Source organism: Enoplosus armatus, chromosome 13, assembly GCF_043641665.1.
Source record: "Enoplosus armatus isolate fEnoArm2 chromosome 13, fEnoArm2.hap1, whole genome shotgun sequence".
NCBI classification, from domain to species: Eukaryota; Metazoa; Chordata; class Actinopteri; order Centrarchiformes; family Enoplosidae; genus Enoplosus; species Enoplosus armatus.
In genome coordinates this window covers 3,242,658-3,502,657 of record NC_092192.1, presented here as the reverse complement: position 1 = coordinate 3,502,657, position 260,000 = coordinate 3,242,658, and the positions used below count along the sequence as shown (strand labels likewise).

The 260,000-nt window shown below is 42.0% G+C and overlaps 7 protein-coding genes across 9 annotated transcripts; 3 read left to right on the top strand and 4 right to left on the bottom strand.

The window, feature by feature from the left end:
- The first annotated feature begins 45,912 nt into the window (after positions 1-45,912).
- dtx2 (deltex 2, E3 ubiquitin ligase) lies at positions 45,913-60,013 on the top strand. Of its 2 annotated transcripts, XM_070917218.1 has the most exons (9): positions 45,913-46,450; positions 47,142-47,730; positions 49,568-49,626; positions 52,254-52,487; positions 53,978-54,045; positions 54,277-54,444; positions 55,592-55,753; positions 56,806-56,895; positions 58,481-60,013. In XM_070917218.1, exons 1-9 carry the CDS (start codon positions 46,141-46,143, stop codon positions 58,739-58,741), a joined length of 1,941 nt encoding a protein of 646 aa, XP_070773319.1. In that variant the 5' UTR covers positions 45,913-46,140; the 3' UTR covers positions 58,742-60,013. The 2 variants fall into 2 exon arrangements, with proteins under 2 accessions (XP_070773319.1, XP_070773320.1); XM_070917219.1 differs by lacking the exon at positions 52,254-52,487.
- A 2,120-nt stretch (positions 60,014-62,133) lies between these two features.
- Positions 62,134-91,685, bottom strand: gtf2ird1 (GTF2I repeat domain containing 1). The gene is made up of 27 exons (XM_070916949.1): positions 91,545-91,685; positions 86,003-86,132; positions 85,493-85,634; positions 84,107-84,283; positions 83,822-84,005; positions 81,038-81,357; positions 80,343-80,438; positions 79,064-79,147; positions 78,153-78,336; positions 76,444-76,469; positions 75,361-75,487; positions 74,789-74,832; positions 74,490-74,570; positions 73,388-73,522; positions 71,025-71,078; positions 70,280-70,360; positions 68,962-69,145; positions 68,731-68,792; positions 67,802-67,873; positions 67,386-67,653; positions 66,711-66,739; positions 66,571-66,618; positions 66,408-66,485; positions 64,577-64,769; positions 64,147-64,184; positions 63,951-64,060; positions 62,134-63,153 (listed from the first exon to the last, which is right to left on the bottom strand). The coding sequence occupies exons 2-27, from the start codon at positions 86,126-86,128 to the stop codon at positions 63,085-63,087; spliced, it is 3,012 nt and encodes a 1,003-aa protein (XP_070773050.1). The 5' UTR covers positions 86,129-86,132; positions 91,545-91,685; the 3' UTR covers positions 62,134-63,084.
- Positions 91,686-94,978: 3,293 nt separating this feature from the next.
- Positions 94,979-126,167, bottom strand: clip2 (CAP-GLY domain containing linker protein 2). Its single transcript, XM_070917609.1, has 17 exons — positions 126,053-126,167; positions 117,819-118,324; positions 113,753-113,877; positions 112,654-112,867; positions 110,052-110,249; positions 109,782-109,885; positions 109,011-109,071; positions 107,102-107,206; positions 103,122-103,505; positions 102,182-102,757; positions 102,017-102,074; positions 101,757-101,840; positions 99,931-100,087; positions 96,523-96,682; positions 95,667-95,855; positions 95,090-95,149; positions 94,979-94,990 (listed from the first exon to the last, which is right to left on the bottom strand). The coding sequence occupies exons 1-17, from the start codon at positions 126,165-126,167 to the stop codon at positions 94,979-94,981; spliced, it is 3,108 nt and encodes a 1,035-aa protein (XP_070773710.1).
- Positions 126,168-135,743: 9,576 nt separating this feature from the next.
- cldn2 (claudin 2) lies at positions 135,744-136,565 on the top strand. Its single transcript, XM_070917833.1, has one exon. The coding sequence runs from the start codon at positions 135,744-135,746 to the stop codon at positions 136,563-136,565; it is 822 nt and encodes a 273-aa protein (XP_070773934.1).
- A 3,447-nt stretch (positions 136,566-140,012) lies between these two features.
- On the bottom strand, positions 140,013-146,837 carry rbm41 (RNA binding motif protein 41). The gene is given in 11 exon segments (XM_070917317.1): positions 140,013-140,297; positions 140,493-140,640; positions 141,962-142,491; positions 142,943-143,147; positions 143,252-143,255; positions 143,257-143,487; positions 144,197-144,313; positions 145,374-145,401; position 145,889; positions 146,069-146,163; positions 146,717-146,837. Coding segments are annotated over 11 exon segments (1,614 nt in total). The 3' UTR covers positions 140,013-140,163.
- klf8 (Kruppel like factor 8) lies at positions 146,416-203,322 on the top strand. Its single transcript, XM_070917318.1, has 7 exons — positions 146,416-146,609; positions 177,561-177,914; positions 195,350-195,622; positions 195,721-195,955; positions 200,088-200,199; positions 202,238-202,377; positions 202,954-203,322. The coding sequence occupies exons 1-7, from the start codon at positions 146,583-146,585 to the stop codon at positions 203,133-203,135; spliced, it is 1,323 nt and encodes a 440-aa protein (XP_070773419.1). The 5' UTR covers positions 146,416-146,582; the 3' UTR covers positions 203,136-203,322.
- A 9,823-nt stretch (positions 203,323-213,145) lies between these two features.
- On the bottom strand, positions 213,146-240,513 carry klf5l (Kruppel like factor 5 like). 2 transcript variants are annotated; one of them, XM_070917590.1, is made up of 5 exons: positions 240,237-240,513; positions 227,600-228,246; positions 227,309-227,557; positions 225,752-225,811; positions 213,146-216,697 (listed from the first exon to the last, which is right to left on the bottom strand). In XM_070917590.1, the coding sequence occupies exons 1-5, from the start codon at positions 240,407-240,409 to the stop codon at positions 216,519-216,521; spliced, it is 1,308 nt and encodes a 435-aa protein (XP_070773691.1). In that variant the 5' UTR covers positions 240,410-240,513; the 3' UTR covers positions 213,146-216,518. The 2 variants fall into 2 exon arrangements, with proteins under 2 accessions (XP_070773691.1, XP_070773690.1); XM_070917589.1 differs by having other exon boundaries at positions 227,309-228,242; positions 240,269-240,513.
- Positions 240,514-260,000: the final 19,487 nt, after the last annotated feature.

Below are 260,000 nucleotides of genomic sequence, written 5' to 3'. Positions count from 1 at the left end.
GACATAGCTCTGGCAAATCATACGTGAAGTGGCGCAAGTGGGTGAATGACTGAGCGAGCAAGTGTGTGCATTCGAGAGAGAGAGAGTCAGAGATGGAGAGGGGGGGGCGGCAATAAATCTAGGACAGGCACTGACTGCAGGGTGAGGGGTGGGAGGGATAGTGAGGTAGAGAGGATTTCAGAGAGAGAAAGCAGAGCTGAAGAGGGAGGGAAGTAGAAGCAGTCGCAGAAAAAAAAAAAAGAGGAGAGCCGCAGATGCACGGTTCTTATTATGAGTGGGGGGTATTTGATTTATATTAAATCATGCAAAGGGGCAGGAGGAGCTCACTGACTTCTGACCACTGTTGTAGGATTACAAGATATATCAGTTTGCCTTGTATCCAAGAAAAATGTTGGCAGAGTCTTCCACCACTATCATGAAGGAGTGAATGTCTTTACTAGTATTATTTCTATTTTTATTTCAGCTGTCTGACCAGAGGAATCATTCCAGTGCTCCGAGGATTTTACTCCGTCTGTGAAAACCTGCCTCATCCAACTTTAAGAAGCCGCCCAACCCAACAAAACTACTTCATTACAATGAATAGAGAGTTGCAGTGTCCCAAGACAGTATAAAAGCTGTTTCTGAAGTTTTTCCACCCTCACAAAAATTCAAGCGTGAAGTACGAGGGTTGTTCAGAAGATTGTGCAGAATATGAAAAGACTGCTGTGGTCCACATCAGGAGTGGCTTCAACCATTCTGCAGTAGAGTGACAGCCTGCCTGTCTCTCAATAAAATGATCCCATTGAATCTACAGATATTCAGTAGAGCTGGATATCAAACCTTAAACGGTGAAATGTGTCTGATAGCATCTGATGATCGATAAGTTGGCATCAAATCTCAGATCCTTTATTCTTTACTCACATACTTCCCGACTGAAATCAAAATTCTGCCAATTAGCTTTTGTTTAAGTGGCTACATTAAGTATTTTTACGTCAACAATGGATCACATGGCTACTGGTACGTGAAAGGGTTCACTCGTAGTGACGAACCCACAGAGAATTATCATCAGACTGTGCAGTTCCTCTTAGCTTTTTTAGCTACTTTCAGCTCATTTTTTGTTTTTTACAGCACATGACTTGTGACTAGCTGGATCATAATGGAGCATTTAGCAAATAAAGATCCAAAAACAGGACATTGGACTTGGTGTGTGAGTAGTAAGGTATTGAAAATAGCTTAGTTTTGGTAGCCAAAACTCAGGAATTGTATTGGCACTAGTAGAAACATTTCAGAATTCAGCCCTAATTCTGTACGTTAGTGGATAATATAATATCACATCACATACATGGGGCAAAACTCCACCTAACTCATCCAAAACTGCCAGACTGGAAACTTTTCTCAATCTTAAACTGGACATATGGAGGAGCCAGTCCACATGTCTTCAGCAGTCCTTTATTTTCAGTGACTGATAAAGACCATCAGGTGAAGTTATATATTATTATTATCATTATTATTATTATTACGTACCACTCAACATGAACAGGCTCACTTAAACACAGGAGCAGCCAGTGTTTTAGATTAGACTCCATGGCGAGCAATTAAAAGAGGAACCAACAACTGACGGTTCTGTTGCTTTCCCACTTCCTGTGATGAATAACAGAAACCTTCCAAGGTGTCCGGTCCTCCGCAGTCCTGGCTTGAACACAGTTTATTTTCTTGTCTTAATGTCTGTCCAGTTCATTTAACTGTAGCAGCTGAGGCTGTGTGGAGAGGCTGCCTAATTAATGGACCAATTCTAGCTGGAGATACGGTGGGCTGTCAGCAGGGACAGCAGCCAAACGCTGGGCAGGAGAACCACTCCCCACAGCAGCTCCGGCGACTTGGCCCCTACTGACGGTATTTACTTCTCTGGCCAAAAGTGAGGCGCCGTTTTCTCTTCAATGTGCTTTTTAATTGCCCTAGGGTACGAACCTCTCTTTATTCTTCTGTTTTTAATTATATTTTAAACACTTTCTTTGAAACTGTCTCAGATAATGAAATGCGTTATATAACCCGCTTGTATATAAGTTTGTATATAATTTGTATCTACAGAGTGAAATAAGTGCGATATTTTTCTGGGGGTCAAAATAATTCATTTATCGTCCATTTTAATGCACAAGAAGAAGGTAAAATTGTTTAAATCAAGCTAAAGTTGGTTGCAGCAACAATTTTATAACCAGTTATTCTTTTCAGCCTCAGGCCCAACATTGTTTTTTTGTTCTACTTCCATGTATGTGCCTCTCTAACCCTCTCTTGTTGCCTTCAAATATGGATGTTTTGCACATTTTTAAGAATAACCAGAGCTGTTTGACAATAAAGAAATGTTTGATATGAACGGTGGAGCATTCAAGATTTATGTAGAAATTAAGTTGAGTTACAAAATTAATACAAATATAATATATATATATAATATGACAATCAGTGAGATCTGTGAGGTTTGTGGTGCGACTGGTCTTGTGTCATCATCATAACTAATTGATTACAGGGCAGCTGTATTGAAAAAATCATGTATCTCTGAGACGTCCTCCAAAAAACGCCCTCTGTTCAGCTTTGTGACGATGCATTTTTCAGCTGCTTCAATGGCTTACTTACTTTAAAAAGTAGGAGACTTTTCTCAACTAAAGAATCACTTCATCCTTCAGTTTATATGAACAATTCAAAGTGTCCAACTTTGGAAATACATGGTTTTCTTTGGATAGCGACGACTCCAGTCAAACCATGTGACTAACCTTTCTATTTCATAAGGGTCAAAGGTTAACGTGTAGAATAATAACATTACCAGCAGCAACAGTGAACTCTTTACAGCCCCACTTAGGAGGAATGGGATGCGACCAAATAAGGTGCACATATGTTGCCTGGATAACAAGATGGCCAGCTGGCTCATTTCTAATAATAGAAAAGAGACATATGATAAATATGTTGATTGACAGCGAGCCTCATTTAAACAGTGCACTGAACGCCGGGACTGAGAGGGTTAATCAATCCGTGGTTGCATGTGTTTCTTGTTATTTCTGTCCAACGCCACCAGCCATCTCGCCACTTTGCACAGTCAGTAACTGCTGATTGATTTGCTTGATTTTCAAATATGAACAGGCTATTTTAAAAAGGGCCATTGCAGAGTGTTCAATCTCCATCTTTTCAAAGCCCAATACGTTTTAATGAAGCAGCAAAATGCCAAGCCACAGCCAATCATTTATTCTAAGTGTTGCATGATAATGCATCATCAACAGTGAAGTTTGTGCCACTGGACAGGTACATCAGGGAACTCAGAGAATAATTTTCTAATTAAAGCACCTGATTGAATAGAGGCCGCCCAGGTGATTTTAATGTGATTTAAATTTTAATTGAAATGGTGTCTTGAGGCTTACTATAATTTAAATTACATGCTATTATTCATATTTTTATCGTAGGTCCCAATTATTGCAACTAATCAGTTTTAATTTTTTCTTGAAGCAATTCTAAAGACTGTATACCCATCGGCAACTAATGACCGGGCCTGCTGATTTCAGTGCTTCATTGTCTGACAAGAATGAAGCCTCAAAAGGTAAAATCTTTTAGTAGAAATGTTATATTTTCAGAAGAGAGCGACTTGATGCGTTCAAAGCGACCACATCAAAACACAACTACACATGTGAAAGACGGATTCAAGGATTTAATAATACTTCCCTTCTAATCGTTGCCAAATTTTAGGTCTTAAAGCACGACTTGATAACCAAACACAAAATATGACAGCAAACGCAGCGGTGTCAAATAATGATGTTATAAAAAGTATTACACTGAAGAGGCTACAGCAGGGCAACTGTTAAGGCACTTTGCTATTTGAACTGGAGCCATGTAGAGCGCAGATTATCCAACTGTTAACTCGCTGTTAATTACCAGATGCTCCGCTGGTTACATGACCGATACGTTTGCAAAACACATACACAGAAACAGTTTTTTGAGGTCGATTACGAGCCACTGATATAGGAGGATTGGGGGTTGGTATGATTGTGAAACTGAGCCAATTGTTCTTTCCAAATGGCCAGCTAACAGGATAAGCACTGAATTAACTGCAGGGGAAGAGTTTGATTACAAGCTCATTAAATGTAATTTCAGACAAGTATGTGTAATCATTGTTTGACGAAGACTTTCTCAATAAAAATTAGCAAAATCTCAAGGATCTACGGAGCTCACTGTGCAGTACAAAGGAAACCAGCGTGTAGTCTATTGTCATATATTCAGATCAGAAAATATACATAATTTGCATGAATGGATTACTGAATGGGCGTAGCAGGCAGAGGCCCGGGGGGGGGGGTCAGAGGGGTCAGGGAGCTTCACCTGCAAAATGACCACAAAGAAACGCAAAACGACCACAAAGAGACGCAAAAACGACCACAAAGAGGTGCAAATCTGCAAATCGTCCACAAAGGGATGTAAAGCGACTACAGAGGAGCAAAACGACAACAAAGAGACGCAAAATGGCGACAAAGAGATGCAAAACGGCTATAAAGAGAATCAAAAGGACCACAATGAGATGCAAAAATGGCCACAAGGTTTGTGGCTTTTACACGTCTGTGCCAACAAGGGTCCGTTATCTCATAATCCATCCACGATGACAAGATCTCCTCTTTTACGTCTGCATTCATTTACCAAAGTCTTTAGACCACACAGTCACTGAGCTCATAATAATGTTGAATTCAGTGACTTAACGATTAAAACTTTAGGTTTTTAAGTCTCATCTTGCAGTTGATCCATCGAGCTTCAGTTTAAGACCAAGCAAGATGTCTGAAACACTGATCAGACAACAGTGTGGGTGAAAATCCTGCAGAGTCTAATAACGCTTTAAGAGAAACACATCCTGTATTCTCCAATAGTCACATTAAGTGGCAGAGCAGCTCATTTTAAGCTGAAATATCCCTTTGTGGTTTTTAATATCTTAAGAAAGAGCGTGAGCGGATGATCTAAAACTTGCACTGCAACTCGCACAAACATCATAGTAAAAAATGAAGAAAGCAACATAAAGGACAGAGTGGCTTGTTGAAAACTGCATGCTCAGTAAAAACGCTGAGCAATCTCCCCTCAGAGAGCTGAGAGCGACTGTCACACCCTCTCAGGGGTCCTGCGGTGGCCACGCATGCTGAGCAGCAAAAGCCTTAAGAAAATATTTGGCTTCTCGAGGAATAAAATATTAATGATTACATAAACTTGTGGATTTTTGTTCAGTGTATTGACTCAACTACTTATAGGACAGCTGACACAAGCCTGAGCTTGAGTTACACATGAATCTTTACTCCTCAGAATGTTCTGTGTGCTTGTGTTGGTTGCAAACTGAAGTGCTGCATGATTAATTAGAAGAGTTCCCAAAAGTTTATTTTCCACCCACCGCTCCTCTGCAACAAGTCTACATGCTGCAAATGAAGGTAGTCATAAATTCCACTTTGCACTTCTGTTAATGTCAGGATCAATTACTTTGACTGACTGATTGACTGACTGCTTGACGGACTGCAGAGAGATTCATGTGGTCACACTTCAGCAGGCTTCTCGGCCAACACTCTTTCATTAGTTGATTTGAAAAAGAAAAGACTGTTCAGAGAGGAAGTGGAGCCAAACAGTCTGGTGAAAATGTTTACGTGCACCAAACACGCCAGTTCAACTTCAAAAGTGTTGCAGCCTCCATGAATCTAAAGACTAAAGACTTAATACTAGTCTGTAAAATCCAGATCTGGGCTGAAAGGCATCTCAAAACCAAAAATCTACAACTCGTAACAGTTGTATATAAACTGAGTACTCTAATACCTATTTATAATGGATTAACAACCAGATGGTGCAACAGTGGATCAGCAGTCAGACCGTCAGTATGTGGATCACATGTCATTGCTCCCCCTCCCAACAATCATGGGAGGAATTTGGTGCCGTCTTTTGGTCCGCACTGACACAGAAATGGGATCATGTGGGTGGTTTACTGATTAAATCAGGGCTGCACAGATACATTTAAAAACTGCTTGATATTAATGGGTTTCTGGAAGGTATCGTCACTGCTTCCTGAGAGGACCGAAATAGCAAATGAGAGACGAATTAACGAGGGCAAAGAAAATGATGGGGTTTGTGAAATGGTGACCGAGAAGCTGATGGACAGCTGAGACGGGTTAAAGGTTGGTGGAAATGCATCCAGAAGTACGGAGGCTAATTTGTCTTCCAAGACGAACCAAAACCATATGGACATGAAAGAGTGTGTGTGTGTGTGTGTTACTCATGTTGTGGGGACATAAATCTGTTTTCACAGTCATATTTTGGGGACAAAAAGTCTGCATAAGGTAAATCATGAAATTGTAGGGTAGACTTGGTTTAAGGTTGGGTTTAGGTTAAGGTTAAAGTAAGGTTAGGCAAGTACTGGTTATGGTTAGGGTAAGTCTCCAGGAAATCAATGTAGTGTCCTCTGAAGTGTGTGTGTGTGTGTGTGTGTGTGTGAATATTAGGAGTTTGAGTTTGGATCGTAACAAACAGTTGGTGGCGCTAACTCTCCAGTCGGTGGCCATTGAACCATCGCAGACGAGATGAAGCTCCAGTCAAACCTCAAAAGAAGGAAGATGTTCTCCATGAAAACATGGAGGAACATTACAGTCTCATCTCATCGATCCTCACTTCTCTGATGTTTTGTTATATTTCGTTTTTTATAGATATATTAACTTTTCCACCTCAGCCAAGTGTAAAAATGTTTTTTTGAAATGTAATAATAAGACGTCGCCTTGAACTCTGGGAAAGTGAGACGGACATTTTTTTAGGATTTAAAGACAATATTTCTTTCTTGGAATAGAACAGAAAAACAGTTGCATTGACTAAACTGCCAAACACTAATTTCTAAGAAGAGTTGTTCAAAACGCCTCAAACGCCACATGATCTGATGAGCCGGGAAAACAAGTCCTTTTTTTAAAATCAATGTGGTATACAAAATCACCAGGGACAAACAACCTCCTGCCTTTTACCCACCGTGTCTCTCACTGTGTTGATCTTATGACTCAGACTTACTACTAATTATCTTCTGTTGCATCTCTTTTACTCAACTTTTATTCAGCTTCTTTCACTCCTCGAAAAACACTTGACAGATACTTGTGAACAGAAGAAATTAACAATGCGTCAACAACTCAGAGTTTTAGAAAGCAAAATCATCAAAGTCTGAAGTTGCTCAAGGTCTGTTCTCTGTTCGGCATTCAACATACACGGCTCATAGTTCTATACGCTCACAATACTTCTAACAAACTTTTACAGATCGTGAACGTTAAAAATCTGTTTTCAGTTCCACCTTTCTTTGTTTCATTCCCACTTCATAGTTTTCCCCAACAGTTATCCTTCCAAAATGCGAAGCTAGACAAATAATCTTATTTTTGAAGCGGATCCTGATGCCCAGAAAACCAAACAGAAATTAAAGTATCTCAGTGAGATTTAATAACAAAAGGCCTTTGTGTTTTGGTGTTATTTCAACCAACTTTAGACGAAGATCCGTCACTCGTGTTGGAAATGTTTCAACTTATTGGTGGTTATTCCCAGTTACTTGACTCGATGAATGTACAGACGGCACCAGAAAGAAAACGGTCTGCAGGAAGATAAAACAAACTGGACTTTGGTTTGAAAATCAGTCTGAACACAGGAGCGCTGCTTTTTGTCACAGCTGTCCCTGTCCAGAAAGCTGAAAACCCACTTGAAACAAAAGTGAGTGTTAAGCTTAATCAATCCTGTAGTGGTGTTCCCAGAATATTACTTTAAATTCAACAAAGGTGAACCGTAGTTTGTTGTGGGAAATAAACTGTGATTTCTGTTGTTTAGTCTTGCATGTTTTTTGAATGCCTGGTGAAAAAATGTTAAAGAATAAATCTGGTTTATTGATGCATATTGACGCCCCCGCCCTCAATTTTCAGCGCCACAATACTATTTTCTTCTTCTTTTTTTTTCAGTGGAGAGTGTGCACCCATATTATCTTACAGCTAAATTAGTGTGATAACGGATAATGAAATGAATGCTTCGTGTTTGATCTGCCAACCACATCAGCAGACATTTCATACTTAAGACAGGAGTACCTTCTAAAGATCATGTTGATGGAAAAGCCTCAACCTCAATTTACTCCTTCGGTAGATCTGAATTTGATTATTATACCATCATGGAAAGTCCTTAAAGCTGGCATTTGATGAATCCCATCATGCATTTCACAGAGAATCATGAGACCTGTGGGAGCTAATTAAAGCTGGCAGCCACAAATCCAGGTGCACCAATTAGCAGCAAATAAACATGATAAGATCACTTATTTCCACATTTCCATGTTTTCTTTCTTTCCAGTTCAAGTTTAAATCAATAAACACCAATTTATTTCAAATTAGCGCTCTAAAGCTGCTTCAATAAATGGCTCAAATAAATACATGTAATTTAATAGAGCAGCTTATGTCATCGCAAGAAAGAGGAATTTCAATTAACATCTCATAAGCATTTGTGACAGTCGAAGATATAAACAATATTTCTCCTGAATGCTACAGCAACACACATTGATGATATATGACAACCTGCCATCACTCATCCTTCAGGAGCTGTGTGTGTCTGTGTTGGTGATGACACCCACAATCCAGCCCACAGGAAAAAGGTTCACAGCAAAGTCACGTCCCAACACTGTGCTCCTGGCACGAGGCCCCATCTGGAAACATCACCCCACGAGCGCAAACACTTGAGTACACAAACAGACTTTAGCAGAGACATTGCCAAACAGCAGTTGAAGCCGGTACACGGTCAGGAGACGGCTTTCGTTCCAAGCGTCATTATTCCTGCACTGGCCGAATGAGGCAGCAGATAAGAGGCCGACTGTGAAAATGGGATTTCCAGACCACATTGGTTGTTATCCTGACACGCCATCCAAATACACAGGGTTGTATTCGACCAGATTTAGGCCAAAAGGCAACTCAGGAGAAGTGCTGGTGATGAACAAGTTCATTCAAATAATCTGTATAGCTATGGAATGATGATGGTACGGCATCTGGGTAGTGGGGAGGTAAAACACAACCAGAGACCCGGGGCCAGTTCTCGGCAGGAGTGGTTCCAGCTTGGCAAGGCGTTTCGACCGACAGTGTTTGCGGGTGGAAAGCTAGTGAGGAAGCATTTCCCTCATCTGGGAGGAATAGCAGAAGAGGCTCGCGGTCGTGAACGCCATCCACTGGCCGACAAAAGGGCCAGCAACAAGAACAGCAGTACACGGTGACTATTCAGGGTTTACTCCAGGAAAACGGCAGACACGGTAAGCTCTGCCCTTTAAACTGTATAGGGAGGATTTCCTCACACATCCCCATCTGATTGATTCTACTTTTGTAACTTGTAAGACCTCGGAGGGCAAACATACAGTGTGATCAATCAATAGTTACTCTTGCTGAGCTCAGGCAGATCCTGACGCATCTCGTCTCATGGTCAGTTAAGCTACTACATGACGGCCTTAACTGCTCTGGTTAATGTTACGTTTCATGAATGCCTAATCATTTTCTCTGGCGTAAGTGCATTAGTAATGCAATAACAATGTTTGTAACTGGACAGAAAATGAGTAAAAATGCAAAAAATATATAAAGTCCCTTTCCCCAAAACTCCTACAGTGTCTAATGTGATAACATAATGCTTCAAATGGAGGGACATGAGACTGTACATGTTGAGCATGTTTCTGTCTGACAAGCTACTAAATCGGAATATCTGATAAGACCAAGACCTCAAATCTGCAGCTTCTCCACAGGGAATAAGTTGGGACAGATGGTTAACCTAACAGTGAGAACTCCCAAAGAGAATTCCTGGAGATTCATATACAATTTAAAATTACTTGGCTGATGGTATTAATCAAATAATTACACAAATTCACAACGCTCCAAACCGTTCGTTCTCGGTGTCTGTGGCTCACGCCAAGAACTAAATGTTGTGACATCAAACATGCGAGCGGCATTTGGGAATTCATAAATGGAGCAGCACTTCCCTTTAATCCTCATTAAAAGCGTGGCAGTCATGATGAGTTCACTTGGTCTTTTCACCCAGAACACACAATTTGTTTGGATAACAGGCTCACCTCTGGCATGTTAGAGCAAAGGGAGTTGAGTACCACCGTGAAAAATGACTTCTTCAACAGCGTAGAATGTCACACTGCGATCGTAAGGTGGATGAACCTTCCTCTCCCAGTTTGCTCCTCGTTTGATTTCCCAGGGGTTCGCAGTGCTTGTTGCAGGGAGATGGACCTCCCATCCTTCATTCAGGATCCCGCTCGTCTCCACTTGTAGCAGAGGGCAGTCAGATCCCTACACATCTTAACACAACAATAAGGAAGGCTCATAATGTCGCCTGTTCCTGCTCAGTTGGATTTTTAGAGAGAACATTTTCATTAACCATCTTCTCGCACACAGGTAAAGCCATGCTACGCTACAAGGCCTGCTTCACATGGAGGGTTGTATAAGCTCACCAATCTATTCTGTCAGAGAAGAGATTTATGTGTAATAAGTTGAAGTATAAAAATAACATTTTAATAAACTGGAGTTTGCTTAAATATTAAACTCCACAGCAAACATTTCCTCAACATGCGTTTCAAATGTCATGTTATATTAGTCTCCTGGTTCTGAACAATGCCTTGAAACTTTTGCCTTTCGGGTTTGAAAAGTAACATGAACTCATTCCTTTCAAAGAAGTGAAACTGAGCTGCAAATGAAATCTGCAGGGTTTTCTCCATTCGATTTAAATATGGAAGTAAATGAAATGAGAAATCCAACAGGAAGAACTGAAATCTGTTCCCCAAGGTTTGAAGGTGATGATTTGTAGTTGCTGTAATTGCTCGTGTTTATGTTGTTACTCTCTACTCATTTGCATTTGGATTTCTGAACGGTTTTAGTCTGAAAGAAAGGAAACCAAACGCAACGCTGACATCTGACAACCTCAGCGGGGAACAGACGGCTGACTCTGACACTTTGGCAGCAATTCATTATCAAGCCCAATGGGATATTAACCTTTTATACAGGACTCTGAGGGTGTGAATACAACATTATACCAATCAACATTATGCCAACAGTGGGTGTCATTCGTGATATTATACACCTCTTCCCTGCCAAGTCACAAAAGCTGAAATCCTTGTATCCACGTCAGCCATAGGCCCTTGTTGCAGGACCACGTGTGCCACACTGAAGCTACAGTAGCATCATGTGTTGACTAATGATTCAAAGCTCCACTCCAGATACAGCTGCTTGTGATGTCCACTGCTATGACTTGCCATCACATTTGCAGAAGGACAAAAGCTACTACTACACCACTATACTAAAATGGTCTCTTATAAATCAATACTTCCAGTACATGTGACCACATGAAAACACAGTTAGCAAGGCTTTATGAGACAAGAAAACACAAAAATGTCCAAAATAATCAATACGAGTAGAAATAGGGGAGAAATGGGAGAAAAGTTGTAGCCTTCGTTTTGCAAAGAGCAAGCAGCCATCAGACACGTCATTTTCTTGAACTGCAATCAGTGGAGTCAAAGATGCACGGCATACAAACATATGCTGTGGCACCCCCCTTAGGCCAATCAGCGCAATTTGGAAACGTAACTGCGTATAACAGACGGACAGCCAGATGAATGAATGGACAGACGACAGTAGGACAGATCGAGGTCAGTTCATACCCACCCCCCAGTTTCACTGTGGGAACAAAAGTACAACCATCAGTTTGAGTACAAGGAGTCCAATAAAGAGGAAATCAGTTTGTGGAACGTGGTACAACTTTGTATTTTGTGTGTTTTTGTGTGTGTGTACAAGACATTATTGTCAAACCACAAACCACTAAATAACAAAACCCTCTTTTTGACACAGCTTCAATCAATCAAAAGACACAAACATCCCCATTTCTGAGAAAATACCCTACGATCCCAAGTGGACTCTGAAGCCACAGCAGAGTCTCTGTAACTCTATAACCTCAACACAATCTTGACAACTAGAAATTGAGCTATTTAAAAACACGAGAAGAGAACAGCAAGTCGCTGTTCTCCACAACTTTGTTTATCACCCTATCAAGGATTTCCAAGGATTTCTGCACTGCCTGCTCTCATTTATTGGATACAATGTGATGGCTATAAAACACCAGCGATAAAATCAAAAATGGAGAGGGCATTCATTTGAAATGTGACACAAACAAGACAGTTAAGTTTGCATTCTGGTAAAAATGTCTTTTATACGGAATAGTTCTCTCTCACGCTGCATCCTGCTCCAGCATTGTCTTTCTCTTTTGAATGTTTCTTCTCTGCACTATTGTAGATGTAAAAAAATATTAACTCTGGTTCCAAATTGAAGAAAATAAATCTTTATTTAAGCTTCAGAAGAAAACAGATGGTCATGAGGAGCATTTCACTGCACAGCGGCGAGAGATGTCGCAGCAGTCATGACGTCTCTTCTGAAGACTGACAAGGTTTTACACCATCACAACTAAAACACCAGGTTGTGGGCTGGGCTAATCAAGAGGGACAACAAAAGGTGAATAGAGAGTAAATCCCAGACTATTTAACAATACAATCTGATTCAATCTGCCGGTGGACCATTTGACTAATCCCTTCAGCACCCATGACGATGTAATATCTCCGCCTGCGTTGGGGGAGGGTGTCTAGTACATTTAATTCACATGTAAGTTCAAGAAAGCTTCTCAAAGGCTATCTTCCTGGAGGAGCAGTTCAAGGAGTATCAGTCTCGAGACCCCAGTGATAAACAAGTGAATGAAAGGTCACTTCCACTACCTTTTATCCTGCATTTGCTTTTTTCTCCACCTTTATTAGTAAAACGTGGAGAGTACTGCTGCATTCGAAAAGGATACCCACTCTGAAGACTTCAGGTCAATGTAGCAAGGTAGCACTTTTTATCCAGTTTCCAAAGGTAGACTTGCTTGTGACTGCACAGCAGAGTAAAGTTAGTTTTCTTGCTTTAGTTGGTCGCCACCGTGGAAACACAGCTGCTGGTTATGGGAGAGCCAACGGGTGGGTGGATAACCTGGCATGAGTACTGTCTAACTTGCATTAGACTAATCTGAGAGCACAATCAAGACTGACCTGAAGTCACAAGACCAGTTTAAGACCTCTCAGAAGCAAATCACCGGCTTTAGCAGCACACCTGCTCCAATGTTCACTGAACAGCCTAACAGTTTCTTGTGTGCATCAGGCCAATTAATCAGAAGACGTTTGGTCTGGACATCTGGCATTAACGCCCAATTACGGGAATGATCCTCGGAATGATAAATCGGTCAGCAACTTGACTCCACAGTCGGCCAATCATCACACTAATGCTGGAGGTAGCTGGATTTGGCATCTGGAGGCAGCTGCATGAACAGATGATTGGGTTAATAAAGAGCAAGCTGATCAATGGAGTGGCTCCTGAATGGGTAAAGGAGGAGGAGTGGTCGCATTTGGCTTACGTGATTGGTTGGTGTGAACCTAGAGGGAGCTTTTAAACATGTTTTTCAAGTGATTAGGGGAGAAGTGGACAAATTAATCTTGGGAATGAAGAGGTTTTGATTTCATGGTGCTCAATTTTTAATTCATACACACACTGCATCAAGGATAAAAAATTTAAAGACATATATTACATTAAAAGAAAGGTTAGGGTTAGATTACATTTAAAATAATTGACTAAATTGTCATGTTAGCCACGTTTAGGCTAAATTATAAACCATGATTACAACTGAATGCATGAAGGCCGACTATAGGTCGTCCTCTAGACTAACTGACTTGTCAAATTACAAGCTGTTTTAAAACTTAAAATACTTCAAATATATAGTCTCTCTTGCAAATACGATAAAAACTTTAATCTCTAAATAATTGGAGGGAAGCCGAATTATGAAGGCAATACTTTGTGGTATGCCACAAAGTATTGCGAGAATGCCAGGATGTGGTTTGAATTAATGGAACCTCCAGTCAAAGAATGGTCAAAAATTAATTATACTTTGATAATGCAGAAAAAAGGTAAGATGTGTTGATTCAATGCCATAGTAATTTTAGGGCACCATGAGGCAATTTGTGAGTGCTGTTATGAATAATATTTTTTGAAAAAGCTTGCTGTAAAGACACAGGGACAGATACCAACGGGAAAACTACAAAAAAAATACATTTTCCATCTATTACACATTTTTTACAGCCCAAACAGGTCTTATACGCTTAACACAAACAGTATATTGCATATTTACTTATTGTACGATCCACAGAAAAGTGAATAGTGAGTGTGCGGGAGTATCTACTGTGAGCTTTTTTAGATTAATTCATTACTTCATAAGTAAACAGTAACTGAGGCAAACTTTTAATTAAAAAGACTTTACAGTTTTAGCCAACCATTTATATATTAAGCCAATATACTCGCGGCCATAGGCAGGAGGCCAGTGTTGGCCTAACATGATAATGGTTGGTCATAAGTAAAACAGCAAAGAAATCTCATCACGCCAACACGGCCCAAACTTTGGCTTTCTCTTCAGCTAATGTAGTCTGTCTTTGTACCACCTGCCCAGAGCCTGCAGATGAACTTTCTTACCAATTATGAGGCAGTTACTAATTTTCTGTTTTCCTTGTTAAATGAATAAATAACAATAGAGACAAACACACACACACACAAATAAATCAAATCCTTACAAAGCTGTAACCCAAGACATCAGATATTGCCCTAAATACGTATGAACAATATCTTTTTCTGTCTCTACTTTTAAATTCAGTCTGATTCAAAGCAAACGTCCAACATCCAGTCAAATGAATTTCAAGTATTTCAGAATTAGAGTAATGAAGTCTATGCAAAACTTTTAATTGTGTGAACCGCTATCTGCTACTGATAGACTTGTGCATTTAGGCCAAACTCTCCTCCCTCGTGTCCTCAGAGATCTCTATGACTAATTCATTATTCTAAGCCTCTTTAAGGTTGGCACTCAAAAGCTGTGTGATCACTGAGAGCAGATACAAAGAATGTGGAACTTTGTTATTCTTAGTCCAATTTACTCTGGATTTACCAATCTGTTTCCCCCCCTCCATTGTGTGAAAATGACATACGCCTCGCTCAGTAATATCATGTGGGAAAGCAAACGCTGGCACTGTTAAATATGAATGGTAAGGGCGGCATTAAACTGCATCCTGAGCCTTGTCAGCCCCCACCTTATCGTTACCCATTAACGGTAGCAGCCAAGACTCAAAGTCACCCCTCCTCATATCCAAGGCTGAAAATAGTCCTGAATAAAAGTGTGAATATTTCACTTCTGTAGTTCTTTGTGAAGAAGTTTACCTCGATTATATCAAAAGGTATGTGTGACACCTTTGTGTGTACAATTACACCAGTTTATTTTTACACTTGCCTTTCTCTAATTAATTACAAATCAAACAGAGTCCAGTGTTCTACTATTCAAAGGGGAAATCAGATTTGCCTGGCCCATGGCATACAACAACTATTAATCTATCTGTGGGGGGTTGATAGGGTTTTAATCAATACCAATGACCCAATGATTACTTTGCCAGCAGCTGAAACTTCTGGCTTCTAAAACAAATGTTCTCATCTGCACCCACAGCCTTTGAACAAACAATCCTTAACCACAAAGTTTCAAACCTCACCTGCTGGATTTTTAACCGATCGGTTAGACAAATACATCGGCTGCATAGGCTGAATTCAGGATTTCAGAAATACTCAGGAGTCCCCCAAATGCATCGCTCCCTCTAATAAACTCTGACCACATATAGATATATATAGAGAAAACAAAATCCGATTATTTCCAAGCATGAAGTTCTTAAGTTTTGGTTTAATCTAAAAATACTGGAACCAGCCTATAAAACACCCATCATGTGTAACTTAAAGAGGATTAAAAAGGACTAATATCATGCTTTCTTCTTCCTACCTGGCGCCTACATCACCCACAATGCAACTCCACCATCAACTGTTCAGTTGAAGATTTAGGTGTGTTATGCTAGTAGTGGCAAATGTAACCTGGACGTCTTTCTAACTCCACCCCCCCAGATTTTTAGTAGTCTTCAACTGACTTGAAGTAATTCATGAGATTTGACGCAGCTCCCTCTGGAGCCACAAAAGGCTTCATACAACTCGTTCACATATGCATTAATACTCCCAAGATCTTTTAACAGACTTTGATGTGCAAAAATGTGAGTTTCCCTTTGGATTGTAGAACATAAACTCCCCCCAGGTTGCTAAAACCCACAAATTCCCAGAGAAGATACAGGAGGACGTGATACTCGATGGCAGCTACAACACCGGCTCAATCTGAGGCTGATGGACATTTTTTGTGGCTGATTTAATTCACCAAATAAGTGCCTTCAGGGCTGCCTCATCAGCATTCAAGGTTCCAAACACGCTGCTAATTATCAACCTCTAAAAGTACAATTTGCATCAATGGGAGTTTTGATGGAACCAGTAATATGGGGTTTTATTCACAGCCTCAGCCTGCACGTCGTCCTCATACAATCTTGATACCTCTGCAGCCGATGAAGAAAATATACTTTTATATACTTTTGAAAATATTCTAGTGTTACATGTTTTGCACACTGATTACACAACATAATCACCAACACTGTTCTGTTGTAGATGCTGCATGTGGAGTTCACGTGGCCCCCGCCATTACGATACAGATTGGAACAATAGTTTTCATATTCAGTTTTCAATTGGTATCTTTTCTAGTAAATTAAATGACAGTGAAATGAATCAAGGTCCATCAGGGACTCACATGTGTTCTGTGTGGCCAGTGTCAACCCCTCTGATGTCAGGCTAAGAGCTGCGTGGACACATCAGATTTAAATTCAGCAGCGATTCCTCGAGCAGAACGTGTAAGCGTGCCAGATGTAAAAATTGAGAGCCAGGGGAAAAAAAGGGATATCACTAATTTAACATAACTGCTTCAGGACAGGTTTAAGTGCTACAAGTTATTTTTTTATTCATCAAAGACAGCGAGTGAGAAATGTTTACTGAAATGTTAGGCTAACATTTTAACATAGGCTAGAATTTTAATCAAACAGTAGCCCGGCCTAAAAGCAAAAACGTGGAGCAGCTCGCAGCTTTCTTCTGCTTTGTGTGGGTTAAATCCTGTTTCATAGGCTTATGGTAAAATGATTATAATGTCTTTTGGACCTAATATTGCATAGCAGAGACTATTATAACAGTCAAGGACTCCTTTTCTCTCAAAGCCGATGTAGCCTAATAAAAGAATTGATTACACTGGGCATTGCACAATCTGGCAGCATGCTTCAGGGTAGGAAAAAAGGGGGTTTTCATACACCAACGAGCACGCTGTAAAAAAAATATATAGACCTAAGTCAAGTCAGGGCAGAAGCTTCAGTTCTATGTGCACCTACAATATTGCAAACCTGCTCACAGGCAGCTTTCGATGCTTTATTCTGAGCTGGTTTAAACAGAGCAGATTTCAGATTGATCTGTACGAGCACAGATGAGTTTCAGTCTGCTTTCATGGAATAGGTTGTGATACTAACAGCGACACAGAGAAGTTTTCCTTCCCCGAGCAGGTAAAATCTGAAACGGACGACGCCGTCCGACTGACCGAGTGCTTCCTTCTCTACGTGTTCTGCCATATTTAGATGGAGCTGAGGGGGATTTTATGGGGTTAACAGCTGAAAATAGTGACTTAAAGTATACTGATGTCCATGAGGTAACGTTTTTAAAAAATGGGTTAGTGTTCCAGCATTCAATTGGAAGTTTAATTAGTAATGATTGGGTGAAAGATGAAGTTCCGTTTGACACAGTTTACATGATATCCTAAATCAATGGCTTGTTAGTGGGAGGTGGAAGTACAAAAACGAATATGAACACTAATATTTTCTATCAAATTTTTGTTCTCTCTGGATTTTAATGCTTAGTGAGTTCCCCCTTGTCAGCAACAATAAGTGTGTTTTGAATTAAACATGACAAAATAACAGAGGCCTGTTTTTGACTGGGATTTTGTACACAACGTGATCACTGAAGTCAGCCAAATCCAGTGCAGTCAATGTTATGGTGGCCTAATTTGTAAAGCATTTGTTTCCCTGTGTTAAAATCAATATGACTAAGATTCGAACTGTATGTTCAGCAGATATGCACGCTCTACTCTCAACAAGTCCTAGACAACATTATTGATTGATTTCAGGGTTATTTTGGAGACAAACTCAACACAATAAAGTGAGGTGTTCCCAGATCGGTTCATTTTCAGAGCTTTGCACACACACCAAAGGACACATAACTAACAATTCAACATATTTCTTTTAAATATTTTCATAGCTTGTGCAATTTCCATTTTTCTAAGAATGCCACAATCATCTGAGATCTGCTCTTAAATTGGACAAATTCCATAAGTCCATGAAAAAAGAAATGCTGAAATGCTGCAGTTCAAAAATAATTAAACTTTCTGAGCAATAATGAAGCAGGCTTTAGTCAAAAAGTGCACTAATTTAAACAGAAATAGTAGGAACAGTTCTGTGAAGTTTGTGAGTGAAGCGTGAAGCAGATGGTGTAACCCAAGGCTAAACACTGAAGCTGTGGGGAATGGCAGCGCTCCAGCAAAATCAGAAATCACAACCAGAAAACGCACCAAACTGCAACGTTTATTTACATCAACCTCAAAAGCCGCAGTGTTCTCTACACACGAACAAACTGTAGTGTACAAAGTGGAAAACCTGTCACTCAGACAGAGAAGACAGGAAACTGCCAGGAGACGTGTGAAATGTTCAGGAGATTAACAAAAGGAGCTGACAGCTACATGGAACATCTTCAGACAGGCCACAGGTAGAAACATTCATCATAAATCACAATAGAAACGCCACGCTCTTTGTTATTACTGCCAGTGTCCATACATCGTGTTTCCCCTAGGATGGAGCTGCGTGCACACAAAGCGTATGTAACGTTAATATCTCTGTGAGGGAATCTGTCAGGTGTCTTTTAGACAGCTTTCACGCGTCACGGTGGTCCTCGCACATAGTACAAGCATTACCTCCCGTCTTTGTGTCAAGATGGATCTTCCAAATGTTGTTCATTTCACAGATGTGTTTCCTTTCGTATTCCTATCAAATGATTGAGTTTGCTGTAACATCACATATGTGAAGCAGGAACTGGGAAATGTTTGGTGTTTTCTCTTGAAAAATTACAAACAATTAATTGATGATCAAAACTATTTCCCATTAATTTTCTGTCAAATTTCCACAAATCAACAAATAATTTCTGCTCTAACTGTACTCATCACTGAGGCTGCATTCATGTCATTTTGGCAGTGCAACACTATAACCATGACAAACTGATGATGATGGACAGTAAAAATATATATATATTGATGCAACAGAGTCAGAGATATCGTCTTTTTTTGTCCAAACCCGGAACCTACATTACCCACACTTCAACTCGGGCTACAGTGGTCTGGTTCTTTCTAACTCGTGGTCCAACTTGTGGTTTGTCGCCTGTAAACAGACTTTGATGTGTAAAAATCAAACTTATTCACAATTCAAACTTATTTTTAGCAAAGAACGTCATATAAATCTGCAACACAGAAAGTATTTACTTATTTAAATAGACTAGTGTTCTCTGAATATAAGTGACACAGTCAGTCTGCAAACAATGAATCCACTGTGTCGACACTTCTACAGCTTGTGATTCTAAAGTGGGAGATACTGGAGCCACATCTCCTGCTTGTAATTATGGACATAGAGACTAGAGGCCAGTCTGCAGCTTGTACTTACAGTAAATCTTACATGACAGTGGAGAATGTCGCCAACTACCTCCATAGGAATGATTGTCAAAGTCAAACACCAAGACTAATCTACAGGAACATGTCGCTTGTTCAAATAGACTTCCACTTCTGCCACGCTGACGATGAGAAGCAGTCTTGAACTTTGAGGACACCAGCCAGACTCCAGTGAACTGCAGCAGGAAAAGCAATCCCACAGCTGAAAACGATATTGTGCTGAGAAAGAATTAAGTGTTGGCCGATCGTAGACGAGGAGGCTGAGGGTGGTTGCCAGACTGGAGCATGCATGTCTGAGTCCTTTAGCAGATTTGTAGCACTGGGAAATCAGTGTGTGTGTGTGGTGGGGGAGAGATACTGCGAGATATGCTGAAAGCTAAAAATCTGGTCATATTTCTTCAGTTTCCACTGCGCTGATCGCAGACAAATCCTTCACAACGGTCCACTGGGAAAGGAGGGCGAACACCTTCGTACCACGTGCTTTATCTGTTTTGACTTGGCTGATCTCTCCAGCTTTTACAGTCTGACAAAGAACACATACTGTGTGGATAAGTAATCTTTAAAAACACCCACAGATTATTATCTCTCATGTCTAAAGCTATCAAAGAAGGCCTTATCACACTTCTGCATCGAGAAACCCAAGAGCCCTGTTTGTATTGCAACAACAAAATATTGAATCATGGCTTTATCATATATATAATCATGACATTAAGCGTCCCTCGCCTACTGTTTAGTACAACTTGGGTCTTATTTTCATAGTTTTGGCCATCACGTCTCTCAGTTGTACTCACTATTAATTGCTGAGGTCTGGGAACACGGTGACATTGCCACAACAAAGTCTGACAGGGTGAGACACATGAGCAGTCAGGCGATCTGACAGGTTGTACACAAGCACACGAGAGGCCGAGCTGCGTGCCTCCCTCCCTTTGGCTGTCGGTGCCTCATTCCAGATGTTGTGGGTCCAGATCTTCGTCCATTCAGCCTCTCCTCTCGTCTCTCTCTCTTTTGTGTGCATGTTTACCTTGTCTCGCTCTCCCTCTGTGTGTTTGTTTCCTCTCTCCTATCTGTGTGAATGGTAGTTCAGCTGTTTCCAGTTATTTGTGCTAAGCTAAGCTAAGCGGCTGTACCCTTATTTAGACAGATGTGTAAGCGTGTAGTATCAGTCTACTCATCTCATCTCACGTTGATTGTGAATGAACTGGGTTAAATTATCCATTCACATCGGTATCTGCAGTACAGTTGATCACATAAGACAACGGGTTTGAACACGGTAAGCGACAGTTTCCCAGCACAGCGAAGGTGACACAGCTTTACAAGCGCTGCTATCACTTCTTCAGACCTTCTGCGGGGTTATACAATCCTGGCCGCAAAGTCCCAAGCAACACAGGGGTCTTGCCCCCCTTGTCGACATGTGTCATCTGCCTTATGTGGCCCTAATGTCCCATAACACTTCCAATGTTCAAATTTGTATTCCATGTAGTCCTCTAAGAGGAATTAACGGGGCCACCTTCAGTGTAACCTTTTCTTCATTCGGAAATCTCATTCTCTTTCAGTGTGTCAGGGGAGACAACTTATTAAGAGAGAGATATATTGCCATTTCATGACAAGACCACCAGAAGTAGAGGAAAAGGATTATACCCTTGTATCACCGGAGAAAGAAAGGAGTGTGCCACAGTGGGTACCATCACATCTAGGTGATAAAACCTGATAAAGGTGTTAAGTAAAGCCCGACTGGTGACAGAGCTAACATCTTTCCCAGAAGGTGTCCAAAGAAGTGGCCATTCCTCTTGAGCAATGACGAAATACACTATTGTGCATCTCAAATCCATTTTACAGGTGTTTTTTCCTACAATGGAAAAGTGGAAACTTGCAGGTAGAAATGTTCCCAAGTCTGACTCACAATACCACTGGCAGCAGAGAAAGCTATTTCAAATCAAAAGGAAACAGTGGAATCTGTGTGCGCGAGGAGCGGCGCATAAGAACGGATTTCATACCAAACATGTGTGATCACCTAATGCTGAGGACAGATTGCTTCCCTGCTGAGCTTAGTTACAGAACTTTAAGACGTCCATGCAATCACCAAAAGTGCTTGTATCCCCTTCTCTCCTTCAGTGAACCAGGAAATCCTTTGCCGCTAAGAACGTATTCTGTGTAAATGTTACGGTTCATTTAGGGCCTGGTGGTATGGACAACAATTTACGGTGTAATTTGGCGATATATGTCACAGTATGTTCGTTTTTCTTAAAATTTCAATGGCAACTATTACTGCACTGTTAACTGTATAATTAGATATATTTCACAGAGTACAGAGGTATTTTAATAACATTTATCGTGCAAAACTGCAATAATAAATAACCTTTTCTTGTCTCTGAAAAACACTTCATGAAATACAATAAAAATCACGCAGTTTTAATATTAGGAGATAGAAAAGACTGCTTGTGTTACTACCTCCTGCAACTACTGTCATCCGACACAATTTGGCAGATTATCATTTTCTGCTCGTTTTAAACCTATAGGCAAAATTCATACCACAGTGCAAATTCATACCGGTGGACTTGTGTGGATTCAGAAACTGTTTAAATATAACCCATGCCTCCCAGAGTTGTCAGGCACATACACAGCTTAACTGTCGCAGATCGAGTGAATAAGTCAGGGGAGGTTTTGTCTCACAAGGTCTCTGAAATAAATGGCAAACGATCGTCTGCTGCTCAGGAAGAAATGGCTGTCTCAAGCCGATCCATGGACCCAAGAACCTATAATGCATGTTATATTTACTGTACTTAATATCTGCTCTATAGAAACAGGGCCTTTTAGTAGATTAAAAACCAAGTGGGGGTATATTCAACTTGGTGAATTGACTTCTATTCTTCTACATGCATGCGTTCATGATTCAAATATTTCAAGATTCTGACAAGAAGGTCTACGAAGAAAAGAGGCAATTCACGGTAAACAAATGGTGTACTCCTTCCAACAAGCCCTGAGGCCCTTGGTAGAGGTCTTGCACATCACGCTACATTTGAAGGATCCAGTGCTTCACAAAAGGTTCCTTTCACCACTGATGAAGGACAACATCCTTAGAATTCACTCCACAACAGCCAAGCAAGAGCTTGGAGCAAAAATACAGCTCCAAACATCGGAGGGAGTCGAGCATAGCTGGGCTTCAAAGACATTTCAGGAACCATTTTTACAATAAAATTTTTTTAAAAATCCAACAATTGTTCCAACAATTAGATACAGAAAATCAATTACAGCACATTGACCGGCACACCTGGACAATCTGTGACTGTAATTAGGCTGCAAGTCTTTCCAGTAACGGCTGCCCTGCTGTTCAGAGAGCACAGATTGGTTTTAGCCTTGAGCCCATCTGTCACTGAGAATTAAAAAAGTTAAACTTGCAAAAGGGTGCCACGTTCCAAACAGGTTTACCATTATCTGATGCCACAAAAAGCTCTTCCCCCTAAAGCGTCGACGGAGAGCTGCTAGCTGAATCTAAAAACCATATGCTTCATGGACGACCAACACAAGCGAAAGTGGCGGGTGCATCAACAACAAACCTTTTGACATCACCACAGTATGGAACAAAACCAGAATAACGAAATCATTCTCATTTGCAGTCGCACAGCGTTGATGCGTGTGGATAAGCAAGTGAGGCCTCTGCTGCGTACAGGGCAGCGCTTTCCATACAAAAAGGACGCAACACAGGAAACCTCTTCAAACACAGCAACAGAGCAAAGGCTCCGTTTCACCACATGTAAATCAATTAGGCCAGAACATGAGAGCTGGTGTGTCACACTGCTGCTTTGTCTGCTCTCTGGCCAGTGTCTACTCTCGGAGATAGGCTGCTGCTGGGAAGGCTGCCAACTACATACAAACCATGACTGGGCAAACGCCGCTCCCCAGCCCGTGCTATGCAGCTGACTGCAGACGCAGCTCTGAGCAATCAGTGGTACTTAATCACTGAATTCGCCGCACCTAGTTCCATGTAACACTGTTAGTCATAATCTATTCAATCCACTTATCCAAGTTAACCACAATTTATTCTTTCAACCTGTCAGTTCCAAGATTTCCCCCTGGAAATTATTCAGCCAAGGTGGTCGAGCACCCAGGTCTCCCGATCAATTCATTAAGTAGATAACTGCCTCAACACCTGTTAAATATGTGATGTTTGCTGTGTGAAATACTGCATCTGCTCTGTCTCCCTGACGGTTAATGATTTTAGAGTTATGATTGCCCAATTAATTGAATAGTCGATCGACAGAACATCAATCAGAAACCATTTCATAATCGATTAATCGTCGAAATCATTTTTCAAGCAGAAATGTCCAGCTTGGGTCCAGCTTCTCAAATGTGAGAAAATCCTGCTTTTTCCCGTCGGTTCGCGTTCAAGCAAATTGAATATATTTTGGGTTTTGGGCAAAACAAGACAAACGATGAAGCAAGAAAATAAAATCAGCAGATTAATCGATAATGAAATAGTAATAATGAATGGATGAATGACCGTTGGTTGCAACTGCTCTGTTTCCCTGAAGGTTAATGTTTTATTTCATCAGTGTATTCATTTTACAGCGGAGGTGTTCTTTGCTTCAGGCCAGGTGTCCCGCCTCCACCGTGAAACACTGCAGGAAACCCCAAGTTTCTCTCAAGCACGTGAGTGGAGATACAGTATTTTATACAGTAGAAACCAAAGTATAGAAAACAGTCAGGAAACAAAAGCTGGCATCAAATGTATAATCAGACTCTAAATTTTGTTAATGTATTTTTTAAATTCGATAGTTCCTGGTTTAACTAAGATGTTTTGACAGACGTACAGTTGCTTGTGTTTAGACACAAAGTTTGGCTTCTTTTGTTAAATGAAAACATCCAACTTTTGGTTAGACCTTAATTCTGATCTAACCTGGGAGGAAACATGGAGGTATCATAGCACAATGAGCAACCGGAAAACTCCTCATACGCTCTTATCTGCAAACATGCCTCGCTGAAGTGTCCTTGAGCGAAAAGCTTAATCCCTATCAGCCCCAGGAATGCTGCTCTGCACCTGACCTCTGACCTTCATGTGGAGGGGGAGAAAAAAAAAAAAAGGTGTACTTCCCCCTGGGCATCAATGAAGCATCACTAAACTGACGTAGTTGCTGCAGCCCTGCCTTAGCTTATATGCAGAGTGACCGATCACGGTGGCATCTTGATAACAAATCCCTGAGAGGCTTTTCATCGACTCTGCAGGAAAACTTGTTTACGACATTACGCGTGAGCCAATATATGTGAAAATATGAATTCGAGGCGAGAAGAATGAGGAATAATAGATTCATTACAGAACTGTATTTTCCCCAGAGCAGCCTTAAAGTGCATGATATTGCTGTTTCACACCTGGGGATTTGTCTTCTTAGCTGTTCATCCAGCAAGTCTACTGCATTTCTCTTGAGGTATTCTTACAAATTGTTTATTTAGCATATGAGTGTGACAAGGAGTGAGTGGTTTAAACTGCTAGGCTGAGTGCAGCGAGGCTTCTGCGTTTGACTATGTGTGTGTGTGGAACTTGAGGTCTCCGAGGCCAAGAGCCTCTGAAGCCATCCTCGGAGGCAGCCGGCCATGCGCCAAATCTGTTACTGCAATTACTTTTGACAGCAGCGCCTTCATTGTCCGGGAAGGTGGGTATCCCTGTGCTAAGCAACGCTGACCACAGGCGTTAGTGGGATTTGTGTAGGCAGAGTATTGCAGCACACTCGCTTCATAGCCTTGGTGAAGCCATCAAGGAGAGTATATTCTTTAGTGCACACGTAGGCGTTTCTTTTGTGTGGTAATGAAATTGAGGCAAGACTTAGTGAAAATGAGTAGGAGAGGGGGAGATATTGTGTGGAATGCCTGAAAGGATGCAAGGGATGGTTCTGCAGTAAATATTATTCTTTTAAAAAAAAAGAAAAAAAAAAGAAGAATTGCACTCTGCCACAGTGCAGCTTACTTCGGTGCTAGATTCAATCCTGCTAAAGTCTAAATTTGAGCGCCTATAAATGGGGCTCCAAATGAATAAACTGAGACTCAGTTTGCCTCTCAGCAGTGCACTTAATCCATGCATTGCAATGTCACACTCTGCTTACTGCTGGAAACAGTGCCGTGTCGCTGCTGCTGCTGCTGCTGCTGCTGCAGCATCAATAAAAAAGGAGTTTGATATTAACGGAGGATTAGCGTTTTGGAGTCCAACTAGTTCACTGGGACATGTCAGGAAATCATCTTGGGGATGTTTGATTTGGATTTCGTACACTTTGCTGTGCAGACGTCAGTCTATGTAGGACAAACTATAGGTTTATCTGTTGTGTAAGAGCCCCCCCACTATGAAAGAGACGCCACACACACAAAAAAAAGAAATCAGACAGTTAATGTTGTGGTTCTCATGTGAGTCTTTCCGCTCTTATTTTATCCCCCTGCAAAATTCTCACATTATTTATATTACTTCTCGTGTGCCTGTGCTGCTCGATGGTATGACTGTGATTATGGCCAACTGATGGTATTTATATCTGCTACTGTGAATATTTGAATTACATGTAGTGTAGATTCCTGTATCACTCCTGTAGTAACTTACAGTGTGCCTGCGATTCTCAGTGTTGAACTTACAGTAATCTTAACAGCAAAAACACACCAAAAGTACGATAACATCCCTGCAGGGGTTCGAGCCTTCGCTGAGACATTTGTAGAGGCTCTTCTAAAATGTGTAACAGGATTTGGTCTGGGTGTGTGTGTGTGTGTGTGTGTGTGTGTGTGTGTGTGTGTGTGTGTGTGTGTGTGTCCACCTTCCAAAACGACCAATCAGAACAGCAGCACCCTCTGCAATTGCATGTTGCAGAAATGTGGCACCATCACTTTTCTATGCAACACAATTATGATCCTGAAAGCCCTCTGAAGGGGGGGGGGGGGGGTGGAGGAGAGGAGAGGAGAAGAGGTGGGGGGGGGGGGGTTCACTCACCATATGAAAGCGCCGCCACACAGATGAGGAGAGTCCATCTGCAATCCCGTACACCTGACATGGTAGAAATCCCAGCAGGCGGATGTTAAATCCCAGTTGTTCCAGTGGCCGATGGTGGATAAATAAACCTCTCTGCAGGTGTTAGCCTCCACACGGTGCTGTTGCAGTTCTTCCGAGGGTCTTAAGTTGGATAATGCGCAATAGATAGCCCGTATATGTATCTGCGCGAGTATTTGAGCGTGTGTGTGTGTGAGAGAGAGACAGCGTGTGTGATGTCTTCAAAATGGAATTGTCCAGCTCCAGTCTTCAGTGTCTTTGCGAGCAGCAGACCTCAGGCCGGCCAGACCGCGTCTTCTCCGGGCAATCAGAGAGCGGTTTCTGCCCACATGGGAGAAGAAAGTTAAAAGTATCCAGCTCCGAATTGGACAACTGGGGAGGGAGAGAAACCCAGTGTTCCTGAAACGGACCAAAGTCCTTGCGCGAAACCCGATAAATGCCACCCCCCCTCAAAAAAAAAAAATTCATAAATCAATGGACATCAGTGGAGAGATGACGCGCGCGCCGGCTGAAAGCCCAGGAATCCTGCGTGTCTCCCCCAAAAGGAGACTAGTGGAACCAGCAAGCGGCAGAGAACGAGCTGCAGAACGTGACTGTGTGATTAGTCATTCTCCAATTAACCGTCCCAAAACCACACTCCTCGCGCACATCACGGAGAGAAGGGCGAGAAAAAAGAAAAGGCACCCGCCGGATCGGCCGCGCTCCGGTTCAGCTTCACTGACTTCTCGGGTTTCATTGAAAATCCGAGAGAAGAAGGTGGGAACACATTCTGAGCCGCAAACGGTGAAACTGCACCCTGAAAACACGCGCACACACACACACACACACACACACACACGCACAAACCCGCTTTTCCCTTCAGGTTTCCAGGAGTTCGCCTACCGCAGCGTGTCGCGACAGTCACTCAGCGGGGAACATGCGGGGAACATGCGGGGAACATGAGAGGAACCCAGACATCCGGAGAACTCCTGCTACTTTCTTATCCCCTTTTACTTTGAGAGCCGGAGCGGAGCATCGTCCGTGCTGCTTACCGGGAGTCTGAAACACAGCCAAGTCCGACGAACTCCCCGTTTTTGTGTTTTAATCCCGGTTTTTCTGCCTCAACCGCACCTGTCGGAGGTGTTTCCGCCGGGGACGGAGCTCACTGGGCCGCTGTCCTCACCGCAGCTGTCTCGGTCCGGTTTTTAACTCCGCTCCAAACTCAACGTGTTCACCTTAAAACGTCCAGAGCCGCAGCTCGCGCCCGTGAAGCCAGCTGCAAAGTAAAAAAAACATATCCGGTAGTAATTTTCAAAATAAAATAAGATAAATGTTAACTTTTGTAGTTTTTAAAATTTTATTTGGAGGAATTCAACGTGAAGTTAATATTATATTCAGCTACATGATTAGAAAATGACGTTGTATTGTCTATGCTACATAATATAGATAATTATAATGTAAATAGCAGAATTATCAGAAATTATATATTATTATGCTAATGTTGATAATTATTATCATCATTGTTATTATTATAAATTAATTTTACACACTACTCTCCGTAAATGCTGAACAAATAGCTTAATACACAGAGGATTACAAGCACAGATGATGCAGTGAAAATATTAAAACCAGACCAAAGCATGAGTTTGAGCAGAAATGGAAAAGATAATACTGATTGTAAATTCAAGATGGATCCCTAACAATCCCTAATTTATGGTAACTAATAGCATCCACGTCCACATCCACATCCACTCCTTAAACCTAATTCAAAATGTGCGTGTTCAAAATTTATACACGTTTATTTTAGGCCTCGGCTGAAGTTCCTCCAGACCTCTGGATTACTTTCAGTCTTAATATCAGACTATTACCCTTCTTGTAAATGATTAAGGTTGTATGCTTTTATTTCAAAGGCAAAAGGGCCAACGTCCGGTCTAGTCCATGTTAGGTCTGGTGAACTTGACGTAGCTCACGCAGGGCATCGCGGACAAAAATTAATCACGTGAGAGTGACTTACCCGCCTCCTCATCATCAGAGAGGAAAATGTCCTGCCGAGGAAAGCGTCTTCAGCCCTGCCTAGTCATGGCTTCACTTGGGTCCCGTCAGGCAGACCGGCTTTTATTTTGGTTTGGAGGCAACAAGAGTGAACACACACTCAGAATCTGTCTCTTAGTCACAGCATCAGGACATTAAGAGAGAGTTTTGCTTCAGAGCTTCCTCACAGCTAACAGGTGCAACTTGTGTGCCTGTCCCCTTGTACTGGACATGCTGGCTCACTGGTGCACCTGAATGGAACAGAGCCATCATGAATCTATATATTTTTTCATGGGATTTTGGATGATTGTAAGTAAAGTTAAAAGCAAATATTAGGCTATAAACAAACTACAGCACGGTCGCATTACTTGGACGTCACCACCTCTAAGCTTAACTTTGAAGAGAATATAGACAGATGTAGATATAGAGACAGATAGATATAGAGTATCAACACAACACACAACAATAAAAGCTCCAAAATTCACAAGTGAGCTGTTTACTGACATATTTTATGTTGCAGAACAAAATGTTAAAAGCTTGTGTGAAGCACAAACCTCATTTCAGGCATGTAACCAGAAACCCCATGACTTTGAGACATGTGAACCGGAAGTGCTAATGCTAAGTAATTTCTGGGGTTTGAACTCTTGCAGCACTCTTATTTGTTGCACCTACGCTGTCTCTATTATGCAAGGTCAAATGCCTGCCATTAGAAGGGTCTATTATGAGGTTAAATAAGCAGGCTAATAAGTTAATTATCTAACATAAAGCCCTTTTCACACATGGAATATATAATGTGGGATTACAAAAGTGTCCATGATGTAAATTTTTTCCTTAATGGCTTTATTCATTCATGACCGGACCATCATGTACGTGAGAGGGAGCGGAGACACTAATTGAAAACAGAAGAGAATGGAAAAATAATATTAAAATGTAGTTTTTGCCGATCATCATTTATCAGACAGTGAATTCTGCTTGTTTTGTAACGGACAGTGGTCAGTAGCACGCCAGCATTAGCCTACTCTCCTGTGACACTGTGGACACTGTGCAGCAGCTCAACAGTAGGCCGCTGTAGAAGAAGAAAACTGCAGGAAAAGCTTCACATCACGTTTCTTTGGTAAAACCTTTATAATGGTAAAAGAGCTCCAGTGGTTTAGGGATTAAGACACCAACCAGGTCCATCTAGGGACCTTTTTTGCGTCACTATCTCTTTCATTTCCTGCCATCTCTCCAGTGGAGCTATCTAATAATGGCATAAAATGCCCCAAAATGTGATTTAAAACAATCTTTGGTTGGCTGCATATCTCTATCTATAAATACGCTTGTTATCTGTGTTTTGGAAGAGGAAGTGACGCCACAGACCAATGAGCCAATCATCAACAAGGAGTAGACCTTTTCCACAGCAGACATTTTGACTCGTCATAGCAGGAGAAGCACAGGTACCAGGTACAAGCTCTGTACCAGTAAGCCATGACAGTGAGCCAGCATGCACATTGGCAGGGTCCTGAAACTAGTAAAGCTAAATTGATTGCAGCCCAATTGATATGATTAATCACACCTGTGGTTTTCCGCCATTAAAAAGGTTTGTTGAGCACAAAGAGTATCGTGAGTTTGCGTAACATCCACGCAGCAACTTAAATGTGACTTTGACACTTCCTCAGACCTGAGACCAACGTGTGAAACTGTGCAAACGCATTTAAGTAACAAGGTGCACGTCTGAAAGGGGCTTAGGTCTTTGTTTGTTTCAAAGTTTTACGTAAAAGTTAAAGCTTTAGGAGATGTTTGATGCTGGGCACAAAGAGCTAGTCATGATCATTCTTAACCTTCATTTGCTGCTTTATGTGGCAGGCTAGTTAACAATGCAGCAAAGCACAGAAAAAAGTGGACAACCCCATGCATGTCAAGTGGTTTTAAATATTCAATTCCTTCCTTGTTGCCTGTTTGTAATGCAGAAAGATGCAGAGCTCATTGTCTTTTTTTAAATAACCTCGTGCAGGAGGAGGCTAACTGGCACAGTAATTCCCACCATGCCCAAAAACTTAACAAGAGCAGCTTTCTACACTTTAGCAGCTAATTTATCAAGACCACTTATGCAAAACAAGTCACTTGCAATTTTCCAGTTAGAACACCTGAGCCGCAGCGCAGCAGCAGCAGGCTGTGGTTCCCCACTGCACCAGCCAGCGGCCGCGGGCTCCACTGTTGCGGGTATGACATGACTGTTAATGGTCCGTTAATGCATTTGACTTTGTAATCTATCTTTTTATCCTCTGACATTTAAAAAAAAAAAAAAGACTTGCTGTCAAAAGGAGAACTTATTTCTTCAAATATTGTGCCTTTTGAAGAAATAAGGGTCTCTCATGGCGATAAATTAGGATGTGTTTCCTCGTGGGAATTTAATGCCACCTGCAAATACACGTGAAAATTAAACAGTGAAGGCTTTTCGTTTAAATCAAATGTTCCCCTGTTGTTGCACCCGTCCATTGTCACATCTCTAATACATTCATTTGGTCAAATGTGCTAACAGATTCTCCTGCCAAGTGCGTGCCACATTTCCATGTGAGAAATGCTTTTGATCGCATCACATTTGTCCCTTTTGACGCAGCCTAATGGATTAACATCACAGCTTGTTGCACTGAACACTACGTGGTATTACTGGATGCTGTCGTTTGATGCTGACGCTCGTGTGTTAGCCATCGCGTTGTCACTTTGGCAATATTTTCTATGCTCATGCAGCTGTTTGACACATCTTTGTCTTTCTGTTGTCAACGACGTAACGCAGCTTCTGTTTGATGTTCTGGATCTTGAATAAAAACATTATTTTCCATCCTAAATACGTTTTTTTTTCCATTATGACGTTATGTCTCTTTTTCGTACCCTTATTGGTGGCAGTTTGAATTGTAATTTCACAGACAAATGATTTCTCTTCACACATGAATCTCTAACTTTCACTCTTCTGTGTTATCATGTTTGGTTCATGAGGTATGATACAAAACACATAATTCAGTAATGGTGGAAAATAAAATTGCCGCTTTTTCTGCCACCAGGCGTTTTTGCGATGGCTCCATTTCTGAAAATGTTCTGGGCCCCAAACTGTACAAGTGTGTAACGGCCGTGTGTGTGTTTCCATGGACTGTTTGTCCCGGTTTCTTGTTCTGCCCAGGTGTTGTACATTGTGATTACCCAATGAGGTGCACCCGGCCTGGACCTGGAAGGAGTACTTAACGATCCTAACCAGCCTCAGGAGGGAGAGGCTTCTGGCATGGGATTGTTGGGATTGTTGGGATTGCTGCCTCTCTCTGTGGCTTTTGTCTTGTAGGTTGTCTTTTATTTAGTGTCTTGCCTGTTTGTACATATTTATGTCATAAATCCCATGGCTTTGGTTGTTTTTAAAGGTGTCTCACTGTGGTAGATTGGGTCGGTGGTGGGGTGAACAAGGTGAACATATCACCTGGACTATTGTTTCCAAACTTAAACTTTGATTGTTGCTGGTTTAGTGATTTTAACATTTTGTTTTTGCAAACTCTAAGGACACGAAAGGGCATCGCACTGGTCATTTGAAACAGCTGTGTGCTGCAGTCACAGCAGCACGATGTTGAGGGGAAGTTTCTGTGTAAAACGCACTACTTAGTTTATGTGCAGTCGAGGCACATGGCTACATGCTTTAAGGCACATAAAAGTAGTGTTTAGTTTTAAATGCTGCAGATGCTCCAGCAACATAATTGCCTTCAACCATGCTTTCACTGTGTAATCAAAAACCTAATGATGTGAGAACTAAATACTTTTCTGAATTTATGACTTAGCTCTGCTTATATTCATCACATATATCATGCGATTGCTGTCTTTACCAGTATGCAAGTTATGGTGCATCTACCGTTTTAACTATCTTAGAGCTGATGGAGAATAAATTGGGTGTAGGTGAAAACAGCACCAGTTCCCCAACAGTGTGTGGCCAATGACCCAATGTCCACACTATGAGCAATTATCTAGTCAGGAAAGAGACGGTATTATTATTTCTTTGCTTTCCTTTCAATGTGTTTTAGTTTTGTCGATGCCTGCTTAGTGTGAAACGGATGAGAAATAGATGGCTGCCGTTCAAACCGTCCCTGGACTCTGTAACTTTGCTCTGGGAGAATATCCACGGAGCTGAGTTCACATGATGATTGTGAGCTTCAGTAAATCCGTAAATAGTCTGGATATATTTACTAGTGACATTTATAATCTGCTAAATGAATGCTTTCCAGTCAACATGACACAAAGTACCTCAAACACGTTGCTGTCTGAGCTTCATTTGAATCTGAATATGTTAATGAAACCCGTACACATTTTCTAATCTGGCATCCACATCCTCTCTGGTATTTTCTGCCATCTTGTGTCTTTTTTTGCCAATAAAGTAAATCAAGTAAGTATGATCATTCTGTAGAGTTATCTAGCTATCATCTCCATAAAAATGAACTATCCATCCTCTGCTGTCAAATGTGTTTATATACCAAAGTTGAAATTACTGTCACTTCGGGCACAAAACCTGGAAGAATATCGGTCTGCTTTTGCTTGCAGCATCTGAAAATAATGGCTCTGCTTTGCACAATGGTTGAAATAAAGTAAGTAATTAATGTTTTTTGCTATAATGGAACAATGTTTATCTTAAAGTTTAAATCAATATTTCTATATATCTGTTGCTCATAGTGACAAACTCACAGATAATTAGCACTTGATGCTCCCCTCAGCTGTGTGGAGCTTGTTAGCGTTTTTTAAAGTAGATGTTTTGATCTTACAGCACGCAGACCACTCTCACTCTCACCACTCTCAGAAAGCAGACAGACAGCGTTAGCATCTAGCTGGTGAACACAGTGGAGCATTTAGCAGCTAAAGAGCCAGAACTCCCTCAGGAGTTGGTGGAGAGCAAATAGAGCTAAAAGAAGGTTTAATATTGGACTTACATTAATCAGGTGGCACAATTAAATGTGCAACTCAACATCAGAGATAATATGTTGTGTTTACAACTTGTTGCACTGCCCCCAAGAAGCCAAAAATGTTCTCTTTTACTGGCACAGTGCAACATTTAATGTCACATTACCACCACAAACGTAATCAATAAACGTAATCTCACTCTGCTGTGAGCAGCATCGTGTATCGCCCCCTGTATCTGTGCCATGACTGTGTTTTTATGCTTGTGTATACAGACTAGATCAAGATGGCGCCGCAGATGGCTGCCTCGGTCTGTCGGAGCGCATTGTTTTGCCTTGTTTTGTTTGTAAACAGTGTTTTTTGTTTTGGTTCACGGAGCTCTTTCACCAGAGAAGAGCTCATGCTCACTGCACTGTTTGTTACTTATCTTATTTTTATTTTTATTCTTATTTCACCTTTTATATTCTACTTATTTGTTATCAAAACAATAGCACCTTCAGACCACAGCAAATTCCTTGTAATGTATGTTATTTGCCAATAAACAGTTTCTGATTCTGATTCTGATCAAAACGCTGCTTTACAGTGCCTCTGGTGGTCAAAAACTGCGGAGGATATCCTTAAAAATGAATTTAAGGGCACAAATATTTGAAGACGTGCACTGCTTCCGACGACTTGCCCCATATGTATGCAAGTTCCTCTTACATATCTCACAGACGTCTCTAACCTCTGGAGAGTTCTACTGGCGAAGAGGAACAAGTAGACATATGTAAGTGCACAGCAGGAATCTTTCCAGACAATTAAAGCAGAATGAAAGTCCCCAAGAGATCACTGTGGGCAAGAGCTAAAACTGAGGTTTCAGCAGATTTGTTCTCCTACAGGCATGGAGCCGTTCTTATCCAGCAACAGGAAGATATCCAACAGACACCAAGCTTGAGTTTGAGCTGAGAACAACAAAAAAGAAGAACAAAAATGTGCAGAGATGGAAAGACAGAGCCTTGCAGCCTCGTGCACCTGTGAGAGACAGCTCTTATCTGGTGGGTCTGCCATTCACACTGGAGACAGATCACAAACCACTGGTGGCTCTGCTCAAGTGAAAGGCGTTAGATATGTTTCCATCTCTGGCTCATCAAATTTCACTTTTAAGGTGGCACATAAAGTGCTGGTCACAGCTGATGTGCTCTCAAACTGCCCGACAAGGAGCAATACTTTGAGATGAAGATGCAGTTTTTTCCTGATTGCATTCTGGCACAGAGTTACCTGCTCCCCCACTAAAGCTGCACCAGATAAAGAAGAACCTGCATGAAAGGTGATATAATTGTGCAGAAACAAGAGGAGCTGCAGAATCGGTCGTTCTGTCATGACCTCCTTTGAAAGCAGAAAAGACAAACCAAAGGTAAACAGGATATATTTTCATAAATCATGAACATTAGGGAAATCCCTATCAGGACTAGTCAAATACAATGTTACTTTATTTAAATATTCTTCAGCACTTTCTCTTGTCATAACATCACTCCATGTTTTCCATGTCGCTTTTTGAAAAATACAAAGCTAAAAGGTAACGTAAATATACGTTTAAAGGCTGAATTGCAATCACATAAAAAAAAGAGCAACTGCAGTCACTTTGCAAGTCAGATGAAAGTGCGATCACATCAGTCCGGTCCATCATCACTGAGCCTCTTCTGCACTGCACAGCCTTTCAAAACAGGCTCGCAGGCTTGATGCTGCCACTCTCAGTCATGTTTAATGTTGGGCTTAGATCTGAGCTTTGTTTTTCAATGAGGCAACAGCAGAAAACCCCCCCTCACAGTGACAGGATGTGGCAAAGGGTCTTTGAATGGGTTATCCCTCTCTACAGCAAGCCAGATTACACTCAGCGTCTGAGATGTAAACCTCAGGCTCGGGGTGGAGTTAGAATGACGTCATCTCAACAAACGTCTCCGCCTCAGGTGAGCTGAAATCAGCAGGTGCGGCCTCACAACCAATCATAATGCTTTTTGAGAAGTAGTTTTGAAAATGCTGTCAGGGAAGAGGCATGTTCTTTAAGACACGGAGCCACAAATGCACTCAGATGATCAAAATAAACAACATTCTCGTGTTTGCTCTGCAGCTGCAGATTTTATTCTTCAGCTGTGTAAAAATGGTGCTGATATTCGTCGGTTTCATCAGAAAATGGACTATTTCCAAAATTGCTGCCAGTTTCATCCACATGAAACAACACAGCTAAGTCAACATCTCCCATTTTCACACAAAGTGCAGAGAACAGTCACAATTTCAGAGGTCCTGTTTTATGAAATTGCAACAGGTTTGAAATAAGATAAATAATCTACAGCCACGCCAGCAGCTCCACGAGTTTGTGCTTCAGCTTGAAAAGTGCTATAGAAATAAAATGATTATTATTAATACTTACAGGCGCAGCAGTGAGCTAAAAGCTAACATCAGCGTGCTAACATCCTCACAATGACCGTGCTTACATGCAAGTATTTGTTATTGTACTTGTTAACCACTATAACTCCTCCTGTGAGTCATCCACAAGTGGAGTTATTTGTAGTTTTTTTACATTTGATTCATTGAGAATCAAAGTGAGATTCCTGGTCCTGGTATTCTTTGACTTTTCTCTTCAAGTGCTTTTCCTTTTGATGTTTTTGGGTGGAGGGGTTCCCGTCCATCTTGTACTTCACAGGAAATCTTGCTGAGTCTTGGTCGCATCGTGTGAAAGCACAATTCATCCTACATGAAGCTGGTAAATTCAACATTAGTTCTGCTTCACATTATTTCCACTGGTCATGCACGCCCACACACTGGGGTCGTGGCACAGTTCGAGCACCACGGCCATACCTCGGTTCCTCTATAGGAGGCCTCGTGCACGGAAGGAGATTAGTGATTGCGGAGAGTTAAAAGGCAAAGCTGCGAGAGAAACAGGTGGTTTCACACCCGCAGCTGCTTGAGTCATTACAGCGACCAATGAGATCCTGACTGACATGTTCGTGTCATAAGTCGTATGTGGATTAATTTGCTCATTATTTTCAAAATAGGAGAAGCCTTCCACACATCTACAAAGCATCTTTTTGAAGGGCTGAAATCTACATTCGACACAGATAATGGCCTTCACTGTCATCTGTGACTTTCAGCATGTGATGAGCATCCCTGCTACCTTTTCATGCAATAAACTTCTTTGTCGCTAGTCATTTCGATTTTTAATTGACAATCTTTTACTATTTAACACATTTTTCTTGGCAGCGCTAGATGATATTACGCCTCTTTAATCGAGCTGAAAACATAATGTCACCAGCTGTCTGCGGTTCAATGAGCAGATTTGTGCTATTAAAGGAGATTGTGGTGAAGCACAACATAAGTGAAGGAGTCAGTAAACTTGTTTTTCATTTGTGCATGAAGGAATTACTGACAATTTAATGTTGCACTTCAGGCTGCTCTAGAAAATATGTTTGTAATCTTATTGCTGAGAGTAGCAATAACTGCAGAACTTTATTAAAGGCCACTTATCAAGTGGTGAATCCAATGTTTGGTCACTCTCAAGAACAAAATGAAAAGTTCTTGATTTTCTCCACAGAGACAAATGCTAAGATGTGGATGCACACATACTGCACATCCCAAACAGTAAGGGAAGGAGTTAACATGTGAGAAATTTCTCTGAATATCCCTTAAAACACATCTCATCTCTAAATACATCCCATTTTCTCTAATTCTGCAAACTGAAAGGCCTCTGTTTACCAAAAAACACTGGGACTGGGCTGGACGAGTCTTCTCTCTCAACAGGATCCGACATCCAGCTAATAAGGTAATAAAGGCTGTGAAGAGCACTTTGGGAGTTTAAGGGATGGGAGAGGAGGTCCGTTAGGAAGCCGAGTTCGCTAAAAGCCTTACTGAAGTCCACTTTGTGAAGTAAACACTTCTAATCTGGGTCAGACCATTTCTGGCACAAATGGATGAGTAATGTATCGTAAAGGCAGAATACTGTCCCCTATATTTGGCCTTTTCCAAGTCTCCCTTTATAGGTGTGTTATAGGGAAGGCCATTTGTGACCTCGGCACTCGGGCACATACGCAAACCTCAGGGACAAAGTCACAAGGTACCTTTTATGCTTTACCCAACAGCGACATGCATCAAAGGTATTTTCATGATCACTCAGATGTCTACCGTCTGCCTGGAACGATAAAATGCTTTTCTTCTTCACTGGCAGATATGCCGCAACCCAATCCAGAGTTAAGACTTTCATGAAAGACTTGTCTTTACCAGACATTGTACATTGTCTCACATTGGAGACTCTCTCCGTACTCCGTAGTTTACACATAAAACAAAGATTAGAGTTTAGGTAAAATATCCTTATCATGCTAATACTGAAAGTGCCCAGGATGCAGGGCTTTAGAGACACCCAACCATCCCGGACAAACTATCACACCACCATCTTTACACGACAGCACTGACATTATTACGTTTCATCAGACAGAAGAAACTCTACAACAAATAGCCCTCTCTGTCCTCGCCCCAAGAATTGTTTCAAATTGCTCAGTTTTCATGCCAGAAACAATGTGTTGTTACGGTCATAGCTTGTCCTTTGTCATTTTTGTCTTCATTTGTCATTTTGGATTGTTTGCCAAGCTTCAAGAAGGCGAGTGTTACCTAATATGAGCCTGTCAGAGGGCCGACGCCAGGGGAGTAGAGATATGCCGTGATGGACAATATAATAACCCTCATCTCTGAAGTATAATTTTACTAGTACTACCTGTGCCAAGACAGTATTACAATACAGAATGTAATCAATGTAATTTTCTTACACTGATCTCGAAATGCTTCTGGGACCTTCAGCTGTAGCATTAGCATCCTAGCGACCCACCATCCTCCTCAATCACAGCACCTGTTTCGCCGTCCCAGCGCGGTCGAGGTCATGCAGCTGTTTTTGTTTTCTGGATCCATCCACTATTAACGCTTTAAAGTTATTAGCAAAGGTTGCTACGAGCCAGAGCGATTCCCACCAGCTCTTATCCTCGCTGTCGTGGCAAACACACATTCAGTTTGGCAGTTTTACATTTTAAGCACCAGCTGGAAGGGCAAATTAAAAACATGCTGCTTATCTACACAAAGTTAGTAATATGATAGGCTAAAAATACTGTGACTGGTTTGTTGAAATGTTTCATCATGCTGAACTAACTCGCATATTCATGACCTTTCATTCACCGCATGGACTGTGCAAAACAACACTAATGTGCTCTGACTGTCTGATGCGTTGTACTGCAGGAAATTAATTCCCAAGAAAACAATATGTGAAAAATAACCTGCTTGGTCACATTAGCAGTTGTCTCAGTCTCATTTCACGTTGCCTGGACGCTGGAGAAAGGATCAGCGTCTCTGGCTCACTTTGTGTCCATTCCTTCCAGGCTTAACTTCTCAACTTTAGCAGCTGGTCTGGTCTTTGCTAGTGACTGTGATCTATGTAGAAGTCATTTCAGACACAAACACACTGTACTTTACTTTCCCTGTCAAGAATTTGTTATTTCCATGACCAGACCCAGTTTTAAAAATGGCTGGATTAGGGAGAATAAATGATCTGCCCATGATTGACATCAACCCCCACTGATACCCCTATCAATGGAGGTTGATGTCAATCACTGCCCCCCCCATCCCCTTTGAAACAGCACAAACAGTTATGTAACTGAGAGAAGACTCCAGACCAACGTCCTTTTAGAGGAAACTGATGTTCTTGTCTGGGAACTGCTTAGTCACAAGGCATGAATATACAGTGCTGAACGTGAGGTTTTTATTCATATTTTTGGTCCTGTATATTCATGCCTTTGGGTGTTGAATATATGAATCCTCTTTTAATTTGAATTTACATTTTTGGAGAGACTGAAATCCCTGTCCGATGTCTCCTGTGTGTAATGATTCGCACCAGGAGTTTCATTTTAGAATAACAACCTGTACTTACAGCTAACCTTGTTGTACAATAAAATGTGTTTATAAAAAAGGTGTCATTCAAGACTGCATTCAGTTTGCAAATTGCTGCATTTATGTTGTTTATGTCTACGCAATAATGTCACTATTGCTAAACCCTGCGAGACAGTCTGAAGCTGTTTAAGCTGCAAAAAATGACAAGTCCTCATAATAATCCTGTTTACAAGACTAGAGGAATTATTCTGACTGTCCAGAGGTAATTCAGGAAATGATGGAGTCCTTCAACGTGTAGAGTTTGAACTCTGAATTTCTGCCTGCAGCATACCCTTTGAGCCAGCTCCACCTGCCAATACTACATCTGATATGGCTTATGTAATTGTTGTAGTCACAGACAGCATGTTCTCATCGGCTAAATGGAACTTCTTCTGTTACATATTTTCTTTCATAGATCTCCTCAGATGTGTTTTCAATAGTTACAGGCAGGCTTGCTATTCTTCTCTTTAGGTGACATAGTTTGTTGGTCACGTTCACTGTTTTATGCATTTATTCATCAAACCAGGAGATTCTGTGTCCCCAGTAATCCCAAGAACTGACTTTCAGATCCATTTCAATGTTAAATATCTCCAAATCTTCTCCAGCTTAGCAGAAAGTCTGAGAATGCTCTTTTGGATCCCCAGCCTATCATAACGAAACACTGGAAATGTATTATAATATTTTACCTTCTATACCTCCATCGAATCAGTTAGAGTTTTGTATCATTAATGACTTAGATAAGACTTTATTATCATGTGTTTTTTTTATGTAAAATCTTAAACAGTAGAGGAGGAAGTATTCAGATCCTTTACTTAAGTACTAATACCACATTGTAAAAATACTCCGTTACAAGCATTAAAAGTATTATCAGGAAAATTCAGTGAGAAATGCCGTCATGTAAAAAGAAGTCAATAGTTTCGTCCTTAAATTGATTGATTGTTTGGTTTGTAAAAACAGTGAGAAATGCCGTCACGATTACCCAGAACCTAAAGCGACTCCTTCACAGTGCTTCTTTTGACCAACCAACAGTCTAAATTATTAAACATAAAATTACATAATTAAAAGGGAAAGCAACAAATAATCACATTTCAGACGTTGGACCCATGAAATTTTTTTGTAGGAAAAATTACTAAAACGATTATCAAAAAAATTGGTCGTCAAACTGAAGTCACTCAAGGTATTTAGGTATTTTGTAATGTGGGGGGGTTGCATGTGCAGCCCATGCAAACAAGTCATCTCTGGCACAATGTGACTTGTGAAACACGGTTGTTAGCCATGTTGTTGTGTCATATTGTTTGTTAGAAAAGCATCTCTTCCGTTGCTTTGCCAAAAATACACTCTGCATCTCGTAGTTAAACTCAACAATCCCATTAAGCTGTCAACCCGTCCGTGCCCAGGCCTGGTTGATGAGACTTTACATCTGAACGTTTCCTTCAGAGCTGACCGTTCCCTTTCAGGAATTTGTTTTGGTGTCTCACTAAAAGGTATGCTCTCTCAGGGTTATCCTCAGAAGCCTCTAATTCATTATGCCGGCGAGCGTTCGAGTTGCAACGATACTGCCTGGCACAGAGTACTGGCATGTCTGACTCGAGTGCGTATCTCCTGTTGAACGCACGTAAGCGGGAAGTGTCTGACTAAAAACTTAATCAAGCCACAACGTGAACAGCACACAACATGTCCTTCAGAAGGCCAAAGGACACTCAATAATATATGGTGTTTCAGTGGTGTTTTACACTGCAGCCTCCTGGACTGGTGACTGAGATTACTATTGTCAACTTAGCTGTAATATACAGTTGTTACCCCCCCCCCCCCCCCCCCCTTAATGTTCACACAGATTTAAGACATATCATTTGCCTTCACTGCTGGGCACGAGTAAATGACAGACCTTTTGTTGAAGCCTACATTACATATATATATATATAAATAAAATATATGTGTGCAATATATATTGTACAACTGTGAACATTGTTACATGGCCCTCATAATTACACGTGTGTTTTCATGGAGGAACAGCTTTCACGTGGTCTGCACAGTAATCATACCAGGATATGTTATTCAAGCCACGCAGCTGCAATGATGACGCTTATGTCGAGGGCCACTCGATATGTTATCTGGCGATACGAAACAGAACGAGTGTTAAGTTGTATTGTGCGAAAGCTGCAAACATTTCAGAGCCCCCTTTCTATGATGGTGATTCTCAAAAGACAGATTATTCCTTTAAGCAGCTTTCAATATATAGCAGACAGTAAACCCGCACCAAGATTCTGTCAGTCAGTGTGGTTGCAAAATTTGAGAGTCTCCGTCGCAGTGTAGCACCGCACAGGCTAGTCTGTCAAACAAGGATCCCGTGGAGTTGTCGGCCACATCCAGCACGAGCTGAGGAGACGGGATGGATTCAGTCTTTTCTTGACTGATGATGCTGACAACGGCTGTCGGCAAGCTGGCACGTCAGACGCAGGCGCTCCTGTGGTCGCCTTGTGTTGGATGAAGAAGACAAGGTCCACCTCGTGCACCCTGACAATTCGTCCACAATAGGCCCGAAGGACATATTTACACAAGAATTTAACCCCTTGTGGAAAATTCTGAGGTTTGCTTTTCATGGCAAAATGAACAAATACACAGCCGTGCCCTTTAGCCAGCTGGAGGTCAACCTGTTTGTTTTTTCCTGAGAGACCAGGATGTTCCACTGGGAATAGATGTGCCAGCACAGGTTCTGTTCTGAGCAGTTCTGACTCTTTCACACTAACAAGAGTGAGGGAGAGGACTTTTCATTGATACTGATAGCCCCAATGTGGGCAAAGAGCCATTTGTTAATGGAGATTGTTCTGCTCCTCTGGAGCCAGCTGTGGCCCTTTCTGCTGCAGCGGGACCTGGCTCCCTGAGAGGAGATATTTCATTATTTCATCCTCCACTGGAACGCCTCACCTTATAAACCTGGCCCATGATAGGTTTAATTTGAATGCAGTGGTGTCATTGACACTATTCAAAGTGCAGGGACCCTGACCACGAAGTCTCTATATATGCAGGTTTTTGAACTGTGGTGTGGAAAATTAATGAAATTATTTCAACGCTCTGTGACAGGAATTCTCATTTTCTTCAGGAAATGTTGGATAAGGACGAGTCTTTTTCCATCATTCAGACCCAGTCACACGGGTCAAACCCATCATGGTACTCTATATGAACGGATCAACATGACATCCAATCCTCTTTATATCCTCTAACTTTATCTGGTAATTGTGTAATGTTGTTCTGTGCAATTCTATTGTTTAGAAGTGTTTGGAGCTACATTGCAGACCGGAGTCTGAGCTAACGATGACGGCAAAGATCAACACGTGGCAACAGCTTTGTATGAAAAGCTTCATCGTGGATTGAACGTGCATCAATACGTGCCTCCTGTATGAAAAAGGTATCAGGCTGTCGTGTGGGTCAAATTTGTGCGGGGGGGGTGGTGAGCGGTTCTGCCCTGATGACTGATGACTGATGACATCATGGCTGGAGAAATGACACTGAGGCCTCCGAACATAACGCTGAGTGTTCCCCCTAATAACTATAAGTTAGCTCATATATGCTCACAGGGTATCAGGCAGCATGCCAGACATTCCTCTGCTCCCTCCACCCCCCACCCCCATCATAATACTGCTCCACACAAGACAGACAGACCTTTAGGCCGACACACACTGTTTGTACAGTCTGAGAGGCTCCTATCAGACAGAAGGGAGGTCTGTATCACCAAATACTTTGCGAACTTGACATTTCAACAGCTGCCAGGTGTGCACAGGTGTAAAAATGGGCAGAGTGGTCCTCAACTTCTTTTCTCCACATTCCTCACGTTCCTACTTCCATCACTGTGTTCACTGCTGAACCGCACTTAATCAGGCCGGTGTCGACAGCGATGGAGATGGCATACAAGAGAAGTGTGACTCAAACGAAGTTCTGAACAACGGCCATAGATTCACCTCCTTCCAGCATGTAACTCTCACGTTTGGTATTAAACACGCACCAGGAGATGTAAATAACTGTCCCTGTTTTAAATGCAGTGTTTATTCTCTGCTGCCCTTTTATTGATCGCTTTCACCGAGGACTAATGCTGCTTTATCATTCAAGGTAGCTACTCATGTACATACGAGTTGACTTTTCCGGTGCAGAGGACATCTGCATCATCTGACCTTCTTATAGATCAGATGACCGCATTAATCCAGTGTTTTTATGTGTTTCATCATTATCCAAATGTCCCACTGTGTGCAGTGTGTCACTGTGCCTTTAGGTGGAATATGTCCGTATGTTCGCAGTTTGTCAGCATGATTGAAATGTATCAATCAATGCTTCTTATTTGTTTATATTTTGTATGTGAGGGGAAGCATACTTGCTTATTCTGCCATATCTAACTTTTGCTAACTTTCAGTATCATAACCTTGTAGCGCATACAGTGCTCTATTTTACCGCTGTTTTGTCCTCATAGCACTCACTGCCTCGTAGTTTAAAAAGTGTTTAATTTTAAGGATTGTGTGACCTACAGCTACACTGCAGCACAGATTGTATGCGAGGAAACATCCTGATTTTTTTTTAGATGTAATTCCTCAAAGCTGTGAGCACCACAAACAAAAATCCATTCACCTTCATTGTACTGAGGTGAAGGCAGAAATCTCAGAGGCAGATATTTTGCAACCTGAACAAATAAAACCAAATCTAATTACAAGGCTAGATACAACACCACAAGAGGTAAGTGGAAAATATGCTTTTCTTTGTAATTTGGGTGAAATGGTCACACACAAAATGTTTGTCAGTGTTTGCCTGTGACACTAATACAAGAAAGGCATATCTGCAAGACGATTAATGCAACAACATACAGGGGTCAGTTTGTCAGACACGATTTTAACTGCAGGACTTTCAAATGTTCTACCTTGGAGATGAAGACCTTAAAAAACGATGAATCAAAGTCATTTTTCTCATTGTTGAATCATTTGACTCACAGGCTTGGAACCCATGTGGCTGTTTTATTGTGTCCTGGTTATACGGCAGAAAGCAGAACTGAACAATGTTTGTTTGATATTGCAACATCAGATCCAAGTTGTTGTTGTCTTTTGTCTTTTATTATAACATTTGTCATTTTGAGACAACTTGGCGTGGACTTGGCTATTGATTATGTGTCCGTTTATAGGTTAAATGGAATACACTCTAATCCCACGTGGGCTCTAATTTAAACAACTGGTGTCAGAGCTGTCAAGTTCTATCATCTTTTATGTGAACTTAATGAAGACCCAGCAGATAAACAGAATCCGGCTTTCTCCCAGACCATGGTATACAGAGCAGAAAGGAGTTTATTGTAATCTTTAGTATTTTATATAATCCATGTTGCATCAGTTGTGCTGGGTTTTGTGGACAGAATGTAATTTAGTTGAGCCTGCTTTATATATATTTAGGTCACTGACTTTGGCTTGGAGGGGTAAAAACTGATGACTGTAATAACTGTTTAAAAACATACTGTATCTAAACTCATCTTTGACAACGAACTATTTTTTGTTTGAACAGTTCAAGGTGGGTTTTAATCATAATTTAAGAAAACAGCCTGATATATTTAGATTTTTGATTAACTGTTATTTGTGTCATACCGACTCATCTCCAGTTGAGGGCAGCAACACTATTGGGAGGGATCTAATCGCCTTCAAATGAAGACGCAGAGAAAGAAGCGGAGGACGGACAATGAAGAAGTTTGTTGAAAAAGAAGAAGAATGCAACCTTCAGGTGCACCTTGTAAGCTGCTGATTTAGTGGGTGAGGAGGATTGTGTGCGCTCATAGCTTTTCCCTGCAAAAGTAACACAGCATCGTTTTCTTTTGTCTTTTGGTTCATTAAAGAAAAACTTTTTTGCTAAATGGAGGAAATAGGTGTGCAGATGTACAATTGGTCAGGACTATCACCTGGAATAATACTCACCCTTTTTAATGAAACAACGCCTTTCACTGCCACTGGTGAAACAACGTAGTGTCTCTCAAACTGAAGAATGCCTAAGTGTTATTGACAGAGATATAATATAATATTCCGAGACTCCCCCCCCCCCCCCCCCCCCAAAATACTCTAGTTTTACATTGTATTTGATGAGTCTTCACTCACTAACACCCACGTATCTGTCTAACGCCCCATAGGAGCGTCCTTTGTTTATCCAGTGCATCGTGGCATTTATACGTTTGACAGCCTTAAAAAGTTCCCATCTGTGGTCGGTTCCCCCAAACGTGCCTTGAATTGCGATATTCCCGGTGGTCCCTGAAGGCAGCCGCAGAGGAGGAGGAAGGAACCCTGGCAACGCTGTCACAAAGCTAACGTTATCCATGTACTGCTAAGCCCTCTGAATGCATCAGCTTTGTCAACATGCACTTCAGTGTTTATCTAGGCGGTCTACCATTTGATCTTTACTTCGTAGCTTCCTCAAAAGCGTGTTAACAAATTTAATATGGATTTTTTTAACGAGCCAAGCTAGCCTAGCTAGCAGACGTTTTCTTCGTCGTAGCCACAATCAGTTGACCAGCTAACCAGAACGAGTTGTTGTTAGCTTGAGCTGGCTTGGTGAATATGGCGATTGTGTCTGGTTCCTGTGCTAGGGTAAACGGGTCTAGGAATGGGCCGTCTGTGTCAGCTACACCTTCTGGATCCGTTGGACAATCTCAGCCCATGATAGCGGTATGGGAATGGCAGGATGACCTGGGGTATTGGCGGCCTTACAGCGGCCAAGTGAGCGCCTACATCGAGCGGTGTCTGGCACCGCGGGGCCAGAGAGGAGGAGGACCCGGCTCAACGAGCATCTGCCTCGGACAATCAGACCCCAGCCTGTCGCCTTATCTCATTGACATACCAAGCCTGAAACAGTTTCGGCAGGACACAGGTGAGCCAATGTCACACGTTTAATACCTCTACCTTAAAGTAGCGTTACATTCGTTATCATTTTTGTAATGTTGTGACTCGAAAGCTTACAGTTACAAGGCCAGGCTAACAAACAACGCTAGCTACTTAGCCTTAGCTTGCAGGGGCGCTGTTGTTTTGATGAGTGTTTACATATCTGCAAGCTGAGATTAGCCAAGTTCCCAGGATGAAGTTATGATATTTAGACGACTCTGTTAACTGCTTTATGTGTCATCTAACGTTAGCTAACATTTCCATATATCCTCTCTATGACACGTCATGTTGTTGACGCTTGTAACATTAACATGTTGTTTTGCTTCTTTGAGCTCAGCCGGTTCGTGATAACTAGTTTGATTTAAGGGCAACAGAGCTTGTAAGTGAACAATGGCGAACAGTTGTTAATAACAGACGTGTCGCAGTGCTATCAAACTATGAAGCAGCCGCATTAGTCAAAGAAGTTCACCCGCTGCCATGAGGGATTAAGCTTATGATTACTACAATACTGACGTCTGAAGTTCCACTTAAGGGTTCTTAACTGTGAGAACTGTACTTTTCTCTGTTATGGCCCCACTTAAGGATTCTGGCTGAAAGTGTGGATTTGTTTGACATATAAAGCTTGCATAGCGTAGCTTTAATTTAGTTTATTCATTGAAAATCATCATTTTTATTTTCAGGAAAGACACGGTCAGTACGGCGGTCCCTGTTTGCCCAGTCCTCAGGCCTCGGCAGTGGTGTTTACTGGGAATGGGCCAACGACGAAGGAGGATGGACTCCATATGAGACTCGCACCTCTATCCTTTTGGAGCACAGCTATCAGGCCCACCAAGGCACGGCAGACTTGGGCCCGCATGGATACAATTACATAGTGGATCTCACATCTCTGGCCCAAGTGAACAAATCCTCGGGCTTCAGACGGCAGGTCAGACGGCAGTGTAACCACCCCTACCCGTTGGCCTCCTCTGGTCCCCCAGCCATCCCCTCGGGCCCTGCCTGCTCCTGCCAGCAGTGTTTGAGCCACAGCAGCACAGGACCCATGCCCAGCCGTTCTCGACATTCCTTTTCATCAGGCAGTCTAAACCGACCCAGCCTCCAAGGGCCAGGAAGGGCTGTAGCAGCTCACCCCACTTCTGTGTACTCGCCGTACCCTAGGAGACCCCTCTCTGTGGGGGGAATGTCCTGGGGCAGCCCCTGGCCTCCACCGGCCTCTGGTAGTCAACTCTCTGCACCGCTTCTGACCAGCTCTACCAGTGCCAACGGGTTAAGGTTGGTATCCGATATGTGTGTTGGATTGTGATTCGGTTTGCCGTTTAATACAGACAGGTTAGAGGAAAACAACAGCAGTGAGGTGGTCCTCTGGCTCAGTTAGCCGTCCTGGGATGCATGTCTCCACCCTTTCCTCCCCCCTTCTCTATCTTTCCTGTCTGTCTCCACTTTGACCTATCCTGTAAAACAGGAATGACAAAAAAATGATCTGTAGCTCCAGCCCTGCAGCGGTATGTTTGTTTTGGCTCAGTTCCTGTGACTCTTGTCTGTGTCATCTCCTTCCTTCTTTTCGGTTCCTAACGGTATAGAAAACTGCTTTCGAAGAGGAATTGCTTACTGAAGTGGTATAATGAATATCCAGTTTCTCTGAGCTCTAATTTTCTTCCACATTAAGTTTCATTCAGTGTATTCCCAGCCACTGGAGAGTAATAATAGGACAGTAATGCTGGATGTTCTCCACCCAGCATACTCTGTGGTCTGTGTCATGAGCTCTTCCTTTTTGCAATGATTACTCTGGAAGGCGTATCTATTAAGAATGGAAAACCACATTTATTATGTTGTCTGATAGAGTTCGATTTGTATATTTAGATTTGCAGCATTTGTATATTTATTTGTTTTGACCCGGTGGCACATCAGTGTATTATATATTTCTGAAGTAATTTCACAGCATATGCAAAATGCTACTACATGCTAGTGCTAATAGACACTCGCAAAAATATACTTTTCGTTCCATACAGGGATTTTTAATTATGCTGCAGGTCATTAATGTGGTTAGTGTTGAAGCCCTTTTATAATATAGTTCATTATAAAATACCAGGCATGCACCTCACAGCTTCCTTTTGACCGTAGGTTAGCTGATGTCAAAAGGGCTTCATAATATCAGTGACACATTTCCTCCTATTGTGTCACCATGTTCTTTTATTTGGCTAAAAACACCCACACGGTGATTTTTTTTATGTTATTTGAATGTTGTTTCACATGTCTGCATTTGTTACTTTGATTACTTTTTGGGATTTGTTGTGCTCTTGTGTTGGTGGTTAAAACATAGGATTCCCTGATGACAAAAGTGAAGATAAACAGGATTAGTGCTGAAAAACTTGGTGGATGAGTTGATTAGCTGATTGACAAAAAAAATCTAAACAATTATTTTGATAATTGACTGAACATTTAGGTAATTTATTAAGAAAAATGCCAAACATTTGCTGGCTATTGGCATCTTCAAAATTGTAAGGATTTGCTTTTACATTATTGTACATTTGATATTCTTCTGTTTTGGACTCTTTGTCAAATGAGACAAGCAATTTGAAGATGTCACGTTGAGCTTTGGGAAATTCCGATGCCCATTTTCACAATTCTTTTTTTGCCGTTTTGTAGATGAACTGTCGATCAAAAAAGAAATGAACATTGTAACAGGTAAAAGAAATAATCGTTAGTTGCAGCCCTAAACTGGATTTGGTTTAGAGCTCCATCATAGTTAAGTACTGACATTTTCTTTGCCTTGAAGGCTGTTTGGCGCTGTAAACAGATTTGTTGTACATGTTCATCAATATATTGGGTGTTGAGTCACGCTCCCTAGTTGCACTATGAACAGTCAATGTTAAGTTGTTGTTAATCAATCTCAGAACCTGCCAGTCATGTATTGGCCACACTGAGACGGTTGTTTTTTTTATTCTCTTTTCTTGATCTGGTGCCGAAGCTATTCCTAATGTCACCATACTTACATGTTCTAATTCTGTAAAGCTGAAATGTTTTAAAGTCTTTGTTTGTGCTGCCTGCTTGGTTCACTGTTGCTGTTTTTACTGACTGAATGTCACTGTCCTTGTTTCATGCCCCGCAGTGTTCCTTCCATCTCTGTGCCGCTGAATGGATCCACCAGTGTGAGCTCTGCCCTGGCAGGTAAACGGGTCACTGACCATCCATCCTGACTGTTACCTCTGTTCAGTCTATTCTGCACCACACGTTGGAGTTGGTTGCAGGTTTCATTCAGTATGATGTTTGTAGCTGATGTGCCTTTTCCTCTGCATTTGTCTTGTGAGTGTCAGTCTGTTTAGGAACAGCATGCCACAAAAAGCTATAAGAAGGGGCTTAAAAATAAAAAAATAAGTTGAGAGGAGTGGGGAAGTGATGTCCCTTTCATTGTTTAAACCGTTAGAGAGAGGCTTCCATTCAACGAGAAACAAAAGTGATATTATCCTGTTTGTTATAACAGAATACATGAAACAGCCTCCGCACAGGCTTGTTTTTAGTGAGAGCCTACACAGGTTTCCTCACGCTGCACAAAACATTCAGTCCTGGGTGCAAAAGCATAATTAAATTCAGCTTTCAGTCTTGGTCCTGTATGCCAGCCATTGTCCCACAGCTCCATATATTTGTATGAAGTAAAGAGATCTCAGTGATGTTACTAAATGTCATATAATGGCATAAATGAGCAGCAGGTTCTTGACACCAACAGCTGCACTCGTCATCATGTCTTATGGAAACTTGAATGTGAGTTTATTGTGTGATAAATGTTTCACAAACATTTCAGGAATACAGAGAGGCTTACCCTTCACACGCCTTGAACTTACTGTTTGACTGAACTCTTACAGAAAATGAGGATGCATCCATAATTGCTGTTGAATGTTAGAAAAATCTAAATTTCTATCCTAAGATACCTGACAAATGCATTAATATGTGTATTTTGCCATTTTTCTCTCATCACATTTTTTTTTGCATGCTTCCTGTGCCTTCATAGATTCAGTCTGTGTTGCCTTTATAAGGCCCTCTTCTAGACTCATGGAGATTCCTGCTCTCCCAGCTCCTCCTCAAAGACATTTAAATTCTTCTCAGTAAGAGCACAAAAAAATCTGCACTCAGTGTCCATAGAAGCTATTTATAATGCATGTCCCGTTCATTGCGCACAGCTCAGTAGTGTCAACATAATGCAAAATCATTTTTGTCATTTCATCATGTTTAAATATCACTCAGGTCTGACAAAAAAAACCCTCCAGTAAGGTAGAGCTATTTGAAGAGCCAACACAGTAATTCCAAGTCTGCATATTTATCAGGTACATCTACATTCCTTTTTGTGAAGCTGAGATCTATGTATCTATATAAATATATATATATGTAATTTAATTTTCACCTTTTACTGACACATGGTCACATATTTGACAGAGTGTAGTGTAATGTTGTTCGTCATATAGCGTGCAGGCAAGTTGTTATTGTCATGAAAAGGCTAAATTGACATGCACAGTGAGCGCTCACTCTGTTTGTTATTTCTTCTGCACACGCCTCAAATTATAACTGAGTTTCTGTGATAAGCTGACTGAATCAATACAATCAGCATGGAAGAAGCTAGAGGAGCAGAACCTCATTAGTTAAAAGCAGCGTACCATGACTTCACTGAATCATGCGGTGTCTTCTCCAAATGTACAGTTTTAATGATCATTAGTCTGTAATGAACGTTTGTGGTAATCAGTGCTATATCTTATATATTCAGTATTAAATGCATACATTAAATGCTGCTGCCTCCATTACTGTTGGAGGTAGAATTTACTAGTGCTCAATATGTATTTGTCATAAACAGGTGTAGACCAATATTATATGTTATAGGCGACTGGATCAGCCTTTTACAGAAAAGTGTGTCTTGCTAGTTTTGCTTCCCATTTTCAAACCGGAAAATATGACAGCTATTCTGGGAACAGTGTCCACTAAAGTCAGCTACTTTAATTCTCACCTTCTCACCAATTTGAGGAGAGAAGGTGAACAGCATCCCCTGGAACGAAGGTGAATGCTGAAACCTGGGGTGGCACAAGTAGAGCAGAGTCATAAAGTCAGCAAACCAGGTCATGAATGTCAGTTAACTTTTGTTTGTTATTTGTGTGTTGTTGGCTAACATTAGCCACCATAAGCTACCAGACAAAGTACGGCTATACAGCAAAACCGCTATGTTAAATTTGTACAACAATGAATGTTCCATTTCTTTGTTTTAGAAGGTGCATCGTGTTACTTTAGATGACCTGGCTAACTCTTAGATCTGCGTCATGTAAACCACTCCTCACAGTTTGCTGATCGATTGGTCTGACTTCCAGCTCCTGGGCACCATCAACTCTCTGTGGATCTTTTCCAGATTCCCAAGATAACTTTTCACTTAGCTAGCTCATGAGATTAATGTTCACTTTACAACAGAAGTCCTGTTTGCGAAAAACAGCTTTACTCATGATCAAAAAGAAGGGACAATGAATGAACGGAGGTCGCATGTTAAACATGATCAGTTTGTTTTTGATGCTGTGTGTGTGTGTGTGTGTGTGTGTGTGTGTGTGTGTGTGTGTGTGTGTGTGTGTGTGTGTGTGTGTGTGTGTGTGTGTGTGTGTGTGTGTGTGTGTGTGTGTGGAAACATCAGTTGCTGCTACATTTGTCATACCTTTGATTTGTTCCTTTTTACTCCTGCATATCTCCACTTGCTCTCAACCCTCACCTGACCCACTCTGCCCCGCCCTGTCCCACTCAACCCCACCCCACCCCACCCTACCCCGCTCCAGGCATGGCCTCCATTTTGATGTCAGCAGTGGGACTCGGCGTGCACTTCACCACTGCCCCCCTCCCTCAGCAGCAACCACAGCAGATACAGCAGCAGCAGCAGCAGCAGCAGCAACCTGCTCCTTTCTCTCTTCCTCCTCCTCTCCTCCCCCCAGCCAGCAGGCCCAGCAAGCCCCACAGCAGCAGCAGCAGCAGCAGCAGTTCAGTTAGGAGAGCAAAGAGGCAGCACAGGAGAGGTAGCTACCACGCCACCGGCCCTTCCTCCACCTCTTTTTCTCCATCGTTCTCTTTTGGTCCAGTTATCATCACCACAGGCTTGAGAAACATTTCATCCTGCATCAGCTCACTTTCATTTGTCTTCATGTCTTCACGCTACTAAAAAAAGGCTGCTGCAACTGCTTTTTGTGCAACTGTCAAATGAGGAGACAAGTCTGGCCAATGTGCTCTAAAATCAGACCACCGCTGATACCTCGCCAGCGTCATTCCAGTTGTTGTCGTCAGTATCGGCTGCTTACCCTCCATGAAGTCCTGCATGTGCTTTGTTATTTTTCAGTTTTTCAAAGATGTAACGTGCAGCACTTTCTAGCTTCTCCCCGACCATCTTAACGGGCAAAGATTCTGGGAGTCTGAAGAATGTCACGCGTCCCAGGAACCACTGCTGCAGGATAGAGCTGCAACAATTAGTCGCTTAATCGATTAGTCGCTTAGTCAAATTGATTGGCAGCTATTTTAATTATCCATTAGTCGTTTAAGTCATTTTTCAAGCAAAGATGCCCAAACGTTGATGGTTCCAACTCTTCAAATGGGAGAATAATGAAAATAATTGTTAGTTGCAGCACTGCTGCAGTATCTCACTGAGCATCCAGCCAGTTTACATCAGCCTTTGGACATATTGTACATCAAATTCATGTCGTATACTAAAGGGGGGGTTTGCTCGTAGAGAAGTTAATACTGTTGGCCAAAGAACACAGTATGTGTTGTTGTACATCTCGGCTGATTTGAATTGTCCTCCATGCTTTTCAAGCTTCATTTTATTTCTGCCTGATTCCTTTTTCTCCCTATCTGCATTTTCATGACCATAAATTACTCTTCCTCCACTCTCTGCCACTGTTAACTTGAATGCACTTGAAATCAACAGGGGACCCGTCAGACATAAAAAGTGTTAATGTCTGGAAATGTTTTCTCATTTCTCAGCTGGGAGAAAATAGCCAACCTCCTAACCTTTCAGAATCTATAATTCAATGGAGCCGTCTTGTGCAATAAACTCGGAGAAAAAAATAAAATTTAGCTTTCAGAATTCTGCTTCCTAAACAGACCTGACGCTCACATGGGTGTGTATGTGAGAGAATATGGCAGTGATATGCAGTAAGTGTCTGTATCCATCTCATGGCTCATTCTGTCATCATGCATTCAGTGTGTCTCTGCGGCTTAATGTGTTTGCATGCTCTGCTGCATCTTCTGCATTTCAGCTTGTTTGATTAGCAGCACTCTTTAATTTGTATGTAGCAAAGGCAGAAAGAGTAGAAATCCATAGCTTATGTGGCTAATGTTTGACTGAAACTCTAAAAATGAGATTGTGAAGGAAATAATTTCACCCCCCCCTCCCCACACACACACACCAGAGTCTCATCTTTTTCTATGGCAGTTTGTTGGACTTGCCGTTTTAGTGTCTGACCTGTTCCTGCTCATTTATCACTTTGTGTTTTCTCTGTTATCCCTCTTTTAGCCTCAGCTCAGAGACCTGAGGAGGTGATTCAGCGCTACATGGAGGTGGTGGCCGGAGTACCGGACGAGGTAAATGTTTCATGGTCAAGGTGTTTTTCCCTGTCAGACGTCACAGACGTGAAATGTTTATTTCTGGTCTTTTGTAGACGCAAATTAGGTTTTCAGGGTCAATCGTGAACTGACAGTGATGCATGTCATGTAAGATACATGGAGAAATTTCATCTCTGCATATAGAATAGATTGTTCATATGGCTGTATGCTGTTGCTGGCCTTTAACTGGGTCCCCTGGGTCCCCCTCAGGACTGCATAATCTGCATGGATCAACTGTCCAATCCATCCGGCTACGAGACATCATCCACAGAGGAGGGAGGCCAGAGCGTCCTGCCAGACACTGTGGGGAAATTCATCAAATGTGGACACACCCTGCACATGCTCTGCATGCTGGCCATGTACAACAACGGAACAAAGGTACACTACTGCTGCAGGCTGCATGCCAACGATTTTGTGTGTTTTATGCTTACAAATGGTTGGCTAAGTTACATTGTGATGTAATGCTGTTTATATGTAGAGATTGATCTGAAAAGTATCACGTAACCATAACATTAGTTCGACAAAAATGAAAAGAAGTTAAAGACGTATTTCCAGTCTGTAACTCCCTGTACAACCACAAGTTGTCCTTTGTACATTTCTGTTTTTATGGATTAAACAATGAGATACATGTTAATTAGTGAACTTTAAAATTGCTGGTAGGCATTTTGATAAAGCCAGGCCTGCCGTTTCCCCTATTTCCAGTCTTTATGCTAAGCTAATCACCTCCTGGCTAAATAATCATCTCAGATATTCATCTATAAAGCTTTCAAACTACCTCACATCTTCTGTCTCATTTAAATCTTGTAACTTGACTACTTAACCTTACATATTCCATGTGTATGCACTAATCTTGGTACAATGCACCTTTTAAATTGAACAAACTGCAGGCTGCCCTCGCTAGATCCCTGGATTTGTTTGTTCCCCTTGACGATTTTAAATCTTTATTATCTGATGATTTTACCAGTTCTTTGTCGACTTACTCGTGTTGTCTTTGTATGCTGGTTGTGTGATTAATGTTTCTTGTTCTCGGCCTCTCTTGAAAAAGAGATCTCAATCTCAACGACACTACCTGATTGAATAAAGTTTAATGTTGAATCTAAACTCTTGGCAAGAAAGCGAATAAACATACTTCCTGAAACGTTGGAATATTCCTTTAAAGAAGTGTTAAAATCACAGTCAGATATCTACAATACCATAGTGTGCTTCTATTTGAAGTGTATGTGATTTGCAGTAATGAGCTAAATGAGCTAAAACCTGTAAAAATCAGTGGCATGGTACTTTTTAAGGCAATATTCTGCCCAGAATATGTATGTTTCTTGCTTTTTGTAGTGTAGGAGTTTATTTAAGTAACATCCCACTGAATACCAATACAAGCATCAATGCAGCACTGGTTGATGAGACCAAAAGATATAGTGACACAAAACCAAAGTCTCATCAGCGGATCGATGAATATTTGATCCGCACTTACTTGGTTTGTATTGATCGCTCCCGTTTAAAAGGCTCTCTGGCTGTGTTTTCTCCTCAGGACGGCAGCCTGCAGTGCCCCTCGTGTAAGACAATCTACGGAGAGAAGACCGGCACGCAGCCCAAAGGCAAGATGGAAATTTACAGCATCGCCCAGTCGCTGCCAGGCCACCCGGACTGTGGCACCATTCAGATCATCTACAGCATACCACCTGGCATACAGGTACGACTGCGCTCTGAGCCACCACTCTGGCAAGTATGTACAGTATGAAACTGAAAATAGATGCGGAGGCAGGGGTCTCCAATACTGGACCAGTTTGTTTTCTACCAGGGCTGCAAAACCAGAGATGAAACTTTTCTTTTGAAAAAGTGGGGGAAATGTTATATTCAAGGACGTGACATTTCCATATTGACATGATCAGATATTCTTTTTGAAAGGAGAGAGCACTGCCTCCTACAGAGTGTTGCATTATGGGTTGTTTGTAGCCTCAATGTTCAGTTCAATCCAGGAAATTCGGCTTGCAGGAATAGCAAAAATAGACACCAAAGCAGACTCACCCGTCGGTAAAACCTCTTAAAAGACAAAATATCAGTCATTAAAAGGACGAGCAAGTTTCTTCAAGTCAGTTTGTCTTTTAGCAGTTTTAGTTAGTCAGCCCTAAAAGTGTTTAGTTAGCCCAGTTTAACAGCCAGTTTGACAGTTGCCAAGAATTACCAGAGTTACTGAGTGTCATGATGAGGAACTCAAAACACAAAAGAGGCTGAAAATCAGCCAAAGGAATCATTCAGACCGGTTCGATGGCAGAAGAGTGTGTGAGCTTGTGAATTTAGTATTTCATGTTTCATTTTTATGAGGACGAGGACTCTCTTCTCCTTGGACTGATAGTATCTCAGGGAAGTTTTCCCAGCAGGACTGGTCTGAAAGTTTAATATCTTCAAAAAGACTTTTTCCCCAAAATAGGTTTTGTAAAAGATAACATTGATGTTCAGGCTCGGCTGTGGAAGAGCATTCTCCTCCGTCCCTTTGTGCGTGCTTCACAGTGACACCCTCCTTTGTTACGGTCTTTTGGGAAAACCCTAATTTCTTTCTGTGTCCTGCTGTAGGCATGAGTGCAGATGAATTACAGCAAAGAGCCGCATGCATCTAAAGTTACAAGAACTTTAATCCGATTTGTATTGAGCCGCTCGTCCACTGTTAATCTCCACAACACAGTTATTTTTTTGTGTGTTCTAACTGATCTTTGGTATTAAACTTTATATGTTTCCATTCATCAGGGCCCGGAGCATCCCAACCCGGGACAGCCGTACAGCTGTAGAGGCTTCCCCCGCTTCTGTTTTCTACCAGACAGCGACAAGGGCAGGAAGGTAAAGAGCCACACATTCCCCACTCAGCATATGTAATTCTGCCTTTTATGAGCAGCAGGCACACACACACACACACACACACACACACACGACATTCAGATCTCACTGCTTCATCAGTGTATGGCACAGCACTGAGAGGTTATCAGCGTCTATACCACAGGTACAAACAATCAGTAGGCTCAGTCACATCATTACCAGAGAGCCAGAGAGGAGCTGTAGAGGCCAACCTGGCACGTCAGGTTCATACGGCTCAATACCATTAACACAAGACTCTGCATAATGCTCCCATCAGGATCGTAGTGTTTGGCTGTGATTAAATTAAGAACATTTTGTGCTCATTATAAAGTTGTGTTGTTTCCATGGTGAATTAGTAGCTCATTTCCTGCTTGCTGGCAACTGCAGCTGCACACTTTAGCTTCTATAAATAATCTCTGATGTAATTCACTAATGGAAAATTGGATTAAATTATTCCAGTTGTAGTTTGTGTCTGCGCTGTGCCTCAGACTCTCTTCCATCGTCCCTGGTGTGATGTTCCCCGCAGAATATGGGAACATTGAGATAATGAAAACATCCCACATCGGACACACAGCCTGTCCCACAGTGCAGTAAACAGCAGGAGCCGCTCACCAGTTAAAATCGCAGCAGTGTTTAGGAAACACCGTTCCCATCAGCGAGGCAGCCTACCTGTCGTGATTAACTCAAGTTACATAATGCCGTTTTAGCTAAATGCTTTGTTTGCGGACTGAGTTAGATCTGTGCCCGTCTCCAGTGGCTCTGAGTGTCAGTGTACCTGCTTCACACTAGTTGAACCCACGTTTCACCAGTAAAGCTGGTTTCATCGGTGCACACAAAGCTTGGAAAGGCTGTTTTCAATCAACTCTTTATCCATTCGGCCGAGTGAACCACCTCATGTTTATTGTAAAATGTATTTAGCTGATGTGAACATGAACACAAGGGCTGCATCTGATGATACTTTCATTATTATTAATGGGAAGATTATTGTCTTGTTTTGACCAACAGTCACAGTCCAAAAATACCCAAAGATATTCAGTTCACAGCAACAAATCCTCACATGTAAGAACCCGGAACCAGGGTTTGTTTAGCATTTTTCCTTGATGAAGATTTGTATTGTGATTTGCGAAAGTTCAGTCTGTATTCTCGGTATATTCAAGTACAGTCATGTACATCTGAGTATATTTGCGGACATGGGTAGTTTCATCCAGTTGAAGCTCTGTGGACGTAAACAAGTTTCAACAACTTGATGTTAAATTGCACATATAGTATATTAGCACTACAGCTAATGCCTATTTTCTTGATAAGTTTAATCACTTTATCAGCAAAATGATATGAAAATGCTCGTCGCTAACACTCTAAGACCCAAATATATTCAGTTTACCGTCACATAAGCCAAAGAAAAGCTGTCAACAAAAAAAAAAAGCTGGAACCAGAGAATGTTTTTTTTTTTCTTGGAAAAAAGGACTTAAATGATAAATCAATTATCAAAATAGTTGCTGGTTATTTTCGGATTCATTGTTTCAGCTCTAAAGTATAAACGCTTTGTGCTCCTCGTCTCTCTGTTGAAAAGGTGCTGGAGCTGCTGAAGGTGGCGTGGATGCGACGCCTCATCTTCACCGTGGGAACGTCCAGCACCACCGGAGAGCCCGACACGGTGGTGTGGAACGGCATCCACCACAAAACGGAGATGATGTCCAACTTGTCGGGCCACGGCTACCCCGACCCCAACTATTTGGACAATGTTCTGTCTGAGCTGGCCTCTCAGGGCGTGACAGAGGACTGCCTCAAACCTCCAGGCGGCGGCGGCGGCGGCAGCAGCAGCAGCAGCTAGGTCACAGCTCCGAGCTTCACGCACCACCTCTCACTGCTGACCACTGAGTTAACCCTTCAAAATCCACCTCTGTGGCCTGGTGGACCTCCTGCAACCTCTGTGTGTTATTAAGTTAATGTCAGCATCTACCCAAACCTCATTGAGTGAGCAGAGGGGGGAGAAGTGAGCTGATAACGGTCCTGAAGCATCTCTGGAAGAATGCAAAGTGGAGTGCTTGCTGAGAGTGGCTCATGCTCCAATACATTCCAGCTCATCACATATTCCAGGAGGCAGAACTCGGAGAAAAATGGGGCTCCTCTTACTCTGAGCCTCCTTTATCTAACCTCCTCAGACTGGAGGTAGTGCTTCTGTTTTGTTTTGTTTTCAAAGAGCCTCATCTGTATCCCCTTGTCCAGTTACCATGAGAATGGCAGCTTACATCCGGGATAGAAATCTCATAAAGCACTTTAGTTCTGGCAGTGCATTTAGCTGACAAGGTGTGTGATTTCCTGGTGAAGGGCAGATAACTTGTTTTCAAATTGGGAAGTTATGCAATCAAAGTGTTTCTGCTGAAAACCTTTGTGTTTAGCACAAAGACACTGAAACTTCTAGTAGCAAAGTGATTATATATTAGCCTATTTGATGAGAAGAGGCAATACTTAACTGATGTAAATAAAAAAACAAACAAACATGAATGAAACAAAAAATATTGTTAAAAAAAAAGAAAAAAAAAAAAGAGGAAGAAACCGGCTGAAATGACAGACGAGAATAGAATTTTATTATTTTTTAACTTTTAACACTACTTCTAATTTGATCATCTGTTATACTTTATTCCCTAACCTAATTTGACAAGCAGATGTCTAATGCACTCACAGTTTGATTTTTCATGTTTTGAACTCTACTTTTTTGTAACGTAATATTTACAGTTTGTGTTGCCATGTATGTGAGAAGGGACAAGGTTACATCGCGCACAGTTTGACGACCTCAATCCTTTTGTCCGGACAGATGGGAAGGACCGCTGAAGATAAAATAAAAAAAAAAAAAAAAAAAAGCTCTGGATAAGAACATTTTACAGTGTGACAATCAAGGTCATCGAACTCGTCTTGATTAAACAAGACACGGGAAGCCGCGGCGAGCATGTTAATGTTCCCGCCGGCTGCAAACCCACCTCCTATATCCACATGCATCATTCTGCGCACTACAGTCGCTGAACTGAGTCTTGACATGTATACAAGCAAAACTTTAAAAAAAAAAAAAAAAACAGTCTGCAATAAAGAAATAAGGCAAAATGAATCCTGACTCGATCTGTGACCTTTTCTTTTTTATTAGCCTTTAATTTACAATGTTTAGAGTTTTCTTTAAGACTCAAAAGGCCTTTCAGTTGATGAAGCTGCTGAATTCATTCCTCATGTGGGGCTTATGATCCTTGAATATTGTAGTATTTAAACCTCAGGGTGCTCCTGGTCCCCCTTAAATGGCCTCTTATTACTTGGCTGGTGTATGACCATTCAGAGTGATCATCAGAGCTAATGGCTCGCAGTTGATGGCTGCCTGTAGCGTTATAGATTAACCATCATCTTGTTGAGAGGGATCTAATCGTGTCCTGACCTCCAGAGAATCTGCAATAACACAGTAGATAAAACAAAAGGAAATGTTTGAGGACGGAAATCTGAGTGTGCTTGCTGAAGCTGAAAGCTGGTCTGTGCTCGTCTGAAGCCTCGATCGTGTTTGTAGCCTAGAGACATACACTGAGCCCCAAACTGATGACAGGTCTAATATCTCAGAAATATAAAAGTAAACTAGAATGGTAGAGCATGGTGTTAAAACTGAGTATACGTATGAGGTATTTGTCATTTGCAAACTGGTCCTGTACCCAGTAAGCGTACAGAATGTACTGTATGATCTATTTGTATACATATCTCAAGTAAACACAACACAATTACAATATATGTACATTATAAGTATATAAATTGTATTTATTGCCCGCTCATATCTTAAATATCTCTCTAGAACATAAATATTGATGACTAAATAAGCAACAATACAAGCACCAACCTGCATTCCTTCTAATGACCAGCAGGGGGTTGCAAAAAGTAGTCCCATTGTGTAGAAGTCTATGAGAAAATTATTTATTACCTCAGTAAACATTTTCCTAACGAGTTTATGGTCTCAGTCGCTCGTTTCAAGTCTTCTTCAACACAGCATGATGTTCATTTAGTAAATTATGGTCCCATTTAGAGTGAAATAGACGATAAAGCTAAACACTCCTAAAACATTTTGATTCAGATCCTGCTCAATCCTGATTGGTTCACAAACATATGTGACATCAACTTTTCCCAACGAAGCACCGCCCACTTCAAACCACTGAAAAATTCAAATACATGAACCTCTTATGTGAAATGACCAAAACTCTTCTAACTTTGGCAGAAAGCTGCACGGTCATGTACGACCCCATCGCTTTTAGTGAGAAGCTGATTGAGAAAACGTGTTTTTTCCTTTAAGGTGTAATGGGTGAACACTATTTTAGTGACCTCTCAGCAGTTCAGCAGTCTGCAGGCTGCGGGGCTTTAACCCTTGAGCTCTGTCTGCTGAGTAAGAAATGTTTCTTTAACCACTCAAACATTTATTTGTAGTAGAAATGTTAAGAGAAGAACATGACCACTTGGCAGGGACTTCCACTTCGTCTCTGTAGTAATGGACTCTTAAGTGCACAGCAGTGCTTTGGGTTCAAGGTACCTGAGCAGGAAGTAAGAGTTCGGGATGACGAGGGTGAAACACAGGATGAAGGCTGAACACCAGACATGAATGTCTGAGAATCAAACGTCTCGGACTTCAGTGAGGTTGATTTGGTCCAGCTGAATGTGGCCAGGTGCACCCCTCCTCTCTGAAACATTAACCCTTCATGAAGGTGGGGGGTATTGCAGGTCTGTATTAAACTACAATAGTTTTAAGGCGTACCTAATAAATTAGAAACTGAGTGTATTTTCAATAATACTTTCCAATAATAAACAAATAATGAATGTTTGCTTGAATTTGGGGAAGTTTACAGTCCACCTCACTACTGAAAATAAGGAAATCCATAAGTCAAGCAGCTGGGTTCACATGGAGCTAACATTAGCTCAATTAGCTAGCTAGCTACAGCTTATAAAGAGAAGAGAATAGAAATATTAGCATTTATTTTCACTGAAGAAATGTGACAAACATCTTTAAAAGTGAAGAACAGTGATTCCCCTAGCAGTGATATATATTTTTTCTGTTCTTTGAGTGTAATTAGCAATCAATTATTAGACGGCGATCTTAAGTTTCTCTTTGTTACAGAGCTTCTTCACATTTGTCCAAAAGACGCAAACTTTGGTCTTTATATCAGACATCGCACAGAACTGCACGTCAAAAAATAAACCAACCCAACAAAATGAAAGTGCAAGGCAACACATTTTATTTTAAAGGCCTAATTGGCGTTAAGGTACAGCATATTAAATATCGTTAGTCCAGAGACAGTCATCGCAGAATAACATACCATTCTTTCCTTTACATGATACATTCAGGCTGACTTTAAATGAGATATTTTACATATTGTTAATATGGTGCTAACATAAAGAGGCTGTTTACTGAAGGTCTTGTGTTTACTGCAGGTACTTCCTGCCGCTGTGTGAGCGGAGGTTCAACCTGTCGGGCAAACTTCGAGTCCATTTGGTCTCCTTTAATTTCTCATGGCTTGCGGTCGCCACAACACCCAATAAAGACACTTCACTGCTGCAGTTTAATTTGATTTCAGCGGTTACCTGGAGTTACTGAGTGACTAGTAGCATCTGTGTTAGTGTTGTGATAGTTCCTCAAGGAGCTGTAGAACAGAATAATGTATTTTACATCCCTGCACATAATGTTATATTTCAATAAATATAATAAATAAAAAGTACAAATATCTGAATATTATGGAACCAGATCGTTATCAAAGACATTATTTTTTGTCAGTAATACATTGCAACCAAATGCTGGATCCGACAACATGACTCAGTGGATGGACACTTCGTAAATGCAAGGGCAAATAACATGACGTCAGTAAAAAACAATATTACTGTCATGATCTGCTTCAGAAGGAAAAGAAGAACTGATAGCTGTCCTGCTGGCACTGTGGGGAGGCAGGAGACAGAAAACAAGCCCTGCAACATTTTGATCCACATACATTCTGTTGTTCCTCAACACAGGACGTCATTCACAGAGTCAAACCTTCAGCTCTCTATATTCAGTCTGGAGAGATTGTTTAGTCTTAGCGCTCTGACAAAGTGTTAGTGTCGCACGAGTCGTGAATATCTCTTTGACAAACTCCTCCTTTTTATCCCTTTGCTGCAGTCCAGGTTTGTCCTTCAGTAATTGACTTTCCCGGGAACCTGCACATTCACTCCGCTGTAGTCCACCATGTACATGGGCCACTGCTGCAGGCGCGCACACACACACACACACACACACACACACACACACACACACACACACAGAAAAGACAATGATAGAGGAAAGTCAGTCATAATGGTGGAGAAAATGCTTTCATTAGTACAAAGAGGTTGTTGACCTTGCCTCAAAACACACTTTTAATATTAGGTTTCTGTAGTAACTAAGACATGAAATGAGATGACAGTCTTAAGTAAGATTATACTCCTGCTTTTATTCTGATCACAGATGTGACATTTCAACTGTTCCACATTTTGACAGAAGCATCCATGTACCGTGAAAGGACGAGTCTGGAGTTACTCTGTAGTTTCCTTTTTATCATCATCACCGCCAACGGGAACGCCGGGGTGACGTAAGATGGCCGGTGGTTGGTATGGCAACGTCACACACAGAATTTTTATGTTTCGCTTTGACGAGTCAAAACCGCGTCGTGTTTCCCTCATCGCACATACGCTCAGTACACTGGACTTCACAACGGTCTTCATTGTTTTTATTTATTACATTTTGGTTTTTCTTACTTGTGTCTCTGCTATTGCACGATCCTGTATGCTGCTGTATTACCGATTATTTTATCTTATCTTAGGATGAACTCATTGTTAGCTTTGGCCTTTTTTTGTTGAGAATAATAATAATATAGAATTTCATTTCAGGACTTATTAATATTATATTATTAAACAGACAAGACCATGTCAGGATACCTGCAGAATGATTAACAGTGTAAAACACCTGTCAGGCATCATATTACATCAACACCCTCTTAAGCCCTCCTGGCTTTCAAACTTACCATCACTGGAATCTGATTGGTTGATATCCCCAGGTCAGAGGAGGCAGGTACTCGGTTGCTCTCCTGGACTCTCTTGCGCTTTCGTCGATTGGTGGAGGCGTTTGTTCCTACTGGAGACACGAGGTAGATGTTTTGGTTTTTTGGCTTCACAACACACAGCTCTACTTGGACTAACACGAGGAGCTTCAACACCTACCTGTGTTACAAGCTTGGCTACAGATTTCTGCAAAAGGTCTGTGAGAGAGACGAGAAGACGAGCAATTTCAGACGACAGAGCAGCAATCAAAATATACCATTTTCTTGTAATAAAAAAAATATTGGGTAATTTGCACTAAAAAGAAAAAAAAAGCAGCATTTTGCATGATATAAGTCTTCGCCTCCATTCTTTCATCATGGCTTAACTGCTTCAGCGTCAAAATATTGTTCACTATTTCACATTATTTAGCATTTATTTGCTGCTGAGGAAGATTTATTCTTTGACATCTCAGAGGCCGGATTTAAATCCACAGCATAAATAAACCGTAATGAGCTTAACTACCAAGAAGCAAAACCCTAAATTCCCACTGAAATACACGGCGTGGTGACAGCTAACAGGCTGCTGAATATTCAGGTGTCTCAGCACTCACTGTAGCTGGCTCTTGATGTTGAATGTTATTTCATCTGCGGCTTGAAGGATTTTCTCCAGGCACACAATGTCGTAGGTGTTGGGGTTTCGGAAGGGGATATCGTCTGGAAGGCCACTAACTTCTACAGACTCTGGACTGCCACGGATTAGCTTGTACGGGACCACGACGGAGCGGTCTAAGCCCAGAGCCTCACCTGAACACACAGCACGACAATGTGATCAAAAAACACACAGCAAGACAGAAATTAAGCTTTTTCATCACCTGCAAGGAGCCGCTAACAGGAGGACAGACGCTGGTTGTTTTTCTGTCAGCTCCACTAAATAAAATGTACTAAATACATGCAAATGTTCATATAAATAAAGTGTGAAGTCATGACTGACTGGTTTGAAATGTGTGCAGCTTTCCTTTTAGCTTCTACTTCTTACTGTAGGAAAGAGCAAGTCGATCTGCCTGAGGATGAATGTATGAAAGTAATTATTCTAATGACAATGTGTGCGGCAAAACTCGGTGTGCAAGGCACTTTTTCCTTTTTTATAGTGTGATACTTCTCTCACATCCAGCCTGGAGTACACTGATGTTCATTTCAGTAATTCAGGGAAGCAAACAGTAAGAAACATGTAAATGACAGCATGAAGGAGGACAAAGGTCCTACCGTTTAGTGCAAAACAAACAGTGACATTCAATCCTGATGTTGAATTACATCTGAAACACATCGGGCCTCATGCAAGGACATTTTCATACTCTTATCCTAAATCTCTCTTGCTTTTTTCTGTGATTCTTAAATGCACAAATTACCAATAAATTGCTTGTCTCCACCTGATGAAGGCCACCGGAGCGCGTTGGTGAAATTTGATCATCAGCGTAATCGACAGACAAGATTCACTGATGAAAAGAGTAACAACCTGCACACGGACTCCAGATCACAACCCATTTATCTAAATGGACAATCTTTGATCCCTGTTGGATCTGCGGGGTGCGATGCTGATTTCCAACAGCCCTGTATGTGCGTGTACAACTACACTCCTTCTAATGAGCAAGATTCATTCACAAAAATGAACACCTTAAGAGTAAAAAGATGGATTTCACACGTTGATCTTCAGGTCCTGCTGTTGGAAATCAGCACACAAAACTATAACAAATGTAGTTATGTCAGTGTGTGTGTGTGTGTGTGTGTGTGTGTGTGTGTGTGTGTGTGTGTGGGGGGGGTGTATTACTACAGCTGTCAACACTGAGATGTACCACGGCAAAAATAAAGAAGGAATGGTTTGGAAGGATGCTACATGCCAGAAAAAGTCCTAAAGAAAAGCAGTCCATGAGTGAAATGTCGACTTGACAGTCACAGAGATGGACGAGAGATCACTCTCCAATTGGACAGAAACCTTCATGAAGACCCCGAGGCGACTGGTGGCGTGTGAGAATTTTCCTACCAACTACTGAAATGTTTAAGCTGTCAAGCCGAGAAAATCTAAAAGAAGATGTTCCTCTCTGTAAGATGTCAATCCATGAAGCACATCACACTGATGTTTTCTTTCTTTTAACTGATCTTGGTGACATATTTAACTTCAGATGAAGGCATTATGACGCTTAAGTCAAACAAATGTTTTCTCTCGGTGGAGAAAGGCAGACCATCTGTCCACGACTCGTTGGACAGGTCTGCACCGCCTGTGAGTTTAGTTTGTACTTTGACAGAGTATTCTACATATGAGAATATTGTCTCACAACTTGTCTTAAGTCACTCCTACGTGTTCTTGCCTGCGGCCCATTGTCCCTCGTCTATAAAAACTCAATGGAAGCTGTTCAAACAAACGCTGAAGTTGAGAATCCAATGTACCGTATTTCTTGTTAAACAGTTCCTTGACTTGCTCTCGAAGGACTACTTTCTCTCCCATGCGGTTAATATCATCATCATCTGTCAGGAGAGGAGACTCAGTTAATGACAACTTTTAAAATAAAGTTTCTGATGAAGCAACAACAGGAACGTGTCTGCTACTCACCACTTATCGACGCGTAGGCCTTCTTTAGTAAAGTGACGCGTCGAGGTGCTGAGAAAAATGATGAATTATATATTACTACTAATATTACATTGCAGTGATATTAGTTGACTTTATGATGAAAAAACAAATTCTGGTCTCACCTGGTTTTGGAATGAGTCCTTGAAAAGGTCTGCGAAGAACAAAGTGATATGATCATGTTAAAGGTTTATTAGAGCTGTCCTTGAGCAGTAATGTGTTCTTTAATGACGTGTTACCCAAGCAATGATATTATCATTAGTTACGGCTTTTATAAAATAGTAGCTGAATATCTAAAGAGACACATTCAGTAATTATCTTTAATCATTTGAAATAGGCCCCCCTGGCTGCTTTCTAACGTCCATCAGCCAGTGTGGCGTTTGGTGCAAAGTTAGAAGATGCGATATGTTTCTGTATATTTAATGCTGATCCAGCTCTAAAATACTACTGCTAAAACATTCAACTGACAGAAAATGTATCAACACCAATTTTAATAATCAAGTCATTTATAAAGTAAAAATACCAGCTTCTCAAAAATGAGTGCTGCTTTTCTCTGTAAATTGATATGGAATACCTTGAGTTTTGTATGAACAATGAATCAAATAATGATTGACAGATTAATGGATGATGAAAGGAATAATTAGCTACAGCCTCCAACTTCCTAAACATGTCTCGTTAAAAGCAGCACACTTCGTGCTCTCGTGTTCACTTGTTGTTGATTGTTGCTGGTCCAGGTGCATCACAGAGTGCATCACATGAGTAACTGGTGTTGAAGCGATCGTGTGACCGAGGATTCCCACCTGGTGATGGTGAAACTGATTTTGTCGGCGACTGCCAGGATCCTCTCCAGGTTCTGGGAGCCGAAGGTGCAGGGCTTCCGGAAGGGGATGCCGGGAGGAAGGCCCTCGATGATGACCGAGTCGGGGTTGTTCTTGATCCTCTTGTAAGGCACTTGGACGGGGTACTTGATGCCCAATGCCTCCCCATACTTCCTGTTGAACAGATCCTGGACCTGCTCTCGAAGCGTGTTGGCCAGGTCGATCCTGGACAGTTTGGACTCCAAGCACTCTGGAGACAGGAGACAGAAGACACTTTGAAATCTAAATGTCCATTCCAACAAGCCTTTTTCACTGTCGATTGATGTTTAAACAACATACAGCATCAAATCTAAGCTTCAAAGTGGTGACTGAAGGTGAAACGTGGAACCTGAACACACCTGAGAATCCAGGTCTCTTGGATATAGCTGCAGTGTCCTCTGTTACTGGTGCTGCGTCCTTGGTGTCCAGCTCTTTGGAAAAACATTTAAAAGGTTAAACTTTTGTTTTTGTTGTTTCTTGAGATTTACTGAACACAGCAAACTTGTTCCAGCAGCTGAGCTTTGTCACAAGTAAACGGTAGCTGCAGGAAATCCCTGCAAAGACTTTCTTTTTTCCTTCAGAAGAGCTATTTTAAAAACAGCACATGAACTGGATGTGACCTCATAATTTCATTCATGCAGAGGACAGTGCAAATAACATCTTAAACCTGCATTATCAGCTCCCAGATGGAAGAATCTTCTGCATGCAGCCTTCCTACTTTCTGCTAAGATACTACTTTATATTCAGAGCTTTAAATGTTACAATATGTGGAAGGGCTGCAGGTTTACATCCTGCCTGTACAGTAGAATGAAGAATGACTTTGCTTGCGTGCAGACAGTTAATCAGTTAATGACCGAGGAGACATAGGGTCTGCGAAGGCAATCAATTCACAGTTTCTTGACTTCTCAGAAGAGTTTTCTTTCTGATTCACAAAAAATATTGGTGCAAACAAACCCTCAAAGAGAGCGAGCAACTGCAAGCAAGCGACCCGCTGAGAGTCACACCCTGAAAGCCCAAAGCATCATGGTAAACTGTGTAATCTCGTATGCAGAAGAGCAACAATTTGCATGATCAAAATGACTAATGTAGGCAAAATAAGGGGACTAGAAACAAAGTGGCCTTATTTCTTTACATCTTTTCGGTAAACATCTCATTTCAGTGCACAGGGTTAGTGAAGAACGTGGCTTCCTGACTTTGTTTGTTTTGGTGCATCTTGCTGAAAAGGGTAAAGGACAATCTGATGTTATTTTTCTGTTATTTACATTTTAAGAATACGAGACGGACGCACCTGGATCACAGACGGGGATCGAAGGCATCTCTTGTTTTACTTGCTCAGTTAGCAGCTCGGGCCTGGAGACAAACACAAAGGGTATTACAATATTTACAAAGCAGTGAATTAATACATTCAAATGTCTAAAGACAGCCTTGTTTAACAGTTTAACATGAAAGTAATGAATGGTAGTGTTGTATCTGAAATGATAGTACACACCACTTCGCATTACTGTGCATGCGCTCTCACCTTTTGATGACAAACTGGATCTGACTGCTAGCAGCAAGGATCTTGCGCAGTTTGGCCGCTCCGAAACAGTTGGGCCTTCGGAGGGAAATCCCCTCTGGCAGCCCGGTGACGTACAGGTCCTCCTGGTACATCTGGAACTTGGAGTAGGGCACCTTGGCTGGTTCAGGAAGGCCCAGAGCTTCAGCTGAGGAAGAGGAGATGGTAGAGCAAAAGAAGTGAGGAACTTTCTTCCCTGAATTTGTGTCCAAATATGATCTATGTCATTTAATAGGCATTAAAAGGATCCTGGTCGATTGCAATTTGGACCTTATTTCAACAGGTCCAGCCATCAATCCTGTCTGTAATAATAACATCGTCTTCATTTAAGTTAATTACTGAGGTCTGAGAATGTGGCAACACCTCTAAAAAGAAAAAAACACGAGCAGTCGGAGGATCAGATGATGACCTGCAGGATGGTCAAAAGACGAAGGGAAAAAGTACAATTATCACAAAACCGTCCATCGTACACGTCCAACACAGTTTACAGACTGACTTCCTGGTTCTATTTGATGTAGTTTCTGCACTTGTGCACATACAGTTTTCCTGCACAATGAGGGATTATTATTAATGAAACCAAATAAAGGTTTAGATAATATGGCGTGTTATCGTCGAACTCCTTGTGTTTCTTTCCCCCGTTGGACTTCTTTATAGCAATGTTGCCGCATTCCCAGATCTTTACTTACTTCAGTGAGTGCAATGTTATCATAACCAACAGAAATGATGGACAAAACTATGAAAATGTGCTGATGATAAACTTGATTTTGTTTATGTAGCTTTGCCCAGTGTTTCTCACAGGTTGATAGTTTGCTAACATAAGTAATGTCTTAACAAACACATTACTTTAAAAAAAAAACACTATTCAGCTGTCACGTCATTTTATCACCAACAGGCTCCACTGCTCACTGTTACAGTGGTCTGATCAGCTGCTTCCTCCACACAGCAACTCGAAACACTTCAGACTGCTCCCATAATCCGAATCTTTGGCACCTCTTTCTTAAACTCCTCTGACATGAAATTGAGATCCATCTTTTTCATCCCCTCCAATTTGCCCACACTGAGCAGCTTAATACTGATGTGTTAAATTATTAAAAGACATTTTAAAGTTACAGTATTAATACTGGAATATACTATAAAAGCTTTACTCTTTACTTGCTGTACATTGGTAAAGGGTGTGTACATGTGGAGGAGATTAAAGTCTTACTGTAAAATGGACGGGCCTGACATAACTTCCTGCCCGCGTATGAATGAGGGTTAAGCTCCGCCTCCACAGGTAGCTTACCATACTTAATGCTGAAGAGGTTCTCCGCTTGTCTCCGAAGCTGAAGAATCATTTCACCAATGTCCTCCACCAAACTCCCAGCTGAAGGAGTCAAACATCAACACGTCAAAAGAGAATTATTACGTGAGGGCATCTCGGTCAGTGGGGGGGTCATCCCACCTTTGAACTTTACTACTTCGCCCCTCAACAAGTTTATTTTGATAAATTCCACCTTCTCCACACCAACCTGTTAACGACAAACTGGCTGTGTGCCGCATTAAGCACTGCAGACCATAACAAATGGACGTAGGAGAGAAGAATGGTTAATAAATGGGCTAATAAAACAAAGTAGAACATATTTCTTGAGGTAGATGTGACTAAAAGCTACAAATTAACTGTGATGCACCTGAAGTTAATGCAAACAAAATAACTACAAGCTGATCTCACAGTGAAGATTTTATAAAATCCAAATGATTTTTTTTGTTTCTAAATTTGGGAGCTTAGAGATAAAAGAAACCCCATTTTAACGTACAATACATCACTACATACGCAGGTGGCAAAATGTCCTTTTAAAGATATGAAAACAGCCTTCATGTCAAACATTTAGAGGGTCAGGCAGCAGGTGGAGCATCTGTAGGTGTGTTGTGTAGTTGCCTGTCTGGGTCAAACGTTCGGAGCCGTTTTGTTTTATTCCCATCTGCCTCTCCAACAAGATATTATTTTGCACACAGTGACAGAAAAGGCAGCATGAGTCAGTCCAGCCTACCTTCAGAGGACCTTCTGATGCTCTGCGAGGCCGCACTGGGTGACAGAGCTTCAGCTGCGAGATGAAAGAAAAACATGAGAGGGGCAAACACACTTTCAAACATTTACAGGACAAAGAATTCAAATATGTGAACCATTATTCAGGTAAATGTAAATGTCTTGATGGTTTGCTGTTAACTGAGTTCACCAGCAACACTTTCAGAGTTAACAGTGAGGCACGTGATGTTTGGTCATACTCTGTCGAAAACATTCCCGACTGTAATCATTACATTTGTGAAACGTCAACTGTTTATTTGAAGGCGTATGTCTACTACTCAGGAGCAAGTTACAACATACTGCTGCAATAATTCAGTATCATCCGCCACTGTCTTCCAGTATAACGCGATCACAACACGATGTTGTTTTAATTAATAATTCCAAGCAAACTGTACTTAAAAACTCACAAAATAAACTGTTAAAGTTTTACAATTGTGAAGTTTCCTCTGAAGTACTGAACATTAGAAAGTTGACAAAGGTAGTATAGACTACATGGTGCCCTCTTTGGACTGCATTAAAATACAAAACCTTCCCTCTACTTCGTACATGTTCGGACACATTTACACACACTTTATTATTTGAAAGGTGCATGTACACCTGGACAGAATCACCACAGGGCCTGACGACAACTGATGAGGTTTGACTCTTTTGTTGTGTCCAACAACATAAACATCCCACAGCCATCAGTCTGCCCTGTTTAGTTCATATAACATGTAAACACGAACTGTCATAGCAACAGGCTAGGAGATGAATATTGTGTGAATGTTTGATTGCTGATGTGTCCCCAATATCATTTTATTTCACTGTAGTGCTGCTTGTTATAATGTAAACATTGATCAAGTACTTTGTCCTCCATGTAGAGCTACTGAGCTTTGTTTAACTGAGACGGTTGGACAGTCCACAGTGTCCGACACTGAGGAAGAGTCAACCCCCCACACATCTATTTGACTTTACAATATCAAATGCAAGCTAGCAACAAATGAATACTTAAATAAATAAAGAGCATCTAACAGCAAATAATACTAAATGTGACATTTGCTGCACTTACCTTCATTTTCTTTCCTTTAGTGGTCATTTGTGAAAGAAAAGAAAACTTAAACAAAGCACAATCAAATCAACAAAATAAAACGCCTCCTGAAAGCACTGTATGCTAAGCCCAAGATCACACTGAGTAGACTCTTCATTCTCTGGTGTTAAAGCACCACATTCAAATGGAAAATCGCCTCATTTATATGTCAATTTAATTCATTAAAAAGTTACTTCTGAACATTTTCATTGATAGTGCAGGATTTTTAGGATCTGTGTCCAAAGTGAACGCTAAGCTTTCAGTTTTTAGAGTGCTGTACTCATTTGTTAATTAGTTAATTAGCATTATTTAATGCCTCTTTGTGCAGGACAGCTTAAAGGGTCAGTTCACCAAAATCAGAGCAAAGCTTTCTGCTGAATGGAAAGGTGAATACAGGTGTTTACAGCATAGACAGAAATCTCAGTGACAGATGCTCCATCAACACAAATAAAAGAAAACTATCTGCTTGGTCGGATAACATGTTTGTAATTTGGATGAACCAACCCTTTAAGGTGAAAAACTAATAAATAAATCACTGCAAACCAAGTTTATTAACTTGATAAATAAGGCCGGTGCAGTTTAGAAAGAGAGTGTAGTCTACTCAAATGTCTTGGTGACCTTCCTCTAGTCACCTATGTTTTAAAGGTGAGAGCTGTTTCAGGTCCGTGTTAGATGGAGGAGGATTTGGGAGTATTGAAAGGATCTTTGAGGAGCAGGTCGGTCTCTCTAATAACTAACTCTAATCATTCTGGGCAGCAGACTACATGACAACGTCACTCAACATCTGGAAATGCGCACAATGCATCAGTCTTAATGACTTAAATGGCAAAACTGAAAGGTAAAAGTTTCGGTTTACAAACTGACACAATGACAGTCAGTCAAATAGCTGCAGCTGATACATGGTGCCTTTCACAGATGAGAGCTGGTATTTGTAAGACGAGGGGAAGAGAGGAGCTACAGTAGGCCAGAGTCGGGGAGCGGGGATTCTTAAGGTGGGGTTGTAGCTACTGGTGGCTGGGGAGGTTTGGTCGTGGGGAAGTGGGAGAGTGGAAGAAAAAGTATTTGAGAAAAGTGTTTTCATACGTGTGGCAGCTTATTTAGCTCCCTAAAATACAGCCAGAGTGAGGGGTGGCAGTGGCGGGCGCTGAGCGGCACCCGGGGGTGGCTGTAAGGCTGTGGGGTGCAGCGGGCATTCATTCCAGGAGCTGCGGTGAGGAGGAGGTAGATGAAATGGAGGTGGGTGCTGACGGGGCTGACGTTACCTGCGTGGTTTTCCATTGGGTGATGGGGAGCAGAGGGAGCAGAGGGAGCAGAGGGCGAGGCTGTGGCTGGACACGCTGCAGCTGCGACCGGCTCGGCCACAGACTCGCTGGGCTCCTCCCCGCCTGCACCAGCATCTGGAGAAACAGTTTGTTTTTCATGAGTTTTTTTAAGTTTGGCTGTAGCGCAAAAAACACACACACAACACAAGAGAGCAACAGGAAGTATCAGTGCTGATATTTCCTGTGACATTTTGATATTTCCTGTATTAGTGGTTTTAGCTAGCAAAAGCTCTGTCGGTGGGACTTACATGACGTACATTTCCCAAACCAATCAGTTAGTTCTCATCCTTGAAGTCTTTAATCTTGTAAAAGTGAAACATAAGCATAAATCTCACCTGGCACAGAGCCCCAACACCACAGGAAGTGAAGGGCCGTAACCTGAACTTGTAAGAACCAGTACGGCTTTTGGTTCTGGGTTCTGCTTGTGTTTCTACTATGTTTGAGGAACATGTCTTTTTTATACGCTGGTAGACGAGTCCAGTTGTGGGACAGACAACAACAGAAGACGTGGTGCTAATCCTGACTTTGATTTTCTGTCACATTCATCATGAGAGGAGTGTCCCTCCTCACTAATTGCAACTCGTTTCACACTTTCAGTGTTTGTATTCATCCAAGTAAAACGTGGACGTCAGGTACATCCACTGAGCGCTCACCTACAGCAGGTGACAACATTTAGCAATCTGTCTTCTTCACAGCAACGAGCAGTTAGTCAATTCAGAGAAAGGAACTCGCTCTCTCATGGTGGGTAAACATGAGCATTCATTGTGCAGCTTACTGATATTAATGTACATTGTTTTGGTTACTGAAGTCTGCAAAATTCAAATTATGCAAAGTTGTATAGTGTGGCTTAAAGAGGCAACGCATGAAGACAATCTAGAAGTGTAAAATAAAATACACCATACTGAAGTCTTGCTGAGGACACTGTATCACACACCTGTGACATGTCAGTGATAATCCATGAGAACTACATCTCTGGATACTGTGTTTATAAAAGGAAGAAGTGAAAGATTTTCAGAGCTAATATCCAAGCGTGGGCACTTACCTGGCACTGTAACTTGAATGATTTCCCCATCTGGAGGCTCCGTTTTAATCCTTTTCAAAGGAATGCAATCTCCTGAAGGACCTGCGGGGATTGAACAGTTCATTCTGCCTGAGTTCCCATCGGTGTGTGGCACTGTGTCTCATGGCAGTGTTAAACAGACTTAAGTAGGAGTTAGAATGTGTTTGAAGTGACCGGACTGCAAAACGGACTTCTAATACTTGGGGCTTTTGTTACTTCAGACAGCAAAGTATCAGAACAAAACGTTTTAATAATGCAGAAATGCTTTTAATTGCACATACCTGCTTCACAGTCAGCCAAGGGACTCACGCATGCACTTGTTGATCTGTGATATTAAATAAAACACACTCAGGTGACTACCAAAGTACAAAACTGATTCATTAAAAAGATTACACGAGCCACTGTGGGACTCAAAAGACAATTAAGGTGAATGTGATTTCTCAAGTCGTGCAGGTTTGTCTTAAATTTTGCTCTAAGATTTGAGGAAACCTGCATATTATTTTCTAAAAAAGCATCCTTATGAGCCGATTTATTTCATAGACATCAGACTGTTTCATTTACCAGCCTACACAAACTATAGGTCTATTACAAGGCAAATCAAAGGAAATAAAAAAACCCATCCAAAATGAGGCCAGTATGAATTCAGGGCTGTCACTAAAATGAAGCTTGTCACAGCTCGTGTCACGGTAGCAATGTAAATGAAACAGTATATCTGAACTGTTTAATTCAGTCCACATTATGAGTAATGACGGTTACAAATGCAATTCAATTTGGCTTCATGCCACCATCTCATATTTCCCCATTATAAACAAAGTGGAATAATGCTAAATGTGTGCGTGGGCCGGGCTCTGACCTGCTGCTGTGAGGATTGCTGACCAGCTCGGCTGCGGTGGGCAGGATGCTCAGATTATCAGGGAAGCTGTCTTCAGGCGTGGAGCCCAGGTCATGCTTGCCCTCCTCCCTTGCAATCTTGCCAGCAGCTTCAACAAACAAGAGACAGAAGATAAACAAACCCTGCATCCCATTAGCGAAGAACATCTGTGGGGTGTAAATATATAAATTAAGACTTGACAGAGCAGGTTTCCGTTAGCTGGTTACTGTAATTAATTGTAAGGATTCTGACAAATATTTTACGGCTAAATGCCTGACTCAAGTTCCACACAAAGCACAAATAATTACCTTTTACCCAAAGTTCCCTTTCAAAAGATGTAGATAATTTTAATTTTAATGAAAATGCAGGCTCCACTTGGGCAATGAGCCAAATTAGCTCTGATTTGATCTCATTTTGACTCAGTACTGGAAAGTCAAGGTTTGTGCACACCAATCAGGTGAACAAACAACAATTATTATCTCATACAGTCAGATGCCCGTTTATTGGGCCCAGCTACCTAAAATAATAATAAATCCTTGTTATACTGAGAGGAGGTTATTATGTTCTGTCCACTTCATTCATCGATGAGGGCAGGCTAAACACTGCAAACGTCTCTCTGGAAGAGTTTCAACAAAAAAAGAACATTTAAACCTTCATGAAGGCAGGATTTGTTGCTGGTGTATTAGACTGCATTAGTTTCAGCTAGGTGTACCTAATAAACTGGCAACGGAGGGATATTGCCTGCGCTATAGACATATGTCAGTGATGTAGACAAGCTAGAAAAGGCATTTTTTAGCTTTACTGATACTGAATCGAACTCAGCCTGTGAAGATACAAAGGCCTAACTTTCAGTCTAGAAAAGGAAAACTATGCTGATAAATTTAATTCTCTCCTCCCAGTTTACTGCCGCCAGAAAGCTTCTAGAAACACTGGCACATTTTCAAGTATAATTAGAGACATTGGCGTGAGAAGTCACAAAGAGGCAGATCAGCAGTGTTTCATTAATGAGCTCATACGCATGTGAAAATGGTATTAAAATAAAAACAAAATTAATCACACTCTTACCAGTGAAAATCCTTTCATCAAACATTCTGGAATATAAAAAAGGAAAACAGGCCATTAGTCACCGAGTTCAAAGAGCGTTTCAGCTCTCAGGGCAAAAATCATGATGCAAACAACTGTACATGTTAAAAAACACAGCATTAACAGCTCTTTAAGCACATTAACTGCTCTTTACACAATCAGTCTCAGTCAAACAATCAATCACGTAATTGAGTCACTCGTTTGTTATCATTGAATCCCTCCGACTAAAGATAAGTGTGTGGATGTGAACTGTACTCCTGGACCGCTTCCCCTCCTTCTGGCACATGCTACTGCTCCGTCTGCCACCGAGACATTCCTCTCCTGCTGCGATCATAATTAATCTTTAGACACAACTCCTGTTTATTTACATCTCTTTGTTAAACGTTTGGAGATTAAGACTGAAACTTGCAGCTGGTGAAGAAGGGCTCTGTTTAGGGGCACTTTCATCTAGAATGAATTCACTACCTGACTTATCAAAACCAGATGACCTACTTTTATAATGGGGTCATTGCGGAACAAGACTGATAGTCACTACGCAATGCTCAAAACACTTCAAAACAACAAACTGAGAAACAGTTTATCAGTTGTTTACCACTAGTGGGGTAAAACATTTAAGGTTTGGTCAGAGGGTGGCAAAAAGGTTTATGCTCTGTACGGTGGCCATGTTAGGACACGTCACTGTATATATATAGATAACTAATCATGAGGTCACCCTAGTGACTATGATTATCTGTGCCAAATTGAATCCATCCATTTGCAACCATCCATGCATTTACAAGCTGACTCGCCTTCCCTCGAGCCACACCGCTAGTATGGTTTTAAAAAACACTCAGTGAGGTTTTCATTATTAGCAAAAGCCAGGAGGCGTTGGTCTATTTGCCTGTAAGTTTGAAACTGAACTGCTACATGTAAATAAAATGAGGTTGTTATTGATATCATCTGGGCATAATTAATAGCAAGCCTTAAATGAGAAGAAAATTCTGGTTTCAGTTAAAGCAGCCAACCATTAGAATTAACAGCGTTAGTTTAAAAATGAACATAGTCTGTCAACAAAGTACATGCCAAAAAAGAACATCAGGGTCTGCATCTGGAACATCTCTCAATGACAATGGGAATGTGATGTAATTCCGAATTAATCACATTTTCAATCTTTCCTAATTGTATTAACACTAATGAGCTGCCTGCAGGATTCGTTAGAAGATGTGTTATCTCAAACAAGGCATGGTGGCTCATTTAAATTAGCTTAAACAAATGGATGGAGGAGCAGCCGCAATATGCTGGCTAGGGAAAGTCATTTGGGACATGAATGGAAATGGTTTACCAGTCAGCGGGACATAGTGTGCTGAAGGAAACAGACGTTTAACCGACAGATGGTATAGGCTGGCTCGATTGGTGGCTGCTTATTAAAAATCTGTTCTAATAAAAGTTTCAGAGGCAAAGCCATACTGTAGTTTGTTGGAGTGGATCTGGACGATAATGAAGTAGGAAGTGGAGAAGGTATGATCTGCACTCAGTGACTAAATTAGACTTAATTAGACGTGGAAGCATGCATTGATCTCTAGTAATCTAGTCTGTGAATTACATCAGCATAATACTATGAATTTATCCCACACATGTATGTAGGCTTAAAAAGGTACTTCATGCTAACAGCATGCTAAAAATAGGACTTCTAATCTTAAAGCATTGGTTACCGTTTGACGATGAAGCGGATGCCATGGCGCTCATCCAGGATGCGTTTGAGCTTGGGGACTCCATAGGTGCAGGGTCTCTTGAAGGGGATCTGGTCTGGGATGCCGATGATCTCCACGGCCCCTGGGTCACAGGCGATTTTGCGGTAGGGGACAGGCACCATGTGATCTAGACCCAGGGCCTCAGCTAGAGAAAACAGTCAGCAACCAGGCTTTTCAGAAAAACAACATGATGCTACTGAAGGAATATCACTTAAATATTCACTTTAACTCTAAATAATAGTGGTTTATTCAACTTAATGCATTTGTTACTCTACAAACATGAAGTAACATAAGAAAAAGCAGCCCCCAGTGGGATGCACGCCACATGTAAAGGTTTACAGAAGTGAAGATAATTCCAGCTAAATGGGATATTAAACTTTAAGGGAATGATAATTGCTGCTGTGGGCTTGGATAAAAAAATCTGGAAACAGATCCCATGAGCCAGAATGTGGAAATGATTTTTCCCTTCATTTGTACAAACTGCTCATAGGCACACAGTATCCACTCACTGAGTACACCGCAGTCGCACTGCCTGCAAGCATCTTCTGAATACTTTCAAGTGGCAAAACAATGTAAATGTATCAGGAGGCGAACTTGTAATCAGCTGTTTTCTTGTGGTTGTGCTGGTTGATCTTCTGGTTGAGCTCTTCTTAAGACATGTTTTGTAGGAATTAACAGTATACTGTGGTTACAGATGTCTTGTGTCTCACTGAGGAAAAGATGATCAAACCAAAGCACTGACCCCAATACATCAACATCCAAAAATACGCACAGAATCATCACTGTGCTTAAACAATTGCATGAGGAGGCTGCCTGTATGTGACACTGAGGCGCAAACAAAATCCAAATGCAAAGCGAGAAGCTTTCCTTACCGTATCTGCTGTTGAACAAGATCTGAACACATTCTCTCAGTGTGTTGATGTCTTCAGTTTCCCGAATGAAAGAATCCCATTTTTCTGCAAGAAACAACTCCTGTCAATGCTTCAATGAAACATAGGTCTGCTTCTTTCGTTTACTGCAGCTTTAACATTCAAATGAGCTTTATTTCACTTAAGCGCCAAACATCTGAAATTAATCTTCTCCATCTACTCAATATCAACTTGGGAAATGAGTGCAATCTTCTTACAGGATTACTCTTGACATCTTAGTAGCTTAGCCCTTAATGGTTAAGGGTTAGTATAGTTTAGTCTTTGTTCAGTAAACAATACTTGGCTACTGTATGAGCCTGCAAATCCAGGCAGGACACAGGGAAACACAGGAAAATAAAATGCACAAAATCCTCCTCTGGGACAGCAGGTTTTAACTTCTATCATTAGTTTTGAATATTCATTTCTGACAACATTTCATAGCCCAACTGATATTGAATTTTTGAGGCTGATTTAATTGTCTAATTGATATTTAAGGATAAGGAGAACTGTGGTTATCATGCATTGTGATGACTTTGCCAAATGTGTTGAGCTGAGCTTGACTCTCCGGTATTACAAACTACCTCAAACATATCTTTCTGTACAGCAGTTTCTTCTTACTTAACAGCTGACATAATGGCTGATACCAATAAATCTGTGATAAGCTGATATCGGATAATATAACGCTCTGCTGTCTGGATTTTGCCTGCACCTTACATCTCAGCACACTTTTGAAAAGGAAAAGTTCCACATTTTGACTCACCCACAGAACTTTATTACTAATTGCAGCACAAGTTCCAAAGATAACAACTACCTGCATGTCATGTCAATTACAAGAAAACATTAATGATGTGCAATATATCTGATATTATACTGCAGCCATAAAAAAGCGGTGCCTTGAAGCTTGAACTTTACTCAGTGTACGAGACATACCCTTCATCGAACTTTGAAGCTGCTACAAATATTGGGAACATCAGGGTTTATGCAGTTAAAATCTTTGACATCTTTAAATATGCTTGAGATGTTCAAAGCAGTACAAAAGTCAATATATCTGACTCACAAGTTAGTGTTAATTGCTCAGTTCTACATCCAAATATACAATTGTTGGCTGGGATAAAAGATGTGAGAGATTTTACTTGCTCAGTCCTTCTAACTTGTCTCCAGTGACCAATACAGATACACCAGTGTTAAGCATTTAAAATGAGGTCAAATGCCTGTATGTTCATGGTCATATGTTTAAATTTACCTGATTTTTCATGCACTATGGAGAAGAGCAGCCTCTTGGAGATGTGGATGCCAGGAGGGCTCTGACCCTGCTCACCAGGTAGTCTTGTTGTCTCATCTGAAAATGCGAGACAAATTAAATATATTCAGTTCAATTAACTTTCATTTCAGTTAGAGATGTTCACTTTGCATCCAGATATTCAATTAGTTTCCCCAGCAGTCGTTAATACATTACTACAGTTTGTAACTACCTGCAAAGTACCAGGATAAAGCATGAAAACATTCTGTGCCCTCTAGGATTTCAACTATAGGTAAGCAACTCCACCTGACACCTTTAGAGATATGAGTATAATAAAGACATGCAAAAGGAAAAGTAAAGTGCTGCTTCGAATGAAATAATGAGCGGTATAATAATCTGACTTCAAAGCACACTGCAAATTCACCACTTTTCTGGGCACACTGGAGGCGCAGGAAGAGGCACTTTATCTTTTTCATAAAGATTTTACTTTTCATTATTATTATGATCATTGTTGTGAATGTTATGTCAATCTTGAATTTTACCTCTATTCACAAAAGCAAAGAGCCAATGTTTTGCTTGCAGTCAAGCTCTGGCTGTTTTATTCACTGTTGATGCTGTGATTGTGTAACACCCACCCAACTGGTCCAGAAGTCATATTCCAATGTTGAAACCCACCCTCCAAACCACACACGTCTTACCGCTGTTAGCACAGTCCTTGACCGAAGTGCTCATTTTGTCCGTCCCCGCTGTCCAGTTGGCCGCTCTGTCCTTGCCCAGGTTGAGGAGGGACATGGGTTTGAAATCCAGCTTGCCATCTGGATGAGGTTTGGAGGACATGGGCATGCCGTACAGGAAGCTCGACAGAACAGAGTTGCTGGAAGTGGCGGGACTTGATGACGTGACTGCCTGGGCGGTAGTCTTCCCCGGGCCGTGGCTGCTCGGCGTCATGGCGGCGGTAGAAGAGTTGTGATTGACATCAGTGCTGGACTTGGCTTCTCGAGACAGATCTTCCGCTGGCCTGTACAGACACAAAATCAAGAAGAAAGTCATTTGGAAGGTTACAAACGTCACAGCTTGACATCAAGCTTTTTGTTTGCAAACTGCATCACTTGCCAAGTGTCTCTCGGATTACATCAACACGTGCTGTGCTCTTTTTGAGTAGGACCAATTTATCTGTTCCATTATTTTGGATTATCATCCCCTTGATAACTTTTAGAAGAAGTCATTTGAATGATAAATGAAATGAGATCCGTGTTTCCGTTAAATACATTTTTAAAATTATTGCCGCCGCTGCTGCTTCAGAATTTTATGAAATGTCATGAAGCCGCAATTAACGACTCTGCGGAGTTGTCCGCTCCACTGAACTCAAACCAACGGTCGTCCACTCTCTCTCCGCTTTGAGGATGAGCAACTGGAACAGTGACAGGACGTCAATCACTCAGAAAGTCATGACAACCAAATAAACAACAGTGCAAGAACAGCATTTTCTCCTCAGGCAGAGTGACTAACAGGGCAGAGCAGAGTCGGACAGGCCTGGTAGGCCGGTCGCTCTGTGGGCCGTTTGAGCAGCTCATTGTACAAAAACAATAGCGAGAGAGACGCGATCCTCCTGAAGACTGAATAAGATAAGCAGGGTTTGGATTTGGCTAGCTGGCTATATCGACTGACTTGTTTTCATACAGTCGATGCGCTCATCAATGTCACTCTTTGTGAACCAACCAATCACGGCCTGGATGGGGCGGGACATTAAAAAAAAGGTTGACACACCACAGCAAACTTTCAAAATGTTGAACTCATTGTTATGCAAGAATTAACTAATTAAAGACTAACCGCCCAACTACAACAAAACCCAGCTGCTGACAAAAGTCAGAGGGGAAACACTGGACATGATACGTTTCTCTGCTATTTTAACTATTTCCCCTTGTCTTCTCTCTACTTCTAGTCCTGCTTTGCCATGAAAAAGTGACAAACAGACCAAACACATATTTGAGTTTCTTTCTTAACAACAGTTACATTGTGTTGCGTGTATTTTAAGACTGTTCATATTCCCTTTTATTAAACTTCAGTTGTAGAGCCAGGAAACCCCCAATGTGCTGTGGGTAAAGGCATGTGACAGTTGTTATCAACAGAGTGATGAGAGTCTTTAAACAACTGTTATGCTCCATGCAGATGCAGAATGTTTGGTGTTTTTCTAGGAAGCCAACAGGGGATCAAATTAGGCTTTAATGAGCTGTGGTACAGTCCGCTGACCTTGACAAGTCAGACTTAAATATATATTTCTATCATTCCAACAGTCTCCCCACAAACTACACACAATCAGAGCATTCCAGCTCTCAACAGGCTCAAAGTCCACACTGGACTGTCCCTGCATGACATGGCAATTCCAACTCCTGTCCTTGCTGTCATCTGTTTATTTAGTTGACCTCCCAAATAAATGTTGACTTAACCTGAAGTCCTATAACAAGTATCACTAGCCAGGCTTGGGCTTTCCTCAGAAAGACAGCAGCATTTTTTCACTTGAAAGTTCAGCTCAATTTTTTTTGACTGGACCCCACGACAACAAAAAAGTTTCACTTGACTCAACTTTTGTTGCAATGCAATGCAATTGACAGAATTTGACAGTCGAGCGGTGACAGGAAGAAGCCATCAAGACACTCGTAGATAACTTTCCACCATCGTGATGGAAGATCAAATTATTGTCACCATGACAAAAATCCTGTCTCATAGTCTTATAAACCACCATGCAGGGTTTTGAGATCTATTACTCAAACAGGACTTCCTGGATCATATTTTATTGTCTCAGCAGTGCCTGAAACAACACGCCCCCAACAACACAGGCCCTATTATAGAGTTTTATAGAGTAAACGTGAAGACACAGGGACTGACAGGTATCAGGCCGGGACAGGACAGTACCGATGACCTGGCTCCACAGGAATGCTTACAAACACACTAACAGGGGAGGGGCACATGGCACATGTTTTTATTCCACATAAATTTGTTAATATATGTTAGCGATCGTGTTCAACTTCCACCAAGAGGAGCTTTGGATTCTGGAGTTACCCAGCCTCAAAGACGCTGGCCAGACTTGACCAGTATTTTCCCTTAATACATATTATTAACAGGCTTCTGCTGTTAAATCTGACCACTTTTTGTTATGAGGCAAACATGTTCTGTAACCTGAGAGTGTTTTTCCACAGCTGAATTAAAACCCTGTCTATCCCTCACTAACACACTACAGCCTGTCTGCTACCAATAACTAGCTACAAAGATAGCTATGTGCTTCCAGCCATACACACATATGTATCTCTGCAAAGCATTAGAGGCTAAGATGAAATGCCAAACTTCCTTTTTCCTCCCATTTTGGAGTGAACAGATGTAAAACAGCTGGTTTCATAATCTGATACAAGCGTTCAAACAGTCTGTCATCCCAAACAGCAGCGTGTTCAAGAATAACAGACAACAGACTTTCACTCTGCAGTCACCTTTTTACTGTGAACTGGATGCGGTGGCTCTGCTCCAGGATCTTCATCAGTGTCTTGGTGTCATACTCAGAAGGCTTCTTCAGGGTGACTCCCTCAGGCAAGCCGTGGGCCACCACACAGCTGGGGTCCTTCTGGATCCACTCATAAGGCACAGGGACCAGGCTGCTCTTTCCCACAGCCTCACCTGCACATTGCACGAGGCGGTGTGAGTACTTTGCAATATATCTTGTACAAAACTTAGGAATTAAAGTAAGAGTTTTATGGTTTCATTTGGTGACTCCTTACTGTAAAGTACAGTGAAGACCTCCTCCACCATCTTCCTCAGAACAAAGATGTTGGACTGAGCATCTGATGGAGCTCTCGGTTTCCCATGCTCACCATCCTTACTCAGTTTGCTGATATCGCCTTCCTGGTCTTTGGTATGGGCATTTGCTGTGGTCAAATTCTGCAGACATGGCACCCCTTTAAAGCCAAACGACAAAAGTCACATCTTGCAAATTAAAAATAAAAAAAGCACAAGAACATTTCAGATGCTTATAGGTCCAAATGATCTGCAATATGAGTTTTTTTCACTAACTGAGTCAGTGCCTTGACTTTAAGGGTTCCAGAGAAACAAAAAACAAGAAGATGGAGAATCTGGTTCCCAAAAAGTAATGAATACGTCACTACTCAACCACCTGAAACCTTAACTAACTGTTCAGTAAAGACATAAAATAGAAATAAACCGAGCAAACTGGAGCGACGGCTCCCCCACTTCACCTTGTATACACAGCCTGATACAATTAAACTGCGTAATGGGAGGTCACGGCCTCTCAAATTGGTGTTATTAGTAGGGAAACATTGTGGAGTCTGAGAACATTGTTTGCTGTTTTACCTATTAGCACTCAATGTCAACAGGTGGAGCAAAATGTCCCAATGCTGATTTCTGAAATATGACTTAGTAGTTACTAGTTTATAGGAAATGAAGGCTGAATGACAGGGCTTACAATCTTCTTAAGACTTAAGCTTAAAGGCAGAATGAGTGAGATTTCTCAATCAGTCGGGGAGGAGAGTTCAACTTTGTGTTTACAAACCGCAAACAAACAAATCCTACTCATTCTGCCTTAAAAATAGTTAAAACTTGCTGTAGAAATGCTGCAGATCATCATGATATTCTGATTTGTTATGAAAATGTTGCTAGACCCCTTCAGGGATCATTACGTCCTCTACGACCTTGATTTTAACCTCTATCAGTGACAAGCAGCAGTTGCCACATTAACTAAAACCTTTCTCCTCCTAAACGAGTCTCTGACAAACTTACTGCTCAAAATATTCCAAGACTTGTGAGCAGTGATGTGTGTTATTTAGCAAACGGTTTGGCCAAATGAGATGTGACAAGACAGTTTGTTGATATACAGTTTTATCTGATAAATGGAAAAATGTGTGAAACTGCAACTACTTTGTTGAATCTGATATTGAGCAAAACTGCAAGCTGCAGCACTTATTGAAGCTTTTGGCTGAATGTGCATTTGTGCGATCACAAAACTGTAAAATCCTACCGAGACAAGCGTGACGCAAGTGCATTTTATGTAACTGCCTCACAGCTGTAGCTATGATGAGAGTGATCAATGCTCTATCATGAACGAATAATGGGAAACAACATTCACAATGACACAGGAGAGCAAGACTTACGGCAAAACTTGTAGAAGTCTGTTTGGATTTCCCTCCTGGAGTTGAGGAACACTCTGCCCTTCTCTGTGCCGACCGCAATCACGCTGTCCTCGTGGATGGTGACGCACGCCACCTCAGCATTGAGCTTAGACATCGCCATGCACTGCAAAGCATACAGGCATCATTTACTCATAAGTCATTACCAGAAACGCTGAGGAAGACATGTGCAACTCAGGAGTTCATTAAGAAAACAGAGGTACTAGAAGCACTGCATTCTGACTCTCTTGAGATGGAAAGAGATACTCAGTTCCACCCCCACACTTTCATTTCCTGATGTTCGGTGCATTTTCACAGAGACAAGAAATATTCACCATGAAACAAGTTCAGAGATGCAAAGCAGCTGTTTAATAACATGTTTTAAGGTGGATTTTCATGAATCAGTAAGAGAACTGCTCTTAGTAATCATCTTGAGACCACAGAATAAGATCTCCAAAATGAGATGACGTGCAACATGCATGACCGAGGACATACCACTGAGTCGAGGGCAGACACCAGGCTGGTGAGGATCTCCTGTCTGGCTGACACCAGCGGGACTTGTGGTTCGCCCCGGGAGTTCGTCCTGATGCCATCACATGCCAGCTTCCTCATCTGAGCCATGCCTCTGCGGGGACCAGATGAACACAGTTTAGGCAGGCGGCCACAGCGCGTCCTGGACAAAACCTGCATGTGAGCATGCATACATGCAGCAGTGACCTGCATTCAAAGCAGTTTCTGTTGACATCATTTGGTTTGACTTTAAGCAAATATAAGCTTGTATTCAGGGCATCCATCCGATACTTAGAAACCGATTCTACAGCCACGCTAATGGCTCTGTGAAGGTGATGTTCACCATCCTAGTTTAGCACTTTAGCATGCTAATATTTGCTAATTAGTACTAAACCGTTTTGCAGGTATTTGTAATAAACCAAAGTATTGAACAAATAAAACAGACATTAGAAGGGAAAAGAATGGATCACCAAAGGTTTAACAATTTATCCTGAGGGGGACACGAATGACTGAACCAAATTTCATGGCAACCCATTCTGTAGTTGTCGTGACATTTCACTCAAAAACACAAATACCAACCTCAGCCTCCTGCCCTAGAGGAAAAGTCAGGGACCCCAAAAGTCACTAGGATATACTGTCTGTGAACAATGGATGTCATTTTGTGCCAATAAATCCAGTAGATGTGGAGATATTTCAAGTGAAAACTTTGACCTCTGGGCACCATGGTTATCTGTGCCAAATTTCAAGCCAATCCGTTCAACAATTGTTGAAATATTCAAGTGGTGGACCGACCAACGCTGCCATCCCTGGTGCCACACTGAAAGCATGAGTAGAAGCCATATCCATCTGAAATTAGCAACTTGTGGTTTGTCTTTGTCAATCGGGGCTAGTTGCACTCAGATGATGTCACGTGAGCCCCTTTATACTTTATTTTCTCTCCTTGACAGACAGCGCAGGAAAAAGAGAATCTGACTTAAGATGACCAGGATGAGTCCTTAAGTTTCCACAGCCATTGCAGGTAGAGTACCATGGTATAACAGCATTAAATACATTTTACATAAACCTCATACCAAACACAAAATCATCTCAACCCCAAATAATAACATGGCCAATGTAAATAAAAGTAAAGTGGCAAACAGACAGGAACCGTTAAAGAAAAACAGCTCGGCTAAAGCCAGGCACTATGTTCTCATGGCAACTGAAACCCGTCTCCTTGGAAACTAATCTCGGGGCATTTGAACAATGCAGCTCTGGCCTTTAATCTCTCCAGACACTGGGAACCATTATACTAGCCTCTGGCAAGCCCAAACCACTGACTCAATAGAGAGAGGACAGAGAGGTAGAGAGAGACAGACAGAGGCAGGGAGAGAAAGAGGACGGTGGGTGTGGTGGGGTTCAGCTGCACCAGTCTGAACGTGCCAAGTCTATTGGCCATCTAAATCTGCCTCCCCTGAGGCCACAGCAAACATTAGCCCCCTCCTAAATTATTGCGGTCTCGAAATAGATGGCCTCTTTCCCTCACATATTTAAAAGGCAAAGGAAGTAGCGAGGAGGAGAAAGGTGGGGATAAGCACAGGCTCAGGATAATGCCATGTCAATTGCATTGCAAGAGGAGGCTCAAGCGTAATGTCACGGTCCTGTTGTGGTTCTCAGTGAATATTGAACAGTTCAGTGTGGAACGACATTAATAAGTAAAGCAGCTCGCTTTAACTATGAGTCTGTGATGAACCAAAAAAAAAAAAGGAAAGATTCTTAGATGTAAATCCTGCAGTTGCTCTGTTGATAGTGAATGACGCAAACTTTGTGGAACTGCCAACACTATTCACTATGATTTCATCCAGTCACTTTGACAAAAGCTCACTTATTCTCTGAGCCCACAAAAATCAATCCTTGGTTTTGTAACTTGTTTAACATCATGCCCTTTGGATGTTTTGAGAACTGTTTGCTAAAAAGAGGATTAGTAGGAACCAACCAACTAGAAACAGCTTGCACCTCTTTACGTTTCTATTGGTGTCTTATTATGATGCATGCATTTTGCAAGGTTGTTCCTGCGTCTTAAAATCCTGGGCAAACTGCCTGAGTGTCGTTTGGAGCCTCTGAGTGCATTTAAATTTGCTCAGAAAAACTGCATGAAACCTCTTTAAGGGGACCCAAAGAGGTCTGTAATGTGATGAAGCCGTTTACTGGCAGAGGTGTACTTTGGCCACAAATCCAAAAAATGTCAATATCTACACGAGTCAGTGGAGGTGAACAATGAAGTTTTTATGACCACAAAAAATAGAAAACAGAGGCAGCTATCACAGCTCTGTGTCTGGTTTGTATAAAACAACAAAAGCAGTTAGGGACGGGGACTTTGGAGCTCTGAAAAGGGGAAAAACATGACCACATGGAGTCAAACAGGGTATGTTTTTTAAAGCATTACCAAACCATGCTACCATGATCCTGCTCACCAGCAGGGCTGCAATCCCCCATCAACAGAGCTTTGTCAACGAACTGGCTCAAGCGCTGTATCACTGGATAGGCTCAGAGATGGGCATTTAAAGAGTCACAACATCAGCCTCAGTAGTTCTGTTTTTGGCTTTGTTCATTGTTCGGAGGCTTTAAAAAAGAACACGGTCCAGCAACGAGGTGCAGGCAAGCACCAAGAGCTCCATGCTGAACGCTGCTGTTTGCAACAGCGCTGCGGAGACATACGTCAGCAGCTAGAAACACAAAACAAAAGTGATCAAGATGAGCAAGGTAGGCGACACCGTTTACCACACCACCACAGCTTAATGGAAAAAACGTCTGAATTGTGCCAGCGCGACTCGCCTTCTCACAACTACTCCCCCATAATGGAAAAACCTTATTAATGTTAACACAGTATTGGTTGAATCAAGCTCGGCTCACACAAAATAACCACCTATATGTTAACTCCTATTAAATTTGAATAATTGTACATGTGACTTTCAACATCCTGCACACCTACACACGTGTTTTCACTTAATACTTGGCTAATTCAACCTCTGCTGCTCGGGTTGAAGTTGGGCTGGGCAAAGCTACAATCAGGTGAGGTCACAAACTTCCTGAAACAAAACAATGTTTTTATAAGTGGATCCTCACTTTGTTTGTATTTTGAGCATGTGATGTAGCACATGCATGTGACCTATACACATTCCTGTCAATGATCCACTATTACACCTATCTACAGGTGGCAGAGAGATGCCAACAAACTGAGAAGGAGTGGAAACCACGCCCAACTGGCCTCCGTAGCACACTAAATGATAAAAGTGTAACTCCTCTTGCCCTAACAGGTGCAAGAAAACGAACCAGAGGGTCAGAGAGATGTCAATCAAGTGTAGCCTGTACTGTAATTAGGCTTGATAAGGGAAAACACAACAGTGTGGGAGATCCACAGGTATACAGGGCACTCAAAAACCTTGGCTGCTCACCTTTTAGAGGTCTGTGGCCTGTTCAGTAGTTAGATGGCTAAAATAAGTGTATAGCTGAATTACTGTTGAACTTCTTCCTTCTAGAAGAATCATAATGTGCATCAGTCTTCACTATTCATCTGGCATTTTACTAATTGAATAAGAGACAACAGTTAATGTCTTGAAGGCAGAAAAAAAAAGAACGACTGCAATTTTGACAAACAACTTACCAAGTACAGGGTGTGGTTTGACAGCTACTATCTAACTTATCATTATAGCAAACAACAATATAATCCCTTTATTTACACCCTATGCCTGAGGCTGTGGCCTTTTGGGAATGTCATCACTCGCGTTATGATTTTTAACTGTTTCAATGCCAGGCAGGATTCAGTGGCAAACAAAGGACCAGAGAGACCAGCTTAACATATTAGGGATAAAATGTTCAATCCTCCAACACAGGCTTAGATTTGACAAAATGAAAGTAACATACTGGTTGGCAATATTGTATAAAACATTTCCAGTTAATAGGATAAATCATGCAAAACCATGTTATCCTTTAGGCCCAAAATAAGCTACTTGGTTATTATTATGCAATTGAAAATAGCCATACCGTAACAAATAGTCAAATATATAAAGGACCACTTTTACACATTTTTTTCTCCTGACAATACTTGAAAATATACTGTGTTTATAATAATATATCATACAATTCAGTGGGTTTATCACAGGTCAATATCATATTATGTCAGTGAATTAATACAGAGCAGTTAAGATGTGTTAATGAACAGGAAATAAAGTTGATTTATTAGTTGGATATCTGTAATATTATGTCATTGGACATTATGACAAAAGGACAGCTAATACTTAATTGGTCAAAGGACTTTTTGTACCTGTTGTGTATCTTTACCAGCTACAAACAAGGAAACTTTACGCTGCCATGTTTTGAATTGAGATGGCTTGATACTGTATGAATGAAAGATGTTGTATGGCACATACAGAGCCAGGAGTTGTAGTGAGAGCTTCTTGGGATGGCAGGAGGACAACTATTAAGTTCACATCACATGAGAGTGGAGGGGAATTACTTTGAAAAGCTGGACACAGGAGAAAAAAAAAAAGACTTGCAACCACAGGATATGAGACATGGGTGCAATAAATAAAGTCGAGGTCTGTTCTTCCAAAGGAAATGAGCGAGTGTCCGTGTGCACAGATCTGCCTGGTTTCTTTCTTGTCTTGTGAATTCAGTCCGCCAGACACTTACAGCTGACAAAGTTTTATTCCAGTCAGTTTTGTTTTAAACTTTGACGCTTCTTGTACCAACTACAACCAGACAGCTGAGAGCTAAATGGGAAGACAACAGCACTCTAGCTTCACCAAACACGCTGAGTTTGCTCTATCTAAATTCGTGTTTGTTTGTTTTTTCGATTATCTGGCTGGTGTTTCTCAGTGTGACACACTCCTCTAACTGTCTGACTTTAAGTACAAGGTGGTAATGAACGACAGCAGTCAATTAGTGATTTACTGTTTAAGTTCACTGCACCTTCATACAGAGCAACAAGGTTGGAATTGACTCAGCAAGGCTGTTAGTTGAAGCTGTCTACATTCAAATTGTTTTGCTGAAGTTCAAATGTGTTTCCTTTCTCGTTTACACTCGCTACTTTAGCTAGCTGGCTTTGTTGTACAGGCTCGGTAACCTTATCAGTGATAGCAATATATGGAGGGATAATTTAGCAAGCAGAAAGACGCTGTATCCCAATCACAAATACAGGCTAGCAGTCCACTCGCAAGGTTACGGGGAGGCGTCCCTCCAGGCGGATTAAACTGCTAACAATAACCTTTCTACGCTACTTACCGTATGTCTACCTAATCAACGCTGGCTAATTAGCTAACGGTATCATAATAACGTTGAGCTAGCTAACTAGCTAGCTTTAACTCGTTAGCGCTACTGCGTTAGCCCTCTTGCTAGCTAGCGCTAGCGCTTTCCTTTCATCTCCTCCCCCAGTCCAGAAATTAGGTTATAATCTGTAATTTCTAAATGTACAGTCACAAAGAACAACACGCTCCGTGAAAACACACCATATAACTGCTCATGAATATAATAGGAGACAGCGAAATCTCACCTTAATTAGCGATTAAATAGCCTTGTTGCTGCTGTCAATCCCGGAATAGGTTTATTCCCCCGTTTTAATCCATCAGAAACGCTCACAATTCCCATCCACAATGTAGCTGCACCGTCTGCTAAAACATCGTAATCCGGAACATCACAATGTTGACTTCGACCGCACGTTTTATAGTCTATTATTTGTGTATTTATTCTAAGTTTATTTCTCTTTTCCCTTAACAGAGCAGGGTGTCCCTTTCCCCTTTCTTTGTTCTGTAATCCAGTAAAATTGAAACTCATTCGCCTCCTGCTAATCCCAGCCCAACTCAACAACAGCATCTATTGGCTGTAATTTACATACAGGATTAGCGGAGGAACCTCTGGAAAAACCCTCAGGGAGCAAAATGTACATGGAAAGGAAAATATTCCTCTGCGATTTCTTATTTTATTAGACTGTTGAAATCACTGTCTGCCACTTGGCTGCCACTTGACACTGTCAATTCTGTTTTAAGAAATCCCTCATAGACTGCATGAAGGTGGTTTCATGTGAAAGTTGTCCAGTCTCCCAATTATTTTTAGGATTTGTCCAAAGTGGATATAAAGCAGCTACATGTATCTTAGATCTTGTGATTGCCTTAAATAGCTCTTCATATAGGGTAAAGTTCATATCCTGGGGGGGAAAGACACAAAGTTATATAGTTATGCCTAATCATAAATCATGTTTATACTCCACTACAGCAGTAGTTTGAAAGATTTCATGTGTTCCTGCGCTTCACATATGCTGTACTTTTTGCTTACTTCTGCAAATAAGTAGGCTAATCACTTTATTTATTCAAATGTCACCAGCATAACCAATCTGCTCTCTAGAAAGAAACTGGGACGTGTGGATAAGACCTGACATTTGCTGAGGTCGACAAGTAAAAGTGATAAATGTGGAGGTTAAAAAATCCAAAGATTGTAAATAAACATGCAATGTCTGGGTGTTTCATCTTCGCCACGAAGGAGCTCTTTGCACATTAAGGAATGATTGCCTCCTCTTCTGGTTGACATCTACCAAATATTTGCCTGAGATCAGTATATGATTTACAACAGGGTTTATGTTATTCTGTGTGTGTGTGTGTGTGTGTGTGTGGCTGAGGAATGGAGAAATGGTTATGGTCACTGGCAGAATTTCACAAACCACCGACCTCTTTGTGGCATGAAATCTGAAACCACTTTGAATCAACTCTGTAGAAACATATCTTCTGTGCTTTGCCCTCAAAAACAAACATACCGAAGTGACATAAGCATCAAAGAGTGTGAAATAAAACACCACCAGCCCTTGCCCACATTGTTAATATTTAATGACTCAATCTCCGAAAACCATTGCAGCAATAATCCAAAGGGTATGAACCCTCCAGCTGAAAAGGCCATGTACAATATCCAATGGAAAGTTTAGGCTTTATCTTAGCTGACCAGCGCCTGTCCTGCATGTTTTGCTCAGGAGACAACAAGCTTTCCACAACACTCACCTCTGTGTAATGTCTCCGGCGAAGCGATGACAACCTATGACCGACTACAAACAGGATCTCCTGGTTTAATTGACAAATGGATAAAAACAATATTTGGAAGACTTACAGTATAAATTCTATTCGTGTTGATAACATTTCTGCAAATGAAGGATGAGAGTAACAGCTTACATCCATAGTTTGGGTTTTAGCTCCTGTGACAGCCCTTCAGTAGCCCTACGTAACAAAAGGTCAGTGAAGTAATCCAGGGGCGTTTCGATACAGCATCAAAATGGGCATCAAATAGGGCTGCTGTCATGTACTGTATACTGTATAATTAATTAATACTAGTGTATGGATGGAGTCTGTACTGATACATAGTCCACAGTAAATAAAATAGCTGATCATTACCGATAGAGAGAGAGGTGTACTGGTACAGGGTCGGACAGAGTTTAAGAGAACGCAAAAGTCTGGAATGATTCACTATATTCATTCTATAAACATACAGGAACATAACTCAGAGCTGAATTCAGCAGGTTCTCCCAGCTTCACTCATTCATAAAGCCAGGGAGTCCACTGATGTGCAATGGCTAACAAAAAAAAAAAAAGACTACTTTTTAGGAGACTGGCCAAACACCTTATTCAATACCTGAAGAGAGGATTGGTGGTTGAAATCATCACCTAGTGGAGGATTTAAAATACATCCTGGTAAGCAGCCGGTAGTGATCCACTAGTGAACCTGTGGTCGATTCATGTTTGGCACAGAAATAATTGTTTATGTGATTTAGTCAACCACTGTCCTACATTGGTTCTCATGATAGTTTAGCCTATATTAGACTGCAAGTAACCATGGAAACAGCACTGATGCTTTGGAGCATGTTAATAGTTACGTTCACTAAGGGATAAACCAAATATACTGCATGTGCGTTAGATAAAAAGAAACAAAACTGTTAGATTTTTCCTGTAATGTTTTCTTTGATAAGTGGCCGTTATATAAGTGTGATAATGCACTCAAAGTGTGTTGTGCCTCCACCTTCTCCATCTCCAAACACCTTGTTGTGCTTGATTGCTTATTTAAAGACCCACATTTAAACCTGAAATGGGCTTCAGAGAGTAAACAACATTCATTCAGGATATTTCAAGAGTACTGTCACTTGCTCTTGATGTCAGCCAGACAGCGAAGGCTTTTACACCTTGTGTAACGGACTTAAATTTAGTTTAAAGTCAAAAAACACACAAAAAAACCCAAATCTGGACTGCTGCAGATATGTCTTTTTCAGTATCAAAAGGGTTGTATGAGAGGATTGAGACAGAAACAGTATTTTGCTTTATCTTGGTTAAAAAAATAGATAGAGCTAACTGTAATGACTTTGCTACCAATTCTCTCATCAGGTACTAAGTATGGTGACAAATGAGCCAATCTCCCTAAAGAATTGTCTGTTTCATCCTTGAAGAGTCGCTCTGAGTATCACTGGCCATGACAGCTCACCCATAGAGGATTATTACAAAGCTGAGGAGCAAAGTAAAAGTAATAAATAAAACAAACAAAGCGACTGAGACCCAGCTCTCCAGTTCTTCACATCGTTGTCCATCAGCCATTTTGCCTCCCGGATCCAAATTCAGAATTGTCACAGAGTTCCCGGCAACTTGTAGATTCAAACTTTCTAGCTACTGTAAAGCATCAAAAGTTGCCATACTGTATGTTCTCAGGAGTTGTACCGATAATATCTCTTCATGTCCATGTCCCGTTTCCTGGTATATTTTATAGTACTTTAAGCGGTCTTCATGATTGGCTAATAGGTGCTTTTTGCAACAACACATAAATTCACTCGAGATAGAGATTCACTGTTTTGGTATTAACTGTAAACTGAAATGTTCTTCAGACGTCCGTCGCAGGATCAGGAGAAACGTCGGACGAGCTTCTCTTTAAGATGTACATAGTTCAGTCTTATCTCTTCTGCTCATATCAGTGTTGTTCCTGAAAAGCCAGAAATAAGATGTCTTAGCACTGAAAGGCATTAATGAGATCACCACATCCACAATGGTTTGAAATACAACAGAATAAAAGAATACAAACGTCTTGAGGACTGTCCGACTCCTGATGATGAATTCCATTGGCTGAATTTGCACCATGCACCTGAAAAACACAGTCAGCAACTGTCAATGTAGGCCCGTTCTGGACATGATTCAGCTGTACTGAAAGTGAAAATAAAGGATTAGTTAGAGGAGAAGACTGATACTACTCTCATGTCTGTGCAGGGAAACAGCTTGAGCTTTAGAGGTGCTGGTAGGTGGATATTGTCACCTTTAGCTATGTTAGCCGTTTCCCCCTGTTTCCAGTGCTGAGCCTAGCTAACTGGTGGTAGCTTCACATTCACCGTACAAACATGAGAGTGGTATACATTTATATTAATTTGATATACAGTACACATTCAAATCCAGTTTCTCCGAACACAAACACACATTATCTCTTTTTTAATGTTTTAATCCTTAAGAGCTGACATTAAAACCCATCATCTGAGTTTTTAAATATCGACAAGCATCCTGTCATCCCTTCTGATATGGGTGCTACTTCTCAAACTGCCTGACACCAGAATCATTGTCATGCTTTTCCGGGTTCAATCTGTCAAATTAATGTTTCTTCGCAGTTTTACCGGGCTTTTATCTGGATGCCTGCGCATGGCCTCAACCAACTGGTCCACTTGCTGGTTGTGTTCCAAGGCGTTCCTCAGGGCGTCCTCAGTGCTGAGCAGCCGCTGGCGGAGGCGGCTCACCTCGGAGTCCACGGCCGAGGGGTCCAGCATGGAGTACCGCCGGTGGTCAGGTGAAGACCGTTCCCGACCCTAAAACGCACACAAGGCAGGAAGATAATGGCCAACCCCTCCTGTTAAATTATTCATATCATGCTACAGTATATGTGATTAAAAATGTTATTATATACATTTTCATATCCCTCTCAGCTGCCTTTACAGCAGTCTGTATATATACACTCACTAGCACCTGAATATTATTACTAGTCATGTGTACACTTGTAACACTTCATGGTGGTAAATCCTCTTCCCAGAGAAGGTTACAGGAATAGTTTGACATTTTGGGAAATTCACATATTTGCTCTCGTGCAGAGAGTTAGATGAGGACGTCGATATCACTTTTTGTCTGTTCAATATGAAGCTGGAGCCGGGAGGCAATTAGCTTAGCTTAGCAAAAGCATATTTGCCAAAATGTCAAACTACGCCTTTAACCATGTATTCACAGAGTCGCTGGAGAGAGTCCAACAGCGTGTCAGCAGAGAAATGATGCCACAGCTGAATGTCCAGTCAGACTTGCTTCTCAACTGATACATGATATCTTGACTAAAATCTCCCCTTGGTAAGCCTTAAACCTTCCGTGCATGTTACGTCATACTTGCTGGGAAATAAACGACAAGCGACATTTCTAGAATGAGGAAAGAACAAGAGTACATGTCTGTAATTATTATAAGCTTATCATCACAAACTCCTTCCTTCTCACCAGTAGAAGCAGTTTTTCGCGCAGGGTCTTGATGTCATCCTGAAGCTTCTGCTCCTTGACCTTCCACTCGGCCTTGTGCACTTCCCGGTTCAGGTCTTTCTCCATGTCCCGTGAATGGCGATGTGATCCCAGGAGTAACACCCTCAGTTCATTCAGACTCCTGAAATAAGGAAGACAAAATATGGGAATAACAAACAAGGAAACCAAGTGTTTTTCTGGCCTGCAGTTCTGTCTTCACTTGCTATAAACTTTACTGCTCTGAAGTGCAGCAATCATAGAGAAGCAGTGCAATATTGCTGTCAAGGATTATGTGAGGCGTACATCTGCTTAGACCTTGCACAAAGGTCATTATCATTTAAAAGCCCAGCAGCCCATTATGTGAATAATATGTTAGCCAGTCTGGCCAGTGGGGATTGTGGAGGCGGCCTCATCTCCGGCTGGTGGATGGATTCTCCATTCCCAGTCAAACTGTGCATCTTGGCATGAACTAGTATCTGTTTGCCCGCATATTAACATCAGTGAACCACATATACAGTGGGCAGCAGTTTCCATTGACCAGAACACCACGTTACCCAAAGCGGCCATCTACTTTAACATCTGCCCTTAAGTGCTGCATATTCATTTGTGCACCTCAAACACGAGAGCATTGTTTTCTTTTTTATAAGAACCCCTTCTGGAGAGATTTCTCTCCTTGTGCTGAAATTATTAGAGCGTCTTTTCAAGCTGCTCTAATCAATATTTATATCAACACGCCACGTCAACTTGTTTCTGCTGCCCCCAAGTGGACGAAAACATCAGTCAATGCAGGTTTGTATGATTTTTCACTGTTGAAACAACGTCCTCCACCTTCTTGATAATGCATACTTCCTCCTCCTTCGTTGTTTCCTACAGAGCCTCAGGTAAGCTGCCCTCCTGGCCATGAAATGACCAAACTTAGTCACAATGAAATATACCTGTGTGCTCATGTCACAGGTATATTTCATGGTATATACTTTTATTGCATGCAACGTAATTGCTGTCGAGATGATGCACAGAGAAATGTTCTGCTCTCGCCTTGTAGCCGTTACTAACACCCTAACCATCAATCATGTACGATAGCATAATGTAAGATAGCCAACAATGTAATACAATCAGACCAATGACATGACATGAGCAGTGATCACTGACTGTCTGTCCTTTTTTTGTGTGTTTTTGAGTGACATGCATAGTTATTGGACTGCATTATTATTTGCTTCTAAAAAAACATGATTTCTTCTATCATCCACGTGACTTGCTAGTAATTGGCTTTCTTGAATTATCTTGTGAACTTCTAAAGATAAAAATGTGTAACAATGTTCACTGTTGACTTTCTAGAGGCATTGTATTAGTTTGTTTTCCTGAGCAGAATGTCACAACTAGCAGCAGGAACATTAAGGAAGCTAATGATACCACCATCCAATAACACTGACTCAAGGGGACACCCACTGATTTTTTCAGCGGATGGTATATACTTTTATTGCACGCAAAATAATTGCTGCCGAGATGCACAGAAAAATATTCTGCTCTCGCCAGAGGCACTTATTTTTAGTGCCTTGTAGCAGTTACCAACATCATAACAATCAATAATGTAAGAACTGCATAATGTAAGATAGCCAATAATGTAATACAATCAGACCAATCTGTAGAGTTCCAGCACTACAGAAAAACACAGTGTCTGAATGTGAGTGGACTTAAAACAGGGCAAAACCCTGTTTAATAAAGCTTTGCACGTCTGCAACGATATTGTGACAACTTTCTCTCTACACTTGGGTGGTTAAATAATGGCCTCAATTATCACAGTTTTACTGAATGTAGCCAGACTTGGCAGCTTGAGCTTCAGCAACAAAAATGGACGTGGGAGGTTGGTGAAAAGTGTGCCAGAAACAACTAAATGCAATCTGAGATAAGGACATCTGGCAGGTCTTTGCTGCTTTCCTCGGCTGGCTGCTCCCTTAAATCCAGAGGAAAAGACCAGGAGATCTGGGCCTCTAGTTTCACGTCAGTGAGGAACAGCAAAGACCAGAGGCAGTATGCGCAAAGCTAGTAGTCTGAAAAGGAGGCGCTAACTGAATATAATGAACCTCTTCAAAGTTTAACAACTTCATCGGTAAAATTCTAGACTAAAGAGAAATGACCTGCAGCTGCTGACAGAAATCTGAGGAGAACTAATATTTTTATATTAACAATGGATCAAATGAGCATGTGTAATGTGAAAGGGGTCACTTGTAGTAACAAACCGTCCAGATGATAATCATCCAGCTCTGTAGTTCTATTCAGCGTCTTTCAGCTCAAGAGACAAAAAAATAAATACAAAAATGAATACTGCTTAAAAATATGATGAAATGTTGCCTCTGTACTGTAACTCTTAGTGCATCATTTCAAGCAAGTAAACAAGCAATTTACTTCTCCTTCACACACACACACACACGCACACACACACACACACACAATGGCAGCGAGCTACCATGCCAGGTGCATGACCATCGGGAGCAGGTTGGGGTCCAGTGTTGCCCACGAACACTGTGACATGTGGACAAGAGGATCAACAAGCACTGAAACATAAATGATTCTATTTCCATTATTTATGATATTTGTGTAATATCACTGGGCTGTTGAGGTCCACAGTCGGCACCTCCATCGCTAAACCAAGGGGGGGCGCCCCTGCAGGTGTTATTAATCACACACGAACAGTATAAGTGGAATATTCATAACGTGGTTCTGGCTGTTTTACTGCTGTGAAACTAGACGCCTAAAGCTGCCCCACTGCAGCTGCTGAGTTCATCTTATCTCGCTGAATATGTTTATAAAGTTAAATGTTTTGTATTACTCTTTTACAATAAGTTTCATTATGTGCTTTTACTGCAAAGCCTGTATATGTACAGAACATATTTCCCTTGAGGAATAACAAAGTTTGAAATTAAAGTGAAGTGGGTCGGCACTCGATACTCCCTGCGTCCTCATAACCACCTGTGCTGGACAGCGAAATTGTATTTAAACTTGCTCACAAGTTTAAATGCAACAAATGCAGGAACTTATACAATCAAAAGAACAACTCTCAAAGAGCAGCACAACAAAAAGTGTCCCGATGGCACCACAGAGTGTTGTTGTTTAGTGCACCACCGGCAGCAGTGGAAAACCTCTTGTTGTAGATGCTGTTGATAGTAATGAGACTCCTGGTGTTGCTAATAACCAATATAGGTTTTATCCAGATGAAACATTACAGAATTAAATAGCATGACTCAAATGATACTGTACAAGCTGTACGTGCCTGTGGGTTCCAAGTGTCTGGCCTTTATCTAATTGATAATATGATGTATGATATATTTTCACTCCAGTTTCCCAGTAAGTGCTGAGGCAGAGTGTAAAATCAGTGCAGCCTCGTCTCCGTACCTCTCTTTCTTCAGCAGCTCCTGGCTGATGTGGACCAGCTGCCCAGAGGCATCGTGGGACTTCTTGGTCATGGACTCCAGCTCCGCCTCCACACACATCTTCTCCTTGGCCAGGGCTTCGGCTTTCTTTTCCCCTGAGCGAACTTTGCCCTCCAGTGCTGGTGTGAGAGAAAGAGGAAGTCTCTGCTGTGAATTTGATTTGAATTGTCCGTAACACTTTATTTTAACCCCAAAACCATGTTTAGCTTTTATCATATTATGTAGATGAACACCTGATAAACTGTTGATAACACACTATGATGCAGTTTATGTCTCTGTCAACAAATATAAGTCTGTATAACTATGAAACAACAGCTGATGAATCACATAACAGCTGTAATCATGTACAAATATTAAGTATTTATTCAACATGTTTTGAACAGATTTTAACCCACCTGTGAATGATCTGTACACGTGAATAAACAGTTAATACATGTTTTATAACACTCTGTAAGGACACGTGTGCAATCATATATCATTAAACATGATTACAGCGATGTTATACTGTGTTATCAATCATTCTGTTTCTAAAGCAGCTGAAGTCTCCACCTAATGATGGAGAATGATGAACGTGCAGAGTTTCTCTGTGCTCACCTTAAACCTGAGTTTAAGCTGTGTTTCTACGAGCAGGATTTTGTGACATCACAACTAGTTTGGAAGCCAATCGTGGTTGAATATGTAACTTACAGTGAGATACGGAAAGTTGAAGCCTTCAGTGCACACACACACACACACACACACACACACACACACAGAATGGACTTTACTTTAAAGGATAGCTTTAAGTATGTCTTAAAACAATATTCGGGTGTCCATATGAGCACTGAAATAGGTTTTGCTGCCTGTAATCATTCCTCCTGTTCATACTGGCCATTAAGAGATACGTCCCTAACGCTTCTCCAATGTAAGTGACGAGGGACAAAATCACAGTCAAGTTCATCTGAAGCTAATATGAGGCTTCAGCAGGGAACTAACGACTAACTAAGGAAAATGTCCGCTTGATTTGTCTCATACAGAGTGCTGAAGCCTCACAGTGTCCCCCAACTTGAACCATGCAGATGAATCCTACAGCCTGTAAAAATCAATTATCACAACATTCAAATTTTATTTTATTAAAAAAATAGGCACATAGTAGAATAGAGTAATGAAACTATTCTTTGCCTTTTGTCTCTTTTCTCTGTTTGAATTATTTACAATCTATTCTTCAAAGTGTGTCAATTTGATTATGTGAAGTACATGAAGTGTGTTCTGGGTCCTTTTGATGTGATGAAACTTTAAGTTTTCAAAAGACAACCGGTCGACAGATTTCTCAGCGATGATCAAAGAATGTAACGGTGAACATGAACACAATCGACCGCACAGTGAACTCAGCACGACTGGTGGAAAATGAAATGAAGCCTGCAGTCACGACACATGCAGGGGACGGCACCGACGTACAGAGAGAGTGACGCTAATGAAGGTCATTATCTAAATATGACACAGTTAACGAGTGTATAGATTGAGAAATGTGTCATTTTTCTTCCAAAGTAAAACCCTAATTGGCTGATGGGTGGGACATGCTTTAGCCAATAGCAAACTTAGCATTGTCTTAGCTTTGTGAGGACAGACTGACCTGCTAAAACAACACAATTCCCCTACAGGCAACACAAAAGTACTTGTTTGTTATTGCCGCTGTTATTGCGTGTGAGATTCAAACATACGGAGATGAAAGACCTTTGAGAAAAAGACACGAGAGCTTGGGAAATGTCGCTGACTGCTCTTGGACTCGCTCGGGAAAATGACATTTACCTCCGATCTGAGATTTGAGGGCTTCAACCTGGGAGGTGAGAGTCGACACCTCTTTTTCCCTTTTCAGCAACTTCTCCATTGTTTCTGAAGAAAAACAAAACAACAGTAAGCGTCTTGCTTGGAGAATGTAATGTTCAAGAAACCACAATAACTGCACTGATGCTGTTGGTTTAAAGTTAGATATTATCTCCTTGTGTAGTAGATAAATGGTTTGTTTTGATTAAATTGTCGTCAGTATTCAAATAAATGGATGTTGATACCTTCGATATTCTGTTTTAGCTTCATCTTCTCATCTGAAATTTCATTATCTTCTATCACCTGAAAAAGGATAAAGTGTTAAGAGAGTTGAACTTAAATCAATGAAAGCATCAATAACCGGTGCAGCGTGAAAGTTAGGTTCTTATCACTTCTGCTCAGAGACTCACATTTGCGTCGTGGGATGTGTAGCGGTCTGCCTGGATGGCCTGCAGCTGGTTCGCCGTCACCCTCAGCTTCTCCTCCAGTTTCTGGATCTCCTCTTGGCTCTCTGCCTGGGCCTTCTGCAGAGCCTGGTAGTCCGTCATCTTCTTCTCCGACAGCTCCAGTCTCTCTCGCAGCTCCCCTGTGCTTTTGTCCTGCTCCATCTGAAGCTTCTCCATCTCCGCCAGCCTCTGCTCCGCCTTCTGTAGCTTATCTGTGGCCTCCTCCAGCGCCTGCTTGCTGCTTTTGGCTTCTACCTCGGTCCTCCACGTCTGGTTGCCCTCAGCCAGCTGATCTTTGGCCTCCTGAAGACGAGTGCAGAGGTCTTCTCGTTCCTTGGTCAGAATGGCGGCTTCAATCTTGTGTTTGGCCTTGAGATTCTCCACCTCCAGCTGGTGCTCCATCTTCAGGCCCTCCAGAGTGGCTCTCAGCTCCTGGGCGTCCTGCTCTTGGCCTTCTGGGGTAGCATGATCACTACTCAACGTGGCCTTCAGTTCCTCTAAGGAACACTGGTGGTTGCTCACTAATGTGTCAAATTTAGCCTGCAGGGGGGGGTGAGAAGGATTATTAGATTACACCATTCACCATTCATTCAAACTGACAGAAATGTGAAATTTTGATTAAATTCAACATTCTTATTCTTGTTATTCTTGCTTTGTTTTGATCAAAATCCAGGTTTTCTATACTTTTGCTTTTCCACTCTGCAGTGAGCAGAAATCCCATAATACTTCAAGCTGGAAACTGACAAATTTGAACAGATTAATGCAAACGTATTGCTCTCTGCCTTTAAAACCTCTTGCCAGTTCAGCATACATACTTCCACGACTTACAGGAGTGATTCACCTACTGCTCTTGCTAAAGTTTTTTGAACGTTTGTATTGGGTTAAAAAGAACATAGCAGAATACCTTCCAGGTGTCCATCATTTCCATGTTTTCCTTGGTGGCCTGTTGGACCTTCTGCTTCATCTCACTGATGTCCTGGTTCTTATTCTCCACCACCGCCTTCAGCGAGTCAATCTCCTTCTGGCTCGCTTCTAATGCCGCCTCGTACTTCTCTTTAAGCTCGCTGCTCTCCTTGTAGTGCTCGCGGCCCGCCGACACCAGCCGCTCGCGCAGGAGCTGGGTCTCCGGCTGGGTGTCGGACCCTGGGGCAGCCTCACCGTTGTTGGCCTGCTGCGAGCTCGTGTCAGATCCTCCGAGTTGAGCCTGGAGGTTCTCGATCTCGGCCCTCCTGAGGCTGAGCTCCCCCTCCAGCTGCACGATACGACTCTGCTCCTCAACTGTGGTTTGCTGATGAAAAGAAGCAACATCCGTCACTGCTACTGAAAGCTTCTCTGATGACAGCAGAAAGATGTCAGCCTTTCAAAAGAATGACCTGATTACCGTAACAGGCGGGAGACCCTGCAACACAATGATGTCATTCCAAAGAAAAGGTGACACTGACTTTAAGAGCAGAAAACAGGCCTCAGGGAAAAGGAAATCAGAGGGAGACCCCTGAAGATCGGAGACGGTGCATTCCAGTGAATAAACAGTACAAACATATTTCCATTACGTATGTGGACAGTGACAGAACGTTTGGCTCCCTGCTGTACTCCTTAGATACACGATGATACAAAGACCGATATTTCTTTCCTAGCACCCACATTTTAGAGCACACATCAGTATCCATGCAGATCTTAGATGTGTTTTAAATGTTGATGGGAAATTCTTACGTTCGAAACACTTAACTCCCCCTAAAACCACAACCTGCCAATCTTTACTGCTCTCTTTTTGTACGTATTAAATGGACAAGATCAAAGGTGTTCAATGGTGGCCATCACAGGTGGTGTTAGGCAGCATGAATGTAACTGAGGCTACACCCGCAGGAACTCAAGATTATCTATGCACAGTTCATTCACCATGTTCCAGTAAGATGTGGTAAATGGGAAAGATCTAAAATCCTTATTAGAAATCAAAGCAAGAACCATGTGGAAATAAAATGTTAAGCTCTCAAAATAAGTTTGGCCACTCACATCCTCATAAAGTTATCATGGCTAATGTGTAAACAGCAAACAGTTGATTACATCCAACAGACGCGCAACATCATTAGCATTCATTTGGAGTCGTGTTTCTAGACCTGCTGAATGTCCAATATTCATCATCTTTTCGGTGCTGTTTTTGGTCCCCACCTACTCCTGAAGGAAATATCTGTCTCTTTAGCTGCTAAATGCTCCACATAATTCATCAGCTAGTTGCTAACTTCGTCTGTCTGCTGTTTGTATCTTTGAAAACAGCTGCCTGCTTCTGCTGGAAACGACATAATTAGAGTTTGCTGGCTGGAAAACCACAATTACCTGAAAGTTGCTCAAAGCCTTAGTTGAGCTACAGAGTCAAGTGATAATTCTCTGTGGGTTTGACACTACGAACGACAGTCATTAATCTATTGTTAACAGAAAAGTATTGATTAGTGCAGCTTTAAGTCTTCTGATTTTCAAATCTTGCTGTTGCATCCAGCATCATCTCTCTAGTTGCTTATTATTTTTGAGGTTTGCATTTCGCAGAACATCGAAAAGTCCAAACAACCCATTACACTCATTTTACGATACAGCTATCATCCTATTCAAGTTGGCAGTTAAATGTTAAAGTCATTGTATCATTTCCATCCAAAGAAATAAAACGGAGGAGCCAAAGGATCAATGTGTCACTGTCCAAATATATGTGCAGCTCACTGTATGTGCAAAGAAGTGGAAGATGAGAAGAGAGCACAGCCATTCTCTGATCATCTAGAAGCAGCCAAGCAAATATAATAAAGCCAACAGCAAACCTCCACACAGTGACACTGCACACACACACACACACACACACACACACACACACACAACTGCAAACATCCTCCACACACTTGTACCCAATTAAAACAAAAAGGAGATTAAGAAAGAGGACCTGCTGCATAGTGCACAGATGTTAATTTCAACCATCTGGGAAAACAATCTACCAGACGTCAGAGTTGCTAGTTGATTCATATCAAAGATGTTGCCTGAATAACATTCGGATTACAGCACAACACACAGGAGTAAAAGAGTAAAAAGAGTCTATGAAGGTTAATGTCCTTGACAGCATCTGAAGTCAATTTGAAGTGAAGAATTGAGATAGCTCAGCGGCGGATCAAAGCCAAAAACAAGATCAAATCTTTTTTTTTCACCTTGGTTCTCTTACCCAACCTCAAGGATACTGCATCCTGAGTGCATCTTCCCTGTTGGCAGAAGCAGACCTTACTGCATATAGGAATCCAGTGTTTCAAAGTGTTTTGTTATCTTTTGATGCCTGAAAATTGAAAGCACAAGCCTGCACGGTTTGATTTGTTGCACTATGGTCTACCACTGAAGAGGCTGCAGCACTGCATGTCAAAGCGGCGTAAAGGACGTCCTTTGCTACACTCAACTACTGATGGTAAATGGGCATCACCACATTGTCTCCAACCATTAATCTAAGAATCAGTGATGAATCCCATTAACGATCTAGCGATTTCTCATGTGGTACTAATCACATTACTGCTCAAAAAAGTGTGTATGACGCATGGAGAGATACATCCACTATGTATCTCCAGAGCTGAAAGAATGGAAAGGTGTCATTTCAAGTGGAACGTCCTGGCATCTCAAAGTGCAGCCAAACCTTTAAATAAAAAGATAAATCACAAATTTAACAGAAAACGAACACCAGCTACTGCAACAGAAGACAAGTGTGAAAAGCTGAAGCAGCTGACGTTTCTCAGTGATATGATGGGAAAGGAATGAAGGAGAGGTCAGTCTGCATATATGTGAGTTTGCATGATTTCATTATTTTCTACTTTTACAAGGTTAAATAAATAATCATCCATCAATGGCTTGTTGGATACGGGGGCCTTTAATGGTACACCCAAATATTTCACACACCAACATATTTTAAAATATAAGGATGACAATATTTCTATTTTTTCTTCAACAGATCACATGAAAAGACCAAAACCAAAAATGAATTGATCCTACTAACAAGTATCATCTGCGTATCCAAAGCCTGATTTATCTTCTTCCTCTGCGCCATAGAGCTCCATTATTCCCCCAAAGACTGTTAAAAACACATTAGTGAGCCACACTGTTGCTCCGACTGACATGTTCTTTCATTTCCATGAACACACACTGTAATGTATTTTGACACAATCCCACATATTCACTAGCACATTAAATGTGTATTAATCCGCCACTGAAAATAGTCCCCAACAAATGCACTATTATTCCTGTTTGTGTGACATTTGCTGAATACTACAGTGGCCAGCTGCGTCCAGAAAAGACTCTTTTAAATATAAAAGTACATAATTGTGACCTGTTTTAACAAATCTTTGTCTACACTAAGAACCAATGGGCTTGCGGCTGAGAGCCACAGGCAGGGTAGGGAAGTTGTAAACTTTTGCAAGATGAACACACTGATGGTTTTGGGTCTTTTCATGGGATTTGAGTGAATAAGAAAACTACTGTACTTACTTACATAACTTACTGTATTATGTAATTTCAAGCAGGCTAAATGGCATCTGTATGCTCGTAACTGTTCCTCTGCATGTTTTGTACATCAGTGTAGTTGGAGGTTGTTTGTGTTGTCTACATGTACTGAAGGCCTTTTCCTCCTCTGTTAGTTCAGTAAATGAGGCCCAGATTAAAAACAACTTTTTGGAGATTTCTTTTAAAATTGCAGATCTCAGATTAACCGATATACTTCATGTGTATTAAATCATATCATATCTGGGTTTGATTTGATGGAGACAGGTGGAGTATGACTTCAACCTGTGCAGCTTGTGAGTTATGTTACTGTCAACAAAGAAGCAAACAGAACCATACGGGACAGCGGCTACAGGCAGAGGCTCTCGTGCTTTTTACCCTCCTCTTCTCTAATTCTCTCTGAAGCGTCTCTGCTCTCGACTTTTCGAGGAGCAGGCTCTGCTCAAGCTGACGAATATGGGCATGTTCCAATTTCGTCTGAGTCTACAGAAAGAGACAAAGAGAAAGACAGAGAGGAACACAAGAGTGATAGAAGAAAGAAGAAAAAAACTCAAAGGGGAAAGAGACCCATGAAGATCCAAGGGGAATGATAAAGATCAGCACAACAGTCAACATATGATGCAAGGGCAGAGCACGGAAACAGCGTAGACTGAAATGAGTTGATCATGTGGAGATTTAGGGCGGTGCAGTTTCAGGCTCTGAGGTGAAGTTCATCTGTAACACATCTGTCATGTGTGACATTTCACTGCATGAATGAAACACAGCGTGCACTAATATACAAAGTATTAACATCAAATGAACCTACTGGTTCAATGATGTGCTGAACATTCACCTACTTCACATATCATCCAGCTGTAACATTTATTCTCATTAAAAACAAAAGTTGATGTGTTTTCTCAGTTCTGTGATTGTTGTTGTGACATCATCGCTCTGCACATCCAGGAAGGGTTATTATTAGTATAACCAATAGAGATTAGAGAGTATTTTTTGCTATTTGTCAACAAATGAAAAGACCAAACCCAGTGATGAACTGATCCTACTGATACGTATCTCCTGGTTACCCAAAGCCTGATGTAGCTTAGACCTCTGGTGCTATTATAGCATTGATGTCCAAAAAGTATTAAAAACACATCAATGAGTTGCACTGGGTGCCATGTTCCTTCGTTACCATGGGCACTGTAGTTATATTTTACCATCCCACTGCTGTAAATACTCACAACAGCACCAAATGTGTATAATTCCCTCGCTGAAAATAGTCCCCAACAGATGCACTACTTACTCCTGTTTGAGTAACGTTTACTGAAAAACTACAGTGTAGAGGAGTTTTAGAATATTATTTAGCCATTTTTTAAAAATTCAAAGTATATATTTGTGACCGATTTTTAAAGATTTTAGTCGTCTGTAGGAACCAATGAGCTTGAGGAAAGGTGGGCAGGTCAGAAAGCATTGATAGAGAGACTAACACACTAATGGTTTTGGTCTTCTCATGTCATTTGTTTACAAAGAGGACATTTAAAATGATCACCAGCCTTGTTGGTTAACAGTCCAGCCTGCTGTGTTTTATCCACTTTCTTGTGTGAATACGGCTTCCATGCCGTGTTGGAATATCATACTACAGACTCTGCAATCACAAATGTGTTTCTTGGTGTCTCCATTTGGAGGCTAAACGCAGGAACAGCCTAGAGCGTATTCAAAAGTGAACGAATTACATTTACTTTCCATTCAGGTTCTTTCTTAAGAGACGTACAGGAGAGGGCAGATAGTGTACCGCATCGAATGGATTTCAGACTTTTCTGCATAGCTTCAAAATTAGGTCCAAGTCACACCTTCATTGAAGTAAACCGTTTATTCACGGTTTTTAAACCCTCGCATTTTGTTTGACTTTTGCCACAAAATACGCTGCAACTGAAAACTCTCTTTTCATGAAACATCCGTATTGCTGAGGTAAGCAGGCGGCGCAGCGACTCTGGAAGCTGTCAATCAACTGTTGAGAAGGGTTCAAGTCCCGATCATCCTCCCTGCTGAAGCATCGCTGAGCTCCTCATCTGAACTCCTCTCATTAAACCTATTTAAGATGTTTGTATGTGGTCGACAGAAACTGTTGACGTGCACGCATTCTCACATCAAAACCAAGCCATCTTCCCCGAGACGTTATCATCTGTATAAATCCTCCTTCTACCTTCTCAGGGTCCATGATATCAAAGGATACACTGGACATTATGAGTATGAGGAAGCACATAAAAGACAATTATTGAAACAGTTTATAGGTTTTAATGCTGATAAATACCTCCAGGTCTCCTTTGGTGATGCATTCCTCCTCTACTCTGAACTGGAGGTCCTCCACTTTCCTGTAAACAAGATGTGTGAGATGTGACACGGAGGATAGAAACATCAAAGGATCACCAGCAGCACACGACTATCATGCCTTTATATTAAGTATAAAATACTCTGCGAGAAACGTGGTCACATACATTTACGTATTTCTCTCAACTGTCTTGTCTGTTTTTGTAGAAATCACATTTTGTATATTTCTTTGCCGGCATTATCTTACAGGAAAAGTTCAACATTTTGGGAAACAGGCTTATTTGCCCTCTTAACCAGAGTGAGACGAGAAGATCAATATCAATTGCATGTCTTTGCGTTAAGTATGGATCTGGGTTTAGCACAGGTTGCCAAATTTGGTCAGTGAGCACAGGTTATGGTCTCAGTACTGGCACAGTGGTACCAAAACTGGCAACCTCACTGTGACGATAAGACTCAAAGTTGTTGACAAGAAATACCTACAGCGCGAAACTCTGCTTAAAACCACAACCAAGATACAAGCAAGCAAGATGTGTGTTCAATGCTACGCTTTTTTCCTCACTTTGGACAGAGCCAGGCTAGCTGAGTTCCCCAGCTGCTTCCAGTCTTTATGCTAAGCTAGGCTAACCATGTCCTCTGTACTTAACGCACAGACATGAGATTCATACCGATCTCCTAATCTCACTCTCAGAAAGACAGCAAATAAGTTTATTTTCCAAAATGCTGAACTTTTACTTTAGTCTAGAACATATTTTACCTTTTCTCTTCTTCAAGCTGATTGGTCAGTTCCAGTTTATCTTTCTGAGTGCTGGCCAGCATGGCTTTGACCTGCTGGAGGGCGCTCTCATTCTCCGTTACATACTGTGGATTGTAGGAAGAAAGAGATGTTTACGAGACAAACTGTATTAGTAACAACAGGTCTGCTGTTGCAGAAGTCACTGAGTTTATGATGTTTGACGGTGGCTCTTTTCATGGCTTCTATTCAGCCGCTCTTCCCTGACAGATCATCACCTCGGCTGTTTCCTACCTGCACGTGCTGCGCCTTGAAGACGCTCAGATCCTTCTCCACCTCACAGATGTGGCTGGTGGCCTTGGCCATCTCGGCCCGCTCCAGGTCCCTCTCAACCAGCAGCTGCTCGATGTGCTGCTGCTTCTCCTTCAGGGCTTCCTGGAGCGCGGTGGTGCCCGAGATCTTACGGGCGTAGCGCGACGAAGTCTCCGTCAGCTGAGAAGGCGAAGGACATAAAACATTAGGAAAAAGTTGAGCAGAGGAAAGGATGAACATGTGAAGGGCGTGACGGGAAGGAAAGAATGCGAGGGAACAAAGAGGAAGTGGGTCGAGAGGTTGGAAAAAAGGTTAAAAAAGGTGGGAAAATGTGGAGAAACAGATGATGGTGAGGAAGGAATGAGGACGGATCAGACAGAGTTCATAAAGACTTCACACGTTCTCCTCAGATCAAAATATCTATTCCTCTGACACCAAACTTTATTTTCTCTGAGACTGTTTTATAAAGATCATAATATAATTATTTAATGATGGGAAAGCAGCTCCTCTGTGATCTCGACACAACAGGCTTCTTGTGATCTCTCAGTAACATTTCACGATTATGAGAAAACAAAACCAGTTTCAGGATCAAAAACAGGATCACTGAATAACATGACGTACCGATTGCTTTCATGTAATCACAGTTTAATTATTTAAGGACCATGAAAAGGCACAACTTGTTAATCCCTAAGAAAACAAGGCTTAAACAGTTATTTCACTATCATGAGATACAAAAAACACCCAACCGTCTGTATAAGTAGCTTTCGCATTCTGACAAGAGTAAGATATTGACTTAACACTGAAGCAAACCCTGTTCCTTTTAAGATTACTTTGACTTTGAGGCTTCATACGATAAATATTTATCAGCCTTTACAAACCACTTGGTCTAAAACTTAATTAATTCCTGAAAGATGCAACATTATTTTTGACCACTAGAGGGTGCTCTCTGAGAGGATTCCTGTCTGTCCTATAAGATCGGTTCAATTCAGTAAACTTTATTTTATAACAGAATATATCTGTATTATTCTGTGGGGTTTTCTTGCTGATTGGAAGTAGTTCTTAGTGATAATATACTAATTACATAAAGAATCATTAACAATTCACAAATAATCCTGATTTGGCTTTTTTTTCGTCTGCAGCATTTCTGGTACAGAAACAGCTGAAATCAGCTTCAGCATCATATTAAATACATTATAATACAAGTCATTTATACTTTGATGGATGTTATCAATATTTCACTGCCTTTATTTTCACAACCGTAACTGCAGTAGCTGAATTTGACATTGTGTTAAATGTGTTGTATACAAGTCTTACCTACAACATGAGCTGTGGCACACAGGTCACAGATCTCTCTTACTGACAGTGAGCCTGAATATTTTCTGCAGCGTGATCAGCTTGATAATTCAGAATGGCTTTCAGTGCTGTCTGACACTGCTGCCAACAATTAAGGAAAGTAAAGGGGAGTGTTCTCCGTCCACGATCTGGCTTGCAACCAGAAGCTAAAATCAATGTGAGCTACCCTGATGTCCCATTCGTTTTAGTTTGCTGCCAACCATTTCACGAGGATATTACTCTTAAAGACGCAGCGTGTTGGAGCGAGCTACTTGAGCTCTCTTTCAGCTGCAGGTCTGCAGATTCGTCACAGAGCGACAAAATGCAAAGTCAGTGAATCAGAGCTTCACAGTGCACAGCAACAAAATGCAAATCATTAACTGCTCAGCAGATAAGGGAGTGTTTCAATACAATGAACCCATTCATCATCCCGCTGTTTGAACGTGTAAACATTTAACTGTAATCAGATACCGTAATAGATATTTCACAAATTACAAGATACACATTTAATAAGTAATAATACTTATAAAAAGAGATTAATAAGTATCCTGGGTATCAAAGGAGTGGAAATTGAAATGGTTCTACTTTTTAACTTTTTAAAAAAAGTAAACTTAATATAAATTAAAATGGTATCTTAAAATCATGTTCAAGAAAACTTTTAGAAAATGTTTTAAAGGTTAAAAGCGCTATAATTCTGTTATCATGCCCCATATATGCCATTTCCATATGCCACCTTTATATTTTCACATGTTACTGTATTTAATGTACCTGTGAAGCACAATGGCACTATAGACATAAAGTTTACTTACTCACTTTAAAGGAATCATTTTGGGAAATATGCTCATTTGCTTTCTTGCCAAGATTTGGATGAGAAGACTGATACCATTCGCGGGCAGCCAGTTAGCTTAGCTTAGCATAAAGACTGCAAACAGAGGGAAAAGCTAGCGTAGCTCTGTCCAAAAGTATCGTTAAGAATCGTTATATTTTGTTAGTTTAAAGTGTCAAAACGACAGGTTGATTACGTGCTGGACTATTTCTTGGCTGGGAGCAGTAACTTCCTGGAGTCTCCACTGGTTGCCTGGCAACCTCACGGTGACGACACAACTGGCTGTAGCTTCATGTTTTACATACAGACAGCGGTATCAATCTTCTCGTCTAACTCTCTAAACGTATTTCCCAAAATGTCAAAGTATCCCTTTAAACAGCCCGCTGCTCCCAGCATGTATTTTGAGGCATTCTGCCGCCATCTTACCAGCCCAGTTCGGCTCGGTCGTCCACCCACGGAGGAGGCCACCGAGCTGACTGAACTGATGGAGGAGCTGCTGGGGCTGTGGGCCAGAGAGGAAACCCCCATGGCCATCCGCTTGCTCTTTTTAGCCTTGGCCGGGCTGGTGGAGGGGAAGCCGATGCGGATCACCTTGTGGACCGGAGCAAACAGGCCAAACTTGGGAAGACATTGAAAGTATCTGCAGGGAGAGAAAGAAGAGGTTAGGAATTTTGTTTAGCATGGAACTGCTTTACAATTATGTTACCAATACAAAATCAGTGTAAATAGTATATTTGTGTTTCATTTGGGGATTCAAAAAGCTTTATTAAATACTCCCATTAACATTTCTACACATGGAAAGAAAAGAATGCTGACAGTCGAAGGCATCTCTGTTCTTCTTTTGCCATCTGGAAATATTTCAGCTGATCTACATCTATCTTTGATATTGTGAGCATAGTTAAGAGGCCATGAATAAGCCCCTCTGGGCTTCTTGCCTCTCTGCACACTCTACTTTTTGTTATTCTAATGCCTTTTTAATTCATAAACTTGTACAAATAAACCATGAATCATAAACTATTTGGCAATGGCATTGGGAGAGTTTACAAACAAGACAAAATCTTTGTATAAATCTTTAGTATAAACAAATAAATGTGCGCTTCTGGATCTGGACTTCTTCATGAAAAATGTGTCAGTGACCGGGCTACTTTACTTTTTCCCGGCTTAAAAGTTCAAGTAATACTCACTTAATGGAGGGAGGAGAATGTGCGCTGTGCTAACACAAATGTCTATGGATTCTGTGTGGTGAGAAAATGCAAAGCACAAACGTGATAAATATGAAACATAAAAACACGTCCAACCAATGGAGCGCAGCAGCTCTGGGCTCGAGGGTCAGTCAGTGTAATTTCATGGACAAACAGATGAAAGAACAAAGACCAAACAACTGAACAGATGGGTCCACGGCCGTCCCCTCAATTTCCTTTTAGGGGAAAAAGCAAAGGAATTTGGGGAGCTTGAAGCATGCATGATGTGTGTGTGTGTGTGTGTGTGTGTGTGTGTGTGTGTGTGTGTGTGTGTGTGTGTATACCTTGTACCAGCTACTGCTCCATCATTCTTCCCCAGGGGCTCATCCAGCTCCACCCCACACCATTCACCCTTGGCGAAGTCTGTCTCTCCCATGTAGCGTATGACTCCCATCTTAGAGCCTCCCACCTGAGCAGGCAGAAGGAAAATATCTGACTGTTACACGTTCAATCATAAAAAGACTTCAGTAAATGGCCCTGAAAGAACAATCACGGCTGGTTTCAATGACGTTATTAGGAAACCTTAATATACCATCATCAAATCTAATATCTAATACCTATACGGTAAACATGAAGCTTAGCACAAAGACTGGAAACAGCTAGCCTTCAGAATCTGAGCATGTTGGAAACTCCAGGAAGTTACGGCTCCCAGCCATGAGCCATTTGTACACTGCAGGTTCAGTTCAGATTAAACTAAATAAAACCTGTTCATTAGTGAGCTTTAAAGATGTTGGTATTTGTTAACATTCAACAAAGACAGGCTAGCTGTGTCTCCCGTTTCCCGTATTTGTGCTAAGCTAAGCTAACCAGCTGCAGGCTTATATTTAACAGAGAGATATAAGAGTGAAATGTGAATAAGTATATTTCCCCAAAAATGTCGTACTATTCTCGACTATAAGATTGGTGGCTTCTATCTCGTGCTTTTGACATCACATGAGCGGGTGTTTGTGAACGTTCATCACCACATTGCCCCACACCCCCTTTGCTTCTGTAACACACAGGATGTTGCTAATGGTCATCCCTCTGTGTTTCCTGTTAGGAAGACTGTCTCAAATCCAAACATGCAGCCAACATGCAAAACTGACTAGAACAGCTGCTGAGTGTCTTTCACACATGGTGACCACATGTGAGACTCAAAAACTCATCAACGTGTACAAACATCACACTGGTCCCCATGTCCTCAACCAACCACTGACCTATTTAGGGCTACAACTAACAATCATTTTCATTTTTGATTAATCAGACAATTGTTTTCTCGATTAATCATCCAAGGCCACGTCTTACAATGTCTTGTTTCAGCCAATCAATAGTCCAAAACCCATAAATATTCAATTTACAATCACATAAGAACAAGAAAAGCCAAAGAGTTTTTTCTTCAATGATTAATAGAAAATATTTGCAGATTCATTTTCAATCAACTAATTGACTAATTTAAGCTCTAGTTTTTCCACCAGCATCTCTACCTGTAACAGTTGGGATTGGGGTTAATACCATTCCCAGGCAGAGATTAATGAATAAATAAATATGCAGAATGTGGGGAAGTGCAAAGAGCAGAGCAGATGTTTCAGCACCACATCTGCTGCTTTTCCCAATTAAACATTTAATGACACTAAACAGTCATTTAACATTTAAGAACCATGGCCTTTCAAAAGAAGTACACTTCATTGTGGAGTGCAACCAGGTCCCATATATAAATACTGACTGCAGGTTTAGTGAAGACAAGGACAAAACAAACAAAAAGGGTGTGGTGAGTCAAATTAATACCCTCCCCCCCCTCCTCTGACTTGTCCTTTTCCTAAACCACCGAGGCCAAAGAAGAAAATGTGGCTAGAAACACAGTGGTGTCACAAGACATCACACTGAGATGGTTTGCTGTCAGCCTGGCTGTGTGATGTCTCAGTGACTCAGTGTCAAAGTGCCAGCAGGACTAACACAGCCAGTCAGCACAAGCCCCATCTTGGCTCCTGTTAAGGCCAATCTCGTCTAAGAGCTGCACTCAAAAGGTGGTCCAGATAGAGGACTTCCACAAGAGCTAAACCCCGAGCATCTTATCTCTGGCTGCAAATAACCCTACTTGAAACATGCTACACTGAATATAAACTGTTAAGATGTGAAGCAGGTGAATTCCTTTGTATTAATACTTTGTATTAATGCTTAATTTTCTGTGTTTTCGCTATCAGAAACAACACGTGGCTCTAGTCGCACTGAAATATGTATTGGATGGCTTCCCATGAAATCTGGTTCTCACATTTATGTCCCCCTCAGGATGAATTGTAATAACTTTTCCTCCAGCATCATCGTCAGGTCTAATGTCTAATATCTTTAAAACTAATGACCTTCTAAACCGCCTCAGCTCTACTTTGTGTTTAATGCTAATTAGCAAATGTTAGCATGCTAACACGCTTAACTAAGTAAACATTATACATGCTTTTGCATTGAGAGCATGTTAGCATCTTGACATTAGCGTGTAGCTCAAAGCACCACTGTGTCAAAGCACGGCTGTGGACTCTTGACCCTGTTGGTTGTAACAGAGCATGTCATCAGGCTTCATGTAGAAAAAGACTTGTTTTGAATGAAGTTACTGTAAGTGAATGAGCATGTAATGAAAAAGTCAGGCAGTAAAACTTTGTTTGGTTGCTCTAAGCATTTACATGGTTCATGTCGCATGAAATTGAATTTGGAAAGGCATCATTAACTCTTTTTCAACATGATACATTTCAATTTCTCTCATATTCTGTTTAGTAAAATCATTCAGACTCCATGTCCACCCAATCGTTGCTACGACAGCCATGTTATGCTGGTGTGAAGGTACAATGTCATTGACTAGCAGCCGCTTGATTGGCTTTCAAAATATCCAAATAAACACCGGCCACCATCACATGCAACCCCCCTGAAAGAAAACACTAATGTAACCTCCATCAAACCCTCCAGTAGCAGAGGCGGCCTCTGGTTAAATGCTAGCAGAGGTGAGGCAGCTCTGTACTTCCTGTGGGTGCTCAGACATCAAAGGTGCCAAGACAAACGGAGACAGAAATCATGTGTTTAGCCTCTGAGGCTGACTCTCCGTTGGGAAACATTTATGCAAGTCATTTTTTAAAATAGTCTGAGTAACATCCTCTTGAGGCGATCTCTACATGGTTGCTGTTTAGTCACCGACACACAAACATCGGCAAAGTCTGACCTTTGTTACAGATTACTAAAGTCTATTAGACCAGGATGCCTCCAGGTCAACAGAACGTGTGTGAAAACACTTTGTCTTACTCCTGCTACTATCACACAATTCAATACCTAGCGGAGGAAAATCGTCCTAGCTTTGTGTCCACAACGCGTAATCTGAGTTTCACACTTTGTGCTCATTTCACAAAATTTTTGAGGCAGTGTTGTATTTCCAACAGAAGAGGAGGGGCGCGAGACAACTGTGTGGGAGCGGTATATAGATAGATTACACGGGAGAGGCTTAGGTAATAGATGGATTCACTGATCAATGTGTCAGCAGTGGTCTCTCCTCTCTTAAGTGCTGAAAGTAATCCGGAGTGATTTACAATATTGACCAGGAAGACGGCTTCTCGAGCCGCCCGTTTCCAACTGCACAGGATCTGATGTAACTATCCCCTGTGCCCATCACTTAATGGAAAGCAATGTAACCCAGGGCCAGTAATTCCATGCAGTGAACATTGTATACACTAATAGGGGTCAATGAGAAAATATGCAAGAAGCAAATGAAAATGTTCTTCCCACAGAGGTTTACTTTGACATACTACCTAATAAAAACAATGGACGATGGATGAAGGTTGAATACTAATAGACAGAATAAGGAAAAGCAGAACTTTCCTGTGGGGATCAACCAGGTATCACATTACACCGCATGAATCCATCTTTACTGAGGGCCTCATAAAACTGTAATCAGCTACCCACTGGGAAAAATCAAATGACTTTCAGCTTCTATGGATTATTTTAGTCTCAAATATTTAAAGAAAATCAGGTCAAATATTTAAAATTGTGATTGCCAGACTTTCACGGATGGTGAAATTATTTATATTCACACTTGTTAATAACAATCAATCATTTTATGGCAGAAGATCAATACTACTCGCATGTTTGTCTGTTAGCCAGCTATGTTAGCTTAGCATAAAGACTGGAAACAGGGGGAAAAAGCTAGCCTGGCCCCGCAAACCCGTGTAGGGTAAGCAACTGTAGACGGCGATGGATGGATGAAAAGGTAGAGAAATACATTTTGTTATACACCAAATCTTTTGGTTTTCCATTGCCCTGCCAGAGATGTTTTAAACTTCCCAGACTTCTCCTGTCAGGAATAAAATGTTTAAAATTCAATGTTATTATCACACTCACCAAAACTCGATCTCCAACTCGCAGATCCTTATCTCCACCTTTCTTAACCGAGCCGCTGTCAGACATGTTGGACCCCGACTCATTGCCCGTTTTCACCGCGCTGTTGATCAGGCCCTCTCTGAGTGGCACTACCACCCGCTGGCCAGGAGGGGCGCCGCTGCCGCCCTGCTGAGTCTGATTCTGGGCGGAGAGTGAGTCAGTGGAGTGGCTGTCACTTCCCTCTCCGACCGGCTGTCGGGTGAGCTTCGAGGGCCGCGTGAAGATGCCCTGGAGGGGCTGGCACTCGAAGTAGCGCACTCCGCCCACTGAACCATCGTTTTTGCCAACTAGGTCATTCAGTATCACGCCTGCCCACTGTCCCGGGGCAAACTGGGTCTCCCCTAGGTAGGAGATAACCCCTAATTTGACGCCGTTGACCCAGACCTGTTCGCCCACTGTGTAGTCCCCCAAAACATCGTCGCCCTCTTCAGAGATTTTAGTTGGTGTGGTGGGCTTGAGTGGACAGTCTGGAGAAGAAAGAAAAACATTATATATTATTTACCGTGTTGCAGAGCAGGAAAAGTGTGTTCATATAACAAAAACCAAAGTAGATAATAATAAAACTGATGAAAAAATACATGGAAATTAAATCAATAGTTCTTATTGTTCTCTTAGCTAATTCCTCCTGATTGGAGGGTCAAGTTGTCAACACTGCAAACATTGTGAGAACATCCTCATTCGCAGTCCAGCAGACTCTCCTCCTCCACTATTCATCCCGTTTGACCTGTCATGTTGGCAAAAAGAAAAAAACTGCTTGTGTGGCAGCATCCAGCACAACAGTGCAATTTGTGCAAGATTACTCTAATTCCTCCTGGAAAGTGGGTCAGAGAGAGGGTATCTGTGATGTGCCGGTGATTAACCCCACCATGCAGCCTGGTGATATCGCCTGTTTGACACATAGATGAGCTGGATCTCGGTTTTTTTCCACAGCAGCCTGTAAACTGAGCAGGGCACCATTAGCATGCGGTCTACTGCACCGCACTGCCAGTAAAAGTCTGTGTTTATCTGTGTGTGTGTGTGTGTGCAGGAATGGCTGGTGCCAGGGCTGTCTCCCCGACACCCTGAGAGAGGGCCCAGGGCTTTTGGGCACCAATGCTTGTGCTTTATGCCTCAATTGCTCCCATATGTTGTGATGTGAGACATATTCGGCACAAATGCAAATCGGTGCAACTTCAAAGGGGTTTTAACTTGATGGTACAGTTTCAAAGTCTTGAGGAATGCGCTGCCTCTAGTAGATGTTATTTTGGGGGAAACTGTTTCTGACAACGTTTCTTGATTTTCTTAAAGATGAACTGCAATATTCATGAGAGACATTTGAAACATAGTCCATTAGCTTTTGTCTGAATCAGGCAGAACGTTTGTTCTTTGCTGCAACGGTTAAACGTTCCATAAATCAGCGGACCAAAAAAGATTGACCATCAGAACAAGGGAGTACTCAGGTCCCTCATTAATCAGTAATGTGTCAAAAATGAATGTCGCTCGGGGCAAACTGTCACACAGCATCAACATCAACCATAACTCCCTCTGTGTGACCCATATTGACAGAGTCCTCTGCAGCTGGAATCACAGCTGGATTATGAACTCCATCCAAAGCACCAGAGATGGTTTGGAAATGTACCTGAGAAACATTCCTGCTAACAAGGTCATGATTCAGTTTGATTTTGATTTTATTATAAGTCTTTTCTGACCTGTGAAAATACCTCGAAACAGTAAATACTGAGAAGTAAAGTCTTAAGATCAGCATGAAGGTTCTTTCTCCTCCTACCGACAGAATGATTCATGCAAATATAAAAACACATTTGAAATTAAATTTGCATGAATCTCTAAGAGACGGTATTACACAAATGGTGCATAAATAACTGTAGCTCCAAGCACTTTAGCTATGCCCATTTTAATCCAGATTATCAAAGATTAAAGAGACAAAGAAATATTTTTTTTTGGTCAAAGAACCACATCCAAAGTTTTTTCTTTGAATATTACCCCCCCCCCCCCCCCCCGGCTCCATAATATTATTTTTTCTTACCTACAATGGCCATAATACGTCATCATCACTCTTCTTTACAGAACCTCATTGTTTTCTTGTTTGTACTCACTATCATTTAATTTGATTTTCCACAGTTTCACAATTGCTTCCAGTGAAACCTTCAAAGGAAATCTGCTGTCTTCAGCATGTATCTGAGGAGTGTTCAGGGCAGGAGACATGCAGTTATTCTTTATTTCTAAAGGGACACACCGGATCAACCGAATGCAACATGTGATCCAGGCCAGCAGAACCAGAGTGGCGTTTCAAACCTGAGCTAACCCATGATTTTGGGTTGCTGAGGCAACAGCAGCGCGAGGGTAAAAGGATCCTCGGCAGAAGGAAGACTGGAAACACAGCCCTTACTTTCACTATTGTGCTTGGCCACCTCCCACCACCATCTGAATCCCCCTATTCATCAGCTCTGCACAATGAAACCTCCACAGCTTCCTCCCGTCCCTCCTCCTCCCCCCAATTATCCACCCATCTCTCCCCTGCTTTGGTTCCACACACACACACACACACACACACACACACACACACACACACACACACACACACACACACACACACACACACACACCTTCCTCTCTTTAACTCTGCTTATTTATGATCATTTTCCACAAAGACTATCGTCTTCACCCTCTAATTTGTTCTCCATGTTTTATATTGAGCTTATCGGTCAGTCAAGGCTGATGTTGTGCTGCCGTCTTCAGCCGGGGTTGTGGCAGCTGTGTGAGGCTGAGCAGCACAGACACCGACAGATGGAGGGGGGTGATCTTTGTTTTTTTACTTTGTTGCTTTCAAATGGACTGTGTTTCAAGGTAATATCATTTTACACATTAAGGGAATCCACAATCACAGTGACCATGTTTTACATTTGAGGGAAAAACCCACACATTTAAGATCTTTTCTTGAGCACAAACATGTTTTTAATGGTTTAATTTCTCCTCAAAAGACCAATTTGTCATCTCGAAGTGTGACTTGGACACGTGGCAAAGCAGATCACAGCTGCATTAATGCAATGACAGAATCAAACCTTCACTTAATTTAGCTGGAGGCTGCCAGGTTAGAGGAGATGTAGGGCTTCACATGGACTCACATGGTTTGCTAGTTTGTCTACGGGACACTGATGAAGGAACAGAGCAAGAGAGAGGGATCAAAGCAAAACTGATTTCAATTTCACTCCCTTAACAGGCGGCTTTGTGCCGTGATTTACCTTCTCTGACATTAAGTTAGGAGGCTGGTCTCTATTTACCCATTTAACCTTGCATTTAGGGTACACCCACAGTCTTCTAACAAAGCATGTCATGGCTGCCTTGACAGAGGACTGTGTTTACAGGTATTTGGTGCTACAGTTCAGATAAATAGCTCCACTAGTCTTTGAGTGAATTTGCCTTTAGTAATATTATTCAGATGCATTGTACTGTCCTCTTTATTCACACCTACATAATAGTATCATTCACTCATTTTGATGTCAGTGAATTACAAGTTACAAAACTAAACTAAGGGCCCGATTGTGGATGTGGGTGTTTCTAATAAGGTAGCTGTCCCTTTAATGCCACTGGGTGTGTCAGGACATTGTGGGCAATGCTGCAAATAAAGGAGCAGGACTGATTTACTGTATGTCAATATTGGATTTACAGGACTGTTGCATCAGTGTGACGAAGTCTCTTGATTCGTCAGGTTTCATTCACTGGATTAGTCTAAAGCTGATATTTCCTTTTGGTTTCTCAAGTTTAATTTCAGCCAAAATTCACTATATTACAATATAAATCTATAAAATGACATATACCATGACAGAAGATTTCATCCACCCACCCCTCCCTCTGAGTACATTTTAAGGAATTCAAATAAAGCAATTATCTCTCTTCAAGCTTCCCAAAATCACATAAAAGTTAATATCGATATTCTTATTAACAATGGATCAAAAGAGCATGTGTAATGTGAAATGGGTCTCTCGTAACGACCAATTTCCCCAGTTCCCCTCTGCAGTTTTGGTTTTACAGCTGCAACTTTACCGTCCTGGTTCACGCTTGGCGCTCTCGTCTCCTTTGTTTCCAGATGCAGCAGGCAGCTGTTTTCAGCTAAGACAGCTCAGATAAACCCGCTGTGCAGTACCTGCCCAGCACCACACAACACACAGACAAAGGTAGCTATTACCAGCTAGTAACTAGAGCACTTAGCAGCTAAAGAGCCAGAAGTTTTTCTCAGGACTTAGTGGAGAGCAAAACTGCTGGACTTACATTCATCAGGTGGCCAGAAACACGACTCCAAATAAATGCTAATACTGCTCCACGTCTGCTGGATGTGTAAATAGGCATGCAAACACATTCGCCATTATGTCTATTTGAGGTGATAATATACCAATGATGTGCCTATAGCTTGCTGCGCTGCCATAAAGAAAGAATTAATTAATTCAGGTTTAAATGAGAACAACTGGTGGAATTACAGAAATTGGCAGCTGAGGTGCAGTAAATGCAGATACTGTATGAGGACTGTGGACTCCAGAGAGTCAAACAAATGGAGCTGTATGTCTCCTCAGACTGTGACTGAGATATTTCTGCTGAGAAACTAGCTTCCAAGGTCGCAGGAGACGTGGCGTCACGAGAGGTGGCACAGCTCTGTTATTTTCACATCAAAAGCAGCGAGAAGGAAGGCTCAGATGCTTTCCTCTATTCACTCGCTGACTGCAGCTTCCTCTCGAGGGTAAAACAGTCCTTTAAATTCAGTCAACTCTGCCAACTTTAGACACAGTGGCCCCTTCTCACAATCTTCTCAGCTAAAACCAACAAACAGGGGGTTGAGATTTGTACGAGGTCAGGTCAGTGTGAAGACTATCTGGGGCAGGAAACTAATCCCTCCATCTACTCACTGAGGCATCAGTATTGTCCCACCGATATCTTATTAGCGCTTTACAGCCTACTTGGGTTAATAAGAAGGATATAATTGAACATAATTAATGAATCATGATAGTCATGGGTAGAAGACATGCTCCTATTAATAACAGGAAGGTTGACTGACCAACAGAGACACTGACACCAGACATAAGTCTCACCTATAAAAGGAACCCGTAGTTTATGTTAAGCTAAGCTAACCGGCTTCTGGCTACAACGTTATATTCACAGACATGATTGGTATCATTCTTCTTGTAAAATTCTCAGCAAGAGAGCAAATAAGTGTATTTTATACTTTTCCTTTACATTCTAGTACCAATGAACCTACAGTTTGTACTGCAATTAGTCCAAACTTAAATTTAAGATATCTTGAATGTAGTTCTGACTAGACATAATTTCAATAAGATATCTTTCATTCAGCACATTTAAAGATATGTTAATCATATTGTTGGATGTCTGGCCAGAATTCAATTGGAGATACAGTCAGTCAAAGTTTCTTTTAAGATATCTACAAAGACAATTAGGATATAAAATAAGTTAAAAGTTAAGTTTTTTGGGGAAGCCATTTCAACATAAAAAAGGTTTGATTGATTATCCCCCATTTTCATATTGAAAACTACAGTTTTATTATCAGTTATTTTATTAAGTCACTATTACAATTCAGGATAACTGCACTTGCATTCTGGCTATTTAGAACAATAATTCAGGATATCTCCAAATACGCTGTCATTAGTCATGAATGGATTGTGAATCTCCTGAGTCTAATTCAGTAAACGATAAAACAGCGTGACAATGTCCATGAAATCATTCTAGATATCTAGATATAATTGCCTGAATGGAATTACATGCAGAATGAGAGCAAAGCTACGTGCATCATGATTGTATGTTTTCTTCTTTGTGGATAAACAGGACGTGGGCAAACAAATGTTTTCATGTGTGGCAGAAACAAACTGTTTAAACCACAGAGAAGAGTTCAGATGAGCACTAGTCACATAAGTACAGCTACCTAACAGCTGACGCGCCCTGAGCAACAAGCTTCAGTCCTGCATTGCAACATTAAGGGATTAACTTTTTGAGCTGGTAATGGCCGAGTTCAGGATGACTTCAGACACAATCTGAGCTCTTCTGCCTTCCACACAGAGAGAAACAAAAATGACCTCCAGGCCAAACGCAAACTGGGATGGATAAATGAAAGCACTTTTTGTTTGCTCTCTTTCAAAACGCTCAGAAATGGCTTCAGGAAAACCGAGGAAAAGAATGTGCTTACCATGCTTAGATATGTCTTTTAGAGACATTTTGTGACACACACATAACTTATTATCATCTCAGTTGTCAAGGTAACGTAATCCTGTTCACACGTGAACAAATATGGACTGGAGTAAGATAGAAGCAGTCTTAATACTATCTATACATCTTAGGTTTGTGATAGTTAAAACTAAGAAAACCATGAACATACTGGTAATATGTGATATATATATATCTTCTCTGGCGGGGCACTAAAGTAATTAAAAACAGTGTAAGATTTCCCCTGTGGGGACAAGTTACTGTATATAGCTACTGCTGTTTTGTCTTCCCTCACTCTCATGAAATTCCACAGTCACCATGACCCATGACACACTCGTAGCTGCCTCTGATAAAAGGCCTCCCGTACACACTGACGCTAATGAGAAACAAGCGTACTATGAGCCAGAGGAGGCTGGCGATCTGCTCTGTTCACTTAGAGCTGGGAGTGAAGCTGTAATTTAGCAGAAACAGAACTAACATGTGCGTGTGAGGCTGGCGGGACGGCGCTGTCATGTGAGCTAAAACTGGGGAGGATAAACAGTGCGGCCGCATTTAAGGGCGAGAGCAGCTGTGATTACTTTCTGCAGGCAGGGGCTGTAATTTTGATTCTGAATGTTTTCTGTCTAATTTTGGTTAGTAGTCAGTTTTTCAGTAGCTGTAAGGTCAAAGTCGTGCATGAAGTGAGACACGTGTGCACATTTCACCATTTCATGTCGTGAGTTCTGATAAAGCGTAAGCCTGGAGATTTTGTTATTGTCAACAAATCCCATTAAGAGACCAAAAGCAACAGTCCGTCTGTCAGTACTTTACGACTTTCCTAATGAAGGAACATGTCAGTCAGTGGAACAGTGTGGCTCACTGATGTGTTTTCAATAGTTTTTGGACAACAATGGGGCTCTGTGAGGGGAGTAAGCCTTGGATACACACACAATACTTCTTTGTACGATCAATTTATTAGTGCTTTTGATTGGTTGATGATAATAAAAACAGAGAATATCACTTATCCTTGTGTATTCTCTTCCAGATAGTCTTAATAAAGCTGTTTTGTATTTTCAGACTTTTGTATTCCTTGCAAGCGGATGATGATGCTTTAAAGTGCTGTGTTTTTGGAGCTGTGGGTCATAAAATATATTTTCCTAAAAGGCATTAAATGAATGATCCTCATACTTACAATGTAATTATAATAATATAATTAATCTGCTTTTTAGCAAGTAAATTCTAAATGTGTTTAAAGCAGCACCAACACTGATATATATCATCGTCTTATTGAGTTGATATGACAAACATCCAGCAGACGCAGAGCAACATCATCATTCACTCTGCTTTTGGTTTGGTGTCTACCAGCTCCGCTACGTTCACCAGCTAGTTGCTAACATTGTCTGAATTCTGTTTAGTGCTGGACATGAAACGTACACGTCGTGTATTTATCAGAGCTGTCACAGTGAAAACAAAACAATAAGCTGAAAGACACTAAAACGCTCCATAGAGCTGAGGGGAGCTGCAGTCAGGTGATAATCCAGGGGGGGTTCGTCATACTACTGACCCCTTTCACATTTCACATTCATTGAATCCATTTTTAATATTAAAAAATAAATATTAGTGCAAGTCAATACACAAGAGATAACCCACATAAAACCTACACTTAACATAACAGAGAGAACATTAGTTTCAGTTGGATGAAAGTCTCTCTGGCTGAAACATGATTATTTATTATTTTCTATATAAATGTGCATTATTTTAAATGCAGAGAGTGCGGCACCCATCCAAACTGCTGAAAGCTCACAAGAACAAAAGTTGCATTGGACATCTTCGTAAATACACTGAAGATTGAGTTAAAGAAAACACCTCCCAGCTTCCGTGTGCATGTAATCTAATGCAGCTGCTGCACTGAGTCATTAACACAAATAAACGGTCCAAGACGCTTCCGGTAGAGATAGCTGGAAGACATAAATTCCTTATATTTTCCACAGGGTCAGAAGAAGGAAGTAACTTACTGTCTTTAGGGACAACGGGGCTGGAAGTTCCACCCGCTGAGGTCCTTCCCACTGGGCTGGAATGCTTGGGCCCCCGGCCAGGGATTTTCAGACCACTGGACTTGAGCATATTCATTCTACAGAAGCAGAGACACGTCCAGGATCTGAGAGCTCCTCCCTGGGTGATGAAGGCTTGTGGACCAGGCACTAGATGTGGGAGTGGTGGCTGTCGCTCTCCATGTTTAGCTGTTGGAATGAGAACGGGAGGGTAAGGCAAGACATAAATACAGGAACAATTAACTGAAATAACAGGTAAATGAGCAGAATGAGGGCTGATCTAAAAGATGCATGCTTCAAGTGCATGCTTATGTGTCACCCAAAGCAAACCTGACCAATGGATTTGTCCAAGGTTTTCAAACATTTGTGCAATTTCAAATCTTATCACGACTTGGAAACTTTATTATATTTTATATTTTGTGCATACTTTAGATCTGTGCACGGATTCATGGTTCACCAAAGTATCAGCTTAGGGCAGCATCACAGGGGTCGGGATCCACTTAGGAGGCCGACTGGTCTCATTTCTTCCTGTTTTTTTTTCTTGTGAAAGTTCACTTGTTTGGTTGTTAAAGGGCTCCTAACTCCTGCTCACATGAGGCCATAAACCGTGACAAGGGGCCGAAAATAAAATAAAAATGTTGGGAAGCACTGACTTAAAAGAAACCCTTGTGCTGTGATGGGATTTTTTACAGAATGTAGATTTCATTTCTATTTCTGGTCTTCATTCATACTTTACTCTCAACAATAATGACATAAAACAAAAAAAAAACCCCATCTAACTGGGATTTGTTTACAATCAATAATCTGAAATACTCCTCCATACCATTCCCAACTGGCACCAGTAATGTGGGAGGCTTCACTGGTAACAGAAAGACATCCATGCACAGTGGGCTTATTTATTTCTGGCTACCAATATGTTCACGTGTGTGTTGCTGGCTGATCATTAAAGCAAAACTAAAGGTAGGGACAGAAATGAATGAGATGAAGGCTCTTTTCCAAAATTGTAATACCACTACTACCACCACTGTAGTGCCCCTGAGCAAGGCAAGCAGCCCTCAGCTGGAGCATCTCATTAATGACCAACCAAACACTGTAGAGACACTCCTACAGATCACATGTTTTAACTTCATATTTACCTGTGCTGCTACAATAAGCCTGTTATTATCGTGGTTATCATTACATTTGTCTCAGTAAATGTATTATCATTAATGTAATATATTATTTCATGGTTAACTTATCAAAATCAGCAGAGTAATAATATGACAGAGCCAATGTAGGCCGGTGCCCAAGTGGAGCATGGCCTACAAATCATGGCCCACGTCCCATTAAGAAGATATAATGCTGTTATAGCCTACAATAAACAACACACATCTGGTTTAGGCTTTTAAACTAAACAGGAGTGAAAGCAAGCAGGTTTCAGACACAGCTAGTTCATCATTCTCCATAATATTTACTCTCATCCAGATAATGGAGAAAGAAAAAAGAGGCATTTCATATTAGGGCAATCAATCCTATTAAAGCTGTCGAGAATGATGGTTTTGTTATAACTGGAGTCAAAATAAGGCCCCGGAGTGTCGACTGCTCTGGTTTTCATTTGGCCTAAGCTGTTCTTCATGCGGGCCTGAATTCATTTTCCAATCCACAGCTGATTTTAGTGGAAACAAGATGAAAGCATTGGGATGATAATGCGCACCTCAACAAAATGTAACACAACGCCAGTTTGATCCATTGTTGTAGCTACTGCGGCAACGTGGTCCAGACTGTCCTTCACTGTAGCCCTCAGTCCCTCCCAGCAACAACGAAAAATGACATAAAAGCACATTAATGCAGGAAAATACTCACCTTTCTGTGTGAAATTGCAGCGTCCGAGGGGTGTCCGACAACCGGCGAACTTTCAATTTCCTTGCCAGGAAAAGGGGGCTTAGTGGTTGCCACTCCCTGGGATGCAAATATGGATGCTGAGCAGAAGCTGAAAGGGAGAGTCAGCGTGGATCAGCGGATGATGGCAACAACTGCACGGTGTCGGCAACACACCGGTGATGGCTTAGCAGTTAGCCTGCCGGTTCATTTTTCGGGGTGCGAGCTAAAGCAGCTACCAAAGAGCGAAGATAGTCGACATGTATCGCAGTTTTCGGGAGCCGCTCACTGGCACACGGGTTCCTGACGGTTTCCGAAACGAAACGCAGCATCAGCAACAGTCAAACCCAACTTTTCTGTTGTCTGGCTCGGATTAAACACGCTAACAGTCTCGGTTTGGACTCCCGGATAACCTTAGCTATTTCCCCGGCCTCTCCTCGCTCTTGTCGGTGTCCCCGCAGTGGTATCGGGTTTGTTGGGCTAGCACAGCCTCCCTCTGACTCAACCCACCGGCTAGACTGAACAAAGGGGCTGGGAAGCAGAGCCTCCTGGGGGTATGATGAGACTGAGTAAACTACAGTCTAGCTCATCTCCGTGACGTTCTCTGATTGAAAGTATGGAGATTTAGACAAGACCACGCTAACTGGTCAAAATACATGACTCACAAAGCATGACTCAATACATTTCACAGTCACTGGTACTATTTTTATATTCGGCAACAATAAAATCAACAACAAACAACTTTTTTCGCAATAACATGCCACATTTATGATGCTGCTCCCAGTGTTCCCATCCGCCTTCGACGGTGCATCTTCAAATGGGAAACATCTGGCCTACCAATTATAAAAGTCAAACTTTCACGCGAATACAGTGCTGTTTAAAGCAGTATGCGTCCACCGAACTGAAAATACTTAATATTGTTTCATAAAAATATCTTAATTCAAATAAAACTACTCCTGTACTTTTGCAAATAAGTAAGAAAACATTAAATAGTGTAAATCCTAACTGCAGTTTGGTGTAGGGTTCTCTTTGAGACCGAGCACAGACCAGCTGTAGACAGCCTGTGTGAGATGTCTGAAACATAACGACTGTATGGAAGAATGATGGGGCCAATCCAGCGGTTCACACTCAATGGCCACGGTCAACACGTGAACCCATATAAACGCGTGGGCGATTCATTCTCATATTTCTCTGACACTGTGGGCGGGGCCACACCCGTATATATGGCTCGCTTCGGTGTTTCCGGCCAGATTTAAAACACTGGGATTGGTCCGCTTGTCTGCTCCTGGGAGTGTCCCAGTTTGACAGCCGTGCCGCGAAATAGAGACCTCTACTGCTGCACTGCACACACTGATCCGGTGCCAACGACCCCCCCTCACGGTCTCATGTCACCTGTTTTTACCTGCTGGGATGTAAATAAGTACATTTACTCAAGTACTATTTTGAGGTACTTGCACGCCTACTTTACTTGAGTATTTCCGTTTTATGCTACGTCATACTTCTACTCTACCAGCTGCAACATTAAAAGTGATGAACACATTAATGCATCACTAATTATAATCCAGTAATATAATTCACATTATTTTGAAAAGGGACATTCTGCATAATGAGTACTTTTACTTTTGATACTGATTTTGATGCCAATACTTTTGTACTTTGAAAACAAGAGTATTTTTTACACTGTAGTATTGCTACTTTTACTTACTAGTAAAATATCTGAATACTTCTTCCACCATTGGTTTTACCTTACCTTACCTTGGCTCCATTGTTTATGTTGTTACTCATTTAGTCGAGTTAAAGGAACAGCTCCACAGTTTTGGCCGCAATGAGCAGCAATGTTGGAGCTGCATGGGACATTTAGCTTAGCACAAGTTACATGGTTAATTAGACAGCCCTATTAAACATTTTGAACGTGTGAAGACTGAGTAGCTGTTAGTCTTTCTATTGACCACTAGAGGTCTCTAAAGTTCTGTAAAGGAGCCAACTGCTGCATGTTATTTATGTGAGACCTCAGGTCAGTGAAAATCATTTCTCACCTGTTGCTGAATGTTTGCTCTGGCACACCTGAAGCTAGTGTGAAAGATTAAACATCAGAGCAGAGTTAAGACATGAAGTTTGTAGTGATTCAAATACACAGTCTCTTATATATATATTTTAAATAAATCTCTTTTGTTGCTGATGGAATAAAGAACTGGTCCACTGCAGCTTTTACATGTGATACTGGGTTTGCCGGGTGTTGTTTCAAAATGATGAATGTTTTCTTTAATGGTGTGAGAACAACAAATGACCCTAATTGTGAATTATTTTCCTGTCCCTGGCTGTCCAAGTTATATAATTTCACAGACAATTTTGCAGGATTAAGACTGAAAATTGCCCAAATAAAAGAAATGTGAATTTACCTGTTTTTTCAGTGAGTGAAAAAGGTTCATTTCTCATGTTCTCAAAACTGTTCTGAATGCAGATTCTTTCTACTGAATTCCTGTCTTGCAGTGTGTGTGTTGGGGTCCTACAGGGGGGCATGTCCATACAGGAGTCCTGAGGTGTGAGCACCTCTCTGCGACCCTCGACAAACTGACAACAGATCAGTTTCACACAAGGTCACAGTGAGGCTGGAGGACTGTAATAAAGACCAACTGTGTAATTTGTTATTGCATATAAAATATATTTGACTCAACAGATGAGACACTGAACATGTAATATGTAATATGAAATGAAAACAAAGTAACGACGAATAAAACACAATATATAATATGAAAGGCAACATGATTTATTGTGTATATCTGTGCCCTTTTAGTTTGGATCTGTTCTTTATCATTCAGAAAACATCACATCAAGTTTAACCTGAAGACATTTAACTCAATGAAGTCCCTGAATCCACCACCCAGCACTCTGCTTCTCTCTCTTATCATCAGCAGGTTCAAATAAAGGGTTCATAAACCATCTAGCTGGCTCAGTACCGCCATCTAGTGACACAAGACGCAGGCTACGTCCTCCTCCACACAAATCAAGATCTCTTTTGTGTCACACAGATTTAAATTCAATAATTTCAGTTTTTCCCCTTTCATATTCCTTCTTAAACATGTTCAAACTCAGTGGTTGTCCTGTTCCCCTGGTGTGAGACAACAGTGTCCACATACTTTCTCATAGAGGGTGTTTTTAAACCCTACAGGATTAAATAGATAATATTCATTCAATAAAACTGCAGTGTTGGGGGATTTTCAATCAACTTCCCAAAAAGTGAACCTACTGAAGATAGAAGATACATAAGATATTCACCTGAAGACGGCGATGACTAATTTGTGAGTTTTGGGGGCCCCTGGTGGCCCATAGTGGTATGTGCAGTTACACACATGAATAGCTACAATCATAAACAACAAAAAAAATACAGATCAGACAGAGAAGAATTGTTGGGAAGGTTTTACAGCCAGTTTTACAGCTCTCCTCCACCGGAGGAGTGCATCTTGTCTTCAGGATACTTAGATAGCCTGCAGCGATGGCAACAGTCCAGGTAGGATGGTGTTCGTCCATGAGGAGTTCTGTAGGTAACAAGCAGTGGTGGAATGTAACTTAGTACATTTACTTAAGTACAAATTTGAGGTACTTATACTTTACTTGAGTCTTTTCTTTTCATGCCATTTCACACCTCTACTCTCTATGTTTATCTGACAGCTTTAGTTACTTTACAAATCAATATTTTTGCATACAAAATATATGTAGAGCTTATAAAATATGATGTTTTGTTATAAATTAAACTACCCAACAGTTTGTACGAGTACAGACAACTATTCTGATAATCGTTCAAGGCGTTTCTCATGAAAAAAACATTTCATGGTTCCAGCTTCACAAACGTAATCATTTAAATTTATTTTGAACAAGCATTGTGAAGGCGTCACAGTAATTGTGATGGCATTTGTCACCACACACTTTTCAGATTTTCTAAAAAACCAAACAATCAATCAATTAATAGAGAAAATAATCAGCAGATTAATCCATGATGAAAATAAGTTTAGTTACAGTCTGATACAAAATAGTTCAACATGAACTTTTCCACCTCAACCAACTACAACAGTAAAATCCTGCTTTTATGTTGAAGCATGAAGATAATTATCTTATGATATATATATTTTCTGCATTGAGTACTATTTAGTTTTAATACTTCAAGTACATTTACCTGATAATACTTTCAATGCACAACTTTTACTTGTAACAGAGTATTTTCTTCTTTTTTTTTTTTTACAGTGTAGTATTAGTACTTTTACTTCAGTGAATCAGAATACTTCCTCCACCTCTGGCAATAAGCAGCAGCTTGTAGTCTGGCCTGAATTCTTCTCGTTCCTGTAAGAACTCTTTTTTATTTTAGACTCAGAACTGAACTTTACAATCCAACTCTGAGGCAGCTGTTTGGGGAAGACCCTTTCCTGTTTCAACACAACAATGCCCCCCCCATGCACAACAACTCGTTTTCCCAGTTTCACGTAGAAGAACTTCGTCCTGACCTCAACCCCGTCCAACACCTGTGGGATGAACTGACAACGTGTAACGTTCAGACGTCCACATAGTGCATGCTTCTCTGTTTCGGAGAAGTTTACGAAGTTACACCACCAAAAGTTTGTCTGATGTCGATGGTTATGATATTATAGTTAGCATTATTCATCGTTATATTCTGTGTTCCTCTCATTCATTCATAGTAACTGACCTCCAGCCAGTCACAACAGAATAACAGAGGGTCACGGGCACATGACCTGAGCTGCCTCATTAATATGCAGATGTGTGTCCGGATAAAGCCCCTCTGTGATTCATAATAATGGCTCTGTGTTTCTGAGTGTGTGGACGTTGCCCTCTCAGTCCACTTCGTAGGGGGAAGTGACTGGATTACACGCTAATCCCATTATGATGCTGCTGCTATGCGAGGGCCAGTTGGAGGGATTAGAAACCAAAGGCTCGAGCTTCAGGACAGGATCAGCAGCAAGCTGGACGACTGTAACGACTGACACTGATACAGACACTAATGGCACAAGTGGACAGTTTAGATGACAGCGCCACTGACCGACAAGGGAGGGCATGTCTCTTTATCTGTCATCTGGAGACACACTGACATGGTATGTATTACTTGTATTCATGATTTACGTTTCTGTAGCTCTCAGGCGTCAGCAGTTTTCAAGTGGACAACCCAGCAAACAGCTGATGGATGATGACGTGCAGGAGGCAGCCAAGTTTGGTGTCAGCTTAAATGAGCAGTAAAGTCACACTATGTTATGGCAGGGTAAAAAAAACTGTCTGATAGCTAGAACAGTTTGTATGCGGAAGTGTTATCATGGAGCATCAAGGTAACATTTTAAACTGGGTGATTTTGGCGTCACATGTTAAACGGGTGAATTAAGATTTAAAAAGAAATTCAGTTTGTGATCTCTGGAGGTTCGTCTGAAGAAAGCTCTGATGAATTTTGTTGTAAAAGGCCAAAAACCCGTTGAGCCATTGGAGGAAAAACTCACTCAACAATGAGTGAATGAACAAATGAATACGGCCTTAATCAACGGACAAAGTCATGAATTCACTGCCTGAGCGAATAAAGGAATAAGAGAGAAGGGAAGAAGGAAGCAACGGACCAACTCATTGTTTAGCTTTTAGTCTGCCGTCTTCCTTCAATGTCAAAAATTAGATTAAGATAAAAACAAATGATTTTAAAAGCAGTGAAATTATTCCTCCGTCCTCATCTCTCTTGCTTCACGCTGCTTTATTCCATCACTGACTTTAATTAAACACAAAAGAAAGCTCACAAGCAATTTTTGGGGGATTTCTGCAGACTGAACACAGCCTCCAGAACATGCTCTTTTCATCAAAGTAATGAGACACTTGCTGAATTAAACATTTTTCACTCAACTATACAGAAGACTAATATCCTGTAATATTCATTCTCTCACAGCGGTCTGCTGAGCGTGTCGTTGTTGGACCGAGCTGCCGCCGATGGTGTACCGTCTGTTTTGGAGATATGACCGATGAGAGAATGATTAACCTGGCTGGCAATGAAGATGTACGTGTGTGTGTGTGTGTGTCGCTGTCAGTGTGTGTGTGTGTGTGTGTGTACATGACAGGAGGTGAAGGTCTGGATGAGGGACAGAGATCACACACTTAAACAAAGACAGCAGAGCATCTGACCCAGACAGAAACGAGAGACAGTGACAGAGAGACAATATGCAGGGACACAGACTGTAACGGTGTCTATTGTCCTGCATTATTGGTGCTTTTAAGTGAGTAGCCTTTTTGCAACAGGCGGTATATCGAATTCAAAGGATTGTATTTCTTGTTCTAAAAGTGTTTTTTGGCTCGCTTGGTCCAGTGCAGCCAGCAGAGTAAGTGCCATTTACAAGTACAGCAGCAGCACAACAGCTGCGACTATGTCAAGGTCTGAGGAAGCAGTCAGAGCCTGATACAGCAAGCAAAAAAAACCAAACATTTTCTTCCTACTGGAGAAGCAGGAGCAGGTTCAACAGAAATACCAGTGGTGAGTACAGGCTGCAGGGTCTACTGTGTCTTCATCCTCTACCTCCTCATCCTCTGCTCCAGCTGCAACTTCAGCCCCTGCAGCAAACGAATATAATCAAATCCACAACCAGTCCAGCGTCTGGCTCTTCCATAATCTGCGGCAGTCTCAGGTAATGTATGAATGTGGGCTTGCGTGCGTGTGTGTGTGTGTGTGTGTGTGTGTGTGTGTGTGTGTTTGGTACATATTGCTGTATTTTCAGGTGACACAATAATGTCAATACCTCATGGAATATGACTTCGACTCTGAATTGATTCAGTCACTGTATTAGAAAGATGGATGTTTTGGCTTGAATGCCACTTAGCAGAATTTAAATAATGTTTGGCAGTCAGGATTTTTTTTTTGCAAATCAACATGAGATTTGCTAACAGAGTCTCAAAAGAGGCAAATCATCTCATCATCATGCAGCTGAACTGGTCAAAAAACGATGCAACATTTGGGGAACAGTCTTATAATCTTACACCAAACTAAACTGCATGAAATAGGAGGAAGAGCGATCACAAAGTTAAGTTAACCGACGGTGACGTGACAAACATGTACAGTATATATACTGTACAAATAAATCCTGTTGACTGACACGCCATTGAGCCAGCGTTGCAATGGTGAACCAGTTAACCAGAAGAATAAGAAGTATCTGGTTTGAGTTGAAACGTGCTGAAGAAGGATTAGTATTTGTTGGACTTTGCCACACAGCTTCCCGGACACAGGTAGGCCTAACGCGGCCTTAACGTCATATCTTACAGACCGTATGAGGCAGTAACATCCTAGTTCTGTAGGCGAATTAGTAACTCTGAGTCAGAGATAACAGGAATTTCTGACTAATATGTCCCTCTTGGCGAAAAGGATTACAAATATCAACAAACCAGTGGCAAAATGGCTGAATGCCACGTTTGCTGGCTCTAAATAAAATCCAGCTAATCAAAAGTGAGCTAAAGTACGTCACACTGTTTGTATGTGATTCACTAACAAACCACAGTTATCAGAAACATGTGAGCATGAGTGTTAGTAGAAATTGTGTGACAAGAAAGCGAGCAGCGGGGGGGAATATGAACACTGTCGACAGCATGAAACCACTAGATTAGCCTGCTTGACAGTTAGCGAGCTAACAAAGCCAAGAAACAGCTGCTTGTTCGGGTTAGCTGACCTGAAGCTGCACTTTCTAACACTTTTCTAAGTAACAGAAATGTTCCCGCAGGGTCAGTTTGTTCATCTCTTCTCTGTGTTTGCTTTTGGGTCTCCTCCATCACAGTTGTTGCCATGGCATCAGCAGCTCTGGAGCTGATGGGCTTCTTCCTGGGCCTGCTGGGGTTGCTGGGTACCTTGGTTGCCACAGTGCTACCATACTGGCAGATTTCTGCCCACATCGGCTCTAACATCGTCACAGCCGTGGCCAACATGAGGGGCCTGTGGATGGAGTGCGTCTACCAGAGCACAGGGGCCTTCCAGTGCGAGACCTACAACTCCATGCTGGCCCTGCCCGCCGATCTGCAGGCCTCTCGTGCCCTCATGGTCATCTCCCTCGTGCTGTCTGTCCTGGCCATTGCCATGGCAGTCCTGGGGATGCAGTGCACCCTCTGCTTGGAGGGCTCAGGTGCAGTTAAGAGTCGTGTGGCAGGCGCAGGCGGGGGCTTATTCCTTGCTGCGGGCTTCCTGGCACTCATACCGGTGGCGTGGACCACACATGAGGTGGTCCAGACCTTCTACCGACCCAACATACCCTCCAGCATGAAGTTTGAGCTGGGGGAGTGTTTGTATGTTGGTCTGGCCTCTGCGCTCCTCTCCATGCTGGGAGGGGGGATGCTGTGTGTGTCATGCTGGGAGGAGCAGGATGGCGGTCGTGGTAGACGGCACGGTGGAGGGTATCCATACCCAACAGGAGGCGGCATGCCGGGCACAGGATTACGGGCAACCTCACAGACCTACCGCAACCCCACCCTGCAGGTGGGGGGCACCAACACAGCAGGCAGGGGGCAGACGCTGGTCCGCAGTACCAGTGGCAGCTCCCAGTTGAGTGCTCACGGAGTCCAGGGAGCCAAGAAGCCCACTGCGGCAGGATATGACATCACAGGATACGTCTGAGGTTACTGTCACTCCATCACACCTTTAAATGTGGTCCCCTGACAACTTTTGTTCGTTTAAATGTATTTATGAATATATTTTTAATCGAATGTTGTCGCTATCTGCTCGACGGAGCAACGAGATGAATTAATTGCACGAACATGCAAATGAGAGCTGAGTCAGTCGTGTCACAGGAATCTGGCTTGTCACAGTGTGTTTGACCACTTTCTGCAATCGGTGGTGGATCCTTTTTTAAAGCTTTTTAAAACGTTTTTTAAATAAAGTGGAACTGTAGCATTTCAGAGGAGGACTGTCTGCGAGAAAGTGACGACAAGCAACATAATTAGATTGCAACAAACCATTTTTCAGTTTTTCTTTCTAAATGTCTCATCTTTTCCTGCAACATCTTTATAACTGTAGGATGTGACACGTTTAAATGACCTTGATAGCAACTCGTCTGTTATATAGAAAAGTCACATAAATGTGTGACACTCACAGAAAGATCAACAAGATTAAACAATAACCCGCGTACGTACATGACTGAAAACGTTCCAGTCTGCTGTCAGCTGAGAGTCCTCCCTGTGATATTATGCACATTTTATCCATCCATGCCTAAAGGTTTGGTGCCACATGGTGTCTATTGATTGATTGATTGGAGGTATACAGTTCTGCCTCAGCCGCTGCGTTCTTTCTATACATAAAACCAACCAATGCATTGATTGTTTTTGCTGGATGATGCATGCAGACACAAACTGCTTTGAGAAATGAAAAAGCAAAAGTCAAATTTAGAAACATGAATTGACTCTCTTGGATTCTTGGACTGTTTGAACATTTCATAATTCGGGCAGTCCAGTGTTGATTCTCTGCAAATATTTGCCCTAATTTTCAACATAAAACCTGAACCCAACCCTGATATTTCCCTGCAGAATACCTCTCACAGCGCTGTATCACCTGAAACTCACACATTTTATTGACACATTGAAGAGTAAAATTAGAAACAAACGTTTTCAAAGCTGTTTTCATGTTATAATTGTGTGCCTTATTATCATGACCACAGTGTGAAGATGTTATGTGTACTTGGGTTGACATTCAGTTTGGTATTTGCAGGCCACCATCTGAAAACTGTCTGCTGGTCAGTGGTGGAAGTATCCCTGAACTTGACATATCTTGGATATATATTTATACATATTGTACAGTACTGTGAAGATCACTAGTTTCACTTTTATTTGACCAGCCTGAGGATCCATGCCCCTGTAAAAACAGCCATCTGGACTCTGGTGTAAAATGTGTTTCACTATATTGGATACAAAAAATGACACGTGACATTGAGAACCCTCACCTGATCTCCAGACGTCACTTCTTTATCAGAGGGACAAACGGGGTGAAGCCAGGTATGGTCTTTTTGTTTCCGTCTCCCGATGTTTTGCTGATTATCAGGGATGTATTTACAGAACATACAACAACCTTTTGTCAACTGACTCAAACACAGCATCGAAACTGTTTCTAGTTTATTATTATTTTGAAATAAATGAGAACTTTTCTTATTGTCATTTGTTGAATGATCACTGTTTTATACGGCACGATAAACGCCTGATTTCTGAATGTGATATTGAGCACTATTGTCCCAAAATACAATATAGAGAGACAAGTCACAAAATATAAACATCAATAACATTTTCATTCCTTTAAGAAATGTAGGTCTGTATTGCATCGCAAATTATTTACCACAATATCTTGAAAACACAACTTTAAAGTATAAACATACAATAATATATATATATTATAGAGCAGATGTTAATAAATAAAGACTCAGGTGAGTTTCTGCTCGTGTTTTTACAGTCTAGAATGGGAAGAACGGCCTTGAACTGAAGGCAAACAGAAGATCGACACAAACAAACCTAAACAAACAAAGCCACTACTTTAGTCCCATCAATATGCAGCCTGAAAAGGTTGTTCTCAAAACATAAAAGTGCATTAGGTGATGACTGGATCTTGATCCTCTTTCAACTAGCAATCTGTGGTACAGGTTCCACTTGAATTAGTGCTGGTCTTGGGTCTGTGTTTTAACTTTTTATTGGGTCTGAGAGAACTTGAGAACAGTTTAGAGTTCAGAGTTTGAGCATGTTATTTTACAAAGGTCATTAGCATTGCAGGACTCCATATAGGCCTGTATATAGGCCAGGAAGCGAACTGGTTCAACCAACACACATTTGACCGAGAGAACATCTGAAGTAAGTGGACTAGGGACACACACACACACACACACACACACACACACACACACACACAGACTTTGAGGCTGTGGGAAAGACAAACACAATCTCAAAAACATACAGTAGATGATCCTGAGCACCTTTTGTCACAGACACAATCTGTGCAACCAGCAGAGCCACGTGGACGTTTCCCCTTTCCTCGTGGGGTTTGACGAAATAAGGTAAACAAACACCAATTGAAACAATATCATTATAATATTGTGTTGAATACCAGTTTTTAACATACGTCATCTGTAAATGAGCTCTGGTAATTATCTTAGATTAGATATCTGGGTTTTCAAATAAACATATATATATGTACTGATGCATTAATGTGTTCATCAGCTGGTAAATGTGGAGCTAATTTCAGCTACTTGACAAACAGCAGACTGACTTGTAATGACTGAATGGCTCCATCTAGCGTCCAACAGAAGAATAACGCTGACTTTTAACTGAAGAGCTGAAAGAGCATTTCCGTTGACCTCCATGTTACACTGTAGTAGAATTGATTAACATGGAGTCTGATCGTAAGTCATTGTGTATCAACCCAAATGAAAACTGTACCTTGTGCCTCTTTTGAAGTGGGTGTTCAAACAGATAAATCTGAGCACATTCATTCATATGACATGCTGTAAATACATCCCTCTGATGTACATGTGCACTAAGTATTGATTACCCTGAGGTCAGAGGGTTCAGTGTCGATCTGAACTGCCTGCTCAGTCAGTTTTAGAATGAAAAGCTTCGTCAGAGGAGAATGCAGTAAAAATCACACCTCATTTCAGTCATATTTTGTCTTTCACCTAATTATGAAGATATTTTGGGAGAGCATAAGCAAAACGATCACATAGACTGTTTATTTTGAAACAGAATTACTATTAATAAAATATTTAGTGAAGATCTTGAGGCTCTAAGGTCTGAAACTGATGACTAAATTATGGTTTAAAAAATCATGTCCTTCATTCAAAACAGGAGATTAATAACAGAGAAAATTCAACCGTGGACCAAACTATATTGAAGTTAACAGGCATTTAATTACGTGGGAGAAGACGGAGGATCTCATTATGTAAAACAAAATATAAACCTGAACTTGTTTAATGGATAGAAATAGCATGTCTCAGGAAGTGCATTTATATTACTGCACTTTTGGCATTAATTCCTTTCCCCCCGTTTTCTAAACCTGCTTGCTTACATTGTAATAAAATGACAATAAAAAGGCTAATTAAAAAAACAGGCATTTATTAATACGAAACTGGCAAAGATAACCACTTTTAAATGCAGAAATAAATAAATAATAAACAATAACATTCTTCTCAGCCTGTTATTCACAACTCTGGAGGATCCATGTTGTTGTCAGGAATAAACATTTTTTATTTCTTCTCCTGCTGCACTTCTTTCTGCTTCTCCTCTTCCTGTCGCTCACGGCCAAACTCAACCACCAAAGGTTTCCCTAGCAACCGGTATCCATGGACCAACTGCAAGGCTTTCTGGGCTGTTTCAGCATCTGCCAAAGGAAAACAAATAGACCTAATAACAGATCTAATGTATAATGTATCATTGAAAATACACAGCTTAGTTTAGTTAGCAAAGCCGGCAGCGTGGCTCTAGAGATGGATATGATGGATTGCTGTCAAATCTGGTGCAGACCATCACCAACAGTTCCCTGGTTACCTCTCGTGTGTGAGAAACTGTTTCTCACCTGGCAGAGTGATGAAGGCCTGACCCTTCATCCTCCCAGTCAGCAGGCGGTAAAGGACCGACGGCCCGTTCTCCTGCTCGAACCTGGAGAACAGCGCCACCAGCTGGGCCACTGATGCCTGCGCACTCAGGTTCTTTACACACAGCACCTACAGGGAGACGCACAACAACAAAAACTCTCAAGAAGTCTCTGCAGATGCTCAGTGGAGTTGGTCATATGTCTATATATTCACTGCCTTTTCTTGGCAGCTGTATAATATCAGGTCCAGCACCTCTGAGCCTCTTTCCCTGTGGTACCATACACATGAAATCTATAATCCATCTGCTCATCTCACTCATCATCTGCTTACCTGGTCTTTTAACTGCATGTCACAACACTGTGATCAATGTCTATCTAATGTTATGAGGCTGTGCTGCAGGAAAATATAATACAATAACAATCATCATCCTTTTCTTTTGACAGACTGAAGTCCAATCAATGTGTCTGGGTTTCTTAACCTGCAGGTTTAAATGACTGTGAGATGATTTATTTCATTTTAAAGCTTCATCTTAGGAGCATTAAAGGGCAGCTTAAAGGGTGTTTCTATGAACACTGAAACAGTTTCTGCTTGCTGTAATCATTCCTCCTGTTCATACTGGCCATTGAGAGACCTGCTCCTAAAGCAAGTTAAATGTAAGTGATGGGGGACCAAATCCACAACTCCCCTTCTGTGCAAAAATGATATTCCAAAGTTTATCGAAAGGTAACATGAAGACAAATCAAGTGGGTGAAATTCTCTCTTGATGTATCTCTAGACAGTGTTTCCTTGTTGAGCTGTACAGGAGGGACAGTAACGCATCACGCTTAGCCTCAGATGAACTTCAGAATACATTTTTACACAGACTGTGGATGTTGCCCCCCATCATTTACACTGGGAGCACATCAGGAAGGGATCCTTTAATGGCCAGTGAGAACGAAATGAACAATTACAGAGAGCGAAACCTGTTTCAATGTTCATATGGGCACCTGAATATTGTTTTAAGAAAATTACAAACCTATCCTCCAAGATGTTAAAGTTTACAACTGCTATATTTACCCCCCCCCCCCCGCCTTTTTAATTGTTAAATATTTTGTGACTATATACTGTGTTTAGTCCATGCAAATACAATTTATCATATGTGTGATTTAAAACTGGAGGTCAGATTTAAAACTGAAGTATGTACTCTGCTGTTAAATAAATTCACCGCACATCGAGTGCATACTCAGGTTATAAAATGCCTTTTTTTGGAGGCCATATTGGATGAAATAGCTGGGAAACATCTGAGAGCATTTCTGAACTGATTTTTTTTTTTACAAAGTCTGGACTGGGTTTTGACTGGGAACTAACATTTCTCCAGTGATAGTTTTCTTTGTGTGTTAGCATTGTAGCGTAGTGTGTCTACCGAGCTAACCATCAGGATGATCTTGTTCACACAGTAATATTTTGGTACCTTGGAGGGTTTTCCCGGTTGGTAGTTTCGGAACCTCGGGATGCTCTGGATCCCTTCTTCAGATTCACGGTTCTTCAGGATTTCTTCATCTGAGATTGTCTCAATGTCCCCTCTGACAGTCAGCAGGCGCCCTGACCTCGCCGTCGCCGCTCCACACAGACTGCCGATTGGCTGGCTTATATTTATCTGTGTTGGAGTGGCCAGTGATGGTTTCCCCGGCCTGTCCTGAGCGAGCTGCTGCTCTGAGATGTCTGAACTCGTTTTTTCACTCTGTAGTTCTGATCGATGGCCACAAGCTTCTTTTGATTGAGTGTCTTTCTGTGAGTCCTGTGATTGGTTATTGTCTCTCTGTGAGTCCTGTGATTGGTCAGATACTATTCTGTGTGTAGGCAGGTGTGATGCTACTGTTGTTTCTCTCTGAGAGTCCTGTAGCGAAGCTTGTTGTCTCTCCTTCATGAGAACGTCTCTGTAGAGAGAGTCCATTGGATCAGAGGACGACTCCCCCTGCTGGCCCTCCTGGTCATCTTCATCTGTTACGGAAAATACAACAAAACCTCACAGGTGAGATCTTCTGACTTAAGGGACGTGACAGTGACTGTGTTGTATCTCCTCTGTGTTGTGGTTTTAAACAGATTTATTTATACTCCTGCTATTTTTCCTGTATAATTTCTTCAGAAAATCCATTCTATGTCCTCTGACTTCTCTCTTCTGTGATTATTCCAAGATTCACCAGATTGATTTCTCCTTTCATAAACTTATCATAGGATGCATTGGAAAATCTGATCAATAACTTTGATCAATTGAAAATGAAAGCAATGATGGCTGTGTGAAGGCTATAATCTCACCTCCAAAACCTTCTTTCTGACATCTCTTTTAACACTTCACCTCTCCGTTTTGTCATTATAAAAATAAATACGTTCAGCATGTCCCTCACACTGGTCAGCAGATACACAACTCTGTTAAGCTGCCGGCACTCCGTACCTCTATGGTAAAGCGCAGTGAGGAAACCCAGGCGGTCATTTCCTTGGAAGAGCGCTCGTTCGATCTCCATCTCCCGGCGTGACAGCGGCCTGCTGGCGGCGAAGCGCTGCGGGCGGGACAGGAGCTCTGCCCTGGCTTCAATCTTGTCTCTGATCACCTGCAGGCGCTGCTGCTTCGCACCTGGAGCTGCGCACACACCATGGGACTGTGTGGGCACAAAGCCGGGGGTCAGACATTAGTTTGTTGGATGAGGTTTATATATAGTATGTATATCAGTGTTTCCTCAGAGATTAAGAAGTTAGATAGAACCCAGAGCCACCCCTCTATCTCCAGCAGGTTTTACCTTCTCTGCTGCCTCCGGTGCGTCTCTGCTCTGCCACAGCTGGATTTCGGTGTCAGTTAGGCCCAGCTCCCGCAAGCTGGCCAGCTCCTTCTCCCCGTCCTGCAGGGCCTGGAACTGGGAAAGGCTTCTCACTCCAGCTGCCTGTTCCCCAAATGGCCGATAGAGCGCCGCCGGGGCGAAGCACTGCCTCTTGGCTACACATCTGTAGGACAGAATTTATTTCAACATGAGATCAACACTAATACACTGTTGTTGCTGGTGTTTTTACGGCCAGAATTTACTGATAAAAAGATGGCTGAGTAACAATATGTAGCCCTGAGGGTTGTATCCAGGCTGCTCTGTGGGACACTGTGAAGGCAACATAACAGAGCGCTTTTATATAGCACAGAGAGCTCCGGTGGGAATAAAGCTGCAGACACTGCTCTCTTTTCCCACTGAGCTACACAGGTTGTATTTTTGAAAGGTTAACCATAATTTGCATTCAAATGAAGCTTTGGACGAATATTTTTGGAAGACTTGGAACCAAAACCTGGTTCTGGACACAGATTCATGTTTTGTTCAAGGAATGACAAGAATTTGATCAATCATTTCAACAGATGAACTATTAGTCTATACTATATTACACTATACTACAGAACAGTTATACAGTTAAAATTGTCCATGGAAAAGAAAGGCTATAACTACTACAGAATATTATAGTAGCTAAAAAGGCTTAAAGCACTTTTGCTAGTTGTAAGGTCAGATAATGTCTTATATTAGGTATACTACTATAATATAGTGCTAAATTGTGCTGGACTGTAAGTCCATATGGAAACACAGTGTTATCAAGGAATGAACCTTCTCCACACATTATAATGTCATGTTTTTATGGTAAACCCATCTTCTGGAGATACAAACGGATGGTTTCTGACCGGTCGATGTCAACGTCAGTGTGGAGCTGCTGCAGCAGGAGGCTGTGCAGCTGCCGCTGGCCCTCCGTCTCCTGCTCCTCCAGCAGCGGGCCGTCCTCACAGGGTCGCCGGCTCACTCTGACCAACACAACACAGAGACATCAGTTCGGACACTCGGTGGAAGCTTATTCAAAAGTAGGAAAAGGACACATCCACCATTATCAGCAAAGTGTTACCTTCAGGTGACAGTATGACATGAGACGAAGGGTTTTTATAGAAGCGAATATCAGTCAAATACTCATAATAACTTTGTCTAGGGATAGACAATAGATTGATTAATCTGTGGACAATTTTCTTGATAAATCAATTCATTGCTTTGTTTATTAAATGTCAAAAAATAGTGAAAAATGCCCATCACAATTTCATGAAGCCCTACATACTGTTTTCAGATTGCTTGTTTTGTTCGACCAACAGTCCAAAACCCAAATATATTAGTCTAATATGTCAATCTTATTTAATCTTGTCAAAGGCATACATTCTGGTCTTTTATTCTAGCTATGAACACACTCAAATGAATTTCCAGATAATTGACTGAATTACAATATATATACTGACATCATCAAACTACATTTTCCGTAATGGATTATTTTATCAATGTCGTCCACCCTTATTTCTGTCTGAAATGAACAAAGAAAAGGTGTAAACTGACAGGCGGGCCGTGGAAATACATCTAACTACATGTGATCCTGCAGGTACTCAATGATTAGGCACAAGAATTAGTTACAGTCCTTGTGATAACTGAAGACCCCCAAAGGCACCCTGGACGGGGAAAGCTGCCAGAGGTGAGACAGTCGGTCTGTACTAAGCTATGAGTCTACAGTATAGGTTAATTAAAATGTAAAAGTTCAGTTTGAAGTATTTATACAATTAAATCGTAAATAACAAAACATATGACGCTAGTTACGGCGTCCACAGAGTAGCTAACGCTAGCTTAGTTGGCTGCAGCTATCTCCATGACAACAGCAGTGCCTGAAGTAGATCGAATGGTCGACGTAAAAGCTACGTAACAAGTTTAAACTGGTATTTTCTGGTAACACATATGTCAAACCAGGTCTGAACCAAATCCGTTTGATTAAAATACCACAATTCTTATAAAATGACTGGTATATGACACTGATAACTCAAAAGATTTGTTTACCTTCGCATGTTTCCGTCTTGTGCTTCCACTTCCGGTGCGTGGAATCATGGGAAATGTAGTAGCACCCCCACATGAACACTAGTGAACTGTAAGATAATGTTTCATGGTTACACTCGGGGAAAATAATGCCACAGCTTGGATTTGGGACATTTTGGGCTCAAAGTAGGATTACAGGTCTTTATTTAGAGCAGAAATTCTAACAATTTCAAAAGAAAAGGCCTATATGGTAACCAGATTGTTTTTTTTTCAGCTGTTCGGCTGTATGATGTTCTTTCTATGGGAATCCACACCAGACCTAATACGTTGTATGCATTTTTCTGGTTATGAAATATCTTATGAAGAAAACTACACACATAAAACCCTTCGTGTGCCACACCCTGCTTTATTAGAGAGGGTGTGGTTAGAACTGCATGTCTATCATCAGACTTGGCCGCCTTCCCTTCATCTATCTGAGCTGTTATATCAAACGTAATGCTGCAAAGCCTCACTGAATATATACCGTCAACCGCTCTCACCCTCCCCACCCAGCTGACGTGTCCTCAATTAGCCTGCTGGCTGACGTCAGTAAGGTGACATGGGCGCTTCTCTTCACCATTGCTTGGCAATAAGCAGCCCGTTGCTGCAGAATGGCATTCATAGATGGGGATACATGGATGCTAGCAGAGCCGTGCTGGTTCATGCAATTGAAATTACACATGCATTAGCGCGCGGTTCTGCTGTAGCTCCTCTCCTCCTGCCTGCCTGCCTGCAGCCGGTGTCGGGTCGCCGGTAGCTCGGCTCCTCTGCAGGGCTGCGGGGCTGCGCAGCTCATGACTGACAGAGAGATGAGGGGTGGGGACGCAGGGTGGGGTCACAAGCAGGGAGAGGCGGAGGAGGAAAAGGCAGAGAGAGAGAGCCCAGCCCTTGAATACACGGCAACAACACGCCGTCAGAGAGAGAGAGGGAGAGACACAGAGAGACTGGCTGTATTTGGGGGGAGCAAAGGGAGCCTTCGACGCTGCGGATATGAACTGAAAAGAAACACTGGAAGAGGCAGGGATCGTGTTCCTATATCCCGAAAATTTACTGTAAAGGTGGAAAACTAGCCCCCCAGACCCTCCTCTCTCCCTAACAGTCAGATAGAGCTAACGTTACACCCAAAGCCCCGACCGACCCCCTCCTGCTCCTGCTGCTCCACCCCTCCGCCGCTGCACCGCTCCGGCAACCGAGATGCACACGGAGACCCGTAACAAGAAAGTAAGTGCACGTTATTGACTTTGCCCTGGTCAATGGAAAAAATAGAAACATCTATCTGTGTGGACGGCCTGCCTGCACACAAGCAGAGTTGACATTGTCAGCTCAACATGTGCCAGATATGAATGTCAGTGAGCATATATGTCCAATATCAGTCAGATGCAAGTGTTTCCTCGCAGGCAGGCAGTTTATTTTGCAATTAGTGGAAGAGTTTTGTAACAGCGACCTCATTGCGTTGCTGAGAGCACTGTCATTTCCACTGTTCATACGGAAACCTCTCCGTCTCCCCTGTCTCTGGCTGTCTCTCTCTGCGCGAGGTTAGTTCAGGTTCAATTTGAAATGCTGTGTGATCTCTGAGAGGCAGGAAGGAAACGGAAGGCAGAAACTGCAGCTTGCAGGACACCATGTTAGCTTTTAAAGGGCCAGCAGCCTCCTCTGAAACGCACAAACACACAACCCTGGGAAGCAGCCAGGTGCACTGCCTCCAGCCACACTCTGCATGGGCCCTGCTGCCGACTTGTGCTTTTTTAAATGAGTCTTGCTGCAACAGAGTATGTTTATGTGTCAGTCACGCTGGCAGGATACTCAAAAGTAAAGTAAATCTGGCGAGTGATCCGATTGTTATGGAAACGCAGAGCTTAAAGCAAACACCAGTATCCTCACTGCAGCTCCAGATCTGCTGGTTTGATGGTTTGCAGGGAAGATGATGGAGACGAGTTACAGTTTGGTACACAACAACAAGCTCCTCAATACAGACGTGAACTTTGACCTGCACACTTGCACGGCCTACAGATAGTGATAATTGAAGCGTCTTGTGTTTGAACAGTTTGAGGGATTTTAGAGGTGTGCAGTAAACACCACCAGACCACACAGTTCAGTATTGCTTCTGCTCGATGGGGTTTTTAAATTTGATTATTATTATTGCTTTGTTCAGTATTTTGTACATATATGTTCATATAAAACGCCCACCACATTTTCCGAGAGCTCAAGGTGATTTCTTCAAATTGCTTGTTTTGTCCAACCAACAGTCAAAACCCCAAATATATTCAATTTACAGAGATATAAAACAGATAAAAGTAATCCTTAACCCAAATTCTTACATTTAAGGCGCTGGAACCTGAGAATATTCAGTATGTGTGCTTTATAAATGTTTTTGGCGATAGACTTTCTGTTGATCGACAAATTGATTAATTGATAATTGTTTCAGCCTTACACTCCATTGAAGTAAACTTAAAGTTTGCAGCCTGCAACCGCTTGTGTGACATTGTTGACTAATTGCAGCAGGCGATGGTGTGTCAGTAAGTTGTTAAAGAGGCTGTGCAAAAATTGCAAGACATTTGTTTAGCCAGCCTGTGCATCAAGGTGTGAAAACCAGTTCCTTACGTTTGGTCCTTCCCTTCAGTCCTTCAAGTTTATTGAGTTTGGATAAGATATAATTGGGCGGCTTCCCAAAATGGATCATAAGTAGCCATACCATAATAATTTAGTATATGCACTATACAGATCCTTAGCACTGCCTTGTACCAACCCTGTATTTCACACCTATCCAGAGTACCTCAGATGTACACATGTAAAGCTGACCGGTGCCGCCTCATGTCGACTGTTGGAGATGTATTTGTGGGATGGTCAGCAAACTGTAAAGTGGAAATGATAGCTGACATTGTCAGGCTAACAGGGACTAAGACAGCTGCAAACATTTCTCAGAGGTAGAAATAATCTCATTAGTGCTGTGAAACCAAAAAGAGCCATTGTCCCAGTTTACGTTAGCTAACAGGCTAACACGACTAACAAAAGGTCAGAACATGACTAGAAATATGTATGGAAAGGGTATTTCATCAATTCAAACAGTTAGCAGGCTTAGGTACTCTATGCTAACAAAGTAGCATTTCTTCAGTTAATAACAGGAATGCTAGTCTTCGTAACATTACATTTCCTGCTCTCCTAACTGTCAGCTGTTTCCACGGAGCTTCTCTAGAGCCGCTCGGCCTCCAGGTAAAGGTGGATTAGCAAAGCTAGCGAGTTAGCTGTACCCGTAGTTAAGAGTGTCTCTTTTGTAAAATCTGTATGAAGGGTCAAAGTACTTTGGGCTCCAGGGCAAACATGTGACTGCTTTGCTCAATGAAGGGCTTTTAACTGAAAGTGGAAACCAATAGATCCGTCTGTAGCCTTGTGACTGAAGACCTCTTTTACCCCTCCACCGCATAACCATGTCATTTTAAAAGTAGTAGCCACATTAAATTGCTTTCAGCCTGCAATACATGTAGTAGGTGCTGTCATGACTCCCCCTGTACAATTATAATTGGCCTCAATGAATCTGTTAGATACAACAGGGGCGTTTATGACTTATGCCGGATGTCAGTAACCCAGGTAATGCACATGAACTCAGCATTTGAATCACAAGCACTTTATTGGCCAAATACAGTAAATCTGCAGGAATTTGCAGCAAGCATTGCACCGGAGCAGCAACACTTAATCCTCAGTAGGTTTTAAACACAGTGAACAGTGTGCAAGCGGAGCACCTGCATGATTGTAATTGCTACATGTTGGTGTGTCTATCTTTCTTACGTGCAGACTGAGCCTCACAGGTCAAAGCTGCACGTCAGGTGTGTTAAATTCAAAGTCAGTTAAAGCTTTGACTTTGTTTGCAGTGCATTTCATCTCCACATACTGCATCTGCATGAATGCTATGAGGTCATCGCTATGGTTTTTCTGCACTGCGCTTTCATGAAGTGGGATTGCAACGTAGAGGTCTTCACTGGTGCTGTCGGTTGCCGCTGTCCGAGATCCAATACTAGACCAAGTTGAGCCATGTCCAAATTATTTTCTGTGTAATCAGGGCGGCTTGTGTCCCTTTCTATTGCTTGGTTCTTGGATCTGTGCGCCATTTACCCCGAGTGGATCCGAGCTGACTCGTTATCAGCTCTTATCGTGTGGTGTGGCATAATTATTGCAGGAGAAAAATTCGTTACTTTGAGGCAGATGGCGAGTGTGAACTGTGAAGTGCAGGAAAAATGTTCTGTTAGTTACTGATAGTTCACTGTGGTGGTGTTCTTTCTCTATTTGGGTCTTTTAACATTTTGGATCTGGTCTTATTATCCTCAGACTTCTGCCGTGACGTCTTCCTTTAAGTTGGAAGTTTCTGTAGGTGGCACCGTTTCTTTCAGAGCTAATGCAAACTGCTAAAATGTTCTGCTGTTTATTCCAAACAAACCAGAAACATAAAACGCATCACTTCCTGTGTGGTGGAGAAGTCTTTCCCTTATAAAGGGCTGTATAACAGGCATAGTTTACAACAGTGACTCTGAAAGCTTTCATGAACTACGGTAAGAGCAGTTAAATACACTTTAATGTTACATCAGTCAGTCGATCGGAGCAAACCAGACATTTATTTACACACTCTAAATGTTGTGGGTTATTACTTTAAATGATGTGGTGCACCATCACTTGTATAAGGATGATATATCAAGGACTCTTAAAGTCTCCTAAGTTTGCTTAAGATGATTTTTCATTGTCTTCTGGCTGAATGTGTCTCCTGAAGCTCTTTCATTCTTTCTTACTTTCTATCTTTATTTCTGCCTTTGACCCAGATAACTTTTTTTTGACGCCGTGGGAGCGGAAATCAATTTCCTCCCGTCATAGTTAAGGCTGTGCATTATTGGAAGTGTAGTTAACTGATAGCAGTGCACTGATTCTGCATCACGGAGGCACAACTGAGCATGCTCCATGGTGTGTGTGTGTGTGTGTGTGTGTGTGTGTGTGTGTGTGTGTGTGTGTGTGTGTGTGTCCTGGATCAGCTGGGCTGTAGATGTGAGAGCAGGGTCAGCTGTACATTCCTGGGCATGGCATAAGCAGCAAAGGGCCCTTGAATACAAAGTCTGCCTGTGTGTGTGTGTGTGTGTGTGTGTGTGTGTGTGTGTGTGTGTGTGTGTGTGTGTGAGTGCGTGTGTGCGCGTGTGAGGGAGAGCGAGAGAGTGAGCTGATGCCACACAGTAGGCAATGATTAACTATGCTGGACAAAGTTTGAGCAGACCACTGAGATAGTGGATGTTCTGTGTATCCCCGTCCACACTACACCACACACACATACATAAACACACACATGCACAGCTTACTGAGTTGTCAGCATGTCATGGGTGGGTGGAGGGGTCAGAACAAGCCAATTTTTGCCAGCATGTCACCCCAGCCTTAAAAACTGAGCGGCAGTTCTCTGGTCAGATCGACTCTTCTGGTTATCTGAGTTTCATGAAAATGGGAAAGAAATGATAATTTCTGCCTCTTCTTGCCATCTTATCAAGTCAAGTCAATTTTATTTCTCTAGCCCAATCTGTGTAGAGCATACGACACCCTCTGTCCTTAGACCCTCGTTTCAAACAAGGAAAAACTCCACAAAAAAACTTTAAACAGGGAAAAACTGGAAGAAACCTCATTAATATCAACATCTGGAACATTTTCAACAGTGGTGAACTTTTTAAATTGACTGATACATTACACAGCGGCCATGATTTTGCATGTTTCAGCTCATTATGATCGCTCTGGTTTTTTTTTAAACTATGCAATTGATTCTTTTCAGAGAACGACTAACAGTTCTCAAATATTGGAGCGTCCTTGAATGTGCCGCCAAATCCTGCTTAATTCAGTAAACGCAATGAAATTGTGGCTTCGACAAAACAAAGCAGCAGATTGTTCACTGTGATGGATTTGTTTTGAATCAGAGTTTGTCCAGGGAACCAAAACATCCAGGAACAGCAAACTATTACAGTCAGTCGGACGTCACAGAGAGATGGAAATGACTTAAATTTGTCAGTAATCAGAAAAAAAGTCAGAAGTAGTCAGTGAATTAGCATTAGCTACAATACTAGCTTCCTGCAGTTCAACTTCACGTGAAAGTTTTGCATGTTTACGTCACCTTCATGAGCGAATCCTCTGATTGCAACAGTTACTTTAAAATGAATTGAATTTGGTGGGAAATTTGACATTTAACTCACTTGTACAGACACGTTAATGTCAGAGGTATTACTAGCAGCTACATGGAGAAACCTTTTCAAGGATCTAAAAGATCAATGTACATGTCATGTTTTAGTGTCAGTACTGTAGAATCAGGGGCGACTTTCTGAAAATCCTTTCTTAAAAAACATTAAAATAAAGTGAGAAATCTATCATAGCAGAGACACAAACAGATTTCTAAACCCTCAGTAGTCAAAAATAGACCAGAACACAATGCATCTGCAAAACAGGTTGAGTTTTCCGGCATGCAACTGTCACTGTCTTTCGCTAGAATAATTGATTCCAGTATTGCTGTTGTTCAGTCCACCCACACATATATTGTATTCCACTTCTGAATGAAACTAGTTCACAGCAGGGGTGCGTTCATTGTGAAAATGTTTTGCGCTTGTTTGCAACGTGTCTCTGGTTGAATTTCTTTCCACAGGTATGTGACTCGGGTAACTTTGCAGGATTGTGGGTTAAAAACAAAAACGTTCGTGGTCAGAAGCCGGTCAAACAGTGATGTGCCACAGAGTGATTTCTGTCAGTGTTCGGAGAGTTACTTGTGGAAGAGTGACTTTGTTGCAAGAATGTTAAGCACCAGTGTTTGACGCCGAAACGTTGAATGCACCATTGTTTCAACAACAGAAAGCATTTCTTTGGCAGTGGTGATTGTGACCTGCTAACTGACAGTACAGTAGAAGTAGGTGAGGTAGTTTGTGGGAAAGTAGGCGTGCCACAAAAAATAGATTACAGCGGCCGATCACAAAGAAGGACTTGGCGTGGGTTTGATGTCATTAATTAATTATTTGAAATGACACTGAAGTATCCAGGGTTGTATTTGTAATTTAAAGGCACTTGTGACCTGGAGATCAGGAGTCTCATGCTTCACTGGCTGAGCTGAGGGCGCTCTAATAAGCATACTGTTAAGTATTTTCCAGGTGGTGAGGAGGTGTCGCAGCTAACCGGCTCACTGCACTTTTCCATTTTCCATTTTATGTGGTGCCCTTATTCAGAGTAATTTACGGCGTGTGCAGCAGTACAATAAGCTACAGCTCCTTGATCGCCAACATTAAAGGCGAGCGGCAGAGTGCAAAGGGTGGGATGACGGCGTGCTGACAGAAATGTTTGTGTGACCACCAGATGAGACGGTTAGGTTGGTGTTAGGGGGAGAACGAAGGTGGAGACTTTATGTTTTATGTGTGACAGAAGAGATAAATGAGAGCGGTGTGTGAAGACACGGTGTGAGGAATAGACTGGGTGCGTTAGGGCCATCGCTAGGGTCACTGCTGGCGGGTGGCGTTTTGGTCAGGTCATTCAGTCAGCTGAATCACTGACAATTAATGGGAAGCAGGTAGTCTGGAGAGCAGGAGGAAGGTAAATGTCAGATCTGTGCTTTTCGTTAGTCTGCATTTCACTATAGAGCCAGAGCTGCACACAGATGCAATATTTCACATCTTCTTAAGAACTTCATTTATTTTAAAAACAGAATGAAATAAAAATGTCATTTCCACATTGTTAACTAATATGTCAGGTCATAATATACAACTACACAGCAATAAGTATTAAAAAGCCGTTCTAGAAAATGGGGTATTTGATCACATACTGTATCTGTAGGTGTAAATAGAAACGTTATATTTTAATAAAGGCTTTACTAACGAGGCCAGATGAAAATGTTTGTGAGGGAGGAGACGAAAAGATGAGATTGTGTGACAAAACAAGAAATCAGAATAGTATAAATAAAATGGTACGCCATTGATATAATTAACCCATGGTGGGTTATGGTATGGACTGTGATTTATGTCACAATATATCACAAAAACAGTACGTTCAGGGGTTCATGAAATGTGTTGGCTGAAAATACAGACTCTCAGAATGGTAGGCAGCAATTTTCTTAGCGACCTCCAAGGTGGGAATGAATACAATATCAAGGTGGTTGCAAAGTAAAGAGTCAATGCAAACCATGCCAAATCAAAGATGGTGCAGACTTTCTTTCTCGCTCACCCCCTGGAGCGCTGCTCAGAAACAGTCCACTCACAGCTGCCGCTCGTGGCCGGAAGATACAGGATGTAAAGGACGTCATTGTTTTAACCCGAATGTGAGCTTATTGGCCAACATCAGGGTCGGACCTCACTAATGCTCTTGTGGCTGAATGGGAGCAAATCCCTGCAGCCAGATTCCAAAGTGTTGGGGAAAGCCTGAAACCACAAAAGTGGAGGCTTTTATAGCTTTTATAGCAGCAGGTGAAAGCCCATGGTTGTTCAATCAGTGTAATCTTACACATGCTTTTGTGTATATTTAGTGTAGGTAGGAGAGGGCAGAGCTATTGTCTCAACAGAATATATGTTGCATGAAGTATTGGTCTGAATTTGCTAAAATCTTGGGGGATGATGCATCTTGACTATGTTGGAGTTTGTTGCCCTGGATTCAGCAGAGCAGGGCGGGGGGTGAAGCAGAGTTGTTGGTGGTGTCATGGTGTCTTTTTTTTCTTTCTGTGTTTGCTGGGCGGCCTTGCTCAGGCTGGCCCACCCCAGGGCTTCAGGGCTATTTATAGAGACACAGCACCGTTTATATGGTGAAGGCAGAGCAGAGCAGAGCTGGCTGATTCCCTTGTCACGATACCAAAATTCAACCCTGGACACGGTTACTAAGTTCAAAATCCAAACATTTGAAGCTTGCCTACTACGAATATCACGGTGAACAAGAGTAAGCATCAAGCGACGTGCGTCTTCACACAGTGTTCGCACTGAGCTGCTGATGTGACCTTGATTTGGTTTCTCATCTTCTTCACCATCCTGAAGAGGATTCAGACCTGGACTGAAGTGTGCCATTGCGTCATCTTGTCAGCAGTGTGTACAGTGAAGGCAATGGAAGTGACGGAGAACTGCAAACAAATCACAGCTGGCATCACGGAGATGTGGATTCTTTCAGAACAATAGGAAATATTAATTGAGGCCTCTCAAAGCTGCTGGACTTCTTTACCTTGTATTAAAGTTATATTATGAAATAAATACTCAGGACCGCAGTAGTTACACTGGCTCAGTGTTTGTCAGATCTGTAAACAAAATAGTTTCCTGATCGACTCCTGGCACTAGCTTTGTCAACCGATTTTGGAGGAACTGGGATCCAGTTCAAGTCGTGATGGACTGTTTGACTCTGTTACAAGATGCACTGCTGCAGTACATGAATAAGAGGCGGACTGCAGCTCTGTCTATTAGAGGCCTCCTCCTACTCCTTACTTTCATTACTACAGTCTAGCATTTACACCATCTGAAATAAATACAGTATAAAATCGTATAAAAATCAGTGTTGATGCATTAAGCCATGTCATGGTGAGAATTTTCCAACTTGTCTCTTCTGTTTAGGCCTAATGCCTTCACTAAGTTGATATTTTTGACAACCAAATGCTTCAGTTTGTCAGCCATTACAATCACAGGGATAAAACGAAAGCTGGAACAATGAATGGATATACAAAGTCCAATGATATGCATATAATAAGTTAGATATTACATACGTCCATAAGTCCAAATATCTGAGTCCAACATCTCGGCACAATTTCAAATCCAAGTGGGACATCAAGTTGTAGTAAAGAGACAAAAACAGGCCACATATTGGACATATTATAGGTATGTTGTTGTCACTTCATTTTTCACATTGAGTTTATAAACAATATGATCAATATGCATTATGCAGAAATGTAATTTTAGTTTTACTGTTGATGAGTAATCAACTAATCGCTTCAGCTACTAGACCTATTCAAATTGTTGAGGAAGTGTGTGATGGGAGAGGTCTGGAAAGGCTACTGTCGTAAAACTGAAGGTGTGGCAGCCTTCAAGCAGCCAGCCTGCTCACACTGTAGCAGTCAAAGCCAGATGCGGTGTTTTGTTTTGTTTGTGGTTTCACCAGTTTGCCCACGAAAACGAGTTTGTTTTTGGTCGTCTTTCCATCTTTAACCTGCCTGTCAATCACCAGCATGACAAGAAAAGCAGGAGGTTGGTGGAAATATCGAGATGGAGAAGAGAGAGTGAGAAAGGTGGTGGTGTAGTTGGGAAAAAAAAAATCTCTTGTTTACACACACCCATCTAAACACACTCCTTCCATGGAACAGCTTGGCCGGCCCAGTAGCCATCTGTGTTGACTATACATTGAAGTGACAGTTTAACTCTGTCTGACTTAATGTGCTAATCTGTCATCCTTGTATGTTTCGTGATTCTGGCATCACTGAAGCTCTCTGGTTGTCCTTCTGTTTATTCCAAACAAACCTGAAACGCACCATTTCCTGGTTTTTCACACGAGGTAGCTAACAGCAGGGAGGTGTTCTTTATATATACAGTATTCAGTATTCAGGAGAATGAAATTGTGTTCATTCAGTGCTCCGGTTTGCACAATAACGAAAGGTATGAAAAACTAAAAGGAAACTGATCAGCGGTAAGTTGAAAACTGAATATTGTGAATTTAAAATGTATAAAGTATTCAAAGTGCGTGTTTAAGGTTAAGAGCTGCACTCAAAAACCAAATTAAACAAACAGTTCAACAAAACAAAGATGGACGAAAGATGCCACTGTAAAAGCTATCATGAGTTGTCTTTGATCGATAGCTTTTACTGTGAAAATGCCACAGGAAGTTACAGTAACTGCTTCATTTAAAAAAAAAAAAAAAGAAGCTAGCTGCTAGCTGGTCAGTCAGACAGCCACGCTGAGTGTCTGTCCTCGTGTTGTTGCCCGCAAACTACACAAACGTAACAACACACCATGAAAATATGAACAGTTGATTAATTTAAGAAATACCACAACTTTTCTTCTATTGGCCTGATGGTGTGCAGGAGAACAGAAAACTGCACTCAACTGGATGATGTGGCTTGTGAGGTCATACGCAGCGCTCACACACTTCTGGAGGGACAGGGCGGACTTATTTATGTATTGGTCTGTGTGATTAAGCTCGCAGTGCGTCAGTGTTTTTCTGACTGTCTAATAAAACTTAAAAGGCTTCATTTGGGTTTCGGAAAGTCTTGTCGGTTTCTTTGCTCTTGTTCTTGTTCGCCCTCCTCCTCCTCCTCCTCCTCCTCCTCCTCTCTGTTGGGTCATGGTTTCTCAGTCTCTGGCTCTTCATGGAGTGAGAGGTTAGATTAAGTTGGTTGTCTGACCTGCTGTTTGATCAGCAGACTTGCTAAATGAATATCAGTTAGCTCACTGGCTTGTTTACGAGTACAGTGAGGATATATATACATATTCAACCTGTGACCAAAAGTGTGGTTAGTTGAGTTTTGACGACTGTTGTTGTGTCTTTACACTGAAGATTCATCATCGTGGATTTCTTTCTATTTTTATTTGCTGAGGTTTTATCTTTGAGTCTTCTGGCCCAAATACACGGGAGGTGAAGTTTGTGCTGCTCACAAAGTATGTTTTTGTCATCATTCGTCTTTTTTACTGTGGATAGTCCACAGAACACACTGTCAAAACTTAAGTGGCGGACTGTTTTTACAAAAGAAAGCAATTCTAATGTCCACCTTGCCGTGGAATATTGTACACATTATTGTAATAACTTTGGTGATCCCCTTAAACTTGCACCATCTGCTCAAATTTTTAAATTTGTCGTTTATGACCAAATATCTGCAAATCTAAAGACATTCCTCAGCTGTACTTTGTGTTTAGTGCTAATTAGCAAATGTTAGCACGCTAAAACTACTAAGTATAGCCATACAGAGCTGCTAGCATGGCTGTAGACTCTTAGCCTTGTTTTAAATAAAGTGTTTTAGTGAAATCTTTTTCACCTCCATTGTATTCGAGTGGAAGAAGAATCTCAGAGGCCAATATTTCAAAACGTGGACAAATTAAACAAATGCAAGGCTAGAAAGAGTAAGAATATGGCTCAGAGTTATAGTAAGAATGTTATTGACACCTGACTATTAAATATATATATATAAGTGAGAGAGAGAAGGGGAGAGAAAATTAGTTGGCTCAAAAAAGGCTAGCTGGTTTGTAGGGCGGTGGCCCGTGTCAGGACCGTTAATGGAGTCCGGCGTGGCTGCTGTTTGTGGAGTTAACGCCCAGAGTCTCCTGGAGAAAACAATACCAGCTCTAACAGAGTTTAAGTTTATCTGAAGGTCGTGGAGCTGCTGGGAGTTTGTCATGTGAGCTGCTGCTTGAGAAAGCACAGCTTTGTCAGGACTGTGGATTATAACGGCTCATGTCTCTCCTCTCTCTGCATCCCATCCATGTTCTCCTCCTCAGCTTCCCCTTCACCAGTCCTTCTCTGCTTGACCTCCATTCACACTACGAGATAAATACAGATTTCAGTCATGTGTTGATAATGGGTTTCTCTGCTACACCAAATACAGTCTGTATAAGCTGTCCAGCCCTGTTTATGAGCTCCGAGCCAAGTCTGTGAGTTAATATCCGTTTGGAAGTGTTTCATCCACGGCAACTTTTACGACACCATGACTGCCACCGGGCCCCGCATGTTTGAGTCCATCCTTGCTGTTGAGTATTGTTCCTTTTTCCAAAGATATTGGCAGCTCCTGATGGAAGCTTGCAGTTTAGGAACTACAACAAGGAAAGAGACCTCAAACCTACCGGCGGACGTGCTTACAAGCTTTGTAAATCATTCAGAACAGGAATGTGTGTGTTGTGTGAATTCCACTGTGGTAGTTTGAAAGCATGCAGAGTTTCCTACCAGCATACAGCACTTCCAGAGAACCCTGACAGGTAATTGTGTGAATTAACACACACACAGAGTCTGAAGATTATATTAGAGGGAACTTCACTTTGACATTCTGAGGAACTGGGATCGTGAGGCGTGTGTGTCACCGATAACACACACACACCTCACAATCCCAGTTTGTTAGCTCAGTGTGTTATTGATGAGAATGTTTGAGATCAGGAAATAGAGCGAGTCAAGTCAAATGGAGGAGGTCTGTGATAGAAAATGAGCTCCGATGATCTGAAACAGTCTTCAGTGTTTTCTTTCTGGACTGTAGAAGTAGCGCGTTGGCCTGACAGCGTCACTCACTGCGACAAAGAAAAGGTCACAAGGAGCAGCAGTCACTTTTGGGTGATTTGATAATGCAACCTATGACTTGAGACTTTCCATGATTTTAACTCACTCCTGGTAGATTTCTTTGCAATGAGATTTCCATAATTCTGCCTATGCTTTGATAAAATCCTATCTTACAGTATTATAAACCACTGTGCTGTGCTTTGGTGTCTGATGAGCCGTCATAATTCATGGATCTATCACAAAGCGGCCTTCTGGGATTGCATTTAATCGTCTCACCTGTACCTTAAAGACTTCCTCACCAGCGTAGCCCCTTGCGTTTTCTTTTTTTAGTTTGTCATAGAAGCATTTTCTGATCTGATGCCGGCAGGAGGACGTCATTTGTCAGTGCCTTTACTGTACAAATCACTGTTGGGGAACAAATCAGTTTAATGATGTGACAATGTTACGGTTTGGTTAGGTTTAGGAAAAGATCATGGTTTTGGGTTAAAATAAGTACTTTGTTAAAGTTAGGGAAACATTGTGGTTGTGGTTACAATGATTACTTTGCTAAGGTTAGGGCAGTGCCGTCGATTACAATAATAAACATGTGGCTAAGATTATGCAACAATCGTGGTCACGGTTACAAAAAAACAACGTTGACTTGCAGTTGGAAAGCGGAAACGAGCAGCGATCTCCCGTGTTAAAGTCTTGTTGTTTTGGTGACACATCCATCCACCCTCACTTTCTCCCTACGACTTCAGAGACGGTTTAGAGGAGGTTTAAAGGTGGCGGCCCAACTCCGAGTCAGTTTCTGTATCGGTGGCACGTGGGTTTCGCTACTGCCCCGCCCATCTAGGAGACTAGCGGCAGGTCCTGAGTCTATTCACTCCAATAGGAGAAGTGAACGTGATTACAGATTATGAACGATTCTCTCGCCCCGTAGTCACCGAAATCAATATTGGGCCCATTTTTCACAAGCCACATATCTTCTGAACATTCTGACACAACAATGGCATTTTTCAGACGGACAGATCTGGAGAAAGTGAACTTTGTTCGAGACCTGTCTCTGTCTCAGCACAGATACCTCTTCTCGCTGCTGGTGCTGAATAAAAAGTTAACACTCAAATGAAACGTCTATTTCTTTGCTTAATAACAATGTTATCGTTATTATTTAACTGTCGTTGGAGGGGGAAAAGAGGATATTATTAGAGGAATAAAACAAGCGGCAAAATAAGGCGGCGGGGAGGTGACCACGCCCACTTAGGAGACAGGAAGTGTATACCATTTCATACCGTTGGTGCAGCTTGTAATGCGCCATCTTCTGTTATGGAGTATCTTGGACTTAGTTGCTCTATAACGTCACGTGTCTTCCTCCTTTGCTGCCGTCGTAATTACAACACCCACTACAGGCCTTTGTCAGCTGAACGTAAACATGCGTGCCTTTCGGGTCACTTTCTGAAACGACTGATGCGATTATGTGCTTTTGGGCCCCTGGTGACATCAGTGTAACTACCTGAAGTTACCTGAGGCTAATTGCTCCAGTTGCTACGACACGCTGTACAACCTCACATGCGTAATCACTATCACACGTAGCTGCAGCTTCCACAACCAGTACCGCTCGGGCACGCGTTGACCGGCTTTTAGTCTTGAGCATCTAGCCGTGTTTGCGGTGCTTTGAATTTTTGGACCACACCCTCGAAAAGTTGGAGCTCAGAACTGTAAGTCTGGAGTTTGGAGAAGAGAGTTTGATGTGTATGTAGGAAGTTATAACTCAACAGCCAGAATCTTTAGTGGAGACGCTTTGGTACTGGATGTTCATGGGAGAGGAAGTGTGTGAGTGTGTGTGTGTGTGTGTGTGTGTGTGTGTGAGTGTGTGAGTGTATGAGTGAGGGTTCATTATTGGAGGGTTGAGTGTAGCTGAATGTGAGACTGTGAATTATGTGAATGAGTGTGTGTGGTGTGGTGGGAGGGTGGTGAGGGGAGGGGCCTGTCGAGTGTGTGTGTGTGTGTGTGTGCGTGTGCATGCTCTTGTACACACACATTCTTCCCAGTGGGCTCCTGTGAATGTTTGCCGCATGCCAGTGTTGGTGTGAGTGTGTGTGCATGCATGTGTGCGTTTTTCTCGTGTGTGTGTGAGGATATTGGCTGTGTCACCTCAGATTAGGCCATGATGCGGTGGTGGTGGTGGTGGAGAGTGACCCCCTACCAACCACGCCACAGTCATTAACGGGGGGAAAGAATCCCGTCGCCATGGCAACCACGGCAGTGCTGCCAAAACGGCCACAATGAAAAGAAAAGGGGACGTGGGAGGGGAAAGAGGGTGGGGTGGGGGGTGAAGGAGGAAGAAGAGGAGGAGGAGGAAGGTGGTGAAGGGGGGTTGGGTGGAGGTTGAGGTGGGGAGGGTGTGTCTGAAATTGTGCATGTGTGTGGTGAGAGATGGAGGTTATGGGAATGATAGAGAGACATGATGATGGGGAGAGAGAGGGAGATGATCAGATAATCAGGTCACAGTTTCTCAGATGAACACACACACACACACACACACACACACACACACACACACACACACACTTCTGCAGGGTTTCCTGGGAGAATAATAGTGATCATATATATCTTGACGTTTTTGTGTTTTATTTTCACACCAGTGGAGCCACTTGAGATTGAACTGGAAGTGGAAACGAGGTTGAAGATGATCGAGGTCTATAATTGCGAGGTCCTGTTTTTCTACTAATGTGTGTCCATCATACATGTTACTTCACCGGGAAACATTTGGGTGGTGTTGTATGTGGGATCGTTTATATACAGGGGGTGGTGATCTAATATTTTTGCCCCACCAAAATCCCAGATTTTTTCCATCCAATGTTACTGTAAACAAAATATTCCAAAGACCGTCTGGTTGGCGTGTTTGATTCTGTGACTCACTCATGACGACACTTGTTTAGAGTGAGAAAAGTGAAAGCATTACATTTGTTAAGTCTTTTTTACTCTTCTTTACTCATTTTAATCGCAGCAGGAGGAACCCAGTATTTCATCCATTTGCTGCTTTTCTAAAATGATAAAAAGATGTTTTCCACTTTGGACCTCAGATGCTTCACAGATCCATCTTAGTGTTTGTTTCAGGACTCGTACTGTATTTGTAGGAGACACAACGTCTTCTTAGACAGAGTAGACCCTGCCCGACTAGGAACCCAGGGGGGCCCGTGAAGACCTTTACTGGGGGCCCTCGTTGTCCATGTTTTGGGACGTAAACCATGATGTTTTTTGAATGCTTTCTACTCTCAACAGAAGGCACAAACCAGCAATAATAAGAAATAAACCAGCATTGTATCTCACTTGTCTTGTGTAAAAGGGGTCACATTGGCATTTGATGGATTTTTTTGATGATGTCTGCTCAGACCTGCTGATAGACACGAGACGTGTTCTAACTGTTCGTCTCACGAAGTAAATCCTGAGTGTGTTTGATTGAACGTGTTGGAGGATTGTTACTACAACTGCTTTGAGTTTAGTGTGAGCTTCAGAGAAGTGACCTGACCACAACTTTGCGGTTTTGGGCGCGCGTGTGTGTGTGTTTATACATGTATTTGTAGGTAGGGGTAATATGTATTTAACTTAGTGCAGAGTACACTAACTTTGTGTAGTGTGTGTGTGTGTTGGTGTGGATAAGAGGGTGTATAGGGAAGTGGTAGCCGGCTTTGCCTCAACAGGGTGTGGTATGATAAGCCAGGCAGCTTCTCTCTCTCTCTGCTGCTCTCTTTCTAGGTCTCTCTCTCACTTGCTTTCTGCCAGCCAGATGGAGACACACCCAGTTCTTCTCTGCATATGTACAGTGTGTATGCGTGTGTGTGTTTGTGTGTTGTTATTTGTTTTGACCAACATTTTAAGGAATCTCATGACAATAGTATGACACTGTTTTAAGCCTGCATTGAGGTAGACAAAATAATGTAAACAGGTCATGGAGGAGGTCTAAAGTAACCAAACTGCGCTTACAAACAGAGATGGGTCATGTTTGGCTGGTTGCCAGCTAGCAGCATCTGTCTGCCATAAAAGAGCCAATCAGCAGCAACATGAGTCAACTAGCAGAGCTCCAGAAGAGGCCAAATAATCTGAGCCTAAACAGCAAGAGCAAAAAATCCAGTGTGTCAACATGGGAACAGTCTGGAAAATCACCGTAACATCTGGCAAACACGGACAAACTGCATCAACTAAGAGCAGCAGTGATCACGAGCTGAAAGCGAACAACAGGGACAAACAACAAACATGTGTCAATAAAGTTTTGTTAAAGGCTCAAGTGGCCGTGTGTGAAATGAAGTGGGTCACCTGCAGTGAGGAGGATACAAAGAATAATCACCAAGTCTGCAGCTCTACGGAGCTCTTCACCCTCTCTTACTGCACATTTACTGGATGGTTCAATCTCAGCACCCTCATCAACCCCGTCTCCAGCAGCAGCAGCAGCAGCCAGCTGTTTTCAGAGAAAAAGCTCTGATAAACCTCCTGTACGCTACCTGCCCAGCACCAACCAGCAGACAGACAAAGCCAGCAACTAGCTGGTGAACATAGTGGAGCATTTAGCAGCTGAAGAACCAGATATTTCCCTCAGGAGTTGGTGGAGACCAAACCAGAGCTAAAAGGAGAGAGACGATTGGACTCCAAACGAATGCCAATGTGGCTCTTTGTCTGCTGGATGTGCAAAGAGGCAACCGGTAACATGTTAGCTGAAACAGCTTCGTAAAGTTGTGTCCCAGGTGTGTGTTTCTCAGCCTGCTTTGTCAGTTATTCTGCCCCCAAGTAGCCGAATAAAATCATTTAGCTTTGACAATAAAGATAATAAACGTGTTTGTATATAGAAAGGAAGAGAAGAATAAATACAATAAAACAAGATTAATAAAACAATTACTCATGAAAAGACAAATAAGACAAAAACATGTACAGCACGTAGAGGGGGGTGACCTCATACAGCTTAACACAAGGCAACCTTAAAAGACCTCTCTGTGGAGCAGCGTTTGCATTAGTGCTGTTATTGTAGCACCTGTGTGTGTGTGTGTGTTTTATTTTATGGTAAACATGAACCTGACAGTGATCCAGCGCTGCAGGATTCCTCAGTGATTCCCACCTTGTGTCGGTCAGATTCCTCACAGCGGAGAAAACTCCCTGCAGCGTTTTGCTCGTAGACGTCAAAAGAAATGACTTGAAAGTTTTGACTCTCGGATGTCAAACATGAACAGAGTCTCAGCTGAAAGTCGGCGGTGAAAGTGATCCTGAGGGATGATTGTTACGCTGCTCTCAGATGCTTATCCTGATGGTTTGTTTGGGCGGCTGCAGCAAAGGAGCAGTTTATTGATGTCAGCATTATGGATTCTTGAAGCCAGTGTGGATATAATATGATGTGATAATGGTCAATATTGAGAGTTTTAGTACAAATGCAGGTGCTTAAGGTGATTAAGTGGATTTTAATAAAACGCAGTGATATATTCTTAGTGTTTCCAACTGTAGAGTTGTACATTTTTGGAGTTTAGGACCTCAATACTTTATGCTTGGTCATATTCTTTACCTTTTTCTGATCTAATATTGCTTGATTTAAATGATCATTTTGTTTGTTTGTGCACTACTGCACAGTTTATTTTGGCTAGTTCTTGCACAGTTGTTCCCGGTAAGACAACATTTGATAGTTTTGGATGTTTTTTGTTGAATGAAATAAGGTAGAAAAATATCAAGGGGTAATGAAAAAAGTATGAAATTGCTATTGAAACTGCGGTTTCAGTAATGATACCCAGTCCGTCTTATAAATGAAAAACAAACAAACACACACACAAAAATTCCACAATTGGAATACAAAAGGCATTGTATACAATTGTATGTACTGTTAGTTTGGACGTTTTTAAGTTTATTTTGCATCGAGAACGTGTGCAACAAATAACCATGACTATGCCAAAATGCAGAATGTGCGACCAGGAGAAAAGAAAAACACTCAGTCTGTTCTAATGAGAAAGAGAACAAAAACAGGAATGTGCCAAAAGCATTTGCATTCAAAGAGGCGATACAGAATGAAAAGGAAGAAGAGGAAAACACAAATTAACACAAAATGTTTGCATGTGCAAGCAGAATGAATCATGTTCCTCCGTCTGTGTTTGTTTTTGGCAACATGAATGAAAGAAATTCAATTATTAGTGGTCCGCCTGATAGAAGATTATGTTTTCTTAAATATGTTGTTAAATCAAAAGTGTACCCAGCTGAAACATCTGGACTCATGACAACTTCTGCATCCCTGAAACATCCGTCCGCTCGCTCTCTTCTTTCTCTCCGTCTGACTCCAACCTTTCTAACTTTTCTTCGGCTTCCCTCTTTCTCGCTTTCTTTCTCTGCACGTCATGTTTTCATGTCGTCTGCAAGACGGCAAATATGTTGGTTGGTCATTGTGGACTCGTCCATCCTGACAGAAACACGTCAGCTGTTGTTTTGACTTTCTATGCACTTCTATCCAAGCTTAGATAAGATAAGATAAGTGTGTGTGTGTGTGTGTGTGTGTGTGTGTGAGAGAGAACCATCATGTCATTGTAATCCATAAATTTCAGGAAACGTGTGACGTTAACGGTGCAAGTTCAAAGTAAACCTCAAACCCAGACAGTGCTGCAGTTTTTCTTGATTCTGGAAAACTGGTCTTTTGGAGATATTAGGTTTTTATCTTACAGTCAGAATTGAATGTTAAAGTCTTGGTGGTCGCCTTAAGTGAAATCAAGTGAGTCAATGTGCAGAGCTGACATCCAAACATGATTTCCAATCAATGTAAACAATGAAGCTCATGCTTATTCTCTGGTTTTATTGTAATTTCCACTTCGACTTTTACAAACTGTAAATTGACACTTAAATACTTATTTTGGAAAGAAAAGAAGAACACATGAACTAGTGTACAGTTGTTTTGTTATGGCTCTGTCTACTTCTACTTCGTAACGCGGTCTGATGAAGAAATGATGACAATGCAAATGATGCTTGCAAATATTCCTGTTGAAACGTTGGCCCTTTGCAGTGACCATATCCGTCAGAGTAAACTGTTCCTCAGCTGTCTTCACAAGTCCCTCCTCTATACTTTACTTAAAAGTACTTCCAGCCGAGTGTCACCAACACAGTTTGAACTCTTCAACATTTCTAATAAAATAAGGAACTGTAAAGTAAAAAATGTAGGTTAATGTAAAAGTAGTTTCTCTTTTTTTAAACAAAATTCTCTTTTAGTCGCTTAATCTATTAGTCAATCAACAGAAAATGAATCTGTTTTGGTAATCAGTCAGTCGTTTATGTCGTTTTATTGTGAGGATTTGCTTTGTTTCTTTGTCACGTCTGATTAACAGTCGATGTTTTGTGTTTGAGACGTTTGACGTCATCATCGTGGGCTTTAGGAATGTGAGGATGTTTTTCAAATATTTATGATATTTCATAAAAACCAAACAGTGAAACGAATAATTGAGAAAATAATCTTCAGATGAATCGATAATGAAAATATTTGTTAGCTGCAGACCCACTTTTATCCAGGTAACCAATGGACACCTGTTGGATGGTGGTTGTTCTACAAATGTCCGTTTTTGTGCTCATAATGTAATTCATATTGTACAGTGTGGTGAATTGTTTTGAACATCAGTTTAATTGTTTTTTATATGCAGTATATCACAAGTGGAAAATATTATTATGTTAACCATGTGAATAGATGAAGTCCTTCTGAACCTACTCGTCGTGTAGCCGCCCCCCTGCTAACTCGTATCTATGAGGCTGATAAACGCTGATGACGGACGTTCGATCGAGTGATAACATTCAAAGCGGGTGTTTTGGGCTCGCGGACTCTCAGCTCATCTCGGTGTGTGTGTGTGGGATTCAAAGGATTCACATCTCCGACGAGCATCCCAGCTTCTCCTCCGGCCCTGGCCCCCCGAGAGGGAGGTCCCTCTCAGGAAGAGGACCCTGGCCCTTTAAGAGGCGGTGGTCCCTCCTCAGCTGAAGGAGGGGTGGAGGGAGGGAAACTGTCCGGGAGTGGCTGGGGACGGAGATAAGTTTGTCTTCTCCGTCACAGTGCAAACAAGACGTAGACGCGTAGCTGGTCGCTTGTGATGATGTAATATTACTGCATCATGTGATCACCTCCTTTCTCTTCTTCATTGGCTGTCTGTCTGTGTACATTAGTTATTATTTATGAATGGATTAGAAATGAATTTATATAATATATTGTGATAAAGACGAAACTGATTCTGACAGTGAAGGATTGTGAGAGGGTTTCGAAGAGGAGCGAGAGTGGTATGAGGTAAAGGAGGAGGAGGAGGAAGACATATGGCTGTAAGGTCACAGCTGTGTGAGGAAGGGTGAGAAAAACCTCCCTCCTTTTACTCCTCTTACTGGTCCTAACTCCCCTTTCTGTCTCTCTACAGTTAGTGTTTTTTTACACCAACGTTTGTAGTTTTCATCCCTTTCTGTCCTTTTCATTCCTCCCAGCTCCCTTTTTAACTTTTCTGACTCAGTGTCGCCGTGTTGGTTCCTCTTCCTCTCCTCCAGTCGGGGTTGTTCTCCCTTCTTGCAGGACAGCATCGAGATGGCACTGCAGGCCACACCAACATGGCGGCCAGTTGCGTGCATCGTACACGTGTGACGAGAGAAGAGATCACGGCTGAAAATGAATGAATGAAAGTCAAAGTCAAAGTCAAGCAAGAAAATGTTCTGATAAACAATTTCTATGGCCGCGTTCAGACCCACGTGAACAACTATTGGACGGATGTTCATGAAATTTGGTACACACATTCATTAAAAGATGAATCGTAATAACTTTGGCGATCCCTTAAGACTAGCTCTGATTTAAGAAAATGACGCAACACCATCCCACCATCGTAGCCCCCTTGCGTATTTTTCATTCAGGACTGTTTTTGGTCTGAATGCCCACAAAGTCAAGAATCTGTACCTCAAGTAGTACCTCAAGTAGTCCTGGTAGGCTTGCGGTTGAGCCTCAGTTTCCCTTTTTTGAAGAATCCTCCCCAGATGTGCTAAATCTGGACTTTCAGAATGATCATGAATGATTTTTGTGCTCCACTCAAACACCCAACTGCCCGTCTCATCTCTGTCACTTATTAACCAAGCCCCACCCTTCCACACATATATGCACACACACACACACACACACACACACACACAGAGCAACAGAAAGTAAGGGAGGTCAGGAGGAAGAAGAAAAATGAGAGAGAGGAGGGTGAGCAGAGGGAGAGGGGTGTGTGTGTTCGTGCATGTGTGAATGTGTCTATATAAAGGAAGTGCGGGCCAAAAGCTTCTGACCCTAATAGCTTGCACACCATACGTATGTGCACTCACACACACACACACACACACACACACACACACACACACACACACACACACACACACACACACACACACACACACATTGACATTGAGTTTTCCTTAATTTTCCTTCGAAGCCTCCTTCAATGAGAGGGGGTCCTCTTGCTACTCGGGGCTGAGGCTTTAAGGGGAGTGGCGTGTGTGTGTGTGTGTGTGTGGGTGTGTGTGTGTGTGTGTTAGGGACTCCAGTTACAGGAGTTGTGTAATGTTTGGACCCTCAACTGGAAACCAATGGGAACTGACCTCCCTGGCCTCTCCCAGCTTATCTGCTCCACCTTCTCTTCTCTTCTCTCTGAAATCTCGTTTGGTTCTGTGTTTCACTGAAGTTTCTTATAAAGTCTAAATTAGTTACAGGTAAAACTATCGGGAACTCTCAGATTACAGGTGATGCACGCTGCTGAAATGTCATCGGCCAGTTCGACAAACCAGCAAGGTGTCACAAATATCAGCCGTGTTTTATTTGGCTCGGACTCGCTCAAGTTGTAGTCGTGGTTCTCGGAAATAGCAGCACCGACCCTCCTGACCTGCACTTGAACTAGTCTATAATGATAACTGGTCAAACGTAAACAGTGTGGTGTCATATTCAAATATTCCTGTTTCAAGATGTCATGAGGCCACGGGACAGGCTTGGTTTGGTGTCAGGAGGGACTTTGTGCTAATGCTGCCATTATAGATCAGTCTGTAACCCACCTGGGACTCCTGCAGCACCTTGTCTTTGTCCCTTTATTTCTCTCTCTGCTGAAATGTGTCCAAATGATCCTAAAGATGCCATGAACTCTATAAAGATGCGTAACCTCCCGCTATAATTGAACCTGAGGTTTGACTGCTTTTGCATTCAGCGTGCTGACAAATTACTGTTTTATATCTGAATGCTATTGACAGCGTGTCGGGAGGATGTTAGATGGCGCTATGAACTGAGATTGAACCCACAGCGGAATGAGCAGGCGGCCATTATGGGGAAATAAAAAAACCTTCTGCCTCTTTTTTTTATTTCGATTTCATTTCTCTTCCTCTTTTCGTGCTGATTGCACTCGTAGTTACAGACGCAGGGCGTAGACTGAAACGCAAAACTAGAGCCGGACGGAGTGAAATTATCATCATCTGCACTTCTGAAGAAAAGGACTGAATATTGTGTGTGTGTGTGTGTGTGTGTGTGTGTGTGTGTGTGTTCCTTCGATAGGGTTTTTTGGAACTGCTTTGGGAAAATTGCTGCGTGTGCGTTCATGGGTGTGGGCATAACCAGACGTAAACCCTGTATGTGTACATATGTGTGTGTGTGGACCCTGTGGGGGCATGAACAGAGTGCAGCTGACTGGGGCAATCCCCCTACCCCCACCCAAAACTTACACACACACACACACACACACACACACACACAGGGCCGGGGGGTTTGGAGAGAGGCAGCAGTGACAGAGAGGAGAGCGCTGACCCAGATAGTGTCTCTGTCCCACCCTCTTTCTCACACACACTGTAAAAAAATGAGCTCTGCAAGTGTTTTTATTTCACAGTGAGTGGATTTTAATAGGGCTGCAACATTTTTAAAAAAATGGTCTCCTGAGTGAAGACATCTTAAAACGCCTTTTCAAAAACACACAAGTCTCCTCTAACTTTCTCTTGATGTCTCACTTTAAATCAGTCCGTGTAGTCGATCATACAGCGCCGCGGTTGCCACTTACCTGTATGTTGATTTTGTCAGATGACGTCGCAATCATAAATGAATGATTATATTATCTACAAGCTGCGATTAATTCACTATTTGATGCTTGTTGAGTATCTGGACTGTGTCGCTGATGCACAGTTTTGTTGTTTGCAAAGTGAGATTTAGCCAATTCTGTTGTTCAGGTGTGTCACTGTGTGCAGAGGTCATTTTAAAATAAGACAGATTCGTCCAAGGCGACGTCCGACCAACAGTCCAGAAGCCAGAAGTGTTCAGTTTACAATAATATAAAACAGAGAGAAGCTGTAACTCTTCAGATTTTTATTTGATAGATGACTTAAACGATTGATCAATTATGGTTTCAGCAAGAAGACGTTATCCAGATCTGTCTTCCAGAAGGATGCAGAAATGCGTGTTATCGCGATCAATATCATTCTTTAATTGAATGTTTTTGTTTTGGTTCAGATAAACTTAGACAACATCCAGCTTATGTGGATCATTTTGAAAATAGTTTTTTGGCCTTCGACCGCTGAGAAGAAGATGACATCTGAAAACAGTCAAAACAATCGTAAGAACCAAACTCTCTGCTGCTTTCAACTGTCTGCGTGATCACTTACATTGTGCTTTAATGTATCTGATCGTGTGTTGTTAATTGAAGAATAATCCTGTCTCTGTTGTCAGGTCACTACATGAGCGTAAAAAACGACATTAAAACACAAAACAAGGCGTTTACTGAAGAGACGATGACTCAAAACCTGAGGTTGCTGTTAACCTTTATTTCTACTAGTGTATTCCTTTATGTCTGAATACAAAGTAGGAACGTTTGGGAAGCTGTCATTTTTTGCAGCATGTCGGTCCAGCACCCCTCCTGTCAGGTCTCCATCATATCCGTCCTCTGTCCCACATCAGAAAAATGAACATCAAAAGATTCTTAGATCTGGCTCGTGGACGATTTAAATGTACCTTGTTTTAAATCCCATTTATTGTTGTCATGTTTTATTTCAGCGAGGTAGGGACGGGGCTTGAATCCCAGACCAGGACCCAGAGAGTGAATGAGAAACCCTCCTCAGAAACCTGCGACGTGACTCCTCTCCTCGGCTCCCTGCAGCCCCGCAGTAACAGACTGGTTGTTCTGAGCGGGTGTGAATGTGTGGGACCGTATGAGGATGAGGCAGAGTGTTCAGTTCACGCTCAGTCAGCCTTCACCGGATAAAAATAGACTTAAAAAATGTTGAGATTGGCCTGTTTGAAGCCCACAGACAGATCCTCTAGTGGACGGCTGCAGAACGACTCCACAACAAACCCGACAGTACAGTCGGTGAGGTTTGGCCTCATTAGCTGATGTTCCTTTAGCTAATGATGATAATGATTCTTTCATCACTGATTGATCTGTCAATTTATTTTTGGCTTTTGATGAATCATTGAAATGTCTTGCATCATCACAACAGTCCAAAGCACAAATATATTTGATTAACAATGCTGTGAAACAGAGGAAAGCTGCAACTCTTCCTGTTAGAGAAGATGGGACAAGCTAATATTTGTCATGTTTTTGCATTAAGTAATTTAGACCGCTCAATCACAAACATCTGCACAAAGAATCACACTTAATGCTAAAATAGAAATACATACAGAAAGAATCACAACAAGAATGTGGTGGTTTGTATTGCCGCTGTACAGACTGTAGCTATAGCTAGCTAGCATCGTGTGTGTGGAGTCTCTCTGACTTCTCTCGTTTTTTTTCCTCTAGTTTCTTCATTTTACACTTTACGGCTTCGACGTGACCACAAAAGATCACATCTCCAGCTCAGAATGGGAGCACCGGTACTGTATAATATCAATGAAGTATTCTCACGTGGACGCGTCTTTGCTTCACTCAGAGCGAGTGTGCGTCTGCTGGGATCCTCTCACGTCTTTTCTTTGACTTTTAAATGCGTTCGAGTCCGTTCCGAAATATGCTTCACGCCTTTAGAGCAGGTTTTAGCCGCTTTCCGCCAAAAACAGTCGGGAACACTGGATCTTAGCTCGACTAGCTTTACTGTCATTTGTTTACGCTCTGTCGGACCTTGTCAACAAAGTGAGAGTTTGTTGCTCCCTCCTCTGGTTGTGTTTGCCGTTTCCTCGACTTGGAGGTGACACCGCGTCAGTGTCTGTCGTTTCCAGCCCTCCTCGTCCGTCTCTACCCCCATACTGACTTCCTGTGGTGGGATCAGAGGCTCACAGGGTCACACCCACCCCACCCTTTTTATTCCTGGAACTCCACAGTGGGACCCCTCCTCTGGGGGAAGGCACACACACACACACACACACACTCTTGTCACTCCTCATTTATGCACACACAACATGCGCATACACACTCACACAGTCTCTCACTATCACTACTTGTTAGTGCTGCTCTCTCCACACACACACACACACACACACACACACACACACACACACTCCTGACCCCTTCACTGTACTCCTTCCCCTTGACTGCCTCGTCTGCCAGCAGATGTGGATCAAGTAGGATTTGCAAAAAGATTCTCAGTGTTTGCTTCGTTCTGTTCGCAGTGGTAGAATGGGTGTGGTTTGAATGCTGAAGCACAACTCCAGAAAGTTCAGACGACTTAAAATTTCAATTTAGAGTGTTTTGTTTTCTGTGATTTACTGCTTACGTGGCTCCGTCTGAACTCCACCTAGCTGGAGCTCCAGATTAGGCCAAAAACAAACGCTAAGGAATTATTTGCAAATCCTGTTCGATCCAGGTCTGGCTGCAGCACTTTGCTCTTCCAATCCAAAATATGTGGAGCAGATTTATTCTGGACACAATGTCTACTAGTCAGAAAAGTGTTAAGAAAGGAAAGCAGAATGTAAGACTGTGTAGCAAAATATCAGATATTTAGTTTTTACTTGTTTTTAAAAACGTTTAATTTGTATGACGTTACTGATTCCAAGGAAACCAAATACACAAGGTTACAGTACATTTAGGATAATAACTATACTCAGGATTGCAGAAGCCAATATGTATATGACATAAAACATGGAGAAAGCCCCCCAAAACTCAAAAACTCATCTTTTACGTGATCAGAAATCATTTTGTGAATATCATAAACTCAACCCCTGGTAGGTTTGAACGGTGGCTGTAAAAAGTTGTTTCCTGAAATGAATCTTTGCCTTTAGACGCTTGCTGACGTGGGAGCTAACAGCTAACATGCTAGCCAGCTGGGAACATGCTCGTGCTAGTCAGTCACAAAAGCTAACCCCGGTGGCATTGTTCTCAGGATTGTACAGATTGTAAAGAGTTCAATTCAAATTCAAACACTCTCCAAGCTAACGAGCTCGCTAACTGCCAGCTGTTTCCAAGCTCGGCCACTAAAGGGACAGTAAGCTTACACAGTCTCAATCCTGTCTGTAAACCGTTCCTCTTCTTTCAAAGAGTTTATACTCTTTTTAAATAAAACTGGATGGTGACACACAACTAATGAGCTACGACGGCTTCCTCCACTTAAACCCTCCGGCGTTCCCTCAAAGGTCGCAAAGTCACGGGTCACAGTTCAGCAAAGTTGAGCCCAATGTGAAAAGCATATTTTAGAACTGGCTCGAATGCATTCCAATGGAAAGAACTGATTTTGCTGCTAAATTTTTAAGTGCTGGTGTGACCGGGTCTTAAGGGTGAACAGCAGCTGCCAAGAGTTGGAACTGAAGGAGTGTGTTTGACTTAAAGCCGCCGGTGGCGTTTTGCCCTTCAGCTGTGCCGTCCGCAGCCTTCAGCTTTTTACAGCAGACAAAAACAAATCCTCCCTCCTCAAGACCGTCTGACACTCACCTAAAAATGTCAACAGTGGTGCTTTCACAACTGTATAATGTCTCGAGCACCTTATCTGATTTATTAGGAAATTCTGTTTTTCATTTGCAAAACCCCCCCTACAAACTTCTTCAGTCGTGAGATGAGAAAACGTTGAAGACAGAAAGTGATTTGACTTTGTGACGTGAGTCAAAGCACCTCTTGAGTTTCCATCTTGTGACCAAAAACAGACACTACTGGTTTACATTGTTTCTGCCGGGTTGAATTTACAACTTGGAAGAAGAAGGTGGTGAGGATGTCTGATTTCATTCGGGATGGTTTGATTGTTGTTGAGAGCCATTCGTATTCATGCTACCTCCGCAGAGTTGAATGGACAGGTTCAACATGAAAGACAGGTAAGAGGTGGCCAATCACAGAAGAGAACAGGTGACAACGAGGCCATCAGAGGAGAACAGTTCATCAACATTGTGCTGTAACAAACTGAACTGATGAGAAGATGAAGGACGTGACGACCGGCTGTGAAAGATGAACCATTTCTATAGTTATATCATGTTTTTATGAATTCAAATTCAGGATGTTTAATTAACGTCCTTTCCACTCACGTTGCTCATCCTGTTCATTCTTGGAATCCAGACTTCTTGAATGCAGTTTATAATTTACACGTAGTTAAATTTGTAACGGGGGTTTACAGAAGTCCCTGTTTCCTGCGCTCGTATGATATCTGGTCTTAACACAGAGTTTTAAGTATAAAACTGAATCAAAAGTGGCACTCCTTACTTAGAGTGTAACCTTCTCGCTGAAGTGCATTGTGGTCCATTTCCTGCTCCTGTTGGTGTAGAAATCAGACTCTCAGAAGGATTCCTTCCTGTGTTATTGTTGAATGTAATTGCAAAACCCTCGACGTTTTAGCTGGCTGAAAAGAAATCCGCTCTTAAACTCAGTGGTCGCTGTATTTGAAATAACCAGATGTGTCACATGCTCTGTTTGCCTCTCGTATAAAATAATAAATTGTCCAGAGACCCAGGAAATACAGAGATAGAAAGTAAAGTACAAATGTTTCAGGGAGGTTTGGTGTAATTTCAGACGCTGGCTGTGTTTTTGGTTGCTGGTTGGGGGGAAGGTGTGACATCAAGCTGCCTTTACCTTTGTTTAGAGACACAGAGGGGGCTCTGTCCCATCACAATGGGACTGAGAGGCCAGTGTGTGTCCTCTCTGTGTGTGTGTGTGTCCTCTGTGTGTGTGTGTGTGTGTGTGTCCTCTGTGTGTGTGTGTGTGTGGGAGGGGTGCTTGCAGCCACACCCAGGCTGATTGGCTGAGGCCACACCTCACTGTGGAATCCACTGTAGCCGGGTCACATGTTGGCCTGCAGCAGCCTGCCACGGCTCTGTCTCTGCCTGCAGTCCCAGAACAAAACACAGTAAACAAAACAAATAAATAACACTTGATGGAATCAATGTGGGAAAGTCCAGTGGTTATGTCACGTTTAGGACGACCTGGAGTTGTCTTCATGACTGGATTCAGGATAAACTGACTCCGTTCTGTGGAACTGAATGTGACATTTTCAGCATTTTAACCACAGAACATGCTCATAAATCAACAGCTGTGTGCCAGTGAAACCTTAGAAATCAGGAACGAATCTGTGGTTCAAAACAGCTGCAGACAGATCAACATTTTATTACTGTGACCTTGTACTAGTACTAGAAGTAAATATTATAATACTTTTTCCTCTGCTACAGCTATATGATGGGCGTAGCTACTTTGAAGATAAAAGATTTCACAGGCAAAACTAATGATAAGCTCACAAGAGGGATGCATTGCTGTAAGTCAATCTATCCAACAGTGTGTAGTAGTTTGATCCACCTGGACCAGTCCGAGACAAACTACTACAATGAATACTTCAGTGTCACTGTTCATTTTCGTAATGTAAACACTATCAGTTGGATGCCGCCGGGCTTGACTGTTAGGGTTAGTATTAGGGTAGGGTAATATTATTTCCTAGAGGCATATGGACTGTACAAAGCTCTACATTTCCCACGACAAGCGGTGGGTTGCGCAGCAGGGTCGCTACTGCAGACAGGAAGTAGAGGACTGGTTGGTGTATTGGAGCGTCTGTGGCACTGTGAGAAAGATAGAAAAAGGGTGTGAAGTCATTTCAGTACCACTTCCTCTTCAAAGCTCGCTCACACAGGATGACATGATCAATACTAAGCCATGCTGGACCTTCCTATCCGTCAGTGTGATTGTCCCTTAGTGTGTGCAGGTTCCACCACGCAACTGCCTTCATCAGGAGACACCAACAAGATGTGTCCACTTGAGTCAGGTTCACGTTCAAGGCCCATAGACTTAAAGAAATGCAGCTCATGTGTGGACGTGCAGATCTCACAAATTCTGGTTTCTTTTTAAAACCACAACTCTAAACAATTCCCCTGAAACGTCGGCTGTAACCGCATTCACATCAGCAACAACTGAGCTCAAAGGGGAAGACGATAAAGACAGAATCTGAAGGGAAGTCATCTTTTTTTACAACTTCCGCTATTGTCGATCTGCAGTGTTCAAACTGTGGGTTTCCCACAAGTGGGACAACGAAAGCTGGATCAGTCCATGCACAGAGAAAAACAGAAGACGGCGAAATATGAATTTGATTTCATACCTCGCGGTTTAAATTGATTGTCTTACTGCCTTTGATGGTAATATGGTTGAAGACTGAAATTACAGCATGATGAAAAAGATTCTGGAGCTGTAAATCACAGCAATTTTTATAATTGATTAATCATTTAAATCAATTTTTCTGGTTTCAGCTTCTTGAATGTGATTATTTGCTGCTTTTCTCTCATTTTTCTCTGTATTTTATAAACTAAACAAGTAATTATAAAAATAATCAACAGACTAATGAATTATAAAAGTAATTGTGAGTTGCGGTCAGTCGTCAAATGTGGGGACTATTTTCCCCTCCGCCATTATTGTACTACTGTTAATATAATATGGCCAATATTAACATGTTATTAAGTATTGATTTTAAGGGAAAAACAGAGCTGATAAATGTAAGAGGCCTTTTATAACAAGTTAATTTCTTATTTATTCTTAATTAGCCTCATAAGGGCAGGTTACTGAACCCCTACCCTGACTGAAATGAAATCTTGCTCTTAACTTTGTCTTTTCTCATTTAAATCATAATTTTACCAATTTTAGACAAAGTTCTCGTATTGGTTGCCTTGCATATTGTATAATCCTGAAAGGAAAGTACCGAGAAAGTAGTCGTTTTGTTATTGTTGTTTTACAGAAACCGGGGTGTCGCATATACTGTTGTTACTGACACATTTCAAATGATAACCGGAGCTACACCTCACTGAATATTTCCGTCCAATTGGGATTCAGAGGAAACCTTCAAGTAGATGATGTTCTGTTCGCTCGACTATTAATAAGTTGTCATGCAGTTTTATTTGTAGGAGAGCTGGTTATTCTCACATGGAGTTGTTGTACATTTGAATGTCTGAGAGAGGAAGAGGACGGGGAGAGAAAATGGAGACAGAGAGGAAGAGAAGTGTGTGTTGCTAGAGGAGTGTGTGTCGAGTCCCTCTGCCTCGGCACTCCCCACACCTCTCTCTCTCTTTCTGTGTGTGTCTCTCGCTCGGCTTCCAGAAAAGGGTGTGTCCGCCTGCCTGCCGCTGAAAGGGAGGGAGGGGTCAGTTCACGGCTACTCCTCCCTCCCTCTCTCTCTGTGTGTCTGTTATTTCTCTTGCGCTCTCATTCCCTCACTGGCAGCCTCAGGATTAGGCCTTTGTCTCTCTGCCTCCTCTCTCTCTCTCTCTCTCTCTCTCTCTTTGCCTTTTAATTTTCTATCTTCTTTTAAAGAGTCTGGGTCTGAGTGTGTTTTTTACCCCCCCCTCCTTCTGGCAGGTTTTTGAGGAGGGGGGTTTCCTTTAGCCAGCTTTTAGAGCAGAGGTAATGCTTGTTGTCATGCATTTTTTTTCTCCTCCAAACTCTAGCATGCCATTTCCTGTCTTGCTTCCTCTCCTACCTGTCCCCCCCCCCCCCGCACACACTTTACTCCTCAACTACCCCCCTATCACCTCCTCTCTTCCCTTCCTCAGCCCCCTTCTTCTCTTTCCCTACCTTTTTCTCTTCTTCCTCTATTTGTCAGAGATCCTCCTTCCTCCTCTCACCTTCTGTCTCTTCTTCTTCTCCTCCTCAGTGCCAGTCGACTCCTAAGCAGAAGAAGAGTGCCGCCGGCGCCCAGAAGAAGCAGAGGAGCCCGGCCAAGCAGAGCGCCCTGACCCAACAACAACAACAACCGCCGCCGCCGCCGTCGTCATCACCGCCGCCGCCTGCAGCCCGGGAAGAGGAGGAGAAGGAGGTGGAGCCGGCGACCAGGCCTCGGCCGCCGCAGGAGGAGGAGGAGGAGGAAGCGGGCGAGGAGGAGCGAGAGGAAGTGGCAACACAGTCTGTGAAGAAGAAGGAGGAAGCGAAGGAGGAGGAGGAGGAGGGGGGCGAGACAGACATGCCCTCCATACAGATCAAACCTGAGCCAGAGGAGATGGAGTGCACGGTGAGGAGGGGGAGGCGGGGTGGATGGAGGTGATTGGCTGGTTGATTGATTAGATGGATGGATGAGAGTCAGGTGGGTGTGGGCAGGTGTGGCCGCCGACTCGCGATCAGACGTGTTTGATCACGTCGAGTTCGCACTCAACACATGCAGGATTGAAATCACAGACACCGGAGGAGGATTTCATTTTAATGCTCCGACTTATCTTGGCATCAAGAAGATTTACAAATGAGTCGGCGATTAACGGAGTATTAATTTGTCTAATGATACGACTCTCACCTCTCTTAGGGTTCCAACTTTAGGGAGTCCAGTTTCGATCTTGTAGTTTTTATTTATTTTCAGGAATGAACAGCAAACATGGGAGGCATACGTGATTCAGCCATGACCTCCATTTCACACCAACATTCAGTCGTCGAATCCTCTGTTCTGGTTCATTCCAACCTGGGTCTTAGTTTCATAGTACTCACCAAGCTAACTGCTGAGATCTGGGAACACGACTGAATGCGAGAAACAGGAGTGGTCAGACGATCAGACAGGTTGTACACAAACCTCCGGGGTGACCAAACGTATTTGGAAGAGAAAACAAAGTAGTAAAAGTATTACAGTTTATATACTGACTTCCTGTCAGTATATAAACAGTGCGCCGTACTTGCTGTAGTTGTGCACACATGGTTTTCCTGTGTGAGGAGGGATTGTCGCGGATTATTATTATTAAACCTTTAAAACTATTATCTACCTATTGTCTTAAAATCAAGTCTTTTTTATGTGTTTCAAACAAACTGCGTTAAAACCTATGCAGGGAGCTGCCTGGGTAGCCGTGTGTTGTTTCAGGTACCAGCGAGATGATGAAAGACAATACAGGAAGTCCAGTTTGAGTAACAGATTAATGTGTTTGGAATCTCAGAAATACTTGAACACGATTGTTCACCAGAGAGACCAGAGAGAAAAATCTCTTCACCTGCACCACAATGCTCATTATTCAGTGTGAACATGTCAGCAACCACTTGTGGATATCTCCTGCAAATATATTTGTACAAGGTCTGGTGTAGTTCTGCGGTTAAGTAGCAATGTGTGTTCTTTGTGAACAATGACTCCCAGGTGACAGGTGACCTGTGACAGCCGGCTGCTATGAAAGGTCAACAGTGAGTTTCTATTTCCCCGTCTCATACGCGGACTTTGTTTTTGAAAGTGTTATAATTTTCAGTTACTGCTGAAAATCATTTTGGGTAGAATCCCAGATTCAGATCACCAAACAAACTGAAATGTAATCAGTTGTTTCGCACCTTTTCTGTTTTCAAAATTGAATGGAAATTGGTTTTCGAAAATCCTGCTGGCAGACAAACATGGCAAAGGCGTTTTTAAAAAACACACGAGGAGCTTCGGCATTTTGACTTTGAAAAGATGTTGATTTGACAGCTTTTTTGAAAATATTGAAAACATGAAATTTTAGCTGCCTACTGAAAGCTGAAATGATGCCTCCACCTGTCATTATGTGGAATTGGACCTTACATATCAACTCAAAACTATTTCTAAGCTGCTCTCCTTGAACTTTACCTGTGTCCTGCTGTCATATTTTGAGGGTGCTTTGCTTTAAAGGTGCCCTCAAAGATTTGATTTATTTAAATTCATCCCACTGACAGGGCAGCGATTTCACAGTCAGTCATTGTTTGAAATTATCACCGCAAACTTTTTAAGAATTTGCAGGAATTTCATTTTGGAAATGGATATTAGATAGAGGTAATTTCCTGTGAAGACAGAGGATGCATGGCGGAGCACAGAACGAGGGATGAACTGATGATGGATGGAGTGAAATTACTGGAGGAGTGACAGGAGAGATGTATGGAGGGTGAGCGGTACAGGAGGATGAGGAGGGTGTGTATGTGAGGCACAGGAGGAGTTTGGTGATGGTCGTGATGAAGGTCAGGAGCATCAGGTGCTTTATTTTCTTGAAATGTAGAAATGTGGTAATGTATGATCTCTGGATGCAGTTTGAGTTGGTGAAGCAGTCAGCAGGCGAATCAACCAAGTCTTCTTCCTCTGCTACTTTTTCCAAACTCTCTTTTTCCCAGGAAAGAACAACCTCACATTAAGAAAGAAAAGCTTTCAGTTAAATGTCAGTGATTTTTCCATTAATTAATCAATAGTTTAGTCTATAAGAGTCAGAGAAGAATGGAAAATACCAGCCACAGAGCCCGGGGTGACGTCTTCAAATAGTTTTGTTAGTCTGGCCAAGAAATTTCAATTCAACACATTTGAGAAGCTAAAACCAGAGAATGTTTGGATTGTGTTGATGTTTGAGTTTTTGATTGATAAGTGATTAATCCATCAGTGGTAGCGTTAGCGATGATGCAGTAGGCCTTTGACAGTAGGCTCAGCAGTTCCCAGACCAGTAAGAAGGTAGTAGTAGTAGCAGGAGAGCCTTTGAGCAAAGCATTTAACCCCTTATAACTCCAGCAGCAGTGAAGGAATGAATGACTGGAACTGTGTGAATGTGACGTGAGGAGGGTTAGGGTAAAGCTTGTGCACTCGGCTTCTCTGGATACATAAAGATGACAGGATGTCGACGTGACGTCAGGAACGTGAAGGAGCAGGAAGAGCAGGTTGTGCTGATGGAGGCTGGAAATGACTGATGGATAAAAAGACGTAGAAAGTCATAAAATACACTTTACCAACAAATACTACTTAATTGCTCTCACTGCGTGTTGACATTTGCGGTTTTGCATTTCAAGCAGCGAAGTTGACCTTTTGTTTGTTTTAATCCTGAGTGGCTTTCAGGGAGAGTATCAGTAGAGCAAGCTCCATGAAATAAATAGTGAGCAGGTCAGAGGTCACAGCGGCGCCGAGGCACCCTGACAAGAGACTGTGTGAATCATTTTGAGGAGAAAAGCTCCTCTTGAAACCAAACTCCTGCTAGCGTTACTCTTTATGTCACCTTAATGCCCCAGCGGTTTTATTTCTCAGGATAAAACTATTTCGGTCCGACCGTCTGCTAATAAATTCAGCTAATTTGGAGCGCAGAGCTGCATCTTTTTCCTTATGATTGAAACAGAGCAGAGTTTTCTAAAGCAGGGGAGTGCCCGTATCTTTCAGTCAACTCCTCTTTTTTTACATGACTTTTTTATTACCTCAGATATTCATGTCTCAGAGGATTTGAATGGTGTAAATAAACATGACAAAATGTGCAGTCCAAGCCTTTAAATCACGGCCAGACGAGGCAACTTAGAGGAGACAAAATAACATGAACACTTAATAGCACAAGAAGTTATTAAATCCTCCCCGCTACATAAACATATTGTGTTTCATGCCAGATAATGGTGTTAGTCAACATTTTGGACTCTGATCTGGAGCTGTTTTTAGTTGTTTTATGTTGCTTTGATAACTGAAACCTTAGAGTGCCCAAAAATCCCCAGACCTCTTTCAATACGTTGCATTGCATTTATTTGGCACACACTTTTGTCTCAAGCGACTTAACAGTAAGTGCACCTTACCACATAAATACTTTATTGAAGAGTTTGTCTACATTTAGTTTTTGATGACGGGTCATATTTGAACATCTAGGCCTGTTTCCTGCAGTGTTGATGATGACTGATGTAAACAAACATTAAACAGCACCAGGAAACATTCATTAACTAAAGTCTAGTTGTTGTTTTGGGTTTGTCTTGAATTAAGAGACCTGTCGATGTCATTATTATTAGTTTGATAATGATAGGAGGTTCCACTGCCCTGTCTTGAATATTTTGATTTTAATCGTGTATTATACGGTATAGAATTTAAATGATCTATCATTAGGTGTAAAGATTGTTTCGTCTGCCTGTTGTCTTCCGGAAAAGGCCACATTATTTTGGCTACCTGGCCGGCCTCCCGGCTATTAGAAGAGACCTACATGTCACAGCTCCTATTTACGAGCGCTTGTCTGCCGGCTGGTTGTAGTTTCCCATCCTGATTAGGGACACAATGACTATTGGTGGCTACACTTTCTGAATGCTAATTAAATGTAATCATAAGTAATAAATACTCTGGGAGTGTTTGCGCGAGCTTACAGGTTGGCATGTTGCTACACCTTTGACATTTCTAGCTTTAGTGTCATGTTGATTGGTAGGTCCAGGCACCCTGTTATAATCGCTGACAGAAGACGGTATAGAATAAAGGGCGTGAGCAGTAATGATAAAGGCGAGGCCTGTCGGAGTCACAGGCACGCTATAGCAGCCATCAACCCAGCCAACATACGGAGGAAGGAGGGAAGGGTGTTGTTGGCTGCAGGGGAGGATGGGTGAGGTATGAAGGGAGGAAGTGTAAAAAGAAAGAATTTGGTGGCGAGGAGACAGATGAGGAAAGAGTGCAGATGGAGAGAAGAGAGATAGGAGGGAAGGTAGAGGTGGAGAGGGTGTGGACGGTCAGATAAGGAGAGGCTGCACTGCAGGCTTATAACTGCCTTCCATTTTGTCCTCCTCTGTGTTGCCTTCAATGTTTTCTTTTGTTTTGTTTTTCATAATGTTGTTGTCCCTGCTGGCTCCGTACAGCCAGCAGCAAGGAGATGCACACAGAGGCTAGCTGTTCCCTTTGGTCTTTATTAGGAAAGCTAACCATGCTAACATTATTTTTACATTTTGGTTTTTTTTTTTTAGAAAAACTGCAAAAAAAAATCAATTCAAAGGTTAATGGAGTACATCAGGTTTTTGGGAGATGAAAACACACCAAAGTCAAAACTATTTGATTATTTTCTGTCAGCAGGTGGACAGTTTTGCTCTTGTGGGGTCAAATTATAGGTCAGTCTCTGCATGCTTTTACACCCCCGACAACCTACACTTTGTGAACATTATGAGGTCTTCTATTCAGCAAAATAGTCCATCAATAAAAACGAATAACTGAGTCATTGGAAATATAGCAAATAACCTTCAACACAGCGTATAAACAGATTTTTATACAGACAGATTTTTTCCTCCAGAGCTGGATGCTAATGCCTTAACATACATGTTGTGGAGTGATAGGATCCGCTTTAAGGTACTTTTTTATATTTAAAGTTGTATATTTATGTTGTGAGTTGTTTTAGTATGTCCTGCAGATTCATAAAATATAGAATATCTTACCAAGTCTGGAACTATTTTAGGTTAATATTTCAGGTATATTCATCCGCCCGTGCACTACATTTCTCGCCATCCAGCGCCTCCTAGGCCACTGGAAATCATTATGCAGGCTCTCAGGGTCAGAATGAAGAATATATTTTGGTTCAGCTATTTCACATTTTAATTCCCAAGGAGCTGCAATAATGATGGAGGTTTGGTCAGCTAGCTACCTGACGCAGAGTGCAGACTTAGATTTGCATGGTATGTGAGAATGTGGGATGGGCAGAACTGGCTCTGTTAGCGGTGAGAGGAGATGGGAGGTGAAGTTAAGAGGGAAGTCACATGTAGGACAGGAAACCAGCTGTTCTTCATCCTACGCTGATATTCTCAAACTAAAGCACTTGTGTAGAAAATCCATACAGATGGCATCTGTGTAGCTACCAACGTGGTTTTAAGTCAGAAATTGTGCACCCAGGTCACACGGTCAGGTCAGCTTCAATTTGTTTTGATACGAGGTCTCACAGGTAGCGTGTCTCCAACTGATTTAGATTTGATTTGCTTTTTCAGCTGCGGTCAGCAAGTTCAAAAACAAGGAAAGAACCCAATTTTTAAATATAACTTTTTACACATTTTACTGAATTCACAGATAATTCCAGTTTTGCTGTGATGCACATTTCCATTGATAAATCAGCCGTTCAGCTGATGCCCCTCTGTTGTTTTTATGTTGTGCTGACCACATCAGACCATTGATGATTTCAAAGAGACGTCGCGTCATACCTGCCCGGACTGTGCCAAAGGTCATGTTGGAAGTGCTGTTAAAATGATTGTCCACTGTTCTCTGATTCCTCGATTGTTGAATATTTAAATACTTTATATGCACTATGTTGTGTCTCAAAACTGAATATTCTGTTCATGCCAGCGCTCGCAGTGAGAATACCGTATGTAAAAACCCAGAGAGAAACATTACAGGAAGAACATTTATATGCTGTGTTGAAGGTTATTTGCCATATTTCCAATGACTCAGTTCGTTTTTATTGATCGTCTCAGTCGATCATTTATTTTGCTGACAGAAGACCTGATGATGTTCAGAAAGTGTAACATCAAGCTGAAGCGCTGGTTGTGGAGGGAGCAGAGACTGACAAAGTGTCTACCTGCTGATAGAAAACAAACCCCTGATTTTTAAAAACATCTTTATATTTCAGAGAAAAAGCAGAATTGTGAGTGTTCACATGAGGCCGCGAGGGTTTGAGGAGATGGGGGAGGGGTCTGGTGTGTATGTATGTGTGTGTGTTGTGTTGTGGCATGGTTTGGGTTAGTAAAGGGTGGGGGCTGGGTGGAGTAGTGTTGCGTAAGGGCTCATTAAGCAGAGGGTGTGTGTGTGTGTGTGTGTGTGTTGACCACACCTCTGTGGCTGCCTCGCACAGAGGGGAGTGGAGTTTCCTGTCCAAAGATAAAGTCTCCAGGAAGTAGATCCTCCTGGTATTCGCTCCACTGGGAGCCTACAAATACTTAAACGCCTCATATCCAACCTAATGCCACATCTGTTCACTCAAATTCACTTTTGTCACTTTTATTCGGACTCATTCGCATCATCCCTGTAAACAAACAGAAACTCTGGCAAGACGACTGTTTGCCTGTTCCGGCTTTACATCCTTGGTTTAAACAGGATGTATATTTTTCCGAATACTCAGAACTCTTTTAATGATGAATGTTATAGAAATGTCTTGAAAACTATTTGTGTGCAGTCCAAGAGTGAAAGCACAAACATTACATAAGAAAATACAAATATCAAAACACAAAGAAGCATCAAGAGAGGATTGTCTGAATTATCTTAACTAAGTGCCACATTAAAACACAAAATAGAAAGTACTCCCCTGCACGCTGTTCCTTGCTGCTGATTGGCTCTTCGTCTGCGTGACCACCAGCAGATTCCAGAAAATGACTTGATTTGATTATCAAAATACTTGAAAGGTATTTTTCTGTCGATCGGCTGCACGATGAATCGACTGATCCCGCTGTACAACAGGATGTGTTTTCGCCTGGTTTTCCGCTGTACATTCACAGACAAATCTGGACGCACGGAGTGCAATAGCAACTCCCACAAGGACGAGAGCGCTGCAGAATATGTCCACATTGTGGACAGAGTGAGCTCAGCATGAGGCCGCACTGAACTCGGTGGTCTTTGCTCTCTGAGGTGAGAGAATGTCGGTGGACGATCCTACGTCAGTGTTTTGGAAAGACAAAAAGCAGCTCATATCTCAGGAGAGGACGTGTCTGCTATCCTAATAACCCTTTAAAACATACCTGTCTTGGCCACTGAGCAGTACGAGCTGAAGTGCCTTGCTCGAGAGCAGTTTGGCTGTTGGTTGGTTGAAACAGGAAACGATTAAACCGGCTGTTTGATTCATACAAGTTAAGTGTTTGTCAGAATGAGGTCGAATGTCATTTTGCGGCCTCGTTACGTCTTCCAGGCTGAAGTTAGGAGAATACTTCCTCTTTATTTTCTACATCTCTTTTTATTCCCACCACACACACACACACACACACACACACACACACACACACACACACACACACACACACACACACACACACCTTTATCTCATCTCGTCTCTCTTTCTCCCGCCGTTGTACTTTCTCTACTTTCTCTTTCAAACTCTCTCTCTCTCTCTCTCTCCCCCATTTCTCTCTCTCTCTCTCTCGCCCTAATAGGATATGTCGAGGGAGGCTCTGCTTCCGCTCGCCCCGTCACCATGGCAACCGCAGCTCTGGCGGGAGTTGCCGAAAAGACTGCGTAGCCTGACCCCTCCCTCCCCCCTCCCTCCTCACTCCTCCTCTTCCTCCTCCACCTTTCCAGACCAGCCTCTCTCTCTCTCTCTCTCTCTCTCTAACTCACTGCTTCAGCCAAAGGCGAACACACACACACACACACACACACACACACACACACACACACACACTGAATACCTGCCAGCACAGCACAGTGAATAGCCCTCTCTTTCTCTTTCTCTCTCTCTCTCTTCCTCTCTATCTCTCATGTACACACAAATACACACACAATGAGGCCCTCTGTGTGTGTGTGTGTGTGTGTGTGTGTGTGTGTGTGTGTGTGTGTGTGTGTGTGTGTGTGTGTGTCACTGATGTATGCACATAAACAAGTCAGTTGTCCTCCAGCAAAGAGGAGCACTCATGCACAAAGCCAGGCCACAACACACATACACAGCTACACACATGTACACACACACACACACACACACACACACACACACACACACACACACACACACTCTATTACTCCCCATGTGTTTGTGTGTTTGTGTGTGAGAGCATGAGACATGAGAGGTTAGAGGCCTATTTGCTGTGCTTTTGCCAGGAGGGCTTTGCTAGCATGTGTGTTAGTCAGTGTGTGTGTGTGTGTGTGTGTGTGTGTGTGTGTGTGTGTGTGTGTGTGTGTGTGTGTCTGGTTGAGCATTCAATCCATTCAAAGGACAGCACATTCACAATTTCGGGATGTAGAGAGAGAGAGAGATGTTGTGTGGGGGAAAACAGAGGAATGCAGTGCAGATATTGGACGGACGCAGTTCCCCCCCGCTGGTGCAAGATGATGATGTCATTGTTGGCAGCCCACTTCCTCCAGAGCCGAGCTTCCTGGAAGTAAAAACAGCAGCTCTGATTGGTACCGGAAGCAGATACGACTCAGTTGTGTGTGTGTGTTTTTATTCTGAACTGATCTGAATAACATGTAGTTCAGTGAGTGGATCGGCTGATGTTAAATACTGTTCTTATAGGTCCTGGTTCTTATAGATCCTGGTTCTTATAGATCCTGGTTCTGTTTTCTGTAGTGGACTGCACTGTGTCATCGCAGCAGATACATGCATATCTGAAAGTGTCTGTTGTATCTGAAACAGACGTATTCATTTGCAGATACTGATTAACAAACCGTCGTGGACGCTGACGCTACAGATGGTACCAGTGCACACGGCTGCTGTGCAAACCTTTCACTTTCATTCAGAGCTGCGACTCTTACTGGATTATTTGATGGAAAGATAGTCCCCAACTATTTTGATAATCCATAAATCGTTTCAGTCATTTTTCAAACAAAAAATGTAAAACGATTTGCTGCTTTTCTTTGCCGTTTATGGTTGTGTGTCTTTGGGTTTTGGACTGTTGGTTGGACAAAAGAAGCAATTTGAAGACGCCACTTTGGGCTCTGGGAAATTGTGATGAGCATTTTTCACAATTAGGATTAATTGATAATGAAAATAATCATTAGTTGCAGCCCTACCTTCATCACCGCTTCCCTTCCTTTCTCACCACCGTTAAACTGTTCTTAAGCAGCAAAAATCTCCATGTTAACAAGTAATTTAGTCTATTCAGCTCTAAAATTAGGAAGTTATGAAACCAGAAAAAACTTTGCCAGGGCGGTGAGATAAGTTCAGCTGGTTCCAACACAAACAGACTGTTTCCCCGAGTTAAGCCGAGGTGTCGGGGGTGCAGACATCGCTGTTGTTGAAAGTTTCACTGCCACGACGACTGAGCCAAGATGTTTTTATAAAAGGTGATGAATTTAAAATAATGGACGGGTCAACAGACGCTGGCTTTTGTTTCTGCTGGAGCGAATAGACGAGTTTATGTTTCTCCACCCTCATCAGTGTCTGTCAGGAGGGAGGTTTCTGCAGTTAAGAAATACAAATGGTGTAATTCAGTTTTAGCCTTTTCATTTGGCTATTAATCCAAGGCTTTTCTCAGTCCCTGAAAAGCTTCTCATTTGAACATTGAATGTTGTTTTTGTCAGCTATAATGTTTCATGTCACAGAGCGCTGAAAGCCTGTCTTGAGTGTGTGACATTACATCTGAAAAGGGGAGGGAAGGAAACTGATTGTAGCACTTTGTAAGCGACCTGAAAAGAGCGCACGCTTCGATAACTGACTGTAAAGACACGTTGGGAATTCACGAATAGACATCGTTGATATGAGTGATTCTGAGGACTGGAGTGACGAGCCACGAGCGTTTGTCAAACTGTTTTGACTTGTGAATTATCGTGTCGTCTCTCCACCTACACGTTCTGTGCTGTATATTCCACCGCTGGATGCAACACGTTCAGGCACATTCCTGCAGGGTTACAGAGATTTATGCTGCGAAACGTAGGAAATTGATAAATGAACCATGAAGCTGGTTGAAAGAGAAGTTCACAATAATTTAAAATGCTGCCAATCAAATGCTTTTGAAATGTTTCAGCATCTCGTTTGCAACCCGGATCTTATATTTGTATATTGTCAGCCATCACTTGTCTGACATCTTAATTGTCGTGATTGTGTAGACAGACTTTTTCCAATGTATGAGTGGATGGGGCGTTGCAGCACACACAGACAGGTTTTAAACAAGTCCAGTTGAGCCCAGTTATGTAAACTATTTATCTGGAAGAGAAAACAAAAGGTAAACAGTAATAGCATCCACATTTGTTTTGGTGCAGAGCTCCCTGCTCTACACTCCCTCGTCTCACCAGTAAAGCTTCTTTAACTCGGGCTGTTTTTCTGTTGTCCTAGTTCATAGCCTGAAGTGAGAAAATGGAAGTAAGGAAGAGGGAAGAAAGTGATTTATGGAATATTATTTTATTCTTAATGAGCTCCAGCTCTAACTCCCTCTAACTTCTTAGACTCTCCTTGTTTTTGTCTTGCAGCTCATTCTTTCATGTCAACATGTTTTTACATTTGTCAAACTGTCTTCAGAGTTCTTCCCAGTGTCTACAAGAAGGATATTTGGCGTTCTTTTGTAGTTTTGTTGCAGTGTACATTGACAAGCTCATGAAATACTCCTATTTGACACTTACTATTTGACTATACAAGGTGAATATACATAATGTGGTTTTCTACAGATGCATGATTAGACATCCAGGCCCTTAATCAGGTTCCTCCGTTCACCTATCCCTATTTCCTTCTCAGGCTGTCTTATCTTTGAAGTGCTTTGAGGAACCTCTTAACCAAATGCAGAAATATATCATGTCTAATGAGGGTGTCAGAAGGCTGAACATTCATAATTAAAACTCGAGTAGTCTGCTTTAAGGGTTAGAGACAGGCCCATCCTGTGTGGGCGTTTGGGACGAACATGTTACTAAGCACCCAGGAAATCAACACTGGCAACTCCTATTAGGTAACATTAGGCTGAGAGTCAGTGTTAGCACCGGCTAACAGACACACTGAACTGTGCTGGGATCAGCCCGCTAACAGGTGGGCGAACCAGAGAGAGGGATAGAGAGGAATAGACTGCAGGGTGGGGGCAGTTGGTGTTTCAGTGGGTGGGTCAGGCTGTAAGGGATGGAGCTGTGTGTGTGTGTGTGTGTGTGTGTGCTGGGTGTGCTGGGTGGGGCGGGGCTGCGTCCTTCGTGGTTAATATCTCCCCCAGCTGTTGTTTTTGCTCTGACTCTATTATATCGTCCATATCTGCCTTCACATTTCACCTCCTCAGCCACACACACACACACACACACACACACACACACACACACGTCATTATCACATACAGTACATGCAACGTATCCAGCACACATGTATGCCCCCAAAAATCACAATTAAGTGTTGATCACAGATGACATTGACACATGCACACTCCCTGCAGATCAATATAAAAGGTGCCTCTGCCTTCATCTCTCTTCCATCCTCTCATCCTTCTCCTTCTCTTCACCTCCGCTCTTCCATCCTCCCTTCACCTTTAACACATACAGTCACAGTATTGTTTGTCTCACCTCGGGACCTATTGATTTCTTCCTGTAGAAAAAGCAGTGACATAGACTGAAAGCCTATTAGGCTTCAGTGGAATTCTGTTTTTTACTCTGTGTGTTTACTGTTTTGTAGAAGTCTTTTTACCACTCAGGATCATATTCTCTGCCAAAGGCCAGCAAGGGTAGTGTTACCAAGTCTGTTGTTGGTCCCTTCTGGCACCATCTGGGCAGCAACTTTTGGCCCGTTTCCACCGAAAAGCCAGGAACTAAAAGCCAGTTTTGCATGTACCAGAAGAACCGTGAAGATTAGGAATATTACACTTTTTTTCAGCCAACAACACGTTGTCATGTGCATGACTGTGATGTTTGAATGAATGTAGGAACGGAGATGTGCAATGGTAGAAAGGCTAGTAGAGAGAATCTGCTTTTGTCTAGTTATTTTTCAGCTTTAGTGCATAAAATAGGTTTTTGTTTCTCCTTTTCGCTTTCTGTTTCTGATTAGTTTGTTTAAAATGACACACTAACTAATCTCTATACTCGCTGCAGTGCTTCTTTACCCTCTGAGTGATGCTGTAGACGTGTAGCGGTGATCAAAGCTAGTCTTTGACCAGTAATTGAAGTGCAGCGCTGCAGACTGCACCTATTAGTTCCTGGGCCATTAGAAAGTCCCACCCCCAAGAGGAGGGACTTTATGGGAAGCAAAACTTCCCATAAACCGAAACTGAAATTGGTTACTGTGGTTTGTACAGAAAAAGTAATAAGTAATCTAAACAAAACAGTTTGTGGAAGTGTTCAGAGACATTTGTGAATAGCAAGACCTGCTACTTAAACTGTACCCAACATTGTTTTAACATTGGTCAGTCTTCTCTTTCACTTGCTGAGGCTTGTATGTGTGAGATTATAACATTCACTAGCAGTCTGTTTTAAGGCAGTTTCTTAGGGAGCAGACTGTAAAACTCTATTGAAAATGCATCATTAAAATGTAACTTCTTAATGTGAAGCTGTGTCATAAATAAAGTATGTGGCTGCTGACAAAGGAGTGTTGATTGGTCCTTCAGTGCTGCCATATTAATTGTTAGGCCTACTTGTTAACCCTGTGTTAAAGTGGCACAGTCACTTAACAAAAGAAAACCTAAACCCGCTGTGTGACGCAGTGACCTGGGTCAGCCTGAGGCTGCGACCAAACTGGGAGAAGGATGAAATCAAAAGGCTGCTCCTCTCTGATGAAATGATGAATGCTCTGGATATTGTGCCATAATTATACATTATACTGTACCATGTAAATAGCCGTCTGTGGGCACATAAGGTCAGTGATAGCAGAGCTCTGTTGCTACCGTAAATCACTCATTACCTTGTCTGCATGAGATCCAGTGTAGTAGAGTACAGCACGATTAAAGTCCTCTGGACAGATTATGTCTTCCTCTCTGCCTGGCTTTGTCACCACTGCAGTCACAGCTGCTACCCGCTTCCATTCAAGTTAGAGATCACATGAATTAACTGCAAGGCGAAGACTGGGTGACCCATTTTATGGTGGAGCAGTTGAACTGAGAAGAGCAGGGGGGAGAACGGGAGTACTCCACTGCAACACGTCTGGCTCAGCGAGGGGTTTTTCATGTTGCATTCAGACGCGTTGAGTTTATTGTTTTAAGGTGTTCCAGCCCTGGCAGATTGTTGTGATGGTTTCAGAGACAGTTATTTTATGGCCGTGTGCCTCACAAACAATGCAAATAAATTTCACTTCAGGGAGAGTGAAAGGTTAGGTATGTGCGTTCAAGTGAAGTTTGGTTTCTTGCCTTTGTGTGGAAACAAACAAGACGGAGACAGAGGGTCTGTGTGCTGATATATTCAAATTGCCTAACCATTGAACTGACAGTGTTGAATTGTGGTGAAATGCCTGTAACTAGTAATTTACTTAATAAAGACAACATGTTGCTGAGGTTGTATCACCTTTGGTACTTAAAATGGGACTCAAAACATCTCTTAAGCTCACAGTTTTGAACTTGCAGAGTAATTGCCATTCAAATATACTTCTTGTTTTATGAACTAATATCCACTTCAAGGACAACTGCATCTTCAGAGCATAAAGCTGCTGGCTGAGGTGGTCTGTGTATTCCTAACAGACGCGATTTGAGTGTTCTTCTGTTTTTGGGGCATTTTGACGTGGAGGACCAGATTGGACGGACTTTTGACACTTGAACAGCAAAAGTCTGGACATGGCCTCAGCTTTTCCTCTCTGCTTTGGTGAAATCAAAACGTAAACACTGAAAATCACTGGGTCAAAATTAACCATATTTGGGCCAATATATCACCAAGGCAATACTGGGTTAACTTTAGCTGTCCGACAGTGTGTTGTTTAGACCCAGTGTTAGTGTTATTAGTTATTTTACTGTTATAATATGGTATGGTAAAGCTTAAATGTCATTTATTTGTTACAGTTTGTTAATAATATGTGTATCCTAACCTGCAGTTTTTAAAGTCATGTTTTATATATGTGACATTTTTAAAGGTGAAAATAACCATATTTTACTTTGGGTAAAAAAAACAACAGCAATATAAAACTAACATTAATACGGGGCCAGAACAACCCATTGATATTGAGTGAAGTTAACCCAGGATGAATGAGCTGCTGTACATCCTCCTTTTTAAGCTAATCACTCTGTCCTCATCTCAGAAAGTTTCCCTCTTTCCATCTTCTCTCGTTTTGTCTTCCTCATTCTGTCTTGCAGGAGTCCAGTGAGGTTTTTCTTTTCTTTTCTTTTTTTTTTCTAGTGGAGATCAGCCTCTTCTTCTGGGGATTTTGCAAAGAGTTGTGGGTTTAATCTGAGCAACCGTGAAAAGAGGAAATGAGGAGAGGAGAGGGGAGGAAAAAAACCCAGAAGGGAATGGAGGAGAATAGAGAAATACAAGAGTGAGTGGGTGGAATCGAACGAAGCCAACGAGGGGATGAGAGGGTGAGGTGAGAGGAAACGAGGGTGTGGTTGATGTGAAGAGCGAGAGATGCTGGAGGGAGAGACGGGGGTGTGGGAGAGAAAGGTGAAAGGGGTGTGGTCATGACGGAGGGAGTGAGAAAGAAAATAAAGAGAGGAAGAGGTGGGGGTGAAGTGATGGAAAGATGAACAGACTGGGAGGGGAAGGGAAGGGAGTTGGTGGTGGGTGGGGAACGAGTGGAAAACATGGAGTCAGCTGATAGCTCCCAGTTTCCATGGCAACGCTAGGCCTTTCCCACCCACTCTCTTTCACTCTCGTCTCTTTCTCTCTCCTCTGCCTCATCCACTCCCTCACTACTTTCACACTTCATTTTCTTTTCAGTTTGTTTTTTTGTTTTTTTTTGTGGGGGGGGGGGCTGTCTCTATAATCATGTTCTGGCTCTGCTTCCTTCTCCTTACTGATCTCCCTTTTTCGTCCTCTTTCCCCCCTCATCTCCTCTCGCTGGCTTTCCTTTCCTTCACTCCTTTCCTCTCCTTTCCGCCTATTATAGAGCTCCTTAAATTCCTCCTTTCCTCAGCCAAGTTTGGTGCAGGGTCTGTACTCGTGTTTGTTTGTTACATGTTGCTCCCTCTTTCCTTTCCTTTCCTATTTGCCCTTAAGAGCTCCTTAAATTCCTCCTTTCCTCAGCCAGGTTTGGTGCAGGTTCTATCTGTGTTTGTCTTTTGTTATGTGTTATCAAAGATGAATTAAAATAGAGAGGATGAACATCACATTAGAAGCACAATACAGGGTGTTCTTGGACACACGATTAAGGAGAGAAAATGGTTCCTCCTCATACCAGCATTACGTATGAATTTAAAAATCAGTCAGTTATTCACTAAGATTATCTATCACAAGCATTTTTCATGGTTGAAGAAAAGACTCAAACGGTTGCCTGGAATGCCAAAAATCATTCTACGTGTTAAATGTGACGTGTAATTCTTTAAAACATGCAAAACCACCGCTATGCTCGATAAACGGTTATTTGCATATCTGATGATGGTGGACTGCAGGAGGATGTTTACCAACCTTTTATATTTGTGCCTTCTTCCACCGTCACACAGCCCAGCCTCCAGCTGAACTGTGTGACCCGATAAAAGGGCGTAGCGGAGTCTCCACCCTCTCCTCCTCACCCAGAGCCAAGCTACGCTCAGCTGAACTGGACGGAGGCCAAGTCCTAGACTGGAGGCTCGCTGCTGCTCCCTCTTTCACTTTTCCTCTTTTTTCACTCTCTCTCTCTTAGTCGGTACCAGTCTCTCTCTATGCCCGCCCAGCCCTCCTCTCTCTGTCTCTCCCTTTCTCCTCCACCCCCCCACCATGTCCCACACAGCCACCATTGTTCCCTGTGCTTTCGAGCCACATGGCAGCTGAGCCCTGGGTGGCTGCAGAGGCGAATGGGGTGCTCCGCTCCTCTGAGGAGAAAACTAGAGCGTAACACGAAGAAGCCTGATGCAAGTTACATGAAAGCATGGATCCAAGATGAAGCAGGTCCTCAAAGCAAGCGCAGTCGGTCTTAATGGATTGAAAAACGAGTTCACGTCTTGAAAGATGTGCAGGATGTTTAGGGTTGAGCTGCTTTTAGAAGTGTTGTTCCACACTTTTAATTCTACCTTCAATATTCCTGGACAGAGAAACGCAGGAGTCTCATGAATGATTGAACAATGTGATGTGATGTCATCCCTCATTTTCCACCAGTTTGTTGTGGCTGACGGTTCTAAATACTGTAAATGCTCTAAAAGACACCCATGAGCTTCAGCAGCAGTTGTTACGGAGAGAAAAGTCCAGTTAGTGAGGCAAATCAGAGCTGTGGCAAATTCCAAATGATTTGTTTTTGCAATTGTTAACAAAACATTGTGCGATAGTTGCTGATTTCATCCACTGTTGACCCAGAATCTCAACGTGAGCAGTTTGAAATCGCTGAAAATTGGATCAGATGTAATCTTTAGCTTTCCCTGGCTGTTAGCGGCACATCCAGCAGAACTGTAACTCTGTGACCGAATGTTTTGTGCTCAAATGCACCCTGGGACTTGTAGTTAAACAGATGCTTCCTAAACATGATGGTTCTGACTGTTTAACCAGGAGGGTTTCTTGTTGATCCAAGCCTTGAAGTAAAATGAATGGGACGTCTTTGGAACCCATGACATCTGAAGTAACTTCCTCCTACTTTGCACCTCTATAATATGTATGAATGTGTGTTGGCATTATGTCCATTGCCATGTAACAGCCAGGTGACTGTGTCCCAGGCAGAGACAGTTGTTGCTGTGTTTCCCTTGGCGGTGTGTCTCCAGCTCAGTCTCACTGCACAAGAGAAAAACAATGAAATGGTTTCTGTTTGGCTGGATTGTGTTTCTCCTGCTGGCTTTTCAAACAATAAAGCTGCACGCGTTGGCATTTCTTTTTGGAAAGCTCCACTTAACTGTGATTACATCTGTTTAATTAATGCATCGGTTAGCCAATAAAATGAGTCCTCTGCTGTCCTTTCAGAATAGAAAATGTGATTGAGTTGACTCTGCGAAGTTCAGGAGTCAGTGTGTAAAAGCTGGAATAAGATCTGCCTCACCCTGATGTGAGGAGTCACCAACCAGCTGAAGGATTTCAGAGGAGCATAATGGTGTTAATGCTCTTTTAGGGGCTTTTCTATCCTGTACAATCAGCTTTCTAAACTTCTCTCCTTTTCCTCTCCTCTCCAGCAGGCAGACGTAGGTCACGACTGCTCGCAGCCAACAGACCTGAAGGTGAAGACGGAGCCGCCAGTTTGCAAGACGGAGCCCTCTTCGCCCCAGCCGTGCCCCGCCGAGGACCAGACCGAACCTGTTGACCTGTCGCTCAACAAGCCCCGCTCCTCGTCGCTCCCTGCCTCTACAACAAGCACCACAGTCAACCCTGCACCCAGCGGTGCCGTGACCCAGCCCAGCCTGTCGGCCACACCAGTCCCCTCTGGGTTACAATCGATAGGCTCCATGGTAACTACAAAGTCCCACCTTCTCCATTGAAGCTGTTGAATAGTGTACACAGGAGGGTTATAGCGACCGATCATATTCCCCTCCTCTTGCCCCTCTAGGTCCTCTCTCCAGGCTCCATCTTGGCCACTCAGGGCGCCGGGGGCCAGCAGATCCTTCACGTCATCCATACAATCCCCTCGGTCAGCATGCCCAGCAAGGTGGGCCAGCTCCAGACCATCCCTGTGGTGGTGCAGTCGCTGCCTGTTGTCTACACCACCATGCCTACTGACGGCGTCGCCACGGCAGCCATTACAGTGCCGCTCATAGGCAGTGATGGGCGCTCAGAAGGATCTGGTGAGTGGTACAAAGAAACACACCAAAACACACAAGAATATAGATTAAAAACACAAATAAAAAACACAAAAAGTCCAAACCATGCTGACCGTGTACTGTGTGTCAAAACAGCCTCCATTACTTTCTATATAAATCCAAACACCAGCTATTTTCACCCTCAGTAGGCCTCTTAACCTTGACTTCTCTTGTCAAGTGATGGCGCCTCTTTCTCTGAGCCACACTTCCAGCTATTTAAAAATAATATTTAAACATATATTAAGATGCAGAGGTCGACTCTTCAGGTGAATAGTCAACAGAAACAAATGCAAAGGAGTCGTGCATCCAGGGCATGACGTCAGCCTCACAGTTTATGAGACATAATATATAACATATAAGGGGTGTCCTTGACGTGCTGGTGCCTCAACTGATGCACATCACATGATTTTCTTCTAGTTCTGCTTTTACTGCTACGATGCTGTTGTGTGCTGTTGCCTCAGTTTAGCACCAATCATATCATCAAACTCTGGGTCGGAAGGTGTTTTGAGTCACAATGAAACAGCATTTTCGAGCATCTTTCTTCCTTTTAATGTCATTTGTATCATGTTGAATCAGGATGTCGGGACGGTGCACAGCACTGGGGGTGGTTGTCTGAAATTAGCAGTTAGGAAAAGGAAGGCAGTTTGAGATGGTTGTTAGATTACTAGACCTCTCCTCTGCTCTTCGTTTTATCTTTCCAGCTCTGACTGTCACACCCGCCATTGTTCTAACATGGTTCTGTCACTCTTGCCCACACTGTCATTTACGGGGAGCTCTCGGTCTCGGAGGAGCACAGTGTGTCTCTCGAGGGAGATGGTGTGTGTTCGTGGTTAGTGGTATGTTAGACTTGCCGCCTGTCTGCCTGTCTATCTTTATCGTGCTGGAAGCTCTCCATATGTGCCAGATGATTGATATTCCCTCTTAAATGAGGAAACTCGTGGAAAGAAAGATGTTGTAGAAAAATGTTGCTGACTGAAATGCATCTGTCATGCATTTTGGTAACAGCTGCTTCCATCCTCTAATATTTTGTAAAGGAAAGTCTCTACATGTGTCATAAATCAGTATTTTTCTGAGTAGGTAGATGAACAGAAGGTTGCTGAGTAACTAATAATAATAATTACTAGTCTGTCATTTTTTAACTGAGCACGTATTCAAACAAGTTCTGCTCCTCAAACGTCCCGACTTTCTCGGACAGTAAGATTAATCAGTGTGTGAAAAGGTGATCACTACCGAAGAAGTGGGGAAGTCTTTATATGGAAGCACTCTCTAACGTCAGAGTTTGTCCTGCTGTCGTCATGTCAGGAGTGCCTTAAATGCAATCCGGTCGATTCGCGTTAAACGTCGAGCGGAGAGGTTAAAGGAGGCGTAATCCATCCCTGAGTAAACACGAGGGGAAGCTCCACGTTTGCTCAGGCAAGCTGGCAAAACAGGCCTCCACCCCTTTGACAAACTGCAGTAAAGTCCCTCCGTGAAGTCAGCGTAGTTCACCTTGGTTTCTAATCCAAACCAGCGTGGCCTCGACTCAGGAATGTAAACGAGGGAGGCAGTGACTCTCGGAAACGTCTGGAAGGATCTCCAGCGCACACAAACTGGCCTGAAGATGCTCTCGCACTGTTCACGTCACTGTGCACACAACAGTAATCCAAGTAAAAGAGCAATATCTTTATTTGACAAAATGCTAATTTACTGTATGTTGGGTCTGGACTTCTACGTCAATGCTTGAGGAGATGCAACTTGGGCCTTATTTTGTAGATTTGATCATCATTTTCAATTGATGTGATGACAACATCACTGCAGCCCATCGGGGCAAGAAACAGGCAGGTTGTGAACAAGCCAGCAGTTTGAACAGATTATCTAAACCACTTTATTTGGGGGTAAAGCTTGAAGTGAATGCACCTAAAATGTTGATAGTTAGCAGGAAGTTGGTCTGTTAACTGTGATGGATGTTTAAAAAGGGACATTTGGGTTCTAATTTTATTGTTTGCCTTTGTTTTCTCTTTCAAGTACGTTGGCTAACTGGGCTGGGGGTTTGATTAAAACTTGTTTCCTGCCACGCCTGATTTCTTTTTAGTAATATTGCTGTGTTCCCAGAACTCAAAAATGAACTTGGGGAACTACAATGAAAGGAATGACGAGTTAAATTATGAAACTACGACTCAACTTGTAGTAAACTTTCAAAAGCGGTGTCAGTATCATATTTACTGGCCGGTCTTTATCCTTTATATCAAAAGGAAACCAGATGTGTCAAGAACAGCATGATCTCACTCATACAGTAGCTTACAGTTAGCACCGTCTCCTCAGAGGGATCGTTCAAGTGTCTCCAAAACTAATGTAATCTAATATCATCTAATCTTGCGAGCAGGGCCGGGTGGACTCTGAAGGCTCAGTTGTCAGCGAAGGAGCCGCCCGTCCTCATAGCCCACGTTGAAATCCTGTTTGGATGCTGCCTTTCATAGCCCAGGAGTGCTGTACAACACTGAAAAGAGAAACAGAAACAAAGAGTGAAGATGTGAGCCAGACGAGGGGAGTGAGGGAGGGAGGGAGAGAAGGAGATGGGAACTTTGATATTGTCTTCCTGTACCTGCAAAGCGAACAAGCAGGAGGCAGCTGTCATTCGCTGTTCATGTGCTGTGGTGGTGTGTGGGAGGAAGAGGAGAAAGAGGGCTGGATAGGTAGACGCAGATGGAGGAAGGGAGTGAGACATGGGTGGGTGAGGTGGGGGGGGGGGGGGGGGGGGGGGGGGGAGTATGCTGCAGGGGTGAGGAAGGATGAGGAGGAGAGGGTGCAGGGGTCGAGAGCAGAGGAGATGGGTCGTTTTGCCTTTGAAAAAGGAAGGCTGCTATGGCGGAGGGGTGGGGGTGGCTTAATTGTCTCCAGAGACAAAGAACACGTCTTTTGGTGTGTGACCCTCTCCATACCAACACACACACACACACACACACACACACAGATATTCCACCCAAATTCCTTGCGTCACCCTTCCAGCCGCCCCACCCCTCCCCGCTCTCTCCAGGCTGGGTGGACTTTGAACAGTATGGCTGCCACATTCCTGCAAATAGAGGAGGGGAGGAGGGAGGAAGGGGGGTCACCAGTAATTTGCACTTTTGTTTTCATTCATTATGTTTTTTATCTTTACGGATAAATTGTTGTGTTTGCTCATGTTGTGTTGTCGGCTTTGGTGATATTGTTTCTGATGAGCAGCAGTCAAATTGTGAATTTAAGGGAAAAAGAGAGAGAGAGTGATGGAGGACGAGAGAGAGAGAGAGAGAGAGAGAGCTGATAGTTAGCGTCACTATGAGTGACCTCTGTCACATACGTGTTTTCATTTGATTGTTTGTATAAAACTTTAAATATCATCACTGATAGCGGACTTCTACCGGAGACAACAGGTCGTGTTCCAGCTGAAATATCCAGCTCTCAACAGAAAATAGCTTGCGGACAATTAAAAACAAGACCACAGCTTAGAGGTGGTGAAAAGTATTTCTAACAGCTTGCCGAAACTTGACAGCCAGCGGAGGCTTCTGATAGCCTCGAGAGATTTGTCTTTTCCGTTAATTGCTAATTAGCATTGTCTTTGACTTCTACGGAATATTTTTCATTAGCATCTGTTCACATTGTCTTCCTCCTGCTATGACATTGTAAAAGGTTGTTGACATGGGAGAGACAGAAAGAAAGACTGGTTTCACGAGACCTTTTCCTGTTAACAGAGAGTGAAAACTAAAACATGGTCAGAATTTGTGAAAGATGTAGAAACGAGGAGACGTGCAGAGAAATCCAGCATGGGGTTTGGCCACAAATTTGACCCATCAATTCTGCAGCCTAGTTTACCATACCTAAACACACACACACACACACACACACACACACACACACTAGAGCAAGTCTTTGTCATGCTAAATTGCTGGAATCCAGGCATCACTGTTAAGAAGTTATTAACCCCCTGCTGTTCTCTTCTGTGTTTTATCACCCCTCCTCTTCTTCCTCTGTTCTCTCCCTGTCTGTTCTGCTTCTTCAATTTCCTAATTTCATTCACTGATTCATCTCTTTCTCTGGGCCACTCACGCTCTCCATCACCCTTCCTCAACCCCCCCCCCCCCCCCCCCCGTCCTCTCTGCAGTTCGTATTAAACCGGGTTCAACGTCTCCGGTGGAGTATCAGAGTGACAGCGACGCAGAGAGCGGTACAGAGTCTGGATCGGCCTCCCTCAGTGCCCAGAGCCTGGACGCCGGGTGAGTCCACCTGCACCTGCATGAGTTTATATACATGAGTTAAATATGGGACACACTGGTGAGCATTAGCATGTAGGTGATGCAGTCCAGATTGCTGCAACTGCGGAGGAAGGAAATGCGAATGTATAGCAGGTTGTAGATCCGCACCGATCTGAGTAGATTTGTACATTTACTGGGCAGCAACTTCAGTTTGAACATTTGACAAACTACCCTTGTCTCCAAACTGAGTTCACTTTTTTATGTGTTTGACGAAAAGATATTCAGTTGATCAGTCCAGTTTATGTCAGTGAAACAAATTAGGCTGATTTCCTTTATTACAATTTATATGCAGTTCCACACATGGGCAGTAGGTGTATTTTGGAGGGAGCCAGGCTAGCTGCTTCCCTCTGTTTCCAGTCTTTATGCTAAGCTAAGCTAACCGCATCCAGACTCCAGCTCCGTACATAACGCACAGACATGAGAGTGATATCAAATTTCTCATCTCGCTCGGAAATAAAGTGACAAAAATGTCGAACTAGTCCGACGATGGTTCATGCTTCTCCGATGACATCCATTATAAATCAGACACCAATAAAACGGTTGACAGGACATACAGTAAATATCATAAACCATGCGTGATGTAATCTCAGTGTAAAGTCCATGATACGAGGCGGCAGGGAGAGAGACACTAATACGCAGCAGGGCTTCTGGGAAATGAAGTCTTTCTGTGGATCACCTCCCTCCCTTGCAGCCGCCTGACTAATTACATTATTGCAGCGCTGCTGTGACTGGACACTTATATAACCTTATATAACCCTCTGTACAGCCGAACACACTGGAGACACCCTGGCTGCATCACAGGGAGACAAGTGTGTGTGTGTGTGTGTGTGCATGCTCAGTACACACTTCATAACGTAGGACATTTGGTCCTCTCCAGGAAAGTGTGGACACATAAAAGGTTGTTACTTGTAAGGGCTGCAGGTTAGTGTGCAACTGAAGGCTCTTATAATATGTGTTTGTGTGTTTGTGTGTGTGTCTGTCCAGTGTGTTTATTAGTAAATCAGGACAGAGCTCCTGCCACACCCAGTGGGTGAGGCCTCCTGACTGTAACTGAAACTCTGGGTGTGGACGTCAACGGTTGGCTTACTGCTGTAATCTGTGTGTGTGTGTGTGTGTGTGTGTGTGTGTGTGTGTGTGTGAGGGACACTGAAAGAAAGAGAGAAAATGTTTAATAGAAACAAAGTGAACAAGTGTGTTTGTGTTTTTTGTGAGGAAGATTGTTTGTGTGTGTGAGTGTGTGTGAGTGTGTGTGTGTGTGTGTGTGTGTGTGTGTTGCTGGGCAGGCCTGTCCCGTCCCAGAACAGGAGTGTTAACATGGTTTCGTAATTCAGTTTGCCGTCACACCTCCTTTATAAATGGAAGATTTTTTTCTTCTTCAAATCAACTTTATTTACATCCTGATCATCAAATGAATATAAAAAAATCTGATAAAATCAGAGTATCAGAGTACAGACAGACGGGTCGTTGACATCAGAATATGAGTTTGGTCTAAGAGGGAGGAGGGCGAGAGGGGGGGAGAGAATGAGCGTTTAGTTTGTCAGATCCTCTCTTTTGTTGGAAGGAAAAAGGGGCATAAAAAATGGAAGAGTGAGAAGATAAGAAGGAGGAGAGAGATCTTCACTGAGGCTGAAGCTGTTGTGCAGTGTGTCATGTGACTCTCTGACGCCCCCTGGTGGCCCTGATAGCACTCTCAAAAGCACCTGAACCTGATGAGAGGTGTCTCGTGAATGTAGTACTACAGGTCATAAAATGAAAAACTGGTTCAGATTTTATGATGTCGCGTCCATCTTAACGTAATATGGAGTACAATGACACAGTGATGGCCCACGGCAGGAAAGAAGTGCAATTCATTTTAATTAACTAAATGAACTCAAACATTGACAGTTTGAATAGTAATTCTCTCAGAAAGTTAGTGTCCTCCTTCAGTGTCTTGATCCGCATCACTCACTCCTTCCTTCCTTCCTTCCTTCCTTCCTTCCTTCCTTCCTTCCTTCCTCAGGTCGGTGATGGACTTAGAGCCCGTCGATCCAGATTCGCCGGACATCAAGAGGAGGCGGATCCACATGTGTGACTATGAAGGCTGTAAAAAAGTGTACACCAAGAGTTCCCACCTCAAAGCCCACAGGAGGATACACACAGGTGAGCAAAACAAACGCAACAAAATCTGTCCAGGTTTAAAGGAGCAGTTCACCCTAAAATGAAAACATCGCTGTTCACTGACCATCAAACACAGAGAGTGAATAGTTTTCTTTTTCAGGTTTCCCAACAATTTAACCCTCCCCAGTCCTCATTCAAAAACTGAAAGGTCACTTAAACAAATAAAAATTAAAACGCCCTAAGATGTGATTGGTTCATTGCATTGAGGTGATTTTTTTGGTAACGCAGAAGAATGTTTGCACAGACTGGAAGAGGAGAAGAAAGTCAGTGTTTGGCTCCTAAAAGTTCATAAAAACATCACATTTTACTGAGCGGTTTGTGTAGCAGTAGTATATACATTCATACATATACATTCAATAATGACACAGTGAAAAAAAGAGGCAGAGAGACCTACTGAGCTGAGTTGGGAATTCTGGGAAATGTAGTAGATACAACAGTAGTACAAACCGAAGCAGGATAACATTGCGAAACATTTAGTTTCCACCAGTATCCCAACGTTCCTCTTCCTCCCCCTAACTCTTGTCCTCGTCTCCTGCCCCCCCCCCCCCCCCCCCCCAGGAGAGAAGCCCTACCACTGCACCTGGGAGGGCTGCACCTGGCGCTTCGCCCGCTCCGACGAGCTGACTCGACACTTCCGCAAGCACACGGGGATCAAACCTTTCCGCTGCACCGAGTGCGACCGCTCCTTCTCCCGGTCCGACCACCTCTCCCTGCACCGCCGCCGCCACGTCATGATGTGAACTCTGACCCCCTTCCTCCCCCGAACACCCACAGCTCCCCATCAGCCTCCTACCCCTCGACATCTCAGAGTCCCTCACAGCACATCTTGTACCAGTGCCCCCCACCCCACATGAACCTCTGCTACTTCCTGTTTCCATTCTCACCTCTGCCCCCCCCCCACATCAGCAGATAAAAAAAGGCACTGTACCTCCTTCCTCCTCCTCCTCCTCCTCCTCCTCCTCTTCATCTTGAACTCACAGGAATATCAGGAATGTGTCTGTGCGGTTGTGTGTGTGCGCAGTGGAGGTTAGGGGATTTGTACTGCGTGTGTTTCAACACATCATCATCATCATCATCATCACCGTCCACCCCAACAGCCCTCCCACCCCAAAATAGTCCCCTCCCGACACAACACCACCCGTCACGCAAGAAAGAGAAGGATGGACTGAAGGACATCCGTCAGCAGGGACGTTCATCCATCCATCCATCCATCACATGCATCCATCCATCCACAGGAGAGGAGGAAGAGGAGGGGACAACAGGAGGAGGGACGTGCGTATTGTCTTTGAACTCGAACAGAAAGGGAATCTGAAGCGGGACGTCACTTCAGCTGCCTTTTTCTTTTTCACATTATCATTTCTGTACATATCCAGAGTTGGGAAGTTATGTGACTCCAAAACTTCATATTTAATGGAGTTTTGGTGACAAATAGTCCCCTTTCTCCACCGCAGGAACTTTTCCCAGGGTCCTTTGGAGGGACTCATGTCCTTTACCTTTCTTTTTAACTTTACCATTTTGACCCGAGGAACCATGGCAACATTGTTGATCTGATCAAAGAATTAGCGAATGAGACTACAAAGGTTTGGTACTCAATCGGTGCTAAGGACACATTTCAGTTGGTTAAAATTAAATTCCCAGCTCCGATCCTCGGCACGTAATTCCTGAGCCCAGAAAAGGTCCCTGTTATTCGGGAAGTGCTCTCTATCTACTATGTAGCAGAAATAAATAACCATAAAACACCTTTGCGAAGTCCAGTCAAAAGTCACAGTCAGTCAACTACGAATTGGACTTATTTGCCGAATCCTCAGAGTTTTCCAGATGCAGCGGAAATGTGCAAAAGGGACTCTAAGTTCTTGGTACTGTTTGGAAATTATACCAATTTGTGGTCACAATATTTGGATAAATGATTTCCTAAACTGTAAAGGATCACGAAAGAAGTCGAGGCTTCCCTCCTCTGTGCATATCAGTGTATGAGTGTGTGTCTGTCGTGAGCAGCTGGAGTGACGTCAAACATACATTTCCTCTTTGGCAAACATCTGTCTGAGGCTTAGATATAAAGGTAGTTATAAGGTATTTTGTCCCCCCCCCCATCACCCTGCAGCCCCCCCCCCCCCTCCCCTGGTACAGGGAGCTACAAGACTGTGAACTTTATAAAGATTCATTTGTTTTCATTGTATCAATCACATTATTGTCGTTTGCGTGTTCTCCCCCAGCACACACCCTTGTGATTCTTCTTCGATAACAGTATTTGCTTTTTAATGCGTCGTTGTTGCTGTCGTTTTATGAAATAAGGCCTTCAGTTCTGTCTCTCTTTTTTTTTTCTTCTCCTTCTTTGCCAGGCGCTCTTAACAGAACGGCACCGTTTTTTTAAAATGATTTCAGATCCTTTTGTTGCGTTCTGAGGCTGTGAAAAAGACTGAGGAGATACAAATAGTTTGAGATTACAAGTAAAACTCTCGCGCAGGGAATAGGGGAGCTTTTCAGAGTGTGTGTTTTTTGCGTGTGTTGTTTGTGTGTGTGTGTGTGTGTGTGTGAGTGTGCATGTTTTGAGACAAACACATAATCAGAATTTAAGATTTTTACGAGTGTGTGTTCCGGGCACTTGTTGTTCTTTTACCTCTTGCCCGTTGAGCCTTAATAACCGAAGTCAATCTGTAAGGGCGAAACCAGAACCACTGATGGAGGACGTCTGGCCAGAGATCAGCTGTGAGTCTCCATTCATGAAGACGTAACAGTTTTTACCTGATCTTTGCAGCGTTGGCTTGTTTTTCTCATTGATTTCTGTCCTTGTGTTTTAGAAGTTAAAGGTGCTACGTGTGGAACTTTTAAAGTTTTAATTTTAATTCTGAGACTAAATGTCCTTGTAAACAGACGAGACTGTTGCTGGGAAGCCTGTCAGTCTTTGCAGGCTTCTGCTCAGTATTTCACATTGTGAGCCACCGGGACAGCAATGGCAGGAAATCTGCTGGATTACTTACTAATAATGAAGAGGGCGCTCCAGAGCAAGCAGATCCAAAGCTTTTAGAATTTGTGATGATAGCAGAAGTTAAGGAAAGGACATTATTGTCTTGATTATGGAAAATGTGGTCTTCATTTTGAGAAGTTGTAGCAGTGACAGTCTCATTTTCCAAATTTTTTAACAACAGAAAGCACCGAAAACGCCTCCCGTCAGCCACTTATAGTGATCATGCCTAAACACCCAACAATGTAAACGCCACTTGCACTGGTTTCATGGCCTTACAACACCCATGGAGCAGCAGGACAAGTAAAATCACAGTGGCCAGGCCGTCTGTCAGTGGTTCTGGGAGAAACCAGGCACTGTGTCGGGCCGTCAGGGTCCGTAGTGCCTGCGATTTAAACCATAGGGAAACTAAGCGCTCTCCTCACTAGCATTTCTAACAGGGTCGGGCTCAATTCTCTTTCAACTGATTCAACTCCCAATAACTTCTTGTTTTGTTGTCTGAAACCTTCCTGACGTAGCTCCCCTGATGTCTGCGCTGAAGTCCAAATCTAAATCAGTACATTTTTAACAGATTTAGACAGTTGGAACAGGATCGAGCCCCTAACCCTGCCCTCTAACCCACGGTGTCCATGTCTTAAGTGGGCTGTTTTTTCAGCTCCTACTCTGGACTGAACTTGATTATGCAACATAACGCAGACCTCGCTCCAAGCGCTGTTCTGAACTCAGTAGTAGAGCATTAGCTGGTAGTTGTACTGCTGATACGCAGCTCACATAGGTTGTAAGAAGAACCTTAAAGGGAGTTCGGGATGCGTAGAAGCCCGTGTTGTCCATCACTGAACAAAGCCGCCCCTGAAACTGCTTTCAGAACTCAGAAACTTGCGTAGTGAAGTCTTAAGCGAGGGGCTGAGTGTGTGATCGATGGCACACGCTTTTCACAATCCTGACGCGTCCCTTTACAAACAAAAAGGCAAGACACATTTTGCTTTGCGACGCTGTTCTCGTTTGCCATTCGGAGCCACTGTTGTTGTTGTCATTTCAAAAGCTAGTAAGCGAGAGCAAAATGTTACACATCTGACTTTTCATCGTATGATAACCGAGATGGACGTGCAGGCTTCCTGTGAGCTGAGTGCATGTCGTGAACAGGGCGGATTGTTGTTTGGTCTGCACGCTGCAAAACAAATATACATCTTTGCAAAGTCACTGAATCTGGTCGTGGGTTTTGATCCGACTTGATGAAGGATATTGTCAGTCATATCAAAAAAATAAACATTAAGAATCTGAACCACATTCAGTCTCTTGTTTAGAAGGATTTTCTTTTTCGCCGTGCAGAGCAATGTTCCCATTTCTCTTAACATCCCCTTCTGCTTCAACTAAAAAAAAAAAACATAGTTACTAAGCACATCTTTCTAGAAGAGTATATGCATTTGATTGCAATTTTTCTTTCTTTTGTAAACTGTTGATAAAGACATTAAGGACAATGACAAATAATTAAGATAAATCCATGTACATAAATGTATATAATCAAAAAGTGCAGAGTAAATGTAACGGGTGAATTTCTATTTTTAACACTGACTAGATAATGTGAAAAAATCTTTTTTTTTTCCTTCTTCCTTCTCTGTTGGTTTGATGATGTGTTTCATCATGTGTTCTTCTTTCTTTTCAAATCTAATACATTTGTTTCGTAGTTTCTTAAAAAAAAAAAATTGGTCCCACTTGTGTTGTGCACACTTGTTGCATGGAGAGTAGCCTTCTTGTTTTCTTATAGTGACGTTGGTGAGCATGTCGGTGTGTGTGAGACGGCGGGTTTCCCTTAACATTGATGACCTGAGGAAAAAAAAAACCCACATTGAAAATGATTAATTAGGGATCCATTTATTATTCTAACAGAGCTTTATATTTCTTCACTGGACCTTATTTAAAATATCACAAAAAAAGAAAACAGCCCGTGAAATGTGAGATTTAGTTAGTTTGGGTCAGAAAACGTTTTTTTTACACTCGAGCTTCAGGTCAGACAGGGCTGAAAAATATAGATGTTTTTGGTTGTTTCGGGCATGGATTTGATCTCCAACCTGTTACACACCTTGTTTTGTTAAAAGTAACAGGAAACAACCTATAGGCGCCTACAGAAATCCATTTTATTGCAGCAAAGTTTGCCCAGATACAAAATAGACAATTAGAATATGCTAACGTATTTTAATATAATGTATTGAAGGAGTAAAATTTTAGCACAGAAACCAAAATGTGTAATTCATGTGTAATTGGCTGATAATTCGCTCAGGTGCTACATGCTAAAACTTAAGCTACGGATTCAATACGGATGAAGCAGCCCTTCAAAATGTTTGTATTTACTTAGATGGATCCCAAGCCCCTTTATTTCTAGGACCTTTTACCCCACGAAGCACATGTATGTGTCATTATGTATCTGAAAATGATATTGACCCATCGCTTTACAAGCACATTGCTGGTGACCATCATAGCAGCAAAATTGATCTTTTATACACACACTAAAACCTCCAGTGTCACGCTGAGGACAGGCAGTTCTGTTGACGACGACCCAGACAAAGTCTCATCGCTGTGTTGCAGTTGTTGCAGGGAGACTGATGCATGTGTTCGTGTTTTTCCTGCTTCCTGTTGGTTTTTTGCGGTTTGTGCGAGCTTGTTTTCCCTTCGGTATTCTTCTAAATCTTCTGTTCATGTATAAAGCAGGAATGTTCACCAGTGAACGGGCTGTGAAACATTTTAAAAGAATTTTATCCCCACTGAGACCTTGACAGGATAGAGTTCATGTCTGAGGGTGACGTCGCTGACTGTGTCCGTCTGTGTGCGAGTGCCTCGACTCACCACCAATCACTTCCTCTGCAGATCAGAAATTTTAGGTATTTTCTATTGAATGCAGTAACTTATGGGCCAGTACTATATTTACTCAGTGCAATGCAGTTATCATTATAATAATACAATTATTAATAATATTTTTTTTTCTTTTTTTTGTATTTGTACAGAACAAATGTGTAAAGATCAGTGAGGAAAACGTGAGCTTTTTGATACTGTGACTCATGGTGTTTAAAAGTCAGTTTCTCCCTGTACAGTTGTGATTATTTCCCCCTTCCTCCCTTCTTCTTTTATAGAATAAAACATGTTTTTGGTGCAATTTAATGCCTGGTGTCTCTGTGTTGTTTATTATATTTTGCAGAATCCGTTGGTTCATCTGTGTTATTGAAGAGGTCAAAAGTCAAATGATAATGAAATTTAAGTCCTGAGAAAATGAATATAAGCAGAAATATTTTGTTTCAGAATGTGAATGAGATTTGGTTTTTATGTTTTTTATTTCTGTTGGACAGAAATAAAATCCAGGAACGCGAGACAGCAGGCAGATGTAATCTTGTGTTAGCATGCTAACATTTGCTAATTAGCATAGCATCAATTATTGTACAAATTAAGAAATTGACCTGATGATTGCGCTGATGGTGAGAAGACTCAAGAATTATTACTCAGACATCACACAGGAAGCAGATCATCTTTTGGAGTACAATACACTTGCAAGTTGGGATGTCCTCCACAGGAGGGAGCTCTGGAACAGATGATGGGAGGACACCTGAAGGAATCCCACCAGCGAGGAACAAGAGCCTGAAACAGCCCACTCAGGTAGAAGATGCAGCGGGTCAGCAGAGGTAAAGTCACACGTGTAAACACCAGCTTGAGTCCAAGTCCAAGTTAGTAGCAATAAGTAGCTCGTTTAAAATGTGAATTACTCTCTTTAAAAAAGTAAAAAAGTAAAAGGTTACGGAAAACTAGGTCTGCACAGGATCCTGTGTTTTAAATTCAGAGGGAGAACACTGAGATCAGACTAAAGTTAATAAATAAAAAACTTAATAAAGTGCATGAACAAAGTCATAAAAACATATTGTGTATGTGTGTGTTGGCTCTGAATGGCTCTTTGCCGTTTGCTCTAAATGGGTTTATTGGCTTCATGCAGTCGTGATCGGGCCAATCATTAACACACACAGCGTCAGTCGTTGGATTCAAACAGATTGAGGAGGAGACAGACGCACACCATATTAACGCAATAAGGAACAATACTTTGCTGTTTTGGCAAGCTGCATAACGATGTCACATTCCTGTTTCTGTTTGGCCACAAAAGCTGCCCGCAGAGTCCAGTGAAGGAAGTGTTGCCTCGCTCACAGAGGATCACTGGTCGGCACTAAGCTGAGTCTTAATTTGATCTTTAGATGTTGGTGTATAGTTTATGGACACACTGTGTAACTGGACAGATACAGTTAACGTGTGTTGCATCAGCTATCAGCAACCAAATCTAGGTTTAGTACAATAACTGCGCTTGTGCAATCGCTAACGACAACCCTCGTCAACACCACAAACTGTGTGTGTGTGTGTGTGTGTGTGTGTGTGACTCAGTGAACTTTAGAACAACTTAGTGCCCCACAGGGGTCCAGACCAGTTTCAAACCGCCTGCAGATTCACTGACAAGACGTGGATTCAAACGTAACTTAAACCACCTTGATCCCCATTTCTTTTAGCTCATATTAATTAACATTTTGGTGAGTTTGGACCATGAAACATAATGCAGAATTAGTCATGAGCAGGACCTGTTTGCACTGTTGGACGTGTCAGTGGATTAAAGTCATGATTGTTAGAAAGATCTGTTACTTATGAGGAGCGTCTTTTTTCTGTATTTAAGCAGATTTATGGACGTTTATCCACAATAGAGATATTAATATCCCCTCAGAGGTGTAACTCACTCTGAATCAAATAGTATTAGTACGATGTCTGTGTTTAGAATCGACTGAATTATGACTTTGAGGAAAAGGAGAGCAATTTGTATCAGATGCCGTGTCATTCAGGCACTAAGGGTTAATGCATCGATGGGCTACTTCTGGAAACATTTTCATTACTTCTGCACAGATTTGTTAATTACTTCATCACATGCATGTTAAACAACAAGGAGTTTTTAATGCTAAACAACACATTTATATTGTGTGAATTCTCTGAACTAACAAGGTGATGCTGCATGCATGTAGACAAGAGCAGCAGGGAAGGAGAGGGTGCTGCACGAAGAAGAGTTTCATGTCACCAAAAAGGGAAGCAGATGAGTCTACTGACTGACTTTAGTAGACTCTGTTGTACGGACACTTTAGAGATCAGTCCGCTCTCAGACAGAAAACTCCAGTCTAAGAGGACAGAAGACACATCACTTCATGAAAGGAAGTTTCCAACTGTCTGACTGACATCTCTCCTATCCCAAGAGATATTTTCATACTGCGTCTGTCCACAGGTCAATTAACTTGCAAACAGCGGCGATCGTGGATGATGGGGTTTCTTGAGGCCGTGTACATTTCTGAGAACATAAACATGTCCGACTGTGCGGCTAAAGCGCAGCCAGTGTAGACAGACAGAGCCGCGACTTACTTAAGATGTTTTTGTGCTGCCTGTGCAGTACAACCGCTACAGACAGGTTGCTTTGACATCATAATACAGTATAGACTTTGTGGTTTTGATGGGTCTTGTCCAAGCAGCTCAAACCGTGGAGCCTGAGCCACAGTCTGCAGGCTCTGTGGGGTGTTTTGACAGCTATGTTGGCTGGTTTCCCTTTTCCATCTTCTCAAATGTCTTCTGGGCACGGCACGATGTGCAGGCAGCTTTTGTCTGCAACACTTTGTCACAAATGTAAGCGGTTAAAACAACGCCTATACACAGTGATACCGGTCCAGCCACGCTGAAAAGAGACGTCGAAGCGGTTCACGCGGCGCTCTGTAATCAAAACAATCCTCACCTTGAATGCACTTTGACTGAGACAACTGAGAGATCTTGTTGTCCCGGTTCTGTCTGCTGTTACAGACCTGAGAGGAGGCGTACTACTCAGGCCTAGAAACACCTGCGTGGACTGAGCATATTTTCACTCTTGGCTGTGAAAGGTGGAAGCGTTGGCTTATTGAAAAAGCGTGGGTGCAATCAAGGAAACTGATTTTAAAACACATTGATGTTACAGTACCTGCTCATGTCACAGGGCGCCACTCCACCTGAGAGCTATAAAAAAATAAAGAATTGAAAGGGCAGGATGTCGGTGATGTACTGAACTTCAAATGTCATGTTACCCCTCTCTCCCCCGTCACCATAGCAACTGATATAACACCACGTGGATCAGATACAAGGTTATTTGTTAAAATGTACTGTAATGCAATGCCATGCTGTATCTGAGTTACTGCTGCTCAGCTGTTGTTTCACATCCTCTTGAATATATTCACATTAAAGAGAGAGGTGATGAAAACAACCACTGATTCAAAGTCTGCTTAAAACTTAACACATAGCTACTTATGGTCGCTGCTTAACATGTGTGCATGTGTTAAGCAGCGACCATCAGTAGAGTGGGATGGGTAGAATACCTACTGTATGCAGCAAGTGACGTACTGTGAATGTTTCCCCTTGTTTATCTTTTAATGACATGTTATCGGAGCAGGTACGTGCATCAACAACTTGCAGATATAACAGCTTTAAGAAGATGCAGGTTTTTGACTTTCGTATCGACTATTCAATCCACACCAAAGTCTGTACGTTCTTCAGCGCCGGATCCCCAGAGGGATATTTAACTCCTCAGAAAGGATTGCAGGCAGTGCTGCAGAATCAGTCAGACAAGTTTTAACAGGAGTTTTACTGCTGCGACTGTGGAATGAGCTGTGAGCTGTGCAGCCAGCTTCACCTGGCCCCCAGGTAAACGCTCAGGAGGCTGAGGCCAAAGAACCTGAACAGCAAATGGAAAAGCAACTGATTGTAGATAAACAGGTGAGTCATCTGGGTACCTGCAGGAGACAGCCTGTAGCACAGCTGCTGCCAACTTCAGTGCCCGTTCACTTCTGAAACACTGATCTATTTTTTTTCATACTTTAAAATCGAATGGTGGCCGAGACATTTCAGCCTCACTGTGGCGCTAGAGGAAGTCATTAGTATTCATCGTCTGGGAACCATAAATGTAAATTTTGTGCGAATCCACCCAGTAGATGTTGTGATATCTAACTGGAGTCAGTGGGATTCCTCCGGGGGCCATCAACGTCTGGACCATCCGACAGTTGTAGACTGGCCAATTACAAAATGCTCATATTATAACATTTCATTGTTGTATTTATTTATATATGTGAAATGTAGTTGACTGTTTGATCTGTAGCTGCTTGTTCCACCATGAACTTTAAGTCTTATACTTGGAACGAGTACAAAGACCACAGCAGAAGAGAATAGATTCACATATTTCTTGGTGATTCATAATGTATGTTAACAATGAAGAGACTAACAGCCTTGCACACGCATGCAGAGTACATTACGTGTTAACATTAAGGGCGTTGTCCCAGATGATGAGGGAAATCTCAGAGGCTCCGTGCTGAAAGCATCTTGGCACAAACATAATGATTACTTTCCCTGCCAGCAAAATACAGCAGTGGACTCCACCCTCTCTGCCTTTATACCTTTATACTCCGACTTATTCTTCTTGCTTAACTGTTGGCTTTTTTACCCCCCCTGTCGAACCAGCAGGTTCTTTTGTGTCACGCAGCCCCAGAAGAGCAGCCTGCTGGCGGGGTTACCTTTCACCTGCCACCTGCCACGTCACGCAACAATCAGGTATCTTCAACCGCAGGAGTCGATGCAGGCGAATGATTAACTCCGTTTCCTCTCTGTTTTTGTTCAAAGCTGTCAATAACCTCTTTTTAATATTTCACCCACTCTATTATCTCCTCACAGATACGATGTTATCAGCAAAAAAAAAAAAAACACATGTCCACAAGAAAATCAAAGCCAAGATTTATGATTGATGTCTCACAATTGACAACTGATCTCTGACGCCAAGAAAAACAAAACCAACAAGCAGCATCCAGCTGACACTGCCAGCATGTTTTCTTTGGCCTGAACTAAACCAATCCATCATCATCATTTTAATGCACTTTTGAGTTTGGTTTGTTTTAAATCACGCCGCCTAAATACCAGCCGTCCCTCTGGGAATAAAGACAAAATGATACGGCGTACCTCAGTTCAATGAGACAATTCACATATTTCAAATAAAAGGAGTCAGAATAGGTTCAGATTCAAATGATTCTTTTCTCTCCCACAAGCATTTCTTTCAGACAGTATCAAAGCTGAGGTGAAAAATGAGCTTTAAGTCCAAAGAAACAATAATCAGCTATTATTTTATGAATCCTTTTATTATTTCATTGCAGCATCTTGCACAAACAGAAAATACACTATTGTTGTTCTTATCAATTTGTACATAAACTGATACATTCTCTTACACACACGAAGTATCAAAACTAAATTAAACAAGTATTCACATACAACCGATCTAAAATCCCATTAGTTAAAAAAGAAAAAAAAATATTAATATTATAATAGGAAATAAAACCAAACAAATATTTACAAAGTCTTCTGTTAAAAGTTACAGTTATATACACAGTGGGTGGTCAGCGCTCCCTCCTTGAGAGAGACAGGAGAACTTGTTTCCTTGGGAAGAAACTTTTAAAACATAAACAAAAATTTTGTGTTGAAATAACAGGATGTGTTTCCCCTCACTGAGCACACGTCTTTCAATGCTTCACGCTTGTTTTAACATCCATGGAGTATCAGGCGGGTGGAGCTTACAGCCTAAGCACAATACAAACGAGGTCCGGATGCAACGACAATAAAATCAACCAAACTGTTAAAAAAATGTTCCTGTGACTGTCTAAATGTTGTGGCATCACCAACCTGCTACAGTTAAAGAAATGCCAGTTCTCAGTATCAACCTGCGCCACCTACAGGCAAGAAAAGTAACAGCAGCAGCACTTCAGAACTGCACATGTGTATAGACGTGCTGACCTTTGCCATCTGCAGGAAATGAGTGTTACAACTGGAGTACTTATATTTTACCGTTTAAATCTTCAAAGAAAGATGGACTTCTTTTCCAAAAGAAAAGAAACAAATATAGAAAAAAAGGTTTCCACTACTACTTGCTATTAAGAATATTAGCAATTTTTGTCTTTGGAGCTGGAAATCTGAACTTAAACGTGGGTGTTATCAAAATACATATCTGTTTATGGTTAGAATAGCAGCTCTAGACAGGAGACAGTCCAGCTTCACTTTAAACATTAAATAAAATTAAGCTTTAACATTCATTTCCTGCAAGCGCTGCAATTGCAGAAGCTATTACTTTCTTTGCCTGTAGAGGGCGATATCAACATGTCTCCATGTGCTGCTGCCGTTAAATTTCTTTCCTATAGGTGGTGCAGGTCGGCAGGTGTGGAACTAATCTGACAATGACTGAACAGCACCCCCTTGTGGAAAAACAGTACGCTAACTTTTGAGTGAATTTGGTTACAGGCCAGGTCCATGAGCTATATTATTCCTCAACAGTACCTATGTGTCACTGGGACAACACATCTTGTGTTATTTTAATATTCTTTCAACACAGTGCTAAAACATTCAGAAAACAGTCTGTAGTGAACTAAAAAAATGAAGAGAGATTAGGTCGGACACGGCTTCAACTTCATTGATTCAACTCAATTGGTGGTTTGTGTTTGATTGTCTCAGTTGAATGATAAAATTAATGGTTTTACAATCAAGTGTTAGAACAACATTTCACTGGCTCTGCGGTTCAGGATGTTATTGATCACCAACTCCACTGGAATCAAATTTCAGTTCTTATTCTGACAAACTGGAAAAGTGTCATGTTTGCATTGTTCAACTTTCTCTATAAGCTGTAATAGTAAATGATATATTGCCATTTGTACTGTGCAATAGTTTTCTCCTGTTGTTGGCAACCTTACAGGCAACACCTCTGCACAAAAACAGAGTGGGCATCCCGTGCTGACTGACGAGACTTATCCAAAACTACAAGAGAATGCAGGAGCCACAACTGGCAGTTAATGTTATGCAATGTAATCAAGTGAGCGTTAACCTGCCGTCCGTCCAGTCAACAGGGCTGACTCTGCAATCAGCCACAGTACATTAAACCAATCAGGGATGATTACATAACAGGTTTATCCACACACACAAGTGTTGAACAAATACAGGAGAAAAAAAGGCAGGGGGGGAGGGGGGGGGGGGACTGCAAGTAAACCACAAACTGCCGTCATAGGAGCTTGGTCGCTGTAGCAACGGGTAATGTCATGGATACAAACATTGGCAAATTGCTCTGAGCTCGACAGGTAGTACCTGTGCTGAAACAAGCATAACAAGGCGATTATTAACTTTTCCATGGAGAGTTCTCCGATTGTGATGTGAATATTTGTTTACTCTTATTTTTTTCTTCTTCAGGCCCTTAAAGGGAGATTATATCGCAAAGAAGTTTCAACATGTAATATTGCTCATATTAACATTTGACGTAAAAAAAACAAAACAAAAGGTTGTCAAGTATAAATCTCAATACATTCGTTGTACTCTCAGACACGCGTACGCACACATATATAAACAAGCATTTACAAAGGCAGGACTGGGGGGGGGGGGAATGGGTTTCCACCCCTCCTTGAAAGTTCATACCTCAAAATGGTAAAAGATGGTGACAGTGATGATGATGCTGGTGAAGTTGGCAGCAGATTTGTAGGAAAACAAATAGTTCATGTCGTTGTTGTTTACAGAAGAAGAAAGTGTTTCCAGGATGTAATCATAAGGAGTCCCAAATGCTTCGCAGGAGCCTGACACCACAGTCCTGTAATGTATGCAATGCATGTTAGTGTATGTATTGTGTGTGTATGTGAGTTGCACCAGTGCGACTATGTTCAGTGATGAGAACAGACACCAAAATCATCCCTGGTAGATCATTAGCTCTGGTGTCCAGCAAACTCAAGTTCCCTCTGTCGGCTGCATTCCCTTTTGGTTAGCGGAAGGTGTAAACCAGCGGGTGACTTACCTCTGATACACCCAGAGTCTGTCTCTTTTCCTCACCAGGAGATCATAAGTGACCGATCCACTGAAGAGGAACCCTGACCCTGAGTGATCCCTCACCGGCTTCCCACCTGCCACTATAACTCAACCTGTGTTAGCATGGAGCACCAGAACAAACACAGGTGCACAGGGATGATCCTGGTCCTGTATCTGTACGTGATTCCTTTAATGCTGTTCAGGTGTCAGGTATGGATACTGCTGATATTTGTGTGTGATCATGCGTGTGTTTGTGTGTACAGGTATGTCTGTGTTAATTCTGGTGGCGCTTCATGTGCAGGGCCAGGTGGTCGGAGCGGGAGAAGCAGCGGCTGCAGGCGACGCACTTGAAGGGTTTGGCTCCGGTGTGTTTCCGGTAGTGTCTGGTGAGCTCATCCGATCGGGCGAAACGCCAGTCGCAGCTCTCCCATGTGCAGCGGTACGGCTTCTCGCCTGCAAGAGAGAGGACAGGACGTGAGAATTAACACTACACAGAACATTTTCTCTGAATTAAACAATTACATATTTGTATCTTATAAAATCTGTTTCATAAAATGTTTATTTCCAGCAACGCCCTGATTCGTTCAACCTGCTGGCCACTGAAAAGAAATGCTGCAGCAAGTGCCTTGCTCAAGGCCACGTCAACTGTAGTTTTAAGGCAAGGTGAGAGTGTTACCTCATCATTCATCCACCCACATTTTCCCAGGGACTGATGGGATTTGGATCAGAAACTACAAAATGTCTGTAATGTTTTACATAAAAATGATAAATAATATAATAATATGAAAGATTCCTTTGTTCCAGACAAGGATTGGTTTCTCTTCGTATTGATTTGCCATGAAACTTGCTTGAGACAATTCCTCCCAGTTATTTACAGAATGTCCTCTTGTGTGGTTTCCACCCAGTCACACCTGCACAAACTACCACACACCATAATGGTGAAGGAAAGTTGTTGCACTTTAGTAGTTCTGTCCATCTTTTCTATCAATCATCACTTAACATTTTAATTGCAGTGTTACTGGCTGAGGTCTGGTGGTTTGTTCCTAACCTGTCTGTTCCTGCCCTGTCGGACAGATGTGGTGATGTCAGCACATCCCCCGATCTCATTGGTGAGCAAAATGTTTGTTATCAAAATAAAATGTCCTTTCACAATGAAACTCCTTAACGCCGACAAACTGAGAAAGTGTGAACCTGTGTGTAGCTGTTTGTCTAAATGATCAGTATTTTGGCATTTTTAGTATTTAGTGTTTTGGCAGTTAGCGGTGTGGCGAAGAGAAGAGATAAAATCACAACGTTTGAGACAATGAGCTCAACTATTACACTACACACACACACACAAGCATGTAACAAGATGTCGCGGTTGATTCGCTCTGTTAACACATGCTCAGTTAGTACAATAATATTTATGGAGTGATATTCCTCAACAGAGAAAACAGTCAGGAAGAGAGACAATATGGTGTAAAAGTGTTTTTCGTGTCTTAACTTGAATCAAAAGACGACGTCGTTGCTTCATTCACAAACCACCACGAGTTGTTGCTCTTTAAATATTATAATGTGTGTGTGTGTGTGACATCACAGTACAGTGGTCACTGGCACACCTTGTTTCACAGTTACATTTGTCATTATCAGACTGTGTGGGTGTGTGTGTGTGTGTGTGTGTGTGTGTGTGTGTGTGTGTGTGTGTGTGTGTGGCTCTGATTCAACTTTCGGCCGCTTGTTAAAGGCACCCTGTGGAGTTCGGGTTCGGGTGACCAGCAGTAGGACTATGGAGCAATGTTTGATGAGTGCGTCTCTGTCTTGTTTGCAAACATGGATGGAAACAACGGCAACATTTAAAAATCTGTAAACTCACGTTTGTTTGACCTCACCGATAAAAGACAACGCTGCATGAAACATAACACAGGGTTCCTTTAATATGAAAAATACTTCTTTGTGGAGCTTTAAAGATCAACCCCCATTGACAAACTGAGCTTTGCGTTCATGTCACAGGTCCTTTTTTTTAAGGAAACGTTTTTGTTTAGTAAGAATCCTTGTTTTGGACTAAAAAGGTAAAAGATAACTCTTGCACTTTCTTACTGTACCTGTGATGCTGATCATCTAGGAAATACAGCATATCCCCCTGTCTTATAATTGTAAGGTAGTTGTGGATAAGAAGGTATGACAAGAGAGAACTTGTCAAATGGAAATTCAACGCACTGAAGAATAACATGCCGAGTAAATCTAGCACGACACTTATCCTCCCCCACCCAAACATTGACATTTCTCTGCCGTGCCAGAAAGTGCTATTGCTGTTGCCAAACAGTGAGCTAATCATCAACAAAGAGCGAATAAAGCTCTGAATAGGCTGGTATGCACACAACAGGAAAAAAAATGTCATCCTTCATAGCTGAGGTGGAAATTAATGTCTGAGAATCAATGCGAGGGAGCATGAGCCTAAACTGAAACAGTAAAAGTCAACCTGTTTGTTTGGAACTTTCCAGAGCCAGAAGTTTAAGTAATGTTAACTGAAAGTCTCGCAGATGTTTAAAGCCACAAAGTGTCATTTCCTGGCTGAAAATCCTGAACTCTGTTATCGGCCGGTGTCGAGGGAGCGTGACTTTGTGTCTTTGGCTGTTTGGGTCATTGAGTGCTCATTACCAGCGGGGGCCCCGTTAGTGCTGATTAGATAGCTTCTGCTATTGACCATCAATCACTTAGTGACAGCTATTAGCAGAGCGAGGGGGTCCAAAGAGCACAGGGGGGGATTCAGGTGACAAAAAGAACAATAAAAAAAAAAAAATCAGAAAGGCTTCGTTGGTGTGTTTTAAAGAAAATATCCACTTAAGAAAAACAGCCTTTTGAAATTCCACCCTGAGTGGTCCAAATGGCATTTAAAATATACTTTGGGATGGCTAGAAGTTAAAAATGATATTTCACAAATGTTTTTGAGAATAATAAGAGGTTGATTTTACAGTTATACACGTGACAATGGCTTTAAAACACACAATTAAACCTGAGAAGGCTTCTTTAATCCAACAAGCACCTAAACCCCACATCAGAGGCTCAGAAGCACTCCGGCGTCCTATCAGGACAATATCCTGTTTCTAGAGTTAACCGCTCTTGATGTGTGTGTAGAGGTGGAGCACTAATGTCTCCATATAAAAGGTTGAGGCTCTCGAGCCGCAGGTGTGTTTGGTTTTGCTCTATAGCTGCGCTGTCGGGGTCAAAAGCACAGCCGCCTCTCTTAGACTATTATCCTCGAGGGCTAGCAAACAGGCCGGTGAAATACGACACATACACACACACAGAACAAACACACTTGATTGGTGTATATTCCTAAACAAGCTGCCAAAAGGTCAGGTGAAAACCTACCCCTCCATCCATCCATACATGTTTTCATCTTCCTTTAGTCTAAACGAGAGTGATGGGTTGTGGGGATATTTACCTGTTGGTCAACTTATTACCTGTGAAGAGATAAGAAGGCCGACTGAAGCACTGCTCACCTTCTCTCTGTTCAACGCCAAGACCCAAGACCCAAGACCCAGTCTGAAATGTGCTCATGAAGCCGTAGTTTATGACCACCTAAACTGAGCCATTTCAAAAAATACTGCTCTTTCTGTCAATGCTGCCAAGTATCATCACGAGGTGGTAAACATTCAGCAAAGTGACCATAAAAACTAAATCATGAACAAAAAAACATTAAAGTACTGACGTGAAAAAGTTTGGAAATGTTTCAGCTCAGCGAGTCCACGCTCACTCACTCTGCAGTGATTTTCTCATCTCTGATGTCACCTCACCGGGCTGCGTGCACTGAAAACATGGATGTCTCCTTTAAAACTAAAGAGGCATTTTAGTGCCTTACCAGCCTCAACAGGCATTGATACACGACAGACAGCAACTGTTTGATCAGGTGGCCGATTAGAAACAGCCAAACTATTATCTCTCTGCCTCAAACACACACTAATAAGTGCCTGTATGAGTGTGTCATAAACCATAATGGACAAGCACACAGTCTCACACACTCAGAAATGTACAGGCAGTGTAACAGCTACATCAATCACTGCGGGACAAAAACGCTTTTGTTAGGCTGACGTGTACTTTAAAAAGGAACATATACAGCATATTTACTCACTATAGGAGGCTTCAAGTCTCTCTGACCACCCGAACCTGCTGCATGAAAACTTTCCTCTGATTATTGGTGACTTGGTTTATAGTTATAACTTCAGATTAAAGACAACATGAGGTTAAAAGAAGAAATAAGAAGAAGAAATCTGTCGCCTAAGATTCATTTTAATCCTGTGCTATAAATCATGTTAATATAACAAACAAAATGAGGACGAGGATATTAAAATTCTACTTGGTTAACCTTTTCATGCACTTACTCTGACACTACTCCAACACTTGATTGCTTTACCTAAAAGATTAAAAACACACCTGATGAAAGTGAGCATTGTTTTTGGCCATAAATAACAACTATCTTTAATAGGATACGGCACCTTTTATCTAAAGTCAATTTACATTTCAAACACAGGTATTTAGCTGATGGGTTTTCATTTCAAATTGAGAATCACAGTGAAATAACAGCAGCTGTATCAAAATGTTTCCACCCACTCTTCATGATCATCATGTCAAATGTATTGATAAGAAAAATAAACTCAAACCATTCATGTCCTAAATAGCTATACACAGCCCAGTATAACACGCCAGGAGTATGTTAATAACATTTTAAAACCATCTCTGCCTGGTTTTACTGAATCAAAGAGCAAACACTTTCAGGCTCTCCAGGACGCCCATAAACTCTTTGTGGACCTCTTTATCAGCTGGGTGAGTGTTTGTGAAGAGGGCTGGAGGGTTCCCTAATCAGGCTGATAGCACTATACTCTTTACACAAACACGTACACACACACACACATACATGCACTGACACAATTACAAAAGTCAATGTGCAGAGCTCAAGCGGCTGCTGAGGCCACGGTCACGGTTGGCCCCCTGTCCCTGTACCGGAGGGAGGGGCAGCTTGTCAATGACCGCTGATAGTGATGCACATCGAAGCAGGTACAGGGATTCAAACCAGTATGTGGTCTGGCCTGACAGATGTTGTTAACAGTGGAGGACAAAGTACTTTTACATGAGTAAAAGTAGAAATACCATAGTCTAAAAATACTCCTTTACAAGTGTGTACTTGTAAAGGAGTACAAAAGTATCAGCAGCAAAATGTACTCATTATGCAGAAACACCCCTTTCGGAGTGTTATATCATTAATAAGACATTTCTTTATGGGATATTAATACTTAATGTTGTAATTTGTCTATTTGTCTGTTTTTGTTATATACTACTGGTTAGTTTAGGAGTAAAGCACTGCGTCATGTTTCCTCATATGTTTTCTATGTAAAATGTAATCTGACAAGTCATTTGTCACTAAAGCTGTCAGATTAATGTTGTGCAGTAAAAAGTACAATATTATACTATATTATAATATACTCAAGTAAAGTAAAAGTACAGTACTTAGGTGAATGTACCATAGCAACACTGGTTGTTGAGCGACCTTGACCTGTAGATAAATACAGTGTCACAGCAGAACGATCCAGAACTACCACTTTATTAGCCTGGAGCTAATGAGGCTGATTCGGGGGAGTCTTGTAAAACCCCCCTTAGCATCAGCCACGAGCCAGTCCCAGCATGCACTGCGTGGGACGCAGGATACACACTAGACGAGTCACAGCGCTAACACACAGATAAACACATTCACACCACATGAGAGTTTCAGTTGACCTAACCTGCTTGTCTTTGACTTGTGGGAGACCTTTGAAGAGTTTCTGAACATAAAAAGACGACCGGAAGGGTTTAAAATCCTTCGTGTTGTGAGGAGGCAGCGTAAACCAATCAGCCACCGCGTCGTCTCACCCCGACCAAGATAAGCAACTCCAAACTTGATACATGCACAACGGGAGCTAATCACCTTCTACGTTGACTAATCCCGTGACCTGCAGCCAGCGTGACTAGATTTCTTAGGAAAACCTTGTGGAAAGACGATTACTCTATAATCTAACATTAGTACAAAGCAACCTTTGAAAAGTAGGTTACCTTTGTTGAAGAAAATTTAACTGAAACTTCTGGAAAGATTCATAGAATATTTCATCACTCTGACACACACACGCAACTTCCTGATAGTATCGCCTTAAGACAAACAGAAAGGCAGAACTTCCAGTGAGCTGAAACAGACATACATTAGGGATAATGTTTCATCACATGACAGATTCTCTGCTGACACATGACAAGAGCGTTCCTGCTACTGTAATGGATAGAGAATTTTGAAATACTCCTTCTGGCTATTCAAAAGAAAACCCTACACACACACACACACACACAGGTACACACTCGGGTGGAAACAAAATTGATTAATCGCAAATGCCAAAAATTCACTGGTTTCAGGTTCTCAAATGTGACGATTTCCGCTTTGCAAGTCTTCTGAACTGAATATCTTTGGGTTTTGGGCCGTTGGTCGGACAAAACAAGCAATTTCAATGTCAACTGGGTCTTAGGAATATTGTGATGGGTGTTGTTTTTCTGTTTTCTGACATCTTAAAGACAAAACAACTAATTATTGAATTAAATGTTTAACCCAAACCCCTGAAACTGTTGGTGTTTGTATTAGCTTTCAAAACAAAGGTTATATTTTATTAGTAAGTCCGTCGAAGCTCTCGCTATGTTAAGAATCTATGCGAGGAATAATAATAAAAAAATAATGATCAGACAATAATAAAACATTTTAAATAAACTGTAAGCCCATGTAAAGAGGTTATAATGCGGGTGGTGTTATCTCTTATATTTGCTGTGGATAGGAGACTGGCTGCAGCGTTCTCTATGAGCTGAAGGTGTGAACAGGCTTGACCACTCAAGTAGGCAAACACAGAGCTGCATTAATCAATTCTGGGAGAGATAAAGCATGAATAACTTCCTACAAGTCAGAGAATGAAAAAAACAAACCCACTTTGAAACAGGACTGGACTACTTTAATAATGACGTTTTCAAAAGGTACGTTTTTTTTTATATGAGTTGAGCAGGACAAGACTATAATCTTCAGTCAAGAGGATGCAGAATAACCCTCATCAACAAGTCATGCAAGTCATGTAAATTTGATCTATTCAGCCCGATATCACACACACATATATATATATATATATATATATATAATTTTGCTTGATTTGCCTGGAACATTTCCTGCAGTTTAGGACCGTCAGCTCAATGTTTCTTTACATGCTCAACGCATGAGTCATCATCAACTGAATGCAAAAGCAAGACGAGGCAAATGAAGCCTGTTTGGGAAATTCACAGAGTGACCAAAACGCTGCTGATTCACAGAGGAGTGTCTGCGGCTTTCTTCAAGGGGAAGTTACTTGGCTGTTTATTGCAGTCTTAAAAACTGCCAATTCTAGAGATACAGTCGCCAAGTTAGCAACACTGCAGTAGCTCATTGCAGTGGTTCCCATGCTGGGGGTCAGGACCCACCGAGGGGAGATGGTTAACATGATAACAGAAGAACATATTTCTGCAACACAAAATGATGTAAATCTTTCCTTTAATTGTTGGCTTTTTTCTTGTGAATAATTTTAGATAATAGATTTTACCCCATCAGGCTTGTAAAATCATTCAAATAAAGCAATCTGAGAAGGAATAACCTCTCTTTGGTTGAACTGGTCACCACCTGTAGACATTCAACCTGTGACGAGTGGTTGCACAGAGCCATAGCTTTGTTTCGAGGGGTCAAAAGGCAAAAAGGTTAGAAACCAATACGCCATTTGGATCTCCTTGAAACTGCAAATGCTCATTTCAAAGATGTTGGAACAATGTGATATCATGTTCATAACAAAACCTCCTCCAGGTGCCAAATGATTTCATAACTGTGCATTGATGGGCAGCCACAGATGAACCAACTGGTGACAAACTGGTACGCCAAAGTGACGTCAACTTGTTTGTTCATCTTTGTTAGCCAAACAGTGACGGTGTCGACGTACTGTACAGAACATACTGTAAACTTGTCATTTTATTTGAACTACAAACTATTATTGAAACCTAGATGACCATGGTAACAGTGCAGCAGCCTCTTTGTGTGCCGGTAACATCCAGTATGATCCACTCATGGATCCATACTCCTTCCTCACACTGACATTTCCCTCTAATACAGTGTACATTTGCATGGACAACAGCACATTTCTCCACTCTCCTAATGCTTTGTTGTATTGTGTTGTTTACTATTCTCACTGCATATTTTATAGTCTATTTGTCTTTTGCGCTGCTGCATCCTGCTGCTGCGCCAACGCAACTTCCCCACTGGGATCCATAAAGTTTCATCTTATCTATTTATGACCGTGAAGAGATCTGTTTCTATTTGCACATTCGGTCACGTGTTTGCTCTTTCTCTCCATCACTGTTTTCACACTGGAGGAGCTCTGCGGCTTTTATCGCATGAGTAAATCTCCAAAATCTGAAGCTGTTGGGAATCCACAGGTTTCATCTTACAGAAAGGGAGACACATCGAAACCAGCCTTCCCCCGTTCTGCAAACCCCCCACCTTCCTCCTCCACCATCCTCTGAAAAGGGACTGAAAAGCAGGAGTAACTGGTTTGGCCTTTGGTTTAACTGCGTGTCCTCCCTCTTTTTCCCCCCCTCTTTACTTCATCCTCCTCCCTCCCTTCTTTGTTCTCTCTCTGGGGAAGCTTGGAGGACAGGTATGAGCATGTATAAACATGGAGGAGAAAAAACAAAAACTCTTGAGCAAACTAATGTTCTTGCTTCAATGTTGTTTTTCCTTTTCATTGTGTTCTTCATCTCTGTTATAGTTAATGGGTGTGTCGAAACTGGCGATGTGACAAAATATGCAACATACAAATAAATACGCTGAAGCCAACTGAACTCGGAGCTAAATGGTCACAGTGGTGACAGTGTGACTGGTTGGTGACTAGTTTGAATCCCACGAATAGTTGGGATCTGGACAAAAAGAGTGAATAAAATCCATTTCACGGGGCAGCACGCAGGTTTCTCTGGGCAATACTGTAACTCTGTGGAGCACACACACTTTGGCCAAAACAGAACTTCAACCAAAGTCCTGATCCTCAGAACTTAAAGTCTTATTTTCTTATTTTCTTGTGTCATCAAGTTTCATTAAACCTGAGAAAGTGACTGAATCTCGGTCGGTGAATAAGACCTAATTTCCCCCCGGGGATCAATAAAGTATTTCTGATTCTAAAATCAGCCAGATTATCCTCTACGGTGTGAAATTGAGCATTGCGTTAATTCAGGCAGATTGCTGAAGTTGCGCTTGCATTAACAGATCGACATCAGCTGCTTCATTTCTGCTTTAGCATCAGCTGCTCAGCTACTAGCTGTTCCGTAACCTCCAATCATACCAATTTCGCTAACAAATGGTCACTTTACTTGAGTGTCTCTGACTCAACTGTATGTACATGAAGGTTCAGCAAACCTGTCCTGGATTAGAAAAATAAAGGCTAAACAAAGACGTTTTCTTACCTGTGTGCGTCCTTTGGTGTGCCTTCAGATGAGAGCTCTTTGTGTAAACTTTGGTGCAGCCTGAAAAGAAATCACAGAGCGAAATCATGAGCCAGGCTGACAGCGGAAATGTGCTCACCTGATGCAAAGTTTACCAAGCAATAAAGTTGTTATCCAAGCAGAAAATGTGCCGTTCATTGAGTTGTTTTTCACCTGTGACCCAGTGAGAATGACGAACACAGAGGCAAGAGAAGCTAAATGGACCATTTCAAACTGCTGGTCTCACACACTCCCAGTTCATCCCTTTCACAAACACAGTTGATGTTCTGCTGGATGGTAGGCGCCATTTATGTAAGTTGGTTTTAATGAACTACAAAATATCTCCAGTTTAACAAGTCATTAATCTATTTTGGAATATTTTCTCAAAACGTGAAAAATCTGACAATGGGATGAGATTACGTCACCTGCTTCCTATAAAACTTTTATAGTCAGTTTTCATTGTCTTACAAAGCCTGACAGTTTCAGCCTTGTTTCATGGACACTTGCAAACACCTCGTACCTCACAGACACTTCTTTCTTGAAGGCTGAATATGAGACTAAAGGACTCATTGAGATCAATGTTTTTGCACGCCAGCAATCTGGTTTCTGATTTTTCCTACATTGATGCGCGTACGTGTGTTTAAGCACGAAAGAGAGAGGCCGTTTATTTCTGACAGTTTAAATTTGTGCTTTTGCTTCGGGAGTTCAACATATTTACACATCAGTGACATTGGTAGAAAACAATTTGAACCAACTTGTCGAAACTTGCTTTGTTATTTATTGTTATTAAAGCCCAGGAGCCCCGCCTCAAGCGGCTGATTGTGTTGTGTCAAAAATAGAAGTATACTGTACAGTAGTAGTGCTTCAATATTTACTCTTTGTGTGTATGGGCAAATATTGGACTGCATACTGTTTTGTATGTTACAAAAGTGTTTCCCAAACCTCTCCTGGACCCCTCGTCCTGCATGTTTTAGATCGCTCCCTGCTTCAACACAGCTGATCCACATGATCAACTCGTTATGAACTCCTGAAGCTGATCATTTAAATGAGCTGTGCTGGAGCAGGAAGAGATCTACGACATGCAGGACGAGGGGTCCCAACATGTGCCAAGTAGCAGGAAAGCACCAGGAAACAAAAAGAAAGAAAACAAAATGATTTATTATGTATTTCAGTTTAACACAAAAGACAGCACTGGCAGTTACCCAGCGAGAGGTAAGAACCCGACGATCAAGAAAGGTTTGTGTGCATGAAACCTTCGCTTTCTCTTTTGATCTATCACGGGTGGCTTTCAGACATCTCATCGGCTGCACATTGAAAAGTCGCTTATAAACGAAGGCCAAATATGAAACTGATTGAACTATAAGAGCAGTGGCGAGGCATAAAATCTGTGAGGCGTCTTCACTTTTAACTTGCGCAAAGTGATTCTGCAGCTGATCATGTGTAGGTGGGAACTTTAAGGGGGCGGTTTGATTGTCTTTAATTAAGACAACATGTTTTACTGTGATATATTTTTCAGTTAAATGCAAATAAACCACAGACCTGGGTAGTCACAGAAGTGGATCCTCCTCTTCTCCAGCTCCGGGTTGTTCCGCCTGTTGTATTTGGGACCTGTCAGGACACCTTGGCCATGTGTCATCAGCAGGGCATGTGGGGACAACCCCGTCACCTTTATCCCTCCCAGACGCTGCTGGTACGGCGGAGGTTGGGGCGCTAAGCTGAGCAGCTCTGCCTGACCGTCTGGGCTCCCTGGCTGAGAGTTTGGGGGTGAGGGTGGCAGGCTGTGGGGCGCTGTGTGCTGGGATGAGTTGGTTGGAGAGGCTTGGTAGTAACCATGGTGCTGCTGCAGGTGGTGCTCTGCCATCATGTAGTTGCCGTTGGTTGTCGGCAACGCAACGCTGCCAAGGTTCAGCATGGTCCTGCCACTGGTGGAGCTATGTGCCGACGGGCAGGTGTGGGACAGAGTCATGGTGAGGTCAGCACAGCTGGAGATGGGCATGTGGTAGACCTGCGGCTGGGGGGCCGGGGGGCCGATGTGAAGATCTGTTTGCAAATTTGGCTGCTGCGGCTGCTGCGACCCTGCGGGCACGCTCACCACTCCTCCAGGGCTCATGTCTGGTTTGATGAAAACGTTGTTGACTACAGGCGGCACGCTGAAGACGGAGGTGAAGTCCGGCAGGGCCTGGGTGGTGGTGGAAGGGATGGAGCAGGGCACCTCCAGCCCAGGCTCTATCTTGATCTGCTGCGGCGTGAGGGTCTTGGTGTTGGGCCGGTAGAGGCCTGTGCGAAGATGAGTGGTGCTGGGAAGGATGACGTTGATGTTGAGGCTGTAAGGGGTGATAGGTTTGTCCTCTGCGAAGTACTCGTCGACCACGGAGGCGCTCTCTCGTCTGTACTTCTTGTCACCAGTGTCGGCCGGGAGACTCAAGAGAGGACTGTTAACCTGGGGGAGGTACTTGTCCAATTCTAGCTGAGTCTGGAAAGAACCAAAGGAGAGAGAAGGTTAAATAAGGAATTCAACATGTGTAACGAAACTGCAATTTACTATAACCCTTTTTAGTCTGTGTGTATAACTAAACATTATTTTGTACAACCTGCTCCATCTTCTTCACTGTGATTTCCCAAATGTCTTGCCGTGCCTTTTTGTTTACACCAGAGAAGGAGTACGAACCTGTTCTCAGGTCAGTTGAGCACACTGCCATGTAAACAGAACAGCCGAGCCAACTAGTTCATGAACACTGAGGGTGTCCACGATTGCGGTTGTTCAGACTCACAAATCCCAACTGTCTACAAGGTGTAGTGCATGTTGGTCTATTCTATGTTACTGTGCGTATCGGAGTTGGTCTCTTCCACTTCTATGGTAACTTTCTCCCTGTATGTATTTGTTAATGTCGAATGGTGCAAAACAGCAACTTAAGAGAACAAAGCTTTTACTATTTTCTCACCAAAACTATCACTGTATAAAACGCCGCACCATCACTGCCAGAGTTTGGGGCTCTATCTTCACTCAAGCATTTAAAATCACAGCACACGACTCCAGGTAAAAACATGTTAATGTCAACCAAATGATCAACTGTAGGATTTGAAAAAGCTCTCGGAGAACTCTGTGGAGACATGCACAGCAGCAGCAGCTACTGTTTGGCGCAGTGTTTGTTTAACATCGACATGGACAGAGTATTTGTTTAACTGCTGTAATTATTTTGTGAGATTAATGGGCTGCAGATTGTGATAAGGTGGCTGTGACATGGCCCAGTTCCACCCAATCCAAAGTAAAAATAAAGCCATATATACTGTATATACTGGCGAGAGAGGGAGACAGAGTAATTCAAAGAGAAGGAAAACTATTTAGAAAAGATAAAAGAAAGGTTTTTAGAGAAGTTGGTACCAGGTCTTCCTCCTCTATCCCTCCATCATCCTCCCTTCCTTCATACCTCACATTCCTGTTTCCCGGTGGAGCTCGCTGCCCTGACAAACAGCCAGGGACAGGATTAGGGGCCGATGTGTGTTTCTCATTTTTCATTTAAAGCTGCAATATGTTTCACTAGATAGCACCTGCTGCATGTTTGCATATTGCAGGCTGTCAAGTCATAAAAGCAAATAGAGAAGAGCGATTGGTGTTATTGATCTTGCTTTAATGTCACTTGCTGTGATGATTAGGTAACACTGATGTAACTGCAGGAAGAATCAGTTTTGCAGCAGGTATAAAAAAAAACCTTCAACCTATGAGCTACACAGTAAAAGGCTTTTCCCAACAGTTGTTTCCAGAGAAAAATGCAATCAAGGCGCAAGCGTAAAGCACAGAAAGACGAAAAAGGAGAAAACAGCAGCTTATAAAATCCACAGAAGATGTGTTTAAGACTGTGAGCTCATACAATTTGACCTGTGACTTAGACTTTGTCATTCTGTCATCAAACAATTGTTGCTGCAGGTGAGTATCGCTCTCTTACATTTGTTCCTCATTCCTAATTGTGTCACTCCTGGTAGTCATTTACACTCGACACCTACCAGCTGGCACAGAGATACAGGTGCCACTCTGTTGGTCTTGTTAAACAGCAAAAAAAAAAAAAGTATGCAAGTCTTTCTTGAGGAAACCGTCTTTAGCTGAGAGGTGACAGCATATTAACCAGGGAACAGTTTAATTCTGTGCTTTAACCAACGCACAGATTTAAAGTTAATTACACTTACCTCTTAAAACACGTTTTTGCAACTTTGTGCAGGGCTATAAATCCTATTTTCTTAACTAGCTTTTTACTATAAATGATGGATTCCTACATAAGCACACTATTATCTGCCATACTGGTTATTTCACACAAGACATTTCTGTATTCATGTTTTTATATGTCTCTTCTCACTGGTTTGAAGTGCACGAAACCTTGTTGGAAAAAGGTCACATGCTGTGTTTCAACGCACCAAACAGAACAGAAAAGTCTGATGATAGTTATTGCGGTTTTCTTACGTTAGCAGAGAGATGCAATAAGAAAATAAACTGCAGGTATTTTCCTCGGTTTAAGTAGACGGCATTTATCTGATCCTAATCCTGAACAATTGGTGTGTGTCCGTGTGTTTGTGTGTGTGTGTGTGTCTTTCAGAGTCGTTGAAGCAGTCACTCCTTTAGAGGTGCACAAACCGTTACGTAAAGAACCTGTGCTGCAGAGACCACACACACACACACACACACACACACACACACACATACAGAAGTACATACAAATGCATAGATGCATGTGCCACAAAAAAAAAGACACGCACCAGATGCACTTACTGACACACACACGACTACACACAAACATACGCAAAGAGAGCGTTCCCTCCCTCCTCGGGTGGGGCCCGATGGAAGTGACTTGATGCATGAAGAAGAAGATGAGGAACAAAACAAAAGGCTGAAGGCATGACAAAGACGCAGCAAAACTTCATGTAAAAATAGACCTGCCAGACGAATCTGATCGTCAACAGTGACAACAGACACACAGGATGAAGACAGGATGAAGACAGGATGAAGACAGGATGAAGACAGGATGAGGACAGGATGAGGACAGGATGAAGACAGGATGAAGGGCGGGAGGGCAGAGCGGAGAGAAAAACAACAAAAGAAACTATTACAAACACACACATATGACAAATGTCCAGCACAAGTTTTGAAGGGCTAAAACATATTTTTTTAATTGCTTGCGTGTGTGACCAGCAACCCCCCCCCCCAACCAAAATATTCAACTATGCTGACATGAAATGGGAAAAAGGAAGCAAATCATCAAATCTATGAAGCTTAAACTAACTAACTTGATTACCACTAATTCACTCATCATCTCAGCACTGGTTTAGTGTTTTTATATTTTACATTTTTGACATTTTGATTGAGTTTCTTAGTGGTCCTGGCCCGTCAGTGGCAGCTGAACTGTATGCACTGCAGGAAACCCAGAGACTACAGTGGAGTCCTGGACTGAATCGACCGATTTGGGACAAATGACCTAACGAGGTGCTGATGTGCTCGAGGTCGAGTCCAGCAGCTGAACAAGAGGCACAAAGCAGCAGAGAAGGGCTGTTTCAACACTGTTATTCTGCAGTGCTGCTTCAAGTGCCAGCACCGTCCCCACACACACACACACACACACACACACACCACACACACCACACACACCACACACACCACACACACACACACACACACACACACACACACACACACACACACACACACACACACACACACACACACACACACACACACACACACACACTCCCCATCCCTCCTTTAATAATCTGCTGATATATTTTCATACACAAACCTTGGAGGGTTATTGCCCTATGGGCAGCCTGCGGGGTCAGTTCAGTGTGTGTGTGTGTGTGTGTGTGTGTGTGTGTGTGTGTGTGTGTGTGTGTGTGTGTGTGTACTACATACATGTGTTTATTTGTAAGTGCATATTCATGTGCAGGATGTGTATTAATGTGGTTTTTAAATTTAAATTTAAATTTAGTTTCTGCTTTTGTTGTTAGCTCAATAATTTCACTTTTGACTTTAATTTACTATTAATGTATAAAACAATGCAAGATGCTCATTTGTTCGGCAGAAACAGCAGAAACGTCTTGGCCCCAAAATGTATTCTTTACTTTTTTAGCATATCTGATTATGCATGTGCTTCTGTGTGTACATGCCTGTGTGTGTTTATGCAGTCGTGGCTGCGAGGCTAATAGACGTCCATCGCTCGCTGCTGCTGCACTCACACCGCCTTGTCGTCAGTGCAATCTGAGCACTCGGTGAAATTAAAGTCTTGCGTATTTACTGAGGGAAAAAAAGAAAACAAAAACAGGCTCTCTGTTTCTCACTGAGGACTCCTGTGTGCCTTTCAGGGCAGGACACAAACAGGCCCTGTGCTGCCGGGCTGCTGGCAGCTGTAACCCATGGGTGCCCTTGGCCACGTCCCCTGCTGGCCTGCTGTTGATCCCTCTTGCTGTCGAGCTCTGCTCTCTGATTCGCCGGCATCTTTTCTCGCTATTGACATTTCTCTATTTAGCCTCTTTTCTGTGCTGTACATGCAGAGACGACGAAGGAGTCGAAAGGTCGACGTTATCGACGGAGGATGCGGCTGCAGTTCCCTAAACAGCTGGCTGGGTACTGTATTGCACCTAAAGTTCAAACCTCCTTATGGATGATTCTGATTCTGAAGCTACGCTGCAGGGTAGGTTAGCCTGACAATGAGATGAACTAGTGGCTCTAAATCTCCTCAGATTGAAGGTCTAACTGCTGCACACTTTGTAATTTATGTCTTTTTAAAGTCACTGACTTTGCACACAAGCTCAGCAAACCCCCCGGATGAAAAAAATCTACAAAGGCAACAACCTTTAAAATCATAAATCAATTAAAATTAGCCCCTGCCCCAAAGCAAGTACCTTCTCTTCCTCCCTTTTCAGAGAGAGATTTAAAATCTCAGGGCTTGCAGCCTTGAAGAACAGCGACTCTACCATTTCAATTCTACAAACCACAATCTTATGTTTCGTCATATGTTTATATTATATTTCAATAGCTAAAGGGAAGGTGTGTGTGTGTGTGTGTTTATTTGGGGTGTTTGTCCATTAAGTATTTTTAAAAGTGCCTCGTTAGTAATGTTAACTGTCCTCGACACATTAAACAAGAGGCGCGGCAACCTTAAAGCAAACTAGTTGATGAACTACAATCTCAAATGCCTCTGTATCATTTTATGTGCTAAACGAGAGAATATCTTCGGTCCACGACTTAGTTAATAATTGGAGAACATGCACAACTGCTCCGCTATGAATCCTTATGCCTGATAACAAACTCTCTTATCAGTTCAGTTCAGGTTTATGGGATGGAGTGGGAGTTTCCACACTTCCGGCCAATATGACTTCATATGTTTTAGCCCCATGTACTACAAAGACAATACACTTGAAACTGCTATTCAATTAGCCATCACAGCCACCAGTTTCCGTTCAGTGCACTGACAGCCAGCGTGAGACCGTAATCCACCGCACTGAACATCTTGTCTGCTTTTGCTGACAAAGATATATTATTGTTGAGTGCAGCTGATATGATTTTGAAAAGTCTGCACTTTGTTACCACACAACAGCATGAATTGGAAAAAAAATAAAAGCAGACATGATGTTCACAGTGATGCCATAACCAACTCAAACGTATTCAGGAAAGGTTCAAGGTCAAGCGCCCAATTTAAGCCCCAAAAACCTTTCTTTAATATAAATATTGCTACCCATGGCAGCCGCACACTGAAGCAGTTATCTTAATACAGGCAAAAACAATCAACGCAGCCCTTTGACCCCTCTCCGCTTCCTCTGACCCAAAAGCCTCGAAGCTACAAGGTCTGCCGTCTTCATCAGAACCCTTCCCCTGCTAATTGCAAAACAAATGGCTGTGTCATGGCAAGTTCTCCTTTATGGCCCTTAGGAATGCAGAGAAACGGTGGCCATTCGCCTTTGGATCTCCATAAAAAAACTGAACTGATAGTCCCGGGGCCCCCACGGTCTGCTCGCTGTGAATCAACAGAGCAGAATCCTGACAGGGTCATCAGAGGAAAAACAAAACCTTTGAGACGGTGATGATGTTTTATGGCCTCTGATGGAGGGAGAGATATGGAGGTTTGTTTTGGCTTCACAGGACAGTGATGAGTAAAGACAAGCGTTAACTGCCAGGCGGCCAAAATCCACTTCAGCTCTTCTGGGAAAAGTCTTAAACTGAAAAGATTTAATACCTTCTGATAACATTTGATGAGACTTTGGTGTCAAAAATGAATTTGTTCATTATATTCTGACTTAAGGTAGGCTGGCTGAACTTCAGCTCAGTTAGAGACAGACGTCAGCAGCCAAAACATATAAATGAGACCTATAAAATCAAAAATATAGCCTCTGGATATCAACATATGTGCTGCCCATATAAGGTCAACATGTATGTGTAAAAGTAACATATTGATTTTTAAATATTTATAATGATGTATGCCTGAATTAAGATTTGGTATTTTATGTGCAACATATGCTCCAACTACTGAGGCTGCACATGTGACATGAATGTGACATAGATGATAAACGTTATCTATGTATGAAGATGAGATATATATTTTTAAATATGTCCATAAATCAAGATATATATGGCGTTCCAACATAATGTAAATATGTACACTTCCTGTACATGACTGATGTATGAGAACAGTTTTATGAAAATGTTTTCATGGTTTACAGTAATCCGACTTTCCAAACTACCCGAGTTGGCTGACTTCATTTCTCAAGAAACTTTGTAGGTGTTCATCGTTCGTTGTGTTGATCGCTTCATGGAGCGTCTTCAGTTCAGCGCCGTTACTTTGAGCTGTAACATGAAACAAAAACCTCTCTAAAAATGTCTCCTTCTCATTGTGTAAACATAAATCATTTTGGGACAGAATCCTTTGGAACTGAACTGCAATATCCTTATATTCAGGTTAACAATTCGTCCAGACAATAACGTCTCTCACGTGTTGTCCTGTTTCTGTCTCTCATTTCTCGTCACTCTTTGTTCTATTTTGTCCCACAAAACAGAAAAGGTCCTTCTCAAATTTTGCTTGCAGTAAGGGGGGTGACGTGACGTGTCCGGGGGCTTTTCCAGTCCTGGATCCAGGGTTCCTCTACTAGTATTTTGATTTCAAATGTCCCACGATACTGTGCTTAAGGACGTATGGAAATCCCAGTCCTACCATAACTGGCTGAAGACGATGTGGCACTTTGTCAGGACAACATACTTGTTGGTTGACGATGTGAACGCACATCCGCATCCTGCACCTGACTACAAGTTTAGAGATACTGAAAGATTTCTTCTCTCACCACAAAATGATTTCACCAGAAAAGTGCTCACTGTTTTTCCAGACAAGTGAAGTAGTAAACAGCGGTAGTCATTAAAGCTCAGCAGACGAGTTTGCAGACCACAGGCATTAGGAAACAGCAGAACATGACTGTCTGCGGCCGGCGAGTGTTGTCTGGTACTGAGACATGGCCGGGCATGATGGGTACGGATGACATCAGCAGACCAAACAATCGCGACAGCGACCAGCACGACTCAAATGATGAATCTCTGCAGGTCTGCTGGAAAGCTGACACTCGTATACATCAGGCAGATATATTAAATATTTGTTTAACAGCCAGTTATGTCATTTTTTGCCAATATGATGCAGGTTTAAACCAACTGAATAAAACCTTAAGAAAATGCTGCAGAAAATATAGATTTAATGTGCACGAGCTAATTTTATACTTTTGGTGTTTATATGGTCCTGGGAAGATACGAGTCCGGTTCATGCTCCACAAAACTGAAGGACATTTGAGAGATTTGTTGTTGTTCTTGTTTACTGCTTTTATTTTGATACATTTGCAGCTGAAAGCAACTTCTTTTACTTTGATTCATTTTGCTGTCACCTTAAAAATCAAGTTTCAGGCTCAGCTGGCTATGCTGCTTTATTTCACAAAGTTTTACACCCAATTCAGTCTATAATCTCATTTTCTAAACAAAGAAAACCAAATAGGCTGAGGTGTATCAATGCCAAGAGTAATATGAAGCACAGGTCTGTTTTTCCAGCTATGCTTGTGATTAATACGAGCTAGACAACCTGGATAAAAGTGTTTAAGAACAGCTGCAATAATGTGAGTAAACAGCCAGAGTCAAAAGTATCTCTCTGTAGCTTCTGGGGGCTTTTTGAAGGACCAACATCTAAATAGATGACAGAGAGCGGACAACGGATGTGAGAGCAGAGATAGCGTCAGCCAACACTCAAAGAGGATGTTGTTCACAGACATCAGGAAATTCAAAGGTGTCAGAAGAATCAGCTGCAGTTTACTGTGTTTAATGATACCAAATCAATGATAAAAAGTTTAAAAAGTAAAGATAATAATGTGGGATTCTGCAAGCTGAGACTCGTCGTCAGCAGAGCTCAGATGCAAATCAGCAGAGTGTGTTGTCCTAGAAGTCAAATCATTAGTCAAACCAAAACCATTTCAGCCCTCAGCAGCATGACAAACGTCTGTCGGCAACAAGGGGCCGAAAAAAGACGAGGGAATGTAGGACAATTCACAAGAGGAAGGCTGACGTGACAGGAAACTGGTCAAAACAATGACATCAGAAGCATAAACTCAAACACAAAAGAGGTCCCAGTACAAGCCCAGGATGTGAAAAAAACATCTTGAAAACCAAGTTTGAACCATATCTGAGTATTGATCTTCAGGAATCATTAGGCGTGACTCTTGATCCGTACGCCATGAAGTTACTCTGTAACTTCCCCTGTCGTCTGTGCACAGTCTTACAGGAAACCCGTTGGTGATATAATGACAAAAGAATCTGGAAATAGGTTTCATATCAGTTACTTATTCTGCCATTACTGCTGAGGTACATGAGCAGATTAATCCCAGAATAAAACAAGCACTGCGTGGAAGAAAAGTAAAGCATAAACTTCCAAAAGACGGAAACAAAACTGACGGAAACAGTTTCGGCCTCCAGTGTTCAAACTAAATGTTGATGCTTGTACACGCTTGTTCTTTTAAGAGCAAATCATTTCTAAAGGACAAAATATCAATTTTTTTTCAGTTCCAACTTCTCAAATGCGAGTATTTGTAGCTTTTCACTGTTTTATATCATAGGAAACTGAATATCTTTGAGTTTTGGACTGTTGACATTGGATGAATACATATGGACTATACTGAATAGTCACTTTTACATCTCCAAACTCAACAGGCAGATTCATTACCAGTGTGGTTAAATGCCAATGCTATGCCACAATTCATTTAAACACTTACAGAACTGTTCCAGATCAATGGCCTGTGACCAACAGGGCTACTGTAATAGAATAGTGTAGAAGTGACAAAAGGTAATTCCTCCAGTGACTTTTGAGTTATGCAAGAGAAGCAGTAGAGGCATATTAAAACGGATCAAATGACTATGTGTGATGTGAAAGTGGTTGGTCATTGTGACGTCATCGACCGACTCTGCAGTTCCCCTCAGATCTACAGATGTTTTAGCATCTTTCGGCTCACAGTGGAGTCGGTGGAGACCATGACAGCTAAAAGGAGTTAATATTGAGTTACCATTTGACAGGAGGGCACAAACATGATGCCACATGAATGCTAATGTTGCTCTGTGTCTGCTGGATGTGTAAACAGGTAAGTAGTTGTCATGGCTAACTTTATATGGTGATCATGTCAGTGTTAGGTTTATAGCTTGTTGCGCTATAAGTGGCCAAAAGATCAATAACTGCAGGTTTAAAGAAAACACTTCACTGATGGAAAAGCTGAGAGCTAAAATTTCACCAAATTAAATTCCATCTTTTGAGGATTGAACAGCCTCCTCACAAACTTTGGCACGCATTTAAAAGCAACTGTGGAAAATTTCCACTATGAGAGTTTTTTTAGATTTACAGACAGGCTTTTGACAAATAACTCAGCAGAAAAAGACACCTTCGGCACACAAACACACCAAAAACGCTGATAAAAAAAGAACGGAGGAAACAATGTTCGAGTAAACCTGCATGTGGTGGGTGTTCAGCTTTCACCAGCTTTTCACCGCTGCTGTGACTTTCTCATGAGGTCGGCCTTTATCATCCTCCCTGTTGCCTCGAGGCGGCTTATGGAGATGCGGGCCCTGCTCAGACAGGTCGGGCAACATACTGCTGTCACGACACCGGCTCAGTTAAGCGCTCTTTAAACCACCATCACAATGACACAAAGACTTGTCTCAGAGGAAAAAAACTGAAAGTGAAAAAACACAAGAAGCAGACATTTGTTTTACCCAGAAGCTTTCTGCTTTGCTCGAGTCAGAACCCCACAGTTTGAAACAAAAATCTAGACAGAAGAAGAAGAAGAAAAGCACACGTGATGAGCGGCGTGTGATCTGTGAGGAATGTGTTTGAGAAACACGCTTCACGCACATTCATGGTGAATCAAGAGCACATAAGGAAAACCCTCTCAGACTGCGGTTGGCATCATTTTAGCCTGAGGGGTAACTATTTCACTTAACCTGACTTCTTTGTTCTTGACGAAGTCATGTTTTGCATAACATCAAGCACTGCATGTTACAGCAAAGAGAAACAAAGAGGAAAAGCAGTTGAATGTTGGCCATTTTGTCTCAAGCTTTGAGACATGTGAGTGTTCGCATCACATGTTGATTTTATGTTAAAATATGTACTTGTTGCATGTGCATTGTGATTCGTGGCATCTCACAATCACACAAACCCGTTATTAAGGCTATAAAATAAGTCTACTGTTTATGACGGTGATTGTGACCTACATTTATCTGAGAAGGTACACAGTGTTTTCTACATCGCTCAGAAGACACAGGATGAAAACTGAAATAAAGATGAATTCTATTCAAATGTTTCATAATCAGAATTTATACAAAACTGGTTGATAGAGAGACAAGACATAAAAAACAACAATACTGCTGGTATGACAGCTGTACGATAACGTGACAAATGACTTGCAGCAATATAGAAATGTTTGACAGCTGATAGGAGATGTTGGTTGGCTACTACGATCGCACCTGTCCAGTTGACACTGCCAATAAAGTCAGATTAAAAAAAGAAAAACAGCTCCAGCATGTGACCGCTTTCATTCCATGTTTGCATAAAAGCCAACAACATGAGCCCGGGCCTCCTCAACGCACGGCGCTTTGTGTGGAATGTGTTGCATGCAGGTACAACATGTGACAAACAGCGTATCCACAAGCATCGACACCCCCAGAACAGAAGAGCCAAAACAAAGAAGCACCAAGAGCCCAGTGAACAAACATCTTTAACCTATCCAATCCTCTGGGGGCTCTGCACTGCTGGTCATGTGGGACCTGTAGAGGAGCAGAGCAGTTTTGAGCCTCAGGTGTCGGGGTCTGCCTGTTTACCAAACACCTGGCAGGAGGCCAAACTCAGCACCGTACGGAGGCGTCCGGTTTCTGCTCTGTTGTGATCATGCAGGGCCAACGTACAATTCACAGCCATGTAACTTTAATGCAGCTGTCATGTCTCTGCTGTCATCAGTTGTCCATGTTTAACAAAGGAGGTGATGATGATAAAATGTTGTTTATCCGTTTGTATTCCTAATTTTCTGCGATTAATTAGGCCCGATCGCCTGCTAAAACATGACAGGAGTTACTTCCTGAAATGTTCAGGCACATTTGTGGCATCAGAGCGAAGCTTGGACAGACAGATCTACAAAGGAACGGATGATGGAGAAGAGGCCATTTTGCAGACTTGTCTAAAATCTCCATCATGTGATCAAATTCCATGACTGAACAGCCTCTGCAGCCTCTGGGTCGCCCATCGTCATTTTACCACACAAGCAGGAAACCACATGTGCGCTCAGCTCCTCTCTGACCAAGTGTGTCAGAGAAATGTGTAATAATCAAAGTAAGTCAGGCCAGCAGGATACTGACTTCACAATATATCAACAACAGAGCATGTTTGGAGGCAGAGAAACAGCTTGTTGTTGCTTTGTTATAAATACATTATGGACTGCATGGCCTTCTCTGTATCCACACATAACTGAACAGTAATGTTAATATATATTTAATAATATTAATAAATACAATCAATGTAAGTGCATTGGGTGTATGTGTGAATGCCATTATATTAATAAAACCTGAAAACAACATAAATTAATAGCATATTTAAACTACTGAAATCAACATTACAGAACTACAAAGTTTGATTTGAGTCGTTTGTATCGCAGAACTGTTGCTCCAAAAGCAGCTTCCAGGTGAAGTTTACCTGCGTTTTCTAACATGTCAGGTGTCTGTGTAGGACTTTAACCTGCCGGCCAGGTGAGCTGCCTCCTTTCACAGGTAAAAGCAGCCTGATGAATAAATAGGTGCACAACATGGAGCTCAGCGGTAATTAAATGGATATGAGCAGCTTCCTTTATCCCCAAAACCTCAAAACAGTGCGAGTAAACAATACTGAAGAGTTATTAAAACCCAGAGAGGCCGGACCTCCGGTTCTCCGGGAGCCCAGCCGTCCTCAGCGGGTCGGCGGAGTCTCTCACCCCAGGTTTGACGTCCTCAAACACGGACGCGTCCTCAGCGCCGTCCGCTCCCGACATCCTCACCGGCTTCAGCTGCGTGAAAACCGCCCTTTCGTCTGTCGTGTGCGGCGGATTCATGGCCAGTCCTACACTCGCTGCCATTAAAGGATTACTTCAACAAATCTACCTGTGAATTTGGGTTATAAGTGCATAAAGAGTTATTACAGTTAACTGCGCCTTGTTGGAGTTGAACGCTACGGAATAATTCCACAGCCCTCCCCCTCTCTTCTGTCTCACAGGTAGTTTCTACCTGAGCTCAAGTATGGACCTGCTACCTGGAGGCGACGGTCGACACACGGCACAGCCAATGAGAGCAAAGGATGGGTCCTGTAGTCCAATCAGCTGTGTGGAGGGAGGCGGGACTCACCTGAGAGACTTCAGGAAAGGGGGAAACACATCTCAAGTATTGTCCCCTCAACCACACACACACACACACACACACACACACACAAACACACACACACAGGGGGAAAAACAGATTTTCCTCCCTTTTTTACATTTCTACAATAAATTTCTTTTTTTTTCCTGGACACATTTTTCCAATTTGTGATTTTTGCAATATATCCGTCACACAAAAAGAAATAAATGAGTCATGCTGATAAAGCTCACCTGTGGCTGTGCTTACAGTTAAAAACCTATTGTATTCAACAATAGTCTGTTGGAATAGTGGAATTAGTGAGTTATATTTGGGGTGTTAAACCTTTACAACCAATGGCTGTAGCCTATTTTGTTTGAAACCGGTCTTTGGTCATTGAAAGTTGGATTATTACACGTGCACGCGAACACACAAGAAATAATAAGAAGTTGACTGCATTTCATTGCATGCTGCAGCAGGTTCAGCAACGATAGAGCTTAAGTCAAGGTGAGTAACAGCAGCAACACACAAGACTTGTTTAACAGAAGTTTAATAGAAACTAGACTTTAATAGATAAAGACCATGTGCGTGATCAGATATGATGCTTCATTTCCTTCACTGACTTCTTTTTTTATGTTTCACAAGCTCAGTGTGCCGGGCATCTTCTCCCTGTGAGACATTAAACCAAAGATACACAGAGGGGGCACGTGAAACAAACGTTTGCTAATCAAAAGTGACAGTTTCAGAGGCTTCGCTCGAACTACATGCAACAGGCTAAACTTGAAGATAATAACTATGTGCGTGAATGTGCGTCTGCCTTTCATTGTCTCTTAAACAATGTACATGCTTATTTATTTTAAAGATGTATGATGGTAATGACTTGTACTCTCCGAAAAGCATTATTGCTTTGTGGAAAGACAGCACGCCCATACATGGGGAATGAAAATAGAGCTACTTGCTGAAATATAGATTGAGATAAACCACAGGTGCTACACAGCAGCGACGAGGCCGTTTTAGCTGCAAGCGTCAGATAGTGACGCAACGCACCTTCTTTTGTCAGTGTTGACAGATGACATGCCACTAATTTTGGCCCTTGCTTCAGCTGTTCCTGCGCTCTTTATCTTCAACACGAATTGATGAGGAGAGTCTTTTTTCTTGACTAGATGCTGGTTAGGAAGGTTTTACCAGTCAAAGACAAACCGCTGACCGTCTCTGTTTCTCTGTCTGATCTCCACCCGTTGCCGCCATCTTTCTCTCTTTATTTCTGTCTTTTGGTCTCTCGACTTTTCATCAGTCTGTTTCTCTTCATGTCTCCTCTGTTTCCTCTTCTTGTGTCTCCCTGTCGTCCTTAACATGAGACATGAAAGGCATTACGTCTCCACCGACTCCAGCTACTTTGGGGTCAAATTTGACACCAAGACAAGCCGATGTTGAGGGCAGAGCGGTCTGTGTATCAGCCATGTAAGATACCATAAACTTTCATCAGAGCTCAACATATGTAATGTTATTTCAAATCACAAGTTTCATTTGACTAACGAGATCCGTCGGCATCCAGACAAAACATATCCCACTTACATTAGATTTATTATATTTATCATTGCAGTAACGTGCTGTACTTTATGTTCTAGCTTTGTTTATTGTATTTTTCACTTGTGGCATCAGTGTAATACGATGGGAACTGTTTGCTACAAAGAACAGGAGCATACATGATACAGGTTGGTTTATTTTGTCAACCAATTTATGGGACAATTTGCGCATCCTGTCCAAAGTTTCTCCACATAATGGGGACAACGTTTGTTGGGCTGTTTGTAGTGATTCACTTGTCAAACCCAGTTGAAACATTTTGTTACCTCGAGTTGAGAATATACCACTGGGGCGTTAACGTCGGATGGTGTCAGTTCACTGCTGTCAAACCTGAGGCTGAAGAGTGTGCGTGAGAAAATTCAGAACTGATGTGGATTCTCTTTATACTGAATATAATAACAGGAACTTTTCTGATCTGGTGTAGTTTGTCTCACTGGTTGGCCCACATATTTTCAGAGTATAATTATACCTCAGCAGAGCATGACAAGCTGTGATAAAAGAGCTGGTACCTTGCGCATGTTGAGCAAATGGCATGGAAGAAATTACAGGAGGCTTGTAGACTATTAAAAATACCAGCTGGGTATTGCACAATAACACATCATGTTCACCATCGTGTCCAGCGTGGAGGGTCATCCCAGCAGCGGGATCCTGGTCTCTCTGCTATCTTAGCATAAGGCTGCTGTTTTTTCTTATTGTCAACTAATCCCAGGAAAAGACCAAAACCAACAACGTGTTAGTCCGTCTGTCAATACTTTCTGACTTAATCTGTCTGTGGTGCCTCAGGCCTGTTAGATCCTACTGAAGATGTAAATCCTTAAAATTAGTCACAAATACAAATATCGAGTAACAGTCTGCAGCCATGTTAGTGGCTCTGTGAGGCTAACATGCTCACAATGACAATGCCAATATGCTGCTGTTAAGCAGGTATAATATTTACCATGTTCACCATCTTAGTTTAGCATGTTAGCAAGCTAACATTTGCTAATTAGCGTTAAACACAAAATACAGCTGATGCAAATAGGAACGTCATTAGTTTTGCAGGTATCAAACAAGTTTTATATTTTGACCTGATTGTGATGCTAGCTAGTGATCACCAAGTGATTAAAAATCATCCTGAGAGTGACATAACTGTGTCTATATTATTTCATGGAAACCCATCCAATAGTTGCTGAGACATTCTCTGCTAGCGTGGCTAACAAGGCTCAGTCGTTTTATTAAAACAGCTGGACACTGAGGAGACGGAGGACTATTCTGTATTTTTACACAACGAAGGCTAATAACAGAAGGTGTTTAACCCCTCAGTCATTATAAACTTGCGCTGTGCTGCTAAACTTTATTAAAACCCACAGAACTTTATTTTGAATTCTACAGGAGATCCCAAAGTTTCCAAAGATACCAAATATGTCTGAATTCAAGGGAAATGTGTCCAAAATGATGCACAGAACATCTAGAGTATTTCTGTAAATATGATGAAATGATGCAGTTGTAAAAAACATAGTGTTCGTATACAGAATACTGTTGAATTATTTTAATAAACATGAAGCTACTTGAGGGAGAAAAAGGGGAAAACTGTATGTTATCAAAAAGGAATTACATGTACACACTGTACATGTACAAGCACACAAGCTATGCAAAGCTCGAATGTGTTTACTTATTTATTGTTGCTGATGATAATGCAGATTACTTTGAATATTGCCTCTTGAAGACAAATAACCCATGAACCTGTCATGACAAATTCAGTAAGACTCTTGCTCCAGGCGTGTTCTTTATTCTCAGTCTCATGAAGAGGCTCTTTCACTCTGATGTCTTGCATCACTCTATCATTTATTATATTAGACAAACCAAACGTCGTCAGAGGAGTCATTGATACATAAAACAGTGTTTTTGCAACATCTGTATTTCTGCAGAAATCACCTGTCAATCAAACAGTGTAGGAGGAACTGCAGTGTATTTTCACTTTTGAATAAAGCTTGAATTCTGTAGATGCACACAAGTTTTACATTTTGGTTGATTTGTCAGAACAAGCTGATTAAAAAAACAACGGCGCCCCTGGTTCTATTTAATTCTAACTGACCTGCCGTTCTGGAAACCCTTTATTTACCTACTTTGCCTTTTTACATGGAAGTCAACTGAATACAAGATCGAATGACGCGATAAGATGGGTGATTTTCCAGTCATGCAGCAGAAACTCTTTCACCTGTGTCAGGTAACACAGCAGGCAAAATATGAACTAAAAGAAAATCAAGCAGGATCACAACAACAGGCTACAGCTTGGGACAAAGGCAAAACCTGTATAACCACTCAAATTCTGACAATTGTAATTTGTTTGTGCAGAGTGACAGTAACGGACAGAGAACAAAGAGAAAGAAGGAGTGCAAAAAACTGTGTAAATGAGAACTGAAAACCAGATAGAAACAGACGTATATGTTTTATTTTTTCATGCTTTATCACCTAATTGCATGGGAAGCCACATCGGCGGATGAGAGAGAAGACACTGGATACACTGCATTCCTCTCTCTCTCTCTCTCTCTCTCTCTCTCTCTCTCTCTCTCTCTCTCTCTCTAGCGGCAGTGTGTTGTTAATAGGCAGAGGGCGGATGAGGACACGGTTTCCACACTCAGCTGGTTAACGCCCTCCAGATCTGTGCTGACAAGACTTTAAGTTAAGGAGCAACATGTATGATTTTCCCTGCCCCCTATTTCCTATATAATACTGTACATCTGCAAGGAGCTGATAGAGTTGTTGATCAATACCAACAACTGATATACTCTCAGGGATTAAGCAGATGATCCCTTTAAGAAAAAACATCCTAGTGAATCATAAGCAACCATCATTAATGTTGCAAATATTGAAAAGTAAGTGTGTTTCAGCTGGGTTGCATGAGCTGATGCAAAAGGACATGTAAGTCGCAGTTAAGTACTGTTGTGGTAGATGCTTATCGATTAAAAGAGGAAGTTCCACCTGATGACAAACAGGAGAAAAATGCATCGAGGTACTGAGGAAATTTTCTCGCCTAAATTTCATGTCAGCGCCTGCCGGCTGCATGTGCTGCTGGCGGTGAGGTGAGAATATCTGGGACATCAGAGGAAACTGCTGATCAGACCGAGTTACCATGTGTCATCATTTCTGTCAAAAACAAGTTACATTTAAAGCATGACTAACAAAAGCAATGTTGAAATGTAAACATTGACATTTTTTTATAAAACAGTATCTGATCATGAAAATACTTCATACCTGTAATGGGAGGCCTGGTCGCATGTCGCCTCTGTCCCCATGTTTTCCTGTCACTGCATGCAGATTGTCAACTATACTACTATAAAAATAAAAAATGAAAATGCCTGGAAAAAGTTCATGTGTCACATGTAATCACATAAGGAAATGTAAATCATAAACACATACCACATCTTAATGTGGTAGCTCAAGGTGGAGCTAATTTAACTGCTTTATATACTTTCCAGTTCAAAAAGATGCATTATATTTTATGAACTGATCAAATGGTTTGTTAGTCAAAAGGACATATTTGCTTTTAAAGTAAAACATGAAGCCGCACGAAATGTAAATAATTAAAAGTACTTCAAAATGTACATAAATGTATGTAGTTACAGACCACAATGGTAGCCTGGTGGTGCAAGACAGGCAGCACTGGTGAGTGTGAATGGTTGTCTGTCTGATTGGCTACCTGTCCAGGTTCTAGCCAGCCTCTCAGCTAATGTGAGCCCGGATTGGCCCCAGCCCCCCATGGCCATGCGCAGGATAAGCGGGTACAGATAATGGATGGATAATGAGTTCGAGTTGGATTGCACTGCTGCTGACTTGTGCGCATGTCTGTGGACAAGCGGTTGCCGGTTGTAGTCTTTAGTCTTTGCAGTTTGTTTAAATGTTTAACACAACACAGCGTGAGGGTGTAATTCAGTTTTGTGGGCATGAATTCTTTGAAGTTGTTTGATGTGTCAGAGCTGTTAGAAAAGGAAAATCCTGAGGTGTGGTGCTCTTGGACACCAGTCAGCACCTCAACAGCACAACCACGGCGTAAACACTGACCTTCAGGTGAATGATCACTATAATGTGCTTTACTCTAATACAAGACACACACCTCGAAACCTCTTATGTAATGTGTCTTCTGTATTGGAGTACACCGTGACATGTCCAGTACAAAGTATGAAGTGCTGATGTGAAATTTCTTAAAGAAAGCCCTCTGTTGTGAATGTCTTGTGTGCAGTGCAATACTTCGTCACCACACTTGTGAGTAGATGACAGAACAGGTGAGTGGGACTGCATTTGTTTCACTGGAGAGGTCTCCTTCAACTTTTAAACACTTTAATTTTTACCTACCCACCTTTCAACCCTGTTTATTTCTTAGCTTTATGACCAATTAACTCTAAAACAATGATAGTGATAATCACCTGTCTGAAGGCCCTAAGCCGAAACGGCGAAACAATACAGTTGTTCTATATATAAAAGTGTCGCTGAAGTTTTTCCTTTCTCCATGCACCTTGGAAGTAGGTGAAGTTGTGCCAGAAACCCGTAACTCTGCTTTTCAGACATAGACGATCTGCAGCTGCACTGGCTGATCCCCGAGCACCCAGAGGGCCCGCAGAGGTCAGCAGTGGGTGCTGCTGCCTTGAAGCTATGAGAGGTGAGGCTGTTAGATCCAGAGATGAAAAAATATTCTCCTGAAGGGATATTGTCTTCCGGAGGATGTGTTTCATCGCCAACAGCAATTAAACAGAGCAGCTCTCACGTATGGATCGATACGATCTGAAGCTGATACTGAAAGATGCTGGATTTGCTTTAAAATGGTCAAATTGGCATTTTTACACATTTTGACAAGTTTCAGGGCGAAAAGGTGGTGAGATCTGTTTCTTCAAACTGCTGTGGTATGACTAAAGCAGTGGTAATAAATTAAACATCAGATTAGGAAAGCATGTCTGTAAAAAGGTTATGAATATAACTATGTAAAATGTCTGTGGCCTTTCAGAGACCACCTGCACTGGATTTATACTTTAGCATTTTAGAACCGAATCCCTCACGCTTATTGGGGTTGAGTGGACAGTTAGTTTCAGACAATGGTCAGTCTTATTTTGGCTCCTGTTTGCTGCAGAGGAACCACTGACTGATGCTATCTGCTCCGTCTAGACATCAGACAGCCTGCAGTATAAACCCCTGCTGTGGGGGGTGTTGGTGGCGGTGGAGTCCTCTTCAGAGCCGACCACAGATCGTGACTTCTGGCTATTGAAGACAATTCAACTTTCACAGTGAAATGCCAAAAATGTTAACAAGCCATTTAGTGTGCAGACAAAACGCATTCCACAAAAAATATTCACCCAGTCTGGTGAGGAAAATTAAAACAAATGCCTCAGAAATGATTACACTGCAGATCTCTTTGTCTGACAGTGGGAATCTTTGGATTCTGGATTTTGCACTATGCCTAGCATTGCACAAGCCTCTTTGTTTTGTATAGTTTTGTGTGTGTATTATGTTTTGCAAGTATGTTTTGTATCTAATGTTTGACAGAATAAAACCAAGCCAATTGATTTTGTTTTAATTTATCATTCCTAAAGTATCCCTGAATGGCAGCTGTATGATCAGTTAGTTAAGTAACTAAAATACTTTTAGGCCTTTTCCACAACAAGTACCTAATCTGACAGATTAAAGAAAGATTGTCATCGTGACAGAAGGCAATATTATATATTGGTCTGTCACTTTATCTTTTCAATGATTTTTTCTTTGTTGGGACTGACAAAAGTAATCAGATGTAGTTATTAACAGTTAACTTACGTTAACCTAACCACGTATAGGATGTGGATACAAGTCCTCCGTCCGCCCCCACCAACTCGCTAGCACTGGCAAATGTAGTTAGAAGTACATAAATTCAATTTCTAGGAGACAGGGTGGTTACTCAAGACTATAGCGTTAAGATTTTGTTTCCCCTAAAATGTCCTTGAATTTGTAGAATTTAGTAAAAAAAAAGCTGCATATTCACGTACATATTCACCTCAATCACCAGACATAACGTTGATATTGGATGACTCATACAAAATGCCTGGATTACATTCAATGGCGTTTTTTAATATCCAATGCCAGTCAAGGTTAGGAAAAGATGGTTATGGCAAACACACTATGGGTTCGGTTAGGGTTAGGCAACTAAAACAAGGTTGCGGTTAAAGTGAACGTAAAGTGTTGGACTGTCGGGACGCAAACTCCATTGCTACACGCCCATCCACTGCCTCAACATCCATCCCTTTTTTCCTGCCTTGCTACATAAAGGGCACCCTACTTCCTGCATTTGCACTGGACGTAAATCAAGTCAAACAATCTTGCCTTGATTTTACCTGACCTGCAGAGTCATCCAATACATCCAGGCACACCAGACTGACCTGTTATGAAATTAAGTTGTTAACCTCCCACCATCCGATTAAGTGTATTTGTGTTGAGTAATGTTTGTCTTGTTAGTTTTCATTTGTTTGTTCTTTTAATCCGTCATGGGAGAAAAGATTTTTAATGGATTTCAAAAGATTAGGCAAGGGTAAGGAAATTAATCTTGATGGTAATTAATGGACAGTAAAGATGATTGTGATGATGATGATGATGATAGTAATGGGGTGAATTGTTCTTTCTATTGCAGTTGTGTGGGTCTACCAGTGAATTGTGGGTGTGATGCAATGACTTTGGACTTGAAGGCCTCTTATTGACTGAGGGAGGAACCCGTGAACAGCCTCCGATTGTTCTCAGGAATGACGCCTCCAATACAGGCCTGTTAACCTTTCTTTGAGGTAAGAGCTTAAGCATTGATCCAAGTAATCTCAGAACTGGAATACTTCATTACGTCAGTTATCAGCAGTATGTACAGAGGTGAGACCTTGTCAAGGTCAAGGTGGTGGGAGGAGGGAGACGAGACAAAAGGAGGCAATTTTTCTGATGGATCTTTCACAAGTAAAAGAAAAGAGGCTGTCAAAGATGTGAAACACACGCTCAGTAGCATGATCATCGTCTTTTAAAAGGAAAAATAACAGAAGAACAAATGTTAAAGCTGCACCAACCAACATTTTTATATTAACAATGGATCAAATGGTAAAGTGTAATGTTAAAGGTGCCGCTTGAAGTGATGAACCCACAGAGAATTATCACCAACTCTGCAGTTGCCCTCAACTCTACAGAGTGTTTTAGCATCTTTGAGCTAACTGAGTGGCTGATGAGCATAGTGGCAGAAATTTCCCTCAGGAGTTGGTGGAGACCAAAACAGAGCTAAAATGAGAATGAATATTGGACTTAAATTTGTAAGGTTTCTCAAAACATGAGTCTGAATCAATGCTAATGGTTGCTGAATGTGTAACTAGGCAACTATTTGCTAACATTTTCACCACAACAACTTTAGGTGATAATATGTTGTGTTAGAGCTTGTTCTATTGCCCAATGGTGGCCAAAAAAAAGAAATAAATGTAGTTGGCTTATTGTAGTTATATCAAAATAATTTAAAATAGAAATAGTTTATAAAGGTTTTCCAAAATCAAAGATACAAATGGAAATTCCAAATTTTGTTGAACTGTTGAAGTTTCTTCTTGATATAATAAGTGAAGCAGCAATCAGTTTGAGAGCTCAATCCACCGTTGTGTGGGAGTTGGGAGATTTCCAGTGAATGTAAATTGCATTTCCTGGTGGTCTGTATTGCTAAATGTATATTGTTTTATTATGGGAACGCTAACTGTCCTATATCCTACCTAATAAACAAAGTAATAATAATGATTTCATAAAACATATTATCGCAAATCACAGTATTATATGAGTATCACATGGATCACTGCCAGGTTATTATATATGCTGATGACACCTCACTTACTATGACGGCAAAGTATGAATCGTCATTTTAGAGCTCTTATCTGTCCAGACACGGCATTTCACGGATCACTGCTGCAATCATTTTATTGATTGTGTTCACAGGAAAGAGTCAGACAGTTTATAGCCTGTCGTCTGTAGTCTACAGTCAAAACTGTACAACACTCAGCATTGAGAAACCAGGAAATTACAATAAGCAATCAGTGATTTCTGAGGCAAAATGTCATTAAATATATGGCTACACACAGTTTATGGCTTGACAACACAACATACAGGCTGCCAAACTGTAAAATGGATTAATTAGCATTGTTTGGAGATTACTCTCCATTTCTTTAATTAACTTAACTTAAATTGTATAATTATTGATTTATTCCATTTTTTGTTTCCTTTCCTTTTAATTCCCTCATAATTTAATGTCTTATTGTTGTTTAGTTACTTGTATGTGTACTCATTATGGAGGGACCAAAATAAATGACTACTACTAACTGCTTCTTGACAAGAAGTTTGTAGCCTGGGGCCGAAGGGTGTCTCTAGCCCCTTAACTGTAAAAGTGTTGTGCTTTTTAAAGAGAGACGGTAAGCCTGAAAACTTGAGAAACATGTTAAACCATTAACATTAACAGCACAGAGATGTTTTACTGACACATAATGTCTTATCAGCAAGGGAACTAAAGCAGTTTATGGCCATATATTACAGACTCATACGTCAGCAATACATTGCAAAATATGGGGAGGCTGGGGGGGAACATTGCTGGCACTGCAGTATAGCAGGACTAAGTATGTATCAAGAAAATGCGCTTCTTTTTAAATGGTAAAACATACACAAACAGCCAGTCTGTCTTTTTCTTTTTTAAAGAAGTGAAGAGATTGGTTTACGTTATAGAAGCCGTTGAGCACGCCACATATCAGACTTAGTAAAATATAACATCGTATCCTTCTTGCCAAACGCTTCAAGCAGGAAGAGAGAAAACAAGAAATGTGTTTCACAACCCCCAAGTTGCTGATAATCCTGCAGGATGTGTGACCATATTTGGGTTTCAGGAAGTCCTGGAATTCCTTCAGATGAGATATGAGTGAGTTGGTGACTTCATCGTAAAGAGGGAAGGAGGGGGTAGAGTAAACACTGAATGCTGTTCTTATTCGTTTCCTGTAGGTGATAATTTGGCTGAGGCAACCCACACCATTCCACCACACAGTGTGATCCTGAACGCAGCAAATCAGTGCCATCCCGTAACCTCAAACTGAAACTGAAATAAATACTTCTCGCAACAAAAAGTTGTACAATGCTAACTCTTCTAATAATCCTATTCTCCTCTGGTCTCAGCGACAGCTTTTTTGCTCCAGTTTGCCCAGTAAACAGCAGATTGTTGATTGTTATTTTAACCCCTGAAGACAGAAAGCTCCCACCATATCAAGTTACCCCTCCACCTGTCTGAGAGGGTGAAACCAAGAGGGAAAAGTGAGAGAGAGACGACTGCAGGGGCAAAGAGAGGTGGGCTGAGCTATTATTAACTCTTCATTGTTGGTGTGTAAAGTGGAAAAACCTCCACGCAGGGTCATAAGAATTCCAACCCACTGCTGCTTTTGTCTCCTGCTTTTTCCTGCTGAGCCGTGTCTCCCCATCAGCCACCTGGCTCTCCCTCTGAGACAACTGTGCAACAGGTTGGGTAAAGGCCTGCTGTGTGCCCCAATTCCATATTATGTACAGATTATACTTAACTATGGAGGTACTGTTAGTATTATGGTACCATTTTGTACAAACAGGAAACAGGCTGACCTGCAACTTCAAAACATTATCAATTTCAAACACCTTCAAATGATTTTAGGATTCATGTATTATTATTATTTGCATTTTTTCAGTGTGAACATAGACACTTTGCACTAAGGGTACAGATCACATTATAATCTGCAGGTTCTGGACCTTGGTTTGGTTGGCCCAGTCCAGCTGACTATACCAACCTTGTCTACAAGAAATTACGCTTATATACCACTAGTTTGGTTTGTCAACTATGTTTTGAAAAGAAATTAATTAACTACCTGGATTATGTTCAGTTTTTTTCCATCGAAGGAAGCGTTACACTTTTGTATCGAGGTGGTCTGGGTGGACAGAGAGCGAGCAAAAACCAGAGACCCAACCAGAGACACAGTTTCACAATATTTCCAGTAATCATGGTTGTAACAATCACATATTGTATGTCAAGAGCAGATATTGTCTGGAAAAGAAATGAAACACGCCATTATGTTATACTATTAACTATTATACTATATTACTATACTATTAATCCGCAAAATCTTTTTCCATCAGCTTGGAATCACTCCTTCTCTTTATCCAGAGGCATACTGTGGTCCCACCTCAGCTCAGAGGAACCTTTGGCCACTGGGAGCCAGAAGTTACTTTTGAAATCAACTTCCACTTACGAGTAGAGATTCCCAAAATTCATTTGGCTCAATATTCAAAGTTTGCCGTTCGGGTCTGATAACATGTGTTATCCTTGTAATGATTTTGTAATGTGGTTAATGTAATGTATCTTGAGAATCATCTCAGATGACCTGAAAAGATGCTAAACGATCCTGCTGGTGCCAATGCTGTAATGTTAACAAGTAAACTCCTCGCCTCACAGTTCTGTGGAAATTGGTATCACCGACATTATAATACCTCAATTCACAGGCAGGAAGACTCCTCCCACGCATTCAAACAATGAGGGAGGGAGTTGGAGATACTGGAAATTTCTAATTTTTCATAACCAATTATTCCTGTTATAGAATACAATGCCAAATGTGTTATATTGATATACGACACGCACGTGTGTTTGTGTGTGTGTGTTACTGCACTGACAAACATTTGATAACAACAGCACAAAAGACATAAAACAAAGTTTCTTTTGTCTCGAAGGTCTCCCCGTAGTACACAATGTAAATGTAACTGAGGTGAATGATTCACTTTGAACCAACCACCATAAAACCTCTGGTGCCACATGCACATTCATTGATGAAATGTCAGAGACAACTGGACATCTACACAAACAGCTCATATTATTCCACTGCAGTGCTTGTTCACACACACACACACACACACACACACACACACACACACACACACACACGCACACACACACACTCGGTACAGTGCTCATGATCAGGTTCTCTGGCTCTCCAAGCAGGTGTCACGCCATCGTAACTTCACCCTGTCACGACACTCTCAGCGTGTCAACAGGAGCACCGCGGGCCACAAAGAAACAGTAAAACGATGCGCCATTGAATGTGTGACAGCCAAGCGGCGCTTCATTTACTGGCAGGCAAACCGCTGGAGACCTGAGACGATCAGTGTGTGTGTGTTTATGTTTGAGGTTTATGTTGGTAAAGAAACTAAGAAAGCAAAAGAACCAGACTCAGTGTATTTTAATTGATCAATCAAAAGCATTTATATGGCATCTTTCAGACAAATGCAATTTAAAGTGCTTTACAAGCGACAAAATGTAGGATGTTAAAAATGGATTTAGAGACTGATGCACAGCAAAACAACCAAAAAAAGCACAATAAAAGCCAATACAAGCAAAATGAATAGATTATAGTAAAATGTTAAAATAAAATAGAATAAAATTAATAATAATAATCAGCAGTAAAATGTTGATGAAATGAAAACAGAATCAAATAAATAATAATGACGATAGTAAAAACAATAAATCTAAATAATAAAACCATACAATTATAAAACATTACATCAAAGCATAACTAAACAGATGGGTTTTTAGTTTACGTTTAAAAATATCAATATTTTCAGATCCTCTGGAAGGATGTTCCAGCGGCTTGGATCACCAGATGTTGCTGTTCTGCTAATAGAGTTTATCTGGTGGATCTGAGGGGCCGTCCTGGTTCATAAACCAAAAGCACTTCTGAGAGGAAGTCCAGTGCAGGGCATGTAGTGCCTTATAGACTAATAAAATCCATACTGGCAACCATTGATCTTGTCTACAACAGGCGTTATGTGTGCTCTCCTTTTGGTCGTAATCAGCACTTATTGCTAATTCATTGTATTGTTAACGTTACAAAAGTCTAACAAAAAATAGCTTCACCTGCTTTACATAGCTAGTCTCTTTGGAGCTAACAACATTACAAAGGTAACTATTAAGTATTTAGCTAAGTCAAGACGGTAGGAGGCTGCAAAGACGGCCGTGTCTCTGATTGTCAACTGTGTGCTCAACATTAAGAATCCAAGAGGACAAGAGTTTGTTGCCATGATATTTTGCAGAGCTCACAGAACTATGCAAAGAGATTTAGAGTTTTGGACTGCATCATGAACCTGATGAAGAGATGTCTAAAAAGCTAAATTTAGGCCACATCATACGTTTGTAGAATTAGAGTCATATCTGTTCAGTGAGACGTCTAAAAGGCTCCAAAAACGCTTTAAAAAAAAGCTGGTGGTGTTGATTGCCTTTAAGACAGGAGCAGGTGACACATCACATGTCTGCAAGCCGATTAGCTGCAGCAGTTTGGTTATGTGATAAATTGACAGCCATTAATAAATAAAAAATGCGTTGTGCCTGGTTGACTGTGGAACGGACACCAGACTCCCTGAACCCACTGACAGACACGTGTAGGTCAGACCAATGAACAGAGACGCATAAAATAAACAGGAGGATATTTTTACTTTAACTTATTAGATTGCAGGATTCTCTAAAGGTAAAAAAAATCTCTTTCAATCTTCTACTGATGCTCTGACAATCTTCACCTCTTGATTGATTCAGGATCTGTTTTTCAGTCTGGTCTTCAGCAGGTGAAAGAAGCTGTTAAATTTGATTGTTACATGCAGTTTACTGACATCACCTTAGAGGACTTCTTGGTATCGAACTTGTTAAATTTTTACAGTACTGTCGTTGGCTTGCTGCCACTTGGACTTGTCACAATGGAAATGTGCTTTTAAATCTGAAATACAAACTCCTTTCCTCCATGTCAGATGAACCACAGAGGAGAAAACCTACAGAGTCTTAGAAAGTGGTGAAGGCATGACTTACACAACGCTGAGCGGCTTGGCAGGGAAACAGCCAACAATCCATGACTCCTGTTGTGCAGAGGAGACTGGTCCTTTTCCATCGGGAGAAACAAGAAAACCTTTTGAAACAATCTCTTCAATATATTCACGTTGACTTAGGCAGATGTCCATCCTAACTTCTATCATTCTTTTAAATAAATAAATGGAGTTTGGTGAACTCGACAAACGCCCAACATATCTCTGCCGAAACTCGACTTGATGAGGTCTAATCAGCCAGAACTAGTGAAAACGCCTGTGTGGGTGTGGAGGACCTGTGCTGTCCCACTGAAGGCTTTTTGGGTACATGTACGTGTTCCTCACGTACCAGTCATAAAGAGATTAACCTCCTAAGACCTGGCATCCACATGCGTGGACATCACATTTTGGGTTATACCATAATACTTAGTTCTGCTTATATGGAAATTCAAAATTGTCCCTGTATGTGGAACTACATCATGTCAACAGATGATGCTTAGTTTTTATACTTATCAGGTCCCAATAAGCCCAAATAGCAAAGAGAAATTAAGATAGAACTTGGGTTTTAGGAGATTAAGGGAGTAACGCAAGTAAAGTGGAGCTCAAGAAAACACCATACTCTTATTGTTACATAAACATCAGGAGTATATTTGGACACATAGCAACATCCTGATGACATAAGCCAAAGATGTTTTGATGTTACAACCCTGTTTCTTAGTGTCTTTCTGTGGGACATCTGTGGACATGCTAAACTCCCAGCACTGCAGACCTTGCAAAGGTGTTCTTCCTCTGAAACACATGGGGTTCTTTCCATTTGGCTAATGAGGCTTCTTGCTTTCTTCATCTTCCTCAGTTGCACAGGAGAAATATTTGGATAGGCTACTTAATTTTTTCTGAATGATTGTTGGGGTGTTGCCGTCTGGTAAAAACCTCAGATAGGATACACCTGTTTTTCCTCCCTCCAGGCTCATCTGGAAGCCTCCTCTCTCCTCCAAGACACATTTTAGGGATTAGAACACCTCATTGATTGTGGGCCTCAATGGACTTCTGACTGGAGGATGAGAATAAACACTCATGGTGTCTCATCTCTGACTATCGCTTAGGGCGCTTTCAGACCTGTAGTTTGGTACAATTGGTTTGGAAACAACGATACTGATTGTCTCATTATAGTTCTCGTCCGGTTCATTTCAGCGCTGGCTTTTTACAAACATCCCAGAGGAGTAAACATGAAGTTACACAGACTGACAGGTGCTCACAGTCTCGCACCATAGTTTATAGTTCATAGCAAAATTATTTTTGCACTATATTCAGTTTTACTAGTATCTCACACATACAGTGTCAGGCTTCCCACCTTCAAAGACAGACAACTGTGCTCTTTAGAGTTGAGACCCAGCCAGAGTCTGGCAGTGTTGAATGAATGAATCCAGCCCCTTTTCCAGAAAGCAGCCTTGAAAACTCAAAACTGTTCGATTGCAACAGCTTCACAAAGACAATCACTACTCCATACAATAGCTGAGTCACAGCCAGATCAGGTTTTGGGTTGAACACAGGAGGGAAACTGACGTCAAGTAAAATGGAGGGCGTCTTCATCTAATTCCGTTTTACAGCATGGAAACGGTATTATAAACAAACCATGTAAACATCTCAGTTTTGTGTGTTACTTTGATAATTGCCTGTAATTGAATTATTATTTGCACGTAAATGTAGCAGCTGCCTGAGGGAAGAACTGAGCCTGAGACAATGCAGGTACGTGTTTGAACAAATGCAAGCAAACAGCAAATTTGAGTTTGTTTGATCCGTGTCCACACGCACCATCAGCAGCAAGCAGAGCTTCCTCCCTCTGCGTCACACACTACATTCCAGGCTTCACTGAAGAATCCTGATTGGTTGAAGCAAACTAAACTCAATCAAACAACCACAATCAGACCATGATCAAATACAACGTATAATAGCCGCAGGGCAGCGAGTGGCTTCCGGTGAAACGTTTGAATATGTGCAGCCAGAGCTGTGTGTCCGAGTTATCATCAAATCATCAAATACGTTGATACGTTCTTGATTGCGGTTTGCAGGTTGCCGTGGATTATCATCCCCACATGTTGGAAATACGGGAGATAAGATGCCAAAGCACAAATATATCCATGTTTGAGGAGCAACAGGGGATAATATACTGTCAGCATAGACGCAGGACGGGAGACATTTCGGAGGCTGTCGCTGTTGAAGATAACATTTTAAACTCCTGACCAAACTCTCCTTTTATGGCTCTGCCTGTCTTTCCTGCCGAACTCCTCTGAGGAAATACTTTGGGACCAGTTGAGGCATGAAAGAAACATCGAGCAGTTTGGCAGAAAACAACCAACCAACCAACCATCCGTCCGTGTTTGTTGACGGGACAGACTGTTCCTGCTCACTCAAAGTGATCTGATATGGAGATGAAAAAGAATGGCATCACCCCTCTTAAACTATTATCACATTTGTTTTAAACGGAAATGAGAGATTGAACTATTCCAGAGAGTCCGTCTTCACAAAGGGATGTGATTACAGCTAAACGTCATAGATTAAATGCTGTTTGACTTGCATCCAGGTTGTAACAGGTCTTTCTCATCTCGCCCCTCATCTTGATTTGTCCATTTGTGCTGCAGAGCACTCATTTGTTTCATGGCTTGTCTTCAAACACACCGACAGATTACGACTAATGAAGTTATTGTAACTTCAGGAAGGTTCAGGAACAAGACCACGCCTTCCACGCTCACCAGTCCAATCACCTGTACGGCGTAAATCCAACCCCCTGTACCTCTCTAATCCAATCAACATACACAAGCATGTCTAACCCCTGTCTCTCCCGTTTGTCTCAGTTCTCAGGACCCCCCCTAACCCCATTCTTCTTCTCTCCCTTTTCAGCGGGCAGCACGGTGGCTCAGTGGTCAGCACTGCGGCCTCACAGTAAGAGGGTCCTGAGTTGAACCGTCCCAAGTCCTCTCTGTGGTGGCGGGTTCTCCTTGCCCCCCTTCATCCCTCCCCTCGACCCCTAATCATCCTACCGTACTCGACACTCATCCTATACTTCCAGGATCTATCTGGATAAATGACCTCTATCAGGCTGTATTATACCTCACTAATGGCGCGGTCTTTGTTAGTGAACTACATGTCAGTCTGATTCAGATACACCAGGAGATTATGGAAAGTTGTACGTAGATAGACAACAAGGATTTGCATGGCGTTATGTCGAAGTCCATGAATTCCTCAAAAGTAGAAGTAGAAAACTGTAGGATGGGTAACTTTTGCATCACCACCACCATATTTTGTGTTTGTCTCTTTTACTTAAAATGAATACATTGGTGAGATGTATGTTGCAGAGAAGGAGCTGTTTAACAAAATAAATGACTTTTATATATCAGCTCTTCTTACATGATCTGCTCTTATAGAATCGTATCTAATCTCATCATTTAGTCATTTTCTTCTTATCAGGGATGGAGAGGGTTAAAAATACTGTAGCTCCTACAGTATTTTTATAACTTCATACACAATACTCCATAACTTCAAGATATTTGTATATGAACTTCTGTTGAAACATAATGTGGATTAGAAAGAAATCCAGCATCCCCTCTCGTTAGATCAACTACTGAATATTAGATTTGAACCCTGGAAGATTTGCAAGTGTCTTCAACTAAACACCAAAGCGTTGTCTCAGTTTCTGAAAGGTTGATGCGTTAGAGATGACAGGTTTTCACTCATATGAGAAAGTTTATTTGTTTATTTATCTATTGGTTTTTGTGGAACACTTTGGAAAAGTTCAAACTGTTCTCAGATTTCAGAGATTAGACGGTGTGAATAGCAGTCTGTCACAGTAATTGGGAGCGTTAGGGTTTTGTGTTTCAGCCACAGAGCGGCTGCTGTGCCACCAGGATGTCAGAGAGGAGTTTTCCACTCACCCTTGTTCTCACTCTGGCAACATTTTTCTACATCGACTTCATTGCTGACGTGTGCCGGCCTCTGTAACCGCGCTGACTCAGGCTGAGCAATGTGCTCACACGAGCCTGCACACAATGCACATGCGTAACCAGTCCACAAGATGTGGATTGGTTACGCATGTGGAGGAAATGACAGGGAGGATGAATGAGAGAGAGAGAGAGAGAGAGAGAGAGAGAGAGAGCGATACTACGTGATTTTTAAAACACTTATTTATTAATAAATAGGGACCATCTTAATCTCATCAGCTCTCTCTTTCTCAAGGCCGTAACACAGTTTTTGTACAGTGCCTTTCCTTTCATCATGCGCAGGTCTGCAGCTGCCGCAGTTTTAGAGACCAGTAATCAGTCCCGTCAGTCCAGTCTCGTCTTTGTTAAGACCAAGTTCAGGGAAAGGATCCTCTTCATCAGGAGTCTCTGCTCCAGTGGTGTAATCCTGCAGCATCTCCAGTTCCTCATTAGTCTTTTAGTCCACGTGTTTAAGACGTCTCCGAGGCAACGATTTGACCTCAGACCAAGAACAGAAGCCACTGTCTTTGTGTTGTGAAAGCCTGGACCTGCCTGATCTAATGCACATCTACTGCTGTGGATCCACGCATGAATTATTTTGTTGTCTTATCACATAATTATATTTGTTTATCACTTGATGTTGCATGGGCACCAGAAGCTTGACTGATTTCACAGGTGGCGGTGGTCTCAGCTGCAGAAGTCCCTCGACATGCTAAAAATGCAGCTATTCTGCTAGATAACAAAAGGTTAGTGTGAGAGATGTTTGCTTTTTTTTTTTTTTTTACCGTATTTTGATTAATACAGATGAGTGAAAGAGAGACAGGGAGACAGAGAGGCGATGCGTGGGCTGTTTGCTTTGTTATTGCTCAGTTTAGTTTGTTTTCTCTGAGATTAAAGCAACAAAAGCTCCGATACGGAGCGACCTTTGACCAGGTTCATTCTG

What these genes read in the sequence shown, in the direction of transcription:
- dtx2 (XM_070917218.1), top strand. Translation starts at nt 46,141, where the DNA reads ATGGCGATTGTGTCTGGTTCCTGTGCTAGGGTAAACGGGTCTAGGAAT. An exon ending in ACAGTTTCGGCAGGACACAG is followed by an intron (nt 46,451 to 47,141) that starts GTGAGCCAATGT and finishes TTTTATTTTCAG; the next exon opens with GAAAGACACGGTCAGTACGG. An exon ending in TGTACAACAACGGAACAAAG is followed by an intron (nt 54,445 to 55,591) that starts GTACACTACTGC and finishes TTTTCTCCTCAG; the next exon opens with GACGGCAGCCTGCAGTGCCC.
- gtf2ird1 (XM_070916949.1), bottom strand. Translation starts at nt 86,128, where the DNA reads ATGGCTCAGATGAGGAAGCTGGCATGTGATGGCATCAGGACGAACTCC. An exon ending in CATCAGAAGGTCCTCTGAAG is followed by an intron (nt 70,361 to 71,024) that starts GTAGGCTGGACT and finishes TGACTCCTTCAG; the next exon opens with CTGGGAGTTTGGTGGAGGAC. An exon ending in GGCCTACGCGTCGATAAGTG is followed by an intron (nt 66,486 to 66,570) that starts GTGAGTAGCAGA and finishes CTCTCCTGACAG; the next exon opens with ATGATGATGATATTAACCGC.
- clip2 (XM_070917609.1), bottom strand. Translation starts at nt 126,167, where the DNA reads ATGAATATGCTCAAGTCCAGTGGTCTGAAAATCCCTGGCCGGGGGCCC. An exon ending in CCTCAAATCTCAGATCGGAG is followed by an intron (nt 100,088 to 101,756) that starts GTAAATGTCATT and finishes CTCTCACACCAG; the next exon opens with CACTGGAGGGCAAAGTTCGC. An exon ending in GGCATCCAGATAAAAGCCCG is followed by an intron (nt 95,150 to 95,666) that starts GTAAAACTGCGA and finishes TGTGTTTTTCAG; the next exon opens with GTGCATGGTGCAAATTCAGC.
- cldn2 (XM_070917833.1), top strand. Translation starts at nt 135,744, where the DNA reads ATGGCATCAGCAGCTCTGGAGCTGATGGGCTTCTTCCTGGGCCTGCTG.
- klf8 (XM_070917318.1), top strand. Translation starts at nt 146,583, where the DNA reads ATGCACACGGAGACCCGTAACAAGAAA. An exon ending in CAGAGGAGATGGAGTGCACG is followed by an intron (nt 177,915 to 195,349) that starts GTGAGGAGGGGG and finishes TCTCCTCTCCAG; the next exon opens with CAGGCAGACGTAGGTCACGA. An exon ending in TACAATCGATAGGCTCCATG is followed by an intron (nt 195,623 to 195,720) that starts GTAACTACAAAG and finishes TTGCCCCTCTAG; the next exon opens with GTCCTCTCTCCAGGCTCCAT.
- klf5l (XM_070917589.1), bottom strand. Translation starts at nt 240,409, where the DNA reads ATGGCAGCGAGTGTAGGACTGGCCATGAATCCGCCGCACACGACAGAC. An exon ending in TTGAGGACGTCAAACCTGGG is followed by an intron (nt 228,243 to 240,268) that starts GTGAGAGACTCC and finishes GGTTCTTTCCAG; the next exon opens with ACTCAGCTAGAATTGGACAA. An exon ending in ACACCAAAGGACGCACACAG is followed by an intron (nt 216,698 to 225,751) that starts GTAAGAAAACGT and finishes TCTCTCTTGCAG; the next exon opens with GCGAGAAGCCGTACCGCTGC.